This window comes from Cyclopterus lumpus, chromosome 24, assembly GCF_009769545.1.
Source record: "Cyclopterus lumpus isolate fCycLum1 chromosome 24, fCycLum1.pri, whole genome shotgun sequence".
NCBI lineage: Eukaryota > Metazoa > Chordata > Actinopteri > Perciformes > Cyclopteridae > Cyclopterus > Cyclopterus lumpus.
The window spans coordinates 19,936,091-20,186,092 of record NC_046989.1 but is presented as its reverse complement, the minus strand read 5'-3'; the positions used below and the strand labels follow the sequence as shown (position 1 = coordinate 20,186,092).

General features: G+C 44.1%; 2 protein-coding genes across 4 annotated transcripts in view; one reads left to right on the top strand and one right to left on the bottom strand.

Moving 5' to 3' along the window:
• Positions 1-6,613: 6,613 nt before the first annotated feature.
• On the top strand, positions 6,614-202,374 carry LOC117727272 (neurexin-3b). The gene is made up of 17 exons (XM_034527479.1): positions 6,614-6,715; positions 17,126-17,564; positions 20,214-20,597; positions 40,848-41,051; positions 42,655-42,681; positions 44,025-44,144; positions 44,516-44,628; positions 44,781-45,049; positions 46,085-46,275; positions 46,625-46,798; positions 49,450-49,569; positions 132,349-132,530; positions 163,372-163,543; positions 174,797-175,107; positions 178,468-178,470; positions 190,488-190,552; positions 202,044-202,374. Exons 1-17 carry the CDS (start codon positions 6,614-6,616, stop codon positions 202,372-202,374), a joined length of 3,207 nt encoding a protein of 1,068 aa, XP_034383370.1.
• Positions 202,375-217,704: 15,330 nt separating this feature from the next.
• Positions 217,705-250,002, bottom strand: part of LOC117727213 (centrosomal protein of 128 kDa-like) — a 48,847-nt gene continuing 16,549 nt past the window's right edge. For 2 of the 3 annotated variants that reach the window (XM_034527362.1, XM_034527363.1), the window contains exons 16-25: positions 246,939-247,103; positions 245,730-245,894; positions 238,491-238,550; positions 230,003-230,195; positions 227,785-227,834; positions 226,493-226,516; positions 222,435-222,512; positions 220,887-221,000; positions 218,997-219,105; positions 217,705-218,460 (exon numbers count right to left, since the gene is read on the bottom strand). In XM_034527362.1, the coding sequence (XP_034383253.1) occupies positions 218,387-218,460; positions 218,997-219,105; positions 220,887-221,000; positions 222,435-222,512; positions 226,493-226,516; positions 227,785-227,834; positions 230,003-230,195; positions 238,491-238,550; positions 245,730-245,894; positions 246,939-247,103 (1,032 nt within the window). In that variant the 3' untranslated portion in view covers positions 217,705-218,386. Of the gene's footprint in view, positions 218,461-218,996; positions 219,106-220,886; positions 221,001-222,434; positions 222,513-226,492; positions 226,517-227,784; positions 227,835-230,002; positions 230,196-238,490; positions 238,551-244,690; positions 245,607-245,729; positions 245,895-246,938; positions 247,104-250,002 lie in introns of those variants that run through there. The other variant, XM_034527364.1, reaches the window with a different exon arrangement.

Sequence of the window (250,002 nt, the reverse complement as noted above, 5' to 3'; positions counted from 1 at the left end):
GATTGAGTTCACTTTCCCAGAGAACAAAAGTCTCCTTGGGACTAGTGAGAGTTGCCCAGCTAGCGTCCATGTGCAGTGAGCTTATGGGCTTGGCAGCCGTACAGCTGTAGCATCTCCAGCTGAAGTTAGAGTTCTGCCACAATAATCACAATACATTCTGTCTCTAATCCTGTCATTTAACTCATCTGATTTCCCTCCACATGCTTTAAGCATGTTGCCTCCCAAAAGTGATGCGGGACAGTGTGGCATCCTGTGCTGATCTTAAAGAGGTTGAAGGTTGAGAACCGGAGCTCTGTGGGGTGACAGCGCTCTCTTCTCCAAGGCCCTTGCAGGCAGCATGTGTGTGTATGGCGAGGGGGGAGCGGAAGAGAATGGGACATGATAATGAAGGAGATAATTGCTTCCAGTGGATTTTGAAATCGAAACCCCGGCCCCCAGTGCATGAGCTAGGCAGCACACAAATGGAATATTGATGACTATGGAGAAAATAAGGGAAAATGACCCCGCTCTATGATCGATTTGAAAGCCACAGATCTGCACAGAACATGTCTCAACAGGCAATACACTTCCCCTGCTTTTTATGGATTCGTATGCACTTACCTCGGGTTCAATATTGCTGAGGTTCACGAATATTACATTATATCCAATTTGCTCTGTCTATTATTCATAGCAACAACGTTTTATTGATAGTCTTCCTCAGCTCCACAACAACTTTGTGTTTGCATGATTTTAATTAACACACATACGGAGAGTCAAACACACCATCGACTGAGAGCCTTTTATTATAGTATTAGTATTGAATGGGAAAATATATGGGAAATGATTAGAGATACAAGTTATGCAGGAAACAGGGAGGCATGGTGTTGTAGTTTTCTACAAGTAAAATGCAGTATAAGAAATATTTATAATACAGGAGCAAACCTTTTTCATCTACTGAAAAGTGAAATCATTGTAGGACCTCTTAGTAAAATAAGAACCCACTCTGACACTTCCAGACTGCAAGATGGGGGCGCATTGGTCTCTGATCTCCCATTGGCAGGCCAGCTCGAGTCCCATCTCATCCAGTCCACTTTCCTGTGACCAGACCAGAGCAGGATGGAACAACATGGAACAACCTCAGGGCCAAGCTGGGCCAGCCTATACCGGCCCTCCTCCCTCCCTGACGCAGTCTCACTGTAGCTGAGGCCAACGTCAGGCTGGATGTACATGGCAATGCAAACTACTAGAGCTGAGCAGATGATTTTGGTTTTACCATGCTCATCATCTTAGAATTAGCTAAGCATTTGCCAGTTAGCACTAATATAAAGTAGAAATGAGGCTGATGGGAATATCATTAGTTTAGCAGATAGTTGGTCACAAATTCAATGTTGACCAGCTGATGGCGCTCGGTCAGGGGGATTTATTCTCTGGGAATATATACAATAAAAGTCACCATGCCACTTCCTTTTTTGTCCTCAGTTTTCACAAAACAGGAATTTTTGACAATTATGCAAGGTCAATATTATATAGAGGAATAATCTACAGTATTCTCAAGCAGTGAATGCGTGTGCAATTTCCTAGATTAGATGCATGAAATCAGTTGAGATGTAGTTTTTTTTGTATTCTCCTACGTATGTTCTGTTGCCTCTTTGTGTCCCAGTGGTAATAATGGGTTTCTATTTATTCCCCTGGCACATGGATGAGGGCTTTCACGGGGCCTTTGTTGCCTCCCATACTGTTTCCTCTTGTCTCTGGGTTGCGCAGCGACATGAGTTTGACGCCGAGGGGAGAGTTTGTCCGTGCCCGGAATCGGAAGCCCATCATCCCACAGCCCCACTCCACTCGCCTTTTGTTTCTCTCTCAATGTTCTCATTCTCATTTTCCCCCTGCTTCTGTATCTTTCTTCCAGCCGCACAACACTGCTCCCTCATGTTTACATATAGCCTGATCCAAAACAACAAACCGAAGCTGTACGGCCTGCAGCCCGTACGCCGTCTCTTTTTTTGCTTTTCTCGTCTCTCTCTTCTGCTTTTCCTCCTTTCACTCGCGGCCCTCGTGACTTCTGAGTACACAAAAGAAAATTCAGGATGCAGAGGAAATGAAATGTCATGCTGAAAATTGTATTATTTTTTTTTAGCAGGTAATGACATAGTTACTGTTACTAAGTGCCACGGCAGTTTGTTGTGTTGGTATGTTGACGGGGCTTTTTCCGAAGGTTGCAATTAGTGAAAGGTGTTGTCTTGAACACTGTGTTCTTGGAGGAGCTATCTGCCAGCCCTGCCCTTGAGTCAGTGGTGCTATATCCAACTTAACACGCGCTGTAATACAATCGACAGTGAGTATACCCTTGTCTCTAATAGCTTCACCCAGACACATGCTGACCTGAGTTTGTCATGGCGCCTTTTAAGAGGCAGCAGGAGAAGTGTCAATTATTTCATCGCACATCAGAAAGAAACACTCTCGGACACTCTTTTCTCTCTTGTAGAGTCTTCACTTTCCCTCAGCGCAGCAATTGTATGTTTGCTCTCTCAGTCTTTCCGTCCATCCCTGAGTCCACCCCCCCCCCTTCTGTTTAGAGCTGTCTCACCTTACTCTCGGTGTCGGTCTACAAAATGGGCTCAGGAAGTCACTTTGCAACAGTGGAGTGATATACAACTGTAAAATCCGGCTAAGTTTGATTTATGCGCACCATTAGCAGGGAATAGTGTTCCATCATAAGTAGTCTGTCTGTCTGGAGGCCGTATGCGAAACCCAAACCCACGGTCATACAGATAGGATTTTATGATGTGTACTGAATGATGGGATTATCATAGCTGTAATTATGGTGCACTGTGTGTGTGCGTGCTTGTTGTTACCTTCTCTGCAGAGGGTTTCATACTCACTGAGGCTGCTTCATGACTGATGCTGGGCTGGTTTCAATGTTTTTAATAATGCGATAATGAATGTGATAATGACTGTTGGGCTCTAGTCATCATGGCGCACATAACTCCCAAGGAAAGACATATTTGAATTGTGAATCGTGAGGTGGTTAATGTCAGTGCTGTAAATGTAACGCTTCTCTGACTGTCACGGCAAGTATACCAATTCTGTAATTAACATTTCTTCCTTTGTCGTTTCAGCGAGGGAGGAGAACGTGGCCACCTTCCGGGGCTCGGAGTACTTCTGCTACGACCTGTCGCAGAACCCCATTCAGAGCAGCAGTGACGAGATCACGCTGTCCTTCAAGACCTGGCAACGTAACGGCCTCCTCCTCCACACGGGGAAATCCGCAGACTATGTCAACCTGGCGCTAAAAGATGGAGCCGTCTCCCTCGTCATTAATCTGGGCTCCGGGGCCTTTGAGGCCATCGTAGAGCCAGTCAATGGAAAATTCAACGACAACGCCTGGCACGACATCAAAGTGACACGCAACCTGAGACAGGTAACCGGGGGTAGCAGTGATGGACGGAGTTTGGATACAGGTGGACTTTTTTTTCGCTTTAGATTACCTGCTTCCAGGAGCTTTTGAGAGAGCCGGCGTTAAGAATGTCACCTCGTTCTGATTGGTTGCCATTCCATCTCCACAGTTCAGATACATTATTGAGATATATCTCATTATACTTTTGGTAACATGAATTCTATTTAATTTGATATCATCATTCAACTTCTTTCAGCTTAATTAATAGTACAAAATACAGGGCAAAGCAGGTTTGTCTCATGTGATTGATAGAAGTCAAGGGACCGTTATTCTAGGTGTTTTCCTCTGTCCTGTTTATTGGCTTATTGAACTTGAGTTCCCTGTGACCTCAAATTAATGTGATCTGATAATTCTATTTTGCTTCATTCTCCCCTAAGCTGACACTTCCATCAGCCACTATCGCTATCTCCCCGCATTCAGAAACACTTTTTCATGCTAGACTTTCACTTTAAAGCCAGGAAGTGTTTGCCTTTGAGCCGTCCATTAATGTAGTATTTATAGCTCAGATGATCAGGGTGCTTTTTGTAGATACAAATACATTTCCATCAAAGATGTGCATCTGTTGTACATAAGCAGAATGTATTACTTGACAGCTATTGTTTACCATCTTCATAATGTGATTTAAAATGAGCTTGTATTGCAGTCGGATGGAGCTAGTATGAATCTGTGCTGTCTGCAGGAGGCAGTAGGAAGAGAGTACAGAATAATAAGAGCCAGTGCTGTATGGAGGTGGGGCTGGCGCTCAAGTATGGACTTGTTCATTGTCTTGGTCGACCTTTTAGTTTGTCTGCAAGGTGAGACAGCATTTTGTGTTGCTCTCAGAGCAGCACAACAAGTAAGTGCCGATTTCCCGACCCTCGCTGACAGTAAGCTTTTGCCCCACAGGTTAGTAAGAAGGTGTAGGGGGAAAATCCCAACAGGATGACACAGTTTAGTAGGTTAGAAGCTAAGTGCCAAGGGCTGCTTGCTTACTTTCTCTTTTTACAGATCTGTCTTTCTTTCTACCACGATCATTTTCTTTCCTCTTTGAAAGAAAGTCTTTGCCAGACTACGGGTGAAAAAAGCACTACAAGTTCTGTTGAGGTTGAAGCCATCCTACACAACTTTGATGTGAAAGTCCCTGACTTACTCACTGTACCTCTCTTTGGTTTTCCTGCAGGACTCTGATATAGAACATGTGTCTAGGATGGCAAGCTGGCTCTTTATTACTGCAGCGATATCTCTGACAAATCGTGTAGTATATTTTTCACCCCAACACTAACTCATCCATGATAAAAGTCATTTTTTACTACTAACCAATATCTAACCAACTAATGTACTAACTAACATCCTAATTCTTCATCTTTGATTTTGTTTTTTGTTTTTTGTCCATCCTTATTAACAACCTTTTTTGTTCACTATTCTTTTGATTTCCTTTCTTCCCCTTTTTCTGGAAAGCAATCAGGCATTGGACACGCTATGGTAAACAAACTACATTGTCTGGTAGATATCATTCTTATTGTCTTTTTTTTGGGTTTGCCGTGTGTCCCCTCCCCCTCTCTTCTTTTATTCGTTCTTTTTGAGTTCCATCCTAGACACTCTTATCAAAAAATGAGGAGATGGGTTTGTATTACCAGGCAATTCTTTCTTCGCTTCTTCTCAATTTCCTCCCTGACCTGCCAACAACCTCCTTCTTTACCCCACAATCCCCATCCTGTTTTTTTTCACTTTGGCTTTTACTTTTTTCTCTATGTTTCTTCCACATTACTGCAGATTTACAACAACAGACAATGTAACTCTTTGCCTTTGTCAAGGCAACTTACTTTTTATTTAAGTTTTTTTCACACAATAAGTCCCCATTTTTTGTGAGGACTGTCGTCCAGAACTGACAGGAGCTTGCCACAATCCCAAAGATGGTGACCTCGACACCGAGCCCAAAGGAGACCAAAAAATGGCAACCCTTAACCTTCATTGCGGGAGCTCTGACAGTTGTTTCCAACTCACTATGGCGCATGGCATGCCCACACCTCATTGACCTCTCACCTCCCAAACTCATATAACGTCACCCCTGTCACCCAAAATAACCACTAACACTCTAATTCACTCACCTCCCACCTCTCAGTGTGTCACCCACTCTGCCCCCCCCCCCCCCCCCCCCCCCTCTGTGTGTGTTTGTAGCATGCTGATGAACGTGGTGTTGGTGTGTTGTGGCTAACCTTGATCACCCTTTCCCCCGGACCCATACACAGAACACTTCTAAGAAAAAGCATACTGATCTAGGGTTATCAGTCTGGTCCTGTGACATTGAAAATACGATGTGACACCTGAGCTAAATCTGATCAGAGATCAGCATCAGCTATTCTGAGAGTTTGTTTGAATATGGGTCTTGATTGTGCATGAGCCTCTGCACCTGTGTGGCCTGCTCCAGCTGTGAATGGCACCATTGATCCACTTACTCCCTTACATGTCCAATTAAATGTGGTTAATTTGCCTTCTTACAGTGGTGACCTTGGTTTGCACATTGATGTGGTGTGAAAAGCCTCCCTTTGTTTTGCATGTGCGTGGATATATAGATGTAGATGTCTGCAAGAGAGGGCCGAATGTGAGACGGATGGTGTGAGAATGAGTGTGTGTAAGAGTGTAGGCGTGCGTGCGGACATCTTGTGTGTGTGTGTGTGTGTGTGTGTGTGTGTGTTTGTGTGTGTGTGTGTGTGCTGACATGCGTGCGTACAGTCTATGTGTGTGTATGCAGTTACCAGATAAATCCTGAAACCTAAGACAAGTGCAATCAATTTATCCTTGGTTTGATTATTGTACTAACCCTCCCCCAACCTGAAGTTTCAAAACCAAACCTATGATCCATTCTCTTATCCCATCAAAGATAAAGAAAATATGCCTCTGCCATACTTTCTTTACCTGTCCTGTGAATCCTATGGCAAAAATTCCATTGACAAAATCCGAACGCTGTCTGGTCCAAAACAATCGCATCAAGGTACCAAAGGGTTCTGTAAAGCAACCGACAGCTCAAAGAGCTCATTTCCAATGCAGACCAAGGAAGGAAGTGTGTTTTAGACACAGCATGGGATCCAATCCCAGAGTGTAATGGCTCGGCTTTGACTATGTGTTGGCCCCCAACAGGTGACTATCTCCGTTGATGGGATCCTCACCACCACTGGCTACACCCAGGAAGACTACACCATGCTGGGCTCAGATGATTTCTTCTACGTGGGTGGGAGCCCCAGCACTGCGGACCTGCCCGGATCTCCAGTTAGCAACAATTTCATGGGCTGCCTCCGAGAGGTAGGACTGACAGATACATACACTGTGAACAGGTGCATGACTAGAGTACTATGTGGGTTGGTCGTTCCCAATATTGTATCTGCATTTAATTGTTCATATTTCAGGGCTGTGGTTGTCATGCATGAATGTGCAGCCACATAAGACAACTTTAGTATTCACTTAGCCAGCGCAGCTGATTTAGTTATGTACAAAAATAATAATCAGCATAGGAAGGGAGAAGAAAATGAAATACAATTGCATTATCAATTAAAGCTGCTGAGTTTGCAGACAAAATATCAGACTTTCAATATTCCCTGGCTTAATCAAATTCATAACACTTACTGCAGTTTGTGTTTGAGAAAATATCCCCAAATTGTTTCTGTCACATGTAATTTGCTGTATCAGCTTGAAAGTGCCTCTAAAATGCCTCCCAATGGGCAGCAATCTGAGAGAAATATTGGTCTATGATGAAAAAGGAAAAAGCCTGGTTGTTTAGAGACGTTTATAATGGATTATCTGGCCATCTGAGCTTTCGAGCAGAGCAAAAATATAAATATATATATATATATATTAAGTGCCCCGTTATTTACATTTTGCTCACCATTACTTATCGTGGAGCAAGTACTGATAATAAAGGGAGAAGCGGAGTCTCCTCGGAGCTGTAAAAGAGTCTGCATTGATTTCTGCAGCTTAGCAGCAGTCTTAAGAACAGCACAATGTTTGTATTTGTGTGTGTCTTTGTTTCAGAGCTGCAGAATGGAACGTTACTTTAATTGGAACGTACACGTCATATTCTCATTGTCAGTGATGTTATCTTGTTGATTAAGAATTGGCATTGTACATGGGTTGATCATATAATTGGTATTCTGCACCTACGGACAGTCAGAAGTTTGTTTTTCTGTCTTAAACAGCCGTTTTACAAGGAAGGTAATGAATTACAGGACAATAATAAACTAAAGAATAATAATTGATCCTCCATGTTTTTATCCCGTAAAGGATCCAGTGTCTATTGGATTATCTATCAACCAAAGACTTGCCTTCTATGAACCAGTGCTTGTACCAGACACCCTACATTAGCATTACGTTAATTCAACACCTCCTTCTCATCCCTGTCTGATAATGTCAAGTGCACACAACAATCTTCAAGACTGATAGCATGTCAACAAAAATCAATGACAGGCCACAAGCTCTACAGGCCGAATATTTGTTTTCTTCAACCATGGAAACGGAACATGTTAGTTCACAGTTTAATTTGCATGGCATCTCCAAATGTGTGCAAACTCCAGGGCACAAGTTCACATTAACTCAATAACACATTAACACAAACAAATACAATTACTGTACATTAGAGCACAACAGTTTTTTTCTTCACCGTTGAAACAGCAGGCGAGAAAACCATCTTGGGATACACAGTACAATATTTCCTCATCTAAATCTTAATTAAAAGACAGCAAAAGCCACAGAAATACCTCTGTCACAAGTAGCTGAGTCATCAGCCTCCTGAACTGTGTTTTTATACGGCTCGTTTTACACTGAGCTAGACTAGCAACACAGCAATGTGTTCACTACCACAGTACATACCAAGTGCATAGAAAGCATAGAAAGAAGAATAAATCCAGTTGATCATGGCTACATAAATTCATATAATATTTGTGTGCCATCTCAACGCCATTCTTAATATTGTGACATTGTGACATTAAAATGCCACAGAGTCTCAGCCTGGCCCTTCTCCATCGTCATTTTTTCCTTCCATCACAACCCTCTCACACACACACACACCACACACACACACACACATTCACACTACACATACACACAAACACACACACATACCACACACACATTAAAATGCCACCGTGTCCCAGACTGGCCCTTCTCCATTGTCATCCTCCATGTTTTCCTTCCATCACAACCCTCTCAATGTTGACAAGAGCCAGTCAGTCTTGTGATGAGCTGCCAAGCTCAGTGGAGCACCATCTACCACACCTTTCATTTATCCAAGCTAGCTTCCATCAGACCACGATACACCTTACTGCATCTTGTTTTGAGGTTACACACACACACACACACACACACACACACATACACAGAGCCATGTTTGGGCTCAAAGAAAGTCACCTTGTCTGTATAGTTGTATGTGTCGAGGCTGCTGCTCCCCCAGTCATTACCACATAGGCGAATGCTTCTCTGGTCCACCCTTTTTCTCTCTGTCGCAGACACAAATACAGTGCATACATTTCGAGCGCTGACCCAGCCATCCCTGTGCCCAGTTGCCCGAGGCTCCATGAATAAATAGATAACATGCACTGAGCTTTAGCTTGACTTTGTGTACTTGTGATCATTAACATCCTAGCTGCGTTTGCATCGTGGGAGGATTTGTTGATTCGCCGTTCTGGACGGCCATGGATTTGCGAAAGCTTTTTCTTGAAGTTAGTAGTAGTTGCATAAGTTTGTAGCATTGGAATTAATCATTCAAGTGTAAACACAGAATTATAAAATCTTTATTGAAGAATAACTTGTGTTTGATCCTCCGACCGGTGGGTTAGTTTGTAGCCAGTGTGAAGAGACTTGTTTGGACACATTGTTGTTCTGTACCGTGATGCAGCTCATATCAAATACTGCTTGGTGCAGCTATAAGGAGGTAAATGCATTAATGTGAGGAGTTTTCATCATGAGCCGTGCTGCAGATGCAGTCGTGTCCTCTGGTTGTTTCCATTGTTATCCAAACAAGTGTGACTCATTTTGAGTTGGCCCCTGAGAGAGAGTGTTTGGTGGACAGAATCATGGAGGTGATTCACCATGTGGTTGGGTAGTGGTAGTGTTGTGCGATCCTCGACTGTTCATCATACGCTGCTCCATTAAGCAGGCATGGTGCCAACTGCTACCCAGGACTATACAAACTGCTCACGACTGGCTGTGTGATCTCCTCCCCGCTCTTCCATTCATTCACAATATCTCTTTGCTGTTGCTTGCAGCCCGGCTTGAAGTGCACGGAATCTATGCATAACCACTTCTCTCTTGCTCTCCTACAACATATTCCTTCCTACCCGCCCCTCCATCTCTTCCTTTGCATTCAACATCCCCAGAAAACGAGGGAATGATGCAGTTGTGTTAGGGCCGTTGCTCAGATCAGAGTGGGTTAGTGTCTGGCTGTGTGTGTGTGTGTGTGTGTGATGTCTGTCTAGAACGCTTCAAATGCTACGGAAGCAGAAATGTTGGGGCACACTGGCCTCTGTTTGCTCTGAGATTTTAAAAAAGTGCATCAGTTGGAGCTGATGAAAAAGAGGATGCGTGAGTTGCTGCAGCCAGCCCTTCCTCTTCTGTCTGACAACCAAAGAGATGCCGCGTGCTGCCATCACGACCCCTCTCTCGTTCAGTCTCCGCTGCACTCAAACGGCCCCCGAAGGCTACATGGAATGTCATGTCCCGCCTGCGCGCATGTTCTGCCATGTGGGCTGCAGCGTGTCACGTGACCGAGGGCCAGTGGGCAGCCGCTCACTCTCCGGTCAGCCCCATGTTTGCGGTGCCTGCTGCAACCCTCACCCCCCCCCCCCAACACACACACACACACACCTCACACCATGCAGCCCCTCCCTCCGGTGTCAATGGGCACCCGTGGCGGCACTGGAGCTGTGCAGTGGCATCTCGTGTCAGACCGTGGGGGGGGGGGGGCGGCACGGGCTGTCATCTCTGCTGAGAGAGGAGGAAGATGATGAGTAACAAGCACAGAAGTATGTGAGGGGAGAAGGTGAGAGCATTGAACAAAAGAGCAGGTACAGAACGTAGGAGAGGACAAGTGCAGGTGAGCTGAATGTCACCGGGTGGGAGATAGAAACAAATGACTCGACGGAGATCAAGAGAATGATGAATAAGTGAGAGGAAGAGGAGAGAGGGCAAAAGACCAACATTTGACATTTGAGAGGAGCTATGTCGTCATCAGTTGTGTGTTAGTCACCAGTCTGTTCAGGCAAAGCTTGTTTTTCCCTTCAATACAAATGTCACCCTGTCCTTTTTAATTATTTAACTTTTTAATGATCTGACAGAGGGTCAGATAGTGATGATTTGATGACTTTAAGGAAATGCCTTCCCTTTAACCCTTGTTTACAGGATTTGCTTTTAGGTAACACCTTCAGAACAAATATATATCCTGACTTCTGCAACTCAAAAATGAGCATTATATAATATTACAAAAATACATTTGCTGAAAGATATTTTTACATTCTAGACTCCATGGCCCAGAGAGCACAATAACACCTATGGTAAAATGATAGCATATCAGAGGATGGTTTTTGTTGCTGATAAATTTAGAAAATGTTTTGAAAGTCACACTCTTTTGATAACAGATGATGAGTCATACTCTTTCCTGTTTTGAGGATCTATTGTGGAACCTTAATACAGATGACTGTAGATCCCACTCTCATGTCTGTGTTACGATATGTGGTGGCGGACCCAAATGCATACCAGGGAGTAGAAGGGGGAAATTGTTTATTGTCCTACGGAGGAACAGTCAGGGAATGGCAGGGAAAAGCAGGCGAGGTGAGTCCAGGCAGGGAAGAGCAGGCAGACTGGGAACCTGGAGGATGGATGACTAAGAACAAGAAAGACAGAGTCAGAGGCAAGACAAACGCAATTAGTTTGATCTTCGATGTAAGCGCAGCCAGGAGCCGCCACTACCAGGTCAGCTGAGACAACGATCTGGCGATGAGTGGATGAGGAACCGGGGTAGATAAACAGCAGGTGATTAGTTAATTGAAGGCAGCTTGGTTGCTTGAGCAGGTGAGGTTGGTCTAATCATGGAGCCAGGAGGAGATCAGTCTGGAGCCACACCCCTACCACACACACACACACACACACACACACACACATTACAGGCAGGAGGCACGGCTTAATACGGTTAGCTTAGCACAAAGACTGGAAACAGGGGAAACCGCTGGCCTGGCTCTTTCCAAAGGTAACGGAAGCAGCCCACTAGCACCTCTAATCTCTTAAAAAAAAGGGAATGTAAAATCTACCATTTGAGGTTTTATTAACACATTTCACAATTATCTGCAGTCAATCTTACCTGCCTGCCTACCTTTCTACCTACTTCCATACCTGCCTACCTGCCTGTCTGCCTACCTTTCTACCTACTTCCATACCTGCCTACCTACCTGCCTGCCTGCCTGTCTGCCTACCTACCTACCTGTCTGCCTACCTACCTACCTACCTGCCTACATGCCTACCTACCTACTTCCATACCTGCCTACATGCCTACCTACCTGGCTGCCTACCTACCTACCTGCCTGTCTGCCTACCTACCTGCCTGCCTGCCTACCTGCCTACATGGCTACCTACCTGCCTGTCTGCCTACCTACCTACCTGTCTGCCTACCTACCTGTCTGCCTACCTACTTACCTACCTTCCTACCTGCCTACCTACCTACCTGCCTGTATTGCTACCTACCTACCTGTCTGCCTACCTACTTACCTACCTACCTACCTACCTACCTGTCTGCCTACCTACCTACCTACCTACCTACCTGTCTGCCTACCTACTTACCTACCTACCTGTCTGCCTACCTACTTACCTACCTACCTGTCTGCCTATCTACCTACCTACTTACCTGCCTGTCTGCCTACCTACCTACCTGCCTGTCTTGCTACCTACCTACCTGTCTGCCTACCTACTTACCTACCTACCTGTCTGCCTACCTACCTGTCTGCCTACCTACCTACCTACCTACCTACCTACCTACCTACCTACCTACCTGTCTACCTACCTACCTACCTACCTGTCTGCCTACCTACCTACCTACCTGCCTGTATTGCTACCTACCTACCTGTCTGCCTACCTACTTACCTACCTACCTACCTACCTACCTACCTGTCTGCCTACCTACCTACCTGCCTACCTACCTGTCTGCCTACCTACCTACCTGTCTGCCTACCTACTTACCTACCTACCTGTCTGCCTACCTACCTACCTACTTACCTGCCTGTCTGCCTACCTACCTACCTGCCTGTCTTGCTACCTACCTACCTGTCTGCCTACCTACCTACCTACCTACCTGTCTGCCTACCTACTTACCTACCTACCTACCTGTCTACCTACCTACCTACCTACCTACCTACCTGTCTGTCTACCTACCTACCTACCTACCTGTCTGCCTACCTACCTACCTACCTGTCTGCCTACCTACCTACCTACCTACCTACCTACCTACCTGTCTGCCTACCTACCTACCTACCTACCTACCTACCTACCTGTCTGCCTACCTACCTACATGTCTGCCTACCTACCTACCTACCTACCTACCTACCTGTCTGCCTACCTACCTACCTACCTACCTGTCTGCCTACCTACCTACCTACCTACCTACCTGTCTGCCTACCTACCTACCTACCTACCTACCTGTCTGCCTACCTACCTACCTACCTACCTACCTACCTACCTGTCTGCCTACCTACCTACCTACCTGTCTGCCTACCTACCTACCTACCTGCCTGTCTCTCAGTGATGCACGCTCACACTCAAATGCACAAAAAAAGCACACAGCGATCCAGCTATTCCATCAAAGCTAGAGAAGCTTTGATAACAACGTAGCAAATCAATTGCCAAGGTAATTTTGGATTTAGCACCTTTTAACACGATCCCGGTTCCATAGGATAATTCAGACTTTGCTGGAGACTATCTTCAGCATAATATTCTGTAGATCCAACTTAAAATAGTTAAGTTATACAGAGTAATGGTGGCATTTTGTCGTAAGACATGTTTTTGAATGTAATGCCAGCGTATTCTGAGAATAGGCAGAATTTAGTTGTTTTTGTAATTTAGGGTAACTAAACCATGTAATACTGATGTCACATCCCAGTCATTGTGATATGATAGTAAATATTACGGAACATTCAATCTCTTGTTTCACCAGTCCTGTCACTCATCCAGTTTCCTCATCAATATTTACCCACAATGACATTGATCTGCACTTACTGTAGCATACACTGTGTGCCCGTTCTGTTTGTGCGTGTGTGTGTGTTTGAAGTACAAAGCCTCATGAGCACCGTGTCTGTGTGTGTATCTTCACTCCTCTTCAGTGGAATTACCCCTCTTCTTCATTAACACTGGGGCTGAATCATGAGCTGACAGCAGCTGTGGCCGGGCCAAGAGGACACGAGCACTGATCTAGAGTAGATTAGGGAGGAGAGTGTGTGTGTGTGTGTGTGTGTGTGTGTGTGTGTGTGTGTGTGTGTGTGTGTGTGTGTGTGTGTGTGTGTGTGTGTGTGTGTGTGTGTGTGTGTGTGTGTGTGTGTGTGTGTGTGTGTGTGTGTGTGTGTGTGTGTGTGTGTGTGTGTGTGTGTGTGTGTGTGTGTGTGTGTGTGTGTGTGTGTGTGTGTGTGTGTGTGTGTGCGTGTGCGTGTGCACGGGCACTTCTCGCTTCCACCCACCTGCCCTCCCTTCACCCTTAGCAGAGCCTGATCAATACACCATCTGAGCTTTATAGAGTCGTTCCAGTCCCCTGTGCGTGCATTATGAATAGGCCCCATAAGGCTGCTGATAGGCCGTAGGATAACAAAGAAAAAGATGAGGTACATATAGCCGCAGCAGTCAGTTCCTCTTTTATGGCATCATTTCGATACACATATTGATCAACCTGCAGTAGAACGGACAACATCATAATCCCAACAGATCGGGAGTTGGCTGACTGTTAAATTAGTACGTCACAGAATCATATTTTAGTGCCTGGGAGAGATTGTAAGATTTTCCGCTGTCAAGAAAACAAAGATGGAGAGCAAACAAACTGTGTGATTATAAGAACAGACTGTTGTGGCTCTGCTGGAGAACTTGTGTTGTGTCGCAGAGTTTGAAGAGATAATTCATCCCAAAATCAAAAATACATATTGTCTCTCTTACCCGCAGTGCATTCATTAATCTAGATATTTTTACTGTTTCCTCTAATTAATCTTTCAATAGAAAAGTCTGCTTAACACGACAGAGACTGCAGACGGTGCCTTTTCACTTTGAGTGATTTACATCTAAGAACTACACCGGGGCCATCGCGGTACAACAGGGCCGCAATGGCCGTGTTGTACATTGCAAATGAGCCGCATTAAAGGATCTTTTTCTCCTCGTTCTCTTTTCATGTAATATTCACTTAGTTATCTTGCCCAGGAGTAGTCTAAAAGCCTGCTGCAAGTGGAATGCAAGGTATTTGGCTTCAGAAGTAACATCAGTAATGGTGGTTACAGCAAACAGCTTTTTGAGCCGCAGGGCAGCTGCAACATTTCTGTGAAATATCATTTTCATTTTTTTATATGTTTATCCCCTTGTAGACGATTGTCGAGAATTGGGTTCAAACTTCCGGTCTTAATGCAGCCGAGGTGGCGTAGGCATCTCACTAATACCTGTTGATGCATAGTTTACACGTACATCTCTACATTTTTACATTCAAGCTGTGATTATTATGCCTTATGTCGCTACATTGCATCATATCTACATTTATCTATTGTATGTGCTATATTGAAATGAAGAATCTCCACTTAATTTAGCATCCGCAAGACAGGACATCATATTTTTGTATATAATTTCAAAAAATTCAGGCAATAAGGGGATTTATCGCAATTTCAGGAAGCCCACTGAATTGGACAGTTGTTTGGACGCATTCAACTGTGCTGATTGACAATAATCAGAGAGCCCTCTCATATCTAGAGGTATGCTGCTCATCGCATGCAGACCAAAGGGACAGGAGTCATATTAGAATGCTTAATATCCTCAAATATCGCAGCAGCACCACGGCGACTCTTTTTTTCACTAACGAGCTTCTCGAGCTGAAATGATCCGTCCATCAATCAGTTATTCAATCTACTGAAAATATATTGACAACAATTTTTTTATAATTGTTTACTTCATTTTTCAAGCAGAAATGCCAAATATTCTCAGTAAGCATATTCTGCTTTCTACGATGATAAATTAGATGTAGACGTGCATATACTGTAACAGATAATCAAATAAACCCCATACATGTTGTAAATAGTCAGCCCATGCTATTCCTATGCAGTTTCTAATATGAAAAAAATGTTTTAATAGAAGGTCAGCTGCTTTCATTTTCAACTTTGGAAAAGTTAAAGCGTCGATCAACTTAACTTTTCTAAATCTCAATTAATTTGGACTCCTCTTGATGACCATGACTAACCCAAACATCTATGCTTTCATTGTTCACTTCATTGTTTCTCTTCATTGTTCACTTCATTGTTCACTTCATTGTCTAGCAACTGATTCATTGATGAAGCAAGAAAATAATCAACAGTTTATATCAATTTTTAACCGTAGAGCTTGACACGGTGAGTATTTCCTTGTGTGTCATGTTTGGGCGAATTAGTGTGGTCATTAACCGCAACAGACACACACACACAGACAGACACACACACACACACACACACACACACAAGCATATTTTAAAAGCCATTAGCACATGTTGGCCTGACAGCCTTTCATCTTCCACATCTCTCCCTCTTGTCTTCTCTATTTTCCGCCTGACATTTTCTTTCTCATTTAGTTTCCTTCTCTTCTGCTGCCCTTATTCCCACCAGCTCGTCTCTCTCTCTCCCCCCTGGCTTCTCTCTCTCTCTCTCTCTCTCTCTCTCTCTCTCTCTCTCTCCTCCTTTCGTCAGTCCTCCGCGGTGCTCGGGTCACCTGTGTTGATTTACTGTCAAATCTTCGAGGATTATCAGTAATCCCACAGCAGTAAAATCTGTTTGCTGACAGATGTGCTCCCTCTAACAGTGTAGCTGTTTCCTGCGCACACACTGCCCTATATTCCAGAAAAAAAGAAACATTAATTTTCCGCCTCAAGGGATTCCAATTTACAATATTCTACTCTCCTTTTCTGTGGTATTCTGTTGTATTTGACGATCACGTGAGGCTGCTTTCTACTGCTGTGGATTAGGGGGTTGAAGCACATTTATTGTGGGTGAACCGGTGTAATATTGGGTATATTCTCACAGGGTCACATGTTCATGACGACTGCTGTTTTTGAACATTACAGGGAATTACTCACTGATAATCTAGCCATCACTTCTCACACTTCTGGGACTGCTCAGTCAGCATGTGTTCAATGTATCGAAATACTGTGATGCGTGTACAATCTTCTTTTCATCTTGGAGAAATTGGAATTGAAATTGAAAATTACAAACAAATTGGGCCACACGCGCCTTAGAAGATATTAGTTGTATCGATCCAGCTGTCCTCGAATCAGCAGTATGTAATATTATGATGATATTACAGATTGCAATGGAGTGCAATTCATTCACATGGAAATAAATATGTTTCAACCATTACTACATCCCCGACTGTTGTGAAAATTACTAATGAAAAAGAAAACAAATCCCACTTAGGTATCATCATCATCTTCACACATGCCATGTATTTACTATACATACATATATGTCTCTTCCCCAGGTGGTGTATAAAAACAATGATATCAGGCTGGAGCTGTCCCGCCTCGCCCGCATCGTGGACCCCAAGATGAAACTCCAGGGCGATGTGGTCTTTAAGTGCGAAAACGTTCCCACCCTCGACCCCATCAACTTCGAGACCCCCGACTCCTACCTGGCTTTGCCGAAATGGACCACCAAACGTGTGGGTTCTATCTCGTTTGATTTCCGCACCTCCGAACCCAACGGGTTGATACTCTTCACCCACGGTAAGCCCCAGGACCGGAGGGACGCAAAGGGCCAGAAGAACAACAAGGTGGACTTCTTTGCGGTGGAGCTGCTGGACGGAGGGCTGTACCTGCTGCTGGACATGGGCTCCGGCACCATCAAGGTCAAGGCCACACAGGCTAAGGTCAATGACGGCGCCTGGCACCATGTGGACATCCAGAGGGACGGTCGCTCAGGTAAAGAGGTCGTGAAAAACTGCTTCTAAAGAAAAACATTTCACTGGTTTACTACAATTAGTGAACCAGTTTGCCAATAGTAGAAGCATAAACTTAATGTATGTTCATCATCAGTGTCATGGGTCGTTAAACTGTGATCTGCTTGCGTGGGAATCCGCTGGGTTCTCGTTATGTCACTGTTTGTCATTTCTCTCTCTCAAAACTCTATATGAATTCATAAACAGAGCTGACAAGGCGACTAACAAACTGGTCGAGGACAGAGAAATCAAACTGAGAAATAAAGGTTTGCTCCTGTACGATATCAATATACGCAAAGAAGTGACTGTAGTATATCTGTGGAGACTTTCAAAATCGTTTCAAATTGGAAACCTTAATTTGGTAATTCATTTATTGTTTATAATATCAGGTAACTAGAAGTTAAGAATGTAACAAATACCCCTCCTCCATTTTGTTTCTACTCTCAGACAAAAAGCTGTTTTCTAATGGCTAACATTGTTCAAGAGTCATCAAACACAACAGGAAACAGCATAAAGCAGCAACAATATAGATTCCGGAAAGAATAAATACTTTTAGCATTTTATCCATGCTAGCAGACAATCCGCTGTACCTGTTTAGTGCTAAACAGTGAACATTGTAAACATGACATCGTAGCCAACACCACTGTGCATCCTCACAGATCCTCTTCGTCCGCTTACTGGCTTGACAGATGTGTAGCCATATAAATCTTTCAAAATATCTATTTGTTAATTTTTTTATGAATTGACAACATAAACGACTATTTGCCTCATAGGATTGTTGCCCTCTGAATGCAAAATAGAAATAGGAAATTATTTTCACTGCATTTTCACTAAGTTGTAATCTACAACATTAATAATGATTATCAACTGGTTTTGATCTCCTGAAATTGTTGACATGAATGGAAATTAAAATAGAGAAAAACACCTAGAATAACACTGCAGACGGACGATAGCTGTCACAATGGAAGTTGTAATCATGTTATTGCTTAAATCAGCTTTTTCCTGCATCACAACCACAGGATGTTGTAAACTTCCTCAATAAATTCATTTCAGCAATGATTTATAGTCATACTTCTCTCTAGATAGCTACGGACTCTGTTTCCCCTCGCTTCCTTCCATCTCTATGTACATAGCCAAAATACACAGAAAGTATTACAAGAAGATTATATTAGAGAAAAGGGTTTGAAACGTCTGATGCCTTGAGCTCCAAAACCCAACGCAATCTCTGCATTAGGGTGGGATCCTCCAGAGAACCAGGGTGTGTTATTCGGAGCTACAGCCAGTGTTATATATCAGGTTAGAGCAGCCAATTTAGCCGTGTGTCAGAGCTCCCTGCTTTGATTAATCACCGGCACAGCCACCGGTGCGATAGCAGAAAGCAGAAAGTAGGACTTTCACAGGAAAAGAGGAATGAGACAGATATATGGACACCAGGCTGAGGGATAGTTAAGAACAGGCATAATCACACTTGAGGCCTGAGTGAAATCTTAATAGGAGTTGCAAGTGAATTCAATTCCTTTATCCACAAAGATCTCCAGCCAGGATCTCTCCATCTGACTGCAAGGTGAATGTTGCACAAGTAACATTGTCTGACTTCTAGTAGACGTAACACAAAAACCTTCTCCGAGCACAAAGCCTGCTGCCACTCGGCAAGGACTGCATTCTCTAGTGTGACGCGCGGCAGGCTCATGTGAACGGGGTCCAGCGGCTCCCATCTGCAGGTCCACGTTATACCACGTCTGGTCAATAAAATGGCTGTGTTTTCTCTGTTCTTGTGTCACATATCTCGCCTGCGATTAGGCGCCGTGTCACTCCCCTTTCCTTACACGGGTCGGTCCACAGCTAAACTTGACATCCGGGTTCTCCCCCAGACCCGCGGAAGGGAACCGGTCCAGTGTTGCTTGATGGAGCTTATGCAGTTTTATATGTCCATCCAGCCAGCCCAGGCTTTGCTTCTGTAATTTTAACTTTATTTCATATTTTCCAACTCTGGGTTCAAGGAAATCAAGTTTTCCCCCTGCAATGCCGCCGGGTTGCACAGTTTTACCTTTTAAACATTTTTTAAATGGTCTTTATAGTTTTTTTGGGCTCTCGGTGGGGAACAATTGTGACCTCAACCATTTTAGCAACAATATGTGTGTGAAGCAGTGTTGAAGGAATCTGTCTGTCTAATGATTTGGTATGTTTGGAGTATATTAAGAGTCTATTGTCAGGACACCTTTACCTTATTGATGCAGTTGTGGAATATGATTTATTCTATTCTATTCTAACTAGCTGACAACCTAAGTGTGCACTACACTAAACTTGACATTATTTTTTACATTCATTAACTGACATATCCAACTGCCCCATGGAACATACCCTATAAATGTGTTATTATTATTTGCTGCGGTCGTATCTGCACTTTGTCCTTGACCTTCAGTTGTTGCTGGGTGCAAGTTAGTTTCTTCCCTGGCTGATTTATTTTTTCCTGGCCCCTATTGTGTCATTTTTATGACTCAAATAGGGTTCCCTGTAGTTTTGTCTGCTCGTTCACCAAGAAACAAGTGAACTTATCTCAGTCCCCCAGCAGTCTCATGTGATAGGACATTAGATGACATGTTGACATCCACATTATTATCTTTTTCTCCAGGCATCATCTCAGTCAACAGCCGCCGATCCCCTTTCACAGCCAGCGGGGAAAATGAGATCTTGGACCTGGAGGGGGACCTTTATCTGGGTGGTCTGCCTGACAGCCGGGCGGGCCTGGTGCTCCCCACCGAGCTCTGGACCGCTATGCTGAACTACGGCTATGTGGGCTGCATCCGAGACCTGTTCATCGACGGACGCAGCAAGGACATCCGGCAGATAGCTCAGTCCCAGAACGTGACCGGCATCAAGTCCTCGTGCAGTAAGGTGACGGGGAAACAGTGCGACAGCAACCCCTGCAAGAACAATGGCGCATGCAAGGAGGGATGGAACCGCTTCGTCTGTGACTGCACTGGAACCGGCTTCTGGGATAGCACCTGTGAGAGAGGTGAGCCCCTCTTCCAATCATTAATCTCTCTCTGGTGAATGTGTTTTCTCTTTTATAGTGATCATTTTAAAATCGTATTGGGTTTGTCCGAAGGCTTATCGATCTTTTAGTAAAGGTCCTTTTAAAGAGGGGGCACAGCAGCTGTACACCTTTTATGTGCTGAGAAATCTATTTGGTCAGTGCAGTTTACTTTCTATCAATATGTTTGTGTAGGTCACAAGATGCACAATGTTGACAGTAGTTATTACAAAGCTGCTATATCTTTTCTGGCATCCTAAAGATGGGTATGAAGTGGCAGTAGCAATAGCTACTGCAGGCACAGCGTCTGTTTTAGCAGACAGACGGACGTGTGAGTTGGGACACTTCCCTCACAATATGTATGGAAGCTTTGCTGAAAGATTTGATAGGATTTCACTTTTCTGCCAAGTGGCTTTGGAAAAGGGAAGCCTGTGTTTGTGTTGTGGAAGGTTCTGCAGTGAAATTGAACTTCTCTGCTGGTGAATTGGTCTCTCCTTGTCTGGACACATTAAGCTTTTATGAGACGGCAGAGATAGGGACACTCTGTGGGAGAGGATGTTCAGATTGTCCTTCACTTTGTCACTATTTTAAAGAGATGCTGGGGCGTTCAGTATAGGGCTTCAAGTACCCTTCTAAGAACATGAGGTGTGTAGAGAAGCATACTTGTAGGAGGAATAATGAGTATCTGGATAATAGATTGTTACATCCAGCATCTATGATACTATAGGAGGCCAGCGGGATGATACGGTGTTGTTAAGCATTAAAGCAGGATCAGAACCTACGTGCACCTTACATTGAGAAAGGGCTGTGTTGTAGACTGTTAGAGACTGAGACGGGTCCCTCTTGTCTCCTTAATGTGCCTTGAATAATTAAGCCCATGTAGAATGTATGTGATGTAGAGTACATGTTGTGAACAAGATAAACGTCCAGAGGGAGCCCAGTTGGGAAGCTGCTGCTGTCTGTGGAGTCAACCTCATCCTAAAAGGGCCTCCCATGCTAGGGAATCAGCACAAAAGGAAAAGATGGTGCCGTACTGCCGAAGAAACACTCGCTGACCTTCTACCCAGAATAACAACACGTTGTCATATGTTCCCTCATTCTTCTTCCTCTCGGTCTTGTTCCGCTGCCTCCCACACATCGATGTCTGAACGTCCTGAACGTCCTATCTCTCATTCAGCGAGCGCCAGGAGACCCCAGGTCTGCCCTGTGGCTCTGGGGCTAAGCTTCAGTCTGTTGAGCAGATGTTCACTCAGGGAGCTTTGAGGTTTGGTATGAGCTGGTGCTGATTCTGTCATGAATCCCAGTCCCAGTTACATCAGTCCTTGTTACGTTATTTAGTTATTTTTTTCATTTCACATGGCTTCAAATTAGGGTCATCAAATTGTGTAGTCCATAATCAGGAACATAATTAACAAGTCATTGGGAATACTAAGTAGCATTAGTGGAAGAAGTACTCATTACCTTTACTTGAGTAAAAGTACCAGTACAACAATGTAAAAATACTCCATTACAAGTGAAAGTATTTTATTCAAAACCCTTTCCGAAAAGTCCAAAAGCATTACCTGTAAATTGTACTTAAAGTATATCACGTGAAAGTACTTCTCCCATTTGACTAAATATCGTTACACATAACATGATTTTTTAACTACTCAGGTTGTGTTAGTATCTAACCCACATAATAATAATGCAGTGTAAAGAACATAGATGAGTCAAATTGACTTCTTTTGTTAGAACTTACTAACTAACGCCTCAGATATGGCACAAACTTTGTTATTTTCCCCAAATACTTATTTGAACCCAAACCATGATCTTTTCCTAAATTGAACCAAGTTCAACATTTGTAGCAGAAGGCACGAGAAATGAGACATCATTTTCATAAGCTGTACAAACTGTTGAGGATCTGTTGCACTGCTTTATATCCAGTTAGGTAGTGTGGCCTTGTGGTTCTTAATCTAGGAGTCAGGAGCCTCCGAAGGGTCATAAGATAAACCCTCAGGTTAAGTTTCATAATTGTAGCGAAGTTTAATAATAATAATAATAATAATACAAAGTTTATCGATCCGTTTATCAATACTGACAACTGATGAGCTAAAAGGCTTTAATTTCCTTTCGATCTAAGTACAATTGAAGTATACTTCAGTTCGTCTTCTCAGTGCTAACAGCGTGCACAGCTCCGTCCACACATCTCCGGTGTTGTGGTCAGCTCTGTGGTCGGGCCTGAACCCCCTCAGCTAGAGCACCGGGCAGTGCGAAGGCCCAGCAGCTCGATACCGGGCCCCCTCTCGGGGCCGAGCAGCCTGTGGAGGAGTCCTGTGTGGCTGCTAGTGTCAGCCATCCTTTTGTTTCTGTTGCCATGTAAAACCTGCTTTATTTCAGCGGCCACTTTCCCAGAGCTCTCCTGAGCCGAGCAGCCCGCCTATTTCCTGCCATCATGCTCACTGTTTGACCCTCAGCTGCAATCTGCAAATGGGAGGTCACGTCTGATTAAACCAGGGAGACAACATCATCTGCAGATAGCGCGAGGTCTGGATGTTGCAAACTGAATTACAAATGAGTCTGATTCCATTAACGTCTCCATTCTCTAACGATTACTCAGATTACAGTTCAGAGCAGAATGTTGTTGCAGCTAATTCTTCTCTGCCTTTGGAAACGTTCGCCCTTGAGATGAAGAAATCGCTTTGGTTTGAAATGTTGAGCTTGAAACAATGTGGTATTTTCTTTCTTTTCTCAGAAAGAATTTGCAACACTTTGGAACGAATGGAATTGTTTTAGTCATGCTGGTAGAATCGTTTATTTCCCCTCTCCGCCATGCCTTTAAGCCGCCTCTGGAGCTCCCTAGTGACTATATCAAACAGCCACTGAGATGTGTTCACACATGGCACTTGCTCTTGATCTTCTGGAGCAGGCTATCCGGTAGAACAGAGAAGTGCGCTCGTGTGATGAGACAAGGGGTGAAGTGATAGGGATCAGCGCTCTCCCCCGGGAGCCTAACAAAGGTTACACATTTACATTACAATGATTGGCCTTTGCTGGTGACTTCATGCTCCAATGTAAATACACTCTTTTGTCTGTTTTCGTACAAAACAGTGTGTTGAGTTCAGCATACACGTATGTGTTTTTAATGATGTTATTGACCTGAAATGGATTTTCTTGGGATGCATTTGCCACATTGCGTCATTTTTTTCTATGAACTCCTGAAGTCAAAGAGCTCTTTTATCTGTAAAACCTAGGTTATCTCTATATCCGCCGTTTTATTAGGTACACCTGTACAATGTAAGGCAATCCAATACAAGTGGCCTGCCATAAAGTCCACTTTTAAGATGCTCAGCTTTGTTGGTCTCTTCCTGTGTGCCTGAAACTACAAAAAGGATTTGGAAAGACATGGAAAGTCTGTTACACGCATACATGTATTACTCTACTGCAGCCTCCACGTTTGATTTTTAAGTTGTATATTTGTACTTAAATTTAAATACCACTGTACTTGTGTGTGATGTGTACAGAGCTGCTACCGTTTTATTACACTGAGATCCTTTCTGAGACTTTAGGAGTTTTAGCAACTTTTCCTTCTGAAGTGAGGAATTAAACATTCAATACAGACCTTACAGAGTATATATATATATATCTATATATATATATAGATATATATATATATCTATATATATATTTGAATACCTTTGAGCCAACAAAGAAAGTATTTTTTCCATTTCTCCACTACATTTTTATTCTTGGCCTTGTACAGAAGGCTTTAAAAATAATTTAGACCTTCATGTTTGGAGAGGCAATTTGCAGAATTTAAAAAGGAACACTTCAATAAATAAAATATGAAAAATCTAAATAAGTAATGTGAAATTTAGAGACTTTCGTTGTGATCTCACTATTAAAGTGGGCTGTATTATACAATGCTCATATAATTAATTAGAAAGGAAAGTGTTGTAATTGCCTTTAAATTACTAATAGTATAAAAACATAGTGTTAATAGTCCCACTTTATTTGAGTGAATATGAAAGTGTTTTGGTGACCTTACTGAGAGCACCTTTTACAGCAAATCGTCCAAGAAAGCCCAGGCCCAGATGGTTTCAGTGCATTTCACATTAAATGGTATTTTTGGAACTCAATAAATGGCATAAACAGAATTAAAATTCTCCAGATGATTTCATCATATTTGTATTGAACGGAGCACGTTGCTCTGTGGAATTTCTTCTTTTCAACTGGAAGTTAAAAAAAGCTAGCAGTTTTCTTGCTCTATTTACCAGAACGAAAATACAATCCGACAGATATTTTAGACTGTTTGAGGAGATCAAAGATGTTACCAGACGACAACTAACAGACAACAGCGCTCCTGTCTGTGCAAGGTTTAGTTTACACATCATTTATGTCTCTTATCTCTTCTTGTTCCCCCTTACTCTTTATCTGCTTTTCATTCGCTCTCTTTCTTTTACTTCATGCATCTCCCTGTTCATCTCTCTCTCCTCTCTCTCACATTCTCCCTCTGCTTGGCACGTCTTCTTTAACCCCGCCCACGAGACACGACAGCACCTGTGATCAGAGGTCTGCCACGCTATCACACAAACAGATGTAGTGCCAGCATGGGAGCCTGCCAGCCAGTGTGTGTGTGTGTGTGTGTGTCTGTGTGTGTGTCTGTGTGTGTAGCCAGGCAGTGCCAATGCCCCATGTAGGTGTCGGATGCTGGGTCCCTGGTCCTGATGGACCCCCCTTGTCTGGGTTGGGTCCGGGAGCGTAACCCTGCCAAAAACCCTCCTATCTGTGATTTGAATTCCGATAGCCAGCTTTGGCTCGGTGCGGCCCCAACAGGCACACACACACGGCGAGGGGAAGACAGGAGCTGCCTGCTTCAAATATACTATGCACATGTATTTACATGGCTTCAGGACACATTTCTGCCCTTACACGCCTCAGATGATAAGGCCTGTGGAACTGATATGTATTGCTTGTGTTTCTGTAACCTGTTTTTTATTTGCTCCTGCTGTGCTGAGCTTTAATCATTTGTGGTGTGTGCAAAGGTTATTTCTGTAAGTTAGCACTCCATCTGCGTGAGATTTGTCTAATTGGGTTGAATCAGGCGTACAGGTTTAGTTTCGGAATAGTACTTTAAAAAGTGATGCTGGGAAATGATTTTTCTCTCAAATAGCCTTCAGTCGGTTCCACTAAGAGCAAAGAGAAAGGAAATCATTACCCTACTGTAATGATAATGTCTGAAGATGGGCTTTGTCCTCTCTCTCGTCTTTGGGAGGCAGCTCTAGGCTTTATTCCCTTTTGATTGTTATTTTCCGTCACATGAAAGGGTTATCCAAATGTTATCCCCCATAAGGAAAACTCAAGTACAACATCATTCAGGTCACATTTGAGTCTAACTTGCAAGAGGTGACATTAATTGGAGACTACAGTGGGGGGGGGGGGGGGGGGGGGGGGGGGGCACTCTGGCGAGAGACCAAGTCCAGGCGCCCTGCCTCGAACTGAGCGAGCCACTCATCCATTCAAACAGTCAGTGAGTCAAGCTTTGTGTTTGTGAACCGCATGTGGGTCTACTTGTGTGGGTGTGTGTGTGTGTGGGGGGGGGGGGGGGGTGTTGCTGACAGAGTGCTGTGCAGCTGATAAAGTAGCCCAGTTAATCAGGTAAATAGGCCTGTAATGAAGTGTGTTTGTCAGACGGTGTGCCAGCCCGCGCCTGGCGAGCCCACTGAGGCTCTCCTCTTTCTGTATTTCTGTTGCACACACACACACACACACACACACACACACACACACACACACACCAATCCATTGGGGACAGATTGGATTGTGTCTAATGCATATTGTATTTTCCCTGACAAGATGCCACCGCCCAAGTACAGTAAGTACCTGTGTCTTCCCTCCTGCCACAGGATCCAGCGATGGCTCTGGGCCTGAGCTGATAGCTGTAAGTGTGTCCACCACAGATCAGTGGTGACGTAGCATTATGCGGCTGGCTTTCTCTTTCTTAAATATTCCCTGCTTAAACTGTAAATAATTTTATTCATTCTTTTATTCAATTTGAATTTAAAATAAATCAAAATATCAAATATTATTTTTGATTGATTGAATGATGATAAGGATTTTCTAATGTGTCATGCTCCCGATGCTAGCGTTTCAAAAAGTATCATTAAGTTTCTGCCTAAATTCGCACACGTCTTAATCAATCACAGCGGTTCTCACAAAGGTAGAAAGACCAGAACACACACACATCATGCAATTCCCTGCTCATTTTGCTCAATCATAGGTTGTAATGCCAGAGCAGAGATTGGAAGACATTGATGGCCGCCACCTTTCTACAAGGAATCTTGTAACCCAGAATATTATCCCTGTTTATTTTTGGATGATGCTTGAGAAGCGGAAAATGCAGTGCTTTTTGCAGATGATTTACTATTTACTATTTATCTGTGGTGGCAGATAACTCCAAAGAAATAATATCATAAATCTGAAAAGAGAGCATCATGACCGAGCTAAATACGTCTGTGCTACCAACCTGTAAAGTACAACAATACCGCAGTATTAAGCTTCCTGTTTCATCAAGGTGGGACCAACAGGGAGTCGCTCATTCACATTCACATGCTATGATTAACTAATTAACCGGCCACTTGATTCTGCCCTGTGTACCCATAGACAGCATTATGGGTACACAGGGCAGAAATATGAACAATATTTCATCCCAAATCTCTGGGATCTCCCAGTGCACCATCTCTGCACTCACTTTGATAACCTATTAATCATTTTGTATACACGTTCATGTTTGTGTGTAGCATTGTATATTATTAGTCATAGCATTATGAATAATTGTATAATGACCAATAAGTATCATAATACTTTATAAATGCTGTTAACTCACTCTTTTTGAAAAGATCATAGTGTGTTCTAATGCCCAAAGTTGTAATTGTATTCTTTTATAATCACTTTTATGATGCATACGGTGACTATACATTATTATAGGCATTTTATGACTTACATAATTAAACCTATGAAGCAACAACAACACACAGCATGTTATAAAGTAACTTCACACTATAAAGCATTCAATCCTTCAAATGAATAAATCATAAAAAAAGTATAATATGGTTCTTCAAAGTGACTTACCAGCGATGGAGTATTATGATTCTTGACCTTATGAGTCATTATACAATTATTTTATCTTATATCATTATGAATATGTTTCCAAATCCATTTGTATCCTGATGAGACCAGACATTCTAGCAGCCACTTCCACTCGTGCATCATTTCAATGCTTGTCCCAAAGGGGGGAGGACGAGATCCCTCTGAAAGTCTCCCTTCGTCCTTGAGTCCTGCAATAGTCCTCCCATAGCTGAGAGCTTCATTTATTAAGGTCAGCTACCAATCACAGCCACATAAGATATATGATGTCAAACCACACCTGTGTACATGTCCTGTACTGCAACCAATAGTCATAATTTCTCCATAATTCATTTAAAACATGCTAACTCTCATCCCCCCGCTTCACACTCGGCTGAACATCACCCCAGTGAATGCTGGAGGTCACGGTCTGAGGAGGCCAACAGGACCACATCGTCTGCAAACAGAGGCGATCCCACGACCCCCGAACCTGACGTTCTCCACCCCCCAGCTGCGCCTAGATATCCTGTCCCTGAAAGTCACGAACAGGACCGGTGATGTTGTCCCTGGCGGAGGCCAACACCCACCGGGAACGTGTCTGACTTAATCCGAGGAATGCGAACACAGCTCCTACTTCAGGCGTACGGAGACCGGATAGCCTGTAGCAACGGGTCTGGTACCCCCATACTCCCACAACACCCCCCACAAAAACCCCTGAGGTACCCGGTCGAAAGCCTTCCCCAAGTCCACAAAGCACATGTAGACTGGTTGGGCAAACTACCAGGTAGTTAAAGACCTGGTCCACGGTTCCACGACCAATCCGGACTGCTGGTCTTGAATCAGAGGTTCCACAAACGGTCGGAGCCTCCTTCCAGCACTCTGGCATAAGCTTTCCCAGAAAGTATGAAGGTATATTTGTGTCTTTATTACGCATACAAACAAAAAATGTTTTGAGAGCAAATTTCTTGTTTGTGACTTCAAGTCTCGTAGGGTCCATTGGACCTGGCTTTGTCTGATGCCTCTTGCTTTTGATTGTGGGGACTGACTCGCACCATGGAGTCATGTAGCTGTCCTGCACTGCAGGTGATAGGTTTGAAGCATCGGCAGCAGCTGCATTGGGAGCCCACCATTACAATAATGCCATTATTATATGTGTGACAATTATATGTCGAGGAATGTTAGTGACCAGTGGGACAATTGACACTCCATCATGTATCTATCTAACGTGTGTTAAATCACCGGTCTAGTTTTCTCAATACAGAACATTTGTCACTTTGTGTGTTAGGTTTGTAACTAACAAGCAATATGAATGACAGGCCTATAGAAAAGAATATATATATATATATATTATATCTTTCATGGAAAAAGAAAACTCTATATTTGTACGACCTTGTTTTGAAAGGTGTCAGTCAAACCGTTAGATAAAATAGATGTGCCAATGTGCTCTGACACACTGATTGACATCTTGAGTGCATGCTGAGCACACAGGCGTCATGGTGGTAACGTCAGGTATTACATATTACTGTTGGGTTCGAAGAAAAGCTTTATTAGTTTTATAATATTATTATCATTGAAGGCCAATCATGGCCAATCACATTCACTACTTTCACTTCTTGGAATTCAATTCAATTCAATTCAGTTTATTTTGCATAACCCAATATCACAAACTACACATTTTCCTCAGAAGGCTTTACAATCTGTACACATACGACATCCCTGTCCAAGGACCTCACATCGGATCAGGAAAAACTCCCAAGAAATAGAAAAAACCCTTTCAGGGGGGAAAAGGGAAGACACAGAGGAGGATCCCTCTCCCCGGATGGACAGACGCAATAGATGTCATGTGAATCCAAGCGCTAACCCCCTCATGACCAACCTGTTTCACTGCCAACTCAAATACAGCAGCCAGTCAGTGACTCTACAAGTCTGCGTCTGTGTTTAGTTTACAACAGTCTGATGCTGGGTGCACAATGTTTAAAATCTTCCATGTGTCATGGCTTGATATTGAGATTGAGATCTGCTACCTTCAGAATACAGTCCAGAGTCACCAGAGAGAACGGCTTTCAGTATAGAACCAAGTTGCACCACAAGCACCATTTAAAACGACCAAACAAATGTAATATTATATTGAATATTGTTATTTTGGCATTGAAGTGAATGTCTCTTACGTGACTTTATTTTAAATTTGTTCTTCAGCTTCTGAAATGTAGCTGCAGAGATACACACCTTGACACACACTATGAGCAGTGAGATAGTGTGTGTGCATGTGTGTGCCTAAGGAAGCATGCTAAAGTAATCCTATTTCATTTGAAGCTGAAACGTACTTGTATTGTGCTGGGTGTAGAAAATGTCTGTGTCTGCATTAAAAAATATATATATATACATTTCTAATTCCCAACAAGGAAAAATCGTCCCCTTCTATACTCTACTCATATCTGCTGCCCACTGTTGAATAACCATAAACGTGGTAGAATAATGACTTTGTTATCTTCTGCATTATCAAGCGTGTCTGTGGTTCGGCTTCAGACACACTCCCTGAAATATATTCACCCTGATTGGACTATCCTCTTATTCTTCCCCTCTCCATTTGCTGAGATGGTGGTTTAGCAGAGAGAAGGTCCTCAGTGATTGAAGGTCATGTAGATTGAATTTTAATTCTCACGGATGCCATCTGCAGAGGAAATACAGAGCGAAATGTCTTCTCCTCTCGTCTCCCACGGAGGAGATTTGAGTCGCCTGCCATTAAAGATGGTGTTTCCTGCCTCAGGCGCCAGAAGACAGACTCATGGCGTGATGACAGTCGTCTTCCTTTTGCTGGAACAGTAAGCCAGTATGTCCGACGCCAATCGGCTCCACAAATTCAGATTCAGAAAGGGCTGATGGTAGTAGATGGAGAGGAGAGGAGCACAAACTCTAAACTTCATTGTTAAGGCAGCGACGGAGAGACAGATCCTCCTGCACTTTAAAACAATGTGTTTGTTTCAGTTTTTTCGCTGCTTCGAACATTATGCTGTTGCTCCCTAATCCCCATTTGTAATTATATGTGTGCTTAGGGGCTGTGGTGGGTTACGTAAACACTGACTGTCATTGAAGGCACGCCGTGCAGAAGAGAGGGAATGTGCTGCATCCATTTCTCCGTCTCATTTCATTCTCTCTCTCTCTTTCTCCTTCTCTCCGACACACACATGCACGGAAACTCTCCCTCTTCTTTCTGGGTGGTTTTCACACACACACACACACACACACACACACACACACACACACACAGAGACCAAGAGAGAGTGATATAGAGAGATAGAGAGAGAGAACACTTAGAGGAAATCAAGCCTTCAGTGTTCGACCATCCGAGAAATTGACAAGACTCCAACCCTCCCCCGGCAGCAGGGGGGAGGGTTCCCTAACAAACTGACTTCTGGGGTTAAAAAGAGGGAGAAGAATACAGAACACTCCTTTGCTACAGATAGAAGCGTACCCTCTCTGGGCTTCACAGTAGTATCTGTGAGTGCCTGTTTTGTAAATGCATCAAGAGACACTCCGGTAACAGGACTTGATGATAGTAAATGTGCTTTGTATCCTTAGGCAGCTCCCTCTCTTCTCTTCTTCTATCCCTCACTCCTGTTCCCACCCGTCTCATCTCCACCCTTGTTCCATCTTGCAACATGTCAAAGGACAGAGAAGCTGGTGTCCGCAGCAGCTGGCTGTCTTTGACTTTGCTGCCCCCCAATGGTGCTGTGGTTCACCGTTTTGCTGTACGTGCAGGTGTGCACGCTGCAGTTTACGAGTGAGAGCGAGTTACAAATAACTCTGGTGCTTATTTTGCCATTTAACCACAAGCAACCATTGTGTCGGAATAAGCATCGGGCAACTACAGGAGAGGTCCACCCCCTGCCCCCTCTGGAGATGTAAAGGTAGCAACTATACACATGTGGAGGAGTACAAGGCGTTGGTGTTTGTTGAACATATTCCTCCAGTTGTTGGAAATCAGGCAGAGCAAAGTTCTCGTGGTACAAGGGGAAAAAAGACATCTCTTCCCCCACATCTACAAGTTACAAGAGCTTTATAAGTAGTTCATGTATGGACCTCACACTCACTTGACAACAGTCTGCACGTCTGATGATAAACTTCAACTACATTTTCCTTGCACTCCTAAAACCACCAACTTCCCAGAAGCAACGTGCGGCGGCCTGATGGCCCTTGTCTCTCTACTATTGCTGGATGGGAACAGTAAAAACACAATGGTACTTTAAATAAACTGATGCATTAAATACAATTACTGATGCATCTTTACTCCCTCTCGTCTGATGCAACAACCACCGAATGCACGCTCAGTTCAGGAAGATTCCTCAAAGGCAAAACCATGAATCAAACTTACTTTATCAACACATTCTCCTTCTCATTTCTACAAACCCAGCAGAGAATCACAGTGGCACCACACTGTAGTAGATGTAGAAAACATCTGCTGCACCCAGATTATAGCCTGTAATCATAAACGGTGCGAGGAGTGACCACCTGGCCTGTTCTCTCTGTTTGCTGAAGAGCTCCTCCGTTACAACGCCCTTTTTAACAGGATATGTCAGTCTCAATGGGGCACTTCCACTCTTTACCGGTGCTCTAAAGTCACAGCTGAGGTCTTTGTTGTTGTACACAGAGTGAACCCTTGTGTGTTAAAGCAAGAGTTTTACTCCCATAGATCATCACAGACCGCCTTTACATTTACCAGCCGTGAGGGTTCAGCCAACAACAACAGCGTGAGGTTGGTTCAGTCACTTTGTTGTTCCAGGTCTAGAATGAATAGCACAGTATGACGTCCATTATAAAATCATACTGGAAATTGAATGTGCAGAGGCTTGTTTTAAATACTCATTCTATCTGTCACATGTTGATAAAGCTCTGTGGATTTACCTCATCCCCGTGTAAAGCCTATTCAATATGTCTGATGCACGAAAGCGCTTACTGTTCCATATTGATGCTACATCAACCCTTGTGGTTTTAGGATATCCTGATAAATTCATCTCAGCGCACTTTGATTGAGCACGGACGAATATTTGCTAATCCCTGTGAGTGTGCTGACCCCCTCCTGAGTTCTACGGTCTGATGGGGGTGTTATTCTTCAATGTGCTTTGTACAGACTATTTCTAAATCTGGGTTAAGACAGAGCATTGTGTTTTACATTTCAGGGTTTCTCTACAAATCACTGTGTGTCCATTACAGGAATTAAAGAGTGAGGCAAGGAGAAAGTCGGTAAAACAAGGAGATTAAAAAGGATATGAAAAAAACAACAAGCTGGCTCTTAATAAACACAGACTGCAGTTGTCTATGACCATGTCATCAGACCACATGGACTCTCTAATAATGTTGTGGTGGTGCTATATGTTATTTGGCTCATCTTAGTTGTCTTGCCAATATATCATATCAAAGTGAAACACAGCAATATAATATCTGGTAAATGTCAGAATTAGACCTCTGAAAGGGGAAGGCTGAAGCTGTACAGTAGCTAATGACGACCTTCTCACAGTTTAATAGTTACCAAACGTATGAGCATGCTACATCGTCCCTTTGCTCATTTTGGCTTCATGGCTGGCACAGTCCACTATTATCAGCCCTGTTTCTAGCAGCAGGCAACGAGGTTCAGAAGCCAACGCAGACTGAAGAGCACATTTTGGATGCAGTCGGGTGGCCGGAGACACGAATCCAAATGAATGCTGATGCTGCTCTGTGTTGCTGGATGTGTAAATATGCAGCAGTTTGCTAACACGTTAGCCGTGACAACTTCACGAGGACTGTGTTTTCAGCTGGTTACAGCAGAAAGTCTTTTTATAGTCTTCTTAAAAAATGTCCCTTTGGGGATTAATAAAGTATCTATCTATCTATCTATCTATTGCAGCTGAAGGATTTTCTCACAAAATAGCACGACAACACAACGGTGGCCCTGAGAGCTCCTGAAGAAACAGACACAACACAAGCAAACAAAGAAACGGCTTCACCAGTTTGACTCCCCGTTGGCACCATTTAGGAGAAGCTCCCACCCCAACTGAAACTACACGGGGAAGCTAAAGTGATGAACACAGCTGGGACATGCTTGTTGCCGTGGCTGTGGCCTATTAAGTTGACTATCCATCATAGAGCGCTGCAGGAAGGAGTCCTCAAATCTGGAAAGTAGTCAGCTTTTTTGCACGGTTTCCTCGTTAATATGTTTTCTAAATGTGTTTTTTGGTTAGATGTCTGAAATAAGGTCTGTGTTTAACGCAAGCTGAGAGATATTAAAGTTTAGTTCTACGAGATAACATATGTCAATGAATTAGAAGCTTTTTACATGTCTTAAAGAAGTGTCTAAATGAGATTTTAAAATGCTGTCACCCCGACTAGTCTAGTCTAGTTTGTTCATAGGCTAGCGTTAGCTTTTTACTGCTGCTGATGGCCTTTACACTTCAAAAAAATGATCATAAAGGCCGTATTTACTGACTTAATTTCTTCAATAATCCACAATGGAATGGAATAATCTATTGGCTTGTGGTCAGGGGAACCAGTGTGTTGCTAACTTCCAGGCTGGCCTCCAGCAGTCATCCACCCTGTTATAGTGATGAGCAACAGGCTCATGCTAGGTGGAATCATGCGTTCACAATGTTAAAATAAGACAACAAAATAATCCTTTTAGGTCAGTTTACAACGGCTGGCCGACTTCAATAACTTCATCAGCAACAACAGGTGCCTCGTGTCCCAGCCGTGTGCATCACTATTTAGTGTCCCCTGGAAACAGCGTGTGCTGTGTCGTGTTGAGTGCTTTTTCTAAATGCTGTGCATGTGTCGTCAAGTTTCTTCCTTTGCCAGCGTTGCTTCTATTTGCATGTGGTTTCTTAACTTGCTGTGCTTTTAACTCTGAGGGCCACCGTACAAGTCAAAGACAGTCGATGGGAACACCTGTCCCGTTTGTTAACGTCTGCACGAGACTAGGCTAAGTAAACATTGACTCAGCAGTCCGACCCTCAGGGGTATTTAAGGGTCCTTTTGGGTCTACATATCAGCATTGTGGCATACAGTACCTGAAGAGTGCTTGGAAACAAGAATGAGAGGAATTGAAGTATCCCTGCTTCTACTTACAGTTAGTGTTGTGGTGTGTCCTGTCGAAAGTGAACTGATGAATTTGATTGAGTTTTTATGCAATGAAAATGTATTGCTCTGTGTCTTATTGAAGTGGTTTTATCTCACAAGGGGTTTGGATTATTGGGCTGAGTATGCCTTCAAAAGTACAAGTATAGTCTGTTGGTTCTGATATTCCTGTGTTGTAACAGAGCTTAATGTGTGTGTGTGTGTGTGTGTGTGTGTGTGTCTCCTGACAGTATCACGTGGTGAGGATTACTGTGGATAACGTCCACAGCCAAGAGCCTCTTCTGTCGAGTGCAGGCATTTCCTACAGCCTCAGTGTGTACACACATAGTACACGGGTTGTACACATACACAAACACTGTACACACACACACACACACACACATATACAAGCACAGTAAGGAGACAAAGGCACATTTAGTGCCTCTAAGGTTCTTTATCGATGTCCTTATCCTATCTGTCAGGTTGAGGATATGATTTTTGAACTCTAAAGATTGTTGACAGCAGACTAAGTGTGTGTGTGTGTGTGTGTGTGTGTGTGTGTGTGTGTGTGTGTTGACACGCATACACATTAAAATACCACAATGACAGTCAAGGCCCTTGTTGGTTTGTTTATCAAAACAAAGACTTGTCACTCTGTTGAGGGATTTTTTTTACAGTTACAGCCAAGGCAAGTAAATAAGACTAATGGAGAAAGAACAGATTGAGATAGTTTGAATAGGACCGGTGTGTGTCTGTGTGCGCTGAAGAGCGCACAAACAGACACACACAAACAGACACACGCAAACAGACACACGCAAACAGACACACACCCCTTCATACCTTGAATATGAGTGAAGCCTCTCACTTAATAGCTCTCCTCCTCCTCCATCTTCTGCTTCAATTGGATTACTAATTATGTAAAGTGCAGGGCTTGCTGGAAAACACACACACATATGCACACACACACATACACACATGACACACATACTGACAAGAAGTAGCTTAATTAGCATCTGAAATGACATCATCATTGCTGCTGATATCTCTCTTAAGATATACCAAATTACTGAGGGTGCAACTGCTGTGTGTGTGTGTGTGTGTATATGTGTGTGTGTAGGTGTGTGCGTGTGTGTTCTGCATACAAGTCCAAACACTCTCACACACACTAAGGTTACATGTAATCACCTGCAGTATTTTGCGGAGGCCTGCTGTTAGCTTTAGATTGCGTATGAATGACTATAATCACAGCAGCTGTCTTCACTTATGCAAAGCCTGGTGATGTTTCATTCTCTGCAGATGTAAAGTGATGTTCGGTTCAGCGGTTTGCTTTCACTTCTTTACAGCCTGACACGTGAACCCTTTACATGAAAGCATCTCTTTTGTATTGCGTGGCATCGCTGTCTTGTCATTGGCCAGATGGCGATATGCCGAGCCACTTTTGAGCTTCACACATCTGGGTGACTTAACGGGGACTTTGTTCATATTTGCTGCAGTCGATCTATGGTTTTAAACAGACTTCCAGATTCATAGAAACAAGGCATTGTTACCAACTAATTAACTGAGCTCCCTTTCAGTTTGACCTTCAAATTAAGAGGTTACGGTCATTGGACAACCTGTTGTCTACTTGTTTACAACCTGCCTGATCAGGTGTTCTGCCTTGTTGACTCAGACCTCAGCAATCACGTTGGAAAGTACAGTGTTATATAAATGATGACAAAAATACAGAAATAAGACCAAAAAAGAAGATGTTTATTGGGCACTCTTTTGGGCAACACGACAAGCTGGCAACACAACTCAGAGTAAGAAGTTGATATCAGAGACCGGGCAACGTTATCTAGTTGCATTTCTGTCCAGCATCACAATATGTTGAGCTGTTGATGCTCCACTAGATCATCGTAAACTTTGTCTGTCAGCCATTTTGTGCAACTTCATCAACTTCTAGTCGGTTAAGTTTCTTCTTGCCAAGAGAAGTTGTTTATTCCATGATGCTGTGTCACTTTGAATTTCTCTTGTAAGGTCTCCTCGGCACTGCAGAGCTGCTGGCAGGCCTCCATATAAAAGCTAGAGAGAAGCACACTTTGAGGGGAATGAAGAGTTGATAACCAACAAAGTAAAAGGGCCATACTTCTTTACACACTGGCCTCAAGTAAAATGCTATATTGATGCACAATCAGTAATAAGAAATGATCGTATTTGATGGCCAAAGGCAAGCAGTATATCGTGGCAAAGGCGTTGAATCATTAGCCCATTTCTGCTTTTCTTTTTTGTGTTTTCATATTATTTTGGAAAACTATAGTTGACCAGTAGAGGAAAGTGTGAGGCAGATGACTTGGACTCTTGGTCAATCACCTCGAGACTTTAAAAGATCTTCTTTTCTCTTGAACCTTCCCTCACTGGCTGTAAATGAACCGGGTTGACATCCTCAAAATAAACTGAGCCTTTTCTCTGTTTTAGTTTCCTGCCACTCAAAACCATGCAGTGGGAATACAATCCACTCCACTGCAGTCAACCAAAGACTTCCTTTTTGTCTCTCAGACAACAGAAAGCCATTTGACAACAACACAGCTAATCCCAGCTGAGATTGATCGATGACATTCAGACATGATGGGGGACTACTTTTTCCCAAAAAGGATGCTGAACACGAAAACAGACCTTTAAAACTGAATGCCATTATATTTCTGCTTGCTTAAGGCCACAGCACAGTATTGACTGTGGAGCAGTGCAGCATATTGCTTAACTGTTAGCATGTTTTTTACCAATTTGATCCCGACTGAAATATCTAAACAATTATGAGATGGATTAGCATGACATTTTCCACACATGAAAACTTCTTCAGAAGGTATTTGTATTGCACATAGTCACTCAGCAGAGAACACACTGAACTGAAATGCACTCGCCATAACAACATATATGCATATTGTGTTTTCATTGTGTCACTGAACACATTTTTACTAAAATGCACTTGCACTCACAAGTTAATTTGAAAATCAAATACATACTGTATTCTATTATTATTATTATTATGTCACTGACGACTCTCAACTTACATGTAGATGCCATAACTGCCTGTACGGCTCTCGTGCTGTGATGTGTTGTGACATAATCGTAACATTTGATTCGCTGGTCTAGTCATCTAACATCGTACGTCAGGTCTACTCTCTCTCTCTCAGGGAGCCATGTTTTGACATGTTTTGTCACCTCTTTGTAAATCCCGGCCACTACACTGCTACACCCGTCATGTGTCGGTGAGTCAGGATCACATAGCGCCCCTCTACACTATAGGGCCGCTTGCTTGTGAGACGCCATGTTGTGATTTTGGTCGGATCATGCTTAGAAGGACATAGGCAGCGACATCTAGCGTTACAGGAGGAGGTTGTTGGACACACGCAGGGATTTAAGGCAATTTAAAGGATGTTTTAAAACAGTTTCAAAGAGGATTCTTTTTTTTTTTTTTTATGTATCGATAGTTGTCACGGACATATCTAAACACGATTGCTACATCGATATTTTTGCACGCCCTAGTCCTAAGAAGATGCATTTTTAGTGCCACCACGAGGTTGATCTTTGTGGCTTTGAGTACATGTTTTGAGGACAATTGGATGCGTCACGTTCCTCTGCCCATGGTTCAGCCCCCAAGCTGTGATTGGATGGCTGATTGTCTTGGAAGACGTGTGTCCATTTCTAAATAGAAAACTCTCTCTGGCTCCTTCTTATGAAAACTGATGACGTTGCTTTTAATTTAGTATTGGCAGTTCTATGCTGGCCTCTGCTGGACACCATCAAACTGTGATTTGATTTGACTTTGGTGTGGCTTGGGTAATGAAGACCTAGATAACATGTTTTTCAATTCATTATGACACAGTCAATGCATGCATACAACATTAATGCATGGCACTTTCTGTTTTGTTTTTCATTGATATGTTATGTGACTGTTTGTAATATGTCATAGTTTAGAAACAAATATTGTGATAATATAATTCCAGAATTAGTCTGTTTTGGAGATTGCAATTAAAAAGAGTTGCATTCAGTAATGTACTTATTTAAGAAGTGACATTTGTAAAACGTTTTACATCCCAATGTCAAATTCTCATAGCCACAAACATCAGAAATATTTTTACCTAGAGCTCTGTGCCACTTCTGCTTCTCTAGACTGGACATCACATTTAGTTTCCCAGGGTTCTGTCCAGGGCCGTCTATTTCTTTTGGTGTCTTGTAAGCTGCAGATTGACTCTCAGCATGTTTCTTCCCCTTGTAGTAAGAGCCTTGGACCTGACCTGACTCACGAATCAATACATGTCTCCGTCAGTTAGGGGATCCATCTGTGGAAAGGCTGGTGAAGTGCATGCATGTGTGGATGTTTGACCATATTGTGTATGCGAGAGAGAGGGAGACACAGAGAGGGAGAGAGGCAGGGCAGTTTGAAATTGTTTAGAAGAATGGTGAGCCACGGTTTCATTGTCCTCCAGGCTACACAGTCAACAGCTTGTTCATAGAATGGATTTTACAACCGCCCTAAAAACAACACAGACCAATGTGGGATTTCTTTTACAGCAGCACACTGCTTTGCAAGACAACATAGTTCCATGATCTCACACTGCTTGTATATGAATTGTGCAACATATCACATAGAATTTGACATTTCAGGGAAGCAAAATCCAATAGTATTTATAATGCATTACTGTTTGCATGGGTGTTTTTCTGCACAAATCAACTTGGAAATTACACTTTATTCCATAAACCCTGTGTAGAAAGGAAAATTAAAAAAGCTCAGGGTTGGTGACATGTGACATTGCATCGTACAGGTACAAGCCGTCCCTGGTGAGATGCTCACAGCCTCAGCATTTCCCTAGACACAGCCAAATGGTGGTGCATTACTGAGGCCACAGGGCTATTTTTTATTTTAAAAGCTGAGGTGTCAAAACAGGTATGTCATGGTTGGATACCCTTTTTAATCTGTGTGTCTCTCCCCGAGAGGCTTCCAGATGTGCTGACAGGCTTCCCCTTCCTTCTCCACCCTCGCTCAGGCTCTCTCATCCTTTTCCAACTAGTAGGGGCGGCCTTGACTTAGTGTTGGGGCGGTTTGTCCTTCAATCAGAGGTTTGGTGGTTCGATCCCCATGTGGGTATGAATGGTAACATAGAACCTAATGGGCAGGTGGCACCTTGCACGGTAGCCCCTCCCATCAGTGTGGGTGTGAATGGGTGAAACAGTGAATGGGTGAAACAGTACTACAGTACAGACCATTTACCATAAGAAGGGAACAGAATAGACCGAACCACCATGATCCATTTGTTCTTATTGGTTGGGTTGTTCAGTGTGTGAGGATGTGTGAAGACAATGTTTTTGTGTTGGGTCGGCTGTAGCTCATGAGCGGTCGTCCCGTAACCGCAAGGTACCCGGTTCAATCCCCGCTCTCCCCATACTTCATGTTGAAGTGTCCTTGAGCAAGACACTAAACCCCCAGTTGCTCCCCGGGCGCTTCACTGCAGCCCACTGCTCCTTAATAACTAAGGATGGGTCAAATGCAGAGAAGAATTTAACCACGAGGATCAATAAAAATCCTAATAATTACATGCTTCACTTTTATTTAACATTTCCAAAAGAAGATTTCATGCATAGAGAAATCAACGTCTATAAAGGGGAGTCTGCAGAGAGGAGGAAGTGGCATGATGAATACATTTTCTGCACTCTGTGGATGATGAATACAGCTGCAACATGTGCCACATGTATGTGTGTGTTACCCATTGGTTAAATATTTAAAGATCATGCATCATGCATGTGTGTGTGAATTTGCTTTCATAGCACACACTCTGTCTGTCTCTTGTCTTCTCCGAAGCGTCGATGGCAAACATAAAGCTGTCAGAAGGAAGTGATGCATAATGCAATATATTGACACACTTTGTCCTGTTATGATGATATCTGTGTCTTTTTTTAACAAGTGGACACATCCTCACTTTCCCATCATTACTGATGTTGGTACCACGTACTTTAAAGCTCACTGAATGTAAAATAATGGGACATTTTGGTCTTCTTTTTTTCTCACAGAGGCATCCATCCTGTCGTACGATGGCAGCATGTACATGAAAGTGGTGATTCCAAACGTCATGCACACAGAGGCCGAGGACGTCTCCCTGCGCTTCATGTCCCAGCGGGCGTTCGGCCTGCTCATGGCCGCCACGTCCCGCGAGTCTGCGGACACGCTGAGGCTGGAGCTGGACAGCGGCAGAGTCAAACTGACGGTCAACCTAGGTATCGTATAGACCTCCCCTCCAAATCAAGAGGAGGCCTTACTATCTTTGTGTTCCCTTCTTTCTTTTGTCGTACCTATTCTTTCTGGTCTCGACATCTGACCTAACACACACTAAACCAGTCTTTGTAGTTTGTCTTTGTATCTGCATGTATCTTTTTTGACTTGCCTGGACTGTAATTTCTGCCTTGATGCTTAGATGTCTTTGTAGATTTTGATATCCATCATTCTAACACGTAACAAAGTTATCCATGCTCCACAGCACATCTTTTGAACGGATCATAGATCACTTTAATCACGCTCATTATTGTGTAAAAATAGATTTTTTTCCAAAGGCACATCATTAATTTTACTTTTAGAATTGCTTTAATGGATGGCTTTGTACTCAAACATGCATTAATTCAGAGAGCAACATCTTAGATTCATATTATATTCGGCCATCTATTCATAACTGCAGGTACGCTTTAGTACATTTTAGTGCTGCGCTGATAGTATGAATTATTATCATGTATGTCTGTTTCCTGTGGTCTTTTTTATTCATTTATTGTTTCTCATGATACCAGGATCATGTCTCTCTCCATCCATTAGTAACCCTTGGTTTAGCTGGCATCTCCCATGCCTTGTTCAAAGATGGCACTCACCCCTTCAAAGGCCCGAGCCTGCGGCCCGTCTGGCAAACAGCCCGATGCCACAGCACCCAGCGCGCCTGCAGATGGTGGCACGAGTGGTACACTTAAGTAGAGTGCAGGCCTTCATACCAGTGAGCCTAGAAAAGATATTTTTGACACAACGCGTATGCGTTCATACTAATTCATTATGTTATCGGTTACCACAGCTGCTAAAAACATGGAACACCTGTAGTCCATATTTCATGTTTTTAATCTGCGGTGTGGTCTTTTTCCAAACAACTCTAAATTTGATTTAAGATTCTAAGAAAACCAACGTAATGCTCAGAACTATTATTTGATGAACTTACACAGGAGAGAAGGTCTTCAGGCCTCTGTACGGTGTTGGTGCTGCGTGGCTCGATGCTGTTTGTTCCCACTTTTCTGTTGCGGTTGACGGCACATGACCAGCCTGGTCACATGGATTGCAACCTGCACATGCCAAACCCAGGTTTAACACTCTCCAATGGATAGAGATTTAGTAAGAGATATCTCAAGTTTGAATGACTACATTTGAATACATTTCTTAATTTCAAGTAAAATATTTTGGCTCTAGTTGCTGGGTTGCAAAATCGATGTGGCCATTGAATTGCGAGCGACCATTTTGAAATTCAACATGTAGCCAAACTGCAAAGACGTCAAAGTTCCAAATTAATCCAAAGAAATGGACACAGTTTAATCAGTTCTGTGATATTGACCAGCATTGGTACAATGTTATCGCCTTCAGCATTGGAAGTAATCAAAACAATTGGATTGGGATTAAATTGGATTTTCATTATCAGTATAGAGATATTGGCAATCACTAGCCAACCACGCTAAAATGGCCGCTGGGGTCATGCGACCGTCCCCGGAAGGTGGCTTTTCTTGCTCGTGGATGTCTGCAGCTGTAACCTTGAAGGATGCGATTTCATCTGTCACTTATTCTCCCCTCCCCATCTAGACTGTGTCAGGATAAACTGTAATACCAGTAAGTCTACATTCTTCTTCTGCAGCCTTCTGCCTACAGTACGATCAATGTTTGATTCCGGTCTGTGTTTTAGATGTAAGGGCGAGTTGTGTGGATGCAGGGGACTGATAAGAGGATTTCTCAGATAACAGGGGGGAGTCACAGCCAGAGATTTAAGTTATGCAAATCTTACTGAATGTACTCTATTTGTTTTAAATGGCCCCCTTTTCCAATTGATTCAGGCAACCAGTTCTTAATCTTTTCCAGTATCTTAGAGCTACTTGCTGAACATGTACACTCTGTCGGCTATATTACAGTCAAATACTCCTGTGTGTGTCTCACTCACTCTGTTTTCTTGCCCTCCTGATTCTAACTCGTGCAGCAGAATATAGGCCTATAACGTGAACTAAAGACGATGTTAGCAGACGTGCTGCGACTCATAAATGTGTTTATTAAGCGTTCATTAATTCATAATAATCCAAACTCTAAATACTTTTATGAATTTAGGATTTTTAAGTGATATGCTGTGCATAGATAGTTTCACTCTATTTAAAATCCGTCATTAATAACATTTTCCAGTTAATCACATTAAGTTGCGTTGGCAGACATAATATAATAAACCACAGACCACAGCATTACACAAGTGTTCTTAGATTCATTTCATATTTAGAATTTTTGATGGTCTCGAGGAGGAGACTTTCCTAAATGTGAGACTTTTATTATAATAGATCACCTTCTTCTTAAGCATGTAGTAGAAGCATTCCTGGAGGTCAGCACTGGGCCAACAATGGACAACAACTCCAGTCACTCAATAAGTCTACAAATGACTCCAAGTGACTCAGAACAGGATTTATTTGGATTTAATCCTGTGTTCAATATTACTCATCAGATCAAGGACTGAGCTCAGCGGGGCTGCGTTGCCCTCTGGTGGCTACTTGACACCTCACACTATCTCAACAGGACTGTCACGACACAGTGAAACTGTTTGTGATGAAAACGTGTTTTTAAATCAGAGTACAAAGCCGAGCAATGGAGCGAGGGCGTTATATTATGTTATGTGTCAAGTCTCAGTCACAGCCTTCGAGTCCTTGTATGAATAATAACACAGTCTTCTTTTATCTTGCTGTCAGTTGTGATGTGTTGTATGGTTTTCCTCTGTTGTCAAATCAAAAACCAAATGTTTGTTTGGAAAGTCAAGCTACTATCTCTAAATGATAAAGACGTCATTTGAATCCGACTGCACACGTCCAAAATATAAAGTATTTTCCTGGTAAACGTTTCCAGTGTGTTGCATTAGGAGTGAGAACAGAGATTTGGTTGCTTGTGCTTCCCCCACCCCCTGACTAACTAACCCTCCTCTTCAGGCAAGGGCCCTGAAGTTCTTTATGCCGGACAAAAGCTCAACGACAATGAGTGGCACTCGGTACGAGTGGTCCGCCGCGGTAAAATCTTCAAACTCACGGTGGATGACGACATGGCTGAAGGTACTACTCTTGTGTTCCGCTCCGTTTCTCCAAACACGACATGTATGATCATGTCATTTTCTCTTTTTATGTCTTTATGTCTAATTATATTCTGCGGTATAATTTTAGGGAGAAAAAAACGTAAGATTACTTGTGCCTTTGTGTCTGAGAATGGACGATATAGTAATACTGACCTAATTCATTGGTGTGTGATTTCACCATTTGTTTGAAAATGTCACTTTTTGCTTTTTTTTGACCGTCTCGGCATTGGTAGGCTTTTGCATCAGCATGACACAAAGTGAAACTGGGCTGTAGATGGCAGTATCCCTCCGCCTCTTCCACCCCTTCATCCCTTGGCTTCTTGTCCTCTCTCTTCCCTCACTCCATCTCAGGTCAGATGGCGGGCGACCACACCCGTCTAGAGTTCAACAACGTGGAGACGGGCATCTTGACCGAGAGGCGCTTTGTCTCGTCTGCTCCCTCCTCCTTTATCGGGCATCTTCAGGTATGAAGCAATGCAGACAGACATCATCTCAAGACACATTAGTGACAGGGTTTTAAATCATTATTATTTATCATCCTAGTCAAAGTTGTGGAGTTGAAGTGTGCTTCAATATTTATTGAATATTGAATTATTATTAACTCTTCTGCCCATAGAGCCTTAAGTTCAACGGGATGCAGTACATCGACATGTGCAAGAATGGGGACATCGACTTCTGCGAATTAAACGCCCGCTTTGGCATGCGTTTCATCATCGCCGACCCCGTGACCTTCAAGACCAAGGGCAGCTACCTGGGCTTGGCCACTCTGCAGGCCTATACCACAATGCACCTCTTCTTCCAGTTCAAAACCACCTCGCCTGACGGGTTCATCATCTTCAACAGCGGGGACGGGAACGACTTCATCGCTGTGGAGCTGGTCAAAGGGTGAGTGGGGCAGTGACAATGCAGACGCTTGGTGGTCGTTCACAAAGCAGCACCGGTGTGTGTGTGTGTGTGTGTGTGTGTGCGTGTGTTTTCTTTAGGCCTTATGAGTTAAACAGTGGTGACCAATTGTCTCCATTGTGTTTTAAAAGTGAAAAGATCTTAATGTTGCAGCGAAGATTGTTTCACTATCAGTTTAACTCCCATTAGTGCCGAGCAGCGTGGTTGTGAGAGCTCTTCCATTCAGGGAAATCAGTCTGGGAAGATAAATGGGGAATGGACTTTCTCTAGGGCCTGTCTAGCCTTCCGATCACTCAAAGCGCTTTACACTAATGCTGCAATCCAGACAACTTTGAACTCAACATTTTAGACTCCACTTTAAGTCAGTTTCTCCTTGTAAACGTGGGTTTAATCCAACTTAATCCTGCATGAAGAAGCAGCTGTCTGACGTCACACAACAATGGAAGCCCACATTGGAAGTAGTGAACCATTAAACCAAAATGTCTTTTTGTGAGTAATTACAATAATACACATTATCATTTAGTAAAACCTCAGCATAAGTCACAATGTTATTAGACAGCTAGGTACAATAAACCATCTCTGAAAGTGATCTCTGCTCAAAGGTTATTGTGTAACATGTTAGCTGTGGGGCTGTGCTCTTCCTGACAGCTCAGTTGTGTAAATAGCAAAGAGTCACAGGTATTGTTTATGTTTGCCATCCTTCACCAGGGACATAGGATGGAGATAGGAAACGCAGCATTCACTCATTTAGCCACCTGCTCATCAGGATGTGACTCATGCACGTTCATGCACACCCGCACACCGATTGCTTCAGGAACTATTTGATGTTTTCTCGTCAGTATCTTGACCGAGGACACTTTGATCTGTGGATCATAGCCGAGGATTTGAACCGCCAATATTCCGCTAAGTGGACGACCCGCTCTCACTCCTGAGCCACAACCAAACACCGTAGTGCAACCACACATTATCTACACTAGCAAACCCTGACGTGTTGGTGTGCTGTGCTCCTCCTGCCAGGTTTATCCACTATGTGTTCGACCTGGGGAACGGGCCCAGTCTGTTGAAGGGGAACAGTGACAACCTACTGAATGATAACCAGTGGCACAACGTGGTCATCACGAGGGACGCCTCCAACACACACACGCTCAAGGTGGACACCAAGTCAGTCACCCAGAATGTCAATGGAGCCAAGAACCTGGACCTCAAAGGTAAGCTCATCCAGGCTTTTGAAGAAGTTTAAATCTTCATGATGAGGATCAAAGATTGTCCTACAACCCGACAGCACCCACATGTGACGTGGAGGATATTCTATAAATCAAAGATGCTTTGTTAGTCATTATTGATGTTTAGTCCGATTTGGTTTGAACTAAACAAACGTTTTGTTACCTTTGGACGGAGGCCGGCTAGCTGTTTGCCCTGGTTTCCAGTCATTGTGCTAAGCTAAGCTAACCGACTGCTAGCTGTAGCTTCATAATTACTGTACAGACATGATGAGAGGTTTTCTCCTCTAACTCTCAGCAAGAAAAAAAAATACATACCTATGTGGTCTGCCCTCAGGTGACCTGTTTGTCGGAGGTCTGGGGCCCAACATGTACCAGAACCTCCCTAAACTGGTGGTTTCTCGGGAGGGCTTCCAAGGCTGCTTGGCCTCAGTTGATCTCAACGGCCGCCTGCCAGATCTCATCAACGACGCCCTTTTCCGCAGCGGGCAGATTGAGCGAAGCTGTGAAGGTACAGATGGCCTGTAGCGTCTACGAATCATGAGCTGCTCCAAGAGATTTATTAGTCTAATTAGAAGGCTCTTCAGTAGCCCTTAAAGCCACTTGCTGGCATTGTTAATCCAACTGATTCTTTTTTCCCCCTTCGCCAGGCATTTGTCACATCCCAGTAAAACACTTTGTCTTTTAGTTTCTCGGCTTGTTAACTTTTTTATGTTGCATCAGTCTATTTTAAGATCAGTACTGAACCCTTAATAACAAATGAAGAAACATCCTCTTCACCCAGATTATGAAAGATAATGAAAGAAAAACACGCCAAAAGTCTGAGTGTTTTTCAACTGGAGCTAAAATGATGCGACACTCACTGCCATCGTCTTTTTCCTTCTCCAGCACCAAGAAACTCACACTTAAGGCGGAGTAGTTTTTTGCAATTTCAGAATATAAAAAAGTTGCTGATGATGTTGTATTTATATTGTACCAAGAGACAATATTTAATGTCTTTATTGTTGTCATTTTAATGACAAATTATCTATAGTAGTTCCTTGTTTGTAGACCTGTAGAGGGCAGCAGAAGAGTAAGATAGTGCTGCTCTGGGAGAAAACAAATTCCAAAGCCTGTTTAATTAAAAAAATAGCACTATGGGATCTTTTTCAGGAGCTCAACCCTCACTAACGAATCAAAAAGGCCCCTAATGTTGCACTCTGTACTTTTACCAACACTAACAATGCTGGTCCTTCACTAACCTTTACTCTTGTTTTCCGCTCTGCTCTGTTCTGTTTGTTATTTTCTTTCTGCGCTAACAAAGTTGGTTTCACCAAAGCCGACCTGCAAGGTAGAGGGTTAACTCAGCCTCTCCGAGGCCTGCTCGCCTGAAAGCCTGCTGTGTGCAATGCATCGTGGGTGTCGCCATGGCAGCAACCTTTTACTTGGTTGGTGCAGGGGTGGCTCGCTCTCTAAAAAAAGAAGAAAACAAAACTTGATTATTGTGTGGATACTACTTTTTCATACTGTAGCAGTGTGAATGTAGCCATACTTATATGAGATTGAAGCACAGCGGTATTATAACTGGTCTTACAGCATGTTTTCTTCCCTGCGTCATTTATATTTGATAAAGTTAAGCATAAGGCAGGCAGATCCTTTGTTGGAGGGCTTTGTTCTACTATGAAAATGTCCGTTGTGACACATTAGAGGCAGGCATAGACAGCAGAAAGGCTGTCACTGCACATCCAAACCCCGTCGGTGTGCCGCTCATGTCTGTCGCTCTCTCTTTTTTCCCCAAAAATCACTTTTACCCAGCTGAGTGTTTTTCAGAGAGCGAGCGACCTCCTGCTGCTGCATTGAAATCCTCCATCACTCACACTGACAAACGAGCACCGGCGTGCACACGCAAAACGTGAGATGCAGTACAGAAATCCACGAATGCACACAGTGTGGAGGACGCCTGGTTGACTACCATCACCGTGCATTACACAGTAAATGCACTTTCAGTCGGCAAACTTGGTCTGTTCTCCACTTCGAGCGTCTCCTCACATTGTCTTGCACAAGACAATTGACACCGTTTATTTGCATTTGTCTGCCATTTCTTTGGACTGTTTATTTGATTTGACTTTATTTGGTTTTGTTTTGTTTCCAACGTGGTTTTCGGAGCCCCCCCCCCCCGCCCCCTGTGTCTGTCTAGACTCCGACGGGAAAATTGTTTATCTTGTTATCTATGCTGTGAGCTTGTCCTTATCTGCATTCCCTCTCAGTAATAGTATTCAAAGGTAAGAGCTATGTGTGGTGTATATGAATAGCAAACACACATCCAGTTTGACTTTGAATACCCTCCTTAACTCCTGTCTGACTGAAGTGCATAAACGAGGACGTGCACGACGTGTTCTCAGGTGCTCCTTTTGTTCCTCTTCATGAACTCCGTCTGTCTCGTGTGTCTCGTGTTCACCGTGTATCCTCACAGCCAACGAGAGGCTTGGATGGAACATCGTCAGGGCCACTCTAACGCATTGTTTTAATGGGTATTGTTTCATGGAGATCTTATCCATGAATCATTTGTTAAAAGGTTGTTTTTTTTATTGTCATGTCTTGCTTGTTCACAGAGGGAATGCAGCGTTCAAAGTTTTACTCTGATAAAACTTTTCTTTTTGAACTACTTGTTGGAATGATAACAATCGCATGCATGTCCACCTGCACACACTCTCCAAAAAGAAGGACACCAAGAGATGTTGACAGTGTCACCACATCAGCCCAGCTGTGGTACAAGTCGCCTGCTGAAGCATGCAGATTAGAACTAAGCTAGCATAGCATCCTGTACAGCAGTTTTTACAGCAATTACCTCAGAAAGAAGGTGATGCTCCCACTGCGTGAGAAGTGTGCTGTTGATCCTGTTGAACCCGGCTCGTGTGCTTCGGCTTGCCACTGCATTACCCAGCATGACACAGGATTCCCCAGACTGTTTTTTTAAAAGTGTGTTGTACTCCAGGTCAGGCTTCCTGTGGTGGCACTGTTTTCTCCTTGTTATTTCTTCTAGGCCCACATGATGTATATCTACCTATCTAGAGTGCATTTCTTCTGCATGGGTGCTGCATTGTTAAGGCTCAGCAGCAGCTCTTATTGTTGCTTGATCGTGCTCCTGTGGTATCTCTGTCTTCCCCCCCTCCCGTTTCCCAGGCCCGAGCACAACCTGCCAGGAGGACTCGTGCGCCAACATGGGCGTGTGCATCCAGCAGTGGGAGAACTTCACTTGTGACTGCTCCATGACGTCTTACTCGGGAACTCACTGCAACGACCGTGAGTACTGCTTAAGATGTACCTGAATTTACTTTGCATGTGCAGTGGAGGAGCACTCCTCATGTATCATGTGAGCTGAGAAAGTTACTGAAGTAACATCTATTCAGCAATGTCAGCTTCCACCTGGAGACTTGGTCAGCGTTTGCTAGTGAGGAAGGGCCTTACAAAACTCAAATGGCATGGGAATTATAGGATCCAATTTCCAATCCAGCTTGACGAAGCTAAAGTTATCTCAGCCGTGGTGCACCAATTTGGTCTCTTTGGTCCCTGTTACTTTATGGAAGCGCAATTATAAAATTGTAGGAGTGCTCCTTTAAACACATTCAATGCATTCAATCAACACCAGGCACACACACTGTGCAAAACTGCCATGTATTATAGAAACATATCCTGCATATAGAAGTGCACACAAACACAGTATTACGAAAACGTGCACTCATTTCACATGCTACCCACACACATGCACATAAAGTGGATGAACGTATGGACCCTATGGAGCCGTGCCATCCAACAGTGAGTATCATATCCTTGACTCAAGGACTGCAGGCTGCTTCTCTCATGTGCTTATTGAGCCCGTGTCTGATTCGCTGCATGCATCTTTAAATGAAGCAGCAGAAAGATGCCCGGCAATTGTTGAGGGTGTTGTTATTTTATTTGCTGCAATGCAGGAGGCAATTTGTCGTAACAACTGCTTGATGTCCTGAGCTTTCACGTTTTGGGCTTCGGAGTGAATGGCTGCAACTGATGATGTGTAAAATATCCACTTCTTTCATAAAAGCCCTTGAAATAGCTATCATAGAAGTGGAAGTGTGAGTTTGTGTGTGTGGGGAACTCTTATCCCCATGACGACAGGGGACTTCCCCTCAGTAATCACGGTTGGCGGTCTTTCATTTAGCGGTTAATAGTTGGAGCATACTGCTGCTGGGCCCTTTGACTAATGAGGTGGTGGAGCTGTTACGATAGCTGCTCTCCCTAATCATCCAGACCGCTCTGATGTGACACTGTGTTGGACTCCATGCTTCTCAAATCCCAATTCTTCTTTTTCTTTTTTTGCTTCTCGCTCTCTTCTTTTTCCCCGTGCCAAAGTCTGTCTGAGGCCACCGTGTCCACACGGGGCGAATAATTGACTCCAATTCTCACCCCGCGATGGGAGCTGTGTGTTCACGTGGTAATTAGTGATGAGAAGCCCTCATTACTCCATCTCCTGGTGCTGCCCGGGATGACACGCTGGGAGATTTCATTGATTTCCCATCAACACAGACATATTTCTTCTTGAAACCTAAGAGCTTGGCATAGTAATTTATTTTCCATCTCGTGACAGTGCAGGTGTAGGTCTTAGTTCTCCTGTTGCTGGTTCTGGAGATATAGATGTTCACTAATATCGACTGGACTGTCCAAGCGTATAATAGCATTCTTATCAGAGCGCTGTTGCCCTAAATGGGAATTTTGTAGTTAATTTTCTCTCTCTGTTTCTGTTCTCTCTCTCTCTCTCTCTCTCTCTCTCTCTTTCAAGCTATTTATTTTCATTTCCTGTGCTAGAAGTAAGAAAATAAATAATAAAAAGAAGCAAAATGGATAAAGAGGCGAACGGACAGTTCATATCATAGAAAGTGCACATGACACCGTGCACACAAGATAAGGGGTCTAGTTTACTCAATCTTCTGATACCGACTCTGATGACAGCCTGCATCTCTCGAGGTTTGATGATCTCAGCAGTGCAGTCACACACCAACAGGTGGCAGTAAATCCATAAGCAGGGCCTCACTCTGTCCTGCTTATGGAAAATGAGATGCAATCCCCCCCCCCCCCCCCCCCCCCCCCCACCACCACCCTCCAGCATGAAATCAGCTTTCCTGTTATTTTCCTGCTGCTTCGCCTCTTGTTCTTCTCTCTCTCTCTCTCTCTTTATCTATCCTCCACTACAGACACACGGCCCATCCAATTTCTATAGTTATGGATCATAGAGAGAATATTGTGCAATATCCTAAACAATGCAAAATCCTATGTAGTACAATACAATCATATTGCCAACAGTTTAATTCTTGGATTGAAGCTTGGTTGAGCACAGTCGCTGCCTTGTGTGTTTGGTATGACTGTGGGACTCTCTTGTATTCAGTGAGCACAGCGCTGAGAGAGAGCTTTTAATTAACAATGTGGGAGTGGAGCCTCTCCCTCTGTTTCTCTCCGTCTCTCCCGCTCTGATAGCTGGCAGCAAATATCGGTAATTGTCTGCTTCTCTGACTCCGTCTCTACCCATTGTCCAAATGAAGAAACTTGAACAAAGTAAAGTGAACATTTCTGCCAGTGAAGCCTCTCGCACTTTCATCTGAGCCTGCGTGCCCTCTCTGCACTTGTCCTCTGTAGCCAACAGGGCTCTAGGTGGCGGAGGAGAAGAACAAATCCAAGCCTCAGCAGGCAAGAACTATCTACACCGCTTTCATTTATTCCTGTGTACCCTGCAGCCTGCACGTTGTCTCTGCACACACTTATGGGACACAAAGGGACTTTGCAGCATACTGGCCACTCGGTCAATCTGGAGGTACATATTGTGCTCAGCACTGCTTAAAAAAGGGGGATGAACTCTTTTTATAGCATTTTCATCCTGCCTGGTTCTGGCTCACTGCTTTTGTCATGCTCATCTCTATCTCCCTGTCGCCTCGTATCCATCCGCCCTCTTTTCTCTCCGTCTTTTCTCCTCCTCTCCCTCTCCTCTTCCTCCTCGTTTTCTGAGCAGACCTCTCCCATTCAGGTTCTATGAATACTGCATATTTTTCATTTAAATCCATGGACATGGGAGCTGTCAGCCAAGCAAAAAGAAGAGCAGCAGACTCTCCTCTTCCACATCCAGAGCAATTACTCAACTTACGTAACAGAATTTTCTTTGCAAAAGGTCGCTGCATTGTACCACAGTCAAGAGCATGGTAAACAAACAGAAATAAAGAGTGGAGAGGAGGCTGAAGACAGGCAACAGAACACTGTTCGTCAGTTGGATGCTGACGTCAGTAATTGCTTAGATAGATTTTGTGATGAATTTCTCTGCCAGTGTATTGATCCCTATAGCAACCCTCTGCTCCTGCTCAACCCAGTGTCCTTAATTCACTTCCCAATGCATGCTCAGAGGGCTGTAACCATATCTGGCTAACTGCTTACATAAATGACACAGCAGCGGCATTGCTCTCTTCACTACATAAAATAAAATAATCATGGCATTCGCCTCGTAGTCATTTCTTCCTCCGCTTGTTGGGGAGCAAAAGCAAAAAGGACAAAAGAGGTCCGGGGTTGAGGAACGAGCTGGTCCACAATGTTCTACAGCAATAATAATAATATTATTATAATAATATTGTTCCTCTATTGGCTGATGTGTCTGCTCAACTGCATTAAATCCAGAGAGGGAAATAACAACCTCGCCACACAATGGCACTACTCAATTTGACATGACGTCAATGATGAGTGAAGGTTTTAGAAAATGGGAAGAACATGCACACGATGCTGGTATCTATGGACCTCCTCTTGAATACTGTAGGAGTTTTCATTGGAGCGGTGAATAATTAAACCTGCTGTCTCTGTAAATGGGATGAAGCAGCTCGAGCTGGCTGGGACTGGCCAGCAGGTGTTCAGCAGGGGTTAGCTGGCTATGAGGCACGCTCCAGAAACCATGGAGCCGGGCATAATTTCAGCTAGGCACGGATGTAGTGGTGGCTATTTAAGATCATAATGGATGTAAAATGTTCTAATTTTCCTTGATTTTCTTCTCTCAAAGGCTCATAAAAACTTTGATTCTCTGTGTGAAAGTACCTTTTGGCTAAATTGGACTTATACAGTAAGTGGAGCATTGAAATATGAGAACATTTGTCTATAAATATCACAAGTAGATCAGAAATGGGCCAAACATATTTCCACAGAGGATGAATTGTCCTCAGGGCACCAGCTATCCCAAAAGCACACTTTGGAATTACCTCACTTTGTTGTGATAGTTGAGGTGAATATATTGGCTAGAAAAGACGGATGCATCACATGATCAGGTAGCTTAATAACAGCTACTCCACAGCTGCCTGCAGTGTCATCACTAAGGAACACGTTTTGGATGATGGAGCTTTGCTGCTTTGAGGAAACTGCTCCTGTTTATCGTGTATCTGTGGCTGGGGGAAAAGGGTAATTGCCCAACATCAACCTAGTAGAATTGCCCGAAACACATACATCCACAAGAGTGCACAAACGTAAATTTGTCCCTCCGAGGTTTATAATATCTCTTCCTCCACCATCACTTTATCATTCCTCTTCCTTGTCTTATGATATCTGTATTAGAACTGGAGCTGCATGTCCAGCCCTTGGGGTCTAACGAGCTGCCCCGCTATTGGCTGATCAGGGTAATGATGCTTGCCCAGTAGTGCATCATGTCACTGTGATAAGAGTGGATGTCGCTTGTGTCAATCGATGTGTCACCGCCGTGCTCAGAGCCGCAGTATAATTGGATGTAAGCAGTGCTGTGCAGCCTAAATGCCCCAGGGCCAGAAGAAAAGCAAATGTAAAACGGGTGAAAAGGATGGAGGAGAAGAGGGGGAGATTTTACTCCTCAATTAATGGGTGTATCGACGGTATGGTTCCCTATACTTGTGGGTAATTAATTTGTATTTTCAAGTATTTCTGAGCCATTCCCCCTGCTTCCATTCTCTATTCTAAGCTAGGCTAAACACTCCGTGACTCCAGCTTCATATGTACTTAACACAGAGACAGCAGAATGATATCAAGCTTCTCATCTCACAATTGTAGAGAAAGATACAAATGTCAAAACATTAGTGTAATAGACCGCGTAACATAACAGCTTCAGTGGTCGGTGTTGCCCCGAGGAAAAGATGTGGAAGTTCTGCGCCTGTGATAAACAAAACCATGCCTTCCTCTGCGGTCTCTTGAACTCCTCTCACACACTGTGCAAACTACTTCGGTGAGCGAATGAGAGAGATGTTGTATGGAGAGGGAAAAAATGATTGAGTTGAACACATTACAGACAGTTACGATGAGGGGCATCCATCTGTTCTGGTGCCAGGCGGGTAACCTTGAGGCTGTCAGAGTGTTCCTAGCCCTGGCCCTCACAGGCTGAGAGCCCGGCCACAGACACATCCATCAACACATGTTCCTAGACACATTTCAGGAGCAGCGGCAACACATACAAATCACCCGATCAATACCTCCAACGCCTCGCCGGAATTTTAGGCAGGAACATATCTCGAGTAAGAGCAGGATTTCTTTTTTGCTCTGGTCTTTGCTCTGGTCTTTCAACCGTACCATTTCATCATACCATCCTGCACTATCGTGCTTTTAATCTGTCACCCGAGGAAAGAAGAATTATCTTTACTTTTAATTGTTTGTTATCCCTGTGTGAGAGCAAATACCGTATTTTCCTCACTATAAGGCGCACTGGATTACACGGCGCACTGTCAATGAATGGTCTATTTTCGATCTGTTTTCATATAAGGCGCATTAAGCGAAACAAAACAGTCAGTCAGTCAAACTTTATTAAACGTGTTCACAATAACTCTCAACATTGTTCAAACGTTAATGAGCGTATTCACAATAACTCCCAACCTTGTTCACTTGTAACACGTAAAAAAAAGCGTAACTCTGTGTGGTCTTCTTTACTTGGCGCAGGTCATCTTCTTGCTTCCTCCACTTCCGTACCATTGATTCATTAATGTTGAATTCTCTCTCAGCGGCTCTATTCCCATGTTCTACTGCGTGACTGACAGCCTTGAGTTTGAAGTCCGCGTCGTAAGCGTGTCTCTTGACAGGAGCCATTGTGGGGTCCTTATATACACACACACTGTAATATTATGGCGAAGCACAGTATGTATTACTCCGCGACGCTCCTGACTACGGTAGCCGTAAAGGGGCGTCTGGATCCCATGTAAAGTCAACGCACAGACGCGTTTCGTTGAAATTCGCCAGACGTTGCGATAGACGCGTTTCGTGCGTTGCGAAATTTCGCCAGAGTTGAAATATTTCAACTTCCAACGCCAGCCAATCAGCGTTGAGATGCTCCGCCCGTTGGGCTGCTGCTGCTCTGGTAGCGGAAGCTATCGAGGCGGAGTCGGTGACACTCCCCGAGCTGTGTGAGCCTACCGGTGATGTTATGAACCCAAACACCAGGGCGTTAGATGTTCCGACGTTTATGGGATGTCCACAACAAGTATAAAGCAGAACTAGTGGTTATTTCGACCGTGGTGGATGGAGGAAATTATAACTGTTTTTACCGAGACAAGCCACGGAGATAAGCCACGCCCCCTTTTCGCAACTGGTTGCGAAAGACACAAATGAACACAACTTGACTGATAAACTGACGTGAGTTATAAAGCTGTTTGGTGTGAACGCACCATAATGCTGCAAGCGGTGCGGCTTTGTAGTTTACCAAAGTCGTACTAAAACATTTTGACAGAGCGCCGTGTACCGCACAAAATCACTTCGAGGTCAGTAAGCACAGCCAGAATTAGTCCATATATAAAGTGCTCCGGATTATAAGGCGCACTGTCGTTTTTTGTACACATTGTCGGGACAATGTGTTTAACTTGATTTTTGAAAGGCCACACAAATATAAGTAATTTGTCATTGGCAGACAGCATCCTCTGCACTCAATTGCATCAGTGTACAGAGTACACAATACAATTTAGATGTGCATGGATCAAAGAGGAAAGGTGAGTTGCTCTCGTTGCATCGGTCTTTTGTTCTTGTGGCACTCGCCCGGTCTCCCTCCTTTCTCTCTCTTGTCTGACAAAAGTGAGGCTGATAGGTAGTCATCACCAGGAGGGAGCTGAACCACTTAAAGCAGACTACAAAGAATACAACTCTCCTCTGTACGGCACTTACAGGGGGTACTTCATCAGAAACAAGGGCCACTGGATCGACCAGCCCCATTTGTATTCATCTCAAATCAGAAGTGGATCTAACTATGTCTCTGACCGCATTCCATCAAGTGTCAGGCGTAGACAGACTTATAATAGGCAACGCTGTATGTCTGATGCCTACTGACAGACACTCTTTAACACTTCTACCTTACAGGCAGGCTTTAGAATGGTTACACTGACCCTTTTTAGGTAATTGCCAGAATCTGGTCTCATAATTAGCAGGTACAGCTCTACCCACAGGGCAGTTGTGTCATTCCCTGTGTTCAGTTTCCATAGTGAGGTTACTCATCCGAACACTGTGAGATGAAGCGGTTCAGCCTTTAGAGCTAGAAAAGAAAATGGCACTGTTTGATAGCTTTCAGACATACATTTTTTACCACTAACATGCTCTCAACAAATGAACACGGTGTTGCGTCTGAAGGGCACTCATAGGTAATATATGCTCCTGTGCAGGGGCCAAGACATCCACGGTCTGATGAAACTGATGGCTTTCATCAGGTGAAGGCATTTCAATGGCAATTACCTCTGACATTTTTATTTCCGAAGAGAACAAGCAGTTCACTTCCACTCGGTATACTGAGGCGCACCTTCCCAGCATCCAACTTAAAACGTAAGAGGAAGATTTTTCTGAACACCTTGGTTCCTTTCAATGTATGGAACGGACATTCTGACCTTGGAAATGGTTACAAGGTTGTTGTCTTGTGTTTTGGAGCTTTCTTTTAAGTGCTCAGACAAAGTCCACTGGCTCCATGTGTAATATGAGACAAAGATTTTCTTGTGAAAGTCGATATTTGATAGATTTAACAAATCTAGTCAACACATTTATTATTCAATATCATTTTAACAAACAATCGACTCAGAGTTTTGGAATAAAGCCATCATCGTATTGCCACAAACTGCTTTTTAATTGTTGATGATTGTAATTTAACCCTTAACAATGCCTGTTGCAAATCTTATTCACAGTCTGTCTGTGGCTCAGGAGGTAGATCGGGTGGTCCATTGATTGCTGGCAGTTCGATCCCTGGCTCAAGTTATTCATATGTTAAAGTCTTCTGGAACCTTCTTTCATAGCAGCTCTACCACCATTGATGTGTATGCATGGGTGAATGAGTGGTGAAGTGTAAAGGCCTTTGTTGGCTAGGGAGGAAAAGCACCATATGAGTGCAGTTAATTTACCATATTGATAGATGGTGAGGGATGTGTTGGATTCATAGGTGTATTACTAGAACTGGATACCGTGTTCACAGATGGCACTCCATTCTTTCCAAGAAAGCATGCACACTAGGTTGCTGATAGAGATGTCCTCTGGCTGAGGAACGTCGACCAACTTCCTGCCTGGTCCCCACAAACATGAATGGCATGAAAATATGTCATATTGCATTCTCTCTGAAACGCTTAAAATGTTATTGGATCTAATTCTGATAATACTAAGTCCCGTTTCACAGAGCATCTTTAGAGAGCAAGGTTGGTTGTTACCCACAATGTATCATTAGGATGTCAACAAACAGGGAATGAAGATGCGGACAGGATTAGACGACGAAGTCTGGAGTACTTCAGTATGCTTTCTTGTAACCCTGCCACCAGAAATAGGATGAGGCAGCTCGTAGTCCTCTTTATTGGAAGTTAAACAAATGACTTTGCCTTTGCATCATTTTCTGGTACTCACTTTACTGAGGGTGTTGATTCCATCTTGATGGCTTAAACACACACTGGGGGTGACACATGTTAAGATACTTGGGGGTGACACATGTTAAGAGAAAGACCACATACTCTTAATGTCGCTTGATGTTTGCCTCATTATACCTATCCACCTCTGACTTTCTGTCTTCTGCTTCTTACTTTCTCTGTCTCTTCTGTCTCTCCACCACTTTGCTCCGCACTTTGTTTTCCTCTCCCTCAGCCTCTGCACTTATTGTGTGATAAGCTTTCTAGTTCATCACTTACTGCAGCCTCCCACAGATGGTACTGGCAGACGTTCACGGTAGATTATACTAACTTGCTCTAAGTTTGTAGCCATAGTTTACAGATTTCCCACCTGCCTCTATAGGAGCCATCAAGGCAACCTCTTTGACCATCTAACTGCTGTCTGAAGTGCAGACAGGAAGTGCAACCATATCATAAACATTGTGCACTGCTGGATCTTATATCGACTGTGGATCACACATGGAGACATTTATTTGTGCTGGCAGGCTATTTTATGCTAAATGGCAGTTCTACTCTCTAGTGTTACTTGATGAATGTTACAGAAACACCAAATATCTATACTTGTTCATCTCAATCCCACAATGGAATCCTACAATGTAAAACGTTCTGAAACAAAGTGTATTGATTCTATATGTAGAGTCTGTTTAGAATGGTCCCTTCTTCTTTGCTACTCTCTGCTCTTTATCGTTCATATTATGCATATGGACATTACCTTTTACAAAATACAATTCACTTGTTTCATATTTGATTAGTATTTCCACTAAAGGAGCTCGTCTTCAGCCTACTTGAAGAAACATGACAAAGCCAGCTCTCAAAAGGTCATCATCTATATTCATTATACAATGGCCTGGATGAATATGCAATTCTGATTTGCTCAAGGGTTGTTGATTAATTTCAGATAAGCACTCGTACTGTAGCCAGTCCTTATCCTTCTGGCTGGAGATATATCATCACGTACAAAGGAGACGGCTGTAGAAACCTAGAAAGGGGCATTTGGGCCCAAGAGAGAGCAGGTGGGTTTCAGCACTGCTGTGGCAGGACGGACTCTGTTATTACGTGAACTTACCTCCACATTAATATTCACACCATCTACACGTGCAAGTCTGACCAAATTAGGATTTAGGAGATAACGACTGTACTTGTTTAGCGCTTTTCTAGTCTTCCGACCGCTCAAAGCACTTGAACACTACATGACATCATTCAACCATTCAAGCACAGATGGGAGGGGCTACCATGCCACCTGCCCATCAGGACTCTCTAACATTGATAGACATTCACACACTGCAGGAACAGCCGATAAAAGGACTGTTTTTGTGCAAGTTCATGTTTCAGTTACTTTTTACAACCCCTCATATCAAACTGTATCATTGCGCATACTTTAATTTCAATGCTGCCCAGTTTCCTTACTGGCTGTGTGGACTTTCAATGTTGTTAAACTTTGGTGAGGAAAATGAACAAAGTGAGTAGCAGGACACTGGCTATGTGGATGTACTTACGTCGTAGAAGCTAAAGGAAACAAGTTGAACCAGACTTGTGTTCACATATCATTTTCACAGCTGGAATACAGCAAAGTAACCCAGTGACAGCCCTGCACACAATTACAAGCAGCCTCTCACTCTGCTGCTCTGTTACCACGCCGTTGTGCTTTCCATAGCTCTCTGTTCTCTCTTTCTCACACACGCACGCACACACACACACACACACACACACACACACACACACACACAGATATACACACACAAAGTAGGACACTGGTGCCATTTAGATTAGTATCCCATGTGACCAATGCTGACATGAATTTGCTGGGTGACAAGGGACCCAATTACAGCAGAGGGCTGATCGTCCATGGTTCCACCATTTCAAATCCCAAGCGTCAAGCAGGGAACAGGAAAACGTGTCTGCGTGTGCATGTGTGTGTGTGTGCGTGTGTGTGTGTGTGTGTGTGTGTGTGTGTGTGTGTGTGTGTGTGTGGGGGGGGGGGGGGGGGGGGGGGTTTGGAAAGGGGGGTAAACACCAGGGTCAAACACATCACTGTAACTGTAACCCTAATAGAAACTGACTGCTGTCCGTCTTGAGATCCCTGATATGAGTCACAAGCCAACACACACGCACACACACAGACGCACGCACACACAGACGCACACACACACAGAGCGTAGGTGGTCCTGTGGGGCCAACGTCCTCCCTCAGCCTCAGTTAGTGTCCAACTGTTGTAAGTATCAAAACAAGAAAAGGATTCAAGATAGTGTCTTCAGCACAGTTTATTTTACAAGAGCAAAGAGGCAAGTTACTATCCATCCATCCATCCATTATCACCCGCTTATCCGGGGTCGGGTCGCGGTGGCAGCAGGTTCAGCAGGCCGACCCAGGCTTCCCTCTCACCCGCAGCACTTTCCAGCTCATTCTGGGGGATCCCGAGGCGTTCCAAGGCCAGCCGGGAGATATAATCCCTCCAGCGTGTCCTCGGTCTTCCCCGGGGCCTCCTACCAGTTGGACGTGCCCGGAAAACCTCTAATGGGAGGCGTCCAGGAGGCATCCTAACTAGATGCCCGAACCACCTCAGCTGACTCCTTTCGACACGAAGGAGCAGCGACTCAACTCCAAGCTCCCCCCTGATGTCCGAGCTCCTTACCCTATCTCTAAGGCTGAGCCCGGCCACCCTACGGAGGAAGCTCATTTCGGCCGCTTGTATCCGAGATCTCGTTCTTTCGGTCACGACCCAGAGTTCGTGACCATAGGTGAGGGTTGGAACGTAGACCGACCAGTAAATGGAGAGCTTTGCCTTCCGGCTCAGCTCCCTCTTCACTAAGACGGACCGGTACAGCGCCTGTTTTACTGCTGCAGCCGCACCGATCCGCCTATCGATCTCCCGCTCCACCTTACCCTCACTCGTGAACAAGACCCCGAGATACTTGAACTCCTTCGCTTGGGGTAGGCAGTTTGCCCCCACCTGGAGGGAGCAATCCGCCGGTTTCCGGCAGAGCACCATGGCCTCAGATTTGGAGGTGCTAACTCTCATCCCTGCCGCTTCGCACTCGGCTGCAAAACGCCCCAGTGAATGCTGGAGGTCACGGTCCGAGGAGGCAAACAGGACCACATCATCCGCAAACAGCAGAGAGGCGATCCCGAGACTCCCGAACCGGATCCTCTCCGCCCCCTGGCTGCGCCTAGATATCCTGTCCATGAAGGTCACGAACAGGACCGGTGATAAAGGGCAGCCCTGGCGGAGGCCAACACCCACCGGGAACGTGTCTGACTTACTACCGAGGAGACGAACACAGCTCCTACTGCAGGCATACAGAGACCGGATGGCCCGTGCCAACGGGTCCGGCACCCCATACTCCCGCAGCACCCCCCACAAAAACCCCCGAGGGACCCGGTCGAAAGCCTTCTCCAGGTCTACAAAGCACATGTAAACTGGTTGGGCAAACTCCCAGGACCCCTCCAGTAATCTTGCGAGGGTAAAGAGCTGGTCCACTGTTCCACGACCGGGACGGAATCCGCACTGTTCGTCCTGAATCTGAGGTTCGACAAGCGGTCGGAGCCTCCTCTCCAGCACCCTGGCATAAGCTTTTCCCGGGAGGCTGAGCAGTGTGATACCACGATAGTTCGAGCACACTCTCCGGTCCCCCTTCTTGAAGATGGGAACCACCACCCCGGTCTGCCAGTCCATGGGCACTGTTCCCGACCCCCATGCGACACTGAAAAGGCGTGTCAACCAAGACGGCCCAACAATGTCCAGCGCTTTCAGCATCTCAGGGCGGATCTCATCCACCCCTGGCGCCTTGCCACCAAGGAGCTTTTTGACTACCTTAGCGACCTCTGCCAGGGATATGGGTGAATCCACCCCAAAGTCTTCCGGCGCTGCCCCCTCTCCGGGGGACATGTTGGCCGGGTTTAGGAGTTCCTCAAAGTGCTCTTTCCACCGCCCGACGATGTCCCCAGTCCGGGTCAGCAGTTCCCCCCCCTGCTGAGAACAGCCTGGGGTAGACCCTGCTTTCCCTTCCTGAGCCGTCGGATGGTTTGCCAGAACTTCCTTGAGGCCAACCGAAAGTCCTTCTCCATGGCCTCCCCGAACTCCTCCCATGCCCGAGTTTTAGCCTCCGCGACCATCGTCGCTGCAGCCCTTTTGGCCCGCCGGTACCCGTCAGCTGCTTCAGGAGACCCCTGGGCCAGCCAGGCCCGAAAGGCCTCCTTCTTCAGTTTGACGGCTACCCTCACCCCCGGTGTCCACCACCGGGTTCTAGGGTTGCCGCCACGACAGGCACCGATGACCTTCCGGCCACAGCCCCGAGCAGCCGCGTCCACAATAGAGGCTTTGAACAAGGTCCACTCGGATTCCATGTCCCCAGCCTCCCTCGGGATTTGTGAGAAGTTCTTCCGGAGGTGGGAGTTGAAGACCTCCCGGACAGGATCCTCTGCCAGACGTTCCCAGTTCACCCTCACTACACGTTTGGGCTTGCCAGGTCTCTCTAGCCGAGTCCCCCGCCATCTGATCCAACTCACCACCAGGTGGTGATCAGTTGACAGCTCTGCTCCTCTCTTCACCCGAGTGTCCAAGACATACGGCCGCAGATCAGATGATACGATTACAAAGTCGATCATTGATCTCCGGCCTAAGGTGTTCTGGTACCAGGTACACTTATGAGCCACCTTATGTTCGAACATGGTGTTCGTTATGGACAAACTGTGGCTAGCACAGAAGTCCAACAACAAAACACCATTCGGGTTCAGATCGGGCAAGCCGTTCCTCCCAATCACGCCCCGCCAGGTTTCTCTGTCATTGCCCACGTGAGCGTTGAAGTCTCCCAGGAGAACTATGGAGTCGGCAGGCGGCGCCCTTTCCAGGACCCCTCCCACCGACTCCAAGAAGGCCGGATACTCCGAATGCTGTTCGGTGCATAAGCACAAACAACAGTCAGAGCCTTACTCCCCGCAACCCGTAGGCGCAGGGAGGCGACCCTCTCGTTCCCCGGGGAAAACTCCAACACAGCGGCGCTCAGCCGGGGGCTCGTGAGTATCCCCACTCCCGCCCGGCGCCTCTCACCCTGGGCAACTCCAGAAAAGGACAAAGTCCAACCCTTCTCCAGGAGCTTGGTTCCAGAGCCCATGCTGTGCGTGGAGGTGAGCCCAACTATATCTAGCTGGTACCGCTCCACCTCCTGCACCAGCTCCGGCTCTTTCCCCGCTAGTGAGGTGACGTTCCACGTCCCTAGAGCTAGTCTATGCTGCCGGCGATCGGCCCGCCCAGGTCTCCCGCCTGGCCCGCCGCCCGGTCTACATAGCACCCGACCCCGATAATTCACCCTGCGGGTGGTGGGTCCACAGGGTGACAGCTGCTCCATGTTGTTCTTTCGGGCTGAGCCCGACCGGGCCCCATGGGCGAAAGCCCGGCCACCAGACGCTCGCCGACGAGCTCCCCTCCTGGGTCTGGCTCCGGGAGGGTGCCCCGGTTTCCCTTGTCCGGGCAAGGTGGCTACAATCCGTGGGCTGCTATTCATCAGGGTTTATTGAACCGCTCTTAGTCTGTTACTACTTTAGGTTAAACACAAAATGTAAATGTTAATCATAGTAGCTAAAAAGCACTGCCTCAGTATAATAAGGAATTTTCAAAAGGTCACAATGATGCAGTAAACAAGAAATGAATCCGCCACAACACAACCCAGTCTGTGTGTGTATATTATTGTATATAACATATTCCTCGTTGTAAGTCTTTACTCTGCTTGGCAGCTATTCTAACCCAATCAAGCTCAGTGGATTGATCTGCAGGCCTTAAAAGGAGAGACAGATAAACACCTACTTCCTGACTTTATCAATTGTAATCAATCTTCCTTGGCTGAAACTGATTGGAGAGCTGTTTGAGCCAACGGGTGTGCATCTTTGTTAATGCCTGTGTTCTTTGGCCTGTTGACGTGTGCATTTCTTTGCAGCGCTGTGTGTGTGTGTGTGTGTGTGTGTGTGTGTGTGTGTGTGTGTGTGTGTGCGCATATCTGCAGCCGTGCTGTCTCTGTTTTATCCCAGGCTATTTTCAAACCTTGTTCCCCCCTCAACACGCTCTCTAACCTCTGCCCCACTTCTTGAAATGCCTGCGTGGCAACGTGAACCCCACACTCGGCAAGTACCGCTTGTCTCCCTCCTCCGTGCCCCCGCTTTGGTCAATCGAACCCAGATGTCTCCCACGATAAAAGTATCTCCCGTCGGCGGGCTAATGCTTGTGAAGGGCTTTGCGTGCACATTAGAGGCAGGCTGGGGGAACACACTGGGATGTCATATGTGCCGTCCTGGCATGAGACAGAACAGCTGAGAGTGACAGAAATCCTCCCCCCCCCCCCTCCTCTTCACTGTAGTGTCACACTGAGCACATTCACCTGAGCCAGGCTGGGTGCGTGTTGGTTCAAGATGAACGGGGGATATACTTTTTGGCTGGGTTTGTTTGGCTCAGTGATTGGTCGACAGCGCTGGCGGTGGTTTCCCTCTTCATTATTCACCATGTATAGTGTGGTGAATGTGTGTGTGTGTCAGTGAGACAGCCCCCGGGCCCTTGCCAGCCCATTACTCCCTTGCTGTTCAGCACGTGTGAGCGTGAGTGGGCTGTGTGTTCAGGCCTTACTGATTGTTTCTCCGTCGTAGGGACCCTCATTACTGCCCCCACACTGTCACAAGCATCTGCTTCCCTCCCTCTTTTCCTCCTGCTGCCAATGCGCTGCAGCCTGCTCCAGGCATGGACCAGGGAGAGAGAAAAGATTGGAAGTCACATAAAGACACAAGACATCAAGTAAGAGGGAGAACACACATTTGGGAACATGGAAGGTAGGAACAAGCAAGCGTGTTGGGAGCTGCCAGAGTCAACGGGCTGCTGGCGGCCAAGCAGACCCCAGATCAGGCTCAGAATTAGCAATCTTTGGACAGAGATCGGTCTGTGGCCCCAGTTCGACCCCTGAGAGAAAGGCAGCTTTTACAGCAATGTACTGCACGGCCCAGTGTGTAGCAGGGAGGAGAGGAGGGAGGTCAGGGCTTAAGAGAGAGAGAAAGCCTGTGTGAGGGAGAGGAGAAAGGGAGAAGGCATAATGAGTGTGTCAAAATTAGCCTTGTTCACCCAGTGAAAAACCGCAGTATGTGTTACTAATGATTTGTTCCAGTAAAGCCCAGCAAGGGGGGAACAAACGCAAAGGGCACAGGGGGCAAAACGTGAAGAAGAGGTTGGGAGAGAAGCAAAATAAAAACATGGCTCTTTCTTTTGGTCTCACAGTTTACTCAACACTTAATGTATTTGGAGAGCTATAGATCCAAGACGAAGATCAATAATACCCCTATTACATCAAATATTAATTTATATATATATAGATATACATATTACACATTACCTTAATATGATATGAACAATCAATATCCTCCTAATCCTAAAAGTCCTACAACAAATATAGTTTACCCCAAGCTCAAATTGTTTGACACATTGTTGCTATATGAACAGCTGTAGACTGTGATGGAACGTCCTATTTCAAACATGAGCTCTTAAACCGACGACGAGATCATTATTAAATGACCTCAAGGTGAAAGCCATCCATTATCTCTGTTTAACTCTTCTTTAGAGATACCAAATGAAAGCGAGTCGACTTCCCTTTTTTCTTCTTTTTGTTGTGCTTCCTTTATGTACAAAGATACAAACCCTGCAGTGTTTGTTGCTTGCTTTTCTAATATCTAATTCTATCCACATCCAGTCACACCCCTTCAAATCTAAGAAGGAATAATTGAGAAGGGTGGTGGGGGTGGAGTGGGCGCTGTTACATCCCAGTTTATTTGAGCTGTCACTGTACAGTAGCCAATTAACAGATGCCGGGGTTCACACAGCGCGCCATATTTCGTCATTAGTTATGATCACATGAATGTGATGTGTGTGTGTGTGTGTGTGTGTGTGTGTGTATGCGTACACATTTTTAGTTTCATATCCGTGGCAGCAGTCCGATGTTTGATCACCTTGCATGTTATTCTCCCCCAGCTATTAAAAACGTGATGCTAGCCCAGGTAATGTTGTTTGTCAGAGTTGCATTGATTAGTGCGTCTCCGGCTCTGAGGAGGATGATGGCGGCCATTAGCTCTGAGTTCAAGAAAAGGAGGAAATCAAAAAGCAGGGTGGGTGGTACAATGACGGTAATGAGTAACAGGTCAGAGGGTGTCAGGCAACATGGCGTCATTACTGCAGTGTGAGTAACCTAAAAATGCATCAAATATTGAATATTAGTGATTTGTTAACTGACCTTAATCCTGGTTGTGTGCATGTTCTAAGAGCTGTGGTAGCAGAGGTGATATATCCCTTCTGTACACTTGTTATAGCTGCAGTGTCTCTGTTGGTTGCCTAATCTTTAGTGCCTTAGCACTGTTCCCCTACTCCCATACACAGTGATGGCTACATTACAGAGCGCTATTTCTTCCAACAATGCAACCTCAGATTTCTTTCTCTCTCCCACATTAATGTTTCTTCATTTAAAGTTTAGAGTGATGAGAGACTTGGTTTTAATTCTGAATCCAAAAGATCGGCATGGTAATGACACACCTCTGTAATCCTATAACATACTTTGCCCTTCTACTTTGTTCACTAATGGATTCCTCCTTCCCGCATTCCTTTCATTTCATCTGACAATTTATCAGCAAGTTATCATAATCATCAATAGGCTAACTAGAAATCAATGTCAGAGTTCTGGAAAGTGCCATGCAGAGATTGGGACCGTTTTTAATGATTAGGAGTCAGATTTCTACTGGGGCAACCAGTGCTAAAATGATATTCCTCAATGGAACTGTAAGTCACTTTGAATGAAATCCCCCAGTGAACAGCATGAAAAGGGATAATTTGGTGTCTCCACTGGAAGTGCTGCCATCTAATCCTCTCTAGTAACAGTGGACATCCCTGGCTGGTGGATTATTCCAGCGATTCCTTCATCTCCATCTCAGGGGTCCTGTGGTTTGAGCACAGACACCTGGTGCTCAGAGAAAGTATCCTCCTGACGAGGGTCTTTTATTGAGGGAACCATCTTGCTCTCTACTTTTTCTGCACCTTTTCTCATTGTTCACTGTCTCTTTTTATAGCTCATCATCACTTCGCAGGAGGGCGACAGCAGAGGCTGCTCTCTGTGTGTCCTCCCACTTTCCATTCAGGGTGTCACATGAGCGTGATTGGAATAAGCAGATGCTTCTCACTTTGCTTTGCCTGCGAATGCACCAAAACAAAAACGCTCAAATGCTCAAGAATCAAGAGGCGCAGTAAAAGGTGTTTTTAGAAGGTTGTGATGTATATCGTCTGAGTGTTGGCAGCATGGGGATGAACGCAGCTGTGTGCTGCCGATGTAAAGCTAATTGTAAAGAAGAGGAACCCTTGTGTTCCTCCACGGCGTCGTCACATCGCTGACCTCCGGAGCTGACATCGTGACGCTGAGCTTATGCTCACCGCCCCATTGTACATTTGGGGATCATTTGGAGCTCAACAGAGTCAATGTGCTCTTTCTCTGCTCCATTTCTGCTCTCTGCTCGCCTCCTCTGTGAATCATCGGCGTCGTTATATAAATGACTTTAAAACACGTTGAGACACCATCAAGAGAAATTACGCACGATTCCTGAGTCACGCCTCATTTCATGGACTGGCTGATTTTGTTTGGGCTCAGCAGTGTCGCTATCCTTCGGATGTTCTGTATCCCCAGGACGCTTTGGCCCAGCACGTGGCGGCTGTGGGTGTGTGCGTGTGTGTGTGTGCGTGCGTGTGTGTGTATGTGTGCGTGCGTGCATGTGTGTGTGTGTGCGTGCGTGTGTGTGTGCGTGTGTGTGTGTGTGCGTGCGTATGTGTTCTAGAGAGACGGGCCTGATGTGGGTCTGCACAAGCATCTAAGTGGGGATGTAGATCTCAGTGTATGAGGGGTTTAAGTGGTAGAGCTATGTTTCAGCACCCAGAGGTTAAGTCTATCTTATTGCATCAGGATAGTTCAATTTATAACAGTGCAAGCTTCTGGCCTCCTTACCCAGAGATAAATACTGATGTGCAGATTTGCTAACAATTAATTTTAAAAAGTGAAAAGTTTCAAGTCCCTATGGGGATTTTATGGAGATATAAATGGATCTCAATATGGCTAGATGGAAATTTGTATGCCATTATTCCAGCTGGTAATGTGTTGAGTCGAATGAAACTGTTTCTTCAGACTCTCACTCTGTACAGGCACTGAAACAAGAGAACCACTCAAGGTCTGGTTGAAAATATGTTCAAACAATAATGAGCTTGAAATGAATATAAGATGTAAAAAGATACAGAGTTACTTTGCAGAGCTGAGACTCATCACCGGGTTTATTGACTGTGAAGAAGCCAGGGGATAGATAACGCTGAGGAAGAGATTGTTCTGAGATAGCGGCTGATATGTCACATAAAGGGGGCTGTTTGTGTAATAATGATAGGAGAGAACAAAAGCAGTAATATACTGGAGCGCATTTGCTTCTACACAATTTCTAGTGAATACATCTACTGTGGAAATCCAGTAATACTTGAACATACACATCTAGTGAGACACTCGGGTTTCCAAGATAGGAGCAATCATTTGATCATAAATCCTGGCTTCAAAACCTTCAGACTCCTACAGTATGGCTGATGTCACAGATGTTACATGCATGTTTTTAGCCTCGCAGATATACGTATGTCAATCATAGTCAGTGGACATTTTTGGTTTTGAGTAAAACATCTTGACAACTTGATCTGCACGGTGGTGTAGTGGCTACCACTGTCACCTCACAGCAATCCGGCCTCCGGGTTCAGATCCCGGTCTGGGCGTTCTCCCAGTGTCACCGTGGGTTCCCTCTGGGTTCTATAGCTTCCTCCCACAGTCCAAAGACATGCAGGTTAATTGGACTCTAAATGTCCCGTAGGTGTGAATGTGAGTGTGAGTCTGTCTCTATATGAGCCCTGAGATAAACTGGACACCTGTCGTGGTGAACCCTGCCTTGCCCAAGGTCAGCTGGGATCGGCTCCAGCACCCCGCAACCCTAAAAAGGAGAAGCGGTTTGGATAATGTAATGAAAAAATAAAAGGATGAGTAATAGAAGTAGTAGTAGTAGTAGTAGTAGTAGTAGTAGTAGTAGTAGTAGTAGTAGGCACTTAAAAAAAAAAAAATATATATATATATATATATATATATATATATATATATATATATATATATTTTACATAGAAAATAATTCACATACTGTGTATGTTGAACTATAGGTTCAGATTTATTGTGTTCCTTTTCCAATCTTTACTGCAAAGTTATGAGACGTCAATAATACAAATAGAGAGAAAGTCAATGAAGCCTATGAAGCATTAGCCACAGCGTGTTCCCTATCAGCCATCCCACATCTACGACAGCGTGTTCCCTATCAGCCATCCCACATCTACGACAGCGTGTTCCCTATCAGCCATCCCACATCTACGACAGCGTGTTCCCTATCAGCCATCCCACATCTACGACAGCGTGTTCCCTATCAGCCATCCCACATCTACGACAGCGTGTTCCCTATCAGCCATCCCACATCTACGACAGCGTGTTCCCTATCAGCCATCCCACATCTACGACAGCGTGTTCCCTATCAGCCATCCCACATCTACGACAGCGTGTTCCCTATCAGCCATCCCACATCTACGACAGCGTGTTCCCTATCAGCCATCCCACATCTACCACAGCGTGTTCCCTATCAGCCATCCCACATCTACGACAGCGTGTTCCCTATCAGCCATCCCACATCTACGACAGCGTGTTCCCTATCAGCCATCCCACATCTACCACAGCGTGTTCCATCAGCCATCCCACATCTACCACAGCGTGTTCCCTATCAGCCATCCCACATCTACCACAGCGTGTTCCCTATCAGCCATCCACATCTACCACAGCGTGTTCCATCAGCCATCCCACATCTACCACAGCGTGTTCCCTATCAGCCATCCCACATCTACCACAGCGTGTTCCCTATCAGCCATCCCACATCTACCACAGCGTGTTCCCTATCAGCCATCCCACATCTACCACAGCGTGTTCCCTATCAGCCATCCCACATCTACCACAGCGTGTTCCCTATCAGCCATCCCACATCTACCACAGCGTGTTCCATCAGCCATCCCACATCTACCACAGCGTGTTCCCTATCAGCCATCCCACATCTACCACAGCGTGTTCCATCAGCCATCCCACATCTACCACAGCGTGTTCCCTATCAGCCATCCCACATCTACCACAGCGTGTTCCCTATCAGCCATCCCACATCTACCACAGCGTGTTCCCTATCAGCCATCCCACATCTACCACAGCGTGTTCCCTATCAGCCATCCCACATCTACCACAGCGTGTTCCATCAGCCATCCCACATCTACCACAGCGTGTTCCATCAGCCATCCCACATCTACCACAGCGTGTTCCATCAGCCATCCCACATCTACCACAGCGTGTTCCATCAGCCATCCCACATCTACCACAGCGTGTTCCATCAGCCATCCCACATCTACCACAGCACATCCCCCTCGGTGGGATCTGTTGTGATCAGATGAAAAAAAACATTCTTTCTTCTTTCCTTCTCATGTTCCCTGGTGAAACAGGATCTGCTCCATGTGTGTGTGTGTGTGTGTGTGTGTGTGTGTGTGTGTGTGTGTGTGTGCGTGTGTGTGTGTGTTTACAGCGTTCCAGAAAAGTTCCACGCTCATGTAAACTGCAGCGGTGAAAATTGACAGCTGAGATAAATAACCACATAAGGATGCAAGTGCGAGTGGGGCATAAGGAGGGAAATGATAAGTTTAATACATGGAGAATTGACATAATGCATAATGATGCTGCCAGAATATGCTAGATCTCACAGCATATAGCTGCAGTTTGCTTTGCGTAATGTAAATGGATCGTCCTGACATTAACACGATATACCATCCTGTTAGTCACAATACACAATATCTCAGAATGGCGCTCTGTGGACCACAACACTAATGTGTTCACAATGGTCATTTATATTGTGGAAAAATGTGCTTCCAGATCACACCCTTCTCGTCCACGGAGCATGAGTGGCACACCCCGCTCCGCTGTTTTGGAGATATGGAATATACCCAGTAATATTTGTAAAATAGGATATCTGCACAAAATATATGCTTTTCCTGCACTTCGTGCACCTCCTCTCCGCCCGTCTGCGTGTATCAGCTGAGCTGGGGCCGAATCGTTCTGGCCCACAAGAGACGGGTCAAAGATGCAGTTTAGCCTATTACTGTTTAAAGATATGAATGAGTCCTAAAATAGGTTCAGCTTTGGGCCAAAGTCGTCTGGCCCAAAATCTGCACGTTCTCGCCAGGCGCCTTTTTTGAACGATATGACAACAGCGAGCACGAGCACTTCTCTTCCAAGAAGACCCGACCCGGTAGAATCAATGGGGACAGATCCAGCATGGACTGTAAGGAGTAAGGGACATGAAGCACTTGTTGGAAGAATTAAGAAAACATGAGAACACCAGGACACACATGAGAACTCCATCAAGCAGCCATATTGGGCAAAGTGAACGTCGTACCAGGTGGACGACGGACACAGGATTGAGGTGAAGAATCACAATGAGGATAAAAACAGGCACACTTTAACCCTAACAAGGTTCATAGGGACATCTTAATATATAAACATATTATATTAGATTTTATATATATATATACAGTATATGTGATTTATATTATACGATATTTATATTTTATTATAATATATTTATGGTATGTATATTGTATATTTACATTAGATGGTATTTATATATCATATTATACTGAATATTATGATATATATATATATATATATATATATATATATATATATATATATATATATATATATATATATACTGAATTATATATATATATATTTTTTTTATTCCAGACTCATGAGTCCATAAAGCAATAAACACAAATATAACAACAATATATAAAATACAATACAATACAATACAGGGACATAGGTACAATTACTGCAGTTAAAAAGTCACTTGTGGTTTAAAAACATACAAACACTTGTTCCAATGTTTCCAGAAACGGGAAAAATACCGTGTATCACTTTGTGTTGGCTCAGTTAAGACTTTTATAATTACATTTTCTGAGTCATTTAATCGACATTTAAATTTGTATATAAAATTCTTCAACACAGCACGGAAAGTGGGAACATTATGAGTCACAAACATCTGACTTGCACTTGTCCATCTGGGAAGCTTGAGCAAGATTCTGAAAGCATCATTAAATGCCACCTGAATCTTCCATAAGCCTGTCTTACACTCTTTTAACTCTTTAGAAAGGTCGTCCATATATAGATTAAAAAGAGCAGGTGACAGTATTCCACCTTGTCGGACCCCATTGGTCACTAGGAAGGGTGCAGATACACTCTTACCCCATCTAGCTCGCATGTATGAATAAGATGTCCTTATTATGTCAGTGTTGGAATAAATGTTAAATATTTAACTAAGTAGAAATGCGTGTTTGATTTTTTTTTTGCATTGAGTCATACTGGGATGTTTGCTGAAATTGATTGGATGGACCTACCAAAAACATATTCCATAAGCCGCCACTGGTAACAACACCAGCTAACTCAAACGCGCAATGTATACCGAACATTTTGCAGAACAAAAAGTATGCGTATCACTGTGAAACTTGGCATGCTCACTTTGAAGTGGGAGATTATATTCCAGGTTTCTATTAAAGTTAGGAAGCAAGGTGAAGGCTGATTTCAAAGTATATATTTCCGGCTATTGAAACAGTCCATGTGCTCTGATCCTTATCCAGACCCAGGGTTGTGCTGATTGCACCTGAACACTGTGTAATGAGACTGTGTGCCTGCATGCAGCCGGCAGAGCCTGCACACTCCGAGGGGTCTGCAATCAGGAGGGCAAACCTGTAATTCTGTCTACTGACTCCTTTGGACTCCGGTGCGCGCAGCACAATTCTGTGTTGGTTTGTGTGTTTGTGTGGGGGCACATAAGTGGCGGTTATTACAGGCTGTGTTCCCGCCGCTCACTGTTAGGGCAGAGGGGCGTCTACCATCTCATTTTGGTCAGCACCCCAATCAGACGGCTCAGGCCATCTCCTGCGGGGTTCGCTGCCCGGGAGGCCAGGCTGTGTGTGTGTGACTTTGTGCTCCTGCTGTGTTTGTAAGTGTGTGTCTGACCTCTACCTCCGCCGAAAAAACACATTGCCAATCTGGAAGACCATTCATCATTTCTATATTGTGGCCTTGATGAGAGAGGGTTTAATAATACATGTGCGAGGAGATAAAATCAGGGGAGGAAAAATTAATATTCTCTGGGCTTGTCAGGCTCATTTAAGCAAGCCCCGTGTTTCGTTGTGTGGCCTCTGACACAGATGATTGCGTGGGCAGCTTTGCCGTTTTTCCTCATAATTACTTTTCGCCATGACGGTCTTGTCCATTGTCAGCCTCAATAAGGTGGAGGTCTGTGAAAGAGAGAGGGAGAGAGTGCGAGGCAGACAGAGGCAGAGATGTAGCTCATGGGGCATGGCTTTCTTTTCTTTTTTTTTTTTTGCCTGAGACTCTGAACATTGGATGCAAACACAATTCTCTCCTTTGAAAATCTCCCACTATGCTTTGCTCTCTCTCTCTCTATAAATCCTCACGCCACCCAACGATACATCCGGTGGCTATAACTAAGGCTTGATCCACGGATTTGTGAAAGTAATCAAACCTCTTCAGAATATATTTAGCGAGTATTCAAAATATCAAGATTCGGTTGCTCCAAGAACTGAACAATAACTCTTTCACTTGCCTTTTCCTTCCTATTTAAAGCACATTTATACAGGCAAACAAAATGCCATCAATTGACTTTAGCTGTTGGTGTCATTTGCATACAGCCTCATGCATACTGATGCATCAGGTTGTCCAGCGTGCCGGCGGCATGGCAGTGGACCGATGCTTTGATGCAGACCATTCCAAGGTGATCATACACAAACACATATATGTAATGCTTTCAGGGATAGACTGTATACAAGTGCATGTATCACATATCATATATCATGATAGCTCAGGCACAGCAATCACACAAAAAATAAAAAGAATGGTAATTCAGTTACTAAAGTGACAGAACACCCTCCTCTCTACGCTCATGTCATCTCAGTCCTTCTCTGCTGCACCAACAGACTAACAGCAAAACCATTGGTCGAGGAAGCATATCTGCACACAAGCCACAGCCATTTTAATTGAGTGTGCTGAGCGATGAGCCTGTTTTGAGGTGCTCTAATTTGCAGTGATGGCTAAATAGATGTTAAAATAATGTAATGGATTCCCCCCCAGCCATGGCATGAAGGCCCGTAAATAAGCCCAGCTAAGTGATGGCAAACTGGGAGAATGAATGGGAAAGAGGCTTTTTCCACATGAAATACTTCAGCAGGATCACGTCTTTTGGATGACTCAGAAGATATCGTATGTGCATGTAGGTGTGCGTGTATGCTTGACGCATCAATGGGGACAAAGAGTCTGTGCAGGGCCGTCAAACTGTACAGTCGGGCTTTCAAGTGTGTGACGTGAATCTCATGTGCCCGTTTGTGTGTGTGTCTATGCTTGTGTGTGTGTTTCGGGGTGCTTGTGGGCCAGGCAGTCTGCTAGATAAATCCAAGGTTAACTGTTGTCAAACCAGCCTTCAGGCCATGGCAGTGTAGTTGGCGCAAGAGCCATGAAGTGCTCCCCTAAGAGAGGCTGCCGAGTCCAGCTCCAGCTGTCGAGCAGCAAAGATACACGCCCACTCCACATTCTGAACAACACGGACATATGTCACACTCCCTGTCTGAGCCACGTCGGGGAGCTGTGGCACGGAGGCAGTGGCACACTTTATCCTGGCCTAAAACACGCAGCCGGCCCAGTGCAAGAGGCCATGTTGCACAGCAGTGGTGTTACAAGGATTTCACAGCATGCAAAACGAGACACACACACACACACACACGGTGCACGGGGGTAAGGTCGGACGTGATCCCCCTCTCTGTCAGCAAGAGAGAGAGCTGGCAAGGTGATGCCGCATGTCTCTGCACTGGCTTGCCAATGACAGATGGAGCCCAGGTGCCATTAGGCAGACAAACGACGGCTTCATTAGGACGTGTCTCTGGCAGGTGATGAATGCTGCCCTCTCCAAGCCATATTTGGAGCGAGAAAAAAACTGGGAAAGAGGTAAGAGATGCTATGTAGGTTGTTCAGAAGGCAGCTTTGCTTTCCATTAAAGTCCATGGGAAAAATACTGATATCAAATAGCTGAGAGGAGCTCCATCAGAGTAAGCTTAGTAAGCATGAATTTTGTTGTCTTCTGTTTTAAAGGTTGTATTTATGATACAATTACTAATATTGTGAGCAAAAAGCAACATGTGCTGATTTGTTTATTTTGCCTTTTTACTGTTGTTCAAGGTTGCTACTGAGGTGTATATTGCATCAGTAAAAAATGTCAGTCACCTTCATTAATTAAAGGGAACCATCTGGCAGAGAACTGTAGCGTTATAAGTGGAGCTGCTTTTCTCACTTCCATTCCCAAGCAAGTTCATCGTAGCCTCAAACAGCACATCAGAGCAGGAGATGCTGGGAGGTGCTCATCGTCATCCTCAGTGCTCCTCACAGCATCTCCTGCCTTACTCACGAAAGGAGGAAGGACAGGGAACAGAGGGGGGTCTCAGGGTTTAGAGGGGGTAGTGGCATAGAGGAGTTAAGGGGGATGGAGCTTGAGAGAGATTGCGAGAGACAGAAGCGGAGGGAGAGGGGGAGGGGGGGTGCCACGGGCCACAACGGCTCTCCCTCCCCATTCACATCCATGTGTCACCTCACCGTGTTGCAAATTAGGCTACACATGCTCCCTGGAGATGTCAGAACACATATCGAGATGGTTGGCTTGAATTTGCATAGGTGCACCGTGGTCAGTTTTTTAAAACAATATTATTCCCCATCCCGGCCTGGAATCTATGCATTCTAATAAAAAGGAGAATTTCATTTGAAATGTTGTTTATGGTTTTTTAGCAATCAGCGTCAGTAGTGGCTTTGTAGCAAGGCTACTGGTTTAGCCATATGTCCCAGTGGCAGTTGTGTAGCATAGATATTTTCAAAATCAAGTAACGTTTTCAGAAGCAAGCTATTTTTTACTCCCAAGAAGTGAGGTAGCGTGACCAAACGCTGCATCACAGGCTTTTTTTCTCTTGAAGATTAAAAAGCTCAGAAATGATTGAAATTTTGCTCCACCACCTGCACAGATTCTGCACAGCGGCACCCTCCTGTCTCATGGTTCAGGGGAGGACCGAGCAGCGGGCTCGTTTGATGGTAGGCCTACCCACCGAGGGGGAGACAGGGGGCTGGTTGACCTGTCCTGGAAATAGCAGCCACTGGTGGGGCCAGGCACATAGTACACCTTTACACGTGTGTTACACTAATATCGAATAAAGTGCTTTCAGTCATCAGAGAAGTGTGTGACTTCAGACTGGAGTCGTGGAGTCTGTTCCTTCAGTAAACGTGTTGTGTTGCACATAGGCTAAGTGTCCTGTTTCATGGACATGGATACGCTCTTATCCTGAGTTTCAGAAGTCTGGATATGCTAGCTGGGAAATATGTCCACGAGAAACCAGGATGCTAGCATAACAGCACCATGTCCACGAGAAACCAGGATGCTAGCATAACAGCACCATGTCCACGAGAAACCAGGATGCTAGCATAACAGCACCATGTCCACAAGAAACCAGGATGCTAGCATAACAGCACCATGTCCACAAGAAACCAGGATGCTAGCATAACAGCACCATGTCCACGAGAAACTTGTGATTAATTTTTTAGAAGATATTGGGCGAGATGTTGAGGAAGGGAGACACCTTTTGCCAGTTGATGAGAGACAGTCATGGAGCGGAGAGACGCTGGATGAGGCCAGCATTGGTTCTGGATGTTGACATGTCTGTTGTTATTGGAATTGGGATTGCTGATAGTGTAATGTAGTATTGTTCTTCTGTTGAGATCATGTAAACGGGGATGCTAACGTTCACCTCAAAGTGCTCTCTGACAATTAGAATTTTGCTTTTAAAATATGAATGCATTTGTGCAGCGTATCCTCAGACAATGGTTTGTGTTAAACTAAATAACGCCACACACTGAGACTGGGATGCTAAATATCAGGCGCACCGAAGCCACCAATGGAAATGGTTAGTCGCACATTTGGTCGCATCATAGTTTTCTTGATTTAAATTTTTTTACTTTCCCAGAAAATAACTGCCATTAGTGATGAACCCTTCCCTCCCTGTACGTCATCGGCTCCTCTTACTTCAGTAATTAATTGTGTCCCAGTCACACCCACTGTAATTTGACTTCATTAAAGCTGTAATGTTCGGGAAGAGGGAGCCAGAGTGCCGAGGCTGCCTTGTGTGTTCAACCCCCTGCTGCTCAAGAGAAAACGTCTTCTTTCATGTGCTTGAAAGAGGCATAATTTCACAAAAAAGTCTTTCATTTGTTATCTATCTGGCTTTAACAATTTTAAACTAAAGTCACCTCAAGCTGCACTCGGGGATGACTAGCCCGTGATTCACGATTCCTAATTGTTTGTTTCTCTCTCCCTGCTCCTCTCGCTTGGCCCCTCTCAGCATCCCATCTTGGGAGGCAGGTGCTGGGGTTCTGGTTAGCGTTCTGCATTGCAGGCTCTGATGGGACTGGCGATGCATTATATTGTGAGCCAGATATTGCTGAACGCTGGCTGCAGTCGGATGGATACTGCACGTGCTCCCAGCTCAGGGATAGAGAGAGAGACAAACCCGACACTCAACACCAGAAACCAAATAACTTCCCGCAAAAATTTGGTGTAGAAACATTACAATAATGATCATCATTATCATCATCACACAATTTGTTCTGATTGAATAAAAAATAAGCTAATCAGCTGGAAAGCCACACAAGCACTCATTCTGCTGCTGAAGGACTTGTTTGATGTCATTACGTCATTCAATATGCTGGTTGAGGAAGGCGGCCTCTTAGACCGGCTCTGGTAGAGGTTGCCGGTGCTGATCAATGGCATTTGTTTCCATTTCAAAGAGCTGACATGTTGTTTGGACGGCAGGTCTGTGATCGTTGCAACAAACTATTTGATTTGGATGGACAAAAGCCAGCCAGTGAGGCACCAGGGAAGCTGTTTTTTGTTGTATTTAACACCACGTGCATATTTAGGTCACACACGCACAAAGAAACATGCAGTCAGCTAAGCATGCACATCTTCTCAGTTTGAGGTTAGATAATAATAAGTGCTACACAAGTGAGAGTGGACTCGTAGACATGCCATTGCTGTAAAGTAGTACTACTGTATTTTTTTTAATTTACTATATCGTAAACTCGTTATAGTATGTAAAGAATACAATAAGAATGGAGAATTCATTTATTTTTACAAACATCCTCACATCAGTTCAGGAAAAACTCCCCCATAAAACCCTTTAAGGGGAGAAAAAGGGAACCTTCGGGAGAGCAACAGAGGAGGACCCCTCTATCACAGGGTGTCCAACTCATTTTCACCATGGGCCACATCAGCATCATGCTGCCCTCAAAGGGCCTGTAACACGGTATAGATGTAACTACTCCCAAGCATATTGTTAAATAACTGCATTTGATTATTGTTTATTCGAGTTTAAAAATATTGTACACATACGAGCACATTTCTCTAATATTATAACATGAATCCATTTAATTAAATTATATTTATTACAACCCACATTACTGTATCAAAGATCAAACACACGTTATTACATTAACTTTTTTCCAAGCTTTTTTGTCACAGTTGAGAAGGACATAACTCTGGTCCAACAAATAGTGAGCTGCTAAGAACATGTGTGACAGATGCGGCGATAAGCCACAAAAAAATACCGTCAAAATAAAAGCACAGGATTTATTTCTATAAATTTCTTTAAGAAAAGGTGATCACATGTCTTTCAAGCCGCCGCGGGCCACATGAAATGACGTGACGGGATAAGAGTCTTCATTAATGACAACGTAGAATGAGGATTACGAAATCTTCTTTCAAGTTGTTCCATTACCCTCGTTTCTCCCAGCAACAGAACATCTAAATTCGCTTTGTGTTGTCTGAGACAATCACAAGTCTTTGAGCCACCACATCATCGACATTGAGATTACAAAGCCGAAGGTTGCCCTTTCTGGCTCATGGAGGTATTTTTATTTGTGTGTGTGTGTGTGTGTGTGTGTGTGTGTGTGCGTGTGTGTGCGTGTGTGTGCGTATGCGTGCGTGTGCGTGTGGGCTGGCCAGGTGTAGGGTGACGGTGGACCTATTTTCCAGCTGGCTGCACTTGTTAGAAGGCTGCCGGGCACACAAATCACAGGGATTGATTTTGTAAAAAAGGAACACAATGCATGCTCGAGCCAAACAACTTTTAAAGTCTGCTCTCCTCCATTCTGCCCTCCTCTCTCCTCCTCCCTCCCCTGCACTAAATAAACGTGTTTTAATGTTGAGAAGATAAACAATTGTTAGCCACACCGCCTGTGTGAGTGGTTCAGGCATGTGACTCTTCTAGAGGTTTGAAATCTGGCCTATCTTTTCTGCAGTATATTGACCATTGATCATACCAGCAACATTACTACAGGTACATTTGTAGATTATGTCACAAACTAAAAAAATGTAAAAGCCCTTCAGCGTGTTTCTTAACCTTTCATTTCTTAACGCAAGACTTTTATTGTAAAAGTAAGACAGTCCTGTGGAAAATGCAGTGACTTCCACGGCTCTGTAAATAGAGTGGATTGTTGTAATTATTATTTAGTGAGCGCACTATATATTGTTTCTTGTCTACAATAAATATAGATGTCATTTATATTGAGATGAAATGAAACATTCCGGCCATTATGAAAGACAAACTCCATGTAGAGAGAAGTGCTGGCAGCAGCGTGGCTGTCTGTGTTGACAGCACTCACAGCCAGGCAGCCGCCACGTTGCTCACCAGGCGGTGTGGCCCGGTGCGTCAGAGGCTGTCCAACTGCTGTCTGACAGCTCAGCCAACTGGAGGTCTGTTCATTAATGGCACCACACCAGATGGAGCTCTTCGAGTTGCGGTGGTGAGGGGACGGACACTCAATTCTCTAATCTCTGTTACGGTTGGAAAAGAAAAGTCAAGCGCTGTGTTTTTTTCCCAGAGAAACATCTAGAACAACAGCCTAGAAACCTATATACAGAAAACACCAACGATCACATATTTGACCAATTTTCGCTGCTTTAAGTGTACCTGACAGCAGCAAATGTTGCCATGCGAACACTTTAATGCCATTAAAACCTTTACTTTGGGTGCAAAAATGCTCCATTTTGCCCGCGCCAGATTTGGACCCAATGTAAGTCATTGCCACTTTTCTGCTTTCTTTCAGGCCGTTTCATTGAGCCTTCACAGCTCACTTCCTGAGCGGCACTTTGCACCCAAAGTGCTCACTCGCTGCTGCATTTGGTCCTCATCCTCACGGTGGTTTGGACCACTTGATTTCTTCCTGGAGGTGTGGGGTGAACAAGTGTCAACTTCTTACAGGATGACTGGTGATCACTCGGTAGGCATGTGCGTGTATTAGGGATAGATAACATGGTGTTGTCTCATTTCAGGGGTCCGTGCAGCCTCTCATTTCTTCTTGTAGCAGCACTCTACAAGGCGGCCCGTTCTCACCCTCAAATAACATGTGTCTCCTCGGCCTTCTGCCACAGACCTGTTATTTAGTCTTCAAAGCAAGCCAGCGTTGGTGTTGAAATAACTGTTATCAATATGCCAGGGACATCTGTTTCTACATTTAAACAGTTTTTTTCTCCCTCTCTCTCTTTCTCTGGTGTGCCGACATGTTTTCTATACTTTCACTTGTATTCCTACACCGCAGCCGTGTAGCAACAGAGCAAGGACTCATAATAAATCCAGCGTTTCAATCCATCTGGGTGCTCTCATGACGCCGTGGTTCTCCTGCATCCAGATGTGTCTATTCCATCACATCCTAATAAGCCTGCACGGAGCCCTGCTTACATGCAACCTGAAGATGACAGCAATGGTAAAAATACAAATGGCAGCGAAGTAGAAGGGGAGTTGAAATCAATTGTAACTTCTAAATGGTTGTTTGGATAAGAAAACAAACAGAATGAGATGTGTTGTCAGAAAAAGCCTCACCTGAGATGAAATGGTGTTTTTGTTGTGTTGCCATTTGAACCTGCTGTTCTTCACTCTCACACACATTTGCATGAGCTCTCCAAACCTTGACTCCTCTGAACTCTGTGACATCACCTAACACCTAACAGCGAGGAGAGGACAGGGCCCACGAGGCTAAATGGAGAGAAACAAGAGAAGATGTGGAGGGTGGAGGTTCACACGGGGTAGCATCAGCCAAGTGCAGCATCCCTCCCCCAGATTTGGCCTTGTGTGTTTACGTGCAGAAAAAGGAGCCTATCTCAGGGCTACAGCTGAGCTCAGGAGGGCTACGCCTGCCCGCCCCTCGCACGCGCTCACTCAGCATGAAGTTGAAGAGTTCACCCAGCGGGCTGAGAGCTGCTTCTGATCCAGTAATATGGAGAGTCAACCCCAGGCGAGGCCCACCGAGAGCTCAGCAATGAACAGTGCTGAGCCTAGCTCCCCGTGTGACCCTCCCCCCTCCCCCCACCCTCTCCCTGCTGCACACAGACACACATAAATAAATATATAAAGATATCCTGCGCTCTGTTTACTCTGAAAAAAGTTGAGCCATGAAATCTGTGGCGATGAGCGAGGTAGTAAGTTGGAATGGGCGTTCATTATTTATACTCGCTCAGACTGTTCTTTACATACACCTCTGCAGCATGATACTCAAGGTATAAATATAAAAGCTTAAACAAACACATGTTTTCTTTCTTTCTATTGGTTTCTTACATTGCTCCTCAACATTGGAATAGAGAGAGGTCTCTTCTGGCAGTGCGTTGGTATGATGTCTCTGAGTGTCCACAGCCTGTTTGACAGACTGCATGGGAAACTGGAGGAGGAGGCTGAGGAGACACCTTGTTACACTGGTATGAATAACTGGTCATGGGGGGGAGACCCCGACAGTGCAGAGGAGGGATGGATGCGAACCCTCTCAGCGACAGTTATACCCTGTCACTTGTGTGCGATGACACGCTCAGACACGACACCGCGCTGATGACAACCGCAGAACAAACATGTTCTCGACTTGAACTTTCAAACACAGACACACTGTACCAGCCTCTCATGTCAGTCCTCCCCTATCAATGTTTGATGGGAAGTTTCTTGTGTGTTACTCCTGCTGCTTGTGTGTTTTCCCCGCACCATTAGTATCTGCCTGAGGATGGTGGGATTTCTAATATGTGTTTCTCACTAATGCTTCCTCTGCAGTCTAATGGTGATTGCACTGCTTTGCCTGGTCCTTTCATTCGTACCAGAGGACCTGGCCTCATCAATGATTGAGCACGAGGTGCACAGAGAGACGAGCAGCAATCCGACAGGCTGCTTTTATTCTCCGTAACGCTGTGTGTGTGTGTGTGTGTGTGTGTGTGTGTGTGTGTGTGTGTGTGTGTGTGTGTGTGTGTGTGTGTGTGTGTGTGTGTGTGTGTGTGTGTGTGTGTGTGTGTGTGTGTGTGTGTGTGTGTGTGCGTGGGCGGAACAGAGGCCATTTTCCAGCTGAAGAGACACTGGTTTAGGTTTTGACCAGAGAGACTGGCAGAAGAGAGAGTAAACAGAAATGGATGTGTGTGTGTGTGTGTGCTCATCAGCTGTTATCTAGTGCAGAATGCCACAGAATCCCAAAGGTGTTAGTCTGCCTCCTCTTCTCTGGGCACATGCCATCTTTATGACCTCATCAAGGTGAGACAGGCCATATTAGTGGGCTCTCCCGTCTGTGATGGGCCCTGTGCGGCCTTGCCAGGAAGGATGCGAGTGTCGATGGATGCAGATGGCCTTATAATGAGAGAAAGGGGAGAATGGATACAGTCATTGGTCCTAATGGAGCCTCGTCGTTATTTATGAGACAATAGGCTGAGGTTTCCTAACAAAAGAGGGGAAGGGATAATGTCATCACTGTCAGTGTTATGTCCTCCCCCGCACAGAGTGCCATCCCTCCTCCTGTCAGCAGCACAAGGATATATACCATGAGCAGACGGCTCAAGTGTTTGTGAAGTGTGTGTGTGTGTGTGTGTGTGTGTGTGTGTGTGTGTGTGTGTGTGTGTGTGTGTCTGTGTGTGTGTCCACTCAACAGGAGCCACTTTATTGGCCCTGTTGGCCTTCTTTCATTTCATGGACGGGAAATCTTTAATTTGAGCCTTGCTTGCTGTCACCCAGCGTCCCGTCCGCCATCACTCTGCTCTACGCAGCTTCACCCCTCCCCCCCCCTCCCCCCCTCCAAGAGAATATCGATAGTCGATCAGCTGTTCGGGGTGGCAACCTCAACGGAACAACATTCTGGTTTAATCTGTGGCTCTGGTCCAGTGTTATGACTTATGGCCCATATGAAATAATGAGAATATCATTCCTGCAAGAGGAACGGAGAAGTAAAAGAGAATACATTTTTTCTAACTGTTACCTTTTCTTACATTCTTGAGTGCTTGATTTAGAATTGTTTAACATTTAAACAACTATTTGATTCATCGGTCATTGTACGGCATGAGGGTTATTAGTGTGATTCATTGAGAGACTGTTGAGAGCTGGTACCTGCCAGCTCTGCCCGGCTATTGACATTCTGCATATTTAATAAAACATGCAGTGTTTAATATATCTCCGTACAGTAGCGAGTGTGTGTTTACAGGCTCTGGCACACTTCTGTTAGCCTTTGCCTAACTAGTCGTCAGGGCCTCACATTTGTATTCTTTCTCTGTCAGATGTAAAGCCCATCTGAGGGAGGGTGAGGGGAGACTCACAGAGAGACGAGGGGAGCGAGTGAAGCCGAGAGCCGGAGAGTTCAAGGAGGCTGACCTCACTCGATACGCTATTGATTTGTTCGTTTGGGTTCACAGCATGAGGCTGACACTGGAACTTAACAGCTGAAGGCTCCACCTTGCGTAGCAGATGTGAATAAGATCAACTTCAATCACCTTATTTCCAATGCCGTGTGAAAAAAAAACTCCAGAAGAAATAATGAATTCCATGTTGTGGAGCTATTAGCTTGAAGCAGTGAAACACATTTCACCTACGCCGACAAATGCTTATCCTGTACATTTAGGTTGGCATCTGAAATATTTCTATATCTCTAATGTTCATATGGTCGAGGTGTATAAGAGCTTTACAGCAGGTTGGAGACACATTTAAAAGAAGAAGAAAAATGTAGAAGTAGAAATTAGTTTGTGCATGTACATATAAACTAAACAAAAAACATCTGTGTACGGGAGACATAAAACATTTAAAAAGTTAAATTCATTAAATTCCAAGGGAAGTTATGGTCTCCAACATGGGACTTTTAAAACATCTTAATTTATACCATTTCTATTTCTCGATCGGGCGATATGGTTATATATTTTTTTTTTCATAAACATAATATGAATGGTTTTGGCTACATTTAAAAATAATAATTTAGCACTAGGTGGCAATTTTCTACTGCGGATCAGTGCAGATGAGCTGTTGAATGTGTTGGCTACACAACAGATGAACCTGTCAGAGTTGGAGTGATGATTTCGTCATTTGCGTCTTAGTCTGCTGGTCCTACAAATCCATTTACTCCAATTTGCAGGCTAATTTAAACCACATGTTGCAGAGCCCGGAGCGCCAGCTTTAGTCATGTACAGCTCGACTGTCATTGGCTGGACCATCCAGTTATGTGAGGAGGTAACATGAGACAGCACGGGGAACCATGGCTTTCCTCTGACAGCATCTGATGTGCGTCCATATGAGAAGAGACGTTTTCACACACTACAGGCATAATTGGAAGACAAAAAACTGAATTTGCCTCACTGAAGTGACAAAATTAAGTAAAACAGTAGAAATACCCAAAAGAGTTCGGATCCCAATCAGAACTCATTTAACTGCGCAATCACACAGTAAAACGTAAATGAAACTGATATGTGTTTGGTCATCTAAAAAGTAGCTATTATAGTTCTTACCGTGTTACCATGAAAGTTTGCAGCCTGAAATGTTAGTCTGAACTGTCTGGCCATCAACGCTGCCTTTCCGCTGTGTGGCTCTTATTTCTAACAGACTTTCAAATAGATAGTGACTCAGTAACGCACACACACACACACACACACACACATGGCGGGCGTCATCCTTTACGATTGGTGCCCGGGCTGTAAATGCCATGTGATTACTCCTCACGACCCTTATAGCACAGAGCAGAATTAGACGGGAGGCTGTAACGGCATATCAAGTGCTGCGTGGTGGTTTATTCCGCCTGCTGCACATGTGCAAACATCTGCATATCATCGGCCTCGCTTCATTTATGCTCGCAACATTAAATCCATTTACCTCTTGCATGCCACGCGTCTAAATCTGGGGCTGAGTAATTAAATGCCATTCTCTACCTCCATTAGAGAGATAATTAAGTAGGAAACTGGCACTCGTCTCATTGCTCTTTTATACGGAAGTAAAGGGGGCTGGGACGGGGTAAAAGAGATGCTACCCTGCCTGAAACTCTCTGATTAGTGGGGCCATCTGTAATGCATTCAGCTCTGTCATTCAGTGTGTGTTTCTCTGTATCCATCTCACTTTTTCTCTTTGCTTTTGTAGTAACCAGCTCATCAGGTATGAATAACATAGTTGATGCTTGCCTCACATTTTACAGGGTTCCAGGTTGTAAACACGTAGCTTCAGTCGTGGCTTCAGGTGTTCACAGTTGATGTTTTCACAGATGCGTCGCAGAGGCTTTTCAGACGGTTGCAAATCAGTGGTGGAAAGTGAAAAAAAAAAAAGTGGATTTGAGGAAATTCTCAAGAAATTGGTGTGAAATCCAAATAAACGCTCTTATTTTAGCACAAGGGTGCTGTTGCATTGAGGATTATTAGAGATTATGAAGCCAGTGAATACAGAGAGTAAACATGCACTCGAATCCTGTTAGCTATCTAAAGAGGCATGAAGGTAGTGTTGGATGAGATGAGATCAAGTGATACCAGTTTCCAAGATAAATATGCTTTGAACATTCATCCAACCCAACTTGAAAAAACCGTGAAGCTTTGAATCTATTTCAAAGCTAACTTTAGAATGTAGGTTAATGAAAACATGGCGTAGGACTACTTTTATACAGACATGCATCTTTTTCTTACAGGGCACGTTTTAATTTAATTTTTTGTTGATTTTAGTTTCACTTTGAATAATTCGTGCTTTTTTGTCTCAACAAAATGGATTTGTCTTGGACGTCAGTAAATGCTCAGCCCTCATGCGGTGCTAATTTGCTAGATACTAATCACAATTTGCACACGTCACTGAAAATATAAAACTAGGAAAAAAGTCCCCGTTTAGAATGAAAACGTTTGAACTTTTCAGTTCTCAGGTGCAGCGAAGAGAGTGTCTTGTTCCCCTCTCGGGTTTTCTAGAATGCATCTGCATTTACATACGGGCGGGCAGCTCTTCATTCTCCTCGGAAAGGAGAGGAGAACTCTGCAGAACCTCGGCGGGAGGGAGGTGTCATGCGAGTGTAAGGCAGCCCGTCTCTTTTTTTAAAGCCTGAAGCTGTCGTCAGCATGCACAATGTTCAGAGACATCCAGGCAGATGTTCCTGCTCAGGCTTGATTGCCTTCGCCGAGGCCCATCAGGGATTGCACTTAGCCGAGCTGGAGCTGGCAGAAAAAAGACACAAAAGGAGTTATTTTAGCGCTGCTCAGTTCCTCCATTAGGTACAACTGAAATATTGACGCCGCTTGCTCTTTAAACCGCTTTCCTCCGTGTGTCTCTTGTACCTCAAGTCAAGAATTAGTTGGACTGGATTTTTGTGTTTGCCAGTAAGAGCTTTTGTCTTTCTCCTCTCAGTCACAAAGTTGCATTGCCTGATTGATTCCTATGTTTTGACTGCGCTATGCCTTTTGTCTCTGGTCCCACAAGATATCTCTGTTGGTTTTTGCATGTTGTTTAACCTCTTCAATGTCACACTTTGGCTGGTCCATCAGTATGAACTCATGTGAGGCCTTTAAAACCTGCAGAACTCTGTTCAGCAAAGATAGCAAGACCATAAAAACGCTGTCTTGCATTTCTACTTTTCTGTGATAAGAACTTCAAAATGCTTCAATAATTGGACGTTACAACTTCATGTGGAATCTACCTATAACACCCCTCACAAGAGATTAAAAACAGCAAACATAGCATGTGTTTTGATATGGAAAGTACCCGTCCTGATGCCACAGCTCCTCACGCACAGATGTGACGCAGAATCATGTGAACTTTGTGCAAACAGTAACTCCTGTGAGAGGTTGAACTCCATCAGAATGTTTTCTTACCTGCGAAGATTCTGCCCGAGGTGTTTGTGCGGATGTGCATGTGCTCATATCTTGTTTATCTGCCTTTCAACAAGGCCAGTGAACACATCTTTTTATCTGCTCATATTGCATGCCAAGTCACCTGCCTTCTGCAACGCTAACGTGCTGTACGCCTTAAAGGTTTAGATAACGAAAAACGATGGCCTTATCTTACTATCGCAGACATAAACTCCCATGCTACATGTCCGCATTAAACAGGTGTAAACTACAGGGTTATATTATATACATAATATATATATATATATATTTTCACATATTTGTTATTTAGCTGAAAAGCAGAGAGAGCTGGTCATTTAATATAAACCTTACTTATGTAGAGATTGACCTTTATTTCTTATTCCCCCGGTTGTTGATGGTGATTTACATGTTGTAACACTCACAACTATAGTCCTCACCTTTAACAGAAATACTGTTCTTATTGGCTGTACTTCATATGAGTTTGACTTTTTTTTAATCCATATTAAAATACTTGAAACTCTAGACTTCCTGCAGAGATGTTTCTCTTTAAGAGCCTTCCAGCAGCTCTATTGCATAATCCTTGCCTTCCCCATCAGGCTTTTAACATGGAACATCTGCAGGAGGTTTGACAGCAGCTTAACACTGCACAGTAGAATCAATTGGAATGACTGAATGTACTATTTGGACCATTATAGTACAGGTGCTGGCCGAGTACCAGGCAACGTTTTGACACTATTAACATTTTTATAAAATGCTGCTCAGCAGAGCAACATTCAGTAGCTTCTTATTTGATCCCATTAAAACGGAAAGAAACATTTTACCTCTCAGGTTTGTTGTTTGCTTCTTCTCTGTATCCATTACTCATAAACTAATTGGACATCCAGTTGTAATTCCAGTCTCCGTTGTACCTCCTGTCAAATGTCATATTGTTCACCTCTCCTGAAAGTGACCTAGAATCTGTGCATCCACACGGGGGAAAGGAGACACTGCTTTACAGCCATAATTACTCTGCTCCATATTCATGAGAGAGAGTGTGAAATGTCAGTGTTTCCCGGCATGCTTTGTCCTATCCTCAGCCAACTCTAGTTGGACCGGCACAGGTAGCCTAAGCGAAGGGGAAGATGGAAGCCGGGCTGGATTGTGGTCAAAGGGGCCTGTGGTTGAGTTTTATCACCCCAGTGCAGTATCAGCACAGAGCCTCACTAGGGCAGGAGGGCCAATATTCAGCTACCCTGGGGTAATTCAAAATGTCCTCCATTTAATTTACACCCGGCTGGTGAAGCATGATATCATTATTGGAATGCATTATAATTCAAGGTTATTTTGGATCTTCTGTGTTTTTAGAGCAGGCAATGGTGAGATGGTGGGAAGCTATTAGAGCGCTGGGATACTAAACACAGCTTTATTCCAGCCAAAAGAGAAGGTGCATTATGTCATCTTTTTCTCCCCTTTTGGGATGTGACCCAAAACATCTCTACAGCACACATCATAAGTTCCAGGGCGCTGACAATTGTGCAGTGACAGCAGTGTTGCGGCGCCACACCTGGTGGAGCGCTCTGCATACCTGCTGTACAGCAGCATCTGTTATACGGGCCTGATTAACTGTGTTTTGATGCAAAAAAAGCACCTATGCTGGTACGGTCACATGTACACAAACACACCTACACACACAGCACACACACACAGCCGAGCATCACCGAGTCTGCCACTCTGGTAAGTGAAGTGATGCAGGGAAAGAGAGAAAGGAGAGGGCTGGTGTGTGTGTGTGTGTGTGTGCGTGCGTGTGTGTGTGTGTGTGTGTGTGTGTGTGTGTGTGTGTGTGTGTGTGTGTGTGTGTGTGTGTGTGTGTGTGTGTGTGTGTGTGTGTGTGTGTGTGTGTGTGTGTGTGTGCGCATATCTATGTAGAAGCCAGTGATTGTCAACTGTTCTACAAATTAGAACAGTGGACCTCTGACTGGCCTGTGGGTGACAGGTGGGCTGAGCGCAGGGCAGGTGTGAGTCGTTCAAGAGCTCTGGAGCTGCTCCGTGTTGCTTTTGTCAAAAACAAGCAGCATTGAGGCTTTGAGCGATAGCAGAGGCGTGGGGGGCGCTGAAGAGTCACTTGAAAGCACAACGACGCTGTTTTCAATCTACACTGCTCTGTATTGTTGTTTGCTCTCAAGTGGAGCTGAGCATGTGCAGAATGTTGGACTACAACGTGGTGGCGTTAAGAAGAGGTCTTTATTCTCTCTTTGTCACACAGTCAACTATTAGGCTGCGTCTCATTGGTAAGAGGTGTGTGTTAATCAAACGGAGGCTCCATGTTATTGGCTTGTGAGGGCACCTGCTCTCCAGCATAAAACAAAGATGTGTTGTGGGAAGAAAGTTGATCCAGACTCAATACTACAATACAGTCCATGGTCCATCACATACTGTAACAGGCAGAATACCTTGTAGCACGTGTGTTGGAGGTATGCGTTAAGAGTACCGCTTACCTTGCAAGTGTCCACAAAAAGCAGTACATTGTTGATGCTGTTAGAGCTTCTTAAAGTTTGATAATCCTGCCACAGGGAATATGACCTGCTGTGCGGTGTCTTGGCATGTGAGTCTGTTAAGTAGATGTCATGGTCGGTGTTTCCTCCTCCCACAGGAACCTGTAGCAACACAGCCACAGCAATGCGCCCCCTTGGATACGAGTGGTTCGTTCAACCCCGTTTCCAGAGACGCCCTGTGGACTTGTACCATTAGGGATTAGGTTGAGATGAGCTGAGTCAACAGACCATAACATTAGTTTATTTTTACCACTAACATTTCCTTTCACCCAAGTCATGTTAGTTGTGCCTATATGTTACCAGACCCTAACCATAGAGGTGGCGGATAAAAAAAAAAACTCATATAATTCAGGTTTTTACTAATTTTTTGAAGGTACTGACAAACAACCTATGTTGTCGTTTAGGTATGAGAACATTTTGAACGCAGTGCTTTTGTTGCTCTGAACCAAATATTTAAACCATATATCTGTTGGTGCACGTGTATGAGAACATATATTGTGTGTGGATCATGTGCCCAACATGTACACATTACCGTAGTGATGGTTTCTTGTTCCTACAGCAGCCCATAAGCAATCATTTATGTCCCTTACCCACTCAGCCATCACATGTATCACACACGCAGCACAAAATCCCCGGGCACTTTGTCCCTCAACAAGATATGATCCATATTTCATATATTGCCTGTAAATCGCTTGGCCAGAACTGTTTTGACGAAGCCCTGGAAGTGGCAGGGGGCTGATTGGGTCTGTGCCTTACCCTTACTGTACCTAGAATACTAACAAGCCTCCTGTAGAAACTGTAAAATGCTGTATATGTTGTTTTTTTAAGTATCAGTTTCCAACGTTGAAGTGTGCTCCGTTTCCATTTCTTAGCAATTTAGAGTGGTTGTACCAGTTTATCATCATCCTGGCAAATCAGTGTGTAGTCATTGGAACCAATTTTCCAGGGTGCATTAAAACGGGATTACAATGTTGAGAAATGGAAAAAAGGCATCATCAGGCGTCATGAAACGGAGCAATCAAACTCCCATTCTGCTCTGAAGTAGTCTTACATCGAATAAAGCGACCTCTGTGAGAGTCGGGATTTATAAAATGATGCTAACACAGAATCTGTGTAGCATGTCGGCACACTGCAAGATTTTCAAAATGCAAAAACATTGTGTCAAATCCTCTGAGCTCCCTCAAGTGTTTTAGTTTGATCCTTTGGTGTCAACTTCGATGGGGGGACTGGACTGTGTGTGTTGGAGAGCGTATATGACCCCGTGCATTTATACGTGCTGATCCTTTGATCGTGGATCACCTTGAGGACCGTGGCTCAGGCAATGCCGTGTGGGAGACAACATAGATGTGTTCTCTACCCTGAAATGACTGCTCCAGGTTAATGTCCAGGGAATAGGAGCAAGGGGCTGAGAGGGTTTGTCCTGTGTGTATGCTTGTATTGGTACCGTTGCATGTTGGATGTTGCAACGACTAAACAGCATTTTCACGCGTAAAGGGCAACATTTTCAAGTTGATTCACTTTTTTGCCAAAGGTACGGCTGTGAGTGCACATGTGTTATCAATGCAACTGTTGCGATTGGATGTGGCAGATCAGAACTCAGCTGCGTCACATGTAGTTACACTTGACGTGTAACTACGGCCTTAGAAAATCAATACCACTCTCATAAATGTCTGTTCAATATGTAGCTGGGCCAGCAGCGCCTCAGCATAGCACACACTTTTGAAACGGAGGGAAACCGCTTTCATAGTTCTGTATAAAAATCTGCCGACCAGCACCACTTAATCTCAATAATCCAGATCATTACCCTATGATTTAAATGTTTACTGCACCATTTCTGTGAGTATTATGTCAAAGATATAGGGTGTTGGTAGGCAAATTGTGTTACCTTCATGCTATCTTTTTCCAGCCTTTGTGCTAAAATAAGCTACCTGGCTGCTGACAGATATGAGTGGTATCAATCCTCTGATCTACCAATCACCAAAACGCAAATAAACTCCTCTTTTAAAGCAAGACCTGTACACTGTAATGCAATCTAACGGAATCATTCTGAATGAGTGAATGAATCCAACCTGGATGAGGGTCATAGTGTCGAACTGTTGATTCCACTCTCTGGTAACTGTGTGGTAAAGACCACCGTTTGTGGAGCTGTGCTGACTCCACTGTTTCCGATGCCTGTATGCTTTTTTTAGAGTGTATATTATCTCAGGGAGCTTTAGTGGATTACCCTCAGAGACATCCCATCACACTAAATGCCACATGATAATAGCACCTTGTCACGTATCTGCGTTGGGTAATGCATGACAGGGTGCAGGTGGCGAGTGTGATATCATGAGATCTGTGTTTGCCAGGGACATAAATACAGAGCCGACAGGATTTTCATATGTTTCACTCAATAGTTTGTATCAGCTCTAAACCTGGCACATGCACATTTGAAAGCTGTAGTATAAACTACAGGGTCTTGTAAATTATTGCAGTGAGGGATTAGAGCAAAGCAGATTTATTCCTCTGTTTTTTTCTATTCATATACAGCGTGCTGGATAAGTGATTGTATTGAATCAGTCCAACCCCACTGAGAACAGTTATCCCGTCTTTGGGGGGGGCGGGGCGTTTGTTTTCACAAGGGTACACTAAGAGCTCTATTTGATAGCTTTTTGATGCACAACAATGGAGGTAGCCTCCTTCTCGAGGTAGTTTATTCTTTTTTTTTTGCTCATGCAGACCAAATCAATTTCCATCGCCGTTGTTCAGTCTCATCGGTGGCTCTGTGCTGAGCTGGGCCTGCATGGCTAGTGGGGTGCCTGCTTACGGTCTCTTGCTTTGTGAAAATGAACTGTATGGAAAGTCCGTTGCAGAACAGAGCCAGTGTTAAAGCTTGTATCAAAAGAGCTTTACATTGCATTCTATACTTGAAATCGTCAGTATAGCTGCGTGCTACTCAGTAGGTGCTTGCTGTGTGCCTGGCAGATGTCACATGCTGCTGATCCTGGAGGCCGCAGCTGTTAACCTCCAAGGAAGGATTTTATGTGAGTGGTAACGTCATTGGTCCGTGCAGCGAAATCCTGTTTTCACTCTCTCATCGGGAGAGGAAAGCTTTCCCAGAGCTGGTGTACATTCAGAATCTTGATTGCTCGGGGATACGTGAACAGAGTTGGTGACACACGGGTTCAATTCAGGTTACCCATTTCCAATGGAACCAAAAGGCAGCCATGTATTCCTAATACACTGTGTACTGGCTTGTGTTCTGCCCATTAGTACCTCAGATTGGTAGATAGCCATCATCTAGTCATGGTTTAACACCAGATGGATCCCGTTTCCACACACCTGTGATAAGGATGGAAGGATCTTCTAATACACCATGTCAGGATCTGCAAGGAGCGTGTTTGGTTATCAGCAAGTATGGAAGTATAAATTATTCACATTAATACAATTATATGAATATAAATACGATTATTAACAAATTTTACAACGGAGCACCATCCTGGGATCAGAGACCAATAACCAAACTGAAGATAAAGTTGTAAGATTGGTGTTCACTCAAAATGTCATTAGTCAAGGTGTCATTCCACATTCAGAGTGAACAGTGAAGGTTTGAAGTCGAGCACAGGCTATAACGTCCAGCTATTATTATATGGATCCTATCTTGATTTACATCGTATATGAAAACAAAAATAGAGATGAAATTTCATTCATTTTTAATAGATTGCGGTAGCGTTGGTGAAAGATATTCACAATGGTCAAGTGGGTGTTTAGAGGGGCGACTGCTTTGGTTCATTTCTTACAGAAATATCCTAATTGTGTGCATCGTTATGAGTACATTCTTTGTCTCTTTTTTGGCATTTTATGCAGTTGTATGTTTTTGTTTGTTTTGGCTCACTTCAGCCCACCCTGAGCTGTTGCCCTCCACATTAGGTTTCAGGCTTCATTTATAAATGATACGGGTGTTACTGCATTTTTTATCTTTCAAACAAACGGCCACGTTTCAATTGCTGCATGTCAGTTTTGATTTTATGATTCATTCATTATTAAGCGTGTTAGGCTGCAGTGAGTGCAGTGTAACGGATGGATTACTGCACTTTAACCATGGGCAGGGGATGCTGTGTGTGTGTATGTGCATTTCGCCATGGATGGCTTTCAACTTGGTCTAAGTCATGCCAGAGCAAATGAAAGTTGACCCAAAAAACAAAGGTCCAAGGCGGAATACATCAACATAAGATGTGTGTATGTATATATATATATATATATATATATATATATATATATATATATATATATATATATATATATAGCAATATGTCCCAATTACATCATTGATTTAACTCAAGCTCCACTTAATAGATTTCTTCCAGACCATGAGCTAATACATTTTTTGTCCAGAGTAAACTCTCTTGGCAACTTCTAACTCGATAGAGATTATATGTGGCCTTGACGCTTCCTAATGATGTAGTGACCCTTGAAATGTAACCTTCACTAAGACTTTGGCCCATGACTAATACCTCAACGAGGTCATTTCCTGTTGGGCTGGAGAGGATAGAACACGTATGCACCTTGTATCTTCTGTTCTGGATGTGAAATATACAAATGTCCAATAGTCTGCCTCCTTCATACAAGGGTTGTAAATATGCATTCTCACACATCACCACTGCATTAGCTTTTTGCCAGTATTATAACAATGCATTGGAAATGACATAAACCAAATTGCTTTAGTATTGACAGTTGGTTGGAAGACTTCATGGATGTGTAGTGTAGTGTAATAATAGTGTACAAATTGCTAATACTCTGACCTTGATTTGTATTCTGACCTCTGATTCTGACCTGAAGTTGTGTTTTTGGCCACCTGCTGAATGCAAGTATTTACTTTCTTTGAGCTCTGCTTTTGGTCTTCTTCTGAGCAGAATGTGCTGTTTGGTGCTGGCGGGTTGGATCCAGTGGGACGTTAGAGCTTCACTCTGAAAACAGCTGCCAGCTGTGACAGGAAACAACGCTCACCAAACAGCTAAACAACCAGCTGGGACTCACTATACACCTACAGATTTGAGTGATAACCGCCACAAGTGACCCCTTTCACATTGTCAGACTGTTTTCATATTGACGCTTGATACATTCTTATTATACAAATATTGATTATAGCTGTTTTAACCCCATTGCTTTGGACACTCCATGAGGCGTTGTCTACTGCTCCCATCATACAAAAAGGTCAACGTTGCACACTCGATATTTTATTATACATCTGGACATTTGTATTCCAAAGGGTAAATAAACAACCCCAATGACTTTCCTCGAGCTCCATCCTCAGGACAGATTTTACATATTCATCACGTTGCGTATTAACGAGATTTTAGAAAAGTAAAAGTGTGTCGTCTGCTCCATCGGTACGGTTGTAACAATCATAGCGGCCTCTAGAGGCTGCTAGTGCTGCTTTACTGTTTGACTATTAATCTGTGTCCATAAGTATGGATGTATGTCAGGCATATCTGGATGAATACATTAATGCGCGCAGAAATTGAACAGCAGCAGCCACTGAGCACTGAGCATCAGATGCAACTACAGCTCTCTGAACTCACAGACCAACAGTCACACATGGGTAGGCAGTTTGGTGAGAGGCCTCAAGTGCTGTTTGCAATATTAGTACATCTGTCGATTCTGTTTCACTTGTCATGTTTCTCCTGTGCCAAATAATCTCTGGCAATCCCCCTTCATGGTAAATATACCTGTACTTGGATAGATCTTTTCTAGTCTTTCGACCACTCAAAGCGCTTTCACACGACATGATTCACTCATTCATACACCATTCAAGGTGCCAACTGCCCATAAGGACTCGACTCATTCATACCCATTCACACAACGCAGGAACAGCTTGCAAGGACACATTGACATAGTCTAGCGGAGCCGGGGATCGAACCGCCGATCCTCTGATTGAAAGAAGACCCTGCTCACCACTTCCAGCAGTCATTGTAGACTTTACGGAGGAAACTAAAGGAGGCTTTTACTTTAAAAATTGCATTCTGACCTCCTGTATATGTAAAGTACTTTCACTTTCTTTCAGGCATAAACACTTTGAAATAGTTTTTTTTCCAAAAAGCTAATTATCATTTAACACAATGGGCAGAAAATGAAAACAAGTTTTGATAATTGACTAACTAAAGTTTTTTGTTAAAAGAAGCCACATGTTTGCCGGTGCTTGTTTTACTCTGTTTAATAACATTGCAAATGGAATATCATTGGGGTTTTGAACCATTGCTTAGACATAACAGGTCAATAACTAAGTCACACTGGGCTCGGGACAATGTGTTTATTCATTTTAAAAAATGGTATTGATTAACCAATCAATAGATTCAGCCCGTCTGCTAGTTTTCCGCTATGATTCAGGAGGTTAATAGAGTTAAGTGTCCCTCCTCCTCCCCCGTGTGCCCCCACTCCTCTGTGACATTAAGATGTGTTGTGCTCCATTCGCCTGGCTGAGGGCATGGCAGAGCAGTCTTCATTCGTCACAGGGAGACACCACAGAGAAATCAGAACGTAAAACACTAATTAGCCCTGATCCTGATGAGGGTTCATCACTGAGGCAGCGTGAGCCTCCACGATTCCCAACATTGTGTGAGTGAGAGACGCAGCCTCCGAGACTCGCGTGCCGGGCGTGGCTCCGCGCTAGCAGTGCACGGTTGTGTGATGCGTGCACTGTGCAGGTGGCCCGTTTGCTTATGCATGAGTGTATGTATGCAAATGTGGAAGAAGAAGCCGTGGCTGCGGAGCGGCCGTAGTGGCTGGCGTGCGCTGCGGCGACAGACAGCCTCCATCTGTTGAAAGGCCGCTTCAGCAAGGTTGTGGATCAAATGCACACGTGCTTATAGTGCGCCATAAAGTGAATAACTCCTTTCTGGATGGTCCACTTCAGCTGCAGGGCGAGGAGGCTAGTGATCAAGGTGACATATTGCTTTGTGTTCTATATGCCAGCAGAGTACAAACATCGAAATCTGTTGAGGTCTTTTGTCCACAGTCAGATGGGTTTTAGTCATAAACCTGACATGAGAATGCTCTTATATACATTGATGCTTGACTTTATCTTCACTTTAGAGAAACAGAGGTATGATTCTTTGCGGCATAAATATTGCAGTGTATTGGCCTGCATTAAGATGTTTATGAAATAAGAGTATAAGGGAATACGCTAATCAAAGTTAAGTGCACTCAGATCAAGTTGTTAATACACTTTAAACATATATCTGTATTCTAATTTAAGCAGAGTCATCTCCATTATCTCTGGGAGTTATTTTTAGGTTATTTATTGGACTTTGGAGTGGATGATTTGAGTATTTTCTCACATGGGCAAGATCTCAGTTTTTCATTAATGGGTGTCATTAAACAGTTAACACGGTCTGCAGAATAAAACAGTTAGATAATGATGAAATGTTTCGCCATCTTTCATCACACACTTCCAAAGGAGATTGACACGAGCAGATGATTTGGATGAAATGTCAGAGATGACGTGCCTCTCTTTTGGCTTGTCAGCTTTTGTTATGTTCTCTTCATAGAAGATCAGACTCTCAGCATGAGAATGACAGTGACCCTGCCCTGGGAGCAGACATGCAAACAGAGCAGCGTCTTCAGAGCCAAAAAGATCTGCTCACCAGAGAGCAGTAAGTTGATGAAAACTGCATGCAAATTCAATTTTCATTGTGATGATGTATTTAGGCCAGCCAGTGCACTCATGGTGATATACAGTATTTAACAAAGGCTGTAGTCTTGTTAAATATCAATCTGCTCCGCTCCACTCGTTCACAACCAAAAGTACAGCTCAAGACAGATATAGCTGCGAGAACGAGAATGCATGATAAAGAAATAACTGCAATGATGCAGTCGATTAGTTTTGATGCTCCTCTGTGACGTCACTTGATGTACGGCCCTGCAAACGGTGTCTTACTATGAGAGATAGGATCCTGTATTTGGGCTTTTTCTGGGCTTTTCTTCACTAGTTTAAAGTGGGCGGGGCTCAGCTGGAAAAAAAAAAATCATCAAAAATCACAAACTTCACTGCACCAATCAGGTTTTTGGAAATTTAAATCCAAATTTAATGACCGCACCATCGATGAAGCAGTTGTTGAATGTTAAACTCTCAATAAATAATAAATAATCATGTATTTAAACTGTGAATGTTGCATATGTATTCATGAATATTTGATATTATAAGGCATTACTTTTTTAAATGGCATCAAATATGCAATCTGTCACTGGTAACTGCAGGAATACACAGACCTCAGGCAGTATTCACAAACATTCTCCTTGTTAAGGAGTGCTTTAGGAAGCATGGGATGGGACCGTTTACCTGAGTCAGGACGTGAGGTCTGGAGGTATGGACCGTGAAATGAATAGGCCGGATCATCATTGATGCATTTGAGTGTTATTCTTACTAGAATGCGTGTGGTGGTCATATAGATATTACGAGCACACTTTTACTTTAGTCGTGATATGTATTCCATGGTATATTCTGATCCCTACCGCTGCCTGCTTTTTACATGGATCAATGGCTGTCAGAATGTCCTCTCGCCTCTGTCGTTCATTTGCCCATGAAACATTATCCGTGTGTTCTGTGCTCACAACAAGCAGTGCAATAATTGCGCCCCCGGGTGTCTCTGATAAGGACTCGTCCTTAATGGAGAATGGGAAGGGACATCTTGACAAATGCAAAGAAACAGAGTAAAGCTGGAGCCTCCTCAAAGCCAACAATGAGACATGTGTTTGAGAAGTTTTGCCTCACTTACAGCACAATGGCGTTATTGCCACTGTGAATTCCTCATGTCGTTCTGGAATATCTCATAGTTGATGAAGGAGGTCGGCAGCCAAACGCTGCACACTTGTGTCAAATCAAATTATCTTCTGAGAAAGCAACGTGATTAAAAAAAAAATTGACTTTGAGGGTTTATTTCTCCCAAGGCCTGCAGATAACTCGGCTTCAGAAAACTCAAAAAGATTGACAGAACAGGGACTGGAAGCTTTCTTCTGTGTCCTTTCTATTCCACGGGGAGTGAGATTCCACCCTTTTGAAATTCACTAAATCTGTTGCCGTGTGCATAATGCATGGACTGTTTTTGTTGTTGTTTTTTGTTCAGTGGTTTGGCTTTAATAAGCTTTCAGAACCATCGAAACATAGAGTGAGAAGAGGTCACATGCTGTTGCAAGGAAAATGACACCACGTTACCCCCGAGCTAGTTTTGAAAATGTGATGCCAGGAATACCAGACAGTGTTTTAGCACTGCTATTATATATCCATTTCATTTTTTACCCTCACTCTCTCATTTTTCTCCCCCATACCTCTGCTGTTCATTCCCTCACCCTCTCCTCTCCTCCCTCCCTCACATCTCCTCTCCCTGTGACTAAAGGCAGCCCACTCCTCTGCAGTGGCTGCCTGCCTCCCTGATTTGCTCGCCGCTCAGCCAGGATTTGCATAGGCTGGCCCACTTGCCGCTTCTCCCCTCCCCCTTCCCCTCCCTTCCTCTGCCTCCCTTCCTCTGTCCCATCATCTTCGCTTAGTTTCACCTGAGCCCTCTCTCATCCCCTCTTCTCTCTCTGTCTCTCTCTCTCTCTCTCACTACACCATTCTCTCTCTCTCTCTCCTCACTCACAACAACCCCTCCTTCTTGATCCCTCCCAGCAGTTTCTCATATTCTCATCCTCTTCTTTCTCCCTGGCTTCTCTCTCTCTCTCTCTCTCTCTCTCTCTCTCTCTCTCTCTATCTGTCTGCAAATCTGTCTCTTTCTCCTGTGGAGTAATACAAAGAACTATCAGTCTGGGTCTCCTCGGGTTAACACGCCAGGCCACTTCACTTCTCCAGGGACATAAGCAAAGAAAGGAAGAAAGAGCTGGGGGAAAAAGACAAAAAGTCAGACAATTATTGGATCTAAACTTGAAGACCAAGAGAAAGCAAGAAGCCAAACAGTGAGGGAGAAGGGAGTGTGTTTCTGCCGAGACAAGAGAGAGAGAGACTCTGAAAGCTGATAGCTCGTCCGTGTGCGGCGCCTCGTCTCCGTCTGTCCCTCGCCCTCCATCCATAGCTGAGGCTGTGTATAATCTGTGGCTTGACAGAGCGGAGCTGTTCAGAGCAGAACGAAGCGGAGCGGCTGGGTGGAAGGCTGCAGCGCAGGTTGTTCCCCCTCCTGTCACTCACTCTGCGCCTGCAGGTGAAGGAGGGTGCACAGGGACACGTTCCAGGTGTCGCCTGTGAGAGCGTGCATGCACAAACTCCTGGACTACTCGCGCACACGAGCACGCTACGCACTCATCAAAGGAGCAGCCACGGGGCGATCCTGGCCAGGACAGAAAGTAAAGACTTATTGGATTCTGGCTTAAAGAGCCAGCGAGCAAACGACGGACAGCGGGAGATCTGCTGCCTCCTTGACGAGAGGAGTCCGAGAGAAGAGCCCCAGCTGCCTTCTGCTTGGAGGGTACTGCTGGATCATACACGGAGCTTGTTGATTTCTCTCTGCTATGGAGTTTGCTGCTGTATCCTGGCTACGGGAAGGTCACTCTTTCTGAGATCCTCGCACATCTGCTTTACTCTCTTTTCAACATCCAGTAGGCTAGGGGGGGCGTGAGCCATGCTCCCCAAAGGAAAGCCCCAGGAGGGCCAGCTGTTCTGGATGTTGCTTCTGGCAGTGGGATGCATGGTGCTGGACTCTGTCCGGGGCTCCTCCTCATCCTCAGACCTCCATCTCCTGTCCCCTACCCCCGATCACCCTCAGGGGCCCCGGCACCACCAGCCACCTGTGTCCATTTACCGCTCCCCGGCCTCCCTACGAGCCGGCCACGGTGAGTCCTGTCACCTCTCTAACCCTCCGCTCATCATCGAGAACGATCAGAGAGAAAAGGAGCCATCTGTAGTCAACTCTATCATCTTTTCTCTCTATATATGACTGGCTTATTTCCCCCCCACACTGCCCCTCTGTCTCTGTCTTTCTTTCTCTCTTACCCTCACTCTGCCTTCCCCCACAGCACCAACAAATAATGATATCTGACAGCGGCTGTGCATCATGGAGCTGTGTATGGTTTATGAGATTATAAGTTTAATTGTCAGTGAAAGGCAGTGACTCTATCAGCAGAGGAGCGAGTGGCCATCGCACCTGCTTTGATCCCCTGATGAGTGACAGAGATGGAAGGAGGGATGACAGTTCCCCTCAAAATGTAATAAGAGTGCTATCAATGCCCACTTTTGTCAAGGGCTGCGTCTTTACACATGCTCTGTAGGACAATGTGCACTGTGGCATCTGGCATTTAGATGTCAAATGTAACAGCCCTGTTTAAATGTCCAAGGAGGAATCCATGCGTCTGTTATCTCTTCGAACAGTAACTGAGTGTACGTGCACATCCTCAGATGCCTTCTCAGTATTGCTTGCTACAAGACACAGAGAGAAGGATCTTTCATTTCTCTTAGAACAGAGTAGATGTTTTTCACAGCTTTTGCATCACCATGCCATCACTAAGTGAAACATCTTGTGGGTTTTTCATTATTATGAACATCTTTTGCTGCAGTTTTGTAATGACTTCCGTTAATAGTTATACACACAGAGTTGGTGTAGCTGCATGTCATGAAGACGGAACTTCTTAACCTTTAATTTAATTTAATGCCATACATTTAAAATTACAGCAAAGTACACTGATTTGCCTACAACTGTCTTTACTACTCATCCTCTAAACACATTCATTTTGTTTATTTGTCGTGCCACTCGGATGAAAAGAGGCAGCAAAATGATTATTAAGAAAAAGGAATTATCAACAAAAGAACATGTGGAAACCACGGTTCACAATTTCAGAAGCTGTCTTAACGTTTCACTACTTCTGAGTTATAACGTTTAAATGAAATCCCATTGAAGAATTTCTTAACATAGATTCCCTGAGAAATACAGAATCCAAGGAGCCTTTGCTTTACTGTGCATTGGCTCTGTGTCACCGTGGACCAATCGATCCCCGCGCTGGGATCCGATCTGTTTGTGAAATACATTTGAGCCAGGTCAAGACTTGACTCCTCTTAACACACGGAGGGCTCATTTGCAGCACGTTGAGGGCTTTTGGAGCCGATGAGCCCGGCAGGCATAGAGGGAGAGGGAGGATCTGCATTACTACTGTGGACTGGGCAAAGTCTGGGCAGGGACTGGGTGGCAGCCAGAGGTATGATGCATGCTGCTGTGTATCAGAACGCAATATGCTGATTGATCAGGTCTCTGCTTCTTTATTTGACTTTCATTCATTCCTACTAGAGTAGTGCGTATCCTGTTTGAACACATAGAAGCATTATTTCTTTTTTATTAATTTAAAATGTGTTTTCTTAACTAGTCTTGAGTCTGGTTGGTTACACAATCTTCCACATGACTGCAGCTTCACGAGCCGCAGAGTTCTAGAACTGTATATTAGTTTGTTCGGATTGGTCGGGTGGACTTTTCTGTAAATCTGCATGCAGCATGTGGCGAGGATAAAATCAGGAGATTATAAGGCTTGTTATTGTGTATACATGTGTGTGTGTGTGCGCGTGTGTGTGTGTGCGTGCGTATGTGTGTTGCTCATTAACAATTCAGCAGCTACAGACTGACCCTGGCTGTTGGCGTGAGTGTAATTACAGATTCAGAGACCTTGGAAGGAAACCTGCAGACAGAACCGACACATTCTAACCCGAGCTTCTACCGAATGTGTGCACACACACACCTCAACACATGCTGCATGATGCATGCGTACATACTTCACATGCACCTTAACACGCACACACTTGGGACTTGCACTCTCTGCGCATGTGAACTCTTAATTAGAGGCAGTGACTAGGAATGATCCTCTCTGTTGGGGCAAAGCGGAGCGAGCTATTCATAAATAAGGGAGTGTGTTCAGGCCGCCGTGGGGATGAATATTTAATGCCAATTTATTTTGGTATTCTTTTTTACTTATCTTTCACCAACACTTTCTCAATAGGCAGTAATTTGTGAGTTGTTCTGAAAAAAAAGAGCAGTGTGATAACTTCCTGCGTAGGTTTTATTTCCATAACTCCCCAGATGTTTGAAGATGTTGGGTGTGTGATTCGACACGCCGCTCGGCAAATTCTCTGGTGCTTTCACCACTTCAGTCAGCATCAGTGCATGTGCTCAGGGATGTGTATTTTTGGTTGTGTGTTTATGAATTGAACTGAATTGACACAAACAATATTCAGCATATTTCATATTCCCTGTAGCAGCTCGAAGTCAAGTTAGGGTGCTCACAACTCACTGAGCTATTCTATCAATTATTCAGTAATTAAGTTTGACAAATATATCTCCGCTATTATATATTGCCAGTCAAGATGATTCTGAATAACATGGACTCATTTAAAACGCACACAGCGGAGTACTTCCTTAATATATTACAAACCCATGTACTGTATATGAATTATCATAATAGTGTTATTTGGCAAAACCATGTTTATGGTGCTTTTAGACAAAATGTGCACTATGAGTGATAGTAAAAGCATCATTGCTTTGCTATAAATTGAGCAGACATTGTTTAAAAGTGAATGAGTCAACTGAATAACATCTGTGAGAGTGGTTTGACCTGCTTTGAAGCGTTGCCCTCAGCACTTAAGGAGGAGGAAGTGTGTGTGTGTGTGTGTGTGTGTGTGTGTGTGTCTATGTCTGTGTGTGTGGCAGTCGTTTGAAGCGGGATCACCTTGAGAAAAGTGGCTTTGGCAACGCCATCTTCCTCATAGAATGGACCTGTGCCGTACTAGAAGTCTGGAGAAGGTTAAAATGGAGGGAGGCAAAAGATACTGTCATATTTTCCTTTGAGGTAAGCTTCGCTCTGTCATTTGAATACAGGCTGCGTCAAATCCTTCTTTTCTCTCACAAATTATCAAAGGATTGAAATTGTGAGTTTGAGTGTGCTGTTTTTCTTCCTGGGGCCTCGACACAGTGAGAGGGAAGAGTGTCAGATACTGGCTCCTAGTTTAGCTGAAGAATGGCTTCTTCTCGCCGCTGGAAGAATAATTGAAAAGAAGACGAAGAAATTCGGAAGCTGAAAAGAATCTATTGAAGCCGTTGGATCAAAGTTATTCAAAGACTGTGGTGTGGTAAATATTTCCATAAATATATTATGTGCTCACTTCAGGTATCTCTTGTTGGGTGGGAGCAGTACTTCACCATCCGTAATGTGCACTGGAAACATGTCGACTTATTCATGTTGTAACCATATGCTCGGTCCCATTAGTTTAGTGATGCTAGCAGAAGGAACAGTCAGTCAGTCAGCAGTCAGTCCGCCAGTCAGTCAGTCAGCAGTCAGTCAGTCATATATCTCAACAAATATTGGATGGATTTTCGTGAATACAGTTCAGATATTTATGTCCGCTTTAGGATGAAATAACTGTCATGAATTAAATCTTCATCTAGCTCAATCATCAGGTCAAATGGTAAAAACATCTCTTTTCTAGCCTTCTGACAATACATGACATCATTCACCCATTCACACCCATCCATACACTGATGGGGGGAGCTTAAGCGTCTTGTCCAATGACCCATCGACATGGAATATGGAGCCGGGGATCGTACTGCCGATCCACAGTCAATCTTTCCAATACGTTGATCTATAAACAAATTTGCAAATGTTTTTTCTCACATGCTTGAAATGAGTTCTGTCCTTCTGCGTGGTAACTGGTGTCCAGCGTAGAGGACATCATAGACATCACCCCACATAGCAGGTGTGCTTGGAGAAGCCCTCACAGTTTGACCTATGACCTCCCACTTTGCACTTGCTTGATTAAAAAATAGACCATAGTCTTCATATCAAAGCAACAATAATGTTCAACACATTTCATGTAATTTATGTATTTACAATTAATTTACTCTCCTCATATTTTACCACTAATTCGACCTCTAAAAATATTCCCACTGAAACCAAAAGAAAAAGCAGAAGGTATTAACCACAAGTGACTGCACTAAACCTCTTCAGCTAGTGGAACACGTTTCCACAAAGAATGCAAACTGTGACTTTGTGACATGAGGTGTGTGTGCGGGCACACTGGTAGACTTAAATGATATCGCCCTCTGGCTAATCACAATGGGTGCAGAATTAAATGAAAAAGCTAGAGAGGAACGAGGAAGTAAGATGGTGGTGCGATAGAGGAGATTCCTGCAGACTTTGTCTCAGAGAAAAAGACTGGAATCTCATTTGGAGACATTTCCTCGCTCGCCTTTCCTCCCTCTTCATCCTGCTCCTCCACACTCGACTTCTCGCCCTCTTTCTGTGGACAGCAAATCAATAGGAGGAGCTGTTTGGGGGTCTTAATTATGTGGTTGTTTTAGGCGTTTGCCTTCTCTGCCCTCTTTCTGCCCTCACAAGCTCAGGCATTTCATCTCAGAGGAGACAGGGTTTCTCAGCCTGCTAGAGAGGAAGCAAAGGGGATGAAGGAGAGGAGAGAGGAAGCATAGAGAGAGTAGAATCAAACAGAAGTGAAAAAACTAAGTTGAAAGCATTAATGAGGTGAGAGTGACTTCGCAGTGCCTCCTCTCACCCTGACCTTTATCTCTATGCTTGCTCAGCTCACTTGAACCTCCCTCTCCTCTCGCTCCCTGATTTTCTCTTCTTTCACAACATATAGATAAACATCTTTTCTTCTCTCCACTCTTTGCTTCACTGTGTCTCCCCCCCCCCCCCATTTCCCAAAATCTGCTTGCTCTGCAAATTAATCAGGAAAGTCTTTCCTTGCAAACTCATCCTGCAGAAACTCAATGCTTGCTTCTCAATCTGTGACTCCAGCATTGGCTTATTAATTATGTGTATGCTCTCTAGCTCTTCTAATTATGGCTTTGGCTCCATTAGGAAGTAGTTGAACACATCTAATAATTACCCATCAAATTATTATTCATTTGAACAAACCCCCCACTGATAGTAGCCACATCTTTGATGCAAATTAATAATCTGATAGCAGGAATTGAATGGATATAACATTTATTTTCATTTTCACTCATTTCTTTTTTTTGTTTTTACTATTACTCCACATATGTGGCTGTTCTTGTTCTACTGATCCTTACAGCCAATTGAATTGAATGGCTGCGCCATAAGCCCACCTGTCTCCATGGAGACAGTGACAGAACCTCCAGAGATTAGACGGAGCAACGCTTTCCTGTGGAGGTCATGAATGGTGTTAGATGGGACCTACTGTGACATCATCAGGTGAAGTGATGGTTGCTGCTCCGGCCCTCCGAGCTCGTTGGGGTCTCCATCGCAACCGGAGGCGAAACGTGAGAAAACCTTCCAAGTGTCATTGGGATCGGACGCTCACCACTCGGTCAATCCGCCAGGCCGGTTCTCTTCACTGGGATTGTATGAGAGACATTTGCACTGAGGGCTGTGACCTTCAGGAGAACAGCTGAATTATTTATATACAGTCCATAAAGGACCACCCTCCCTCACACTCACGCCTCTCTCCAGGATGTGTCTCATGGCAGTAATTAGCACTTCAGTGATTGATTCTTCATTCTCGGAGAGAGGCTATTGATGCCGCTGCCAGCAAGATGAAGCACTTTTATGGACAATTATTCTTAATGTCAGCTATTTTGGTATTCATCTTAGGGTTAATGGGCTGTCTTAATAGTTTATTGGCATAGTTTGGCGTAGTAAAAATGACTTGTTTTAAAAGACAGAATGAATGATTTCCTATCAATACGAGTGATTAGTAGTGTTTGCTGCTCATCTGAATGGGCAATAGATAGTAGTACCAGCACTGTGTGCTAGTTTAGACAGTAGCACCATGTCAAAGGTTATTGGACAGCACTCCAGAGCTGGGACAGAGCGTCTAGACAAACGTGATTTAGCAGATAATTCATCCCTAGATAAATGTGTTTACAGCCAAGCAAATATAATATTTGTAATCTCCTCCATCTCGCCCTGCGAGGACTGGATAAATATCTCTTGCTCTGCCAGATTTCCAATGCAGTATTTCTCTTTCACTGTGGTTTGTCATGGCGGAAGGAGTGAAAGAATTGCGAAAACAGTGATGTGCAAGAGATAAATGGAGAGCTGTGTAGAGAGAAAGAAATAGCAGAGAGGGGACGGATGAAGTGAGAAGGAGATGGAGTGAGCGTTCGCATGAAAGAAAGAGAGGTACAACAGAGAGAGAGAGAGAGAGAGATTGGGGTAGCCTCTTCAACCCACTCTAGTCCAGGCTAGAGCAGCTAATGGGCTTGCCCAGACGCACTGAGTGGATATTGCGTTGGGACTTCCTGCAGTCCCTCGGCAAACACACAGCCAGGGCTGGATAAGAGGCTCACTGGCCAGCCGGAAACATGATATCATCTTGCTGGCCCCACTGATGTGGACACACAGAAAGAGAGGAAGGCAGACAGGCAGACAGACAGGCAGGCAGACAGGCAGGCAGGCAGGCCGAGTCGGCCTCAACCCAATTCTAACAGAGCGTATGAAGGAACACCTGCAGGGGGAATTGATCGGCCCGGCTGACGGGTCAATGAAAGCACTCAATATGCACATTGTGCCCTGACATGCACAGCCTGTAATAACACACACTTAACATGCCTGCACATCTTCCTGCCTGTTTTGGATTGAGTGACACCTTGGATTGGTGCTCCTCCTGCTTCTCTTCCACTGAAGGTTGCCCAAGCAAACATAAAAATGATTCTCATCAAGCCAACTATTTATTGGTCATTGGGAATTTGGAAATAATAATACAATTTGTTTTTAATATTCTTTAAATGTTGCTATAACAGTTCAAACATTATAGAATATAAAGATTGAAAGTGTCTTGGGAGCAGCACTTAACCACAGACTCCATATTTGAGACCCTTGTGGTCCCCCTCTATAATCACCATACTGGCTGATTAAAAACACTCAATTCATTATGTAACCGTTTCATTATTTTACCCATTAACGTATTTGATTGCACGGATTCACATTTTATTTTGCCAACATTTTTTAATTAGCTGAACATTGAATGTGTTACCCTCTCACACGCCAGAGGACACGCTCATGCATTGGCATATGCTACAATTCTTCTGCACTCGACCGACCCGCTGCCCTTCACAACGCACACGCATCCCAACACAACACTAGCGCTCCTTTGGGGATGGTCTGCATCCCTGAAGGGCAACGTTGTGCCATGGTGGCTCACAGGCTTAAGAGGTCAGGGCGCACCAGTGTGTGTCTGCCTCCTCCAGGACCTCTTGTTTATTGTGCAGAGCTGCCTCTCTTCAACTACGCTTACAGCTTTCAGAATCATAAGCAATACAATGTCCTCTCACATTAAGCAATACATGTTGTTTATGTTTGCTGCAGTCCAGAGTGTAAAGTAAACTGGTGAAATGAACATGAGAAGATAAAAGGGGGAAAGGGAGGAGTAGGCAGAGCTCTTCCTCACTCCAGTCTTAAGCAGTGGAGACTTCTAAAGCAAGCCTTAATCTGTGATTTATCCTGTTTTACAGGGCACTTAGTGGATATGGATAATTCATATGGATCCCAAAAGCCCCCCAGGGCACTGTTGATGTAAACAATATAAGTCCCATATTTGTCAAAATGAAGAGTGCAAGGAGCAATTCAGCCTCGCTAGCAGGATGAAACTGCAGCCGCCCCTTCTGACTAAGATTGATTAGACTCTCATTACTCCTTGCATGTGTGGGTGAAAGTGGGTGTTTCCTAGATTTGATTTATCAAGTGCTCAAAAGCAGGATTAATCGCAGCAATGATACCATGCCGAGCTATTATCTACTTCTTTATCCGAAGATGCTGACTCTTCCTGACTGTGCGTACGTGCGTGCGGCTCCGGTTTTGAATTGAAGAGATTATCGCGACCCATATATTGTGTCCGATGTGCTTGTGCTATTCCTGCAAAGAGCAGGTTGTTCCTAATATGTCCGTGTGTATGTGTGTGCTTGTAATCTACTTCGGTTTGAAGTGTACAGTCTAGAAAAAGGGTATTTGAGGTCCACACACACACGCTATACGTACGCACACACACACACACACACACTGTACGGACAGACATACACACACACACAGCTCTATCTGCACCAGAATATGAGTCAGCTGTCTCCCACCTTCCACCTCTCTTGTCCATCACTCACATAACATCACTCAACTCCACACTCGGTGCTGTGAACTTGATGGTACTATCACACAGCCATGCAAAGCCTCCCTCCCTCTAATTGATGTTCTCCTCTCCATGGCCGTGCTCATCTGATCCTTATTCCTCCTGCCCTGATCAGTGCTTCTCCCTTTCTTTCAGCATTACAAAACCAACCCTTCTGTTCATCTATCACAATGCCATGGTAAAACTATTATTTCATCTGTAATACAACATGTCTTACTCACCAACCTGCTTGTTTTTTTATAATTTTGCTTTTATTTTGTAGTTTTTTTTCAATCACTGTTACACTTCCATGTTTCACATTAAACACCAGGATGGGACGGCATTTCTGCTCCATGAGCATCTGAAGAGCTTTTAATGTGACACACTGGAGGAAGTGTCGAGGTTATTGGGCAGCAATCAAAGAACTGTGATTGGAAATCATTACAACATTTTAAAAGTATGACTGTTCTCAAAGATCTATGATTACATGAACAGCATGAACAGCAAAATTAAAACAGAAGCAAATACAAAAACAGGACACATCTTCCTAAAATTATTTATAATAAAAGCTTGAGTTTCAACTTAAAGTATAGTATAGTTTCAATAACACACTGTAACAAAAACATATATGAATTGTGCAGGCCGATATTTTAGACATCAATATATCTAGATACACTGTAGCTATGTATAGTAACCTGGCTGTCCGCTAGCAAACCTAAAGGCCCAGCTAAAGAGCTATCTCTGCCTCGCCAGCAAGGAACAATACTGCATTGTGTTGCTGTGCTTCAAGGAGAGGAAGCACGCCTGGTTTCTCTTCCTTTTCCTCCGTTGGAGGGACTTGCATGAAAAGGACCTGGCCCTATAACGGGCTCTATACAGTGTAGATTACATCTTTGAATGCAGCAGAGAGAGACAGGCTTATCCTGATACACTGTCACTCTCTCAGGATCCATAGACATGAGCACAGGGCCGTGTGTCGCCTGAATGGACTTCAACACTGATGCCCACGCATGATTTGTCACCGTTAATTCCACAAACCAACATCCCGAGCCATTCATTTTCATAAATAGCTCCTGTTTTGGTTTTTGTATCTCTAACCCTCGTTTATCCATCCTGCTGTTTCTGATCCTTTATCTCTTGTCTAATTCTCTCACTTATCTCTGCTTTTCTCTTTCTTCTCCGTCCGAGCGCTCTCTCTCTCTCGCTCTCCTTTTTTTCCCCTCATGCCAAGTTGCAGGCTCGAGCTACGTCGAGCCGCATTCGTGACAGCGTCTGAGCGAATTAACGCAGTGCTGCCACTGTGCAGACATCTAGGGCACACAGCAGAGGAAGAAATGGGAAAAAGTCAGCCCCCGTTCTGTCTATCTGGCCAAGCCGGAGCAGAGCTTATCGGGCTCTGCTAGAGGAGAGGAAAGGGAAGCGGATATTCACCCCACTGCAATGCCATAGTGTACATATCAGGGCCAGTCCAGGCAAAACCATCGCAGTTTTCAAATGTCACATGCTTATGTATGTGTGTGTGTGTGTGTGTGTGTGTTTGTGCATATGAATTTACTGCTCAAAAAAACGTATACTGTCGAGTGAATACATTTTGCAGCTGACCTTAATGTTGTCAGCGTAGAAGGCTGCGCTGCTTCCTTCAGCAGCGTTCAGACCTCACTGAAAGCAAAATATGTCTTCTTTAATGCCAGGACCAACTTTCCTACCTCCAACAAACACAGCTACAGATTGTGATGTATGGTCCTGTACCCCCCCCCCCCTTGAAGCAGTATTTATCTTTGACAGAAAGAACATTCTCACCTTTTCGCATTGTGTACTTTAACATACCATCCATCAGAAGTAGCCATTCATCATCACCCATCAGGGTTGGCTTGGAAACTGCAATCACAATGATGCAGACATTATTAGATATGTGCTCTAACTTCATTATTGTTCTCTTTAGGATCCTTGTAGTCGTTGTTACTGTTCCTGGCCAGTGATTCTTGATGAAAAAACAGCATCTTATCTATCCTTTAGCAGTGGAACAGGTGTAATTGATGAGTGAACAGAGGTGATTATTGGAGTTGGCATTGACCACAGGATGCAGAATCAATACTGGAGTGCTGTGTTGATCCTCATGGCTGCCGTTGATGAAGTGAAGAGGCTCGCTGTGCCAACCGAGAGATGAGCTGTCATTCAGTGAGCAGATGGGTTTTTTATTGAGGGGTTTAGACTTCTGTCCAGCAGGCTTTGTAAAAGTTCAGACCTTTGGCTCCACATTATGACCACATAGAGCCGCGCTTGGGTTTATGCTGTTGATCTTTGTTTGAGTGTGTGTGTGCATGTTCTGTACAGTATGTCTAATCTGTTAGGACTTTTATGTGGTATGACCTGGCTGTTCAATTCCTGTTTAAACCTTATGAATCACAATCAGAAGTTTTTGCCCGTAGGTGTCGATCACTGTGGCAACTTTGCTGCAGATGATGAAACAAGGCCATATTATTAGTACTGATGGCTATGATAATTCAAAATGTAAAAGGAAGTCAAACCAGAGAGATGTGCGTGCCAGGCCGAATGAAAAGTCCCTTTTTGTTTTACCAGACCAAACTTATGGGTCTGGTTGGGTCTGGTTGGGTCTGGTTTCCAGCGTGCTGCAGACTAGATAGGAGCTGGCAGGTATGGTGCTTTGCAGCACACTCTCCTGTCTGATGAAATACTGTCGCTCCTTTGTCTCAGACCGCCTCCAACTGTGTGTGTCCACATGTGTGTTGTAAGTGTGTTACCTCCGTGTGTCTGTTGTCACTGTGCTGGCCGTGGGATCGCCAGGAGCAATTCTCCTGCCATGCGGAATGCACCCCAGCATGGATCCACTTGAAAAGCCACTCTGCATACACAAAGTCATGCAGTCCATTGTGTAGTATTTTTGAGCAGAACAAACCTGCACACCCTAACAGCCAGAGCAGAAGATGTATTCTGATCGTGGGCTCACACAGGAAAATAAAAATAGAATTGAAAAAGAGAGAAGAGGCTAATTAGCTATTCAGCTCTCAAGAAAACAGCAAATACATATGTACATTTTTCCACCGGACACAAACAGAAGCCAGCTTTACTAATCAGCTCTGAGAAAACGGTACCCAGCAGTCTGCCACTCTGATGCTACACACGAGTGGAGTGCGTGGGTGAATACATTGATGAGTGTATATGTGTGAGGGGCGGTTCTGTATTACTGCAGCCAAGCCCCTTTGGCTACCGATAGTGACACAAAGAAAAACGTGTACGTGTTTGTATAGTTTATCTACCGAATGCACCGTGATGATACTTCCCCATCATTGGCCCGGTTCTTTCTGAGGGTTGAACGTATACTGTAGTAGAAATCAACAGTTAGATATTTTGATAGCAGCACACAGTGAAGGGAGACGGCTGAATGCGAAGTAACAAAACAGAAAAACAGTGCAAGACTCACAAAGTGCAGTGAGCACTTGGTTTTCCTGTTGGCAGCCGTGCATCTTCAGAAATGTTTTGATGAGATTGGAGCTAGAGAAAAGAGGAGAGCAGACAGATGTTTTGTCCTGCCCAAACCAGAAAATCTCAAAGGGGCCATTTCACTCCTAGTGCTCTTGAGTGTACCAGTAACCACACATCAATGCACACTTGTGTAGCCACGCTTCAGACAATCACACATGTCACATTCAACTGATATTAATTTGTCTTGAATATGACACAGAGCAGTCACCATTTAAGTGTCTGGAGTGTGTCTATGAACAGGAAGCAAAGAGCCTATCACTTTGCCCTTTTATCTTCACACAGCTATCAAATGGAGTGGAGACATTCAATTTAAAGTCTACGGTTTGGTTGAAACCAGTGACTTCCATTAACTCGATCCCTGTGAAGTAGTTGGGGAGGTAGAGCATCAAAGAACTTTAATTATCCGGCCCTGCAGTAAGAGAGACAAAGTGATAGAACAGACAGAAAAAAATAGAAGTATATACGGAAAGAGAGTAAGAGAGAGACAAGAAAAGGTGGGAAAGTGTAATGTGTATGGATTGGCTGAGCTGCTTGATTCGCTGCCTTTTTGCTTTCTAAGGACCCTCAAGGTTTTAAATTGCTTCCGTGCTTTCATTATCTGCCATTTGATTGGATTGTGGAGCCCTGCTGAGGTACGCCACCAGGAAGTAATGGGAAGATCTAGTTGTATTATGATTTTATTTTGGTCCTCACCCTAGAGATTCACCTATAAAACGGGAAGAGATCCACAGCTGAGCTTTGATCACAGTGACAAAACGGTAGACTGCAGCGCAGACGGATGCAAGAAATGATTCTAAACCTTGGCGAGCAGAGGGAGACTGAGAAGAGAAGTTTCATTGTCCTATGAAGTGAAGGAAAGTGAAAGCACATTTGATTGTTTTTAGTGGGCTAGCGAAGAGCGATAGTGGGACAGACATCCAGACAGAGTGGTGGAGTGTAGGGCGGTCTGTTGGGAGCTGGGCGGTAAAGGTCAGGGACGGGGGATGGCTCTAGCACAAGGACATAATTGGCTAGGCAGAGAGCCAGTCCAACACACACAAAGGTCTGAGATAGTGGCCTGTTGTAACTAGAGGGGGGATTGGAGCCTGCTGAGGGAATTAGAGCGACTGGAGAGAAATGTGTTAAAGTCTTGACAAAGATTGTTTGGTTCTTTATCGGTCACCCTTGTTTTCTTCAGTTTTTTTACTCTTCTGTAACTCCTCGAGATCCCTTCTGCAAACTTCTGTTATCCCTCTTTCTTTTGTATCACTCCCTCTCCTTACCTGTACTCTCTACTGCTCCACATATCCAAATCTGTTTTTGAGGTTCCTGCGCCAACAATATTTCACTGTCGTCATCGAAACTTTAATGCAGTCGACTCTAGTCTCCCTTTCTCTTTGGCGCCTGCTCCTCCCTGGAGTGACCGCAGACATCCAGAAAGCCGGTTCCAACAGAATACCAATGCTCTCGAATGGTGCAATAACCACCAAGCAAAACCCTCATCCGCAGTATGTGTGCACTTTCAGACATAATCAAAAAAAGGCTCAAAAGGAGGGTGATTCATCATTAATGGAATTTTTCTTTTTTCATACATTACATAATTGTTTTATCAAGGTCTTGCAGGACTGTGTTAGTGCCTGCTGTCCCTTCTGGCGCTGCTCAGGTGGCATTAATAGATTTACCTGTGCTCATTAGCATTGACAATGATTGGTAATAAAAGCTACATAGGGAGTTATGTGTCTAAAACCATGACAACCACCTCCTCCAGCACACTCTTTTCTCTTCTGTGTTCCGTAGCTTCAGGGACATATGCCGATACATGCACAGACATACCAATGCTAACACAGGAAGACACCTACTCCACTACAGGCCCCCATCATGTCTGGCATAATTATTCAATTCAATTCAGTATATTTTATATTACAGATTTACAACACATTCAATGAATATGGCAGAAATTATGAATAATTAGTAGTAGGCATGGACAACGATCCAGACACCACAATCTATGAAACAGAAGGAGGTAGAGAGGAGGGGGGCGGGGCGCATCAGCAGGGCCATGGCAGGAGGCCGGCTCACCAGGCAAGAGGCATCAGACACAGACAGGTCCAATGGACCCTACGAGACGTGAAGTCACAAAGAGTTAGTAATGTTATGATCTCCTCAATGATGCCACAGCACAGAGAAAATGTGGTGAGAGAAAGAGAGAGAGAGAGAGAGAGAGAGAGAGAGAGAGAGAGAGAGAGAAGGGTTAAGGGCACTGTGTTAGCTGCCTATCATCAAAGGGAATAAAAATAGTGTAATAGAAGTAAAAAGCACCCTTGGGCAGTAAAGAGTAGAAGTGGTTCGGTGGAAGGTAACGCAAATGAAAAAGTCTGCTCTGGAATTAAATGAGAAGATGGGCTTTACTTTGGGGAGGGAGGGGAGGCTGGGCCAATCAAACTATCCACAGGCATTGATTCAATGTGACTGCTGTAAGTGGTTGTAAGTGAGGAAATAGTCAAACTCATTGGCCAGGACTCTGAGATAGCTCTCTTAGGCTTGCAGAAGTTTATACACCGCCAGCACTAGTGCTAAGTACAGGCTCATTTCTGCACCCAAGGGTGCGTTAGGGGGTCCTTCCTTCTTCCTGGTGTGCCTGGATAATGGCGACAGCGCAGCATGCTGAACTTTTTCCTCCAGGTCCGACAAGTCTTCGTTCATTGTTTGGCATTCGTTCAACCACAGAGTTTTAATTGGTGCGTAGGATGCTCAGCTTATCTGGGTGTAACAAAGAGATTAAATCTTCCATCACATGGACAGAACAAAGCTATAAAATAGAAAACATCTTTCCTCCTTTTATGACTTCATTACGTCTCATCCCCTGTCAGACATTTCTTCTCCTGGTGAAAGTAAGGAAGATGAAAAAGACAAACAGGCAGAGCAAGACAGCGGCGTTGGTGAGCCACCTTTCTCGTGGGAACTCTTTTTGCATTAGCGTAATGTCTTATTGATTTATTGGCAGCGTGAGAATGATTCATTTATCCCTGTCTCCGAGAGAAATATGAGTGTTGTTGACACGTTCTGGCTGAATAATCCCGGTATTAATCGAAGCCAAGGAGTGTCAAGATGAGCCGATTGGGCTGTTTGAGGTCTCTAGTAGAAGTGGCGTCCGAAAAAGGCCACTCGGCCTGAGGGTGGTGACACGGGTTTAGCACAGAAGCCTCGATTGATCACATTGGGGCAGCCCTAGCACATTAAATGCATCTATTTGTCACATTTTCACACGTTTTAAATGGATTCCAGTGTTGTAAATGGATTTCTTTATGCAGTTTGTAGACATTGAGCCATATAAAATGATTTTCTTTGGGTGGGGGGTTGCATCACCTCCCTCTGGCACCGTGGTGGAGGATGAGTTAAACGTGGCAGTTCAACGATACCAAAGTGAAATGGCGATTGTTTAATTAAAACCCAGGCAGTGTTTTGGGGGCAGCAGATTAGTGCTAAAAGATCCAATTAACGTGTTTGGTGATAAATGCTCCAGAGCCTGTTGGGCCTCCTCTCTGATAAGTGAAATACCTTGCAGCCAAACCTGATAGCGCTGATAGCATATAATGAGAATGGACCCTGAGTGCTACAGAGCTACACTCTTGCTCCTGCTGCTGAACAGCCTGAGCTCTCCCGCTCTTCTTCCTTCCTCCCTCAAAAACCAAACACACATAAGTGAAATACCTTGCAGCCATCTGATAGCACAATCAGCATGTGTTCGAGTGAAAGAGAAATATTCAGAAGCATTGTGGCGTCCCTCATTATCAATGAAGCCTGATTACCATCACGTTCTGTACAAGGATGCCATTTAAGAAACAAACCAACATAAAGGGAGAGAAGAGTTTTCTTTGGAGTTTGTTTGTTAGTCTAATCTTTCTCGCTTGGTTTTGCAAGCTCAGATAACTGACTAAATCTTTTATTAGATTCTGAAGAACCTCGATCAAGTGCAATCTTGATGGGATGAAAAAGGGATATTTAGTATTCAACTGATGTGTTTCTGTACCAGTAATGTCGGTGCAAATTCCTCCCCATGAGTGAGCTTTTTCACCCATTTTTACTTCGAAACGCAGCTGGCCGGAATGAGCAGGACAGTTAGTCATAGGAGGCCTGTGTGGGGAGCATTTGTGTGAGAGAATATTGCGATGGGTAATGGGATGTGAAGCTTTATATATTCCCATTTCTCTGTGGTTTTTTCCCTGTCAGCCACACATTAACAGTTTATTTCCAAATACTATCCATCTCACTCCCGCCACCTTTAGTTACTATGCTGGAACCCCGTCTCTCGCCTCGTCAGCCCCTTCATCTCGCCACAATAGAGCACTCCGCACCAACCATTAGTGAAGCAATAAGCATAGTGTAATGTAAATATTTGCCCGTGGCTATTTCAAGGACCCACAGCCATCTGAATAATAGTCTCTGGATGAAATGTATACTTGCAGCCTGCTTATGCAAACGTGCATCTGCACGCATGAACGCAAATGCACCTGTATATGCGTGCACAGCTGCACACACATAGTTCCATGTCAGTGGCACTCACGCACTCTTTCTCTCTCTCAACAAGATCCCTTTTTTGCAGCAGTGAATGCCTCTCTGCCTCGATAGATATGCCATCAGTCTGAAGAACTTCTATTGTATTTGCTGGCAGGGTGCTTGATTTAAATTTATCAAGGCAATGTGATATTTGAGTGAGCAAAATGTTCTCGCCGAGAGAACTTTGGTGTCTTCCCTTTCTTCCAATGTTTGATGTCAGGATTGCTTGTTGAGTCGATGTATACATGCTCGGTTATGGCAAAAAGATGCCTCCCAGTCCTGTCTTTTATCCCGGCTCACTTCTTTGACATCGCTTTCATTTAAAATTCCATTATTTTCATATCCGGGTTTTTCCAACAGAATATGTAATCCATGTCCTACATGGGTGTTTAGAATGTGAGTGTTGTGCGTGGAACAGCTCCATGGGAATGTTCAGTCTATTCCCTAATGTGATCCATCTGGCCTGCCTCTGTCCCATAATCCTATGTGATTAGTAAAACACAAATACAAACTAGTCACCACGGTGGGTAGTCGGGCAGCAGCTGCTAGGGGAACCTCTTTGTGTGTTCTTTGAACTGGTTGCCTGACCACAGAGCCTAACCTGGAGCTGGATTTCACAATCTGACAGTCACATCAGAAGGCAATTCAGTCCGTCATGCCTTGAATCAGCCTCAGACCTCTCACTGAGGAGAGATGGAGCTTAGGGTCAAGTGCTGCGATGGAACAGGGGGGGGTAGTCAGGTTGTGCTCAAGATAAGAAAGGCTTTGATAGGAGGCGAACAAGAATGCAGGCGGTTAAAGCTGGAGAGTGAGAATTTGAAAAAGAGGGGATTCATGTTCTAGATGATACTGTGTTAGTACACAGTGCTCAGGGTTCCAGTGGGGACACATGATGGACTTTAAAGAGCTGCAGTGTAGTTTTCTCAAATTGTTTTCATATTTGAAGTAAATGGTTTGGTTGCAGATCACATTCAATGAATTATTATTCTACTCCTGCAGCCTGCTGGGTCAGCTCAAGGTGAACATCCGTGCAGCTGTTTGCCCGCATTTTGTCCACAACACCACACAGGAGACTTTTACTGTGGTATCATATACAAAGCAATACAAGTAATGTGCGTCTACATGCATGAAGCCACAGCACGAGAGTTCAAATATATGTATTGCTCTTCTTGTATAGTCTGTGCTGCTATTTATGCATCCCATGGCCCAGTCAAGCACACCCCCTATCAGTATTCATATCCAACGCTGCAGTAAAATGAAGCCAGATCCTGATAGGCTCTGTGTGACTGTGGCACCTGTTGCCCCATTGGCTCAGCCTTCAGATTGATGTCTTCCCTTTGATGAAACAAGAGCTCATGTCTAGACTACACAATGGGCCCCGTCACCTTGCCTTTCTACTGCAACACATTTAAAATGTGTAGGTCAGTCTTTTTTTTGCATTTAACATAAATGGATTGTGTGCCTATAGGTAGGTCTCCGTATGACAGGAGCAGTAATATGTTTTAATGAGCGTGACTCTCCAGGGCAGTAGAATAAACTTCTCAATTTGACTGCAAAAAAAAGAGCCAATGTACTGTCCCAGAGTAAGGAAAGAAAAAAAAAACTGTTGAATGAAAATATGCCAAAATAAATTAGAATGATGCATTTTGGGGTTTCTGTCTTGTCACAGGTAGCTCAGGGGTTCTGCCGGCTGAGACTTTCTTTGTCTTTCCCATGCAGTTGTGAGTCGAGATGTGGGCCGAAGGATTAAAGTAAGCTTTGTCCAGAGGTTTTACCGGTAGTCCAAGTCCCCACTGCAACAATTCCCACATTCATTTGACTCGTACAGAGTGGCAGATTTCTTTTGCCTTTCATGAGCCGTTGAAAGCCGCCGTCGCTCGCTTTAAATTTTTCGTCAGTTCAGCTAAGTACATCTTCAAAGGCAGCGACTGGGGCCGCCTGGTATGGGTGTGGTTGAGGTATGTGAATGAAAGATTGAGAGAAGAAGAGGGAGAGGGTAGAAAAGGGGAGAGGAAGAGAGGAAAGGTACACTCTGCAGCTTAGCTTGGAGTTATACACCTACTCACTTACATTGAAATCTGCACAGCAGAAAAAGGTAGACACACACTTACACACTCTAATCCACAAACACACACATGGAGCAGAGTTTCTCAGCTTTGGGGTCACAACTGCAACTGTGGTCACTCGATAAGAGGACGGATTAATTCATTTCTAGAGCGGGTACATTGCTTTATGTTTAATTGAAGAAATAGGTTTGAAAAATAATTATTTTTAAATGCATACTTCAGTTATGCAAGGCTGCCTTTTTCAGATTGCTAAAGAAGTGCTCAGTCCTTGGAAATATGGCATTTTAATGAGAGCTCAGAAGGACAACTTAATGTCTTCCAATACATTTTGTTATGTCAACAGGCTCCAGGGAACTGTCCCCTTCCTCAGGCCATGATATGTAATAAATCTCTCATCAATCAAAAGCCGTTCTTGAAAACAAAGAAGGCTGTACCCAAACTCATATGACGGCTACACAACTCTTTGATGTGGCAGCGTGAGGACTGAGAGACAATCCAACTGACGTCACAGGCCATACGAAGATGGGGAAACTCACCATAGAGAACTTAAGAACACACAAAAATGGAGGCAATGGTTTTTGAAAAACTTGAACATCCAAGGACACACTTTTAGTTTCAGCCCATCTACATGGTCGCCAAAAGAAAACCGCAGCAACAACAACATGAAGAGCTTTTTTGGCTTAGCTTTTAATTAGGCCGGCACTAAGACCGACTATGAGGGCAGCGTGTTCCATCTCGCTGCCCTCCAAACTCCACCGGGCCCTCTCAACTTCACCCCAGGCAGACTGAGCTTAGCCTTGGCCCGCTGATCAGCATGCACATCCAAACGCACTTTCACACAAGCACCCTTCATATTCCCAGCCTCACATGCAGATGTGCGCAATCAGCTGGAACACGCTTGGTGTCTTTGGCTTGTCCTCCTGAGACTGGTAAACGCCCTCCTGCCTGTCTCCGATCCATAACTCCTGTTTAAGTATTCCGTTAATTACAGCTTTCAAGAAGAACCCCTTGCCCCACGTCTGTCCCTTCCTCCCCGCTCTCATCGATTTCAACTCCTCTTCTTTATTCGTAGATAGGTTGTGTGGCATTGGCCTTTTAAGAATCTATCTCCCTCTCCTTCTTTCCTCCTCCCCCTCCTAAGCCCATTCTCCCCCTTTTGATAAAGGATTGGAAACAGATAAGAGAGGAGGTGGTGCAGGAGCGACCTCTCCACGGCTTTGTGGCTAAATGACTGAAAGGAGATGGATTGTGGCTTTACCGCCAATTTTTCCTCCCATGGCTTGAGTCACTGCCGTGTTGTGTCTTGGGCTCAATGTCCTTGAAGCAGGGGAAAGAACTACCGGCAAGACTCTGTGAGGGTATGGTCAATGGTGGGGGAAGAGGAGAAGAATGGAGAGGACTGACTGGAGGGGAATTGAAGAGAGTGAGGGCATTAATTATAAGCTTGACACATTCGATAGAGGGCTGAAGTCAAACCACCTGCTGGAGGGAATTGGAAAGCAGCACAACAGAGCACCATTCAAACCCAGTTGCAGTGATAACGACTGTCTCAGTCAGAGAGTGTGCTATCTATCCAGTGGGTTGTGTTTGTTTGTGTGATTAATCTGCATGTGATCTTAAATAGTATTCTATGTATGTAGAGATATTTAGCTTCCATCTCCCACTTCCTAATTTGGGTTGTTTCTGATGGGGCCGTTTCAAGTGAAAGTTTGGAAAAACTCCAACATATCTGTGATCCGATAGCGTGAGATCTAGTAGCCACAAGGGGGCAGTAGTCCATTACTGTCCGTCATTTTATTTCTCCCTTCACTTCTTCTTCAGTTTCTATAACTTGCCACCAATCTGTTCGTACCGTACGTAGACTCAAAACCTAAATCAGTGATTTAGTCTCACCTATTGATACCATTGCCCAACCTCAGCTCAGTCAATCAAAGTCAACATGACAACTCTCACCTCCCGCTGCCATCAAGGTATGCGAGCCGCCGCAGAGAAATGCATTCGGTGGATGACCATCACCATGTGCGTATTGCTCCCATAAAAGAGACAGGTGCACTTAACAGTGGACTGTATTTAACTTACAGGTTGCACTGCATGTCACTTGTAAATAAGAGCTGCCTCGTCAAAACCAATCACTTCATCAAGGTTTCTGTTTGTCATTAGCGGGGAGGAGCCGCTTGTGAGTTCATCAGTGAGATGTAAAAGTGTTTGATGTAGGTAGGGTTGGAGAGACTATATCAGGTTTATCACTGACGTCGCTGGCTAGGATGTGGGGTTGCTATGCCAACCGCAGGCACAGCTGGTCTGGCTTTGGAGACAATGAAGCTGTGTATCAGCGGGCAATCATCAAATTCAGACAAAAGAAAGGCACGGAGCAAACAAAAAAAGGCATGTTTATTCACAGTTTGATCTCAAAAACAGACATCTGTATTGCATCTTGATTGCTTTGTTTGTTTTCCCCTGCAAGGACGAGCCATCACTGCGTATAGCTTATTAAGTTCAAGTACTTTTCTATTTGATGTCGTTGCTATCAAAGGTAGGATTAGCCCCGCTTCCTACAAGAAGCTGATTCCTTTTAGATTCCCTCCATCCAGCTCTCTAATCCATACTCTACAAAAGCAGGTGGACAACTGAGAGATTCTCTCAGGTTGTCTTATAAAAAGAGTTTACCTGTAATTGAAATACTCAGTCGGCATGTCAGAAGAAGGAATAATTTGACAGGGCAGAGTAAGGCTCGCTCGATCCTTCAGCTTGTAAGTTTCTGTTAGTAGCTGTCAGCTCCAATTTGTGTGTGTGAGGGTGCACTACATGCAGAAGTGCTGCCTTCATTATCACTTCCCACATATTCAGACCTCCTGTTAAAGTTAGCGGTCTATATCATCAGTGCTTTAAAATAAACACCACCTAATATTGGAGCTGATGTGGCAAAGGTGGCAGCCAGTAAGGGTGTAATAAGTCCAGCTTGACTTATTACACCCTTTACACAACTAGTCTGAGGCAAACAAACCCAACTAGCAAAATCCATTTTCTTCTGAGGTGTGTTGACATCCTGTGAAAAATAGCCCTGCTGCACTATTTGCCTCACTGGAAGAGTGTGCTCTTTATTCAGCCAAAACATTTCAACACAAGATCTTCATTATTCTATAGAATGGGTATGAAACAATGTATACCTGTTCACTACAAGGTGGCTGAATCTTCATGAACACAAATATAAGTGCTCAACAAAAATTGCAACAGGATACGGAAAGATGAAATGTGGAATTTACTAGTGTACAAATGTATATTTACCTATAACAATATTGACCAAATACATAATCCTTCAGGTGAAACAAACCTGTTGGGCACATCTCCTTTCTAAAAATTGAAAAAAAATGTACGTGACAAATGTACATGAAATACTTGCATGCCGATGTTATATGACTTGGGCTTTTATTGTGAAAGGTAAGAACCTTGTGTGGATCTGGTCTGCAATGCCTTTGTCAAGGTTGAAAAGAGTAACTCAGATAGCTGAGCCCCCATACAGCTCAACTCACACAACCTGATTGGTTAATGCTTTTATTCGCAGTGTGAATACATAGTCACTTATTCTCTGTGCAATATTCACAGTTTGCATTTAAATATTCCAGCAAAAACCACATTTCGAAAAAAAATATATAGCTGTATGAATTAATCACACCCAAAAAGATCCTGGTGTGTAAGAGCCTTCAGCGTGGCCCGTTGCTGTACGCTTGCCACTGTGGATTAACAGAGTAGTGGATTAACAGTAGCAGGGATGTGTATAGCATTGTCCGTGTGTGTCCGTGTGTGTCCGTGTGTGTCCGTGTGTGTCCGTGTGTGTCCGTGTGTGTCCGTGTGTGTCCGTGTGTGTGTGCATAGTACAAACTAAATGAGGTCCTGCTTGTAAAAACATTGCTCTGTAATGCCACTAGTGGTCAAAAACTCCACATGGTATCTCCAAACGCAGCTAATGAAGGGCACAATATCTGTTTTATATCAAATAAACTTGTGGGACCATAAAGCCTCTTTCCATTTTCTAAGGAACCATACCTCACCCCTGCTCAGCCCGAAATTGACTTAATTAATACAAACAAAAGACAAGTGCGTCACGAAATGTTTGGCCTCTAAAAATGTGTGGGGGCATTGGGTGTTTTCTGTGCCATCTTCCCTTAATGGATCTTTCGTGTTCTATGATGCTATCTCTTGGTTGACTTTCATATTCCCCCACAGTTGGATGAGTAAAGCTTGCGCTGTTCCTTTTGACTTTGCAGCTGGCACAATTTCCACATTCCGTGTCATCACCGGTTGTAAAGGACAAAGAACAACCAATCGTTTAATGCGCTGCTGGTACAATCTAATCTCAATCCCCACCAAAAAAAGGCATGTTTGTAAAAAGTTGAGAATGAGTAAATGTGACCAACTTGGGGAGGGGGGGGGGGGGGGTTGAGTCATAAAGGCCCCTGGATAAGATCAGTGGCTGAGGTTGCTGTGTTGTATTTGTGTGTGAGGGGCCTGAAGAGAGACGGGGAGAGGGAGACAGACTGGGAGAGAGCGAGGAGGAGGAGGAGAGTCACCTCGACGCCTTGGCAAAGGCAGACTCTCTGGGGAAGATCCCATTATAAATGATGCTTCCAATCGGACCCATCTTGGAATCCCTTATTCTTTAGGAGATCTTCTTCATCTAATCCTCAGCAAGGTTTGGTGTGGCCTGTCTCTGAAGTGAGATGCCTCACACACATTGTGTCATGCATTATGAATGATGGGAAAGAGACACTCATGTCCTAATTTCGCTGAGAGCAGTGTGAACATCAACACTAGAGCTGACAGAATGCTAATTTTCACTGTAGGAAAGGAGCAGGATTGAGTGAGGTTTTACAGAGCTTTAGTGTCCCAGATAGTGTTTGTGTTTGTGCCTTCTCCACCTCTGCTGTCATTCTTTGTCTCTTCCTCTTTTACCCTGCATCCTTCTGCTACCTTGCAGCTTCTTTCCTTTCATCTCTGCACAACTTCTCGCTCCCCTTTCTAAAAAATGTCAGCAGACAGGTCATCTTTGTAGCCTGAAGTGCTGAACCCCCCCCCTCTCCATCCCCCTCCCTCTCTCCCGCGTCCTCTGAAATCCTCTTCAGCCCCCCTTCCCTCTTTCTTTTGCAACCACAGAGAATAGGAGCTGACATCTCCAGAGAACCGAGAAAAAAAATCATTTAAAGCGCTTCCTCTCTGTCCGCGTGCCGCTACAATGGAGAAGAGTGTCAGTAATGCAGCAGGGGGGGGGGAGTTCTGCAGTAATGAGGGGAGAGTTGTTATGGCTCACCTTCTGCTGTTCTAGCCTGTGTGTGCGTGTGAGTCTTTTCACTTGTGTCTTCACATTAGCGCCTTTGCAGTGTCACATGGCGCTGAAGTGAGGATACATGACTGCTTCGTTAAAGGGTGTCTGTGAGTCCATCTTCCTCCTCTTCTGTAGCGATCTGAGGGGGGATTTGACACGCCATCTGAGTAAGGAACCAATGCCTTTTCCTGTTGCTCCGAGAGGAACATCTCAGGCTCACATCGACGCCACTTCACTCTCTCCGTTTGTGTTGCTCTGTTCTCCATGTCTTTCCTCCGGCCTCCGTCCATCACCAGAACGTGACTCTTCCACCATTCTCCCCTGCTCTCCCTCTCCACATCTTCCCACTTCTGCCTCAACAACACAATACGGATGGCAAATCAAGCTGTTCCTCATGGAAGTATGTACCCCACCATTGAACGGTGTGTTGCTTCATTGGAAGTCGTCGGACCTCGAGTGTTTTTTTAGCACAATGCAACTACATTAATTTCAAGCCACAGGGAAGAAGTGTTGTGGAAGACATACGGTGATCCTTTCACAGTTGTTTGTTTATTCTCCAGGTTAGTCCGAGGAAGAATAATACATGTTAGTTATCCCAACAGGAGCTGGTTTGGCATGAGCCATGAAAAAGGGTATGTAAATAGCATCCCATAGGACGAGCTAGCAGGGAGTGTGCCGAGTGTGGGGGGCTTTACAATGCCTTACTGTATAGAATACCGTAGCAGCTCGAGGTGCTGAAAGATTTGAACTAAAGAATAACATATCTGGTTCATTTAAACACACTTTTTAATGTCAAGCTTTCTCAAACAGAAACATTTGTTGCAAGAAGACACAATGAGTCAATATTAGACATGTATTTTCTATTTTCAGCAGGTTACACCATTACAACAAGTAGTTGATAGGTTGATCAGCAAAATCAATAGTAGATTCTGGGATTATATTTTGAAAAATTGTTCCAGTCATTTTCCAAAAAATCCCTTTTTTTACTGTTGTTGATATTTAATTTAAACAAATAGTCAGTACATTGAGAGATTGATTAATCAGTGATGCAAATGCTCATTGGTTGCAGGTATGGACAGGGTCTCTGTGACGTCACCCATACGGAAGGTTTCTGAAAAACCGTTGTGGAGCTCAAAGTGGGACTCTAACTGTCGCCATCTGGGCAGTGGATACTTCCAGCTAATACAACAATGGGCAATGGGTAGCTACCAAGCCTTAATATCATTTAAATTGGGTTAGTTATATTTAAAGTCATCCCCCGTACAGGGGGAAATCAAGGGGAAAGTGGGGAAATCAGATATAGAGACCAAACCTGTTTCTTTTATGCTGTGAAGTTGGGTATTTTAACAATGGGGTCTGTGGGGATTAGCTCGCGATTGGAGGCAGTTTGAAGTGGCCAATTGAGGAACTGCAGTCTGGGTTTTTCAGCAGCAGAGGTTGCCCCTGGGTTGCAGCCCTTTACACCAGTACAATATGTTTGTGTGCTGCCTGTTGACATTGCATGTGTCACCTGCACTGGCACCCACAGCCACAACCAAACTGTCAGCCCTAAATCTGGTTGTAACACAAGTACAACCACTGTAGTATTGGACTGCTCAACCCCAGCGAGGGGAGCTGCTGCCCAGCGGCTACGACTTCATCGTCCTGGTTTCTGCTCTGGAGCCCGAGCTGCAGCAGAAGCTGCCTGAGTCTCTGCCTTGCTTTGTTGCATTTGCTGGTGGGTTCTGGCTCATAAAGTTAGAATACTAATCAGACAAAATGTTATACAATGTTGAGTAATCCATACAATTCTCTGTTCGCTCTGTGGAGAATAGTTTGCTGCCACCTTTTGACATATATTCAATTTCCTTTTCAATGAACATAGCTGATGCTAAATAATTCCATACATATAAAGCGGAATTAGGCGGAAATTATGAGTATTTCATTGAGTAATTTTGCAAAAGGCCAATCTTGTGTCTCAATCCCAGTTCTGGATGTGTTTTACAGCGTGTTGCCTGCACACACGTCACCCTTTTCACTATGTCCGTCTGTCTCTCTTCTTCTTCCACTTCTATTCCCCCTGATTCCTGTCATGTACCCATGTAGCGTGGTAACGCTGCAGAATGTACATCACTCAGGGCTGGCTGTTGTCTTTACATAGACATTCTTCACAACACTCTGCCCTTCATCTATCATACTCTGCTTTTTGTTCAGTAACTCTGAGTGAACACCAAGTGCACACATACAACGTGCAATCTGTGTGTGTACGACATAGAAAAATGCATTAAAACAGAACACATGCACACGGGTGGCATCTATAGTAGTTTTTAATTTGTTGTATACTTGCTTCTGACAGCTAATTTAGGAGAGAGAGAGAGAGAGAGACAGAGAGATAATTCAATCACCAGTCTCGTCCCTTACTCGATCCCAGAGGGGAGAGGCAAAAGTCGGAAATATGAATTATAAAATATGAAATGATAAGAGGTTGTAAAATGGAGGTAAATCCCAGTAATTACTCAGCTCAGTATCTCTGTCAATGAGCCTTTATTGTAGTTTGTATGTATGTGGCACGGCAGACATTGTAATGATAAGAGTTCTTTTGAATGTGATTAAGGAGACAATTAGATTTTGCATCTCACTTTCAGGATTCTTTTTTCAAGGCTCCTCTTTCTTTTCCTCATTCTCCGATTGCAGAGAATTCGACCACATCAAACCGTGTTTGTCTTCCTCTCTCATCCCCTGGGGCGCCAGCGCTGCAGAAAGCCCAAGAGATAATAAGAGGAAAGACATAAAAGCACATAAACAGCACACACAAAGGGATAGGGAGTGTGTGTGTGTGTGTGTGTGTGTGTGTGTGCATACTTACACAAAGAGTTAGAGTTTACAGCATTTACCCACTGCACTTCAGTGCCTTGTGTGTAGCTGGCAGTGGCCTTTTTTATTTTGATTCTGCCCATGCAGACATCTACATACAGGTACATGCATGCACACGCACTCACACACATACACACACACACACACACGCACACACACACACACACACACACACACACACACACACACTCACACTCACACACACCTACCCAGCCAACTTCTGCTAGAATTTTAAAAAAAAATGTGTTGACCCCTGCCTCCCTGCAGCCTGTTTAGTTGGACAGACAGTCTTTTACTGGAGGTGTTCTACCAGCTGCTTCCTAACAGAGGGTTTTATCACAGCATGGTATGAAACGACCAATTACCCAGTTATAGCAGACGTGCTCCGTGGCAGCTGCTCTACTCTTTTTGCCCTTTTATAGATCGTTGTTGCCTCGCGCAGTTTTAATGTGTATGTGAAAGATGAGGGAGGAGAGTGTGCAAACGCTCTTGTCAATATTGTATGTAAATGTTTTTTCATATATTTGTTTAGTCATCATACACCAAGCTGCAGCAGAGGCCTTTAACTAGATGTTTCCCGCAGGTCAAGTATTGAAACTAGTGACCTTCCATCATTTCTGGCTTGATGTGAAAACACCTCCTCTTTTTTCTTCTCTTTTTTTCTAGTTGGGTAATGTCATGTGGGGGCCTGAAGGACAGGACATAGTTCTGTTCGCCAGACAGGTGTCCTGACCTTCTGTCTGCATTCCCACACCTCCAGGGACCTCTGCAAAATAGAGGCCAAGGCTTTGACCTAGTCTCTCATCTACAGTTTTCCTCTAAACGGAGGCCCACTGCAGATGCTATGAAACACAACACTGAAAAGTTATGCATTAGGCCAATGTTTCAGAACACTATAGATTTTAAAGGGTATGGAGGTTATTTATTTTTTATTTTATGCCTGGGTAACCTTAGCTTGTTTGTTCGCAGCATTATTGCAAGCAAGATACTATCCGAGTGGATACGTTATTTGGTTAGCGCCAAATTCCTTCACCAGCTAACATGAGTTGCTACTTGTGTATTCTGACAACCGCTGTTGAGTTTAGCCAACAATAAAAGATGCAATGACACAAAGCAAAGCTGTATAACTAATGATTGCTTTCTACTCGCCAAGAGCGATGCCAGGAAGGGACAGCCAGCTAACCTTAACCCGAGCCAAGTTAAGGTTAGCTAGTTGTCTGTAACTAAGCTAGTTGGCTGTAACTAAGCTACGTGGCGTGGTTCAGGGAACCAATGGTCCAAATAGATAATAACATTGTTCTACATATGACATATTATTGTAATGTACTTTCAAGTCACAGTTATGGCCGATGCACAGAATGCTCTCTCTTACCAAATGAGGGCAGGCGTGCAAGCAACAAGATGCTGACTTCAGTTCACCTAACTGCCACTGTATAATTAATGATGAGGATATCCTTAAAATTCCACGTAGCACCTTTAACTAAGAGTAATCAAAGAAAAATCAATATCATAATTACTTTCAGAGTGTTTCTCAACCCCCTTCATTGACAAATCAATGGAACACCCATATGCTACAATTAGATTTCAAATGGCCTCCCTCCAATACCCACTGGCCATGCCAAGACTGCATTATTCAAATATGGAGATGAAAGTCCCCTCTGATCCAACAAAATAACATCTTGTGCAGTAATCTGTTTGTAGATTTGATTCCTTTGATGATATTTCCCCTGAAGTTGGCTTTTCACCAAGGCATCATATGTATGTAGGATGCTTCATTTCTGCTGTTCACTGGCATAGCATTCATTTGTCAGTGTTCATCTCAGAACGATACGAGATAAAAACCATTACCGTTTAACCATATTGCCTTCATGAATTTGACTGGATACACATTCTTAATCAAAATCTTTGTTACCAAGCAAATCGAGGCGCAAAAAGTCCACTACATTGGCACACTGCTACAGAGATCTTTTAAAGTTGTCTGACTAATTAACCAAGTTATTTTACAGACAATGAATGCTATAGTTCTTTGTTGCACTCTGGTAACTAATTACCTGCACATTTTAAAAGGTTTTTGCCAAAGTGAGAGCATCTTGCTAATATAGAGTACACACTCTCCCAAAACAATGAGAGCAATACGAGTTGATTTATTTTATTTCTATAATGAAAAGTTTCAGCCTTTTTTTCTTTTTTCTTTCTTTTTGTGCATTTTCTTTTCAGTGTGGCATATTTTCCAGTCAAAAAACCTTGAAAAGACTATTGTTGATTAACAATTTGGGGGTGAATGCCAAATGAGGTTTTAGTCCAAGTAAGTGAGAGGAGGCATGCTAAAATATGCTAGAACAGTTAAAATATGCCATCGCTTACCCTCTTTCATTTAATGTTCAATTATGTTGGCGCTTCTTACATCCACACTTGAGTGGAAAAGCCCTCTTGTCTGGAAAAGCCTTTTTGCTCTGTGGTGCAGTTATTCAAATGAAACTCTTGACCTTGAGTTCAGGCTAGCACTCACAGTCGCTTACCAACCACGCTTTCTTTTTCTCTCAATTGAAGTCTTCAGATAAATGTCCGAAAATATGACACATTTTGATAGCTTTGCACACAATGAATGCGTACATTGATATGCAGTGGACTTCCTCTCTGTGTGACTGTACAGCCGGCACCGTCTGGGCCGAGCAGGTTTGGAGGAAAATGTGCAACATTTCGGCGATATCGGGTTCTCTGTCTTCTCGTTACTTGTGCAGATAATCGCCCACTTGTGTGATTGTATGTGAGATGGCATCGTGTTTGTGTGTCTGCACATATTTGTATTTCACAACGTGCGTTTGTCCCTCCGTCAGCCTGCCTTGTGTATGCGTGTGTGCCAGCGCGTGTGCTGCTGCCTGTATGCGTTTCATGCTGAACATTGTCTGCTTGAAACACTAAGTAAATCTCCTCAATGTGATAATTGGCTCCCCGGGGTGCTTGTGTCTTTGCTGTTCATCATCGTCATCCCCCCCAGAAAAAATCAATGGTGTGTTAGATGATATATGCAAAGTTTGCTTGTTTTCTGGGAAACTGATCCCAAGTCTGCCTGAACTCTTTTGGCACAGAGAAACTTTGAGGCAGTGAGACAGCAGAGCAGATCCGGTGCAACCTGCCTGCAGGCTGCTATCAGGCATTGGACCCGTACTTGTATTTCTCTTTTCTAGTCTTCCGACCACTCAAAGCGCGTTAAGACTACATGTCATCATTCACCCATTCACACCCATTCATACACTGATGGGAGGAGCCACCTGCTCATCAGGACTAACTAACATTCACACACATTCACATGCTAGCGGAGCTGGGGGTCGAACCACTGATCCTCTGATCATCTCTGACCCACAGTCGCATTATGTCATTGTTGTCAGCCAGATGCGAAGTCATGGAGGAAATTAACTATTTTAAGCAGGTGGTACATGAAGCAAACATCAGCTTCAATTGCTGTAAAGTTATCAAGAGCAATTGAGAGATTCTATTTTTTTTCAACAACAAAAAAAATCTCAAATGGCTGTGTTAAACCAGCCATGTAGGGTTTTTAGTTAGAAGAAGTGAAGCCGTTGTCCGTGCTCGCCATGCTCCACTTGTTTACGTATTTGTCATGTCACATAGACGACCTTAGCTGGTGGTTTGTATTGCTGGCACCTGCGTTGTGTAAAATGCAGACCTGTTTTTACAAATAGAGACACTCATCTGGTCGATAGACTGTCCCCCTCTCTCTTACACCCTCTCATCCATATGTTCTTGCAGTTTCCAGGGTATTGTGGACCACTGAGTCGATTGTTGGCCACTTCATAGGGGAAACATTGAGACAGCTGGGCACCCATCACAAGGCCAAACAGATGTTCAGGTGACTTGGAGAGGAAATGAACGGAAAAGAGAGGAACAACAGGGGGAGACAGGGGGAGAGAGGTAGTGTGGAAGAAAGGGATGTAGAAAAACATTATACATTGATGCATAAGCTCAGAGACTTCATTAGCAATTCCCTGTCAGTCTCAGGGGTGGGCCAAACGCTACCCACTATCCTTAGGCCACACAAGTCTGTTTCGTCTCTCATATTGATTCACCCACTAGTCTATCTGCTGTGTCTAATACCTTTGATCTCTTGATTATTTTTGCCTAAATGTGGACGGGATGGCTAAGCGGCTCAAGGATTCAGTGCTTTAAATCTGAAGCACCTTAGGGAACATTCAGAACTTGGAATTGAATTCAACCCTGCAACCATGTAATGGAACTTTGTTTTCCTGTTTTTCTGTTCCATGTGATGATAGAAAAAGGAAATCCACAAGCAACTTCCACAGATTCTGTGTCTCAGGGCCTAGCTTGATCCAATCACTGACACAAATCTGCAGAGTGGCTGATATAATAACAAAAAATGTTGATTCTGGAGAGCTTCTCTACCCCCACTAGTACTGAGGCCCCTTTATTATACACTGCATTTGTCAAATTAAACCAGACGAAGGTTCTTCGATTTTTTCAACCCACCCCATCTCTTCTTTCTTGTGCCAGCCTTTGTTCTTTGGTTGCAGGTCTCATATATAATACATGAGGTTTGGGAGACTTATCCGGTTCTGGCCATACTGCCTGTTATTCCCTGGAAAGGGGCTATATTTAAGAGCTGGATAGGTCATAGATGGCGCCAGGGGAGCTGCTGACTTCTACCCAAAAGGTGGTGGTGGCTGAATAACATTAAAAGCCTCAAATAGAACTCAACACAATTATATTGTAGCAGTAAAGTAATTACAGCAGATGTATCCTGAATGGAGGGTTGTATCTAGTTTTGACAGGAAAGTGTCTTGTTGGTTACAGTATGTTTGTACATCACATAATTGGATTTTACCCTTTTCCTTTGTTATCTACCTGTTGTTTATCTTAGACTGCATCTAATTCCTGCCCTTTCTTTCTTCCTGTGTTTCCACAGCTGGCACCACCTATATCTTTGGTAAAGGAGGGGGTCTGATCACCTACACGTGGCCCAATAATGAGAGGCCAAGCACACGGACGGACCGGCTGGCAGTGGGCTTCAGCTCCACCATCAAAGACGGCATCCTCGTCCGCATCGACAGCGCCCCTCGTCTGGGTGACTACATCATGCTGCACATCGTAAGTACTCGTGCTTAACATCTTCACACACAGGCACTCTGCTGATGGCCTATTTGGAATAAAATAAGCTTGACTTTGGTAAGCAAAGACATTGTACAACACCAGGATTACTGACTCGTCTGATTGTCGTCATTGTGTGTGTGGGGAGTGCTGTAATGAAGTGGATAATCTTGTCGTTAAAACTAAATCTTAACTCAACATGGTGCTTCTTTTATTAACAGCTGAATCCATGCAAAGCGTGAATTAGATAACTAGATAGTTTAACTAGTGGATTACTGTTTAAGACATATTTCTGTGATTTAAATACCAAATGATGCAAACTTAATTGCAAGGATGAAATACAGCCGTTATCATAATTTCAGTAAATTGTGTTTAATACACGCCGACAGGAGGGAGAAGTGAGGAGTCACAAAGAAAGAGACAATCAGTGAACACAGAGGGTTGGACAGAGAAGTAGTGTGAATTTGCTTTTACATAAACACTTCATGACTCTCCTGTCATTTATTTAACATCTGCTTCAAGCTAATTCTGAACTGTTTCATATCCATTATAGCTCCTATAAATTATTATGAGATGTCCATAAGCACATATGTTTCCAGCATTACAACCACAAATAAACCAGAAAATCATTCCCTCAGGTTTACATATTGCAGTATTCAGGTCAAATTCCGCCCATCATGCTCAAACTGAATTATACAAACAGTGCAGATCAATAAAAGAAAAAAATAGATAACTTACTCCCCTGCTCTAGGTCTTTTCTCACCATCTCTTTCAGAATAACCCTGCTTCTACACCACATTCAAACTGACTCCCAGCATGAATAATGAATGCAGCTCTCCATACATATGCAGCGTGTTCCCACACATTGAAGAAACATGATAGAAATTGGGGGGCTGCCTGCTAGTTGGAATTCTTGGCCAGTTGTCCGTGCATCCATGCAGCATCTTAATACTCTTACTTCACGACCTTGTGTTTGACTCGTTTACATAAGCATTCAGTATTTAAATAATCATCAACTAGCTAGATAAATCAGTGTGATAGGGGGGATGTAAAGGCAGTGGTGGCTATGGGGGGGGGGGGGGGGGGGGGGGGGGGGGGGAGTTGCTGCTGACGCCATGCAAAAAAAAGATGTGATGAGGAGGAGGAGCTACAGTTGCTAAAGCAGATTGAAAGTATTTTTCTTCTTAAAGAGCTTCCCTCATCTCCTGAGTGCTGGCCATGTGGTGCAGAAACACAGCCATCTGCTCTGCATGATGAGGGCCAACAACAAGCAGTTTTGAGTATTGAGAGATACAGTGTGTGTGTGTGTGTGTGTGTGTGTGTGTGTGTTCATGTGTGTGTGTGTGCATAGGTGAGAGAGGAAGTGGATTGAGAGAAGATGATAAAGATGTACAATGTGCAATGTGGTAAACGCCTTTCTGGGTCCCTAACGGACTGAGTAATTACAGAAACCCCTAAAGGAAGGAAATGGAATGCATTTTTAATTCAAGCTTTTAAGATATCACAGCATAGTTGGCCAAGCAGGGTATCTCTCATGATTTGCCTGCGTGTTGTTGGGCATGAATGTCTTCATTCCTCCAGTCTCATAATTAATTTATTAATAGAAAAAAAGCAACCGGAGCTTTTGCTAATTCATTCAGAGAAGCAGCATGTTTTGGACATGTGGTTTTATTTGTGCTGCATTGGTAACATTGCACTGCTAATATGTCATATTTATTGTCAGCAAAGGGTGTACAAACCATGTAGGTTTCATTTAATATTAACGGTGAATGTTCCCTTAAACTATAACATACTTTGTTTACTCCGAAGCTCTATTATCCCCACAATTACTCTGGTCTCAAACAGAGACCAAATAAGGAAAGATGGACTTTTTGCCACAGGTGAACAGTAAATAATGAATTAGACCTTGAGTGAAAATGGTTACATCTTGAGGAAAATAAACCACTGCTTGACCAGTTATATTGTATCTCTCAAAAGGAAAGAAAGACATTTTATTGATCCCCATAGGGAAATTCTTCTCTGCATTTGACCCATCGGTAGTTATTAAGGAGCAGTGGGCTGCAGTGAGGTGCCCAGGGAGCAACTGGGGGTTCAGTGTCTTGCTCAAGGACACTTCAACATGCAACTATGTGGAGAGCGGGGTATAAACCGGGTACCTTGTGGTTACGGGACGACCAGTGAGCTACAGCCGACCCCGAAAAGGTTTAACACAATATGGGTTTTGTATTCGCCGCTAAAACATCTTTGTTGACTCTACAAGATTTGTGTGTGGTAGAATATGCAACAAAACAAGCAGATAGTTCAGACTTAGATAATATCTCCTAATGACAGACGTCAGGTCTTCACTGTCAGCGTTTTGCATTTCATAATGAATCTGGTAGAAAAGGTTATGTCGATTCCTGATATATGTCTAACCAAAGGTCTTTTCAGGTCCGGGGCCACTACCGAAGCCTTTGTAATTATTAGGTCTCTTGTCTAAATACAATAGGCACACTATTACATATTGAGCAATGGCGGACTCTGACAGGCAGGATCAAAAAAATATAAACTGGCACAGGGAATTTTACCACGTTTTCTCCACTGGAAGGGTACCTCATGCTGTGTTCACACCAAAAGCGTTGTGAATATTCGCAATGCTTTACTCGCCCGACTATTAGTGGTTCATTCGCTTTGCACCGGAGAGGGGGCGTGGCTTATCTCCGTGGCTTTACTCCATGGAAACATTTCAACCACTATTTCTACTTTATAACCCTCGCACCGCTTGTAAATACACTTACCGTATACACTTTAATTTACATTTTTACATTTTCATTTCCTTTATTATTTAAATTCTTAAATGTAATATGTCTTGCCTTGGTATTTCATTTTATTGTATTGTATATAGTGTAAACATGTTTGCTATCTATCTATCTTTCTTTATACTTGTGGAAATCCCACAAACGTCGGAACATCTAACGCCCTGGTGTTTGGGTTCATAACATCACCCGTGGGCTCACACAGCTCGGTGACTTTCACCGACTACGTCTGGATAACTGACACTTCCAGCGCTACGAGAGTAGCAGCAGCCAGTTTGATTCACCAACATCAGAACGTCAGTGATGACTGCGAAGCTTTCAGTGGGTCCCACCAGTTGAGAAAGTTTCCTTCTCTTGCCACTGGAGCAGTAAAAGCCCTGCTACACTACTAAGACCTCACTACTCACTGCTACATTACTAAGACCTCACTACTCACTGCTACACTACTAAGACCTCACTACTCACTACTACACTACTAAGACCTCACTACTCACTGCTACACTACTAAGACCTCACTACTCACTACTACACTACTAAGACCTCACTACTCACTACTACACTACTAAGACCTCACTACTCACTGCTACACTACTAAGACCTCACACCTCACTACTAAGACCTCACTACTCACTGCTACACTACTAAGACCTCACTACTCACTACTACACTACTAAGACCTCACTACTCACTGCTACACTACTAAGACCTCACTACTCACTACTAAGACCTCACTACTCACTACTACACTACTAAGACCTCACTACTCACTACTACACTACTAAGACCTCACTACTCAATGCTACACTACTAAGACCTCACTACTCACTACTACACTACTAAGACCTCACTACTCACTGCTACACTACTAAGACCTCACTACTCACTACTACACTACTAAGACCTCACTACTCACTGCTACACTACTAAGACCTCACTACTACACTACTAAGACCTCACTACTACACTACTAAGACCTCACTACTCACTGCTACACTACTAAGACCTCACTACTCACTGCTACACTACTAAGACCTCACTACTCACTGCTACACTACTAAGACCTCACTACTCACTACTACACTACTAAGACCTCACTACTCACTGCTACACTACTAAGACCTCACTACTACACTACTAAGACCTCACTACTCACGACTACACTACTAAGACCTCACTACTCACGACTACACTACTAAGACCTCACTACTCACTGCTACACTACTAAGACCTCACTACTCACTACTACACTACTAAGACCTCACTACTCACTACTACACTACTAAGACCTCACTACTCACTGCTACACTACTAAGACCTCACTACTCACTACTACACTACTAAGACCTCACTACTCACTGCTACACTACTAAGACCTCACTACTCACTACTAAGACCTCACTACTACACTACTAAGACCTCACTACTCACTGCTACACTACTAAGACCTCACTACTACACTACTAAGACCTCACTACTCACTACTACACTACTAAGACCTCACTACTCACTACTAAGACCTCACTACTCACGACTACACTACTAAGACCTCACTACTCACTACTACACTACTATAACCTCACTACTACACTACTAAGACCTCACTACTCACTACTACACTACTAAGACCTCACTACTCACTACTAAGACCTCACTACTCACGACTACACTACTAAGACCTCACTACTCACGACTACACTACTAAGACCTCACTACTCACTACTACACTACTATAACCTCACTACTACACTACTAAGACCTCACTACTCACTACTACTACCACTCAGAGTGGCCTTGTCTACATAGCTCAAGACTCTGAGACTCTTGTCAGGAACAAAAAACATCCCCAGTTCTCCCATTATGATCTCCTCCAGACTCCGGTCTATGTCAGTGGTACACCTCAGGTTGAAGTCAGTGCTGCTTCATTTTCTTCAAAGCTGTTTTTTTCAGTATTTACCTCCTGATGAGGTAATCAAATGAAAAGTTAATATTTTGTAATTTTTTATACTTGAATCTTTTTTAATTTTTTGTATAATTTATTTTGAGTTTGTGGATAAAAGCTGCTCCTCAAGACACTGACTTGTTTCCATAGTGCAGCGTTGGTTGTCATAGAATCAGTGAGTGAGCAATAAGTTACATCTTTTGAATGTATTACTTCTCAGTCGTTGGACTTTTTTATAGTTGGTGCATGAAAAAGGCTGAAGTTACTGAATTGTGTCCTGTGTCCTTAAGATGCACTTTTTGGTTTGTAATTCAAATGCAGCTAATTGTGTGTAAAAGGGAACATGGCATACTGTGATAGTTGGTTCCCATAGGTTCTAACTGCACCATCTTTTCATTAAATCAATTTGAGAAGTTGAAATTGTTCCTCGATGTGGGTGATTCAGGGCTGATGGCGGTCCCTCTATCAGACCAGTTGAGAACCACTGCCCTAGAGTGCAGTAAGGATTTTGAGTATCTGGCATGGTAAAGGCAACACAAATGAGTTTTATTTGAAGTTATAATTGCATACAGACCTTTTAAAGAAAACTTTAGATCATGATTATCTTTGACTGACCTTGACTTTGATGTTTTTCTGACAGAAAAAAGGGAGAATATGGCATTTTCTTAAACGCCCAGTGCTCAGAGAAACACAGATATTTTGAGGCAAGACCCTAATTACTGACTTAATAGCCTCCCTTTTTTTCTTTAGCTTTCTTCATTATCTCCTCTCCATGATTAGCCTACGGCTTGTTTGGCAATCATGAATTAAAATGCTGATTGTAGTGTTTACATTTTAACTGCTAAGAAACAACTGCACGCTTGGTAGGAAATCTGAGGGGCAATTTGAGGGAATTTGCGGAGGGGAGCACGATATTTTGATATCGCTGGTGTTTCATTTAGGAGTACATTTGATTTGTGATTTATAACATAAGACAGATAAAGACAGCTTGTGTTTTATGTTGACACAGTAAAAGATAATTTGAATGGAATGCTAAGAAAACATAAAGCTGTGTGAATAACAAATATCAAAGCTGTTTGTGTCACAGGTGACTTCATAGCATAAGAAGTAGTTATTGCAATACCGCCGTGATTAATAGTAATGTGTGTATGTGGGGTGCACATGTTAAAGTCTGTGTGTGTATATGTGTGTGTAAGCTTAAATCATGACAGAAAGACTAAGCAGTTAGCTAGAGTTGCCGTTTCTGTTACCAGGACTGCAGGTGAAGATTACCCAAGACACACACACACACACACACACACACACACACACACACACACACACGTCTCATCTCTACTACATCATTTGGGTCCCTTTTTTGCCACAAACAGACATGACAAGCCTGCTTAAAAGACATTGACATAACCTTATTACAATGATTTATCTGCTGGTGATTGTAAAATGTATTAAATGATAATTTCTCAAATCTGTCATACACTTTCTGGATATTAAAGGAAAATCAGCACCTTTTATTTCTTTGAAAACACAACCATGTGACTGGGGTGTCATCAATTTGAATCCCCAGAGGCTAGGAAAATGTGAAGGTAAATAAAAGCTGATTCTGGATGCGCAGATATATACTATTAGCCAATATAAATCCTGTACTTGTAAGCCCAAATTGACTGATCTACCGTAAGAGGTTAAATTCAGACTAACCTTCAAATTCAGAGAAAGAGAGAGGAGGGTGACATGCAAACAAAGTCCCTGTTTGAACACTAGAGTAGAGCGTTGTGTGGCAAGGGCGAGCTGAAGCCTGGTTCACCCAGTGAGCCCAGGCACACTCACTTCTGTGGAAGGCGTCGTAGGTGACAAGTTGGAGCCGGGCAACGCTGAAACGAGAACGCCCTATCAGCTTTTATGTCTGGCAGCTCCTTTGCTCACAGCTAACTTAAGTACAATGGAAACTCCAGTTGCCAGTTTATGGATAATATGACATTTAAGCTCCTAAAAACTGAGCTGCTTTTGTTTCAACTATAAACTTTTTTCGTTGAAAAGCCTATAGTGTATTACTTGTTTGTGTGCTTTGAACCTTTACAATTTAACATCCATCTATCTATCCATTGTCAGCCGCTTATCTGGGGTCGGGTCCCTGCAGGCCGACCCAGGATCCCCTCTCACCCGCAACATTTTCCAGCTCATTCTTGGAGATCCCGAGGCGTTCCCAGGCCAGCTGGGAGATGTAGTCCCTCCAGAGTCTTTCTCTGGGTTTCCTACTAAACTCATCTCCTTACCCTATCTCTAAGACTGAGCCCTTTGGAGGAAACTCATTTTGTCCGCTTGTATCCGCAACCTCGTTCTTTCGGTCACACCCAGAGTTCGTGACCATAGATGAGGGTCAGAACGTAGACCGACCAGTAAATGGAGAGCTTTGCCTTCCGACTCAGCTCCTCTTCACCAAGACGGTCCGGTGCAGCGCCTGTTTTACTGCTGCAGCCGATCCGCCTGTAGATCTCCGGTTTCCATGATCTCTGATTTGGAGGTGCTGACTCATCCCCGCCGCTTCACACTCGGCTGCAAAACTCAAAATTAAAATTGAACAGAGATTATTTATTACGAAGTTGTAGTTTTGTTTGAAAGGTGTTGGAAAGCTTTGAGTTTCTCTCCGAAATCTCACTTGTTGTTATGGTGTGTGTTTCTGGTGATAAAAGTCATCATAAAACGTGATGGAATGTGCATCTCTTTTGTCTGCTCATGTTACACACATGCATTGAGGCTTTCGTCTCAATCCCTGGAGACATGGGAAATCGTTCAAACATACTGTACATCAACAACCAATCAGGCACAAATGTCGTATTAAAGCGACGGCACACAGACCTCCATTAGCACTTGAGTTTCTCCTTCATGCTAATCCACGGGCAGAGGAGGTGCGGCTGCTGGATACTTGAAAACCCAAGTGCAGACTCTCAGACACAAGATGTGCAGTGAGATGAATGGCTGTGGATGGTCAATTGATTGTTGCGTAGACCATGCCGTGTCCATGTTCCCCATCAGCCGTACATATTTTCCATGCATACATACACTAATGCATGTATATTTGAATGTGTTAATGCAGTAGTGCAGATGCATAATTCATTCAGTTCCTCACTCTTTCCTGTCTCTCCACATCCATCCATCAGCTTCGTCTCTGTCTGAATGTGTTTATGTCTGACATTGTCCTTCTCCCCATCTACCTCCCCCTCCCTTTTATCTCCCTCACCCTCTGACATACCTAATATAAGATGTTGGATATGTACCTGTGTGTATCAGTGTGTTTATGGCCGGCAATGTATTGCCACTATCGAGTTACCCTACCTCGGCTGGGAAAGATGGATATTATCGCGGTTATGGCTCATGTCCTCTGATAACATTACAGCTTCTTATTTGAGTTTGTATGTCCTTACCTCCCACATTTTATTCCCCCCACGGAAATAAAGAGCTGGGAAAATATACCTCGCATCTGTTTTCACAACTAGTTGCACTCTATATAAACGCAGTCAGCATTATTATAACTTTGTTGATAAATAAATATTTCTCTGAAGCTGAGAGCTCATTTTTAGCTTTGCTATTCAGATTCTCACCGTGATACAACAGAATGTATTGTTTCACCCTACAGCTGTTATTTAAACTAATGATTCAATTGTCTTCATCAAATCAGTATTGTGATTGACACCAGCACAGGTTGCCTCTTATAAGGTCAATATATAATACCAGATTATTAGCGCTATACCCTCCCCGGGGGCGACACTGCTGACATAATGACTTTTCACAGCAGGCTGAGCACAACTGCCACGCTAGCAGCCAGATGGTGAGTGGGCATGTGTGTGTGAGGTGACCCGTGACATGCTACAGTAGGTATAGAAGCTATACAAGCACTATAAGATCATCAAGGATCATTCATGTTTGTTTTTATTGGGGATGTTAAGGATGTGTTTACTCAGCGAGTGGCACATTTGATTTTACAGACAATAAAGATTTAGCTTGACAATTAATGGAATGCTATTTTATTAGATTGCCAATCTGAAGGTGGCTGTGGCCCATTTAGAAAGACTACAGGTGTTGTGCTCACGGTCAGTGTTGCCAACAGGTCTGTGTGGATTAACCTGTGGGGCAGTCTCAGGGCAACAGTTTGCTGTTTAACGTCCCACTCCTAACCCTCAACTCTGTTTACCATGTTGCCCTGGAGTTACTGTACATAATGCACAGTTCACACAGCAGAGTGTATTATGTATACCAAACAGTACCCTATTAGGATAGACTGATCCAACTTGTATCCTCCCGATATCGAGTCCATTACCAAATCAAATTTAAAATCTGTAGTTTGCTGCCATAGATTCTTTTCACAGCATGTCCCAGCAGGAAAAGCCCACGTGTAATAAAACGTGATTTAAATCAGTTCCAGGGTCTTGGTGTAGTGCATGCTGGCTTACTGTCCCACTATACCATGCTTTTTACCGGGACACTAAAACAGACCAGATCCATCGACAATGTTATCAGAAACTCATGCTTTTTTTACCATGACATGTCAAAATGTCTGCAGTGAAAAAGGTATTTTGGAATAATTTTTATGCAAGCTAAAATCAGCCAGTACACTGATCTGCTTATATTAGCACTCATACCATTTTATTCCCAGATTCTATGATGGGCTAGTTAGCTTGGGCAGTTTTAATAGCACTGTTTTGTTGAGCAGGCACCATATGAACACAGAATGAAATAAATTAAAAACTAGATTCTAACATCACAGCAATTCAGGATTATCAAATAATGGTGACAAATCATTAATTATGTAATACAGCCAACTGCCATTCAGTGAACCTGGGACTTAAAGGGCCCTTATAGGGCTTTGGGGCTCGAGGAAGTTGTTTGCTCTGCTGGTTGTGATTCAGACTCCTAGAAGAAAAGCATCCCTGGAAGTTTCAAGGAGAGCTTGACTGAAAATCTCTTTGCTGTGGTTAAAGTGGACCTTCTCCAGTAGCTTGGTGGTTCTGTTGTAAGAATACGGATGGATTGCAAGGTTTCTCTCATTTCGAAGATTTTTAAATATATTCTTCATGGTGCAAGATAGGGAACATTTATATTGCCTCTAAGCGGCTCTCAACATGTCGCTGGAGAGCCCCCGGCTCACGGCTAAAAGAGCTAAAAGAGCTAAAAGAGCTAAAAGAGCTAAAAGAGCAAACAGCAGCCAAAGTGCTGACAGAGCTAACTGGGATAACCTGACGGGAAATTAATCCACAGATTGTTTAATACAGCTCCTTTTAAAATGACTTCAAGTTACTTTTAAAGTAACTCCAAGAAAGGGAGTTTTTAGTCAAATCTCTCTTCTAACAAATGAGTGAAATCCCACTTTCTAGATGGAGGATAACAAATATGACTATATTGTGTTTGTATTGGCTGTCCTTGTGGATAAAAGCAACAGTGTTTATCAGGAGCACCACCATCTGGTGTCGTTAAGGTTTTGATCTGGTTGATTTTGGGACAGGCGAAAGACCTTTATGGTAATTTCTCTTTTTTAAGCACAGCTGTTTGCGAGATGCATAGCAATTAGCTAATGTATATATATAGTTGTGGCTGTAAGATAAATGACAGAAGATGAAATGAAGTAAAGTTGGTTCTTTCCACCAACGTAAATTCATTTATCAATGTAAAACCAAGTCTATAAAATAGACATATTTCACTCCAGTCGAGGAGGAAGAGGGACGATTCAGGTTCCGGTTTGAATCCTTTCAAATCTGGTTATGATGAATTATGATGATGTATTGAATGATACACTTGATCGGTTGCCTTATCATTGTCCTTTTCAGCATTGTTTGTTCTTCAGTCATTTCTTTTTTTTAATTCTTCTCTTTGCTAAACCTGACCCAGTATCAGCTCCAGTCGTAAAATATTATATAAAAAATATAAATATCTTCAGAAAAACCTCTTCCTGCATGCTTTTTAACGGGCTAACATACTACTTTCTGCCAAACTTTGTTATAACTATAAATAATATAATAGCTATATAGAAATGGTCTCGCTGATGGACTCGTTTGCTTATGTGGTCATCTGCAGGCATCAGTATTCAATTTGTTTCATAACCAGATTAAAAACTCCTTGTAGTCACTTTAAGATGAAGTGCTTGGTGCCTGTGGTCATTAATAACTAACAACTTCAACAGACACCTTCGCTTTAACTGAGAGCATATAAAAAAAAATCCACAGAGCCACTTAAATCCACATTACACAGAAAGCCTCTTTGCGCTTTGTATCGTCTCAAACCGAGCATGCATGGATACAAGAAAACATATGTACAGCAAGCCCTCGCACTCTTTACTTCTCCGTCTCCAGCTCCCACACACCAGCCCACACTCTCGCTCATTCTCTCACTCTCTTCACTACGGCCATGTACATAAAGAAACACACACACACTCACACACACACACATATACGCAGGCTCCTTCAACAAATTGTCACACCACGGTACACTGGCACTGACTCTCCAGACCTGATACTAGGGCTCTTCAGGGCGTCTGCCTGTCACTCATCCATGTCAACAAAAGGCACTTTGGGAGGAACAGTTTACGTAGCAGACCCTCTGACACACACACACACACACACACACACACACACACACACACACACACACACACACACACACACACACACACACACACACACACACACACGCAGCAAAGTAATAACCGCTCAAGTTGGACAAACACAGCCACATTATTACAATGTAACCATGTGGTCCTTGGCCTTAGCCCCGGCGTCCGCGATGTATATTTCATGGACTAAGATGAACAATTCAATGAGGAACAACAAACAGTGCCCCTCCCTCTCCCTACTTTGCTCTCTGACAGACACACCCCAGGGGATGCTGGTGTTTTCACAGCTTCATGGTTGGACATGAATCCCATTCTCACAGTGATGAAGAGACAGGAGCACAAGATGAAAGAGACAGAGAGTGGAGCATCGTGTACATCCAAAAGTAGAACAAATACAAGAGGCTGAAGGAGGAGGGGGGGGATAAGGGGAGGTGGGAGGAAAGGAGTTTGGGGGAGAGATGTGTGTGTATTTTAGAATTCAGTGCAGGATCAGAGACAAACTTGGCTCAGATAGGTCTCAGCACATTGGCTGTGAATTCCAAATGATGCGTTGCCTTCCTGTCTCACTCTGATGCCCTCCCCTCTCTCCTCCCCTCCTCCCCCAGCTTTCCCCTTCTTATCTCTCGCTCCTTCTTATCTCTCCCGTTCTCTCTCTGCTACACTGCCTCAGCACTATTGTTTTCATACTAACAGCTAGATTGGGCGTTGGTAGCTGATCGGTCAGTCGGTTTGAATTCAGCTGCAGTGCGAAAAATATCTCCACTCGAGCTGCTGTTAGAGGCCAAGGTTATGCTCACAGAGGTGCAGACAGATTGTGGCCATTCTCCCGGCGGCCATTTTAAATCCAGGACTCTGCTGATTTGTAATGTCATCCGAGATTATGTCATCAGAGATTTCAATTACTCCACAACAGATAGAGTTGCATTATCTTTTCTCCGTCAAAGCTGCCTCACACACTTGTTGAATTGTCTGTATTCATCATAAAGTGGCACGTTTACTGACTATAAATAACTAGGCATGAATAGATAACTGTATGCAGTGTTACTCACTGTAACAAGTTATAGCAGATTTCTTCCCCCAGCACCAAAGGATGAGTAATATTCTTTATTGTCTCTAGACTGTGCCTCTGCTCCCCTCTCTCGTGCCTCCAACTGTATGCCCCATATATAGGGCAGACTCACTCAGGCCTTGATTCCCTGCAGCTGAGGCCAATTCCCAGCACCTGTTCCCTGAACCACTCCCCCACACCTCTCCGCAGCTGAGCCTAACCACGCCCCAGCCACCACACTCACCCTCCAAGTCTGAGCAAAACCTCTACCTAGTGTCCAGCTAGCCACAAGAAATCATTCACTTTGCATGAGAAGATAGAGATCACCCTCATGTCTGTAGGGTAAGTGTGAGACCACAGCCAGCAATTGGTTAGCTTAGCTTAGCATAATGACTGGAGACGCCGTCTGGCCCTGATCAGGCTAATCAATGTCCCAGCACCTCTAAACTTCACTCATGAACCTGTTGGATCCCGTTTGTTAAATATGTAAAAAGAAAACAGAGACGTTTCTGACATCTCGGGCTGGTTCTATCAACAGATATCAAGTTCATTGAGTCAGTGAAGGGGCAGCATGCAGCCCAACAGCACAGAACTGCATTTACACGGCATGCTCACTCAGATCCAAGCACCTCACGTCAGTCAGCAGCCGCGCCAGCGAGTACTTTCTGTTCACCCGATGCTGTGTGTGCTCGGCTTGTGACGAGCACCTAATGAAAGATCAGATGGATTTGGAATCGATGGAGGTTTGTTCCACACACAAGGCTAGGTGCCATCTCGGCTCCGAAGACACTCCTAAATCCACCCGTGAGGCTCGCCGTTTACCCGTTACAGCCACTTAGCGCTCTTCTGCCTGCCTCTCACCTGAGCCGCCACAGGACAAAGAGACAGAGATGGAGAGAGAGGGGGAGGGGGGTAAAACCAAATAAAAGAAAGAGATTCACATTTTCGCAAATTGACTCCCTCGGATTATCGACATGAAGGGTGTGGGGGGGGGGGATTGCAGGCCTGCTCAAGTGATAAACGTCAACATTAGAAAATAAATCTAGCGGAAAGAAAGCAAAAAAAAAATCTTCTGCCTTCAATAACAGTGTGGCAGATTGGGTGGCTCACAAACACACAGATACATACACATATGTACACACTGCAAATGTATTCATGGAGGATTAAGCACCAGCAAGAAGTTGTGTCTCTCTCTCACTGCAAAAAAAAATAAAAATAGAGGAGGGGATCAAATTTGAGTGTGAAGCTCCTTCACAGATGGATTGAAAATGAGAAAGTGAGTACCTGTGCATTTCACCGAGTGCCAGTTAGTATTTTTTTAATCCTCCCATTATTGACTCCCATTAAGGAGACAAAGCAGACTATATCACTTTTTTATGAAGCTGGGATTGTCAGAAAACCAATCTATAGGGATACAATATATGTTGTACTGGATGACTCTCATATAGAATTATTATAAGCACTGAATCGCTGAAGGTTATGGAGTGTTTCTCAAAGTTGTATTGATCCTCTAACATTCTGGGCAGGCAGCGAGGCAGATGGCCAAGGACATGACAGCCAAGTCTTCCATCTCCACATCTCTTGTTCTGCTCCTCCATTGCCCTCAGCCATTTCCTCTGTCTCTCTAGTGTGGAAAAAACCCAACATATTTTCTATTTTTAGTGTGAGCTCCAGTTCTGCAACGCGCTCCTTCTGTGCCCCATCACGCACACACATAGACACACACGCGAACAGCCCATTTCCTGTGAGGTCAAAGCTAGCTCCGAAGAGGCCGTGACCCCCGATAGCATCCAGTCATAATGGGCGCCCAAGTGGACCAATATTATGACCTTTTGTATGTGTATGCCATGGTTTGTGTAACTCTGAGATGTGCGTTTTTGACTAGTTTTTGCAAGGGGTCACTTTTAAGGTTATAGAAGCAAAGGAAAATGGAAGGAAAAATATACTCCTATTCTTTGAACTATCATATTTAATCAATACATGATCCTCACTGCATTCTGGCAATTATTTTCTATCGGAGTGATCGCCTTCAATTTTCTGCTGTTTAACTCCAGTGTAGGAACTGATATGTAACTGTAAATGAATGGACTGTGTATTTTAAAACAAATCTTTTGTTCCACTAGTTAGGGCACAGCAGGGCAGTTAAACATGGACAATGTTAACATGTGTCCATGAATGCAGTTTTAGATTGCAGGCAAGCATTACATTAAACTAAAATAGGATGGAACTAACATCTATATTATATATATGTATTCAATAACTTCAGTGATCTTGCAGGACTCTGATTATTGATATAAAATAGAATCAACAAATATATGATGCCATATCATTCTGTTCTACATGAAAATACATTATCTCTCGCACTAATGTAGGATCCAATTGTTTTGGATCTTGACCCATTCTAGCAAGTCACATCATCTCAAATTGAAATTAAAAAGTACTAAATGCTGGAATTCTGGAGAGTATTAAAACAATCATCCAACTGTATTAACCAAATGTAAGATGTTTGTTAAGGTGGAAATAGGTGTGTTCTGTGTGGTCTATAAGGAGTGAGATTAGGTCATTGTAGCTGTGTGTTTAAACGGGTCCTTACCTCCCCTCCGTCCTGCCCTCCATCTAAGCCCACGGCCGTGGCAGTATGAGTCAGCACAAAGGAGACAGATGTAAAAACCATGAACGTGGGTGAAAGCCCCCCCCCCCCACCCCCCACCTCCTGAATTATATGCCCCTTTGATTAAGTGTGTTTGAAGGCTGAAGGTATGGATTATTCATTCTTCCCACATTATCTTTAATTTAATCACATCTAGCTAGAACATGCCAGACTGACCCAAGACCAGAAATGAAAGACAGACATCTTTTCTTTTCTTTCCAGCTCATTCCCTTAAAAATATAGTAAGTAAGTAAGTAAAATGTATTTGTACAGCGCCTTTCGCAGACCAGGGTCACAAGGCGCTTCATAATTACAATAAAACAATACACAGATTAAGAAGTACATACTCATTAGATTTTCTGTATTGCTGAGAAGACTCACATGTTCTCTGATAGATTTCCATATGACATATGATGCAATTGCACACATTTGAGAAGAAAAAAACAGAGCTGCTGTGTGTGTTTATAATGTGTTGGCAGTTTTTCAACAGGCTTCTGCCTGGACAGCAATTAATGTCATTTGGAGCGAAGAGGGACCTCGTGACTCATTACATATGCCTTTTGCTCGGAAAAGCCTCCAAGGGACCTTCTCCTCTTGTGTGCCAATGCTGCCACTCGGGGGAGGGTACAAGTTGGATAATACTCTAATTATAAAATTCACTATGAAAAATGTCTTCTGCCGAGCTGGCAGGCAGGAGATTAAACCCTGTTTTGGTTTTAGTTTATTTGAGCTTATTGTGCCCACAGACTCTTACTGTTAGGATATTGAGGGGTTTGCAATTATTGTCTAACTGCCTGAAGTGTAAGTTTTTACATTTCCTGAATGGATATGTACGGCTAACGCTATTGCACAGGAATGCTATTGGCAACAAAAAGTCATCAGCAACTGAGGAAAACATTATTGATTTTTTTTTACAGTGTCAGCCGTGTATTTAGACATTATATAAAGCATCCTCTGACATTGTTGCACTAGCTTAACTCCACCTCAGCGGGAAGGGGGGAGTGAGATACACGGTGCATTGTGATGCTATAACCTGTGTCAACAGTCGAAGTGAATGGACAAGGAGGCCCATCTGTGCATCTCATGGCTGATCCTGGTGGACCTCCCCTCTCCACTACTGTAACCCGTTCACAGTCCTGGCTCAATGGAGCACACACTGGCAAATAGCAGGCGGAGAGGGGCGGGAGAGGTATAGAGAATAAAAAAGAGGACAGAGATGGTGACAGCTTGAGAGAGGGATTGTGATGGGGAGTGGGCGCACCAGACAAGGACTAGAGATATGGAGAGAGAGGAAAAGCAGTGATAGAAGGAGGTAGAGAGTCAGTGCAGTGTGTCTAATCTGCCTTCAGGGGCGGTGGTGTAAGGACGCCTTCTCGGACAGATAAACTCACCCAACAGCGAGGCTGAAATAACAGACACTCAACAGTGGTGGAAAGTAATTATGTCCGTTTTTAACGTAAATAGACTATGGCTTTTGGAACCTCCAGTTTGGCATTTTGTGACGGACAAAAAGTGACACGAGAGGGAGGAGCTAAGAACAACCAACCGCTGAATAAGACATTTGTAGCCGACCAAACAAAAAGTTACAATTAATTTGAATAAAGGGAAAACTTGGATTCAAGTTCAAGTTGGAAGCTGAGAACACGGACAACTCCCAGACCAGACAACGTCGTGGTAGAGACCTGTCCATTATAAGGTTGCCCCGCCCTAAAGCACATCCTGCTTTATTGTCTATGTGACTCTAAATGGACCATCATTTACAAAATGATGGTCCATTTAGAGTTCTTCAACCAGAGGAGTCGCCCCCTGGTGGTCAGGAGAGAGAATGCAGCTTTAACACATGAAGCATAGACTTCTATACAACCAGAGGAGTCACCCCCTGGTGGTCAGGAGAGAGAATGCAGCTTTAACACATGAAGCATAGACTTCTATACAACCAGAGGAGTCGCCCCCTGGTGGTCAGGAGAGAGAATGCAGCTTTAACACATGAAGCATAGACTTCTATACAACCAGAGGAGTCACCCTCTGGTGGTCAGTAGAGAGAATGCAGCTTGAACACATGAAGCATAGACTTCTATACAACCAGAGGAGTCGCCCCCTGATGGTCAGGAGAGAGAATGCAGCTGTAACACATGAAGCATAGACTTCTATACAACCAGAGGAGTCGCCCCCTGGTGGTCAGGAGAGAGAATGCAGCTTTAACACATAAAGCATAGACTTCTATACAACCAGAGGAGTCGCCCCCAGGTGGTCAGTAGAGAGAATGCAGCTTTAACACATGAAGCATAGACTTCTATACAACCAGAGGAGTCGCCCCCTGGTGGTCAGGAGAGAGAATGCAGCTTTAACACATGAAGCATAGACTTCTATACAACCAGAGGAGTCTGTGGATACCAGAGGTATGTGAAGAACATAGACAGATTCCTTGCTTTATTGTTAGATATGTAGTACAAGATTTGAGGACTCTTCTGCCACCTGACCCAGAGTCTCCACAGCATCTGGCAGAGAAGGAGGCAGCACATTATTTCCTTACATCGTTTTGCTGAAAGAAGAAGAAGAAGTTGCAGGAGTGTGGTTTAGTTCGTGGTGCAGGTGAGCAGGGAGGTGAAAAGAAAAGCCTGGGGAGAGTAATGTGTGCTGGTGAACACAGATGGGGAAGGAAGCAGCAGGAGGTGTAGGCCTTAAAGGAGGGCTGTGTAGCCATCTGAACTATTCATCACTGGTTTGTTTTGGTGCTTTTCATCAAGATTATGCACACGAGACTTCGTGCATGAGCAAGCTTTCTATCTCCCCTAACTCCTTTGGAGTGTTGCTTGCTCACTCGACATTAGCCAAGGGAAAATGGCCTCTGTGGTTATATGGGTTTTTGTCAGGCGGCACCGCTCTTTGTTTCTTTTCTGCATCTCTGCCTTTTTCTTTCTTTTTTAAAGCTAACATTGGTCAAACTGTGAGGGCATGCTTGATGGAAAGAAAAGTTCTTTGTATTTGAAAGGAGCCTATTGCAGATCAGGATAGGCCTGGGTTCAGAGACACCCTTCAGTATGAAGTCAACTCTCGAGCAGTCAAGGTGAGAGATGCTGATTATGGGGCGTGTGTGTGTGTGTGTGTGTGTGACGCAGCAATGAGTCTTGTTGAGGAGCAGCGACACATGCTGACCTGGGACCGACCTTGAGAGTCGCTGTGACATTTAAAAATAACCTCCCACTGTCTCGCAAGATAGACAATATATTTGTCACTTTCTCTGGCTCTCTGCTCCATGCCCTCTGTGAACCTGTGTGCAGTTAACACTGAATGGAAAAAAGATAAAGCTATACTGTATATATACGCGCCAACACACCTATCTAGATCCATAATTCTCTTTGCTACGTGGGAAAATACATCGACGTGCACACTAATCCCTCCCGTTTTCACACGCCTCTCTTGCATTAGTCGGCAACCATCACAACCCTCCAAACCCGGACAATTATAAATGAAAAAGATAAAGCACAAAGATAAGCGCATCAGCTGCTTTGATCGTGCACTCTGACATACTTTCAACAGGCGGCGCATATCAGCATGCATGCACGGCTACCAACATGCAAGAAGACATCAGCATAGGCAATCATCTGGAGTCCCTGATTAACATTAATGCCGTTTCTCGCAATTACATCGGCAGCTCCTTGCATTCCAATCACCTAGATTTCATGGCTGCTCTCTGCAGGCAGCCTGTCCATCGGGAGAGAGGAGAGCAGCAATGAGTGCTATCTACTGAGCCTTTGATATACACTTATCTTTTAGCTGTTTCATATTATGGAAAAGAAAATTGCCTTAAAAAATGACTGGTGCTTTATTACTTTTGGGCCAATTAATCTAATGAAAAAGAATGCCTTTTCGATATAACGGGAAGAAATAATTAGGCAGAATAATTAACAGGGAAGGACACGCATGCTACGAGGATGTAAGTAGACATAACTGCAAAGTTACTGTTGTTTTGTTCACAAACAATACTTCACCATATTCAGATGTATCGGGGAGACTCAGTTTGATGACAGCTTGCCCTGAAAGTGTCCTAAGCATTGAGGAAGTAGGCCAATTGCCTCAATGCTCCTTGAAGTGGGAGAGACAGACTGACCTAGATGTTATCCCATTTATTCAGCCAATTTAGGTGCTGGCTTTTCATGTCTCAAGTTCTGTGCCCCTCTTTCTCTGTCTCCTATATGTTCTGCTCACTTTAGTTTAGTTTGTTTGTTCTTTTGCTGTATTTATTTCTCCCTGTGCCCTCTGACATATATGAAAGTAACTCTAAACGGCATTGACACATTTAGACAGCTGCTGAGATTCCCCCATGCTGCTTAGCAGCCGGGGGTCTGATCGCTCGACTTATCTCAAAGAACCCTGGTGTAACCCACTCCCCAATTTCACTTTTCCCAGAAAATAATCATCTTATCTCCTTTATACAATGCAGTCATCCCCCGCTGATGACATCTACAGTATACCCTATCGCTCCAGTACGTAGGGGTGGAGCCTAACCAACAGTCAAACAATTGCTTCACAAACGTCTTGAATCAATCATCAGGAATCATCAACTTTGTTATGTATTCCAGGGAGTTTGGTGTGGTTCTGGTTGATTTAACACTGCTCTAATGTGCCGGATGTGGTCATGAATTGGAAATGAATAAATGCAAAGTGAGACTTGGACTGTTGACCAGTATCAAGCTGACATGGCAGCCATGCATGCAGAGATGGCATATGTTGCCCAGTGTGGCTTCTGAGCCATCGCCGCAGGAGAGTTTTGACTCGGCTGCTGCATTATGCCCATTCAGGTGTTCATTCATACATTACATGATATTTGGCCGAGGTCACAGCGCCGCGTTCTGAATGAGGGCTCAGGGTAAAGACACACACTGTCATTAAACGAAAGAAGTGGAAGAGGTTTTCAGCTCCTTTCCTTTCACTTGACCAAACGTTTGCATACATGAATTGAAATAGTTTTACAAATAAAGTCATGTATTCAAAATCGTACTTCAAGTACACAAGTATTAGGTAGCTAAATATACTGAAGGTATTGGCAGAAAGGTATTGGTTCTACCAAAACATTGTAGTATATACAATATAGATATATATATATATAGATAGTTAGTACCATTTTACGATTATAGCTGGTTGCTTCTGTCCATCCGGGGAGAGGGATTCTCCTCTGTTGCTCTCCTGAAGGTGTATTCCCTTTTTTGGGAGTTTTTCCTGACCCCATATGAGGTCAAAGGTCAGGCGTGTCGTATGTGTACAGATTGTAAAGCCCTCTGAGGGGAGTTTGTGATTTTGGGCTGTACAAAATAAACTGAATTGAATTTAATTGAATTGAGGAGCAGCTAACGACTTTGAGGTGTCCCTACAGCACCCTCAAAGGGCCATCAGCTGAATACAGTATGTGACATCGTTAATGGGGCAGGAAGAAAGAAAAAACAATCTTCATTAAATTACATTTTTTTTAATGTATTTTTGTTGGAATTGCTAATAACTCATAAACGTCTGGAACATGACAAGCAGACAAAAAGAGTCACAGGGTTCAAAGGTTGGGAACCATTGGTTCTGGAAACTTATCATGTGTTTGTATGTACAATCTTAATCAGAAATGTAACTACACCTATCAGATACATGGAGGGAAGTAGAAAGTACAATATTTCCCTTAATAATGTAGTGGAATAAATATATAAAGTACCATAAAATGGAAATTACAAGTACCACAAACTTGTCGCACAGGTAATATATATGTTCAAATCTCAAAGCCCCATTAAATAAATCTCCATTATAAATGTGTTTATGGCAGCTGTATATTTACTGTATCCTCTTACCAAATCATAATCTCTGCTAGTTGAAGCAATTACAGCGCAAATGGTGCAAATTTAAACAGCGGCAGTCTGTGTCTTCACTGCTCAGTGGGAGGGAGCCACCCACCAATTGATATCATCACAGCGAGACTTGGTGGATCTGAAACTAAATGAATCTCAAATCAAAATGAAATGAATCTCCTCTTGAGTAGACTATTAAAGAGAGAAATGGAAGAAGATGAAAAAAAAGAGTGTGCTCTGGAGCGAGGTGCCTAATGCACTTTATTCTCACTTAATCATTTTTCTGCAGTCTCTCCTCTCACCTCATTGGTCTCTCTTCTCTTGTATTTTTTTTCTCAACATGTCCACTTTCATCCTTTCATCTCTCTCTCTCTCTCTCTCTCTCTCTCTCTCTCGCTTCATTCTCTTCCCTCTCCTTTCATCCCTGACACCTCAGCAGTCAAGGTGGTGGGTAGAGTCTGGATCCCAGGCAGGTTACCCTTAGCAACAGACCGCCCGGGCCCTCTGGTGCCAGCGTGTTTCGTGTTGATCTAACTAGCTTTGGCCCCAGTGTTGGCCCCTTTTTTCTGCCTCATCATCTCCTGTGATTGGGGAACAAGCAGCCTTCCCCTCTTCTACTTCACTTCGCCCTCCACAATCTAGAGCTGACACGGGCCCTGCGAGAGATAAGAACCCTGTCTGCTGTAGATGCCAGCCATTAGCGTTAGCATTTCAACACCTGTTCGCAGGCGCGTGTGTCTTTTTATTTTATGGCGCCATGCGGAGACAACAAAGGACAAACAAGGGATGGGACAAAACTTCTTTTTATTTAAAACACTGTGTACGTGTGTGTGTTTACATTCATCAGCCTGTCTGTTTGTGCCTGGAAGTGCGTGCCCAGAATAATATGTGTACATAAACAGATGGAGGAGAAGCAGTCTCTCTCTCCTTTTCTCCGTCTCTTTTTTTCCTCACTCAATGAACTGTGGTCCAAGCTGTGCTCAATAGTCAAAGACTTGTTTATGGCTACCACACACGAGACAAGAGAGCCACTCTGATTAGAAACAGCCCTTTTTTCTTTTTTTATTCGTAATTACCATCCAGTTTTGATATTTGGGATGATCTATCTACCTCTATCTGAAATAGCTACTGTTGACTGTTTACTTTCCATTCTCCTAGTGTGGTTTTGCTTTGCATGTTAGCCCAGACATGTGAAGGAGAGCGTGCCAAATGCAGAGGGCAGCTCTTCAAACAAGCTGGAAGCTTTTGTGTGCCGATGCAAATCATTTCACCTTGTGACTCTTTACCATAGACTGTGTCAAATATGGCCGGTGTCTCCATGACGTCACCCATGGGTTTCTGCAGAGCTCAAAGAGTTCAAAGTGGGTGGCTCTTAACCGACTTTAGACGGCACCCACCTGTCACTCAAAGCCCTTAATGATACATGACTTTAAGACATCCTCCCGTATACATGAATAGGGGTATCGGCTAGAGAGACCAAACAGGTTTTTTTTACCAGGTTGTAAACAGATTTATTTCATTTTATCATAGGGGTCTATATGCAATAACTATTGTATTGTATTGTAGCTCAGGTGGCCTTTTAAGGCACTGCAGCTTGTGTCTTTAGTTTTCAGCACCAGAGTTTGCCGCTTGCTCTTTGCCAAGCAACTGCAGCGAGGCATGTGATTGTGACTGAAGGTATTCTCTATGGGTGAACACACTGAAAGGTCAAAGATAAAGTTGCTTTGTGATTGTATTTTTGTGTGTGTGTGTGGTACACTGGTGCTTTATGGCTTTCATTTAATTTCACGTAAACACTTTAGTCTCTTTTGTTTCAGAAATAGTGTGTATGCTGTGTGCAAATACAGGGAAGTTGTTCAATAAATGAGGGGAGAAGAGGATGTAGGATGAAGTGTGTCCCTGCTTGATTTATTGGGGCTACCAAATAGAAAGTGCTGGAATTCAGCAGCACATTAAATTAAATATCTGCCGAACAGATTCTAATTTGATCACCAAGCTGTTTCAATTTCATTAGCCTAGTCCCTAATGGACTTTCACAGCATATTATTCCAAATATCCCATTCATTGGCTACTTTTTTTTCTTTCTTTTTTTTCTGAACGAGCCCCCTGACGCTCAGGGACCATGTGGCCCATCACGGTGCAGTGTGAGGTCACACAAAGCTGCTCTTTCTTTAGCGGACACTGGTGCAGAGCTAAAGAAATCAAATCACAATGTTCACTGTGTAAATGCAATCAAACTAAAGAGTCATTCTCAGCACCTTCTTAACAGCTGCTGCGAAACTCAGCCCAACCAGAGCATGAATAGAGCCGTGGATGTGTGTGTGTGTGTGTGTGTGTGTATGTGTGTGTGTGTGTGGTTGGGTGCGTGCGTGCGTGCGTGCGTGCGTGCGTGCGTGCGTGCGTGCGTGCGTGCGTGCGTGCGTGCATGTGTGTGTCTATGTGTATGTGTATGTGTGTGTGTGTGTGGTTGGGTGCGTGCATGCGTGCGTGCATGTGTGTGTGTGTGCGCATGCAGGCGGTTGAGGCTCTTAGCATTTGCATATGGCCCGATTACATGTAGTCGTTGGCCTTATGTTGTCGTGGTGTAAATGAAGTACACATAGCAGCAGGTCCAGCATGGACGTTCCCTTACATGTCCAACAAGTTCTGGACTGGCAACGAGTTATACTTTTCAAATCAATTTCATTTATACAGCCTAATATCACACATTTTTCCTCAGAGAGCATTGCCACGCTTCTTTGATTTAGCAAGCCTGTAATTATGCAGTATGCATTATAAATATTGTAGTATTCTGACCGTGAGCACCGATTGAGCAACACTCCTGTTAAATGGATCTATTCTCTAGAATCAGTTTATCATGGCAATCAATGACAACATGTAAGAACATCTGGTTATGTATGTTATAAAGGCACATGAGTATATGTACGTATATATATTCTCAAGGTGAAACATTGATAGCTCTTGGTTGTAGTATTTGTGTCAATACTTATATTACTATGAATGAATAGCTTGAATGTTTGGACTGATCAAAAGCAAAATTATTTGTTTTTCGCAAATAAACGGGCCTCGAGACAATCTGTCTTACTTTAGTGTCAAACCAAAAATAAAATCAAAGACCAAAAACAGAGCAATATCTGGTTTGAGAGGATTTAATATTCAAGGGTTTTATTGGTCCTATGTGCCTGCGATGCTCAATAATAACGAGGTGTGTGCAGTGAAATGCTACACTCTTGAGGCTGTGCTAGAAAGGCACGTGGGAAATACATAACAATCATTATAATGAGAGTAAAAAGCATTAATAACATACCTGTAAGTGTGTAGATGAGTGATGTAATTTTCAGTAGACAGTATATGTATAGTGGATATATATTTAGGAATACTATACATGTGCTGGACAAGGCTCGGTCAGAGGTCAGAGTTCATCCTCCTGATGGACTGACATAGTTCATGAAGAACAGATTCATTGGTACAGGATGCAGCAACCAAAGGTTATTTCAGGGACAGTGTTTTCCTGAGACGATGCGGCACAGTGAGACGAGCAGTAAAGTATAGTAGTGATGATTAGGATCAGTGCACTGTCAGTACTCTAAGTTCCAAAAGCCTGAAAGTGATAGTGTGGAGCCGGAGAGGACTCTGCGGTAACGTTGATAAATGTTTTCACCAAGCCGTCCGCCATTAGTGTCAGGGCAAGTTACAGCCACAAGAGCGGACAAACAGGAAATAGAGAAAGAGCGGTGTAAATAATTGATGAGGCTGACCCTGCGCGATTCATATTCTGCGGCAGAGGATCAAAGAGTTTGACATTGAGCCCGAGCTGGAGTCAAAGCCATTACCTTCCCCGGCAACTTGTGTTTGTATTCCAAATGCAATGACTCTTCCTCTCCAGTCAGGGCTAACATTAGATGGCACCCCTGTGCATTAACCAACTGGCTAATGGACTCGCTAGTATTACCTTAGCAATTACCTGCAGTAGCACTAAGTAGAGTGAGTTGGCAGCCATTTTGTTCCTGTCCATTTGATGAAGGCCTTCCTGGCTCTCTCAGGTGTGAAATACAGCCTGTGTTAGACTTCTGGCTTCTTTTAGGTTTGATCAATATTTCAGAGGCACCAGGCCTCTGCGCCGCACATCCTCCCACGCGGCCTCTCACAACAGCTCGGCTCCCGATTATGAATGTCTGAATGAACGTTTGAGCCAATTAATGATTAATGGAGTTTCACAGTTTTCAAAGCAATGTTTATTTGAGGAGTGCATTAAGACTGCCGTTGTACAGGAGTAGAGCCGCGGACCCTGCAGCGCTCTGCTCCTAATGTGAGAAAGTAAAACCGTGTCTGCCGTGTTTTATTCAGTCCCGCTGCAGACTATATCTTTCCAGAATTAGTGCCTTTTTGTGGTCCTTGTCTGTCAGCAGCACTACATATGCATCAGTGCTCTGAGCAGCTGCGTGTGTTTCAAATTGTTCTTTATTCAGGACATTCAAATATGCATTTCTCCCTTCTTTCTTTTTCAATACTTTATATGACTTTCAGAACTGTTCATCCCCTTCACGGCCAGCTAAAGACAGTAATTCCTTCAGTTCATTGAAATTATAATAACACCAGGTGTTTACACAAACACGCAGATAGTTTTGGTTCATCTGCCCACGTTTTGAGATATCTGTCTCTGAGATTCTGCCGCCACACAAATACGATGGGGGAGAATATTTTTTTATTTGGTGCTCACCAAAAACACAAGTTTGAACTATTTTGAGTGCCTCATTGGTTTTGTTACGCTGTGTAACCCCCCAGAAAAGGTTTTCCATGAAAAGACTTTCTATCAAAGAACCAGCCCCTATGAGGTCTTCTCTTTTGTGGATTTTAAAGAGTGACGGGGACATTGACAGTAATGTAATTATTCAATGCAGTGAGTGCCATAAATTAAGGCATATGGCTAGTGTTCTACTTGTGTTCTTATGGTACAACAAATCCCATGAAAAGACCAAAATCAGTCATTTGTAGTCCATCTCTCAACTTTTTGACTTCTCCACTCTGTCAGGCCCATTGGGTCTATTTTAGATGTACATTTTTCAAAATAGCTGACAAATTCTTGGTTTCTAATAAAAGAAAAGTACATGTGTAAAATATTTGGGCACTATTTTCAGTGGCGGATTGAGACACATCTTTTGCTGTCGTGAGGTGATAAGGCATTGCATCAAAATAAACTTTAAAGTCCATGTTCATTGACACAAAGGCACATGTCATTCAGTGTAAAAGTGTGATTCTTTCATGTTTTTAAAGGTGCTCAATACGGAATTCAATGCAGAGATCCTGATGCACTAAAATGCACACGCTGCTATCGAAAGAAAGCACAGAGCAGATCAGATTAGAACACACAGAGAGGAAGTATCTCAGGTAGACATTACTGCTCTATATATTGACATAAATAATATATATATATATGCTGCATTGATGCTCTGTATTCGTTATAAAGAACCTTGGCAGTTCAGGACAATAACAGAGCTCTGTGGCACGGAGGTGTTAGATATGATTAAAATAATTCAGCCAGTAAAATCAATCCTTGTTAGTTTCAGTCTTTTCATGAAATTTGTTGACAATTAGAAAAATATAGAATATTGACAGACTGAAGGCAGAAATGTCGTAGACAGATTTCTAAAAACCTGGAGGAATACAATGAAAACAGTCTGCATTGTGAGACGCTATTAAAGTGACCAAACAAAATGACAAAATTGATCCAGTTTTTCAAAACTTTGGTTTGTACGAGTATTTTTGCTTTGTATGATTGAAACCATTAATTCATTTTGGAAAGAGAGCAATTTTTCTGTAATAAGGGCTTTCAATTCACCAATCGTGTTACACAATTTCAAGAGTAATATGCCTGCTCTTGCCCAGCCGAGAGCCTGTCGAGACGTCGGTACATTCTGTACATGAAGAAATGACTGGCACTAAAGGCCAGCGCACACACACTCCTCCCCTCAACTGCCTCTAACATCATATCCTTTAGCACATTTCTGTCTGGAGCCTGATGCGCACAAGAACAGACAGCTACAAATCACTGCACCGCCCATGAGTTATCTCTGTCAATTACTGCCGATAAATGGCTTTGGCACTGTGAAGGCCAAGTGCATCAATCCACCACGTCTCCCGTTGTCCTAGCTTCTATTCTCTATTGATTCTACTTCCACTGCCTCTATGATCCACTTTTGATGGCCCCCGACCACAAAAGCCAACTTGAGCACTGATGTCAGATGAAAGGATGGATATGTAACCCAAACTCCCACCCTGGGACATGTTCACATTCTAGATATCAGATCTTCCTCCCTCCCAACTGAGACTTAATATAGATCCACTGGAGTCATCCTGCTACAACTACTCTGGGCCCGTACCAGATTTCAATCAAGGTTTGATTGAAATGCAATACCTTTTGTGGGGGGGAAAAGCTCCCACTTTAATAACATTTAATAACATTCTCTGACCTTCTCATAAGAGATATCTGGCACATAACCACATACATTTCTCCATTTCTTTCTCAGTCTCCATACCTCTTTTGTCAGCTTTATTTCTCCCCAGCAGAGCTAAATCTACTAATTCTACCCATCTCACCTCCACCGAATGGCTTTCAGGTGTCCATATCTGTCTGTGGCTTAGCAGGATGACCATTCATCGGGCTGGGGATGGGGTCCATTGTGAGCGGCTCGTCCCCTGTACAGCAGTTGTCTGCTAGGGGTTGTACGTGATGGCGTTCTGCAGGATCGCCCACCACTGCTTTGAGTGATTCTCTCTCCTTTCACTCTGCCCCGGGCGCAGCATGTGTTGGAGACATTGATCGGCCCTGAATTGGATTGCGTCGGGCCTGATTACTGATGTCAGTGTGTGGCGGGTCACGTGGGACCGCCGGAGCTCCTCGTGCCCAGCCAGGGCCAGCTCGCAGCGGAGGAGTAGGGGAGGCTTGGAATTACATTCATCAGTCTTAGTTACACAGAGTGTGAACACAACATGCCCACACATACTGTACACTTAAATGACGCACAGACAAACTGCCAGAATAATCTCATTGCATTCCTATAGCGGCAAAACAGTCGGCGTTGGTGATTGCCGTTAAAAAGAGAGCGTGGGAGTATGTTAGAGTATTAAATGGCTTTAGCACATCTTACCGGTAAATTTAAATTACCACCTTCCCCACTCTAATGATGTCAGAATTAGACTGTTGAGTGACTGATTAGATGTTTGGACATTGCTTTGTATTTTTTGCCACATAATGCTTCTGCAAAGCTTCTTTAGTGCAAGGTTAAATTCTATGACTTTCTGTGTGTGTGTGTGTGTGTGTTTCAGAGTCCGCCTGCGTTCAAGTGTGTACGTTTGAAAGTGATTCTCTGCATCATTTGTTTACGCCTGGAATAGTGGCCATCATCTTTTCCACTAAAAGAACAATAGCCATGTTCCCCCTTTGCTCGGGAGACAATGAAGTGCCTTCCCGCCTTGCGAGCGACAGGCCAATAAAAAGCGTAATTGGATCTGTCAATCAAACATTGCTGCAGCGCGGGGGTGGGCTGGCAGGTGGGTGGCGGTGGTGGGAGGGTAGCCGGACAACGCGAGTAGTGCAGAAAAAGAGGGGGAGAGAGGGAGAGAGGGAGAGCTGTGCCACTGCTATGCTCTCCCTCTCACAGTCGCCCCTCTGCACACCGCCCGCATGCACTCAGCAACAGAGGTGTACAATTGTTGTGTTTTGTTGTTTGTTTGTTCCGGGGCCAGGAGGGTGACGATCTGTCTTTGTTTGTAGGTATTAGTGGGTCGCTGATGTGGCTTTGATGCGACCACACAGTAGAGCCGGGGCTGCCAGAGCCTCTGAAGGTCACGGTGGATGCACTAGTGCTGATGTGTCTGCCTGTGCTTTGTATGAGCTCCGGCCGTCACACACAGTGTTTTCTCATCCCGGGGAAAGGTCCTGTCATTAGTCAGGAGAGCCAGGATGCTTCACTAGTATTCTTCACGGTGCAACACACACACTGAACATCGGCGTGTCACATTAAATCAGCATATTCTTGTGTGTGCTTACATTAGCCAATCTAAGTGCATTAAAGCGTGCACGCACACTTGCGCAAACACACTTTTATCGTCTTCATTTTCCTGTTGCTGTAAGTTTTAATGACAACTACTTAAATTAAGAGGCCATTTACAACCTCTCTGACAGACACGTTAAGTGCGCATTCAGATATTCTGCTCGCCTGGCTCCCACTCTGAGCCCGACCCGGGCTTTTAGGAGATGGCTTTCTTGTGTCTTTGGTGACGTTCTTTTTCCATTATTAGTCGAGCTGGAGATTGTTGGAACTGCTCTGTCGTTCCTTGCATTACGGTCTCAAGCACCGTATCTCTTGTTACGAATAGACAACGGGCATTTTAAATGTGAGGCATTGAATACAGTGCAGGTCCTCAGACCGCCTCGGCAGTGTGAGGTACTGGAGGAAACTACAGTCAGTGCAGGCAGTCATTTTACTGAAACAACTTTCTTTTTCCTTAACAACTTTAAGAGGGGTCACCTTTCTGCTGGATGCACTGTACCTTATATTAGGACGAGAATGCACCCCACCCCCCAACCCCCCCACGCTCTGCACTTGCTGAAAGACAAATACAGGGCCCTAATTTAGATGAATAAAAAGAGAGCTGTCTGCTCTCTCCCAAGGTGTTCTAGGTGCTCTATTGAAGGACTAGAAATGTACGAACTAACTTGATTTAAAGGTTAATGTTTGTTATGGACTCATATGTATTTACTTTTTTATGAATACAGCAGAAATGTTTTTAGAGTAAGAGTAAACTAACTCAGCAAAATGTCTTGCCGGAGAACAAAATCTGAGGTCATGCCGGCACCAAAGAAATGACACGTTAATTTATTACTGTACACTGCAGGTATAGTAGCGTTGTAGTATCACATGGAGGATATTTAAGAGTGTAAAAGCATGAGGGACTGAGTAAAGTATAGGTTGGCCTTATTAAGTGCTTTCCTGCAGTATTAAGAGCCTGTAACATTCAATAGAGGTCAGCAGGTGTCTCATTTAAGTTGAAACCATCCAGCAACGCTTCAGAGCCAGCGAGCACTGGTCAATTCTACTCCACTATCAAGGTCTGCAATGTAGCAGTTAGCCATGCAGGGCCAGTCTCAGCTGATCAGTTAACAATGTGTCTGCTCCCGGTGTCAGTCTGCTTAATTTTGGTTTCGTTTTGAGAAACGGCTCCTCTGCGCCGGGCTTCTAAAGTAGCTCATTATACTGAGAGATTCCCTATGGGGGATTTAACACACGACACAGAAAACACAGCCTTTCCCCTTCGCCGCTCGCTCAAGCCGCTCTAAAACCTTTTGCATGTCGCGCCTACATGCCCGTGAATATGCAAGCAGCCACAATAAAACACGCTGGCAGCTCATGGAAATGAGTGGGGTCGAGGGGAGAGGAGTCATGAGATGATGTGGAGGAATGGCGATTTATGGACACGGTAAAACGGGTTTAGCATTAGGAGCTGAACAAAACATATGGAATTCATACAGTTTGTAAGGACCACAGCAGTAAGAAAAGGCGTCTCTCCTGCCTGTTTTGCAGTGACAGGCTGCAACGAGCATTAGTCATCATTACAATCTCTGCTGGCAGCCTATTTTCCTCACATTACAGTGGTATAATGAAGCGTAGCGCTGGCGTCCCCAGGTTCTCTTGAGTAGTTCACCATTAGCACCAGCCGAGGGCATTCATCCCAGTAGATTTAATAAACGTTTTACAGTTAGTTTATTGTATAATTCATTTGTTACTGCACAACAATAGGTGGCATATTGGCACAGTAGCGGTTCACATTTTCTTTAGCTTAGCGACAGATGTGACGCATTGAGAAGTCGAGTTCTCTGCGTTTGATGTCAAATGCCCATTCAATAAAGTATTCAGATGTTTTGACCATTGAGTGCTGGAATCAGACCAATAACTGCTTTCTTCTCTTTGTGTCTCTTCCAGGAACAAGGCAAAGTGTGTGTGACATTCAACATTGGGACAGTAGACATCAGCGTTAAGGAGACAACAACGGCGATAAACGACGGCAAATACCATTTGGTCCGATTCACCAGGAACGGGGGTAACGCCACCTTGCAGGTGGACAACTGGCCGGTCAATGAACACTTCCCCACAGGTACCGCCCCTCTTATTCCTCTGTCTGATGGATTTCTGCTAAAGTTAGGAGTCAAATTATCATTGCAAAACCACTGGACACCATCTATTTGTTTGAGCATAGGGCATCACCAAGAATAAAAAAAGCGATTCACTCCCTCAACTCAGAAGACCAAGAGGCATGCAGCAGCTCTAGCTGGCTGTAGCCTCACCCTGCCTCAAACCCTTTCTCTACTCTCATGCCCTCACACCTGACTCCCCAGGAGAGGCCGCGGCCCTTTGTCTTGCGAGAGGCATTAACTGTGCAGCATCTGGCTGTGCAGCATTTATTTCAGGGAAGGGACTGAAAGGCATGGAGAGGCATTTGGTGGCTGGGCAAGCAAAGGATTGGATAGAGGCAGAACCAAGGGTGGCCTGTTGGCCAGATAAAGACGCTGCCTGCCTGTATCTCTCATTGGCAGGTCAGCTGAAGCAGCACAGCAGCAGAATACAAATAGGGTCATCAGACACAGCCCGCTCCATGTGGAGGCTCAGGCACTTGGAACAGAGATGTGCCGCTCAGCTAACTAGGTGAGAGAGGGAACGAAGGGGAGAAAAACACATCTCCTGCTTCTACATAACAGACCATTAGATTGAGTTGGCTCTGCGAGTCTTTGACTGTGTCTCCAAACCAATGTAGACACGTTCGGTGTCTACATTGCCAGCCAGCTTAACAGAGCCCCCCTTTGTTTACTTGTTCCTTATTACCCCTCTTTAATTTCACTCCGTCAAACTGAGCTGACGCACAGGGTAGCAACATGGGCGCAAAGTGGCAGTTGAGGGGAGGAGAAGTTGGGCTAACAGATGATGATATAAAACTTCATTGATCTCTGAGGTGAAATTGTACCGTGCCAGCGAGACGTAATTGGACAGAAACAGATGTAGAATAATATTGAAGATTCAATAGTGCTATATTGCCAGATGTGGAGCTAATGTGAACAGAATTGTATCCAGAAATACAACCACGCATCACTAGTTGTTGTTTTTTTCAAACTTTGAAAACAAACTGTGCAAAGAAACGCTGACTCTACCCAGTGGTAAGGAGCAAACAAATAGGAGTTGATCCCTTTCACTTCCCAGCCCGATGTCTCAGCAGCCCTACAGCACGCTCCTAGTTGCCTGCCATCACCGAGGACAGGGCAGCCTCCTCTCCTGGCCTGACCTGGCACGCTGTTTTGGTTTGGTTCAATGCCAGCGCAGGTGATGCTAATCTCTTCTGTCTCTGGCTTTCTTTTGCCGTCGGCTGTCTCTCGCTTTTTCTTTTTTTTGACCAGATAAAGTTAGATGGGTTTCATAACGGCATTTCAGCACACACTAATACTGGAAAATACTGAGAAACTCCATAACATGTGGCACACAACATGCACAGCAGTGACTTCTCCTCCACATACTCATTGGAGGAATCAAACTCTCATCAGACCAACCATTGTTGCACAGAGATAGTTCGTGTCACGCTGCTATAGAGCCGAGCCCTGTATTAGACAATAACTCAACTGTTTTCCATCCTTCATTGTCAGTAATTTCAGTCCTACCATTTTCAAATTATCCGAAAGTGCCGTCTGCATCGGAGCGCAATGGTTGTTTTCTCAACCTTCTGTCAATACGTCGATATATATGATCCAAAGCCAGCGTCCATTCAGATGCCTCTCAGTTTTAGCAATGCACAACAGAAAGAGCTCTGGCTTTTTAGATTCCTTCCAAGTGGTTCCATTGAGGTTTCTTCCCTTTTCTGTCCGCCTGCCATTGTCTTGGAATGGAGTTGAGGTTAGGGGATCGAATGCGTGGTCATTTATTTTTCTCTTCTGCACGGGTAATTTGCAGGACACTCAGTGAAAGCAATTCAAGGATGATTGATTTTCTTTCCCGCCCTCCCTCCCTTGTAAAGGCGTTGTCTTCTCACGAGTAATTACATGTTAGGGTGCAGACTCATCGACTGCTTTCTCGCACTTCTAATGCTTAACTTGAAGGCAGCAGCCGCCACAAAGCTCTCAGGTGGTTCAATAAACAGTTACCGGATCTGGGCATGCCCTCTTTCAGTGGTGAGAACAAAGGTGCTGGTGGATTGCTTGTCATTCAAAGCTTAAACAGCAGTGTTTGCAAAGTTGGACCCCCAAAGTATAGAGTCCTTTAAATGGCAGCAGGAGGTTTAGAGAGCATGACCTGCTTGTAATTACTAATAGAGCGATATTGGGTCAGTTTTAAACACATTTCCTTATTCTTGGGAATGCTCACCTTATCAAAATGTGGGCCTTGTTTTTGTAGTATTGTCTGGCTTTCCACACAGTTTTAATAACATTATACTCACTAACTTATTTACTGACTAAACTATAAAGATTTGTCAGATGATGCAAAAAGCACGAGCACTCGAACGATCAAATAAGTTTTCAACAAAACTCTTAGTTTAAATTATTTGTAAAAGAGAAGTGTGTGTGCTCACTTTCAATCTTCAAATTATGTATTTTAGATAATCAAGCTAAACGCGGTTTTATTGTATTACAGTTTCCAATTTGAAAATAAATTGGAATATAAATCCATTTGGATCCATTTAAATAAATCCATTTGAAATTAAAAAAAACAATATGGAACAAAAACCCTGTGAGACTGTTGAAGAGATAACATTACTACGTAGTCACTGAAGGTGTTATCACAATGCTTACTGTACGTCTCAGGAGCAAGTCAGTTTGATACCATCTTCACATAACCACGTCACCAATGTGCCAATTTAATTCAATTCAATTCAGATTATTTTTTTATAGCCCAAAATCACAAATTACAAACTCCCCTCAGAGGGCTTTACAATCTGTACACATACGACATCCCTGTCCCAGGACCTCACATCGGATCAGGAAACACTCCCAAGAAATAGAAAAAACCCTTTCATGGTGAAAAAAGTATTTTTATTATAGTGGTTGTAGTGGATTATATTAAAAGGTGTTCTAGTATTGTGACCACCCCTTTACAAACAGAACAAGTGGTTTCTCTGTCAGACGTACAAGGTCGCTGTGTTCCCAGATCTCAGCAATTACTTTGAGTTGTTATCATAACTGACAGAAATGGTGGCTAAAACTACAAAGGACCCAATTTGTAATAAACCAGAATTATCCTTTGAGAAAAAAGGGATTGAGGGTTCAAAGTACATAAAAGGCCTACGGTAGGATGTCGCTCCCACTCGGCCTACAAGACATCTGCTTAGGTCACATCTATGCTCCACATGTCTACAGTGATTATCACAAACACCTTTTACACATAATAACTGTACATTTGACTATTGACTATTAAGAAATAAGACAGAGAAAACTCCTGCACTCCAGTCCCATTCTCCTCTTCAACAATAGAACCACACTCATCCCATACTGCATCATTTGTGTGGGCGTTCAGTGTGTGTGTGTGTGTGTGAGTTGACTGCTTTGTTTCTCCCTTTCTCTAATTACCCCCCCCCCCCCCCCCCTCCCTTCTCTAACTATGCCTTTACATATCGCCATTCTTTTTTTGTCCTCAAATTCCTTTTTATCCCTGTTTCTTATCCTTTCTCCATGCAGCTCTCCTACAATCGTGTGTACGTTTGTGACAGCCCATATTACTGCAGGGCTTGTCTCTGTTTCGTGAGAGGATTCCAATGTCCTTATATAACACTCTAATTCCTTGTACTCTTTGATTTTGGATTACATTATCTTTTTGCACGAGTTAGAATCTTTGCATCTTTAAATCAGTAGACCGAGCCAGGCGGAGGTTGTGCTTCACACTTTGGCCTAACTACTCTGTGTGTAGGTGTGTGTGTGTGTGTGTTCCATTTGAACAGACACATATGCACTCAAACACAAAAAAAGACCTTCATCCATGCTCTGATGCTCACAATGTCACGATTCCCACAGCCTGAAACGGGCTGAGTGAGGAGCACCGTTTCAAGATATCTGCAGATCTTTGTCTTGAAATCCAGACAAAACAATTCCTCGGGAATGAGATAAATCCCAACGCGTTCGCGAGGCCAAACATGATTAGCCGTATCTGAGACACGATCTCTGTCGCTCTCAGAACTCAGGCTAAGCTGAGCGTGGAAGCCGCCAGTCTAATTCATCCATTCAGAGCGGCCCGATAAATGATGAGTTTACTCCCGGCTTTGGCTGATGTCTGAGAGAGAATGGAAGGAAAATGGAGGGGAAGCAAGCGGTAGAAACACAGGAACCTGGGTGAATCGAGACGAAATGAAGCCACGGAGGCAATGCAGAGGCATTTAATGGAGTAGATGAGAATGAGTTGACAGAGGGGAGACGGATAGACATATAAATGGGTAGAGTACAAGAGAAAAGGAATAAAGTGAGTGAAAAAGTAGATTAATGATACCATAATTGTGGCTGTAGCTGAAGAGTTCTGGCTGAGACGAAGACGAGCGAAGACAGAGAATAGCAGCGAGCTGATGAAGGAGAGAAGGATAGCTGGATGGATAGTGGGCTGAGGAGGAAGAGAGAATAGACAGAAAGACGGGTAGATGGATGGAGAGCCAGAGAGAGAGCGGGGGGAGAGACACAGATAAAAGTCAGGTGTCGATTGGAAGGGAGGTGGGTGGTGCAGGATATTCATGACCAGGGGCTGCAGCAGCTAGCTGTGGAGTTGAGCTGTGCTGATGGCTTTTGGACAGGGCCACAGTGTATCAAATGTACTCATCATCCCCAAATAGAGAGAATGCCAGGAGCCTGTCACAGTAGCCATTTTCACAGTTTTGATGCGCTCTCAGCAGCGGCCTGTGATGGAGCCCCAGTGAGATTAGTCTGGCAAGCAAACTGAAAAGAGCGACCAGCAGATGACTGTCGCCGTGCCAGTGTTTGTGGGGACTGAATCGCTGCCACCCAACGGGAAACATTTACACTTTGTTTTGGCTGGGACAAAAATAAATGGTGAAGGCGTGCATTAGATACGCACAAACTATTTATAAACATAGAAAACTGCACCAAATTATGAAATATTCACAGGATTAAATGGTGTGTATTCAGCAACTCAGCTGTGCAACAAAATGTGAAATATGCATGAAATGTTGTGAAATACAGTATGCTACAGATTACATGAAAGGCTGTGCCAAAGTGTTTTGCACATGTAGAACAAAATACAGTATGCTGTACAGTATGAATCATGTATTTTCAGTGTGATTGCCATCTCATCTGTGTTTTGTATTTCTTACCAACATTAAATATTCATAAATAAACAAACTCATTTCGGGAGCAAAAACACCCGTAGGTATATTATTTCTTAATAGTAGTGCGTTCACATACTCAGCGAGTCGGCTTCATCAGGACTGTGGTCATTAAAACATCTGTGCCTGAGATTCATAACAAAGCGACAATGTTTTCATACAAGACACTCAAGTTATCAGTATTTTTGAAAGTGTGAAGTGGAACAGTATGTGGGATCCTACCATAGATATTCTAGATTAGACTAAAAATGGGAAAACATCAAACTCATAATGCTGCTAAATTGCACTTTGCTTTTTTTTTTTTTTTTTTACTGAGAGGTTAATAAAACATATTTGAGGAAAAATGTGTGCACTCTGCTTCGACAACAACAACCCAACAAGGTAGAGAGATAAAAAAAAAAAAAAAAAAGAACAATAGTGCTTTTATTGGCAAGGTCATCCATTCTGGAGTCACCTTTAGAAATTGGATATCAAATTGACAAACTGGAGACATTTTTCTCATTAGTTGGACAATTAGCTTGTGGTGTATTCATTACGGGGGGGGACTGTCACCTCATTAATCATCCAGAACAATGTAAGAGCTATACCTGAGTCCATTAGCAATGCAGGGCAAGCGTACACCCCGTTCGCTCAGCCTCTCAGAGTCCTATGTTGATATCCTCCCTCCCCTGTTATTCCCACCCCGGTCCATCCCTTCCCCCAATCCCCCAAAGTGCTCACCTCTCCGTCTGTCCTCCGGTTCCACATGCAATCGTCATGTCTCCTCGTCCAGAGGGGAGTGTATTTGGCTTTCCCTCGAAACCTGCTCCAGATCAAAGGAATGGGGAGGCAGCCCTGCCAGTAGCTGATTAACCTGCTGGCAGGTGGCACACTCAGTCCTTTAGCTCCTCCAGCTTCCTTGCAGCCATATCCGCTCTCCTTCCCAGCTGGTTATAAACCGAGCTCTTGGCTGGCTTTCCATGAAAGGTAGAGGAACGATACAAAGACAGAATTGAGAGGAGGGGAAAACAGAGACAAGCGTATGGGTTTATCTAACTACTTTGCAGCATGCGTGCCTTAATGACTGGTTTCATGTAATTATGTAAATATACATATACATCAGCAGAGGAGAACGTTTTGAAATGTGCAACAAATAACCCAAACAAGACAGAAGATGCCCGAAAATATTTACAGGTAGAAGGACGAGTATGATATCGTAGCCAGAAATGGTCACACCACCCTTAGATCCCATGAGAGTGTGTGTGCATGATGTTGTCGATAGATATCTGAGAGAATTCTAGCAGCCAGACAACACATCTGAGCCTAAGATATTTCCTAAGCCTAAGGTTCCTGAACGCATCACTCTCTCTCTCTTCCGGTAAGCGTATTGCATCACTTCCGGTTGCCAGCTTATGATAACGGTACATGCAACAAGTGTAGTTCATTTGCTAGGTTGGAGGCAGTTCTAAGTGGGTTAGATGCACGGCTCCGCACCATCGAAGCTCAGACAGTTACGTTAGTAACTTTTGCTCTGGCCCTCTCCCCAATCTGATCAATGATGACATGTATAGCCGCATGTCGTCATTCAACCGCTGGTTGTCCAGGTGGTGCCCAGCAAACAATGTGGGCTACATAGATAACTGGCAGACTTTCTGGGGAAAGCCCGATCTGATGAGTCGAGACGGCATTCATCCCACTTGGGATGGAGCGCGTCTCATTTCTGCAAACATGGCCAAGTTGATTAACGGACTTAATCCATGACCCAGAGTTCAGATCAGGAAGCTGAAGCAGAGTTGTAGTCTTCCACCCTTCTCTTCACTTCCATCTGAGCTGTTACCCAGGAAACACTCCATAAACTTTCATTGCTATGCAGATGATACTCAATTATATCTATCGATCAAACCAGAGGAGACCGACCAGCTCGCTAAAATTCAAGAATGTCTTAAAGTTATTTTACTGGGCCCTGAACACCTCAGAGATCAATTATCTGGTGATGTGGTTTCTGTAGATGGCATTGCCCTGGCATCCAACACCACTGTGAAGAATCTCGGCGTTATCTTTGACCGAGACTTGTCCTTTAACTCACACGTGAAGCAAATCTCAAGGATTGCATTTTTTCATCTACGTAACATTTCAAAAATCAGGCACATCTTGTCCCAAAAAGATGCAGAAAAGCTGGTTCACGCGTTTGTTACTTCCAGACTAGATTACTGCAACTCCTTATTATCAGGCTGCTCTAATAAGTCTCTTAAATCCCTCCAGTTGATCCAGAATGCTGCAGCTCGTGTACTCACAAAAACTAAGAAAAGAGATCACATGACTCCTGTATTAGCTGCTCTGCACTGGCTCCCTGTAAAATCAAGAATCACATTTAAAATTCTTCTCCTCACCTACAAAGCCTTGATTGGTGATGCACCATCATATCTTAAGGAGCCTGTAGTACCATATTGCCCCACTAGAGAGCTGCGCTCACTAAATGCGGTGCTACTTGTGGTTCCTAGAGTCCTAAAAAGTAGGATGGGAGCCAGAGCCTTCACTTATCAAGCTCCTCTTTTATGGAACCAGCTTCCACTTTCAGTCCGGGAGGCAGACACAGTCACCTCATTTAAGAATAGACTTAAGACTTTCCTGTTTGATAGTGCTTATAGTTAGGGCTGAATCAGGTTTGCCCTGGTCCAGCCCCTTGATATGCTGCTATAGGCTTATAGGCTGCTGGGGGATGTTTTAGGATACACTGAGCACCTATCTCATCTTCTCTCTCTCCTTATGGATGAATTTACATCTCTCCATTGCACCTTATTAACTCTGCTTCCTCCCCGGAGTCGTTGTGACTTCACGTCTCATAGGGTCCATTGGACCTGGAGGTGTCTGATGCCTGGTGAACCGGCCTCCCGCGTTGGCCCTGCTGATGCGCCCCGCCCCCCCTCCTCTCTACCTCCTTCTGTTTCATGCATTCATACATTGTCATATTCATGTAATTTGTTTATGGAACTTTGTAATGCTGTTCATTCTGTACACATGACATCTATTGCTTCTGTCCATCCGGGGAGAGGGATCCTCCTCTGTTGCTCTCCTGAAGGTTTCTTCCCTTTTTTCCCTGTCAAAGGTTATTTTTGGGGTGTTTTTCCTGATTCGATGTGAGGTCAAAGGTCAGGGATGTCGTATGTGTACAGATTGTAAAGCCCTCTGAGGCAAATTTGTAATTTGTGATATTGGGCTATACAAAATAAACTGAACTGAATTGAATTGAATCAGAATGATAAAGCCTTGCCCTTTCACTTATGTTATAAACGATGGCGTACCGCCGCCTTTTCTTTCCTCCAAATACCTTCCCACCTGAGCGACATTGCGGTGCCTTTCATGCCTTTCATACCTCAACCTCGTCTTTGAAGACAGAACTAAACCTCTCAATTCTCAGCATCCGCAGACTTGTGGCATCCTTCAGTGGGAATGCCTCTGTGATTGTCAGACAAAATATTGCATCCACAATAGGAAATTGAATCATGCCAGAAATAAGACTAAGTAGACACTCGACATTCCCTGTAAAAGGTGGCCTATTATCCTTAATTCCCGTGTACCTGGAACACGTTTGCTGCAGTCTCAGAGTGGAATGAGGGAGCTGGGGTGCTTCTTTTTTTTTTTTTACCTCCCACCATGTCAGTAATGGTCTCATTTGTATGCATTGTCCTCCTCAAATCTGTGACACCGTGGGACTTCCCTCCCAAGAGGTCTGCAGTACTTCAAATGACCACATCCTCCTCCATCGTTGCCCCCCTGCCCCTTCAAACCCACCGGAGCGCCTTCCTTCCAAATATAAAGCCAATATATTTTCTTGGCCCTTCAAATGTAAAAGCAGGTGGTGTCCAGTGGGAGAATTAGTGCACATTAATTACCTCCAATTTGCTTCAGAGAAAGACAGTTAATGCGTGTCTCCCTTTTTAACCACTTGATAACAGTCCTGCTGTCTTTATTATGTAATATGATGAACGTATAATAACGACTGTATTGTAGACTGTGATGTTTTTCTGTGTTTTGACCTTTTATTACAGGCTGTTTGTCTTGACTGCTATGGATGATGTGTTGTGCTTTTAATCCATGAATGTTTTGTTACATTTTGGTGTGGAGTGTGCTATATAAATATGAATTTTAAACATTTAAACTAAAGCTACTTGAAAAAAAAAAATCATCATAAAGCTGTTATAAATATTTCTAAACAAAGATAAAACTCATTCTAAACCACTGTATAAATGTGTGATGTCTGTTGCTGTTGCCAACTGTTTCAAGCTGTTTGTTAAACTTTCAAACTTTAAAGGCAACAGCGACATTGAGCGCTATCAAATGGCAAATAAGAAAATCCCGTTCAAATATACCCGGCCAGTAGAAGATTTTCTTCAGGAGAAAGGTAAATCTTCATCAAACTTCCAGAATGTTTCTCTTTATTTTCTGTCATTTCATTGGCTTGTTCCCTTTTAACCTCTGAGAATGAATAACCACCCTTTAAACCCTTTAATACAACAAGTAAAAACAGAGCGTTCTTTGTTACTTTCTGTTCTTTCCATGTTTTTATTTGGATTTGTTTCCCCTTTTTGTCATTGTCATGTTTTTAAACGTTTTGTTGAACCATGCTGTCCAGTTAAAGGGACTGGGAAGCACTTCTATAAACAGTGCAGCAACGAGATCAGGTACTCCTAATCGATTGTGACTAGCAGACGGCATTATCTATGCTGCAACACTAGGCCGACTGCTTTGAGAGCAAAAGGAACTCCCTTGGCTCAAATCCTCTGCAATGTCAGTGAGCATCTCCTCCAGAAAAGTCTCCAATCAGCAGGTGCTCTCCCTGCTGTAATGTATCTGATTGTAGTGCTACACATCACACACGCTGAAACGCTCACTAGTTTGGTGATGGAGAGCTAATTGGAGCCTTTTTGACGGCAAAGCACCACGGTGAGCCCGCCATGGTGAGCCCGCCACGGTGAGCCCCGCCACGGTGAGCCCCGCCACGGTGAGCCCCGCCACGGTGAGCCCCGCCACGGTGAGCCCGCCACGGTGAGCCCCGCCACGGTGAGCCCCGCCACGGTGAGCCCGCCACGGTGAGCCCCGCCACGGTGAGCCCCGCCACGGTGAGCCCCGCCACGGTGAGCCCGCCATGGTGATGACGTTGTGCTTTTCAATCACTGAGATGATCCGATCAGCACCTCGGTGATGTTTCAAACAGTAGTGGAGGAGGAAAAGGTCTGCTCCGCCCTCTTTCCTCAACATAATATCATTATAAACTGCATTTAAAGTCCATTGCACCTAAACATCCTAACCTGATTATAAAGTCCCTTTAACAAGCGCTAAAACAGACAGGTCTGAAGAACCCCATTACTGCTGATGCATGACTCCACACATGCTGTTTCATTTTCCCGTGACATGATCGTCCTCCCCGTCATTCCATGCCCAGTGTATTATGTATTATAATTGTGCAAATGCCGCAAATATAACGAGCCGGCGGTGCTTTCTGTATGCAAATTACACAAATGAGATTTTTAATTATGATTCCTGTATTGCAAAAGTTTGGTTGTTTTTTCATTTCATAATTAATGCATGAGCACTGTGTTATGATATTTAGGCTTCTTCGCCATGACATGTACTGATTGTGTATTGCTCATACTTTATCATAATATGCCAAACCCAGTATACATAATTATTCATAATTTTATCGCATGAGTCCACTGTTTTGTCCTGAGAATATTATGAGTGCCTGTGGAACTTGTTCCAGCTCATTTTTGTAATATTTTTCTTCACACCTGCATGTCTTATGTGATAAAGTGTGTGTGGTTTCCAGCATTAGGTCTTTCAGGGGCATTGGTGTTGGTGTTGATACCATATTTACTTTGCCATTACAGATCGTACCTCCATCCACACTCATTTACTACTTTTAACAGACATGTTTAGTCCTTGTTGAAAGTTTCTGTCAATGCAATCCCTCAGTGTAATTCCTCATAAAGGCATGCCAGCATTAGAGCTTTTTTAGCTATGATTTTTGCGTTGTGAACATATTAATATTGGCTCCACTCCCTCCTGCTCCAGGCCGGCAGCTGACCATCTTCAACACCCAGGCCACAATCTCCATCGGTGGAAACGACCGTAAGCGGCCCTACCAGGGCCAGCTCTCCGGCCTCTACTACAACGGCCTCAAGGTCCTCAACATGGCCGCCGAGGGCCACGTCAACATCAAGGTGAACGGCAGCGTGCGGCTGGTGGGCGACGTTCCGGTCAGCAGGGGCGCGGCGCGCACCACTACCTCGGTGCCGCCGGAGATGTCCACCACCTTCATCGAGACCACCACCACCCTCTCCACGACGACCACCCGCAAACAGCGCTCACCGCCCACCATTCAGGTAAGGCAGAAAGTGCGTGTGTGTGGGGGGGGGGGGGGATGTGTGTGCAGTGAGTCGTTGCGTGTTCCTATTCAATGCTCAGCTTCGTGAGTCATTTATATTGTTACACACACATCTCTGAAAGCCCGGCTTGTAGAACACTTCAGTCAACAATAGGCTACATTTGATCTTAAATGTATCTAAAAGGGATAGTACAACATTTCCATGTCAGGAGTTAGATGAGAACATTGATAGCACTCTCATATGTGTTTGATATGAAGCTACATCCAGCAGCTGGTTGGCTTAGCCTAGCAGAAAGGCTGGAATCAGAGGGAAAGAACTAGCCTCTGTCTGAAGATAAGCGATATGATAGCCGTTTCTCCATGTTTCCAATCTTAAGCTAAGCTAACCAGCCGATGTCTCCAGCTTCATAGTTACTGTATTAATGTGAGCGTGGTATTAATCTTCCAATTTAACTCAGGCTTTACAAGAAAGCAAATAAGCGCATTACCAAAAATGTCAAATTATTCCCATAAATGCATTGTTTACCAATCAGAGTGTACAGAGTGCCTTATCGGAGGCATGGATACCCACTGTGGAACACAACGTGAGTCTGTGGGCCAGTGTTTTGTTGTCTTGATAATCAGGATGGAAAATATGACAAAGTGAAAAGTCCTCCACTATGTTGTGTGTTTTTATGATTTTTTGTGACTGTGTGTGGGTGGACTGGAGCCGCGTGTTTTCTTTTCCTCTGCTTGATCAGTCAAGGTCAGGATACAATATTTCTCGTCCTATCGAGGATCGGAGTGCTGCTGTTCATTGAGGTGTGCAAAGCCGCTCCCTTTCTCTACATTTCTCTCTTTCTCTGTCCATATGTATCTGTTGTTCACCCCGTCCAGCCTAACAAAGGCCTTTCTCCACTGCGTCCTGAGTCCAAGCCAATGAATGTCACCGCCGTGCCAAGAAAGTAATCACGCCGAGCAGTAGTTTGACACCCAGAGGACAAATTGAACCATTCGTTGTTCATATTAAAGCAATAACTCTCCCTCAAGGGGTGAGACAGGGTTGAGGGAGAGCTTGGTTGGTGGACGGACGACAGACACTGTTATCAGCGTCTTCACCTCCACAACAGATTGCCTGGCGTGCAGTGATGATAGCCCCTTGTGTGTGACGCGTATGTCTCTATCAGTCCAGGCATGGGGAGGCCGGCCTGTTGGAAGCTCCCTAAATACTGTGATTTGGAGAGATCGGACAAAGAAAGCCAGGCAGGCCATATCCATTCTGTCTATGTGTAGCAGCAGTAATCTGGGGCGATGAAGGCTGAGCCGAGATGCATTACACACCGCCAACTCCGGCACCATCAACAAGGGCCTATCAGATAAGAAAAAGTGTGGCATCACTGGGCATTTTGTGTCATAAGCTATTAATATCAAAGGAATTCAATAAGGTTGTGCGTGCTATGAAAGAGCTTTTATACAAAGTATTCTCCTTTTTTCAAGGTGAAATTATGAAGCTGTACCTCTTTTGTCGATACCCAGGATGCGGCTGTTAGATGCCAAATTAACTTGCACTTTGGTAACTTAACAATAACAATTACATTTTTTTTTACCCTTCTTAACTTTTGTATTCCTTCTGAGAGCCGTCTTCATTCTTCTTCCATAAGCTCCCCGTCGCAGAGGCTGCTTTGATTCACGCCGCCGTGTCCCCGAATTTCATTTGCCAAGGCCTTTAATTTTACAGTTCCCCAGTCGGCTGTCAAATAGCGTGCGTGGCCTGAGATGTCAGGAGACGACCTGTACCAGGCTGGCAGATTGCTCCACCCCTCAGGGTAGGATAGGGGAGCGGAGGGAGTCGAGCTATCATTAGTGATGTACTGCGGTGTTTGAAGAGGGTTATAGGAATCTGACAGAGCTAGACGCAAGCGTTTTAGGAGTAGTGTATGTGTGTGTGTGTGTGTGTGTGTGTGTGTGTGCCTGCATGTAGACCAAAACGTGTGTGTTTTGGTATCTTCTCGCACATCTATTCTTGGTCCACTTCACCAACACAGCTGTTTCTTTTCCAGAAGTGAGAGGCGATGAATCCCTCGCCGTCTCAGGATCAACAGAGAGACAGAGAGGTGTGGAGTGGAGAGAACCAATCTCACGCTTAATTAATGATAGCTCCGCAGGGACCAGCAGACAGACTCTCTCTCTCTGGCACTAGTGCACTGTGTAGGTCAGGTGGTCCACTTGGGGCCAAAGACCAGGGTAGACAAGAACAAGATTGCTATGTGTTTGTCACTTCACTACTCAAAGACCAGGTGAATCAAGTTGACTTCTTTTTTAGTTTTTCTTTTTTCATTTTGTATCTTAAAATAAATATTCAAGGAAGTTATCGATTCATTGAAAATGTTTTTAGATATTTTTAAACATTGAATGCCTTTTTTACGGACTTTAACTGATCAGCAGCTCACATGCATATACATATGATGCAAAAATAATAAGCCCTCCTAATTCATGTTGGTAGGAATACATACAAGAGGACGACAGTGCAAAGCCTGCAGGTAAAATAAGTAAGATGGCTAGCACAGATACATTCTAAACAAGTTCTTATGGTAATTCTAAATCCCTTTGTTCATAATTCTACCTGCAGACAAAGTAAAATACAATGTAACAGCAAGCAGTTTGGATATAATCAGCTGAATCTTTCAGTCGTTGTACTGAGATATCTTGCTGTCTATTTTCCTATAAAACAAAGTCCATTCTGCTGTATATAAGCTGTATATAAGATGTTGTGAAATCCTATTGTAACTGGTCTGAGATCTGGCATTAGATATGTCAGCGAGCTGAAGATTGAACCCGAGTCATCGTTCTGTGGTTCATCCATTTAACAGTGGGAGCATCATCTTTGATCATGTGCCTCAGAGGAGGTGACTCATGCTCACCGTGTTAGCCTTAGCTGCCTGCCCTCACACTGTTCATAGCCACGGTGATGCACGCACACAGCCATGCTAACATAATGGGAAGATAATGCCACTTGTTGCACCGTTTGTGTGTCGGATCTGCACATTCAATGTCTGCACTTATCCATGCATAAGTAATACTGAGAAGTTCACCGTGAACATATCTGACATTCAATAAGCCCTTAACATTCCATCATCTCCATTCCATCACCATGAATATTAAGTAGTTCTTTATTGACTTGGCAAGACAACTCAAATGGAATATATGTTATAAACCTGTTTACTTAAAACTGCCTTTTAGTCTCAAGCTGCTTTTTCCCAGCAACTCACAGTCTGACACGAGCTCTGTTGTCTTCATAAGTGGTTTGTGTTGCACTTTAAATGGCCTGACAGTTACACAACGCATCATTAAGGGGCTACTAGTACTGTGGCTTGAAGAGCCAGTGAGGAGGATTAGATTGGAGGTGTAAATATAAAATTAAATGCACAACCCCCTCTATCCATGCCACTAGATATGTGTAAGTAGGAGTGCTGCTGAAGCCCGTGTTGATATGTTGGTGTCACATTGACTCACACTGGTAACCCGGAATATCTGGAAGCTCCTGATGAGCATTTACAACAACACTTTTACGCGTACTGATTTGATGTGGATAGTCATTTTGGGAATACTCATTTATGCAAGTCTGTCCATCACGGGAAATCGACGTCTCTTGTTCTCTATTAACTCGCGCTGCCGGCCTCAGATGCTCGGGAACAATTAGTACAGGAGGCTGAAATCTAGCGTCCCGTCGGGGGAAAGCAGCTGAGGGAGAGACACTTGAAAGCCATTTGCATGGTTGCCGTGTTAAAGAAATTGCTCGCGTCCATCATCTTCAACTGGCCTGGTGCTCAGGAGACGGGAAAATGAGAGGTAAATTGTGTGCAGTTTAATTGGACTTTTTCTTTCTGCCAAGAAATGCTTGGATGCACATTCCATGATGACAATAATACTGCGTTAAATCCACACAGATTCCTCTTTGGCACGGTGTGATTCTTTATTGTCTGATTATTGTCGAGGTGTTTTGATGGATAGTTTGACGCTTTTCTTTTCCACCTGCTCTCAGTCCTCTCTTCTGTGCAGTTAGTTAGTCTCTGTGATCACCGTCCCCCAGACCTGCCAGTAACCGTGTAAATGTGAAACCAGTAGTCAGGTTATTCCTGGGGTTGCTTTCTTTATTCCTTCAGTCCCATCTTTTTATTTTTGTATTACCTCCTCGTCTGGTCTACCTATTATTCTTCCTGGGTGCTCTGCCAGGCACCCTTGTTCCCAATGAATTCTGTGAGAGGAATGCTGGAGGTCCGCTAGTAGGTCCAATTAGGAGGCAGACATATGGGGGGGCCACGCTGGTGTGTGTGTGGCTCATTAAAGGGATACACGCACACACACACACACACATCTCTTGATGCAAAAGCAAATTAAGCTACTTGTATCTGTTGTATTCACATGCACTAGCATTGTTAGAGAACGGAAGCACAATATCGGAGGATTTTGAATGCGTGAGGCTGAAAAGAAGCCCCGCCCCCCCACACACACACACCACCACCATCAACACAAACTGTCATGCATTGTCTGTCTTTTCTGTTGTCGTTGAGCGTGTGTGCAACACTCGGTTGGGGGCTTTCTATATGAATCTTTCATGCAGGAGAATTGTACAAAGAGCTATTTCCATTTGACTTCTCTGCGGGAACGTGTTTATAGATGTTCGCAATTTCATGTCTGTAGGTCATGTTTCTTTGTGTGTGTGTGTGTGTGTGTGTGTGTGTGTGTGTGTGTGTGTGTGTGTTTCTGAACCCCGGGGGGCTTTGTAATGGATGTCCCCCATGCCTCACAATCGAGCGGTAGAGATCCTCCAGGAATGCTTGTGTGTGTGTGTGTGTGTGTGTGTGTGTGTGTGTGTGTGTGTGTGTGTGTGTGTGTGTGTGTGTGTGTGTGTGTGTGTGTGTGTGTGTGTGTGTGTGTGTGTGTGTGTGTGTGTGTGTGTGTGTGTGTGCGTGTGTGTGTGTGTGTGTGTGTGTAAAGCAGCTGTCTTGTCAGCCTCCACTGTCCCCACGGGGCACTCACACACCAAGGGGCAAACTAACAACACACATTAACAGTAACACACACTGTGAGCTGACCAGCAGCTCTTGCTCTGGAGGGGTAGACGGGCTCACTGTGGAGCCTCCGGAGACGGCTGACTGGTTATAACACGAAGAGATCTTAAACCTACGACGGCCTAAAAACACTGAACGATGCAAATGATTCACTTTAACCAATCACTGTGGTTCTAATTATAGATCTGTCTTTGAGTTAAACGTTGCATCTCAATTCCAGATTCTTCTTCTTCTTCTTCTTTTGGTGCAGATGTCATCTATCCTCTAGCACATGCCAGTAGACGTGCATGGATTATCACAGTGGAACAGTCTGTATTAAATCCTGTAAAAAGTTGCGAGGTTGCTGTGAGATTCCACACTCTTGGTGGTGTTTAATTAACTTTTTTTCCAACACAACGGTTCTGGGAAGAACACAATTGCAGAAGTTAAACTTCTATTGCCAAGTTACTTTATATCAGACTCATGAACTCACTGCTTCTCAGTTCAGTTGTTTGCTTTTCCATTGCTGTCTTTTCTAACAGGATTATGCAAGTTGTTTATTTAAACTATGTTTCCCTTCGCGTTCTGGTTAAAATGGATCTTCCCAACATTTTGGGAAATTTCCTTATTAACGTTTTATTACAAGATAAATATTACATTTACTGCTGAGAGAAACTCTGAACTCCTGTCCTTGTTAAGTGACACTTAAATAAAACCCAGCTGACTCTCCGTCATCAGCCTGATAGCTAGCAAAGAACAGCATGTCTACAAAAGATGCAGAAAGATATTTTGTCTTTCTTGGTGAGGCTAAATATGTCATAGAGATATCTTATATGTTGAACACAACACAGATTGTGTTGATTATTGATTATTTCATATAATTCTCTAGAAGACAAGTTCTTAACATCAAAGGAAGTACCATATATATATATAGACATATATCCATCCATCCATCCATTTTCAATACCGCTTATCCTCATTAGGGTCGCGGGGGCGCTGGAGCCTATCCCAGCTGACATAGGGCGAAGGCAGGGGACACCCTGGACAGGCCGCCAGTCCATCGAGGGCACATGTAGGGACATACAACCATTCACTCTCACATTCATATATATATATATATATATATATATATATATATATATATATATATATATATATATATATATATATATATATATGTATATATATATGTATATATATATGTATATATATATATTAGGACTGGGCACGTTAATGCGTTATAAATACGTTAACGCCGACAATGATTTTTTCATGCGTTAACAGCTTTTTTTTTTGCACTGGGAGGGGCTTAATGCTGCTGCACACATTGACCGAGAACATGGAGAAAGTTACTTTTAAATGGACATTTTCATTTTAAATATCTACCAGACGGCGTAGTTAATAAAAGCAAAGCTCTTTGTAACCACTTAAACTGGAGTTATCTCATCACTGGAGTACCACGAGCATGAATACGACTTAAAGGTGTCACACAGCATTGATGCCAGCTAGCTACCCAAACAACCAGTGGAGTGACTACTGTGGATGGGGCGTGTCGATAAACCAACGCAGGAACAATGAACAACTGCTTTGGCCAAGTGGAGAGCAGCGGACTGCAGGCTGATTACTGTGGTGGAAGAGGTCGGCAGAATCGCAACGAAAGACGCCGCGGATTTTTAATTCATTATTGAATTTTGCGCATTATGCGATTAATCGCTGTTAATCACAGAAAAATCATGCGATTAATCGATTAAATTAGTTAATCTTTGCACATCACTAATATATATGCATATATATATACATATATTGTATGTATGTATATTTATAAATGCATATATATATATATATGTATATGCATATATATATACATATATTGTATGTATGTATATTTATATATGCATATATATATATATATGCATATATATATACATATATTGTATGTATGTATATTTATATATGCATATATATATATATATATATATATATATATATATATATATATATATATATGCATATATATATACATATATTGTATGTATGTATATTTATATATGCGCTGCCAGCCGGTGATATGAATATTTGTATGTGAGGGAAAGAGAGCGAGGCTGCATATTCACATGCATTAGTGTGTGTGTGTGTGTGTGTGTGTGTGTGTGTGCACAGAATGCACCATGCATCTACCACAGTCAATAGGATGTAATTAAATATGTATCGCACAGACGCAGCCTTTGATGTTCCCCAGCATTAATGCGTTCTGTCTCATTGCTCGGCTGAGTTGTTAGCGAGGCCCAGTCATGTTCCTCCTCTGGGCCTAAAGACAGTCTGCAAGCTACAATGAAACCTGTTCCTCCGAGCAGCAATGGTGGTATGGATGCCTGTGTGTGGGTGTGTGCATGGTTAGTCATCCTTGAATGTGTGTGAGTATGTTGAGGTACTGTGGGAGGGCTCCGACGTACCGTTTATCTGAAATAATGTCTCTATTGGTTAGCGATTATGTTTCAACTTTCATCTTTTAAAAGAGACTAAATGGAATGCTTGATTTGGTTTGTGCCTATTAAGAACTGAACCCATATGGGGGCCCCCGGCTAATTTGGCAGATGTAAAGCTGCCAGTATCAGCCATTACATAACGTCTACATTGATTTGATATTACAGCCTTGAAGGCATAATAACCTTGACTGTGAGAATGGATTGAAAAGGGAGACGTCGTCCACGAGGTCAGAGTTCACTTGTTTTTGAAGCCAACAGCTCTCCAGAGTGGACACGCCGTCTCACCTGCTGATGGTATTGTTGCAGTTAGTGAGGTCCACTCAGGCTCCTGTAGAAAGCCCTGCAGTCCAAAACACAAGCCAGTCAACAGCCCTTCACCGTGTGGACAATGCATCATCAGAACAAAGGAACGAACAGCTGGGTTAAGTGAGCCCATTTAACTCTGATCTCACAGATCTCAGAACGAAGGTGATCAGATTAATTCAAGCCCTGTTTAAAATATGTATGACTTTATTACAACGGATCTCAATAGCACATCAAGCGTAGAGCACATCAATTCACAATGAAGACAGAGATGTTAGAGGAGATCTCTGGTGTTCACAGCTACATATTAAATAGAAACATAATGAGGAGGATCTGCACCATACACAAGGAGAACATTTGGCAGCACTTTAAAGTTCAACAGTACAGATGTGTTGCCCCTCTGATAAATGAGCTTGTTGCAGAGTTCTCTTCTAATCATATTATCTTGGACTCAAGTCCAATATGAGTAATATGGACTTTCAGAACATTAATTGGCTACAATCTTGGTATTTGGATGGAAAGAAATGAATAATACTAAAGACTCACTGTCTACTTTATACACTTTTAATAGTAAACTTAATATTTATGGATTTGGATCATTAGTCAACAAAGCAAGCACATTATGATCATGAAGATGTTCATTTTTCACTGGCATATTAATGAACAAACAAATGCATAATGCATAATCACAAATTGAAGCGGGAAAATAAACTGCATTTGTAAAATGCAACATGAACGTAACTATAAGTACTAAGTATGGTCCTAATTAAGAAATGTATTTGTGATCCTGCTTTATGAAACTGAAGTTTGAGAGAAAATGCCTGATGTAGTCTCGTACTCCTGGTGTATCTGGTGATCCTGTTATTTTGTCAATGTCTTGTGAAGCCCTCTCTCCATCCTCGGTGACGGCTCTCAGCGCGGTCCTCACCCCCTCCACACGGCGAGCTTTAACCAGTGTGTGTGTGAGTGTGTGTGTGTGTGTGTGTGGACACACGTGTATAAGTGTGAGTCTGTTTGTCACAGGGCTTCCCTGATGACCTTGTACACTGCGGCGGGGGGGTGATTAAGGATCAGGGCCAAAGACCATTTTCTTTTTCCTTTTCCGCGGGAAGATGAATGACCCTGTTTGAAAGTGGCTGCCGATGGCTTCGGGCAATAAGAGGTTGCTGTGGGTGTACAGAAGCAGGTCCTTGAGAAAAAGAGAAATACTCGGCACATAACCCGATCTGCTGAAACTAACACTGTGGTGACGGTGAACAAATTCAATGTATTTCTCTCTCTCTCTCTCTCTCTCTCCCCCCCCCCCCTACTCCACCTCTCGAGCCCTCTTTTCATTTCCCCATACACCTGGAAAGACCTGGGAAAATGTGCTGACAACAGGAGGCCGCTAAGTGAGGCCCACCGAGGGTACTCATTCCAAATATCAATATTTGATGTAGGAAATCATTTAGCGCGTGGCTTTGGCCCCACGAGTTGATTCAGGAGCTCATTGCATTGAAATTCATCTACTATATTGAAGGAGAGGGTTAACAGCGGGGCTTCCAGCCTCTTTGCACTGCTTATGTTAGCTTCTTTTTAATACAGAGATCAAATATCATGACCGTTTTAAAACGTTTTATTAGAATAGCCTCCGTGTGTTATTTTTAACCTGCTGTGATGAAGCCTCTTATCAGTCACAGGGCTGAGCAAAAAGAGTTGTGGCAGCTCATTGATAGGGATATGGCCTCGTGCCATTGATTCTTCTTGTAATACAAGCCTCTCCCTTGTCGGCCTGTCAAAGCCCAGATCGGACACGATAACACGCACATCAGCCGTCAATAGAAAGGCGAAGCTTCCGCCATGGAGATGACTATCTCATTTTGATACGAGGCCGGTGGAGTGGAGGAATGGAGCTTGTGAGAGAGCGAGAAAGAGGAGATGGGTGTGGCCGTCATCCTTACCTCTGATATCTGTCTCTTCCGGGCCCTTTCTCCCCCTGAGAAAATAGTCTGTGGCATCTGTCCCCATCGAGTGTCTTATACATGTCCAAGGTGGCCGAGGAGCCCCTCGGGAAGAAGAAGTTGCTTTGAATTGCCTCAGCGTCGTCACTTTGATCTCTGAACATGTAACCGCATTGGATATCCACGGCAACTGACTGCCAGGATGAGGCGCTAGAGGAACATTGATTTGTTTGGGGTTCATACCCATCACTATAAACAAAACAAAGAAATCAGCTTTAGCCAGTGGGCATTGTAATTAAACCAATTGGGTTGGATATTGGAGTTGTAATGACTCTCTTCCTTCGTTTGTCAGTGTTGCTCAGCCTCTGGGCGGGGGACCCTGTGAAGGTCATTTGTTATGATAAGACCGTGGTGTGTTCAGGAGCAACCTCCAGCACCCTCCCTCCTGATATGACTCACTGTACTGTACATGTGTGCTTAGATTGCTGTGGCCTCTCGACGCCACAGCACTGTTCAGGCTCATATTTCATGTCATGTTTGTAGCCCGGGGGCCGTGGCTGCGCTTTAGCCTCGACGGCTCTCACTGACCCAGGAGAAAACTGTAGACAGTGCATCACGTCTTTCTTCTCCCCCTGCAGAGCACACGGCGCTGCTTTGATGTGACCCATCAAATCACCGTCACGCTCAGCAGAATATTCCACCGCAGATGCAGATGCAGATGCAGATACAGATGTAGATGCAGATGCGGCAGCTGCTCCTGGTTTTACTTTAAGTTAAATCAGCCTCAGTTTGGATAGTACAACGATGGCCGCGAGCACACAGTTAAATGATGGTATATTTTAAGAACCGCCGGGAGAAGAATATGCTCACTATATGTGATTTCCTCGCAAGCTGATAGTGTGTAATATCTTGTTAAATGTAACAGTGAAGTCTGCAGGGGTTCAGACACCGTTATTATTAGGCACAGGTGTGAAGAGAAGGTGCGAGTGCACTCCTGCAGGAACAGTATGAGATAGAAAGCCTTAGTAATTAAGCACATTGTTGAAATAACTTGTAACAATGAAAAAAAGATTACAAACAACCATATTCTCTCATTTCTTCTGCTTTGAGTTTTCTGGGTTTCTCTTGATACTTTAAAAGTGTGAGCAGTTTGGCTCGGCTGTATTGAATAGTGGATTTTAGGTGTAGCACAGCCTGGCAGCCTGCAGTGCAGCGGCTAGAAGGGAGCAGGGCTAGATGTTGTTGTTGTTGTGGTCACTGGCTTATGGAGAGACACCTACCTACTGTAAATGGTATGAATATGTTGACATGAAGGGGTGATTGGGTTAAGGGTCATTTCTACCTTGATGCAACACTCCCATAATGCATGTACTCTGAAGGTGACTGTAAAAGTCCCCATTGTCCAGACGTCTCTCCCTCATGTTATTTCAATGAAGTGATGGGGAACAACACAGCAGCCCTCAGTCTGTGTCCAATGGACTTCAGCCTCAGCTAATGAAAGGCGTCAGCAGCCTGAGCTCGTCAAATGTTGTGGGTACCTTCCAAAGGTAAAGAATTGTCCTCTTTGTGTTTCCTCGCTGAGCGATAGCGACACAAACAGGCTCTACACTGCCTGCATAGCAATGCAGCACGTTAACAGAGAGAAGCTCCAGTCCTCTGTCAGTGTCTACACAGGCTGCTTGCAGGTGACCCATCACTGCATAGGCAGAAGGAGAAAATAGACTTGAAGCATAAGAACACGTCTAAATGCACGGCCGTCGACAGCTGGATTGATTAAACTAAAAATGTTGTGTTACACGGACGACTGCCATGTAGACATGTACCTCAAACAGCCTCACCTGAGCTTCAGCTGCATTTCTGCAAAGGACTATAGATTTTTTCCCCAAATCTTGGAATCATATTTTGGAAAAGGAGTGTGAGGGGAAATATCTGAAGTTCCCCTTTGAAAATGCTGTAACCCTACTACTAATACTGCAGCCTAATATCAAATATATGATCTGTGCTGGACAGGCACCGTGCTCTTTGTTTGTGTTCTCTTATGGTAAAAGTGTTTCATCAAAGAAGAGTTGGGTTCCCAACCTTCAGGTTTTATTGTTAATCAATCTTGCAGCCTCATTGTTCACTCTGAGGTCAGGCCTGACTGGTGATGGAGCACTTCATTCAGTTGCTGTGGTAATTGCAGCTCCGCCCTGTTAATGGTCTCTGCATTGCTGCTGGCTGGTCCAGAAGTTGTGATTAAACCCCAGAGAAGCTCAGAGGAGCCAGAGACCTCTTTGCACATTCTCCATGTTGTTTGTGTCAGAGCCGTCAGTTGTGGAACTAAAAGCTGCGTATTTTGAGACCGCTCCATCGCCGTCGATCGCCGCCGCCGTCCTTTTAGTTGAAGTGGTCAGAGGTCAACGCTGTTTTAATGAAGTCTGGCTATTGATTTGTTTGTGGGGTTTGTTTGAGCGTCACTTGAAGGCAGCGTAATCAGGATAATCAGGCACGATGCACACAGCCTGTGAGGTTTGTATGTCCTGATATCATCGTGTATTACACACTTTCTTCAACACACAGGAAGTAGAAGGCATGTGCATGCGTATTCAAGCTTCCCACACACACAACAAACCAGCCTGTGAATCCTGCCACCCAGACTCTCTTCGAAATGACGATGACAACGTCTGTTGAAAATAATTACACCAAAATAAGAAATCACTTTGCTGCCAAAATATATCCCACTCTATGTTATGGAGATTTAGAAAGAGAATTGGATTTCCCCAGCTGTGAAATCACCATTTGACTGTACCCTGTGTAGGCTCACACACGGGCTGCTGCCTCGGGAGCTGCCTTTGCGTTTACATCCTCTGGCCTCGCGCTCTACGTTGTCCTCGACGACCGACAGCGGACTGTGAGCTTCGTGACGCTTCATTGGTTCTAGATTAGCCCAAATGCGAAAAAAAATGGCACCCGAAGCCCTTCATCAGAAAGCACTCCAGTCTGAACTATTGTGACACAGATACATCTTTTGTTTTATGAGAATGAATCAGGCGCGCATCTAGTGGATCTAAAAAATGTCAAACATCGCACTTCAACAGCCCTCTTCAATTTCCACGAGTGGAATCAGAGTCGCCTCGATTAGAGGTCTCGAAGGGAACACATTGAATGGAGTGTATCCTTCCACCATTCACATTCAACCTTTACAACACATGAGCTGAGGCCATATGCATATGCTGAGCCAGTCCTCTCTCTGAATAGATGTAAAGATGAACTTACTAACGATTTCTTCGTGGCTGCGCCTCCAGAGATTATAAAGAGTTCCGTGAGGCTTACCTCGAGGTTAGAAGCTGTGCCACCCGATACCTCATCACATTCATTAGCCTGCCACACACCTTCTTTCACACAGTCGTATAGATGTCCGTCCATGATGGAATGTTGCAATGGAATTTATTACATTGCTGGTTTCATTTAAACTGCCGAACAAAATCCACTTTGATAAAATGATATCAAATATTAAATCCATTTCAAATCACTTCAAAGGAACACATCTGGAATAAGATAAAGGGCTGGTGGAGCTCTCTTGATACAGCTGTGGTGGTACTTCAGACAAAAAACAAGGTTGGTAGCCCCACTGCCCTAATAAATGTCTTTTTTTATGGAATATAAAAATCCTCTGCCTGTATTTAGGCTGCAGTCTGACAGTTAAGTCTCTCATTTTAGTCTTTTCTGAGCATTTGGGGAGATTGATGCACTGATGATTATCTCCGTTTTCCGAGGATTTCTCGCTCCTATGCCCCTCTCCGCAGGAGGGGATATGCTACAGGATACTTAAGATACATTAATGCTAACTGATGTGACAGGAGAAGAATCTCTACAACTTGAATATCTCATTAGAGTATTTCATGATTTATTCAACAAAACAAATGTTCTGTGTGCATGAGGAATGAGTGCAGTGCTATAAAGAGGAACAAGATGTCTTAATACCTCTGTCTGTGCACTGGCTGTAACCGTGCAGTCTGTACATCAACGTGCACGATAACGATATTAGTTTAGGCTTCTTTGTCTCCATTATGTTGATGTTACTTAAGTGCATGTGTGATTTAATTTGCATGTGACCCTTGTTAGAGTGCACGTGTAACAAGTACTGGCCTCGTCAGGTTGACATTGTTTTGGGCGCTTATTGGGCGTGACGCTGACATGTAGAAGACACAGGATGGAGAGCCTGTCTGAGCTGGGGCTTAATAGCAAAATGTGTGCTTTGTTGGCAGGTGAATCTCTATTTGTTCCATTATAATAAAGCCAAATATTGTCTCTGTGCTGCGATGCTGTCGGCATCACCTGCAGAGAAACGAGGCAGGCCGTGTGTTCAGTCGGGTTATGGTGAGATGGTCTCGGGCTGAAATTGCTGGAGCAGACTTTGAAGTGGCTCTGGTTTTCATCTCTCTCTGTGTCCCTGCCTCCCACATCTGCCCGCTATCATAATAACAAGCAATAACCGTCTTTCGGCAATAACCAAGACTTTTACGCCTGTAATGTGGCTTCAATAAATAGTCATGTTTACTAAGGGGACATATTTTACAGCAATTTATTTTCCAGCCTCCCCTCTTGCTACTTTTTTTTAGTTTTTTTGCCACCTCGTGCTGGAGTACAGTACATAATGTGGTGCATTATGCATACCAGGACAAACAAGCATTAGTACATTATCACAAGCATTAGTACAGTCCATCACGCATAACCACTCCACGCATTAGGAATATGCTTTGAAAAATACACTTTCTCCCAGCGAGGTTTGGTAGACATGTTGAACATCAGCATGCGTGTGTGTGTGCGCGCGGGGCTGTGTAGGTGTGTGTGTGTGTGTAGGTGTGTGCGTGTGTGTGCATATGGTAGAGGCGGACAGCTTTCTCGGGGCACTGTTGAAAGCTGCAGCACGAGCATGGAGGCGCTTTTCATTAGTCTGTCAAACTCAATGATATTTAGAGCCCCACACCCTCGGCCAGGACTGGAAAACTCAATCAGCACTCTGATTTCATAACCCTGCTTGGTGACAGGGCTTATTTTATCGCCCCGCTGATTCATTCTAATAAATGCTGGCTGCCCAGCTGAAATACAACCCCCCCCCCCCCCCCCCACTCTTCTCTGTCCTCCATGGGTCGACCCGAACGCAGGGAAGGGGGGGTGGGCATAAATCAGAATTGTGGGAACTGGAGGGTGCAGATACTCCATCGCTGGTCCGGGTGTGTGCTAGAGAGACCGCCGCCCCACACACCTCCCTCCTTCTGCACCCTTTAGCACAAATCAGAAGCCGGGACAGTGTTGATCTGTGGGGGCTTGGCGGGGCCATTGATTGCGGACGACAGAGGAGGAGAGGGATGATAAATAATCGGAGGCAGAGTGCGGAGGGTGAAGGAAAACAATTATCTGCGGAGGTGGAAAGCACATAAAGTGAAGAATGATAAACAGTGTGAAATATGATTGACCCCCAGGTGATATATGGAAGCCGAAGGACAGGCGGAGAGGTCTGTGTGCACAGAGATATCCTTGAATGGAAGGGCCGTGTGCAGGTTGAGGACTTACTTGTATACAGGCCTAACCACGTTCCCTGTGCACGGGTGTGAATGTGTGTCTCTCTCCCTGCAGACGACGGATGACATCGTTTCGTCGGCGGAGTGCTCCAGCGACGACGAGGACCTGGAAGAGTGCGACTCGGGACATGCAGGTGGGATGGGTGTGTCGAGTTGTGCTTGCTCTGAACCTGGTCTATTTCTCCTTATCTTTCTTTGATTTGCTAGCGAGGAGCCTCTCCTCTGAGCATCATGTCCCATGGGAGCTCCAAGTGTAACTTCAAAAAAGCCCTCCGAAAAGTAGCCATTGTGAGAAATCTACACGAGTGTATTTCTAAAGTCTAAAGAACTCTTTGGAGATGGATGAAAGCAGTAAGAATTGAGTTCCTATATCCTTAGCATGCTCTCAGTAAGAGGTTAACTGTAAATGCATACATCGCATAGTCAGCTACTGCAGTCAAAGCTCACACCTTTCATCTCTAAAACAAGTTACACTTAGCTATGGGGCCACTGGTTGCAGACATGACAAAGCATTGATACTAATTTTGTTCTCTCAGCATTTAGTCGAGAGCAAAACTTTACTCAACAAAGTACGAAATTAGTATCAAGCCCCATGTCGCCCGCACTGATGCTTCAAAATGTATCTGTCCTGTTCTGGTTGATTTCCTCTTGCTGTGCGTGTGTGTGCGTCTCTCTTGACAGAGGATACATTTTGAGATTCTTTCGAGAACAAAGATGCTTCCAGCATAGACACTGTGATATGTAGCAGACTAACTGCAACAGAGCCTCTTCCTCCCTTCTCCTTCTTCTTCTTCCTCTCCTCGTTTGTACCTCTGTTTCCTTCGTCGGAGGCTTGCCTTACCTGAAACATTCTAATAGAGAACAGATATCCTCGAATTTCTGTGCGCATCGTCTCTCTTCCCTCCTCCCATCACACATACACACACACACACACACACATCACTTTGTGATTAGATCAAAGTGATAAGACGTTCACTCAGAGGAGTTGGACAATAAAATCACAGCTGGAAATATAACTGCAGATTTGAAATGAGTTGATATTTTGAGTCAACTTGGGTTTGGACCCTTTTTAAACCAGAAACTGTCAATCCCACTCGTGCCCAGGGGCAGGTTGGCATATATCCTAATAGTAGGGAGTAAACCAGGAGAGAGTTACCCAAGGTGGCCCAGTATGTAGAGCGGCTCCCCTTAAAACCGCTCCCTGTCCTTCACAGCAGCCTAATCGATCTGGGCACCAAGCATATGTCCACTTGTACTGCTAATAATAAGCCTTAATTAAAACAATGTATTGCCCCTTTCACTTTATTTCTGCTCCGAAACACAGATAATAAGTAATTTATTTATTTTTCTGCGAAATGAGGTCTTTGCGTGTACTTTAGTCCATATTCTTTTCCTCCAATCGTTGTCTTTGAAACCTTATCACGCTGTTCTAGCGTTTTAATATGACGAAAAGTCATTTTCTCCGGGCGTCTGTGCAGTATTTAGGTTCTTTATCTATAAGCACGAGTCGATCTCTAATCAGAAATTATTGAAATTGAATGGACGCATTTTTGCAGCTGCTTCTTCTTTGGTTCCCGACACTATTCAAACATCAAACCCAAGTATTCTCAAAAGTGGAAGAGCAGTGTAAGAAGTTTCTACTGAAGAGAACATGGTACCCTCCCCTCATATAGTGGCAACATATGTAGTCATACACACTCATACATGTACATTTCACCATGTTGACACAGAAATTCATATCCTTATTCCTTGCCCCGCTTCCAGTCGTATGAACAGCTGCATGACATGATGTTGATTTCTTTTCTGTTGCATTTTGTTTGTTTTATTTCCTCCTGTGATGCAACATCTCTCTTCTGTATCGATTTGGACCCAGCTGTTGGGTTGCTTAACATTTGAGCTTTTTTCTTTTGGCTTTCCTTACGGGCCGGGGCGGGTTGATTGGGGTGGTTTTATGTTCTCGTTTTGTTGTGGTTGTTTGTTTTTTTTCTTTGGCGTCCTCCTCATCATCCGTCGTCCATCCTCCAAGCAAGGATAAAGCCACTCCGCCCGTTTTTTACCTCATCTTGTGCCGCATGAACTTTTGGTGGTTGGAAAATTCAAAGTGCTCCTCCTCATCAAGTGTGTGTTTATTTTTGTTGTGCCATATGGCTTCTAGAGAAACATCCTCCCCCTCCCCCCCCCCCCCCCCCCCCCATATTTCGATACAACGTAGGAAAACGGCAACAAAACCTTTTCTTGCCATCATCCTTTTTTTGGCCTTGTGCCAGCAACCCCATTCTGTCTCAAGAAAGTTGTGTGTGAAAGAATGACTCTCCTCCCGAGCATTAACCCCCCCCCCCCCCCCCCTTCCGCTCCATCCCTCCTCACCCACCTGCTTTCTTTTAGCCTTTCTGCATATACATGTCTGTTTGAATGCAGATGGCATAAAAAAGACTTTTATTGCCACAAAGTATATCTGTTTTTCTATTCTATCTGTTGCTCCAAGTAGAAGGCATTTGTGGCATGCACACTGTACTGGACTGTACCGCAGCTCTGTGGACGTACTTATAATCCCCCACCCCCCCCCGGCTTCTGCATGGATATGACTGGCATCCATTTTGTGTACTGCTTCTTCTCCACCCATAAGTCTCAGGCTAACCCCCAGCTGGCTTCTACTACATGTCAGTATGTGTGTGTGTTCGGGGCCCGGAGCCCCGTGGCCCCTCCTCCCTGGAGGCGTGTTGTGCTTGTGCCTGCTGTCAGTGCTCCGTCTGTGTCTGTCTGCTGCGTGGTGTCGTCTAATAAAACTGTTAAACCTTACCTTCTCCCTTTATCCCACGTGAGTTCCACAAGAGGGCAAGTCAGGAGTGTGCAGTGAGATTCTGGACTCTAAATTAGGACCTGAACCCAATCAGAGTATCGCGACCAAATCCTGATGGAAAAAAAACATGCTCAGTTCAGAGAACAGCAAATACCAGTTGAATTCATCATTTCATTTCACAGTGATTAACAGAGCAGCTTGTCATTACCGTGTAATCTGAGCAATTTCTGTGATTAATATGTAATTATATTTTATTAATTGATGCAAATGATTTTCATAAATCCACAAATGCAAAATGTTTTGATTAGTACATTCAGTGCCGAACATAATATTAGTTCGACCAGATAAGGATCCCTTCAAGGTTCCTAACAAGCCCGACACAGAATCACACAGCGTTGCAAAGGTAACGGTGGCGTTGCTCTATTTCCTCTCGCGGTGTCAGTAAGCTGTGGCAGGGCAACTGGTCCATCACCGCAGGACCTGGGCCAGGGCCCCTAGGTCAGGGCCCCTGGGTCAGGGCCCCTGGGTCAGGGCCCCTGGGTCAGGGCCCCTGGGTCAGGGCCCCTGGGTCATGGTCCCTGGGTCATGGTCCCTGGGTCATGGTCCCTGGGTCAGGGCCCCTGGGCCAGGGCCCCTGGGTCAGGGCCCCTGGGTCAGGGCCCCTGGGCCCTTAGGGTACACAACTACTCGCCTAGCTTCAGGAAACGGTCATGGTCCGGGTTAAGGGATGTAGTCTGCACAAGAGCACATCGATGGAATAGACATGGACATGAATAACCTGCTTATGAGGATTAGCCCGCTTCATATTCTGAATATAATCTTTACATGAGCTCAGAGAAATCAGTTATTCATATCCCTGTGATATAAACTAGTAAACCGGTTACTGGTTACTGGTTACTGCATATTAGCACAGATGCAAAAACAAACAAGAGATGAGAGCGTCAAGAAATATGAAATACTTCACTGTACATGTACTACCAACTAGCTCATCCACCATCTCTCTCTCTTTCGCTCTCTCTCTCTCTCCCTCCCTCTCTCTCCATCCTTTTCTCCCTCTCTCTCTATCTGTCTCTCCCTCCCTCTCTCTATCTCTCTCTTTCGCTCTCTCCCTCTCCCTCCTTCCCTCTCTCCCTCCTTCTCCTTCCCTGCCTCTCTCTCCCTCCCTCTCTCTCTCTCCCTCCCTCTCTCTCTCTCTCTCTCCCTCCCTCTCCCTCCCTCCCGCCCTCTCTCCCTCTCTCTCTCTCCCTCTCTCCCTCTCCCTCCCTCCCCCCTCTCTCCCCCCTCTCTCCATCTCTCCCTCCCTCCCCCCTCTCTCCCCCCTCTCTCCATCTCTCCCTCCCTCCCCCCTCTCTCCCCCCTCTCTCCATCTCTCTCTCCCTCTCCCTCTCTCTCCCTCCCTACCCCCCTCTCTCCCTCTCTCCCTCTCTCTTCCTCCCTCCCCTCCTCTCTCCCTCTCTCCCTCTCTCCCTCCCCCCCTCTCTCCCTCTCTCCCTCTCCCTCCCCCTCCATCCCTCCCTCCCCCTCTCCCTCTCCCTCCCCCTCCCCCTCCATCCCTCCCTCTCCCCCCCTCTCCCTCCCCCTCCATCCCTCCCTCTCCCCCCCTCCCCCTCCCCCTCCATCCCTCCCTCTCCCCCCCTCTCCCTCCCCCTCCATCCCTCTCTCTCTCTCCCTCAGGTAGGATAAAGTGCATACAGCTGACATATTCAGGTGCATAATAAACGGGATGAGGACCGGTGCAAACACACAAATAGGATACTCTAAAAACGGTGTGAATGCCTCTGGAAACACACTCATTGTGTTTTTTCCTGCTACAACAACATTGTACCAGTGCCTTTAATGTTCAAACAACAAGACTACAGGTTGCGGGTCAATGCCTTCTCAAAATGACCCATGACATGTTGTATTCTGCCCTCTCTATGTTTAGTTAAGTTTAGCAACTAAAGCGACGTGACAAAAAAAGTGGATGACTGACGCGTAATATGAAAGGAGTTAACAAGTGACAAGTGGCAAACCTCCAGAGACCGACTCAGATGTTCCCTTCAGGAACCTTTTAGCCTCTTTCAGCTCATTGTTTAGCTTTCTATGGCCAGTAGCTTTGGGTTCACTCCCATCTCATAACTACTACAGTTAAAGTACCTTAGACATATTACCTTTTGGATAATATGTTAATGTTGCAATGACTACGAATGGCCAAAACAACAGGTTTAGGGTGAGGGGTCCTGTAGATGCTTTGTGCACCCGCCCATCACACCAGCCTCCCGTACTCCTCACTGCACTAAAAGAATGTTGCTACTGAGCATCGACACACAGGTATGTTGCTCCCATCTGTTTAAACAAACAACACAACAGAAGGCAGCCCACACATCTCTGCAAACAGGGCAACAGTTGCCCTCTGTGACAGTCAGATAGATTGTAAAACGATTGTGTATTTCATAAAAGGGCCCTAAATGGCCCAGCATGCACTATTACCCTATCAGACTTTGATGAAGTGGAGCACAGATCAAACATATGTATAGATCTCTCCTCATCTCTTTGGCCTTGGTGGGTAAAGTGGAGAGTCTGTGGATCAAATTAATGTTCGGCCCGAAGCATGGATGGGATGTTGTGAGATTTCTTCATTGCTGCAAGAGCCCCGACACATGTGGGGGTACAGAATGAAGTATGATAGGGACGGATCATTGGGTTTCCTTGTGGCGTCACCCACGGCTTCTGTCAAGCCCCATCGGGCCGGCTGTCACTTCAACACAGGCCTCAGATCAGTTTAAAGGTTATTCAGCTGACACATGTCCACCTAGTGCGGAGGTGCAGCCTAACAGCTGCACAGCAAATCGAGCGGTTGACAGGGGCGAGTCGCCACGCCTGCTGGAGATGCCAATGTAATACGCCAGACTGCACCCATCCACATGATGACAGATTAACAGCTACCTTCAGGAAGCCCCTCCTCCAGCCGGCGATAGTTCATGCATCTGGACAGGGTAGACCGCTCGGCTTGTAAACAGAACGTCCTCCAACTTTTAGGATGGGAATGAATTTTCTGTCAGTTAGAAATTAGATAAGATGAGCAAAGTGCTCAGCTTCTTACGATACATGTTTCTAGAAAGCTCAGGCGTTACACAGGGCGCAATATCCCTGGCATGGTTCTTTAAGTGTGTCCACACTGAGAATCTGTGTGTGGCTGGCTCTCTGGTAATCAGCTCTCCAGCTGTGGTGGGTAGAAGTGAATGAATCTGCTACAGCAGGGTTCTGGACACAATGTGCACAGCCACAATGAGATTTCAGGGCCCCAAACCACTGACTCGCCCACAATTTGCAGCATTGAAATCCCATTGACTTGACTGAGTTCATCCATGGTTGGTGCTAGTGCACCGGCTTTCCGCTTTTATAGTGTAGCATCGTCAAATCCCTGACACATCATCGGGATTCATCTCCATTCGGAAGCCTCAGCAAACGCTGGATGGACACGGGGATCAGGAGAGAGACCTGAGGGAAAGAGAGAGGGAGTGAGGAAGAGAAGAGAAAGTGCTGCTCTGCGATTTCTGCATTCTGTAGCCTCCAAGCTGCTGAGGTAGTCAATCAGCCATTTAGAAATAACTACATTTACTTAATTCCTCTTTAAAAGCCGACACAGGCATGCCGTAGTCCTTTTTTTTTTATCACCAATGATGAAAACAGTGGAACATTCTGTTTTGTTTCAGGCTCTCATTTGTGTGGTTTAAAAAAATTGGGTCGGTTTACCGTTGATGAAAATGCTACCCAGTAGGCACCGGCGTGAAGAAACTCTTATTAATCTGAAGTCCTAACTTTATTTTGCTTTTTAAAGAAAAAGAAAAAGATATTTGTTTGCCAGGGAGGCGGAGGCTTAGAATAAAATCCCATCCATCTTGACGAGTGCAGGAAACAAACACAGTCTGTTAGAAACCGCATGTTTGTCTGCTTCAGAAATGCAAGAGCCTCCACAGGATTAAAGTGTTAGCACAACATCAAGGTCCTCTGCACTGGAGACCCCTGACTAGCAGCGGTTCCCTCCCATCCAAGTGGTTTGTTGATGTAGCGCAAAGCTAACAGTTGCCGAAAGCTGCCAAGAACGGAGTGAAAGGATGCAAACAACGGGGACAGTCTGATAAATAAAACCACTTACTCTGGGCTGGTATTGTTGAACAAGGCGAGGAGTTTGGCTCTGTTTGTAGAATATTATCCAGCTATGCTACGTGATCAGTAGCTGTTAGCTGAGGAGACACAGTCATACCGCGATATCACGGCAGTGTGTTGCGTGGAGCATGGAAGGACCACATTTAAGACGTCAGTGTTCATCACACACTCGGTACAGTGTGACGGACGCCATATTTCAATTTCAATAGCCGGTCACTCATGGACCAGTTTTGCGTGATGAACGAGGTTTCTTTAACCGGCCTGCAGAACCAGATCCAAACCCTGATCTCTGAAGACAATCGACCCTCTCAACAAATACAGACGCCACCCCGAGCCCTCTTGTGGAACTCCTCTCTGTCACATGAAGGCTGTTGGTTATGTGCATAACGCAAAGCATCTGAACACTTAATAGAAATTAGCTCATTAATTATCTCTCTACTTCCCCGCTTGATTAATTAGCAGTCTCGGTGGGCCGAAATGTCACATAATGCTGGTTAAATATCCCCCTTGCATCACCCCTGTTTACTGCCGATAAATGGTTCCTTTGCCTGAAAAAACATCCCACAGCCTTTGGTGGCAGTGACCTTTAACTGACCTCTGACCCCTTCTTAAGCCCCTTCCCCTACCTGTTCCATGGCTTGCTGTATTGTTATTGTATATTACTTTCCCTAAATGCAACTTACTTAAGCATGCATTAACCCAACTTCTTATAGTGGAACTAAAATCCAAAATAAAACCATGTCTGATTGACCTCTCTTTCTCTGACGCACATCCAGATTGCACGCCCTGTCCTGTGTTTTAAGATACTAACGAGATAAATGTAGTAGTAACTAATAATAAAGTCTTTATTATTAGTTAAATGAAGGTGGTGACACTTTGCCTATAAACTGTCCCCCTCCTCTTTGTCTGCCTCAGTGTGTGCTTTCTGGTTGTTCATCTTTGATAGTGTGAGAAATTCAATGCCTTTCTTTCTTTCTTGCTTGCTTTTTGTCTTTTTGTACATATATGTTCAAACACATATATGTGTATCTATGTTTCTATTCTGAAAATGTTCAAATTTTACTATCTGCTAATTTGCTAAAGATCACTATTGCCAATGTTTTGATGATTTCTTCCCTAATTAGATTGAAACTTCCTCTTTTCTCTATGAATGAACGACTACTTCACAAACAACGGGAGGTTTGTGAGATTGGCTGTCAAAACCACGCAGCTGCATTTGGGATTTCAAATTCACGTCCTCATAGAGAAAAAAGAGAAGACACCTCCAAAGTAGATCCTCGCCACTATCTGTGAAAAGTGTTCCAAACTGTTTCTATGCTGATCGTTAATATTTTCCTGTTATCTGAAGGCTATCTCTGATTGAAATTTGGATTTAATCAATGAATGAGTCGATTAATTTTGTGCATGGCAAAAGAAGTTGCAGCTTAGGGTTTGTAAAACTGTGTTGAGAGTGCTGTTCTCTTTTGTAGATGGGCATGTATATGCTCATTGTTTGTATATCCCCATCCCTTCCTTACAGCCAAAAGCTCTAATGCCGCCCGACCGCTTCGTGCCGCCTTTACATGGACATGGCAACTGATGTACACGTTCACCCCCATCTATGTCATTTCCTTCCTAGTATGTTCATAGGTCCCACCCCGTCTCACACTCCCTCCTCCCAAACCTTTACGTAGAGATTCTAAGATATGTACAGTCATCCATTTGTTCATTAATGAAGTTGAAAAAAAAAATAAGAAAAGAAAAGAGAGTCATCTAATCAGGATGTAGATATTTATGGAGAGACTTATCTATCGAAGCAAGAATTATAGATATACACTTTTCTTTTCATAAAAAATTAAATGACTATCAAAAGAACAAAAAAAAAAAAAGTTATGCTGAACAGAATGGTGAAGAATATTTTTCATGTCATGATGTGTGGATGTATGTGTTGTTGCCTCCCTGTACCATCCTGTCTAAAAAAAAGAGAAATATATACTAATTAATCAGAAACTGATAAAAAGAAACTAACCTAACTTGTCCAGAGGCATTCTTACACAACTTTCTTTTGTAAATTTTTTTTCTTCCTGCCAAAATCATGCGGGCAATTTGTTGATGTAAGTTGACAAAACTGATGGTATGCTTTCTTCCTTTGAAAACTGTTTTTTTTTCTTCTTTTTTTTCCTTTTTGTAGGCTTTTATGATTTTCCGAGCTGTTTTTACCTGTTTTTTCTACTTACGTATTACTAATCCCTTTCTGGATAGCTCTATCTGTGGCTTGACTTTGTGAATGTTTTTGTTTTTTTACAACGTTTGCCCTAACTCTGATCTCTTTTTGCAATGCCTTAATTATTATTTTGGTTTCCTTCTTTTCTGTTGTGTTCTTTTCTTTTTGTTCCAAAAGGTTTGCATCTCTTTATAGTGCCCTGTTTGTGAGCCTTTGCAATGTACAAACAAGCCACCTTGGCAAGAGGATAAGCAGCTTCAATAGACATCTGAATGTTTCAATCCCTTTGTAGTCGTCCAACCACAGGTGTCACCAGTAAAGCATGAGCTATCAAATGTTCCCAAACGGATTTATTAGGATGAGTGCATGTGGGAAGGTTTTTAAACACAGTCTGTAAGTCTGTGAGTCTTATGAATAATCAGTTCCCATAGAGTAAAACTGCAATGTCAATCACGTTTTGAGGGAAACATATTTTCTCTAAGCCTGTGATGTATCACAATTACGTTTCTAGTCATAGTCCGCGAAGGCGAGGAGGCCAACACAGGATTATCACTCTGTGTGAAACCAGAACGCTGTCTAATAATAATTCACGTCGGTAACTTAAATAGCATAATAAAATAAAATGGTGTTTTTACTCAAACTAGCCAGGTTAGTTTTGTTCTGTTTGGTTTCATTTACAACATTAATCAGGTGCTTAAAACTGGAGAAAATAACTTTCCCCTCGAAACGTAATTGAGAATGCAGTTCAGTTGGAATAGAATAGAGATTTCTCTGGTTTCCCCCCCGAACAGCAAACATTCAGGTGTGATTGAACTGCCCGGTGACTTTGTGCCATCGTGGTAACTGTAGGGCTCAAAAGGCAAGAGGCAAACGGGGGAGCCCACTAATGCTGTCGCTGCATCTCTGAGACAGCTTTCTTTAGTGGATCAGTGTGGGACCCTCTGATAGAACTTCAGGTTTTTAAGAGGCGCAGGGTGATGTTGTTTGGACTTTCAGTCCAAAAACACTGCCTCTGCTCTTTTTAGTTCTGTCATTTTTCACTTAGAATTTTTCGCCCGTGTAGGTCAACATGTTAAAAAGCACCTCCCTCAGCGGCTCTATGACACACTTTACCAACAGTTTATCATTCCAGACTTCCAGGCCCACTGGATGCACATTTACCGTCTGCTTCTTTTTATCCAGAGCGCATCTATTGGTGCTCAGCATGTTGAACTAAAAAGGATTTGCACTTGAAGATAAATTAAAAGCCTGAACTAGTTATTCATATGGGGAGATGTGCAGCAATATCCCCCCCCCCCCCCCCCAAAAAAAAAAGAAGAAATATGGGCCCACAATTTGTGTGGCATTACACATCATTCACAGGTTATTTTTATACAGTAACTCATGAATATTCGTGCAGCACATAGAACATCTGATATCCATGACTGCAGCATTAATGTAGTGCTGATAGAGCGTCGTGCTATCTGAAAACATGCAGGATAAGTAGGAGTTAGGAAGTGGAGTCAGTTTAATGTGGCTCACCCTGGTGCATCCCTCAAAGCCTTTTGATGCAATGTAGCCTTCATACTTGGCTGTTGTTTTCCTTTCAGTTTGGGTCTTGTTTGGTTCTGAGTTTCATTGTTTTTGCACTGGTACAGTATTTTCCGTTCTTTCTTTCCTTGTTTTTCTTCAGTTCATTTCTTCCTATGTTGAGCTTTGCTTCATCCGTTCTTTGGTGACCGATTGTTTTGGTGTTTGGCTGCTTCTTGCTCTGCTGACTACAGACTGTCTGCCCTCTGACTGCTGTCTGTTTCTCTCTTTCACTTTCCAGGAGGGGAGCTAGTCATCCCCGTGCTAGTCGAGGAGCCCATAGACATCCCCTCTGTATCCACCCGTTCTCCCTTCATCCCTCTCCCTCCAACCCTCCACCCCGTCCTCACCATTATTGAGACCACCAAAGAATCCTTGGCCATGGCCACTGAGGCGGGGGTACCTTGCTTGTCGGACCGAGGCGGCGATGATTGTGATGGTGGTGATGATGGTGATGATGATGATGATGATGATGGCATGGTGATTTCGGGGTTTGGCTCTGGCGAAGCTTTCGACTCTAGCCTGCCCCCGACTGACGATGAAGATTTTTACACCACCTTCTCCCTGGTAACAGATAAGATCTTGACCACATCGGCCTATGAAGGCGGCTACAAAGCCCTCGCGCCCAAGTGGGAGGCCAAGGACTTGAGGCCTAGCAAAGCCTCTGAGGCAGGTAGGACTACACCCACCTCGCCTCTGCCCGACCTCCGGGGCACGCCGCCGGCGGCGGTCCCCTCGGACACGCCACCCAAGCTGCCCGCCGGGAAAATGAACAACCGCGAGGTAAAACCCCCGCAGCCGGACATAGTCCTGCTGCCCCTGCCCACGTCCTTCGATCTGGACGGCACCAAGCCACGGGGCCCCTTCATCACCTCTCCCATGCTGCGCACGGTGCCTGCTGCCTTGCCCACCGTGCCCGGCGTGGTGCGGCGGGTGCCCCCGGGGGCCTCAGAGGTGATCCGGGAATCCAGCAGCACCACGGGCATGGTGGTGGGCATTGTCTCAGCCGCCGCCCTGTGCATCCTCATCCTCCTCTACGCCATGTACAAGTACAGGAACAGAGACGAGGGTTCCTACCAGGTGGACGAGACGCGCAACTACATCAGCAACTCGGCGCAAACCAACGGCGCCGTGGTGAAGGATAAAACGCCCAGCGGCAGCACCAAAGGCAGCGCCAGTAGCAAGAGACCGAAAGACAAGGACAAGGAATATTATGTATAGAAATCAAAAGTCATTTCCCAACACATAGAAAAATAAACTGTTTGGAACACAGTTATAAACATTTTGACAGTACCATATTGGCAACTGTGATTTAAAAAGGATAAAATCTCTTTAGAACTCAAGACTTACTGAGTCTCTGAAACATTTACAAAAGAACTTTGGCTTATGGAAGCACACTTACTATTGTAAGCATTACAGAGAGACAATGCAGTACAACTTCACCGGGACTCGACGTGGATCTTCCCCGTCGGAGACATTTGGCGGCGTGAATAACATCACTCTAACATCCACTCGACCCCAAGTGACTGTCAAGAGGTGTGTGATCCTTGGAGTTCTAACGACCTTGTCCATTGTAACCCTGTAAAATACGATCACTGTCATTTCGGCCATTCTGAGCATGCATGTGAGGTGTATGTGACGTGGTGCTGGCATCTGTGTAAGTGAGGGACCTCAAGAAACCATGATTGTCGGGAAAGTTGGAAGTCAAAACATGATTCGCATCGCAAACGGTTTCATTAAATGTATCTTTCATGGATGCGATATGAGCTAAAGCAAATGAGTACTTACAGCTGTCTTTTTATTTCTATTTTTTGTTGGTTTTTTTATGTATTAATTTTTGTCGGTTATTTATTTGTTTATTGGATTTCGGTCCTTTTTTTTGAAGGATGATGTCCAGTCAGGTTTGACAGTCCTCAGTGACCGCTCAGCAGGATGTGATACAGTAATGTATCTCAATATTCATCCCTCCATCCCTCACGTCTCAGTTAAGGATCAGACCGCTATGCATGGCAACCAAATTCCAGATGGTGTTCAAAGCGTGTGAGAGTGGATCCACCAGGCGAAATGCACAATTCATTGTTATTTCTCAGAATTTAAAATCTCCGATAGCATTTTCTTTGGTCCAGTTTTCCATCGACTTCTTGAGATGTTGTTGCAAAATGCATTATCATAACGTGTGTCAATCTTTAAAAAAAAAAGAAGTCCAGACTAAAGACTTACTCCAGTGTGAACAAGTGACATTCTATCTGTTGTCACAGACAACTGTGTCATAAACAGAAATTATGTTTACATATTTTATTACATCATAGCCGTTGTGCTTTGCAGGTCAATATTGTACAGAAAATTCAAGTTTCTGTTGATTTTTAAGAAATCATCTTGTATAGACGGACCATTTGATTTGATTTTACTGCTTGAGCAACACAACGAAGAAATGATTTGTATTCCTTTGCCAGGAACGCCTGGAGATAAAAAATGATGTGCACAGGAACATTTGTTTAGGCAGAGAGCAAATGTTGTTAGATTAGACGTCTAGTCTCTCTGGGTGGTGTTCCTCTTCAGTCGCATGAATATTTCACCGGAAGCTGTCAATCAATTAGAAAACAACTCCCTCAGATGTTGTAGTAGGGACTCCTCCTCATTCTGAAATGAATTTCATCATGTTATTTATTTTTTTATTGGACATTTTAAGAAAAAACAGAAGAAGAGAATAAAGACAGATTATGATGGATTTGGAGAGCTGTTGCTAGCACCTTACTGACTTACAGGTGTTTTTATTTTTGTTTCCTTTCTTCCTTTTTTTTAAAACTCTGACGTCAATGTTCTCGTATGAAGTCTTTTTGCATTTGTTTTTTTTCTGTTTATCGTGTAGCTTAATTTCATGTCTCATTTTTATGACGTTCTCTTCCAGCAAATCTTGTTTTTTATGTCATTATTTATTGCTGAAGGTATTTGTTCTCATTTTCATGCAAAATCAGTCGGTGTGTATGTTCACTTTGATTTTTTGTGTTGGTACTTGGCTTTTTTCGACCAGTTAATTATTATTGTCTTATGCTCCTTTGACTCCAAACAATTCCCAGAAATAAAAAAAAAATGTTGTTCCCAAACTTTTTGGATGGTAGACCGCGGGTGGCTGTCTCTCACTCATCATGTTGTGGTGTGCAGGTGGAAGGAGATAGAGACAGATAGCATCTACTCCCAACCACCGATTCTCATCCATTTGCTGTCGCTTCAATGATTCTTTTTATAACAAAAAGTGCTATCATTTCCATTCAAATGAAGTCCAGAGCAGAGCAGCGCAACACCATCATTTACTTATAGATCGTTATGCAAATGTACGCACTGTTCAGCGGTGCTGAGAGAGAGAAAAGGGCGGATGGAGAAAACAGCTATTAGAAGGTCCAGAGGCCTCACAACAGCAGAGGAATGGGTTTGGGTTTCTTTCGTCAGGCCTTTATGAGCGTGCTCAGCCAAATGAGATTCTCCACAACCATATGGCCGGGTTATGAGCTACTCAATGGCTGCAGCACCTGCTTCCCCTCTTTACACTGTCCATATTTTTGTTCAAATGGGCCTTCACAGAGCTGGTCATTAACTTGCAATAGCCCATTGATGTAGGATATCAGAGCGGCGTGTGTGAGTATATCTAGCTGGTACAATGACTACATATGAGCTCATTCATCCTGCCATAGGCAATGAGAACAAGAAGGCCAGCGGGGCTTTGTTCCACAGAGGGTCTGTTTGGTACATTCAGAGCCAGACAAACATTTCAACAGTCTTTTTTTTTTTTTTTTTTTTCTTCGCCACAAATGTGTGGAAATTTGTTCTGTGTAAGTCAACACAATAAAAGGTTTATGTGTAAGAAAACAACATTCATTTGAGCAAGCAATGGTATTGGATCCATTGTCCATCCTACTGCAGTACACACAGTGCCCTACCAAGGCAGAGAGCAGGAAGTAGTCTGTCTGTTGCTCCTCCAGAGACAGATGGCCCTGCTGTTCCCAACAACGGCTCTGAGACACACTGCAGCCCCAACGGGCTGACACAAAGCCCACGAAGCGGTTTCCAGGCAGGTTGTAATGACTTTATTGGAGACCTTTTAGGCAGATTGTTTGACCCCTAACTATCACTGATGTGTGCTGCGTCTCCACACACTGTCAGCTGATTGGTTCGTAGGTCACGTCAACGCGTTGTCAGTTCTACCATATTGTGAATGAATGGAGAACAATGATTGAACCGTTTATTTTGTTTATTTGTAACATTATTACGGCATTACAGCCTCGAGCTCTTCGGGTGGTGTCGCTCTCTCTCTTTTTGGAAAATAATGGAAAAGTGTCCAAATGTTTGTGAGTGGCTTTTGGCCTCCTCCTCTCCCCATCTGCTACTGCAGTTGTTTTGTTGCATTGATGGTAGCCTGCAGGAATTTATGAAATTGGTCGTTCTCACACTAGAAATCTTTTGTGTCAGTCTACACCACACAACAAAGATGTGAAAGTGCCCTTAGGTAACAAACATATTCATATTTATAATAAAATCTACATGAAATACATCAATTGGTATGATGTGATTTCAAGGTAGTTTAACTACAGCCAATGGCATTAATTCCACGAAGTCGTCGAGGAGATGGCAGCTACTCAGACAGGAGTCTGTTGTTGCTCTCCATCATTGGAATTTAGCTGCTGCCTCGTTTTATTTGTGGAATAACTAACTACACCGAGACGTCAGTTCATCACGGAAGACATTTTGCATTTAGAAATAACAGCTAGTGAAAAATCTGCACGTGAATTCAGTGGAAGCTTTAGCTGAGGCTGCTTTGTGTGACTTGAAGTTTGCTCTCGCTCTGTGCAGTTCTCTGTTGTGTTGTTACTGCAGAGCCAATACTGCAATTATTTCACTGCAGTTATTGACAATATTGCAATAATTGTTTGCAGGTAAAAACAGATTCAGGTCACTTTTGATCAAACAGTCCTCGTTGAAGATGTGTTCCAGTTGTACGCCGCGTGAGGCTGTTTGCCATCTCTGCTTCCTTTCTGAGCTCACTGCCCTTTTTCATATCACTCAATATGTATCTGGTCTTTTGTAAATTGAGCCTGGAGCTGCAGTGCCACAGTGCACCAGAAGCTCGCTGCCTTTATGTCTCAACTGTCATAGCAGATTTATGATGAGGAGCATCTGTCAGCGATGCATTTCATTCACAACACAAGATGAATATGAGTCTAATTGCGAGATCATACGTTAAGAAAGGAAGCTGTTCACACGAGCAGAAAATCTCAAAATCCAGAGACGTTTTTTCTTAAAGTAAAAATGCAGTGGTAGAAATCTGGAAAATATAAAAGGGCTTTTTCTACGGTGCAGAGATTAAAATGAAAAGCAAATTCTATGAAACACTGAACACGACAATATCATCAAGAGAACAGAGAAACAAAACGAGCACCGGGGAAGGTAATTGCAGCATGAATCACCAACAAAAGAAACAGAAAATACATCAAAGCGTTATCGTTTAGCCAAATATTTCCACATAACAAATAAACAATTAATAATATGATCATAATGAATAAACAAGAACTGTGTACGTTTAGCTAATGCCTGAAACGGTGAGCTATTGCTGTTTTCCCAACCATTACTCACTTTCAGAGGTACACCAGCAGGGTGCCAGCGGAGGAAACGCTCCCATTTGATATTCATAACCCATTCGCTTACACAGTTGTTGCCTGACAAAGTTTATTGATTGGATTTCATGTGTAGCAACTACTTTTCCTTTTAGTCAAATTAGTAGAAGTAGATTCCATCAATCCTGCTGATGTCGGCTGGATAATTCATATCTTAATTGACAGAAAAACAATTTACATTTGCTAATGGGTTTTGCAAATGGATTTCTGTGTGTATTTGACTACATTAGCTCTGCCTTCCCCCGTTGGGCTCTATGGAACGGCAACCAGGGAGCAGCTCAGCTCCCCGTCCTGCATTTACAGGCTGACAGTTGACCCCGTCATGCAATTTTACTTCAACTAATGAACTGGTTAATTCCACACAAACGCTTTATGCGCATGTTTTTCCCGTTCAAATAAACAGAGGCTATAAGATCCATGCATCAGCATCTGTCAGTGATTATGGATGAAACCTGTTTGTGTTGCACTCACAGAGGCAGGAGGCTGTAAAAACCTGGAGCACCGGGGGTGTCAGCAGCTGGAGCATTGAACGCCTCCTCCTCTATAGATTGTAGACATGCAGCTTCTTTTTGTGTGTCCTAGTAAAGATTCAGGAGCGATGCTGTATCCTCCACGGACTGGAGCACAGCAGCTGTGAAGGTGATGGCGATCAGTCCTGACAGCTAAAATATGAGCCCGTCGACCTTAACTCCAGCATTATGAAGGGCACGCACATACAAACATTAGCAGAGCTCAAATAGAGGTGTGTGTGTGTGTGTGTGTGTGTGTGTGTGTGTGTTTGCATTGGACAAGCCACATCAAAGTTCACACACACACAGAAAGAAACGTTCTGGTGGTTGCATTCATATTCATATGTCACAGTGGGTGCACACAGTGATACATTAGCAGTACAGTCAGGTTTATACGTGTGCACTTAATTCACTTTTGTGTCCGCCTGCAGGGAGCACACCTCCTCTTATTCTTGCTCTCCATCACTCAGCGGCCGGAGCTTTCCGTCAGCTCTGCAGCCATAATTAACTGCCAAGATATGAATGCGTTAATCTGGGCTCTAAATCTTCAGCTCCACCACAAAAGCTTTCACAGGCTGTCACAGTGTGATAAACAGCCGGCTGCGTCTCACCTAGAGGACGCAGTGCCATCTAGGGACCAGGTCCGGCAGCTCGGCTCACACTTTCAGACTCCGGGGTATTTATATAACGCCCGTGTGGTAAAACACCAAAAGTCTACTGTCATTTTTAGCAATTTGGCAAAGTGCACCCACTAGTTGTTAATTTTAGAGTAATATTACCATAACTTTGAATTGATTATCACTAAAGTGGAACAAAATTGAGAAAATTCAAGTGGGTTAGTTTCCCCAGATGAGCCTGAGCTGCACACCAAAACACTGCTGCGCTGGTGCTGCTGGCAGGAGCATCAACAGCCATGCGAGAGCGTACGATGCCGGTGAGTGTGCATGAGCTCGCGGGTGCACACTCATACTGCGTCTCCATCTCCAGCTGTGAGTGATGTTCAGAACGCTGTTTCCACTAGGGAGACGGGCCTCCTATCCAAGCTTGACAGTGTGATTGGATCCAGTGAGAATCCCAATGAAGCAATGAGTATCTCAGCGGCTCCACTCCCCCGGGGGCCCCGGGGCCCGCAGGCCGGCCCTGCCTGCTCGACCAGATGGAGAGAGAAGCGGGTTGAGATCTGAGAGTGAGCGCGTTTCTGTTGCTGTGAAGGTGACTGCAGGAGAAGCAGCTGTGAAATAGGATCTGATCGTAAGTGATGGGGGAAGATCAACTCAACCAGCGATTCAGGTTGGATGCATTAAGTGATAAAGATCAAATGCAGAAAAATTCATCCATAAGTGTTTATCAAGATTAGCACCAAAACAAATGACCGGTATGTTGGTCCTTTCATATTTTTTAGGCCTCTGCTCGAAATAACATACCCAAACTAAAAAAAGGGTGTATCTCCTCTACCACAAGGGCTATTTGAATAATGTTGGGGTAATAATAAAAGTAAACACTTGTGAGAATACTTCAGATGTGTAAATATCAGCCTATATGTTACTGGTTAAGATTAAATGAAGATGGCACACAGCACAAATTAAAAGAATTACAGGTTTGCCTTGTAGAAAACACTTTTTATTATGATTATCTCTTTGGAATGATGCAGCTAGCACAATATATGAACAGTACATCTGCAAAGGTCGACTTTGAAAAAGTGAAGCAGAACAGAATTAGAGTCTCGTTAGTAAAGACAGTTTAGGCGAGGTCTCCAAAATGGGCATTTGGGCCCATTGGGCACCATCTGTGCCATTTGAGTTTCTCATGTAGGCTACCAGACTATATACCTCACTTTTATATTACTAATGGGTTCAGTACATGCAAATACAGCATACAAAAATGTAAATGTAAAAAGGAAATTTAAAAGGCTGTGATCAGTGTTGCTGGTAAAGGTGACTCCTCTCCTCATGACACACTACCAACTCCATACTGGATCCCTCAACGGGCCGTTTGCCTCCAGCCTCTCGGAGAAAATAACAAGCGGTGTTTCATTGAGTTGCCTGGTTCTGGTCCAGGTTCTGGTCCAGGTTCTGGTCCAGGCTCTGGTCATCTCACGGCTAGACTACTGTAACTCCCTCCTTCAGGTCTACCTGCTAATGCCATTCGACCTCTACAGCTCATCCAGAATGCAGCTGCTCAACTGGTCTTCAACCTCCCGAAGTTTACCCACAATCCTCCGCTCCTCCGCGACCTTCACTGGTTACCGGTGGCCGCCCGCATCCGCTTCAAAACATTGGTACTTGCGTACCGTGCTGCGAACAGATCGAACCGGTCTACATCCAGGACATGGTCTAACCTCACACCCCAGCCCGTTCACTTCGCTCGACTTCTGCCAATCGGCTTGTAGCTCCTTCACTTCGAGCTAAACACTCAACAAAGTCACAACTGTTTGCTGTGCTGGCTCCTCATTGGTGGAACGAGCTCCCCATTGACATTAGGACAGCAGAAAGTCTCTACATCTTCCGTCGCAAACTAAAAACACATCTTTTTCGACTATACCTTGAATAGGGAAGGTAGAGCCGAAGTAGCACTTTAGTAGCACTTAAATGTCCCTTACCGATAGCACTTTGTAGTTTAGCACTTTAGTAGCACTTAAATGTATCTTACTGATAGCACTTTGTAGTTTAACGTTATTGAAGAAATTGTACTTGCTTGATTCTTGTTGTTCTGAGTTTGGACTCATGGTTTAATGCACTTATTGTAAGTCGCTTTGGATAAAAGCGTCAGCTAAATGACATGTAATGTAATGTAATGTAATGTTACAAGAAACTTTTTAAAACACCCATGTGGTTTATTTGATGGCTCCGAGCTCGGTCCTGGCAGGTGGAACCTCATTTACAGTATATTTGGTGAACAGAAAGAGAAAAACACAGCACCAGGATCCAGTTATTACATTTAAACTAGATTAATTGAATGATGTCGCACCACTAAAACTCAACTTGAATAGCATAACTTGATAGGGGCCAAAACATATATTAAACGTAACATCCCATCATTGTTTACCATCATCCATAAAGACATATGTGCGTTTCAGAGTTAGCAGCATTCGCTCTAGAATGAGATTATGCTAATCACATTTATTATTTGGTCATTTACACTGTTATTGACATAGTGTTCTATATTTTAACTATGTCGTATGGTGAGAAATGTCTTTTAAAAGTTAAGATCATAACCAAACGTCTGGTGAGATGTGTACCTGATCATTATCAAGCTAACGTTAGCTTTGTTGGTTAACATATTTAACTGTGATAAGGAAAACATAACTAAACGCAACTGAACTTTCAGACTCCTTCTGTCCAGTGTCATCCTTTAATTGATTAGCATTTGGCATTTCTCCCATAATAGTGGTATGTATAATATAACTAGGTTGTTTTGCTCTTTGTTCCAGTAGCAGCAGTTCAGATGTCATCCAGTATCAGTGCAGCAGGTTATGAAGTAAAATTATAGAAAAGTACATCAAAAGGAGTTTGGAGCAGAATCATATTGGCCTGCATGAGAGCCAGCAGCGTACTGCAGGCGAATCGCACGTTGTCATGATGAGTGATGATGAGCTGGTGACACTGAGTCTGTCACTATGACAGCCGCGTCACTGCGGCGCTCCATCAATCCGCAGCCGGGCCGTCACGCCGTCTGCTGCCTACGATCTGCAGCTCCGGGCCTCGTGGCAGATGATGGCGATGGAGCTCCCGGGGCCAGCAGAGGTCATTTTGGCACCACGGCCCGGCAGCCTGAACGATTGGGCCTCCACAACTGTCTGTCATCGAACATGCAAATGACCCCGCCCAGCCGTGACTGTTGCGTAACACGGCACTTCATCTTCTTCTAACGTGGCTCTGAAACACAAATCGCTGCACAACAATTGCACACAACAACATGTTTGTCTTTCCCCTCTAAGCCCAGGAGAACTTGAGCTTGATACGGAGACTCAGCTGCAATAACCCATTCACTTATTGAACGGCGGCGGCTGGATACACTCTCAGCCTCCGGGCTTAAACGAAAAGGCAGAGCCCGGGCTGCCTGATTGAATGGGTTTGTAATGCAAGCCAAATAGGTTTGTTCTAATGGGAATCAGCCTCGGTGGCTGAGAGGCTGAGCCAGCACGAGAAGAGCCGGGAGCGGCGTGTGATTGGCTGAGAGGCCGAGGCAGCACTCAGGGGCTGCTGTGTTTACTGATGGCCGTTTTAGTGAGGGGTATGAAATGAGCCTTAACTTTAGGAACCACAGTATTCACGAGGGGAGAATATACAATATACAGTATCATAGTGTGTGTGTGTGTGCACTGGCTCAGGTGCTTCTCCACTGTCACAGCATCCTGCCACAGTTGCATGGCTGACCCAATAATCACAATCCCCGTGTAGGTGGGTAAAAGATAGTCAAGTCGATTATTAATATTGAATCTAAGCCAGGGAAGCAACAATACATGATAATATATGAAACCAATAAGCACAGTTGTACCTCCAGGTCTCCACTGATGTTAGTTACATAAATCACTTCTTTTTGTGTACTCCCTCCTGTTGCAGTCTAGCTGCATACTTTTATTTTGATTTGTTTTGAGATATCCATCAGAGATTTCCGCTGTAGGCCCAACACAATAGGGGAAATGAAATTTCATTAGTGATGCTGTCGGCATCACAAAGTTACATTTACCAGATTTAACAGCAACGTGTCTTTTCAGAAACAATGCTCCTTTTCTTTAAACCCACGGCCCTTTTGTTGGGTGTTTTCCAAAAGCTCGTCTCCCTGGATGGAGAGGCTTACTTGTCATAGTGATGCTCACCGCGCAGACAAGGAAGGAGTGAAAGTCCAATCATCGGATGGCTGGTGATCAGGGAGGTCATGCAGGAGCTCACCATCTAACTGAATCTGTCTACCAGAACATGGCGAGTCTTCGTGTTTGGTGGCTCATGACATGTAGGAACAGATTGGAGGGTCACAACTGAAACCACCACATGGGACTGGGATGGTAATGAGCCGCTGATGCAACACACCTGAGGGACACCAGAGGCGCACAGGTGGAAGGTCGAAGGGGGAGGAGACACTGAGGGCACAGCTGAGCAGACGGGAGCCAATGTTGTCAGATCTTCTGTGGTGGCCTCGAAATAACACATGAGAGGGAATGTTGGTGTGTGTGTGTGTGTGTGTGTTGATCATCAGCCAACGCATTCATATAAACAGAGACAGCCCTCCTGAATAAATCTGAATACTACTGACTCAATGAAACTTTGACGATCACACTGCAGTTTATTCCTATGAGCTCACGCCGATGTGTGTGAGTTGTCACGTGTGCAAATGCAGATTAAAACGTCTTCATGTGTACGTAGAGGCTGCATTTTCCTCTGTGAGGACACACAGAAACAGAAACGGTTGGAAAAGCTGTAAATCTCAACCTGACGGAGTAAAGCTGGACTAATGACGGGGCAGGAAGCCAGTCTGCTGGAGCAGTGGGACCGATCCACCAGTCTGCTGGAGCGGTGGGTCTGATCCACCAGTCTGCTGGAGCGGTGGGTCTGATCCACCAGTCTGCTGGAGCAGTGGGACCGATCCACCAGTCTGCTGGAGCAGTGGGACCGATCCACCAGTCTACTGGAGCAGTGGGTCTGATCCACCAGTCTGCTGGGAGCAGTGGGACCGATCCACCAGTCTGCTGGAGCAGTGGGACCGATCCACCAGTCTACTGGAGCAGTGGGACCGATCCACAAGTCTACTGGAGCAGTGGGTCTGATCCACCAGTCTGCTGGGAGCAGTGGGACCGATCCACCAGTCTGCTGGAGCAGTGGGACCGATCCACCAGTCTACTGGAGCAGTGGGACCGATCCACCAGTCTACTGGAGCAGTGGGACCGATCCACCAGTCTGCTGGAGCGGTGGGTCTGATCCACCAGTCTGCTGGAGCAGTGGGACCGATCCACCAGTCTGCTGGAGCGGTGGGTCTGATCCACCAGTCTGCTGGAGCAGTGGGTCTGATCCACCAGTCTGCTGGAGCGGTGGGTCTGATCCACCAGTCTGCTGGAGCAGTGGGTCTGATCCACCAGTCTGCTGGAGCAGTGGGACCGATCCACCAGTCTGCTGGAGCGGTGGGTCTGATCCACCAGTCTGCTGGAGCAGTGGGACCGATCCACCAGTCTGCTGGAGCGGTGGGTCTGATCCACCAGTCTGCTGGGAGCAGTGGGACCGATCCACCAGTCTGCTGGAGCAGTGGGACCGATCCACCAGTCTGCTGGAGCAGTGGGACCGATCCACCAGTCTGCTGGAGCGGTGGGTCTGATCCACCAGTCTGCTGGAGCAGTGGGACCGATCCACCAGTCTACTGGAGCAGTGGGACCGATCCACCAGTCTGCTGGAGCGGTGGGTCTGATCCACCAGTCTGCTGGAGCGGTGGGTCTGATCCACCAGTCTACTGGAGCAGTGGGACCGATCCACCAGTCTGCTGGAGCGGTGGGTCTGATCCACCACTCTGCTGGGAGCAGTGGGACCGATCCACCAGTCTGCTGGAGCAGTGGGACCGATCCACCAGTCTGCTGGAGCAGTGGGACCGATCCACCAGTCTACTGGAGCAGTGGGACCGATCCACCAGTCTGCTGGAGCAGTGGGACCGATCCACCAGTCTACTGGAGCAGTGGGACCGATCCACCAGTCTACTGGAGCAGTGGGACCGATCCACCAGTCTACTGGAGCAGTGGGACCGATCCACCAGTCTGCTGGAGCAGTGGGACCGATCCACCAGTCTGCTGGAGCAGTGGGACCGATCCACCAGTCTACTGGAGCAGTGGGACCGATCCACCAGTCTACTGGAGCAGTGGGACCGATCCACCAGTCTGCTGGAGCAGTGGGACCGATCCACCAGTCTACTGGAGCAGTGGGACCGATCCGATGTGCTTCTCTACCTAACGCAGCTGAGATAAGCAGACAGAGTTACAGGATGGAGACGCCCGATGGGGAGCAGGGTTGTCTGTGGGCGCGACTGCCAAATGTGATTTATTTAGACAAATGTGAAGATATCAATACGATGGTGAGTGAGGGGGGCGAAGAAGCAGAAACTCTGAGATTGCTCATCATCTTTAAGTTGAAATGTGATCACGGCTTTGAGCCCTGAACAGATATTATTGCCGAAACTCACACTGCTCAATAAAGAAAACCCTCGAGGACTTTGTGTTTAGTGCTGAAGCCCTGACGGAAGCAGCTGCCACACGTCCAGAGGTACATGTACAATCTACAGCACATTTAGGGAGACAACACACAGTCCCAGAATTATGAAATCTCTTCTCTGGAACTTGTATTTCCAAATGAAGGCTCAGTGCAGCTGCTGAGCTTCCCCTCACCCTGGACGCCCTCCATCCCATCAGACTGGACCGGGTTAACTTCTCCTCTTCTAAATACAATACTTATGTTACTGTTAATGATGATACCAGTGTTTCTGCAGAGGAGGAGGAAGGAAATGACAACACTCACATAAACTTAGATTGTTATTAAAGAGGAAGACGTGGCTTGAGTCTTTCTTTCTTCTTTTCTTTCTCGTCTTTGTACAAAAGACACCTGCAGGAGCTTTTAAAGGATTAGTTTTGTACAGCTGGCACATGCAAAAAGCTCCAAAAAAAACCACAAGCTTGGATTTAGTAAAAGTGTATGAATAATTTGTTCCTTTTTCGGTAAGCTTAGCTTCATAAATTGATACCGGCAAGTCTTGTTTCAGATTTAAAAAAGCACCATTCTGCTCACGAGAAACATGATTGCACTGAAATTATTTCCAAAATGCAAGAGTATTTACTGACACATTGTATATTGTGAAACAAAGTTTTTATAATCCAGCCACAGATCATATGCTGTGTTCCAGACGTCTCGGAACTCCTACGAGAATAAAATGTCACATTGGAAGTACTGAACCATTTATTTAAATTTATTTATCCAGGAAAAGCCTCATTGAGATTAAAAATCTCCTTTACAAGAGTGTCATTAACCAAAATGTCTGATTGTGAGTACGTACAATAATACACATTATCATTTAGTAAAACCTCAGCATAAGTCACAATGTTATTAGACAGCTAGGTACAATAAACCATCTCTGAAAGTGATCTCTGCTCAAAGGTTATTGTGTAACATGTTAGCTGTGGGGCTGTGCTCTTCCTGACATATTGTTTGTTTGCCTCGTGCATCACGGGACAGATATTCATAGATGACATGTGGACATTAATCACAACATGTTCTCCTTCTCAAAAGGTACATATAAAAGGCTGAAATCAAGGATAAGCTACTATACACATATACTCTTTGACTCATTAGTATATTATACTTACCATTAGGCAAGGTAGGCAGCTGATTGTGGCCCCACAGTAGATTATTACATTGTCATATTCATGTAATGTGTTTATGTAACTTTGTAAATGCTGTTCATTCTGTACACATGACATCTATTCATCTGTCCATCCGGGGAGAGGGATCCTCCTCTGTTGCTCTCCTGAAGGTTTCTTCCCTTTTTTCCCTGTGAAAGGTTATTTTTGGGGAGTTTTTCCTGATTCGATGTGAGGTCAAAGGTCAGGGATGTCGTATGTGTACAGATTGTAAAGCCCTCTGAGGCTAATTTGTAATTTGTGATATTGGGCTATATAAAATAAACTGAATTGAATTATTTATGATAAATTAACCTGTACTTCTCTTTTCTAGTCTTCTGACCACTCACAGCTCTTTAACACTGATGGGAGGAGCTTACATACAAGGTGCCACCATCCATCAGGACTGACTAACATTCACACCCATTCGTACGTTCCTAGTCTTTTTATGATGTTTAGATATGAAAAATAGTTACGTTAATTGTTACTCATTGTAACCTGAAATAACTTACAACAGGCCCTCCAAGCAACTCATTGTGTACTTCAGGGGAACATTGTAGTTCATTTAACTGATGCAGAAAAGTCAAAATATGATGCATTATTATTCACATTAGAATTGAACCTCCCCCTTGAGCAGACATTAAGTAAAGGTCCTCATTCCTCACTCACTCCTCACCGGAAGTAAACTTTTATTGTGACGTATTAACAGCTTTGCTAATGGTAGTTCATGGTTTACTTCACACATATCTTTGAGATCTATTAATATGTCACTGTATTAAGTTTGTAAGTCAAAAGTCCCCATTTAGATTCCCAATATGTGCTCAGTTCTCAGAGATGTGAACGGTCTGCTGGTATCATAATTCATTTAATAAGCAGTATGCATTACATACAGATTCACACACCCCTGCAGCTGCTACACACACAGCCCTGTTGGCATGTTTATACAAAGTTTATTAATATTGAAAGTGTTACAACCACTGAGCGACTGTTGCTCAGTGGTGAGCCGTCCTTCAATCAGAAGATCGGCGGTTCGATCCCCAGCTCCACTCCACAGTGTGTGAACGTTAGTTACTGATGGACAGGTGGAACCTTAGCCCCTCCCATCGGTGTGAATGATTTCATGTAGTGTTAAAGAGCTTTGAGTGGTCAGAAGACTAAAAGAGATAAACAAGTACAGATTCATTTACATATCCATATTTCACCAAATTTGACAAAGCACTCCCTTGGGTCCACAACAACACACACGCTAAGAGCGAGGTTGATCAGATTAACTGAATATGTGCTGTATAGTCAGATTTAATGACATTATGGACATTTAGTACACCCCCGCTCCCTTCCACAAGACGACCCTGACCTCCCTGTGGCTCAGAGGGAGAGCGGGTCAAGATGGAAGCCCAAAGAGCGCCGGAAGTCCGTGCCATCGGTGTGTGAATGATTATTAGTTATGATCCTGAGGGGCAGCTTGTGTACAACATTAGTGTACACATGTGTCAATGGATGAATGTGGACGTGCAGCCCCACACCCCCCTCACTTCTCCTCCTCCAGCTCCTTCCCTCAGGCTTCAGAAGCAGCTTCCATCCCTCAGCCAGCATGGCTCCTCCCTCCTCACATTCCGCTGACATGCATTACCACAATGTGCTCCAGAGTACAGAAGACAAGCTCCACAGGCCGTAATGCCGTGGCCATAAACCATCCAATCGAACGACCATCGTGATGGAAAGCCTTTTTAACGACATTCCTTTCCAAAGTACTGCACGAAGTCTCGGAACATGCGGCTCCAACAAGACTATTTACAACTCTGAGAAGTGTTTACGCAGCAGGTGCTGCATGTGTTTACGTCTTTGAAGCAGCACATTAAAAGAAGACCTTTCTCTCTCATGTGGCTTTTGGTTGTTCTCTGCAATGAAGGATTTGAGCAAAAAGCAGAAGCTCCACCGGTGGGAGAAGCTGGAACGTCAGCTGCTGCAAAGCAAACACTGAGCTCTGGAATGAAGGAGACATCAAGTGTGCTCCGCTTAGGAAAGCAGACATTTGGCTGCTTGGGGATTTATTCACAGTGCATATACTTCCTTCACATTAAAACAAACAACAGAATTGACCTATTTGTGCTTATAGTGTCTTTTTACAAATATATACTATAGGAAACAAAAAATAGAAAGCCATAAAGCAAATCGGTCAATACATTAAAAGAGATGTCAAAAAATATATATATATATATATTCATATGCATGATGATGTCAGCAAAAATATTGTTGAAAAGGCACCAGTGTTTTGTTTGAATAGAATAAACATTTTAGCACAAACACATTGGCATGATAATAAGAATACACTAAACAATATTTAAACACCTGTTAAAATATAACGATGTTCAAAGTTCAAATATAACTATGACAAGAAATGTAACAGTAAAACTATTTGGATTCAAACCTTTTTTCTAATCCAATTCAGGTTGTTATAAATGACATTTAAACACTTTGAACAGTGTCTAAAGTCACGCTGCTCCAAAGTATCCCTCAAAGTTGGTGGTGGGGTCTTCGTCTTACCCTCTTGCTCTGGAGCACCTTCAGTGAGCGCCCGTTGAGGTAGAGGAGGATTAGTGTCGAGAGCTTTCTGTTCCGATGAGCAGCAGGCAGGTACAATCAGCTCTGGGCACCGTGGGTTTGGGCTCGTACGCACACACATAGAGGTTGAGCTAATCTGTGAGGGGTTTGGGCCCGTTGACGGGGGACTCATCCAAGTCTGAACTGGTCAGCCGTTTGTGAGGAGCTGTGGCAGAGGCACAACCAAAACAGTTATATTAGTACCATATCCACTTGTCTGCCAACAGCACTCCTGAATACATGTGATAATTGCATTGTATATTAACAGCAGTGTGAAGTAGCCATAGGTATATTTTGGCCGGCATACTTCTTGGAGGTAAAACAGACACAAAGCCACAGAAAGTACGCTCCTCTCACACGGTGCCAGATATCTGTAAGCAGCTTAGGAAAGCGCTACAAGTGATTCTGGCTGAGAGCCACTGGCAGTGATACAGACACACACTGAGCACTGATGGAAAGTTTGAGCTCCGGGTGCCATGTTGAAATACTGAATGGTGAGAAGTGACAGGTCTGTAATACTGCCACAGTGAAATGCATCACGTGTACGTCACAACTTAAGCTTTATAAATCAGCGGTAACCTGGATTGTCATTTTAGCAATCATTGTGCAGACATAAAATACATTTAAAAAAGACTTGTACACGGTTTGGATGACCACAACAGCCATTAGATGATCACTGGGATGCAGCATAGCAATACTCACAGAGTGTGTCAGAGCCCAGCGAGCTGCTCAGGAACGTGCTGGGGCCTTTCACCGAGGAAGAAAGAGCGGCCAGTCTCAGGCTCCTGGAAGCGGCGTCCAGCTTCTCGTCCTGGAAGACAGGAGGACGCGGTCACCGTGTCTGACCGCTACAGCCGTGCTCGCAGCACTGAGGACTTACACCCGGACCAACGCGAGCTAGGACAGACTCATCATGTTCTCGTCCATCTCATTAATTAGTGGATGCTTTGCCAAGAAAGGTTCATGCCGAAGGACTTTGGTGATCCTGACAATCAAACACGTCTACATCTAGGAGATGGAGGGGCACACACTCGTGGACAGACATCACTGATGGCTGCTAGACGGTCTCTCATCAGCTCCTTTTCCAAACACAGGAGCTGCTGTGGAATGTGAACTTAAGAGAGACGGGAGGGAGGTGACACGTTTATCTGGGAGTTATTTCATGTAATGTGGAGTCATTCTATCAAAAAGATCTACGCACAAGACTTCTGCTGACAGAGAAGCAGGCAGGTAGAAAGCCATTGACAGCTGGCCATGAATGTTCCAACACTCGCATGTCTGCTGCCTCACAGGGACGTTAGTCTGGTTTACATCTTCCGTTGTGTGCTAGTCTTTACGTCCTGATGTGATTCAACAAACTGAATGAGCAAACATTGTTGACATATGGAACACATGTCTGTGGCACAATCCATCCAATAATAGAGATATCAAATCTGTTGGTCCAAAGTGTTCGTGACATCCTTATTGCCATGGGAATATTTTTCGCAATGTAAAACTAACAGTAAAACCATAAATGTGAACAGCTCTGTATAATTCAAAGCACCTTTAGAGTTGTGGGCAAGATCTGGCTGCTTTTTGAGCATCCCATAATGATAAAACATTCTGTTTGGGAGTGCCTCTATGAAAAGTGTGGGCCTGTGTATGATAAAAGCTTCTTTTACAGACAGTGATGTGCCTGTAAACATGCAGGCACAAGTGAACAGACATCTCTTAATACTTTGTGATTCTATTGCAAAGCGGGCCAAGTCACTGTCGTCTCTTCCAGTTCGACACACATTACCGATACCCGTTGTTTATGAATCATTAATATTACAGATGTCCTGTAATGACAGGACGAGCACTGAGCCCAAAACAATCCTGTCTGAATGGAGCTTTACACACTGGTGGTTCAAGAAGAGACACACTTTTACGGTCAACGGGGAAGCGCTTTCTTGTTGTTGGCGTTGCCGACTGTGATCAAGATAGAACTTGTAAAGACATCCCATCCATCCTTTTTCATTAAACAAACCCCGGGTGTGAAGCAGCTATTACGCTAATGCAATCGCCACTTATCACTCAGCGCAGGAGTCATTTGGCAAACCGACGGGGTAATATGGCACATCACAACCATTTAAAAAGGGACTGTATGGCTGTTCGTGGGCGTCTGCACACGGCTGATGGCAATCAGCTGTCAACAGTGACGTCTTGATGGCTCCCTTGACTGCTTCGTAGCGCAGAGCAGGACTGCAGCCGTCAACAGACACGGGTAACATTCAGGGTTTTGTTTGAGCGGATCGTCGTGCCATCGCTCGAGCTTGTCCCACTCTGTCCGTCCATGATGCATTACCAGCATGTAGAATTATTCACGTGTTCGCACAAGTTGCAAATTAGGTGCTTTGCACACGGTGGCTGTGGTGTGGGCGAGCTACACTCATAAATGACTCTGTCAGGCTATCCTGATCCAAACGGCTGCTGTTTGAACAAAGCACGGCAATTAGTGACTTATAGAAGAGGTATGGGTTGTTGTTTGGGAGTACGGGCTTTTGAAAGGCATTATACACCCCATTTTTCTAGAGTACAGTTAGTGTGTGTGTGTGTGTGTGTGTGTCATACTCTGTGCTCCTGGATTCTGCGTCTGGACTCGTCCAGCTGGTGCTGGAGGTCCCAGACGATCTCTTTGTATTTGCTGTAGCGCTGCTCTAGCATCTCCCTCTGCTGCTGTGACTCCTGTTGGCACAAAATGGAGGCTGTTTCATTATAACCCACCGCGCATAAGACACAGCTGTCCCCTACCAGGCCAGAGGGACACAAGCCTGAGCGTCTCCATAGTCTTGAGCAGAACGACCAGCATTGATTCATTGGATTCATGTTTTCTGCATGGCGCTAACTAGATGTTTTCACAAGTTAGCGTTTTTCGCGGTTGCTTCAGACGCACACCAGACAAACACTGCACCACTAAAGTCACATTGCAATGAACTCTGATCTTTAATCGGTCTTGCCGTTATTAGTTTTAAGTGCCGCCTTGTGGACTGTGGGCCATGACATCCCCCTGCATCTTGAGAAACTTATTGGTCTCAAGGGGCTGGCACTTGGTGCCATTCATACCTGAGCAACAGAACACAAAGCGGTACATACAATACTAAGTCTCCCTGCTCGAAGGTTCCACATGGATCAGCACTCAACTAACACATTATAATGTGTCCCTGCTATGCAGATCACACACACACAAACACACACACACAGTCCAAGCTGCTTAAATGACAGACGTGCTTGTCAGAAGTCACTGGATATGCAATAATTTATCGGTATATGAATGCATACAAAAGCCGAAATGTTGCTTGTTGGTCCAGCTAGATACAAATCACCTTTTCCATTAAACTTGATGGCAAACAATTTATCAGACACAGTTAAGAATCTGGGAATAGTATTCAATCCCTGTCTTACATTTGAGCAACACAAACATTCGTACAGTAGCCCCTTTTTATCAGACAGATACTGACTGAGCCATCGGTGTGAGTGTCATCTGTTATAACTTGGTGACACCTTCCGTGTGTGTGTGTGTGTGCGTGTTGTACAGCCCTTTGCGTGGTCACAGGACTAGAATGGTAAATGGATTGTACTTGTATAGCACTTTTCTAGTCTTCTGACCACTCACAGCGCTTTAACACATTCACCCATTCACACACCGTAGTCACAGCTACGGGAGCAATTTGGGTTTGAGGGTCTTGCCCAAGGACACATCAACATGGACTAACAGAGCCGGGGATGGAACCGCCGATCCTCTGATTGAAGGACGACCCTGCTCACCACTGAGCCACAGTCGCCCGGTGCTGTATGAATGCAAATCCATTTGGGAGGCGAGCTCTGCAGGTACTTGCTGTTTTTTCCGCGTTGACAAGTACGCAGCCTACTCTATTATTATTATTAGGGTTATACTGTAAGAGCTTTGGCTTTAAAGTTACTAACCTCAACCGTATGTTGTCTTTACATGTTCTGTTTGTCCCTGACCTGTACATTCAGAGGAGAGAGACTCTCCGGGTAATCTGCACTTTAACTAAACTGACGTTGAAGTATCACTGCGACCAAGGTTGGCAATTCCACGGAAAGAAAAAAACACTTTACATCACAGAGAAAATTAATCTCAGCTTCATCTGGACCCACCTCCAAATCTTTGAAGTTCTCCATCAGACATTGTTTCTCAGGAATTGACTCCAAGTGGTCCAGGGCTATTCTTGTGTTCTGGAAAGAACGGACATAAAATCAGTTCATATACACTCTGTCATATTCATGTAATGTGTTTATGTAACTCTAACGCTGTTCATTTGTACACATGACATCTATTGCTTCTGTCCATCCGGGGAGAGGGATCCTCCTCTGTTGCTCTCCTGAAGGTTTCTTTACTTTTTTCCCCTGAAAGGTTTTTTTCTATTTTTTTGGGGAGTTTTTCCTGATCCGATGTGAGGTCAAAGGTCAGGGATGTCGTATGTGTACAGATTGTAAAGCCCTCTAAGGGGAGTTTGTAATTTGTGATTCTGGGCTATACAAAATAAACTGAATTGAAATTGAATACATCACAATATTCGTTTCTCGGTTTGTATTGTCTGACATTCATATTAAGTCCTTAACTTCAGCCATTTCAACGAGCGACAACTACAAACATGGATAACTGTTAATGGAGAATCAAGACAATATCTGCATTGTGCTGAAACATAAAACATATTTTCAGAGATTCTTTGAATGAGGAGACTGTAGCTCACAGCATACCGTTATGATAATAATAATAATTTCATTAACAAAACAACGGAGCCATGTAAAAACAACAAACCCATCATTGACTATGTAAGGGGCCAACAGAGAGCATTAGAATGTAACAACTAAACAGGTTAATACTGGGGCGACATCACAGATCCCTTAATCGCCTCTCCCTTTCCCTCACGTGTCTTTTCCTCTTTCTCACTACTTCTCACATCAGACTGAGGAATGATGAAAGAGAGCGGGCAGAGGAAGGGATAATTGATGAAAGACACATTTAGTGAAATGAGAAGTCAATCCCAGGCGAGGGTCACCTGAGCCATGATTACTGATGCTGGATCAGCTGTCCGTGGGATTTAACTGCTCTGTGGCTACTGATGCAATGGTATTTGCAGAGATAATGGGATGTACTAACCAAAGAATGGGGGTGCACAGCTGATAATGTTTGCACTGTTATGCATTATTTGTTCTTCCACATATGCATATATTGTTCCTTTAAAGTAAGCTGTCTGATAAGCATTCACACATGCACAACACACCTGCATTTAGACTGTATGGATCAAGTGCATTGGTCAATATTTTACTTTGTATGCTCAGACACTTCCACACACAAGCTACAATGTTGGTGGAGCACATTGCATTATGTTGCCAAAATAAAAACTATTTATAATATACTTCAAGGTAAAAATCCAAGTTGTGTTTTTCTGTATGTTCCAAACACTCCAAACACACCACAGCATGTTAAAAGGTACATTTATTTAGCAATGTGAGTTATATAATGATGCACATTCCTGCCACTATATTGTAATATGTAAACATCAGCAGTAAACCAAAGCAGCACAGAAGACTGAAAGTATACTGTATGGCAATAATAAACAGTTGGACATATTACAAAAATAAACCGCTTTGGGAGGAAACAATTTAAACCCTGATATCAGAGAACCCTAAGATCAGAGCATAGAACCCTGAGATCTGAGAACCCTGAGGTCAGAACATAGAAACCTGAGATCTGAGAACCCTAAGATCAGAGCATAGAACCCTGAGATCTGAGAACCCTGAGGTCAGAACATGGAACTCTGAGGTCAGAGCACAGAACCCTGAGATCTGAGAACCCTGAGGTCAGAGAATAGAAACCTGAGATCTGAGAACCCTAAGATCAGAGCATAGAACCCTGAGATCTGAGAACCCTGAGGTCAGAACATGGAACTCTGAGGTCAGAGCATAGAAACCTGAGATCTGAGAACCCTGAGGTCAGAGAATAGAACCCTAAGATCAGAGCATAGAACCCTGAGATCTGAGAACCCTGAGGTCAGAACATAGAAACCTGAGATCTGAGAACCCTAAGATCAGAGCATAGAACCCTGAGATCTGAGAACCCTGAGGTCAGAACATGGAACTCTGAGGTCAGAGCACAGAACCCTGAGATCTGAGAACCCTGAGGTCAGAGAATAGAAACCTGAGATCTGAGAACCCTAAGATCAGAGCATAGAACCCTGAGATCTGAGAACCCTGAGGTCAGAACATGGAACTCTGAGGTCAGAGCATAGAAACCTGAGATCTGAGAACCCTGAGGTCAGATCAGAGAAACCTGCGGTCAGAGCATAGCAACCTGAGATCTGAGAACCCTAAGGTCAGAGAATAGAACCCTAAGATCAGAGCATAGAACCCTGAGATCTGAGAACCCTGAGGTCAGATCAGAGAAACCTGCGGTCAGAGCATAGCAACCTGAGATCTGAGAACCCTAAGGTCAGAGAATAGAACCCTAAGATCAGAGCATAGAACCCTGAGATCTGAGAACCCTGAGGTCAGAACATGGAACTCTGAGGTCAGAGCATAGAACCCTGAGATCTGAGAACCCTGAGGTCAGATCAGAGAAACCTGCGGTCAGAGCATAGCAACCTGAGATCTGAGAACCCTAAGGTCAGAGAATAGAACCCTAAGATCAGAGCATAGAACCCTGAGATCTGAGAACCCTGAGGTCAGAACATGGAACTCTGAGGTCAGAGCATAGAACCCTGAGATCTGAGAACCCTGAGGTCAGATCAGAGAAACCTGCGGTCAGAGCATAGCAACCTGAGATCTGAGAACCCTAAGGTCAGAGAATAGAACCCTAAGATCAGAGCATAGAACCCTGAGATCTGAGAACCCTGAGGTCAGAACATGGAACTCTGAGGTCAGAGCATAGAACCCTGAGATCTGAGAACCCTGAGGTCAGAACATGGAACTCTGAGGTCAGAGCATAGAACCCTGATATCTGAGAACCCTGAGGTCAGAACATGGAACTCTGAGGTCAGAGCATAGAACCCTGAGATCTGAGAACCCTGAGGTCAGAACATGGAACTCTGAGGTCAGAGCACAGAACCCTGAGATCTGAGAACCCTGAGGTCAAATAAAATAAATCCACGTGGCACATTGAATTCAATAGTTGCGTGTCACGCTGCCTTCTCCTACCTGTGAAGCTTTTCCAGAAGTAGTGTATTTAGGGAAGTATTGATGCAGATTGATTGTAATATACTGAGGATATGGATTAACGGTGGAAACGTGTTTTTTTTGGGGTAATACAGTATCTGCCTGAACCACTTGGCTGCAGGAAGCTGAAAGATAGAATTAACTCTGGGCAACATGGGCGCTTTATTTCTGGGAACGCAGCCTGCCCTATTCAACAGGCATCATGTCATACTGCCTGGTCAATTCAAAAGCTAAGTGAGGACTTTGTTCCAGCGCAACCTTTAATTAAGATTAAGTAACTACTCTAGCTCCACTCCATTCTATTCATCCCTCCACCGTAGGTTTCAATGGCCTTCCCATTCCCCTTTAGATAGAGCATTTAAGCATCAAAAGAAGTGGTGGATGTTACAAAGCGTCCCGCTGATTGCCGCACTGACATACGATTGAAATTCGCTGGTTGATCCCCACCACCAGGCCGAGTGGAGAACGGGTCGATGCATGCTGCTGCTGTGCTGTTGCGGTAAGCAGATAGTGGTTTGAGGTCTTTCCTCTTCTTTCTCACAGCTAATTGGAGGTTGAAGTGGCCAAGCGTGCCACATAATTGTGACGGATGGACAATTGTATTTATTTATTTTGTCAACAGAGTAAGAGGAGCGTGGGTCAATAGAACCGTTCAGCGGTGCTAAGTAATTTTGTGGTAACATGTAATAGCTGATTAAGGATGTTAGTGGTGACCGTCAACAGCTTGGATGGTGATGTCAATACGGTGTTGTCAGTCCAGCTCGGTTCTTAACGCCATCAGCAAGACTTATGATGATTACCAGAGCTGTGAGCCTTGACTAAAGCAAGTATTTCTAACCCTGTGTCAGCCTCAATGGGTTGCTGAACAAACAGTCAACACGACTTGTAATCTAACAACTCCGGGGCATTACATGCCTCCACGTTTTCTAAACAGGAATTTACACTACAAATTTTCTTTAATAATTTTCATTAATTTGATTTGAGAAATAAAACCTTACCATCTCTAGATCCAACACACGGTCCTGAAAAGACACACAAACACAACAATGTTGCTTTATATGCATAGAACACTTAAAAAAACAATACCAACGTGAGGTTTAAACTAACACTGAGTCCAGGAAACTGCTCAAAATGCCAGATCAGCAGAAAAAAAAGAGAGCGTTCCATCATGGAAAGGAAATGCAGGGGATAAGAGTCTGAAGTGCGCGCACATGCACACACATGCACGCACGCCGTCACACGCGCACACACTCACAGCTCGCCACTCATCCAGCTTCTGACTGATGTTCCCTCTCTAATGATGCATAAGTGATGCTATGCCTCTTATCTGCCACTCAAACAGACACCTGCTCTTCCCCTCAACCGGCTGCCCCCCCTGCCTGTAATGTGTTGATGGTTTGTAACAAAGGTACTTTCTTTCCCTCAGCCCACCCTACAACTGTTTTCTTTTTATTAACTCGTCAGCGCCGCTCACTCGGTACTCTGTCTTACCTCTCTCCATCTCTCTCTCTCCATCCTTCATAATTAAAAGCCTGGCTGGGTCTGAAAGGCCTGATTAATTGCATGCGAGCAATGGCAGGTGCCATCATGCAGCCACAGATGGGACCCCGGAATCACTCACACGCACACACACACACACACACACACACACACACACACACACACACACACACACACACACACACACACACACACACACACACACACACACACACACACACACACACACACACACACACACACACACACACACACACACACACACACACACACACACACACACAGGGAAAAGAACGAATGCTTAGCAGACATTGTAGTGTGTGTGTAGGTGTGAATGGTGTTTGGCTGTTTAATGGCGAGGAAATGGTCGGTGATGCGCTGGGGGCCAGTCCAATCCAGACTAGGCGGGTTGGTGGCCTGCCAAGTGTAGATGCTGTGGTACTGAAGGCCTCTGGCGGCTTTTAAACTCCAAGGCCTTGTGTCTGCAATAATTAGGTACTTGTCCAAGCAAGGCTGCGAGCAGTTCGTCAGGCCCACGGCCGTGTACTAATGTTTGGAGCGCCACATCACACGACTCAGACAACTGAAGCACAGCAGTTGCACACAAAAAAACCCACAGATATGCAAAGAATTATTTGAAGGAGCTGTGGTGTATAAATAAAATGGTACCAGCTGTCTCTTTTTGGCAAAGCAAGACCAGCTGAATATGAAAACTCTGCAGTCTGGGCTGCAGCTCTTCAGACACAAATGAACAAACGGATAAGGATTGATAAAGATATAAAATGCTCACCTGAAGGCTCCTCATTTCTTCCTCCTTCCTGCGACTCCTCTCCAACAGCTCTGAAAGACACGTTACTATTGATGAGTCGAGGTAGAACTGCATTCCTTGAACCAGTGTCAAAGTATTGACAATCAAAGCATGTGTACTCTCCATCTTCAGCAGGTGTTGTTTACTCTTTTAACTGTGCTCTTCCAATAACTCATGCTTAAAAACAGACATCCACGAAAGGAAAGCTCAAACACTTCATTTGACTTTTTCTTTCCTAATAATTTTCTCTGACTATGTCATTTGCTATTATTGGAAAAATCGAGATATGGATCTGAAAGTTTTCAGAAAATGTCCACAATTACACTTATTCATGTATCATTGCAAACTTGTATTCTTCATATGTCGAATTGTATGCTTGCCTGTAGTCAAAAGGTCAAGGAACTGCCCTTTGGAGCTAGTGGTTGTCCCTTTGTTTAGACGTGTTTGAGTGAACTCCAAACAGCAACAAGAGAGTATCTCCTCTTAATAAACACACCAAGGAACATTTGATTTTACATGTTGATATTCACAATATTATTTCATTATATGGCACATAAAAAATATCTCAAACTATCTAAATAATGCAAAAGGAAGCAGGAGTGCCATTTCATGGGGTCTTTAACAGTAGTTTAGTAGTTTATTCACTGATCCCGGAGGATGATTAAACCATCCTACTGACCAAACCCAATAACCGGTCCACTTCTACTCCCAGCCCCGTCAATGAGGTCTGAACAAGCCGAGCCGGTCACTGACCCTCCAGCATTCCAGAGGACCAACCTGCTCATGTCAACATGTTGGGCTGGTTCAGACAGCTTTCATTGAACAGAAACAGGTGTTGGAAAGACACACTCTGCTTAGGTGTTTGCTGTTGATTACAACAACGCATTGTTTTTCATTCTTTGCTGAATGAGGTGTTGAATCAAAGGAATAATTCACTTCATTTAGCATTAGAGTTTAACACTTAATAAGCAAACAATACAATATTTACCCAAGAACATCTTTTCAAATTACAACTTACTGTTATATGAGAAAAAACACCAATCAGTTGTGATGGGGAAATGTAAACTAAGTTATAATAAGTATTTGCCATGCGTCTTGTCGTTACTGCTCGTCATTACATATGTGTACGAGAATCACTGAAATTACTAAGAAGCCATACTTAGTGCACGGTTGATACAATCTTAATTTGCACGCCATGAATCCAAATAATCAGATCTTGTGGCTGTTGTGACGCATGCTCTCAGGTGTAATTACTCAAGGGACCATATCAGTGCATTTGCCTGCATCAGAGACAGACGAGACTACTTCTGTCTGATGATTGGGTCAACAGACCGACTGATCTGTGTGGGGCTAAAAAGACCAAAACAGACCGACTGATCTGTGTGTATTGTCTCTGTGTCCATGTCTACCGCGCCCTGTCTATGGTCTCTCTGTGTCTTTTAACTCTCTCTCTCTCCCTGTTACTGAACACAAATGAGGCCCATTTCCCTGCGTAGTTCAGCTGCAGCGCTAACAACAAGATGTCCAACCTCTGGCAGTTACCGCTCATTAGGAGAAACTCAGTCAAAAATGGGATTCGGGAAGGAAAGAAACAAGTCCATTTCCCCCTGAAGTTCTCCAAGTTCACACACACATTAAGATGCTTTCTCAAACATTTGTAATCATAAACAGGCAGGTCAGTGTGCACGGTCTAAAAACAACAACAGAGGAACAGTCAATGCGCACCATTTTAACAAGCACCAGTTACAACAAAGAACAAAAACCTCCAGTAATATGCCGTCTTTTAATTAGTTAGCGCTTTTAATGTCAGTGTGTTTGAATTCAATTAACAAAGAGAACAGGAAGTCAGTGTGTGACTAGGTTCAATCAAAAAGACGTTTTGCCCAAAAATCAAGGAATAAGTTCATTTTCATGCAGCGCTTGCAGAGTATTCACGCTGTTTTCCCTTCTGTTAACTCACCAGACCAAAGGATTTATTGTCCAGTGCTTCCTGTAATCAGGTATTAGCTGCCCAACAAAGAACACATAGTCTGATTAGTCTCCCATGATGCTGTGCTGTTATATAGCCTGGCTTTGCTTTGATGACAATACTACCAACACACACATCTGTACCCACAAATCATACCTTGCATTTTCTGTTGCTTCTTCAGATAAATCAACATGAAGGTATTTTTTAAATGAATAAATACTGTTTGAGTACCTCTCTTTTCAGTGTCGAGGGAGTGCAGCAGCTTCTCTTGTTGGTCCAGGCGCTGCAGGAGAGCCATCTGCTCCGAGTCCCGGCTCTGCCTGAGGGCCTTCAACTGATCCCTGGTGTGTTGTTGTTGCTTCTTTAAGCGCTGCTCTCTTGTGGTACACTCCCGCACCTCCTCACACAGCCAGCGGATCTTGGTCTGGGTGGTTAAGTAAATACAAAATCAATGGGGTGAAGTAAGATGGGCTTCATTAGCTCGTATGGTAAAAGTTTTAATCAAGACTTAAGGGGATCAGGGCATTAGGGGGTGGAATTCACCAAAACTCTGACAGACAGTCTTAAAACTTAGAGTTTTAAGACTGTCTGTCAGCCAGGCGGCAACCTTCCATTCTCAAAAGTGAAGCTAATGCAGAGGTGCCTTAATCCTGCATTATCTCTACTGACCATCAGGGGGCGACTCCTCTGGTTGTATAGAGGTCTATATAATTGACTCTACTTCTCTCTTGATGTATTCCCTCAGTAAACATTGTAAACATGGGTTTATGGTCTCAATATCTAGTTTCAAGTCTTCTTCAAGACAGCATGATGTTCATTTAGTAAATGATGGTCCATTCAGAGTCAAACAGACCATAAAGTAGGGTATGCTTTAGGGCAGAGGCTAAAAGGTGATTGACAGGTAAAGCGCTCCAAGAGGGCGACAGCCAAAATGTCAGTCTACAAACCAACAGGTGAAGTCATGGTGACTACGTAAGAGTATGGTCAAAGAGAGTATGGTCAAAGAGAGTATGGTCAAAGAGAGTGGTCAAAGAGAGAGTGGTCAAAGAAAGAGTGGTCAAAGAGAGAGTGGTCAAAGAAAGAGTGGTCAAAGAGAGGATGGTCAAAGAGAGAGTGGTCAAAGAAAGAGTGGTCAAAGAGAGAGTGGTCAAAGAGAGGATGGTCAAAGAGAGGATGGTCAAAGAGAGTATGGTCAAAGAGAGTGGTCAAAGAGAGAGTGGTCAAAGAAAGAGTGGTCAAAGAGAGGATGGTCAAAGAGAGGATGGTCAAAGAGAGAGTGGTCAAAGAGAGAGTGGTCAAAGAGAGGATGGTCAAAGAGAGAGTGGTCAAAGAGAGGATGGTCAAAGAGAGGATGGTCAAAGAGAGTATGGTCAAAGAGAGTGTGGTCAAAGAGAGTATGGTCAAAGAGAGGATGGTCAAAGAGAGGATGGTCAAAGAGAGTATGGTCAAAGAGAGTGTGGTCAGAGAGAGTATGGTCAAAGAAAGAGTGGTCAAAGAGAGAGTGGTCAAAGAGAGTGTGGTCAAAGAAAGAGTGGTCAAAGAGAGGATGGTCAAAGAGAGGATGGTCAAAGAGAGACTGGTCAAAGAGAGAGTGGTCAAAGAGAGGATGGTCAAAGAGAGAGTGGTCAAAGAGAGAGTGGTCAAAGAGAGGATGGTCAAAGAGAGACTGGTCAAAGAGAGACTGGTCAAAGAGAGAGTGGTCAAAGAGAGACTGGTCAAAGAGAGAGTGGTCAAAGAGAGGATGGTCAAAGAAAGAGTGGTCAAAGAGAGAGTGGTCAAAGAGAGGATGGTCAAAGAGAGAGTGGTCAAAGAGAGAGTGGTCAAAGAGAGAGTGGTCAAAGAGAGGATGGTCAAAGAGAGGATGGTCAAAGAGAGTATGGTCAAAGAGAGTGTGGTCAAAGAGAGTATGGTCAAAGAGAGGATGGTCAAAGAGAGGATGGTCAAAGAGAGTATGGTCAAAGAGAGTGTGGTCAAAGAGAGAGTGGTCAAAGAAAGAGTGGTCAAAGAAAGAGTGGTCAAAGAGAGGATGGTCAAAGAGAGTATGGTCAAAGAGAGTGGTCAAAGAGAGAGTGGTCAAAGAAAGAGTGGTCAAAGAGAGAGTGGTCAAAGAAAGAGTGGTCAAAGAGAGGATGGTCAAAGAGAGAGTGGTCAAAGAAAGAGTGGTCAAAGAGAGGATGGTCAAAGAGAGGATGGTCAAAGAGAGACTGGTCAAAGAGAGAGTGGTCAAAGAGTGTATGGTCAAAGAGTGTATGGTCAGAGAGAGTATGGTCAAAGAAAGAGTGGTCAAAGAGAGAGTGGTCAAAGAGAGTGTGGTCAAAGAAAGAGTGGTCAAAGAGAGGATGGTCAAAGAGAGGATGGTCAAAGAGAGACTGGTCAAAGAGAGAGTGGTCAAAGAGAGGATGGTCAAAGAGAGACTGGTCAAAGAGAGAGTGGTCAAAGAGAGGATGGTCAAAGAGAGCCTGGTCAAAGAGAGAGTGGTCAAAGAGAGGATGGTCAAAGAGAGACTGGTCAAAGAGAGAGTGGTCAAAGAGAGGATGGTCAAAGAGTGTATGGTCAGAGAGAGTATGGTCAAAGAAAGAGTGGTCAAAGAGAGTGGTCAAAAAGAGAGTGGTCAAAGAAAGAGTGGTCAAAGAGAGAGTGGTCAAAGAGAGGATGGTCAAAGAGAGTGGTCAAAGGGAGTATAGTCAAAGGGAGGATGGTCAAAGGGAGTATGGTCAAAGGGAGGATGGTCAAAGAGAGTGTGGTCAAAGAGAGAGTGGTCAAAGAGAGTGTGGTCAAAGAGAGTGTGGTCAAAGAGAGTATGGTCAAAGAGAGGATGGTCAAAGAGAGAGTGGTCAAAGAAAGAGTGGTCAAAGAGAGGATGGTCAAAGAGAGGATGGTCAAAGAGAGAGTGGTTAAAGAGTGTATGGTCAAAGAGTGTATGGTCAGAGAGAGTATGGTCAAAGAAAGAGTGGTCAAAGAGAGAGTGGTCAAAGAGAGGATGGTCAAAGAGTGTATGGTCAGAGAGAGTATGGTCAAAGAAAGAGTGGTCAAAGAGAGAGTGGTCAAAGAGAGTGTGGTCAAAGAAAGAGTGGTCAAAGAGAGGATGGTCAAAGAGAGGATGGTCAAAGAGAGACTGGTCAAAGAGAGAGTGGTCAAAGAGAGGATGGTCAAAGAGAGACTGGTCAAAGAGAGAGTGGTCAAAGAGAGGATGGTCAAAGAGAGAGTGGTCAAAGAGAGGATGGTCAAAGAGAGCCTGGTCAAAGAGAGAGTGGTCAAAGAGAGGATGGTCAAAGAGAGACTGGTCAAAGAGAGAGTGGTCAAAGAGAGGATGGTCAAAGAGTGTATGGTCAGAGAGAGTATGGTCAAAGAAAGAGTGGTCAAAGAGAGTGGTCAAAAAGAGAGTGGTCAAAGAAAGAGTGGTCAAAGAGAGAGTGGTCAAAGAGAGGATGGTCAAAGAGAGTGGTCAAAGGGAGTATAGTCAAAGGGAGGATGGTCAAAGGGAGTATGGTCAAAGGGAGGATGGTCAAAGAGAGTGTGGTCAAAGAGAGAGTGGTCAAAGAGAGTGTGGTCAAAGAGAGTGTGGTCAAAGAGAGTATGGTCAAAGAGAGGATGGTCAAAGAGAGAGTGGTCAAAGAAAGAGTGGTCAAAGAGAGGATGGTCAAAGAGAGGATGGTCAAAGAGAGAGTGGTTAAAGAGTGTATGGTCAAAGAGTGTATGGTCAGAGAGAGTATGGTCAAAGAAAGAGTGGTCAAAGAGAGAGTGGTCAAAGAGAGGATGGTCAAAGAGAGGATGGTCAAAGAGAGACTGGTCAAAGAGAGAGTGGTCAAAGAGAGGATGGTCAAAGAGAGACTGGTCAAAGAGAGAGTGGTCAAAGAGAGGATGGTCAAAGAGAGGATGGTCAAAGAGAGAGTGGTCAAAGAGAGAGTGGTCAAAGAGAGAGTGGTCAAAGAGAGGGTGGTCAAAGAGAGGATGGTCAAAGAGAGTATGGTCAAAGAGAGTGTGGTCAAAGAGAGGATGGTCAAAGAGAGAGTGGTCAAAGAGAGAGTGGTCAAAGAAAGAGTGGTCAAAGAGAGAGTGGTCAAAGAGAGAGTGGTCAAAGAGAGAGTGGTCAAAGTGAGGGTGGTCAAAGAGAGGGTGGTCAAAGAGAGGGTGGTCAAAGAGAGTATGGTCAAAGAGAGAGTGGTCAAAGAGAGTATGGTAAAAAGAGAGTATGGTAAAAAGAGAGTATGGTCAAAGAGAGAGTGGTCAAAGAGAGTATGGTCAAAGAGAGAGTGGTCAAAGATAGGGTGGTCAAAGAGAGCGGTCAAAGAGAGAGTGGTCAAAGAGAGTGGTCAAAGAGAGAGGTCAAAGAGAGAGTGGTCAAAGAGAGGATGGTCAAAGAGAGCGGTCAAAGAGAGAGTGGTCAAAGAGAGTGGTCAAAGAGAGAGGTCAAAGAGAGTGGTCAAAGGGAGTATAGTCAAAGGGAGGATGGTCAAAGAGAGGATGGTCAAAGAGAGACTGGTCAAAGAGAGAGTGGTCAAAGAGAGAGTGGTCAAAGAGAGTATGGTAAAAAGAGAGTATGGTAAAAAGAGAGTATGGTCAAAGAGAGTGTGGTCAAAGAGAGAGTGGTCAAAGAGAGTATGGTCAAAGAGAGTGTGGTCAAAGAAAGAGTGGTCAAAGAGAGGATGGTCAAAGAGAGGATGGTCAAAGAGAGACTGGTCAAAGAGAGAGTGGTCAAAGAGAGGATGGTCAAAGAGAGACTGGTCAAAGAGAGAGTGGTCAAAGAGAGGATGGTCAAAGAGAGAGTGGTCAAAGAGAGGATGGTCAAAGAGAGCCTGGTCAAAGAGAGAGTGGTCAAAGAGAGGATGGTCAAAGAGAGACTGGTCAAAGAGAGAGTGGTCAAAGAGAGGATGGTCAAAGAGTGTATGGTCAGAGAGAGTATGGTCAAAGAAAGAGTGGTCAAAGAGAGTGGTCAAAAAGAGAGTGGTCAAAGAAAGAGTGGTCAAAGAGAGAGTGGTCAAAGAGAGGATGGTCAAAGAGAGTGGTCAAAGGGAGTATAGTCAAAGGGAGGATGGTCAAAGGGAGTATGGTCAAAGGGAGGATGGTCAAAGAGAGTGTGGTCAAAGAGAGAGTGGTCAAAGAGAGTGTGGTCAAAGAGAGTGTGGTCAAAGAGAGTATGGTCAAAGAGAGGATGGTCAAAGAGAGAGTGGTCAAAGAAAGAGTGGTCAAAGAGAGGATGATCAAAGAGAGGATGGTCAAAGAGAGTGTGGTCAAAGAGAGGATGGTCAAAGAGAGAGTGGTCAAAGAGAGAGTGGTCAAAGAAAGAGTGGTCAAAGAGAGAGTGGTCAAAGAGAGAGTGGTCAAAGAGAGAGTGGTCAAAGTGAGGGTGGTCAAAGAGAGGGTGGTCAAAGAGAGGGTGGTCAAAGAGAGTATGGTCAAAGAGAGAGTGGTCAAAGAGAGTATGGTAAAAAGAGAGTATGGTAAAAAGAGAGTATGGTCAAAGAGAGAGTGGTCAAAGAGAGTATGGTCAAAGAGAGAGTGGTCAAAGATAGGGTGGTCAAAGAGAGCGGTCAAAGAGAGAGTGGTCAAAGAGAGTGGTCAAAGAGAGAGGTCAAAGAGAGAGTGGTCAAAGAGAGGATGGTCAAAGAGAGCGGTCAAAGAGAGAGTGGTCAAAGAGAGTGGTCAAAGAGAGAGGTCAAAGAGAGTGGTCAAAGGGAGTATAGTCAAAGGGAGGATGGTCAAAGAGAGGATGGTCAAAGAGAGACTGGTCAAAGAGAGAGTGGTCAAAGAGAGAGTGGTCAAAGAGAGTATGGTAAAAAGAGAGTATGGTAAAAAGAGAGTATGGTCAAAGAGAGTGTGGTCAAAGAGAGAGTGGTCAAAGAGAGTATGGTCAAAGAGAGTGTGGTCAAAGAAAGAGTGGTCAAAGAGAGGATGGTCAAAGAGAGGATGGTCAAAGAGAGACTGGTCAAAGAGAGAGTGGTCAAAGAGAGGATGGTCAAAGAGAGACTGGTCAAAGAGAGAGTGGTCAAAGAGAGGATGGTCAAAGAGAGAGTGGTCAAAGAGAGGATGGTCAAAGAGAGCCTGGTCAAAGAGAGAGTGGTCAAAGAGAGGATGGTCAAAGAGAGACTGGTCAAAGAGAGAGTGGTCAAAGAGAGGATGGTCAAAGAGTGTATGGTCAGAGAGAGTATGGTCAAAGAAAGAGTGGTCAAAGAGAGTGGTCAAAAAGAGAGTGGTCAAAGAAAGAGTGGTCAAAGAGAGAGTGGTCAAAGAGAGGATGGTCAAAGAGAGTGGTCAAAGGGAGTATAGTCAAAGGGAGGATGGTCAAAGGGAGTATGGTCAAAGGGAGGATGGTCAAAGAGAGTGTGGTCAAAGAGAGAGTGGTCAAAGAGAGTGTGGTCAAAGAGAGTGTGGTCAAAGAGAGTATGGTCAAAGAGAGGATGGTCAAAGAGAGAGTGGTCAAAGAAAGAGTGGTCAAAGAGAGGATGGTCAAAGAGAGGATGGTCAAAGAGAGAGTGGTTAAAGAGTGTATGGTCAAAGAGTGTATGGTCAGAGAGAGTATGGTCAAAGAAAGAGTGGTCAAAGAGAGAGTGGTCAAAGAGAGGATGGTCAAAGAGAGGATGGTCAAAGAGAGACTGGTCAAAGAGAGAGTGGTCAAAGAGAGGATGGTCAAAGAGAGACTGGTCAAAGAGAGAGTGGTCAAAGAGAGGATGGTCAAAGAGAGGATGGTCAAAGAGAGAGTGGTCAAAGAGAGAGTGGTCAAAGAGAGAGTGGTCAAAGAGAGGGTGGTCAAAGAGAGGATGGTCAAAGAGAGTATGGTCAAAGAGAGTGTGGTCAAAGAGAGGATGGTCAAAGAGAGAGTGGTCAAAGAGAGAGTGGTCAAAGAAAGAGTGGTCAAAGAGAGAGTGGTCAAAGAGAGAGTGGTCAAAGAGAGAGTGGTCAAAGTGAGGGTGGTCAAAGAGAGGGTGGTCAAAGAGAGGGTGGTCAAAGAGAGTATGGTCAAAGAGAGAGTGGTCAAAGAGAGTATGGTAAAAAGAGAGTATGGTAAAAAGAGAGTATGGTCAAAGAGAGAGTGGTCAAAGAGAGTATGGTCAAAGAGAGAGTGGTCAAAGATAGGGTGGTCAAAGAGAGCGGTCAAAGAGAGAGTGGTCAAAGAGAGTGGTCAAAGAGAGAGGTCAAAGAGAGAGTGGTCAAAGAGAGGATGGTCAAAGAGAGCGGTCAAAGAGAGAGTGGTCAAAGAGAGTGGTCAAAGAGAGAGGTCAAAGAGAGTGGTCAAAGGGAGTATAGTCAAAGGGAGGATGGTCAAAGAGAGGATGGTCAAAGAGAGACTGGTCAAAGAGAGAGTGGTCAAAGAGAGAGTGGTCAAAGAGAGTATGGTAAAAAGAGAGTATGGTAAAAAGAGAGTATGGTCAAAGAGAGTGTGGTCAAAGAGAGAGTGGTCAAAGAGAGTATGGTCAAAGAGAGAGTGGTCAAAGATAGGGTGGTCAAAGAGAGGATGGTCAAAGAGAGCGGTCAAAGAGAGAGTGGTCAAAGAGAGTGGTCAAAGAGAGAGGTCAAAGAGAGTGGTCAAAGGGAGTATAGTCAAAGGGAGGATGGTCAAAGGGAGTATGGTCAAAGGGAGGATGGTCAAAGAGAGTGTGGTCAAAGAGAGTGTGGTCAAAGAGAGTATGGTCAAAGGGAGTATGGTCAAAGGGAGTATGGTCAAAGGGAGGATGGTCAAAGGGAGGATGGTCAAAGGGAGTATGGTCAAAGGGAGTATGGTCAAAGGGAGTATGGTCAAAGGGAGTATGGTCAAAGAGAGGATGGTCAAAGGGAGGATGGTCAAAGGGAGTATGGTCAAAGAGAGGATGGTCAAAGGGAGTATGGTCAAAGAGAGGATGGTCAAAGGGAGGATGGTCAAACAGACCAGTCAAAGTAGTGAGGCGAGCACAGTCAGCAACATGGAAAGAATTAAAGTGTTGTTACGGCCATGCAAAGGATTGGTTAGCTGTGTATTCCAGCTTTGCTCTACAAGCCTGTAAATCACACCTACATTTTACTAACATAAAATCTGCTAACTAGGGAGCTAATTATTTCTCTTGTTCTCTGGCGTTTTATTCTTGTAAATGCACAGAGCTCTGAAAGCCTTTCTGACAGGAGACATACATAATGGTGATAAACACTGTGAGCTGTGCAAACACATCTTAACAAAGTCTCCTGCATCACCACCACAGCAATATTTACATCTGTCATTTGTACAGTGCATCCTGAAATGGGACCAAATGGGAACTGATCTGTCTTGGAAAGAAACCAAGGGACAACTATTATTGCAAAAGACAGGACGACAACGGCAAGGAGGCAACATTAGTCCTCACTAAAGCAGAACATGACGTTAACCCTGATGCTGGCATAGAGGAATGAAAGCCTGTGAAAGAGTGCACTGTGACTGAACTTCTTAGGGTGGAACAATTTACTATTGTCCTTGATAATTATTATGGAGAGACATTCTGTCAACAATCCCTGAACTTCAGTTTTATTATGTGGTTGCTAAGATTATTTAAGTCTGTCAAGACCAAATCAAACTGAATACATGTCCATGTTGTCGTCTTACATTAATCTTCTATATAGTGTAGGCCTCGGAATGAACTTGATTGTCATGGTAATAGTGTGACATGCTTAATCTTGTGTTTTCATATATATATATATATATATATATATATATATATAATTGATTATTTAGACAAATCCCCCGTAAGGAAAGCAGCACATGTAATAACCATACCTTTGTCTCAGCTAGCCAGCGGTGGAGGTCTTTCACTAATCCTGGTTTCTGGGAGATCGCCTGTTAAAACAGCACAGAGATTAATGCATGTGTGAGCTTGTGTAAGCATGCATTACAAAACATTCTGTTCTTGATAGAGAACTACGTCGGAGAGGAGTGCAAATCAAAGAGATTTTGTAGTTTTTATTTTATGCAGGTTCAGTAGGTTACCAAATAAATGAGGAAGCATCAGAGAAGTTAGAAAATGTAGAAAGAAAATGCAGAAAGTGTGATGTGGATGGACCAACAACCAGATAAATATCAGAACTGTTGTTAAACCCTTCAGTGTTGTGAAGAACGGCTTCTCCCAACTTAAATTGGCTTGTGTATTGAACAGCCTCCGATACGACACTACACTTGTGCATGCACACACAGAGGTTGTATGTGTCATGAAAATGAGCTCAGGGACTATGTTCCATCCTTCCCAGACAAGCTTGTCAGCATCAGCAATACAAACGGACGGTCTGCCAACTCCTAATGACTGCTGACACACACACACACACACACACACACACACACACACACACAGTTCAGATGAAACACAAACACGTTCACACAACTAGATGGCCCTCAGCATGCCTCTGCCAACACTGAGCAACTGTTGCGATGAGGAACTTTCAATCTCATCCTTCATTACCTGCTTGTTTTACATGGGGACATGAACACAGTACCTGAAATGGAATGTTAGATTCTAATTCTCCTTTTAAGCATTCTGGTTTAACATTGTGACCCTGTTTACACAGGCAGGTCTGTGTTTGGTAAGGGGCCATTAGGGCTGCACTAAAACCACTGCACACGGTTATAGAAAAACTGGAGTAGCAGCTTTCCTATGCTTACTAATGGCTCACACACAACTAAGAGGAAAACAGCCATGTGTCATAACAACGGATGGGGCTGAGTGGGTGGAGGGGAGGTGTTGCTTCAGGTACCAATGAAGCTGAAGGAATTTACAAGGCCTGTCGGAGGACAAAACTTTACTATTATGTGACGAATATAGACATTTCGGGTTAACTCTTTGCCTTGTAAAAAGGCTGCTTCAATGTCCATAGAGTTAAGCTGCCATTTCTTTTGACATATCACTGCCATAATCATTTTTAGAGACTCTGAGGCACATGTAGGCGAGTCTTTTGGGAGCTCCTGGGTGTTCATTTCTTCAACGCCTCTTGCAAACTAATCTAGCTTTCGGTGCAACACCATCAGGCGTCTCCTTGAGTGTGCACACCCACCTCGTAGAGACGCATTTCTGGCCTTCATCTTTCACCTCTTCAAACACATCATTCTTTTTCCAGTTGCTGAGTTCATTGTGTTTAGCAGACATAAAGGCATCATCATTCACAATAAGTATGTCTTCTTCAGGATGACTAGCACCTAATTCAACATGCTCAGTTGGGACCACTTGAAGATTGTGTACTCGTCCTAAATCAACAGAACTGGTAGTGCCAATAATTTCCTCAGGCTCAATGTACTCCAAATGATACTAGTATTTGTATGTTCCAGTGGCTTTTCCTGCCCTGCTGAGGATTTTTCCAGTGTGTGCTTGGCCACTCCCACTATCTGTGTATGTGACTACCTGTCCAGTTTTCAGACTTAGGTCTTCACAGGTTGTGGTTGAGTTGTTCTGTGATGCGTCAGATTGAACTTGACTACCTCCTTCTGGCTGTCTTGGTGTGTGAGAGGGCTCGCTGTTATCCTCACCATTTGTAGGTGTCTCCTCCTCACTTTCGTTTTCAGTGTCATAATTATTCTCGTAAAAGCCTGTTAATGTGGTATTAAAGCCAGGTTTTGGTAATGTGGTAGGATTTTCAGTCGCTTCCAGCTGAATGTCCTTTTCTCCCAGCTCTGCTTGTGGGTCATCTACTTTTCTAAGCCTGGAGTGATGCACGCAAACCTAAGTGCCCCATACCTCACAAATATCACCGAAGACCACACCTGGACCTTTCCATTCTGTACAATCCACCCGTTTGAAGTAGACTTTGTCTGTTTCGTATCGGTCATCAATGGGCCGTAGTTGTTTATGAAGGGCTCTCTGGATCCTTTCAGAGCACTCAGCTTCTGTAAACACTCTTCTTGCAGTATGTGATGTTGTGATGTGCTGGGCTGACCAAGTACTCATATTAGTACCTTCCAGAGCTGGCGGCTTATTAGTGAGAACTGAAAAAACACTAACTTTTGAGTTTAGTCAAAAGTTAGTGGGGTAAAAAGAGAGAAAAACACCATTTGGGGGAGACGAGTAGACCTGTACCACCACCACCCCGACCTGTGGGTATGGATGTGTAGCTGAAGGAGAAGACAGAGGAGAGAGCAGCAGGGGTAGATGTGTTGTCTGGTGTGATCCAAGTCTCAGTAAGAGCCAGGATACATGGACTCATCCAAAGGTACGAGCCTATGAGACCAAAGTAAAGCGCTCCTATGGACCATGGAAAGTAAATAATGGCTTCTTTGCTCATGAGCAACCTTTCCAAAAGCTTTCGCGTGAATCCATTTACAGAGATACGTCCTAATAACATGCAGAGAGACCATAACTCCGAATTAAGACATCAGAACCCCAAATTCACATGGAAAAACTCTCACACAGCCACAAACAAAGTCAACAAAAAAGACAACAGATGTTTGTCTTCATGTACACCCTGGTGGCCAGGTGTTTATGCAAGATCAACAGACATGGAGGCACACAGCGAGAGGGGTTTTGGACCCGTTCTGTCCCGCGCCTCGGCAAACAACATTGTTACTGCGGAGCTGTCGAGATACTTTTTCAAGATGCCATTCAAAACCAGATCCAAGCAAAACGAATTTCCCAAGATGTCCCACGGCAGCTCAAAGGGCGGCTAAGCAACGCTGCTGCGCAGAGGTCCCCATCTCAGGGAGTGTACGACGGCATGGCGGAGTGCATCTGTGTGGGAGGATAAAACATGCCTCCTGTGCCTCTCGCTCACTTTACTCTTTCTCGAACCATCAAAGGCAGCTCCGTGCACTGGCAGACAAAAAGGAGGGGAAACTGTTGGAAGACTGAACAAGTAGGCTGGGAGTTGAGAGTGCTGTCTGTGGGGTTGAAGTGAAAGAAATGCCACTATTTTCTCAGCAGCACCGCCGTGGAATCCAAGTTTCTGCCACGGTATTTAAATGTGTGACTGCGTGGCTTGGATGTCTCTTTCAGAATACGAGTACATCTGTGACTGGGTGTCTGTGGTTACAATCTGTTTGTTCCACCTCCGGCTGAGGAAATGGTAAAGATGGCAGAGTTAGAGAGAAGCAAAAGGTGGAGATGTTAACGACTACCAGCAAGTGGAAGGTACAAAGCTCAATGTCTTTGTTGAGATTATTCAATTCAATTCAGTTTATTTTGTATAGCCCAATATCACAAACTCCCCTCAGAGGGCTTTACAATCTTTACGCATACGACATCCCTGACCTTTGACTTCACATCGGATCAGGAAAAACTCCCCAAAAAAACCTTTCAGCAGGAAAAAAGAAGAAACCTTCAGGAGAGCAACAGATGAGGATCCCTCTCCCCGTTATTATGACTGTGGCTTTTTGCTTCATTAAACAGCTTCAAGGGAAAGGAGGCAGGAACCAACAGAATTTAGACTGAAAGGGAAAAAGGTTGTACTGAATGTCCTTAAACCTTTTACTGAGGTTTTAGAGTTGAATGTCTATTGTAAAAAAAGAAAAATTGTGTGAATGTAATTTAGGGTGCTGTTAGATTGCTGCCTCCCTTTGTGTGCAGCAAACTGTTTTTTGACCACATGGAAAATATTGGTTTTGAAAGGCTAAATGACAACAAATATGGATTGCAGAATAATATTACAAAAAAGAAAGAAAAAACATTAATTTTGGATTTGATTACATCAATCTTTATAAAATAACTTTTGACTGTTAAACTTATCAGCGCTCTGGAGTTATTGAAACATTTTTGAATCACATCAGTTGGAAACAATCCTATGAAGCCGCCGCTGGACTCCAATTCCAAAAACAATATAATAGTAATAATTAAATGACCTTCATCTGCAACCGGGTTGAGAATGAATGAAACATTAGAATGTTGATTTTGAATTAGAATGTCAACCTCCTGAATGAAGCGTCAAACTATTCAGCACAGCCCCTCAAATCTCCCAGGGTGCATTCAAACACCGAACTGCACAGTTACATGGTGTGTCCTCACAGAAAGGGACGGGGCAGTAACCCCAGATGAGATTCTCCATAAGTTTAGCATTTAAGGGAAAACAACCCTGTCATGCATGACACGACAGTGGAGGTTCTGAAGACCGGAAAAGTGGTTCGAGCACTTTGTGGCTATGGAAACCAATTTAAATTTGTCTTCGGCAACAGTTTTATCAACTGCCAACATCCAGTAAAAATCACAGGAGACAGCGCTCTCCTCCTTTTAGGGTTCCTTAACTTCCATTGAAGCGCTACTCTGTCTTACAACATCTTGCATTAGTGCTTCTAAAAAGTATCATGAGGTAACACCACCTTTACTGTTAATGATTCCCTTCATTAGGCCAATCACTAGCAACTTTGACTTCTTTTCAACATGACACATTACAGATGAGGGGAGGCATTGGCTCATGTGTCTGGCTGCGGCACTGCTGGACCAGATTGGGGAATCTGTATCAGATAAGTGCTGACCTGGTTCATTAGCTTGGAGCAGCAGAGGAAGACTAGCATCCAGCATGCGAGGGGGGGAGCAGGTGTGTATGTGTTTCCTCGTGTGTAAGGGTGGGAGGGTTTCCTGTAGGCAACATGTGTAAAGCATTAGGACTGTGGAAGCTGTACTTTACACAATAGGCTTTATTGTGGCATGTATATCAAACATCATCTGTTTGATGAAATGATGGGAGGAAATGAAAATAATGAGATGTTAACGGAATGCATGTATTTGGTCCCATTTAAAACATGCTTAACGTGCACGTCTTCAATAACATGTATGACATTAAGACAAGATTTAATAAAAGGTATATATATATATTCAAGTTAGCTGGTTTACCATTTGCAAATAATATAAGGTGATGCAGAAAGGGCAGTAAAAATGACCAGGAATGTTCATTGAGGCACAAATACACTCTAAACAAATAAGTAATGCAGTAACTATTGTAACATATGGCTTTTTGTCCCATAAAAAGAATACTTCAGTGCATGAATCATCGGTTATATATATATATATATATATATATATATATATATATCTCAATTACTCACCCCTTATTATCGGGGAGTTTTTCCTGATCCGATGTCCAGGGATGTCGTATGTGTACAGATTGTAAAGCCCTCTGAGGATGGTTTGTAATGTGTGATTCTGTGCCATAAAAAATAAACTGAATTGAATTGCCTTGACATTTTTGAAGAAAACTTGTTCTAAAAAAAAACAACCAAAAACTGGGAAAATTCTTGATGAATTGAAGTAAATGGGGGCCACATTTAAAAACAGTTAAACTATATCAAAACCTCTATGTAGTATAATAAAGTCTCTTTTATCCAGTCATATGTTCACGACCTCCCACTCCTATTTAAAACACTTCTCTATGAACAGAACTCTCTCATTCAATTCAATTCAGTTTATTTTGTATAGCCCAATATCACAAATCACAAACTCCCCTCAGAAGGCTTTACAATCTGTACACATACGACATCCCTGACCTTTGACCTCACATCGGATCAGGAAAAACTCCCCAAAAATAACCTTCCACAGGGAAAAAACCTTCTGGAGAGCAACAGAGGAGGATCCCTCTCCCCGGATGGACAGAAACAATAGATGTCATGTGACCAGATGAACACAAGCATGAGCCTGTTTATGTGGAAGTGTTTTAAATAGTCCGGTTTGAGCACTCACCACGTGTGTGAGAAAAATGTTCTCTCCAAGAATTAGAGTTCACACAGGGGAGGTAATTGATGAACAAATGCTCATTCTGGGGAGTATTCTTTGAAGAAGCCGATCCTCCACGCATTGTGAGTAAAAGGACACATCTGTAAAATTATTTAGTGCTTACCTGCATTCCTTATACCAGGTGCCACAGCAATTTCGTTACGACGTTTAAGTGCCATACACATAAAACACTGTAATTCTGCCACACAGAAACATGGAAAACACAATCTCATCAAGATCAAGTCATCTTCACCTCATAAGGAGAACAAACATCTTCCCCCCCCCCCCTGACAACATGAAAGGATTTCGTCGTCAATAAAGCCACCATACAGCCTTCTTTGCAGTATTCAGTACAGTGTAGGCCTTGATGATGAAGGTGCATGTGTGTGATCTACAGATGCAAAGATTAGTCCATCGACAGAAAATCAATTTGAAACTATTCTGATAATCCATTAATTGTTTGGCTCAGTTTTCAAGCAGGAAGTTCTCAAACGTCAGAATTTGCAGCTTTTCCTTGTCATTACCTTGGAAATTGTTGGAAAGACATCATCTCCAAATCAATTGCTAAAGATAATTGTCCCTTGCAGCCCGAGTGTGCTCAGATGCCAGTTGCGCAGACAAAAGGTATCTCAGTTCTTATGCTGCGTTCACACACAGCAACATTCCTCAAGTCATGTTCAATGGAAGCCAAGGACATGAAGCTATAAACTGATGCCCACCGGTTGGCTCCTTCTTTGTACTGCTCCAAATCACGTGCAGACACGTGAACCAATCAATTTGTATTTCACCCTGTCCGGTGTCCAGTGCTATTTAAAAGACAGAATGCGTCACAAGACTCAGCGACAACATATTTTTGTAGTCAGAACTAGCTGGGTGAGATGATCTAAAAACGATGTACTTGTATGCAGCTTGTAGTGTTCTGGTTCTCTGGCCCACAAGGTTACTGAATGAGTTCCACTGCTCGTAACAACCTTCCCATATACAGGGTTAATACACATTTTGACCAATGGATTTCCATGACCGTACAAACCCTGCATATACTGTATGCAGCCATTCTCAGCTCACCCTTTCAGACAAGGCGAGTGCCCAGCATGAACTGACAAAAAGCTGAAGCAAACAAGCAACCGGTCCAGAAGGTTCTCAGGAGTTGGTGGACCGTCCGAGCTGAACAGGGAGTCAATATTGGACATCTCCACTGTTCTCAGGTGGATCCGTGTCTGCCGGGTGTGCAAAGAGGCATCATGCAAACACGTTCACGAACAAGCCAATGCTGTGAGGGCGTTTTGAATCACAATTGCTGAATGCAGCTTAAAACCGACACAACAAACAAAACCAAATACCTGTAGCTTGTCTTCACCATTCTTAGCCAGGCTGCGACAGGCTGCATCCAGTTCCTCACCCATGGAGGTGAGGACGGCCTCCCGCTCTGCTTCCATCCGCAACACCTTCTCCTCCAGCTTAACGAGCTCGGACTCTGAAGCACGTCTCCGCTCCCCCGACCTGACCTGTGGAGGATGGGAGAGAGCCGAGCGCGGGTGGATTCTAATTAGCCATTGCTGTCGGCTGTGTTTAGTTCTTTGGATCTCACAACACAGTATATAGACATTCATTACAGCAGGTGCTCTGTAAATGAGAGAAGTCCAGGTTTGCTTGTTACAAGGTCAATTGTACAGTTTACTCCATAATACACGTGCAGAAAGAGAGCCATTCCCTTTCACTCACACAAACACACAGAGTTAAGTTCCCTCCTCTGACCTGCACTGCCAATAGTTTCAGGACACGGTCGATCAATATCGAGGCATAGGAACCAACTGATGCCCAGGGGCCTGGATCATTATCCTGTCTCTGGGATGACAAACCACCCATGTTACAATAAGAAGAGTCCCCCATTCTCCATTCACCCAATATCAAATCAATACATGGATCCCCTCAGAGTCCCATGGGACTTATCAAAGGTCTGCCAGAGAAGTGCATAGGGTTTCAATCCTTCATCTGCTGTTGTAAAACACCCGGGGACGTATTGATAGAGCCCCTTTTAAAAAAATACTTTCAAACTATCCGTAGGTTTATATGATCACGTGACCTTACAGATATCCCAGATCTTAATGCCGGGAACAAAGCAAGGTGTCCTTGAAGGTTAACGTTTGAACATGGCTGCGATGCTTCCTGTCGCTGTCGTATTGTCTCCAGCATACAAAAAACAAACAAACAAAGAAAATACTTTCTGAGCGCTGCATGAATAGCCAGTCCTTTACACTAGAGATGCATGAGTTGGTTGTCTTTACAGAGGCAAACTGAAAATAGTTTCAGATAAGATGCCAAAGTAACAATATGAAAGACACATTCAGTGACGAGCATGGTTCTATTAAAAATGGAGTGGCTGCTGATGGCACTCATATCTGTGTGTAGTTGTCTTTCCTGTCAATGTCCTTGGACTTTATCTGTCATGATTAATTAGAATTAATATTATAAATATTATTGGAAGTTGCAGTGCTTTCAATATTAGTCAGTATGTTTGAAAAACTTGGCAAAAAGGAGACAGGGCTTACTTTGTCATCCAGTTCCTGTTTGAGTAGCTGGTACTTTCTGTGGGAAAGTGCGTATGCCTCGTCTTTGGTGCTCAGCTGTGCTGCCAGCTTATCACACTCATCCTTCATCCTGTCCAGCTTGATGCGCAGCGCCCCACACAGCTCCTTGTCTGAAGCTGCGTCAGCCTGGCGGAGAAAGGGGGAGTTTAAGGCCATGGGACAAGGGCAATAACCAGAGAAAATAAGGGCTGCAAAATGTATCAACTCAAAGCAGGTTGCAATTTGTTTTTTCTGCTGTAAAGTACACAGGGAGAATCATTACTCTGTGTACGTGCGGTTTCAAAGTAGCCATTTCATTGACATAAATGCTGCTTTGATGATCACATGTACAGAATGCCACATATGCCAGTGAACCCAAACAATTTGTGAAAGATCTTAAGTCACATCGAGCAGGTACTGGGTGAATTCACAATGAGGTCTGACATGACATTTGATGCCGCACAGAGAATATCATGTAAGTGAACGGGTAAATGCCATTCCATGTCAAATCTATCTCAAACGTCAAATCTAAATCCTTAATTCATGTGTCAGTGCAGCTGAAGCTTGCCGAGTAAAATCCAACCTCAGACATAAGCTGTCTATCTACAATGATCACATCACCACACACAGCTGAAGATATTGTAAAGTGGGATGAACAACAATGGTTGAGGACTGGGATGACAGGAGTGACACAGATGAAGAAAAAATGAAGGAAAAAAAAAACAGAACTGATGGAAGTGAGAAGAGTGGAAAAATTAGAACTGGAGGGATTAAGTAAAAGAGGGATTAAGACAGAGGGACAGCGAGAGAGAAGAAAGAGTGGAGGAGGAATTAAGAGTGAGAGGACAAGGACAAGAAAATAAGAATATTTCAAGCTTTTTCTGACAGCTGACTGTATCAAAATCGTAATACAGGCCTCTGGCTATGCAATGTGAATATTGGGTGGGCTTCTTAGGGACATCTGCAGCACCCGTAGGCTGGTACTGTAAAACATTCTCGAAAACGCCCTTGTCCTTTGCACACTTGGAAATGACACCATTACAATGAGCTATGTCAGATATTAATGCCATTCAGCGCCACTAATGGGCTACGCTCAACCATATCAGGGAGGACCATGCCCCTTAAGAAACAATGTACCCGGGAGGGCTCATCATTGGAGATACGGAAGGGGGAGGGAAGGGGAGACTTCTGAGGTCTGATATTGGGTTTTTTAAATATTCACGCTTGGAGCTTTGGAATAGCCATGAGGATCCACGGGGCCCCACACACCATGAGGAGCTCAGCTATCCTCGATTCACCCGCACTCAGAGGACAGAGCCAGGCCACTGAGGAAGATTACTCTGAATGAGGATTTTGTCTGTGGAAACATGCCAGATGTTCAGTGGCTGAGGCGCGTTACCCTGTGCTGAATCCGAAGACTGTGCCAATGATTCTGTAAATGTCAATTAGAGTGTGCCACTCTGTGATCCGAGCCCAGGTGCAAAGAAAAAAAAGATCACTCTTTGGTTGCCTTATGACCCTGACATCTCCCAAGACTTCAGACTTTCTGTGATACATAATCCATGTCAGTCAAATCAACTGCTGGGTCACACGTGCACACAGAGAACTTGTACCTCACCATTTGATCCATCCTAGTGGGCAGCTTAGCTGTCACGAAAAGCACTGGAAGCAATATTTTTGAAAAGGGGGGCATTGAGGTGTTCTGGGGGGAGGGACTCAATCCACCATCATCTCAGTGCACAGCCATTCTCTAAACGTCGTGACCGGCTTCTGTGTCTGTCACACACCAGCAGAGCGCTGAGCAATAATATCATGCACATCAAATTAGACTGAAGGGCACATTTGTTTCTTGAAATATTATGACTTTATTCTCATATTATTACAAACATTCTTCACAAAATATTAAAACTTTCTCAGAGAACACGTACATCGGCTTTAAAGTGTTACACAAGAGCAGACAGCGGGCTGAAACACACATGAGCTATCCAGGGCGCTTATACATGAATTCAGAGGAATTCATGCATCGTTGAGGTGACGAGGTGACACATGCACATTTAGAGAGGTTACTTCCCCAGGCAAGACACACAGAAGAAGTCTAAAGCAGTGATTCTTAACCCTGGAGCACCACCTAGAGGGCCGCAAACAACTTGATAACCTACGCGGGACAGCGTAGGTTATCAATTGAAGACACCAGAGGTATTATTGTTATCCAGGAGAGGCTCAGTTACAATACAGCTTCCCACCACTCGGTGGTGGTAATGCGTCAGTCAGTTCTTTTACAAGCTCCAATAGGCAGAAGAAGACACTCAGCCAGCCGCTAGCCTGTAGCGAAAGTTACGGAGAAGTATTTAAAACGAAAAGATGAAGACGAAAGTGGAGATGAAAATAAATAAAAAAGTTTAGTGTAGTGTGTGTGTGTGTGTGTGTGTGTCGTGGTCTAATGTTACCAACGCAGCACTGAAGCCTCAAAGCTAAAGCAGCATCTCGAATCATCTTGAATACATCCATTTTATTACCACATATATTTTATTTATCAAATTTCGATTTCTCAGTTTCGTTAAGTCCATCCTTTGGTTCTCTCTAGTAAAATCTATTTATTAGTTATTTTTGTGTCAATAAGCCTGACTTGAGCCTTTACATTAGTTCTTGTATTAGCTTGATTTGTTCCATGAATTGTTCTCCTGTGGGGCGTCTTGTTGTTGTTGTTGTTGTTGTTGTTGTAGTATGCGCAGGTTTATATACACATGATGAACAAATGTCTTGATGATCAAGTTGCGTCATGTTTCTGCTTGTTCAACTGTAAGTGGATTTGATTTAGTTATTGAATACAAATCAAACCAAGAGGGAGATCAATTGGTTAAACCAATACGATGTTACTATTGGAATGGGCCCCGGGCCACTTTGTACTTGAAAAGTTGGGCCCCGAGGTCAAAAAGGTTAAGAACCCCTGATGTACAGCGTGCCTACATGTGTTGACATTCCCCAAAGAAAGGGAAGGAATGTCAAAAATAGTGGGGTTATTATTTATCATTTATCATAACATAAA

What these genes read in the sequence shown, in the direction of transcription:
- LOC117727272 (XM_034527479.1), top strand. Translation starts at nt 6,614, where the DNA reads ATGCTGGGCTCAGATGATTTCTTCTACGTGGGTGGGAGCCCCAGCACT. An exon ending in GCTGTGGAGCTGGTCAAAGG is followed by an intron (nt 45,050 to 46,084) that starts GTGAGTGGGGCA and finishes TCCTCCTGCCAG; the next exon opens with GTTTATCCACTATGTGTTCG. An exon ending in GAGGACCTGGAAGAGTGCGA is followed by an intron (nt 190,553 to 202,043) that starts CTCGGGACATGC and finishes CATGCTGCGCAC; the next exon opens with GGTGCCTGCTGCCTTGCCCA.